The following is a 243,793-nucleotide window of genomic DNA, read 5'->3' on the forward strand; positions in this document are numbered from 1 at the left end:
TCTACTGACATTTCCTCTAGATCAGGGCTTCTCAACCTCAACACTGCTGATGTATTAGCTTGGATAATTCTTTGTTTTAAGTGGCTGTCTTGTGTATTTTAGGGTTGTTTTTGTAGCAGCCCCAGCCTCCACCCACTAAAAAATTCCAATAGCACCCATTAGTTGTTACAACAAGTCATTTCAAGATATTACCAAATGCCCCCAGAGAAAGAGAAAAACTTCTCTAGGTTGAGAACTACTCAGCTAGATCATAGAAAGTGGGATCAGAAAGAGGTCACAGGTGAGCTGGATCTCAGAGGGTAAGCGTTAACCTTTGTGGTGGCTCAATACTCTCACAGAATTTGGGAATTTTTTTACCTGGTATACACAAATGCACTTAAGTACATATAGGAAAAATTGTGCTTCAGATACTCCCTCAAGACCAAGAGTTAATTTATGTTCTAGGGCACTTATTCCTTTATGTCAACATGAAATTTTCTTAAGATTTCATTTATTTATTTTTAGAGAGAGGAGAAGAGAGGAAGAGAGGGAAAGAAACAGCCATGAGCGAGAGAAACAGAAACATCAATCAGCTGCCTCTCTCACACTTCCAACCAGTGACCTGGCCCAAACCCAGGCATGAGCCCTGATTGGGAATTGAACCAGTGACCTTTTGGTTTGCAGGATAGCGCCCAACCCTCTGAGCCACACCAGTCAGGGTAAAATTTTTCATATAGGACTTTCCCAAGAAGCAAAGCAAAATCAAGATAAAAAAACAAATACTGAAAATGTAGAAGTTCAAATACAGACAAGTTTACAAGATAGAGACATTTTAAAATCACTGAAGTCTAGTCACAAAATGGCCTGGCACAGTTTAAGGGCCCACAAGCTCTACTTTCTTGTTATTGTTCTGAATAACCTCATTCCATTGCTTCATTTTCTGGCTCCACCTGCAACCTCTTTCTCTCCCAGAAAAGCACTGAATTGGAAACACAGTAACAGCTAACTTTTATCCAGCACTTACTAACAGCCAAGCACTCACTGTTCTGAGCACTTTTACGAATACTCGCTCATGTTATTCGCACAAGAACTCGGTGGTGTGAGTACCTTTTTTCCCACTTTATAGACAGGAAACAGAGGCACTAAGAGAGTAAGTGACTTTCCCAGAATCACATAGTGCTTGAGTGTCAGAACCAAGAGTCAAACCTAGAAAGTCTGGTCCCAGTGTGCATGTTCTTGGCCCCTCTGGCCTCCAGACCATGTGAAGTCCACAGTCCTAAGTAGACAATAGATAGTTTTCTAACAGTAAGTGAAAGTTTTCACACATTTCCGAGGATGCATGATAATAGCCGTCAATACTACAGACATTGAATCAACTTTATTCCCTCCCATCCCTTTGTCCTCCACAGTTTCTCTGCCCCTGTTCCTTCTCTTCCTGTAGGAGGAAGGTAGAGCTTTGTTTTCTCATGGTATCCTGATTAGTGTCCAGTGAACTCAAACAATTCAGGCATTCTTTTACCCTTGTTTCTCAAAGCTTGGCCCAAGTACCATCTGATGATGTATCACAGGTAGCGTCGACACTTATTTAAAAGGCAGATGCATGCGTTCCACCATAGATCCACAGAATAAAATCTCTCAGGATGGCCCGGACTGTTGTTCCAAACAAGACTCCAGGCGGTTATGATGCACACAAAATTTTGAGCTTGATTTAGACTTCGTGACTGGTTAGCTCAGCTAGTCAAAGCAAAGCCAACTTTACCTGGCAGTTCCACTTCTGCCCCTTCCTTACGTATTCATTGGTCTCAAACTGTAAACAGCCAGACAACATGGGACTGGGGAGTAACATTCCGTATGGATGAAGTCTGGCTTATAATCCAAATTGGAAAACAAACTTGGAGTGTGTCATTTTTATTCACAATGGGCAATGTGTTTTCCATGGGCATCTCTTGAATGAGTAAACATGCTTAATTTATAATCAAGACATAGTATTAGTTTCCAAAAAAGGAAACCCACAGTGAGGCATACCCCAGTTCTTAGTTAACTCACGCCTGGGCCTTAGATCCAAAGATCTTAAAGACAGCAAAGCTTGTAATTTACTGCACATGGTGTCTTGCGTGGTTGCACTGTGGGTGGAGTCTTTTTACAAAATATGGTCAGTAAAAGCTCTCAATGGGCTAACCAAAGCCAATTTACAGGAGTTGTACTTCAGCCATGGACCCTGATTAGTATGATCTCTTTATCCACCCAATTCCTGAACTTCCAAACCTCTTAGCAGTTTTGATTCATTCTCAACCAAGCCAAAGCTAATCAAAGCTTTTGAATCTTACTTTTTCACTCAACAATATCGCTGAATCTGAATTAACTTTTATTTAATCTGCCAATGCCAGAAGACTTACCTGATTTTTTTCATTAAGCTATATAGAAACATTGGTAGAAAATACAAACCCCCACCCCCAAAAAGAGTCAGCTTCCTTCTCTGAGAAATACTAATTAGTAGCCTGGTAGTCAGTGCTTAGAAGTGAGCACCAACACCGCCCCCTGCTCCTGCCAGACAGGATCCAACACCGTTTTCCCAGCAGGAACTGTGTGCCTGCACTGCTCCTTAGCTATGAGCAAGTTTTATTGTTTTTCCCTAAATGAAAATAAAATGCCCTTGTGGTGGAATGGAATTAAAGAAACAAGACTTCATTTGGGAGCTTGATCAAAACTCTTGAGAGAGGATATTTACTCCATTTTCCATATTTTCTGTTTCCGACCATGGATCCAGAACAAATGACATGAATTCCTCTGCCCTTTGTCCTGTCAACCTGACATCTGCACGTCAGTAAAGAAACTCATTGCATTTGCACTCTCCTTCCCTCATTACAAAATGCTAAGAATTAACTAAGTGTAGCTCTTTACTTTTAATAGGGTTCTGTTTTCCACAGTATGTTTTGTTTTGTTTTGTTTTGTTTTGTTTTGTTTTGTGGTGAAGCATTCAGTAGTTATGCATAATTCTCTCCTGGAAAACTTCCCTCCTGCCCAACAAAAGAAAAGAGCCAAGAGAGTTAAATAAGTTTTCATTAACTCTGAGTAGATAACAGAATATATTGTGAGTAAAACTAAATCTTTCTATTTTCCATTTTAACTAGGCCAAAGATTTTTGAAGATGTAAAATACTTGTTAAACTTTTCATTGCCTCCCAAATTCCTAATATATTTAACTTTTTTCTATAACAACTATATCTTAGGCTCTTTCATATATATATAGAATGTCACTTAACTTTTTGACAAATCTGGGGACAGTATTATTATCCCTATTTTACAAACAGAAGCCTGAGGTTCTGGAAGACAAAGCAGGGTTGTCTAATGTCACACAGCAAGTAAGTAATAGAAATCAAATTCAAATCCTGGGCTCCTATCTCTAAGTTCAATATTCAGTCAATCGTCCTATGGTTATTAATTAGATATGTACAACTGCTGAGAATAAAGAAATGATCAAAATGCAGAGATTCTACCATGCTGGAGAATCTCACATACTTTATATTTATCACTCTATGTAGCAGTTTTGCATGTATTTCGCAAGGTTGGCATGCTCCCATCTTTTCATTCTTCCCAATTCATATTTGGTTTACCTGCAGAAATTATAATAGCCATATCTGCAGACATATACTTCCTTTCTAGAGTTTTTCAGAAAACTAGTATTTGGAGAGGATTATTAAACTACGCAATGGCACAGAGCGATATGACCCAAAGAATTCCTTCCCCTGCACTCAGTCTCTGAGTCACCCATGTCTAGCATTCTGCAGTTGCCAGGGGAAGGCAATGCTGCTAAGCAAACCAGAACTTGTATAGAATCTTTCCAAAGGTTCCCTGCAAATTGCGTTGTTTTTACACCTGTCAGTTAAGTGACGCCTCCACCGCATTTGAGGCAGAGTGGGGACATCCAGTGGTCACGAAGGTTGATAACAACTGAAATAGCACGTCGATGGTATATTAGGATTTGATATAAACCCTTGTGCTGCAAAGGGTCTTAAAACATTTTGATTTTGATAATTTTTTAATTATTGCAAGTGTGACCCTTTGGCAGCCAGCATACTCATATTTAGAGTTCAATTGGCAAGTATATCCCCCTTCAAAATAATGTTTTTTTAATAACTGGGTCATATTCAATTGCTCAAAATGATCTATCACATTAAACTTAAGTACACGATGACATTAACTTCTTTTAAAAAAACTGAATATAATAAACATTTTGGCTCCATCCATTTATATGAATGACCCTCTGGCCTCAGGGTGTGCATGGTACACTGATGTTGAAAGGAATCATCCTTTTAATAATACCCATAAAAATGAAAACCTTTGAGGGGTCAAGAGGTCACATTGACCAGCTAGTGCAATTTGGGAATTAAAATCTTTCAGTGAGAAAAGACTACATTCACCTTGAATATAAAGCTCATGCAGACAGTTCATCTAATGATTCTTCTAGAGCATATTTCCTTTCTGAGGTTGGCCATCTCTGCTTCGTAGTAACGCAATGTCACGTTCTAGGGCTGCTTGGGAAAGACTGAGGATCGAGAGTTCCTCAGGATCAAGAGTTCAAGGGTTCCAGGTCTGACTTTCCTACTCACGAACCGCCTGACCCGACATGAGTCAGCGCACATTTCAAACTCTGCTTTCTCATCTGTAAAATGAATAATTCAGATCACTTCTACAGGTCTGTCATTATAAAACATGCTCTCGTCCCATTTCCCTGTTTGTAATTTATCTGTTTGTCTAGTATTATGACTGCACAAAAGTCACCTGACGTCAAGGTCTTCGTAGAAGATCCTCCCCTTCTAAAAGAAGCCATAGATGCTTCATTAACAGAAAGAACTTCCGCACTGAGGAAATTATTCAGCAACGTTCAGGCTAGATAACATACGGCACGGAAATGCCTAGTAGTGCATCCTCCTCTAAACTCCCGAAGTGCTTTAACAGACCTCCTACCTTCTGCAATGTGCAGAAAAGAGGCAGCTGAAGTGAGAACCCAGGAATCTTGCATCCTCACTCTGCTCTAAACAATAATCAGCATGATTTCTGGAAAAAAGCAGAAGAAAAATGAGCAGTGCTGCTGCTCCCGCCATGGTTCCCCCCAGTCCGCCACAAAATGCATTTGAAGACCTTTCTTACTTCTCCCCTGCCAGAACAGGAATAGGAGGCAGAGCTGCAGTGAGGGACGTCACAGAAATTTGCTTTCTCCATCTAAAGAAGAGCCATTCTATTTCTTGCCCGAAGTTTAACTTGATTATGCATTCATTAAAGACGAGTGATGGCGATGATTAAACAAAAACATCTTTAAAATGCAGAGTTCATTTCAACCCATTTGGTTTTGTTACACACAAATTGGATTTGCATTGCATCCCGCACAGCAGGTACTCCACTTGAAATCAAAGACAGATGCTTTTATGGGATTAAAAAGAAAACCTAGAGGGAGGGGGGTGGGCTAGAGATTGAGATATTTTGCATTTCGGTAATAACGGCTCCAAAATGAAACACCGATCGCATAGCTGCTTTATCCATGTAAGTGTCTGGACTGTAATTAAAAGGAAACAAGAACCCCCATCATAACTGGAGTCATTGTCAAAGAAGAACATTTAATTTGCAGGAGGAAAAGTGACTTTTCCCATAGATGTCTAATAATACCTTAGCATATTTGAAATTTAATCATAAGTGGTTTAGAATTAAACCATCTGAATTATTGCTGAAACATTTTAAGTGGTGACATTAAATGCTTTGTTTGAAACTGGCCATTCATTCACAAGTCTTCTCCAGAGCTGCAGTGAGAGTTGAACTCCTTGTCTGTAAACGGAAGTCCCCGGTTCTCACACCAGGCAACTAATCTTCATTCCTCTAGAATACTCCTATTGCTGGCTATTTATTCTGATACCTTTGGTTAAATTCTTCTGCACACTACAATTTTATAATTGATATTATCTGCTGTTTCACAATTTTGATATATTTATCAGCTTGCTGGACATCCGTTGGGAGCATGAAGTAAAAGTAGATTGACAGAGCCTGCGTGTGCCTCACCTTTCCATTACTTCCAAGAAACTTTGTACAGTCAATACAGTTAATCGCTTACAATGTCTTGCAGAGGGTCTTCCTCTGTAACAGGGTTATATTAACATTTCTCATCTATTTAATGATTGCATCCTATGGTAGGCTGATTGCACTGATGGCCTCAATTATTGGCCTCCCTGTATCTGTGCTCATTGCAATGTAAATTTGCACATCTCCCCACGAAGAGGTGGAATCTATTTCCCCATCTCTTGAATTTGAGCTGGGCTGGTGATTTGCTTTTGTCAATAGAGTTTGGTAGAAAAAAAAAATGATATGCCAGTTCTAGGCCAGAGCCTAGGCTCTGGAGGCCTTGCATATTCAGCTCTTTAGAAACCCTCACCCTGCCATGAGAACTAATCCAGGCTAACCTGGGGGAAAATAAGAGATACATGGCCCAGTCGCTCAACAAGCACTGCCAAGATCAAATCTACCCCTGGGTGCAGAGCTGCCTAGCCAAAATGCAGCTGACCCAGACAGAACTGCCTGGCTGAGTTCAAGAGAAAAACCCATTGATTTGCAAGGTGCTTGATTACATAACAATGGGAGATAACAATACATGGCTGGATCACATTTTTTAAGTAACATTTAATTTGGACTTCAAATGATGAGTATGATTTTTGATGTTTACCACAAGATTTACATCATAGTATGTGTTCTATAAATACTTATTTTTTTATTTTTTATTTATTTACTTATTTTAAAGAGAGGGGACAGGAAGGAGAAAGAGTGGGAGAGAAACACCAATGTGTGGTTGCCTCTCATGTGTCCCTCACTGGGGACCTGGCCTGCAACCCAGGCATGTGCACTGACTGGGGATCGAACCAGAGACCCTTTGCTTCACAGGCCCGTGCTCAATCCACTGAACTACACCAGCCAGGACTATAAATACTTATTAATTGATAGCTGAGTGGATATTTATCTACTTTAGACTGTTGGTCACCATGTTGTAATAAAATCTTACAGCATTTAAGTATGGCCTTCATACTTTTGTAAAATTCTTGGGTTGGGGGGCATAGAAAAAAGCATAGTATCTCACTCTTTCTCACTGAGATTATTGCCCATGAAAAGTGACCCAGAAACATGGGTAAAAGTCTTGTTGGATAAAAAAGCCAGACTCTTCTGCAAGTGGTTTAGCTGGCCTGAAAATTCATGTATATCCTACCTTTATGACATTTCAACATCTTCATGAAAGATAATTTCACACTCAAGTATAGATATCACTTTCCAGTGATCTGCAAACCTTTAAAAAGAAGGATGTTTCCCCAAATGCTGAACCTACTGAAACATGGAATTGGAATAAATTTTAGAGATTGCCTTGCCCAGCCTCCCACCTCATACAGAATTTGCCCAGCCTCTCCACCTCAACTTCCCCAAAAGGTAATAATTGTAATTATAATTTACATACACTGACTAAGTTAGATCATGTTCTGAGTATCAGCTAGTTCTTCACAATAACAGTGTCCAAAGTCATGTGCCTAGTACATGGCAGAGATGGAATTCAGACTCTAGAGTCTACTCTTTTAGCTATGAAATGGTTCTACACTCTTAACAACTAGAGCCATTCACTGAAGACTGAGCTACCTTGTGGTGAAGCGAGTTCTCCCCTCCTCCAGAAATCTTTACCACCTTCTCATGCCTATCTCACTATTTCAATTCAGAGACTAGGCATCATTGAAGCCTAAGATAGCAACTGATTTTTATATTGTGGTTGGTTGGTGTATGGGTAATTGGTTAGATAATTTTAAGTAGAAAAATTGACTCTAAAAACTTACACATTGAATTAACAAAACTATAAATATTTCTAAAGCTATTCTATAAACATGTCATAAATTTTTGTTCTTTACCTAAGTGTAAAGGTCCCAGTTAGTGCTTGGAAGGGCATGTGAGCCAAGTCCATTACCAGATTCAAGAAAATGTTATTGTTAGCCTATCATAAACATAGAAAAACACAGATGATATAAATTCATTACTTTATTTTTCTTGATAAATTCCTTTCCAATTCATCCAGAGTCTGCCTCAGACAAGTGTCCAGCATCACTTCTCAACTGGCCCTCTCCCAAGTTCAGTGATACATCTGTACCTGAAGTCATGATACCTCTTCTCTGGTCTGGACAAGGCACCGACACACAGTAAAGGATGTCTTCCAGATGCTTCAAAGCATCTGAAAGACCAACAACCTTTCCTCTTGCTAATATTGCCTAACTCTCACTGAAAAACTTAATTGTGTCTCTAAACAAATATCTGCTTCTGCAATTGTGTGGAGTTTTGTTTGTTTGTGTGGGGTAACTTTCGAAGCTTTTGTCAATAAGCTGCTGGACCTTTATAAAGATCATAGCTTAGTCTGTATGGCATTTAAGTCTCTTGATGATAACAGTAAGAGCAGATTTCTTGTACTGAATTCTTGAACAACATGGGTTTGACACCTGCTCATCCAACTACATGCAGAGTTTCTCGATAAATAAACAGTTAGTTCTCCCTATGCCCAGGTTTCCCATCTGCAAATTCAACTACGTGCGGGTGGAAAAGTGCCTTGTACATCGACAGTTGTGGGGGCATGGGTGTGACAAGTCTACTGCATGCACTAGAGTTTTGATTCTGTGCAGGTCCTGGAGCCAATCCCTCAAGATACTGAGGGGCAACTATACTTAATTTGGGGGGGAGTCAAAAGTTTTATGTATGTTTTCAACAGCATGGGTTCGGTGCCCCTAACATCTGAGTTGTTCCAGGGTCAACTATATGCATTGTACTTATTTACTTGTATTTTGTTACTTTATGTAAGACATTTGTCAAATAATGTGAAATATATATATATATATAATTAGCAGCTAACTATGTATGATATATAATATCACATATATGTGTGTAATTTTTTCCTCATAGCAGTTACAGAAGGCAAGATTTGTTTAAGTACATTTTACTGANGTGGAGGTCCTGGAGCCAATCCCTCAAGATACTGAGGGGCAACTATACTTAATTTGGGGGGAGTCAAAAGTTTTATGTATGTTTTCAACAGCATGGGTTCAGTGCCCCTAACATCTGAGTTGTTCCAGGGTCAACTATATGCATTGTACTTATTTACTTGTATTTTGTTACTTTATGTAAGACATTTGTCAAATAATGTGAAATATATATATATATATAATTAGCAGCTAACTATGTATGATATATAATATCACATATATGTGTGTAATTTTTTCCTCATAGCAGTTACAGAAGGCAAGATTTGTTTAAGTACATTTTACTGATTATGCTATTACAATTGTCCCAATTTTTCCTGCTTTACTGTACTCTGCCCAGTACTCTCCTTCCCTCTAGAGATTAGCACTCCCTTGGTGAATGCCCACGGGCAATGCATATAAGTTCTTTGGCTTCTCCATTTTCTATACTGTTCTTAACATCCCTCCATCTATTTTGTACCTACCAATTATGCTTCTCATTTCCTGTAACTTTTCCCTCATTTTCCCCTTCCCCCCTCCCAGCTGATAGCCCTCCATGTGACCTCCATTTCTATGATTCTGTTTCTGTTCTAGTTGTTTGCTGAGTTTGTTTTTGTGTTTTAGATTCAGTCATGGATAGTTGTGAATTTGTTGTCATTTTAATGTTCATAGTTTTGACCTTCTTCTTTTTCTTAAATAAGACCCTTTAACATTTCATATAATAAGGGTTTGGTGTTGCTGAACTCCTTTAGCTTTACCTTGTCTGGGAAGCACTTTATCTGCCCTTCCATTCTACATGAAAGCTTTGCTGGATAGAGCAATCTTGAATATAGGTCCTTGCCTTTCCATTCTAAATGGTAACTTTGCAGCATAGAGTAATCTTGTTTGTGGGTCTTTACTTTTCATCATTTTGTATATTTCTTTCAAGTTCCTTCTTGCCTGCAAAGTTTCTTTTGACAAATCAGCTGATAGTCTCATGGGAGCTCCTTTTAAGGTAACTGTCTCCTTTCCTCTTGCTGCTTTTAAAATTCTCTCTTCATTTTTAAACTTTGGCATTTTAATTATGATGTGTCTTGGTGTAGCTCTCTTTGGGTCCAACTTCTTTAGGCCTCTCTGACCTTCCTGGATTTGCATATCTAGTTTCTTCACCAGATTGGGGACGTTTCCCTTCATTATTTTTTCAAATAAGTTTTCAATTTCTTGCTCTTCCTCTTCTCCTCATGGCATCCTTATGATTTGGATGTTGGCCCTTTTGGAGATGTTCCAGAGTCTTCTTAAACTGCCCTCATTTTTTTGAGTTCTTGTTTCTTCATTTTGTTCTGGTTGAATGTTTATTTCTTACTTATGTTCCAAATTGTTCATTTGAATCCCAGCTTCCTTCCCTTCACTATCAGTTTCCTTTGGATTTTTCTTTGTTTTCCTTAGTATAGCCTTCATTTCTTCCCTTATGTTTTTGCTGTATTCAGTGAGATCTTTGAGCATTCTGCCCACCAGTGTTTTGAACTCTGCATCTGATAGGTTGGCTTCCTCCATATCGCTTAGTTTTTGTTCTGAGGTTCTGTTCTGCTCCTTCGTTTGGACCATATTTCTTTGTCTCCTCATTTTGGCAGCTACCCTGTGTCTGTGTATTAGGTTCAGCCACTTTGATTTCCAGTCATAGAGAACCTGTTAAGCTGTATGGGGCAGAGGCTTAGTTATTCACTGGGTCAGGGCAACCTGCCTCATGGCTTTGTGGCTCTGTGGGGGGGGGGGTGGTTGAAGAGGGCCATGCCCTGGCTGGCTAATTTCTGGCAGCTTGCCTGGCACTCGCCCTTTTTTCAGTCACCTTATCCACTTCTCATATGCAACTGTCACCCCTCCAACTGCTGTCCTGGTTATGGTTCCCAGAGTGGGTGGGGTTTTGTATCTTCTGGCCTCTCCTGAGAAACTGATAGTTTCTTCCACTGCCTCAACCCCTACTGGGTTTACAGCCAGAAGTTATGAGTCTTTATTTTTTTTCCCAGTACTGGAACCCTAGGCTGTGCAGTCTGTCCTGGGGCTGAGATTGCTTGCTTACCAGGTATCCCCCTATTTTCTACCCACTGCATGTGAATGGGGGACAGCCAGTTCCACTGGCTGCTGCCACCTTACTGACCCCAGCTTGCCACAGCCACAACACATCCTCTCTTCCCCAACTTCCCGTCTCAGCCCCTCCTACCCTCCTGGATGAATATAGCTTCTTTAAATCCTTGGTTTTCAGAATTCTGTACAGTTCTGGGTGTTTTTCTGAGTAATTTTCTGACAGTTCTGGGTGGGGTTTTTTGTTTTCAAGTTAGTTGTGTTCCTTCTTAAGGTTTTGCAATGTGGCAAAGCATGTCTTAGGTAAGCCTCTATCTTGACCAGAAGCCTCAGGAGACAGGGTTTCTGAAATCAACTATACTGAAGTATAATTTTAAGCAATAATATGCATTCATGTCGAGTTTGATGAGTTTTGGTAAATGAATACATCATGTAACCACCATCTAAATCAAAATGCCAGACATTTATAAATATTCCCTTAGACCACTTTTAAGTAAACCTTATACCTGTTCCCCATCCAGGCAACCACTGATTTAATTTCTGCCACATTCATTACTTTTCCTATACTGGAATTTCACTTAAGTAAAATTATATAATGCATACTTTTTTGCCTGGTTTTTTCCCCAATAATATGTTTTGAGATTAATCAATATTACTGTATCAGTAGTTCATTCCTTCTTTTTTGCTGAGTACTATTTCATTGTGTGGCTATAACACAGTTTGTTTATTTGTCACCTGTGGAGAGATATTTGAGTTGTTTTCAGTTTAGGGCCATTACAAAAAAAGGCTGTTATGAGCATTTTTGTACATATTTTTTACAGGACATAGTTTGTATTTCTCTTGGCTATGTCTAGAAGAACTGTTGAGCATATGGTAAGTATTTATCTAACTTCATAAGAAATGGTCAAACTGTTTTCCAAAGTGTTTGTACTATTTTACATTCTCATAAGCATAATAAAAAATTTATCTTTCTTTCCTTGTTCCATGTCCTCACCAACACTAGTTATGATCAGTCTTTTATTTTAACCATTTGAGTGCATGTGAAGTAGTATTCATTTGGTTTTCTCTTTTATTTTCCATAATAACTAATGATACTCAACATCTTCTTGTGTATTTACTGACCATGGTGCATCTTCTGTTCAAATCATTTGCTCATTTTGGAAGGTAGTTTGTCTTTCAGAAAGTTGTGGAAACATTTGATCTATTCTGAATTCTACTTCTTTGTTAGACATTGCAAATACTTTTTCTCAATTTGTTGCTTTCCTTTTCATTTACTCAATGGTGTATTTTGAAAAGCAGAAGGTTTTAATTTTGATGCAACCCAATTTATCAACCTTTTTCTTGTATATTTTTATAGTCTAAAAAACTCATTTATTCCAATGTTAAAATTCTTTCTTCTATATGTTCTTCTAGGTGTTTTAGGGTTTTACTACATCTTTATATCTATGATCCAGATCCAGTTTATTTTAGTATATTTTGTAAAGTAGGGATAGAGATTCATTTTTCTGCCTTACTGTTAGCCAGTGTTTTTAAAGTTCATTAAAAAGACTATCCTTTCCCCCAATGAATTGCCCTAGCACCTTTGCAGTAAATAAATTGACAAAGTGTCCATCTGTTCTGTTCCATTAATCTATGTGCCTATCATTATGATAGGCCAGTTTTACACTGTACCGATTATGATAGTTTTATATTAAGTCTTGAAATCAGGTGGCATATGTTCTTCATCTTCTTTCTCTTTTTCAAAATTGTCTTGTCCATTTCAGATCCCCCTCCTTATAAGTTTAGAATCAAGTCATCATTTTCTATAAATATTGTACTCACACTAATATTTTTATTGACATTAGATTGACCTTATATATCAATTTGTGAAGAAGTATTCATAACTGTATTAAATCTTCCAATCAATGGATATAATATATCCTTCCCTTTGCGTAGGTCTTAATTTCTCTATTTGTTCTTTTGATTTGTACTATATAGGTCTGGCACATATTTCAACAAACATACTCTAAGTATTTCCAGAATTATTAAGTACACTTTTAAAATAAGAGAACAAGGTGATCAGAAAGATTATGTAGTTCATTCAAGGATGCAGAGCTAGCAAATGGCTGAGCCTGGATTTGAATCTGGAAGTGACTGAATCCAAAGACCATGTTCTTAATTACTAAGCAGCAACTGACAGAGCAAAAATAGACAGAGGGCCCTGGCTGGTGTAGCTCAGTTGATTGAGCGCGGGCCTGCGAACCACACGATCACAGTTTGATTCCCAGTCAGGGCACATGCCTGGATTGCAGGCCAGTTCCCAGCAGGGGACTCACGAGAGGCAACCATACATTGATATTTCTCTCCTTCTCTCCTTCCCTTCCTCTCTAAAGATAAATAAATAAAATCTTTAAAAAACAGACAGAGGGGGTTGAACCAAAGAGAATACTTTTTCAAATCGTGCGTGTCACCCTACCAGACATTCTGGTATCTCACTGGAGAGGGGACTAGTAGGCCAGGATAGCTTGAAAAACTCCCAAAGTGTTTCAATTCTCCACCTGCTGGTGGAGAACTACTGAGTAAGACTTTTTTGAAATCATTAGTCTCAACATGGTCAGTTTTAGCTGGCCACCGTTTAAAGCCCTTGCTACCTGGTTTCTAAAAAGATCAGGCCAGGAAAGAAAAAGCCTGGCATGATAACAAGAGCCAGGTACATCCTATATTACCAGATTTATAAACAACAAAGATGGATGTTGCTTCCACATTCTGTTCGCACCTAAGCTTCCATTCTATGAATAAACGTCTAGTCTAATCATTAAAGATGAGACACACAAATTAATTTTGGATGCAAGTAATGTAAAGCCCAACATTTATTTAATTTTTTGTGTATCTATTCTACCTCAACCTATTATGTTTTCCCTTCTGTCTCTCCTTTCTTTAAGAAGTTGAACATTTAGTTTTGAAATACTAAGTTTGAAGAATGGAGAAGCAAAGCAAGGAAAAAAATGGAATGAGGTATTTCAGAGTAAGCGTGCCATGTGCTATGTTTATAGAAAAGAGGATCACTGTCGTAGGCAATAAGTAAACACAGAGCCATACTCAGGGACTTCCCTGCCTGCCCTGGGACTTGCCAGGATGTGCTGGCTTTGGGGTACACCACTGAAAAGAAATAGTCTCACTAGTGAAACCTGTGTATCTGTCACAGAGGGAAGAACTAGCCAACAGTTCGCAAATAAGTTATGTGACTGAAAAGCAAGCTTTCAATAGGTATTATTATGATATTAGGAACTGCTAAAATGTATTTATCCTGTATACCTAAGTACAAAAACTTCCCCTGGAGTCACGTGGGATAAAAAGGGAGAAAAAGACTATGTTTACTTCTCTTTTTGTTTTTTCTTTTTTCTTTTTATGTGTTTACTTCTCTCAGAGTTAATAAGGAAGAAAATACACCTGTGTAAAATACAATTCAAGGCATCTTGTAGCAATTTCTGTCACCCAAGTCAATCCTGCATGGCAGCCTGCCGCCTGGGTACCCTGATGCAAAGAGGCAGGCGTCTTGAGTGAAAGCTCAGGGACTTGGGTTTACAGGGGCTGAATCAATATGGCCTAGACACTTGATAGAGCTGAATATATGCTTCTACCTAAAAAATAAAATAAAAGCACATGCTTTATAAAGTTTCAATCAGTGTTAACAGGGACAACGGAGAATGCTTGGTAAACTGTCAACATAAAGTTACTGGCACTGATGGTGGCAGCAATAACAGCAATAGCATCATGATTACCAACTGTCGTCCAGCCCACTGCCTATATGCCCACTGCAGTCCAATTGCTTCTGTTTTTACATACTTGTACAACAAACACAGTACCCTTGTATTGATAAACTCACCCAGTTCCTTATCCCCTATTCATAGAGTTCCAAATATTGCCAGAATACCGTAACCAAGATTCAGATGCCTGAGTGGCAGCTGCTGGGACCATTTATGGCCTTGAAGCAAGCTTACCTTGGTGTTAGTCTGACTTAGAACCCTGCACCTTCTGTACAACTGCTTAAGTCTGTGCCAGTCACGAGTCATGACACTTTCTATCCTCTTTAGCCTGCCCATCTACAGAGTCCTCTGTCTTCACCTCTCATTGTGATCACCGGTGTGGTCCCCCCTGTGGCCTCTGGCATCCGGCAGTGACTATCACTCACGATTTATCCATTCTGGAAAGACTGCATCGCTTTATCCCAGACGGAGCCACTTCCTTTTCAGAGTTGAACTGCAATGTAGGATGTTTGAATCTTATTTGCAATAATAACTAACATCTAAAAACAATTCTTAATTGTAATAATAATCTAGTTCACATCCATCTGGCTCATAAACTTGAAAGAGAGACATTATTTCATCCCCACAGTGAGAAAATTAAGACTGGAAAAGGTTAAGTGAATTTCCTAATATCATACTAGTAAACCCAAGTTAAAACTTAAAACCAGGTCTTCTGATTCCACCACCTATGATTTTATTGTTCTCAAACTTGTGTTTGGTCAAATAATCCCTTATTTGCCAACTTGATCAAAACATGTATTTATTTATTAATTCAACAAACATTTAGTGAGTAACTTTGTGCTACAAATACCTCTTCCCTCAAAGATATTCACATTCTAGCAAAAATACAATCCTGTTCCTGTAAACACAGGAGCAATGTCTTATTCTGCTTTTCAACTCCTGATACAGTATCTGGTGTAGAGCATTTATTTTATTTATTTGTTTGTTTATTTATTTGTTTATTTATTTTTAGAGAGAGCAAAGGGAGGGAAAAAGAAAGGGACAGAAACAGATCGGTTGCCTCTCACATGACCCACTCAGGGACCAGCCCACAACCCAGGCATGTGCCCTGACCAGGAATCAAACTGGCAACTTTTCAGTTGGTAGGAGGATGCCCAGCCCACTGAGTCACATCAGTTCAGGCTGGTACAGGGCATATTCATTAAATGAACTACTTGATGAATGGCATATGAATGAATATATTAAAAGTTAAATTAGTTTTGAAGTCAAATGCTAGCACAATGAGAAATTACTCTGAAAAAGCACAAAGTGCTTTCTAAATTTTAAGCATTATAGCTATATTCAATTGTAGGTGGAATTTTAATTTCAACTAGAATGCCAGAGTGAGTTCTTAGATCATCTTCATAAAGTCTTTTGTTCCCTATTTCACAGTATTTTCTTCATACTCAACATACCATCAGTAGGAAGACTGCTTAAAGTTCCTACTTCAGGAGTTTTTAATCCTCTGACCTGATTGCAATCACTTCGGCAAACTCACCCACACCCTAATTCTATCATTGCCAAAGTCCCCAGAAGGCAGGGAGGAGCTCTCTCGGGGGACTTGGCACAAATCCTTGCAATCCGCTCATCACATTTTATTGTAATTATCTGTTGACAGGTCATTTTCCCCTCAATTCAATTCCTGCCATCTCATACTTCACCTACCAAAGATTTCCAAGACATCAAAGCACAACTCGCAATTTTTAAGTAAAATTTTCTCCTTAAAAAATTACCCCCAAATAAAGTTCCTCTATATTTAGAAAATACTTAACAACACCTATGCTATGTAGTTCAAGTTCCTTAATACATGCCCTTCACTAACGTTTTAAATCAATATGTAAATCAATAAAATGAATATTTGGTTTTTGAAACACACATAAGCTAATGTGGGAAGACAATTTCAAAGAAGGTCCCCTGCTTCCAGCTGATGGAAATGATGACCAGGTTAATGTTAACACATTTCACTATAAAAAGTTCACCTACTCAGTTATTGCTAACTTACTAGCTAAACAAAACAGCGTTGTGCAGCTAAGATTTTCACGAGGCACTTTTCACACAGAAGTCGGGGACCTTGTACTGATTTTTTATGTAAGATAACAAATCTAAACCAGTTTCTTTTATTTTAAGAAAAATATTTGAGGATTAGGTAGTATCACTGTTTTAATAACAGAGGGTCATTGCTTCAAATCCATTTTCTTAAGTGTTAGATGTGCTCATTGTTTTATGTGGCACCTGTGTACACATGCTCAGAGACTCCACATGAGGTTAGAGTCCCATCACTATCGGGCCCCCAGAGACAGAGAAGAACTCGCAGTACCGTGGAAGCTCAGTGTCTGAGACGGTTAAAATAGCTGTGGGGCTGAGCTGTTACTGAGCCCCTTGCAAGGCCAAGATTTTTCTGCTCTACATAAATATCCCCCAGCAGATGTTTCGTTTATGCTGTGTACCAGCACAAATAGATACTTGGATTGGCTTTAAGCTTAAGAGAGGGACAAGACCAGAAACGGTATTTGATGCCCATAACTCTCAGAATTAAGCTAAACAAAAGTAGGTAGTTAACTTTCAACAAACATACTCTAAGTATTTCCAGATAAGTAATCTTATTACTTATTTCTTACTTATTTCTTACTCTAAGTAATCTTGGGACAAGATATTATGCAAGTAGGATAATATGTGGCACTGATGTACTGCCGATGTACTGTTCTTTATACAAGTCCTAAAACCCATCCTCTGAATTCATTATTCCCCAAAATTATTTTCAAAAAATAATTCCAGGCTATGGTGCTGAGAAAGTTAATTTTAACTTTCTAGAAGTCAAGTTAGTAATAGAAGTAAAAGGCTCACAAACAAGGTAAAAAATGAAATTTGGAAAAGAATATTCTGTCAGAAGAATTCCAGCCCTACTGGCAATAGCTCAGTGACAGCGGTTACTGCGGTGTTCTGCTGTCGAAGGCAGAGTTGCTGGGGGAACTGACTGACACATTTCATCAAAGCTTCCTCTCAGCTGCCTGAGCCAACTGTCGCTGGTAAATGACTTAATCTTCACTAAACTTTTATGCAGGAAAAGCAGAGTAGTTGACATGCACCCACATATAGACCTGAAACTCTAATGAGATCATCTGACATTCTGATTGATACAAAATCTACATTGTGTTTTGACTTGCCTGCCACCATTGATATGGTGTTATTTCTAGTCTGAAAGGTTCAAAAGGGATAGTTATTTTACAATACATCCCAATGCTAACTGAGAAAGAAGAAGGAGTTAATTGTCAGTTATTTGTAACAAGGTAAATTTTTAATCACATCTCCCATGTATTATTTTTATTCTTAGTGAAAATAATTGGTTAGAAGGACAGAGGGACATAAATATTTTATGTAATCTCCTAAAAATAAAGAGTTGTGTGGGTTCTTTCATGGATGTATATTTATATGCCTTAGATTGAGGGAATTTATTTGTGAACGTTAAAATGAAAGCTAATTCCAGCTGCAACATCTGCCTAAGTCAATTGTGGATCGGTCATGGTCATCCTAAGACATCCATAGCTTTACCAGGACTTTGCATTGGTCTGTATTTTATGGTAAACCCACACTTTCCAAAAGTGTTTGTGTGGCATTTTTCTGCTTCACGCCGATCTTTCCTACAAACCTTTGTAAGTAAGGGCAAGAACCAGAATGAATTCCATGCGCCTCCACTATACTGTATTGCTAAGTAAGGTAAAGCCTCTGTATAACATTGACACGTGGAGTGGGTAGACGGGCCTGGCATTTGCATTCACGCACATTCCTCCATTTCCACCACGGCTTGAAAAAGATAAATTGCTATTACCAGGAGGATTAAGAGGAAAAATGTTTGGCTTATGTCATCCAAAGCTTCTTTACCAGGGGAACTTGGCCTAAGCTTGTTAGTCACCCAACATACTAAGGCTCTGTGACCGAAGGCAACAACCTCCAAATTGCACTCTGCCAATCACTCTTTTTCCTTCCACTTCTTAAGATGTCAGTCCATCTGTTTCTGATTCTTTACAATGAATTCTGCACATTGGGTCTGTGTGTGCGTGTCTGCTCTGTCTCTTTCTCCCCCGCTCTCTCCCTCTTTCAGTCTTAAAAACGGATTTTCTTTTAACTAAGAAATGTTATCTTGCCAGCAATCAGAGCTCAAATACAGACATATGCACATTTCAGTCAAAATTCTTAATACGTAAAATTCGAATTGCTTCTAAATTTGGCAAAATGCCTTGCTTTTTCCAAATTCATAAGACAGATGAGACACAAGAGTGAGATAAATGATACCGTCCTGCTATTTCAAATGCCATATTGATATAGTCATTATTTGTGCCAATAAGGCTCACTGTCATCTAATTTTAACCTGTTCCTGTGTTGATTGCGCTAAATTTTGCCTCTTCTCTCTTTTGATATATGCTCTTCATTTAATAGAATCTAAGTTTGTGGAACACTGAAACTTTCAGACAACTAAATGCTTATTAGGTTCAAAACACTATACTTTTTGTCTGGGGCAGATGTTGGGAAGTATAAAGATATAAACTAGATATGCCAGACACATAACATGGGCTTAATAAAATGTGTAAAAAATGGATAGGAAGAAGAAATGGACAGCAACAAAGAGGAGAATAGCAAACATCTAACAATTCATTCTACGTAAGAAAATACATACTTTTTCCCACCATTCTACTCTAATTTCTTCACAGCAGATATTACTACCTTATACTGTTTTAATTATCTGTGTGTTTATCTTTCTTCTTAGTCACAAAGAATAATGAAAGCAACAAACTTACTGAACTGACTCTCAATTGTGAACAAAATATGTTTTGTCAGACCCTGTGAAACAGCAAATAAAGTGAAATCAAAGAAAAATAAAAGAACCCTCTGATCTTAGAAAGGCAAGAATACTTTTCCACTTTCTACATTAGCCCCCAATAAAAAGCCTTCCTAGAACCTTCACTCTGACCATTGTGAGGAAATCTGCTCTGAACGTACCTTGCTCATCTAGCAGTCAACATTACAATCTGACATCATATGCACTGAAGTGTACTCACCACCACAGCAGCATTATAGCCAAGATATGATCACAACCTAAGTGCCCATCAATAGATGGTGGATAAATAAGATGTAATATATATACACAGATATGTGTGTGTCTATACACAAATGCAATAGACTATTTCTCAGCCATATAAAAGATGAAATCTTGACATTTACGACAACACAGGTGGACCTTGAAGGCATTATGTTAAGTGAAATAAGTCAAAGACAAATACTACATAATTTCACTCATGTAAAACTTTAAAAATGAACAAACAAAACAAAAACAAACTCACAGATGCAACAAAAGATTGGTGGTTACCAGAGGGGGGGGATGGGAGGAGGGTGAAATGGGTGAAGAGTGTCCATTGTATAATGGAAGGAAACTAGACTTTTGTTGGTGAGCACTCAGAAGTACATACAAATGTCGAATTGTAATGTTGATCGCTATTTTTGGATATCCGCTAGCAGGTTAATTGTAGTATCCTTATACCTCCCCTTTAGTCCTACTTCTAGACCTACCCCTTCCTTCAATTTCATGTTTATTTGGGGTTTTCTTTCATTAATTCTTTTCCATTTGGCCTACAAAAGTTCCTCTACACCTTTCCGACTGAAGATTTGTTGCAAATATTTTCTTGGAGTCTTATCTCCCTTATTTCCAACTTCATTATATGATTTTTTCTTACAGATCTGATTTACCATCAACAGTAAGCTATATCCTCCTGGGAAAACTGGTTGCTTCAGAGAACACTCTGTTAAAATGATGGAACTTTCATAGTTGATTATTGCACTCAACCATAGTTCAGATACTTATAAAAACTCTTTATTCCTCTTTGCAATTATGTGGAACAATTAGAAGAGTGTATATTGCTCTCCAGTCACCCTTTAAAAGCCTTCCTATATTTGTGGGTGGTGTAATTGCCTCTTAATTTTATATTGTATAAGTAGATTAAAAAGAGGCAGCTTACCCTTAAGAGATCTAATGAGTAGGTTAAAAAAGGCTGATAAAGAAATAAAAGCCACACCTTGGTCACCCCAAATACATCTGGGGTCTCCTAAGAATGGGTAAGAAAACAGCTCCAACCAAACTGGAGCTGGTGCCCAGCGCAGTGGCACTGACTCTGAAAAGTCATCACTTACCACCTTGTCTATAGTAGCATGGTGAGCAATAACTGGTATTGTTATTTATTTTTTCACTTAAATAAGGTCCTATACCTTCCTGAAAAGTGTCATTTTATAAAAAATATTGCCATAGGCAGGTCCCTACTAAGAAATGGAAGGGGTGTGCAATTCACACATCCCTGCGAAACGCAAGTGCCTGTGAACTTTGGCAGGCTCCCATTGCTGGCAGTCAGAGTTGGCCGTCACTCACTAGTAAGATTTTAGTGGGGTGAAATGCTTCACTACTGAGATTTCATCCTGTGTGGCAGATACCTGGAATTCCTCTTTTAGACGTTTATATGTTTAGGTCAATGATTCTCCAGAGGGTGAGAGGAGGGAAAGATGGAAGCAATGAAGGAGAAGGGAATATGAGAATTTTCATGTAGTTTGGAAAACATATCTAATACTTCATTGTTTGGGTCTACAATTACTGGAACTAAATATCTTGGTTTTATCTTTCTTGGCTTAGAAAATAAAGTTTAGAAACACAGAAAGATGCCTGAGTTTTACAATGTTGAATCATAATAGTTTCGGCGGAAATTTGCTTTCTCTGGGGTCCTTATTAGTAAAGGGTGGAGGGACTGAGCAAAAAGGAAAAAGGACTCATGGACGTGGGCAACAGTGTGGTGATTGCTGGTGGGGGAGTGGAAAGGGGACTAAATGGTAACAGAAAAAAACAATAAATACAGATTAAATTTAATAAAATACTAATAAATGGAAGTACCTCAGTGGAAATGAGTTCATCCACTTTACTTTCTTCAACAGGATCAATTTAGTAGAGTTTTACGATGACTTAGAAAAGTGACATAACAAGATCAGACGTACTCAAGCTTAGAACCTTCCCCCAACCTTCCTTTGGCTGGTCGCACTGGGTCCTGGGCACACCCCAGGGCCTCGGCAAACAGCTGTGCAGCTCATGGCCTGCACACCTGCAAAGGGTGCCACTCACACAGACTGCATGCAGTATGTGATGGCCCCGAATCCTACCTTCTACTAACCCTCACTTCCTTTTTCTTCACTTCCTTTCATTTCCAGATATGATTCCACGATTCACTGTCATAATCACTTTATCATACAGTCTCTGCTTTCTTGCACCGCCCCCTCTACTTTGGGCTCACCTGGTTGTGCCAATGATTAAGTTATTGCCTTTCAGTTCCAGACCCACTCTTCTCTGCCCTGCTTTGTGACAGCACAGCTGGACGTCACAGACAACATTTCTCCTTTGTTTCAGGATAGTCTCTGCCAACAGAGGGTGCAGGAGGGAGACTGCAAAACTGGTGAAGAGGGAGATGCTTTTCTTCTTCTGGTGTTGTGTTTATCCCGCGATGCAAGCAGACTGCTACGTAGGCAGCCTGGCAGCATGTATCACGGTGGCATGGTTCACGAGCAAGCATCACTGTTCAGCACACAACTCCTGCAGTAGCCATGAGACCTGCACCTCTGTCATGCATGGCCTTCCTCCAAGTTTCTAGATCCTTCCTTGGTCATATTTCCTTTAGTTGGGGAGCTGGAAACTGCTCTCTCAGTTGTTACCTTTGTGTACCTTACAGTTCTCTTTTACCCCCTTTTGGTAGTTGGCCATTATTTGCATAGGTATTATTGATATTAAATTTTCTTTGTTCTAATTCCTGGTGTAGTTTCTGTCTTCTGACTGGACCCTGACTGAAACACCTGGCTAAACCCTAGTGCTGGTTAAACCAACTCTGTCTCCTCTGCTCCTGTTATCTCAAGGCTGAGCAAGCTGAAGGAAACATTTAATTCTTCTGACTATCTCACTCTAATTCCACAACCACAGAGATTAAGCAGTAATTCTATATTTGCTAACTGTATTCATTGTCCTCATCTTCTGTGTGACAATTCTACATCTTCTCATGTCTCCGAAACCCTCCAATAGCTCTCTCCTGGTCCTCACTTTTAGTTTATGACCCTGTTTTCTATATCATTGATAAAGTAGCAGCTATCAGAAGAATGTCCACACACTTCTACCATCATATCTATAAATTCACTTGCATCTACATATTTTCACTTACCCTACCCTACCCTACTCTGCCACAATGGATGAACTGTCTGTGTTTCTATTTAAGACCAAGATCCACATGTGAACATGAGATTTCCTCTCCTAGGGACACTCCAACAATTATATTTCCCTATCATGGATCCTGACATTTTCTTTCTCTACTGGGTCATTCCTACCAACATAAAATTTGTTTAAATGTCTCTCATTTTAAAAGACCCTCTCATGTTCCCAGTGTCCCACATGTTACTAGTCAATTTCACCACTCCTCTTTATATTCCAACTCCTCTGAAGTTTGTCCATGGTTGGTCCTTATTTCCTCTTCTCCATCCTCTCTTCAACTCACTCCAGTGCAATGAAACAGCAAGTTCATAGAATTATCAGCAACATCTGGCTTAGTTTACCATTTCCTCCTCCTTGAAATATTGTCTTTTCTTGCATTCAAGCAAACTTAATCTCTTAGCTCTCCCCCTACTTCTTTGACCATCTCTTCTTAGCCTTCACCATTTCTTCTCATCCTGTGACTATTTGAACTTTTATACAAATACGAGGCCCCCAAAGTTGCCTAAGCAAAAAGCCGACGGTAAAAGTAGCACAGTTCTCAAAGAAGCACTTCAATATTTTGCCAGAGGAAAATGAACAAGGAAATCTTCCCAGAAGGTCGAACCAGGGTCTAATCACAGAACTTCACTGCCAAACCATGGGGTTTAAGTAATTCCCATCTAGCAGGATTCATCACTACATGGACCAGTGTTATTTTTTGCTTTCACTGGAAGTTTTTAATGTGGTTATCCTGCCCCCAGTCCATGATGTATGTTTATAGGGTATCTCTGTTACAATGTGAGTATTCAGCTTGTCTTTTGGTTTTTAGATCTCAAGAGTACATCTAGATCTGATGGAGAAAATTGCTCATTCCCTTGAGATTCTGGGCTCTGATACAGATGCAAAAACTTGCAGGGACTTCGGGTTGTCTTTCTTGAGGAGACTGAGTATATATTCTCCATATGAGAAGTGTGCACAGATGTTTGGTTAACAAAGGAGCGGGCTTGGCAGAAATAATCAGCTCCTCAGTATAATGTGTTTCCCTCTTCTCCTTCAGTAATAGAATTGGAGCCTGGCACAGGACTAGTCAGCTTCACGACATCTCCCAGTCTCCCTCCACGCACGTGACAAAGTTCTTGACAGTGGAGTACAAATCACTACTGAGACAGAGCCTTTCAGAAACTGAGCTTAACACCTTCATGCTCTTTTACTCCTTCCCATGAGTCTAGTGGAACACAGGAATAAGGCTTTGACAATGCAAATGAGGACAACAGTTTAAACTTGACAAAGAAGAGTTAAAAATCTTGAGCCCCTGAATAACTGGATGGAGTAGAGTCATCTATCAATTTGGAACTAAGCTTATTCTGAGAGAAATAAAACTTTATTGCATGTGAGCCATTATATTTGATGGTCTCTTTGTCATAATAGCAAGTCATTAGTCTTATATTAGTCTGCCAAAGTTGCCATAACGTAATACAGTGGAACCTTGGTTCTTGACCTTAATTCATCCCAGAAAACTGTTCAAAACCCAAATCTCCCTTGTTTGTTGCCTGAGAGATGCATGACTGATCATGCAGGTATCAGCCTGAAAGGGCTGTTGGGTAGAGACTCAAGACCTGAAGTTTTGTTTGACAACTGAGATATTTTTTCCCATGAACACTTTGATCAAGAACCAAACTGTTCAAGAACCAAGATGTTTGAGAACCAAGATATTTAGGAACCAAGTTTTGACTATATTACATACTGAGTGGTTTAAACCCTAGAAGCTTATTTTCTCACAGTTCTGGATGCTGTAAGTCCAGGATCAAGATATCATCAGGGCTGGTGCTTTCCCATCGCTGTTATTCCTGGCTTGTTGATGGCAACCTTTTTGCCACGTCCACATCTGGCCTTTCCTCTGTGCCCATGTAGAAAAGTGGTCCCTGGTGCCACTTCCTTCTTCCTCATCCTTAGAGCCTCACTCTCAAGACCTCGTTTAACCTTAACTTCCTCTTTAAAGGCCCTATCTCCAAATCCAGTCACACTAAAGTTAGGGCTTCGATATAGGAATTTGGAGGAACACAATTCAATAATTCAATCTAGAGCAACCTTAAAACTATATTCTGTTTTCCACATAGTTTTCAGACTCTTTCTTTTAAAACAACAGTCAAACTAACTCAATATTTGACCGGAAACTCTCTGATGGCTTCTCATCTCACTCCATAAAAGACAAAACCTTACAATGCCCTCCCTCGAGCTGACCTCTCCCTACCCCTGTTTCTGCCACCCTGATCTCATCCTCCGCATTGTGCTCCCACCTCCCTCCACTCCAGCAGCAAGAGATTCCTTGCTATTCTTTGCACGTACTCTACATATTCTCACCTCTACACTTTCTGCTCTTCCATATACTTAATCTCATTTTACCCTAACAGATACATTGTTGGCTCCCTCGCTTTATTAAACTGTTTGGTCAAATATTTTCTTAAAGAAATTTTTCATGACTAGCCTACAGCGATTTCCCCACCCCTAGTTCTCCTTCTTCCCCTTACCTGTTTTACTCACGTTTCTTCAGTTATCATCTCTCTCTTACCACTAAAATATAATTTTCATAAGAGAGGGATTTTTATTTTGTTCACTGTTGTATCCTCCGTATCCTAAAACAGACCTGGCACATAGTAGATTTGAAATTTGGACACACGAAAAATTATTTGAATGAGTAAATGAATATTCAAGTGCAAACCCTATAGAAGATTGGTCAACACAAACGGGTCAACAGGAGGAGGAGGAGCGAGTTACAGCTTGGATGATTAGGTTGACGGTGATGACATGGCAAAACCAAGAGAGAGAGCACAGTAAGTGAAACAGCACTAAAGACAAGGAGTTCAGTGTTCAGTATAATAGGTGTGAATGTCTGTAGAAAACCAAGGAAAGGCATTAAGAGACTCCAACTCTTTTTATACTGGTGACAAATTAATGGCATTCCTTGCATCTGAAAATATTTCTATTTTAGATTGAACTTTGACTCTGAAACCTAGATGATGTTCTACAAAAGACAACATCCCACTAAGCTAATGCTAGGTCCTTAATTTTCATGATGGCTTTAGAGCAAAAAGGAAAAGTATACCACATGAAATTACAGAATTTTATACATGTAGTACCTTTGAGGTTAGCAGCCCATTCCCCAGAAATGAGCTATTTTCTCTTTTTTTTTTAGTATTTTTAAACTTTTTAAAATTGTTGTTCAAGAACAGTTATCTCTATTTTATTGAGGGCTGTAAAGGAAGGTGATTGTCTTCCAATTGCTTCCATCAGTAACAGGGCACTAGCTCTTTCAATGAAAAACTTAGTTTGCAATTTCTTATTCCAATTAAGTGTGTCTTTGGAGGGAGCTGGGTTTTGTGGTCTCTTCAGGAAGCATGCAGAATTGAGTGAGGGACTGTGCATTCTTTCAGGCACACAGCATCCACTGCCCCCTGTGTGGCGCCAGTGTCTTCCCCATTTCCTTTGCTTAACCTCCCTTCTCTATTCTCCTAGTATGGAATTCTGGTGTAGTTGACATCGCCCCCTAGTGCTGGAGACAAGCATGTACCTCAAAATGCACAAGAAGAAAATCCATCCTCCCAGACACAGTGATTGACTTGAAGTTGACCCTAAGACCATATCTGCACTGATTAGAGAGTCACAAGGCTTATGTCTAAACTATTCAGTGAATGGAGTTCTGGTCCATGAGGCATGAACCTTGGAAGATGTAAGGCTGGAGCTGCAAGTTTTCCACTTGCTCTCAAACAGAACTATGCATGAAGTCAATAGAAAAGGCAGAATGGAGAGACAATGGAGGATCAGTCCTGACTGCATCATTTTAGTTGCTGGATCAGGGCATATCTGCAGTTCCTTCTGGGCTGACACTTTGCACTTCCCAAGCCAAAAAAACTCTTTTTTTACTGCTTAACCAAATTTAAATTGGGTTTCCTTTCATCTATAAATCAAAGAGTCTAATACAGAGAATATGGTTACAGTTATTCTACCCATAGGAAGAAAATTCCAGATGACAATCTGCAAATGATCTGTAGAGAGACAAATTCCATGCATCGTTCCCAAAGCCTCATCTGTATGAGGGGTACCCAAGAACTCTGGCTCCGACTCTGTTTCCTTAGGATGGAGTTGATGACAGTTTATTTCACTGTTTTCGGGTGCAACTGGAACTTTTAAACTGCCCCCACCTAGTAAAGGCGAGGTTCGTACAGCTCTCACAATTCCAGGGAGTACAAGATCAGGATTTCCTTAGAGACTGCAAGACGATTTGCATCAGATTGTCTAGCTCTATTCTGCTCCCCCTTTTTTTTAGCAACTGAAATTCAGTCAGTTTAATTTGAACTAAAGAACAGGGAGATAAATAAAACCACTAGAAGACCTAGACCCCAAACTCAGAGGATCATCCTCTGCATCTTTTTTTGCTTCATTGTTGTTCTATTACAGCTGTCTCAATTTTCCCCCATTACTCTCCCCTGCCCCACCCACCCCCATAGCAATTCCCCTGCCGGGATGATTCTGCTCCTTACAATAGTGACGCCTATAAGTGGTGCCACCGCAATTCCAAGACCAGGGTTTATTTACGCAAACCTAATAAACTTGGCCCCAGGTTTCCTGCTCTCTAGCTTGGGGGTTGGATTAGTGTCATAATCAATTTATCAAAGATTTGGGGCCAAAGGGACTTTGATCTTAATATTATCCACCTTCAGACTCCTTTCATTTAAGCACATACTTAACTAACTGTATTGATTAAACAGGCTTTTAAAATAAATCTATTATCTTTTTACACAGATCAGTGAATAGCAGGTCAGCTGATTTTCACTATATTCACATGGCAAACTGCTGGAAGAGGTAACTTTTTGTTTGTTTGGTTTGCTTTTTTTTGAAGGAATAGGAGCTGGCACTTCCTGCATAAACCTTGTTCTTTTCATCCTCTGACAAGGATTCCCAAAGGAAGAGCCTGTGGGACATGATCCACCCCAGGTGGAAAACAAAGAGAAGCTCGTCCTGCTTTTGAAGTTTATCACTTTTAAAATATTGCTATTATGATGATAAGCCCTTTTGAGATTGACTTTTTATTTTCATGGTTATCCTGATAGTGTTCAAATCAGAAGCAAAACAAAGTCACCTTTGCATCTCCTTTTTCTGTGCAATGCACTTCACTGAAAATTGAACACCTCATTGACAGGGAAAGAAGAGGCCAACAAGGTAGTCTGGCATTTATCCCCAAAGTCTGATGTTCCAGGACAGCGTGCAATAGTCTCCCTGACACAAGCTGCCCCACCACAGTGTGCCCTCAGACACAGGACCCCAGCACAATCTATCATTGTGAGCTGGCTCTGCTCCTTCCTCCACTCCCGCTCTCAAGAAGAATGCACGTTACAGCTCAGCCAGCTGAGAAAATATTTTATCTTTGAACCCTCATGACCAATTTGCAATTAAGAGGCATTGTTTCTGGGGGGATTTATTGTTGCTGTTGGAATATGAGTGGGATGTTCCTAGCCTTCCCCAAGAGGCATTCAGCAGAGTCAAAGTGGACTTCTTACATATTCAACAAGAAACTGTTGGAAACCCACAACAGTACTCGTGTTCATTAGTCATCATCCTCAAGAAAGGACATCTAGAGTGGTACTATTCACTGAATATTATTCGTCACTTATAAAGCCTATTCTGGTCTTGACACGAGAGAAGTTTGCTTTGCCCTATTCCCATATAGTCCATCTACAATATTTTCATGTAATTTGTGAATGCCTGTGGCATAGTATCTTAGTAGACAATTCACAGATGCAAAAGTAAACAACAAAGAAACACAAAAACAGATAAAAACTTTCATCCTCATAACCAATAAAAATTCAACATTGAATATCAATTACATAAAACTCAATTTAGTCTTCACAGGGAAAAACCTAAATCCTTCCTAATGTCTTTGGAACTTTTCAGAATTACTTACAGTTCATTCTAAACCTTATTCCACTTTTGCTCTATGAGCTCAGTGCATTGGATGCAACATTTTGTCATTTCATAAAGCTGTCCTTTTTGCAAACAATTTGCTGCGGACATGGACCATATCCCCTTTCTTTACTCTATATAAATAACAAATTGACCAAAGGTTTATGGTGACAGAGAGGTCGTGAGTCACTATTTTTCTAAGCCCTATGTCCCTTAAAGACTGCACTGCCCCCTGTATTTCAGAATCCCTGCCCTAGACTCAACCCACTCCCTGCCTTCTTCACCCTTACCCTCCCCACCTCTCCTCTGAATCGCCTACCTACTTCAAAACTCAACTTTCCTATTTTTTTCTTGTAATTTTCACCGCCTACTTGATTCAAGGTATTGTGAGTCACGTATCTTTTCTCCTTAATAATAAATTTCCTTTCTGTGGCCCACCTTCAGCACAGAAAAACCAAACTGACAGACACTTTGATATTTTTTGCCTTCCCCTTCTGCCACTCCACAAGCTTCTCTGAAAAGAATGGAATAGTTTAGATAGTTATTTTCTCACTATTTTGAATTATTTCACCTCCCTTAAAAAGCAGAAACTACTGCAATTACTTTTGGCTTTACGTAACATTTTTTCTACTTTTTAATTGAATTAAGTAAGATTTTCACAATAATAATAATACTGAATGCCAGTGAGGGTAGAGTGAGATAGACACATTCATACTTAACTAATAGGCATGAAAATTCATAAAAATTAGCTGGAGAGAAATGTGAAAGGAATATTAAGGTCAAGACATTTTAGAGAATCCATACTTTTGAACCTAGTAATTCCGCTTCTGGAAATTTACACTAGAAATAAGAATTTATGAATTGTCTTCTATGTAAGGATGTTCCTTATATTATTGCTTACAATAAGAGATTAATAAGTCCATTGATAAGAGAATAATGAAACAAATCATGGTATTTTCCTACAAAATGTAGCCATTAAAAACCGTATTTTTTAAAGAAATTGTAACGCATAGAAAAATGTGTTATTCTTATTGCTGGACTCGGTCTATCTAAAAACATGATTAATTAAGTGACTAATTCACATTTCTACCTCCCAGAGTCACAGCACAGTGCCCAGCATGTGATCAATGTGCAAGTGTTGAAGAATGAATAAATACACGAATAAAAAAGTGAATTTTGGCGTTGTGAAATTCCTTTGCTTTTCTTCTAATGTTTTATAATTCCACATGAATTCTTTTTCACAGGATACAGTTTAGATGGGAAGATAAGATAAAGACAATAATGAACAAAAAAGACTCTACAATGAAGTCCTACTGACTTCATTCTTTAAATGGCTGTTATACACAGAATGAAATCATTCTGACTTCAGTCCTACTGACTTCATTGAAGCACTGGTTTCAGTTCTATGTGTAAGGATCTTGGAAGTCACCGCTTCACCCTAACAACGGACTGAAACAGCAGCAATGCCTCCTGGATCTCCACGAGAGGGGAGGACACGAGGCATACTAGTGTTCCCAGTACTGGAAGGACAAGCGAACGGAGGCGGCCATGGCTGCCCAGAGCAGACTCTCACATAAGAACCACGTGGGAACTGGGGCCAGGGTGGGAAAACCTGAACTGTGATTGAAGTACTGCCCGTGTGGATAACTCTGAGAGTTATAATGCCCTGAATTACACTCATGCTATGAGGAGGTATGGGGCAAGAAATCATAAATGTCCTGGTGAAAACTCATNCACCCTAACAATGGACTGAAACAGCAGCAATGCCTCCTGGATCTCCACGAGAGGGGAGGACACGAGGCATACTAGTGTTCCCAGTACTGGAAGGACGAGCGAACGGAGGCGGCCATGGCTGCCCAGAGCAGACTCTCACATAAGAACCACGTGGGAACTGGGGCCAGGGTGGGAAAACCTGAACTGTGATTGAAGTACTGCCCGTGTGGATAACTCTGAGAGTTATAATGCCCGGAATTACACTCATGCTATGAGGAGGTATGGGGCAAGAAATCATAAATGTCCTGGTGAAAACTCATAAACCCATCTCCACTGTTGGAATAAATGAACCCAAGTATACTGGCTACTAGCCTTTCAAGAGTTATACAGTATTCATTGTCAAAGGATAGCACATCTTTCCAAAATTGCAATAAATACCTTCCACTCATACTCCTACTCTCTTCAACAGTTTGAGGAGACTAACAGAGTTATACAATCCATGAGAATTCAGATTCACACCTGCAAGCCTACACAGTCTTCTTTGTTCAGCTGCTAGTCTTGATACCAAATTTCCAACAAAGCCCAACCAATCCTTATAAATTTACATGGTTAAATGTCTTCCAAAACAATACTTTAGTAAAGAAAAATTTCAAAAGGTGAAGCTGCCCATTATAAAGCAAGGTTAAAATAAAAGCCAGATACTGTGTATCTATTTACATACCATAGCCCTTTGGAGGGTAATAAACTATAATGATACCCAATAATTGTGTGCCCACCACACCCCCAGAACCAATTTTTGCTCTCTTGGGGGCAACGTCATCCCCACTGAGAATGAATGGTCTGCACGATTCTGATGGAGAAAACGTGTTAAGTGCTATGCTCTTAAAATGCAGTGCTGGGTCTGTAGGATTATCTTTGTGGGTAAGATTCACGGCATGTGAAAAAGGCAGCACTTTATTTTCTTAAGCATTTGATTCAATCAGTTTTTCCCCATAAATGGTTTCTATGTCTTTGAAGCTTAGGGATGGGAGGGAGGGTGGTGAGAAGTAAAATTTAAAAAGAAAAAATTTTGACAACAGAAAAACCAACAAATGATTAAATTAGAGATAAAATTCGCCATCTATTCTAGCACTCCTGACATTCCTTTGATAAATTGCTATTGGCCATTCTATACATAGTGGCTTGCATTCCTCTCTTTGTCCCCCTCCCCCATTCTCTCTCAATCATTCATTCTGTGTATAACACCTACAACCACATATCTATATCGCTGAGAAAGGATCAATCATTTCTTTCCCTATGCTGCTGAGACATACAATATTTATCACAGGTTATAGAAAAGAAGAAAAGAAAACCCAAGAATGTTCCCTTCAGCTGTATTTCTGCTGTGGACCCAGGAGTGTCCCAGTCCTCCTCATTTTGCTTATTTGTCAGCTCAGTCTGGGACAATCTATAGTGCAACATGGCCGATAAAGTTAGGGACCCAATGGTCAGGGGAAAGAAAAACAGACCTGATTATAGGTGATCTTCCTCACTATATTAAACACAACTCCCATTACACAAACTCCCTTCCATTTCTTTAAACCTCTCAATACCTTGTAAATCAAATATTTATCAACTGAGAACCTCTTTCCTAGCTGTCTGATGTTTCAGCTCCAACAAAGTTGGACACTAGCCAGTCGGTGAAGAAACCTGTGAAAGGAAATCAGCCACAAGAAAAAAGAAAACTCTATTTCATTTTTATTTCACAGGAACAAACTGCCAACAACACCCTCACCCCTCCACATGCCTTTTTGTGTTTTTTTTTTTTCTTTGAACTTGCCCTTGTGAAAAACGCTTACCTGGAATGAGCAGGCCTGGCTACTGACTTAGTCAACAAATAATTACTAGACATTCATCAGCTGGGGCCATATGTCTTTGGGTCCTTGTAATGCATATTAAAAAGTTGCTGAATGGCTATTAAAGTAGAAGTTGTGACTAAAAATCAACTCATTGACGTGCATGCATAAAACACAGTGATTTACAAAGGTACATCAGAATCAGTTTGACAAACTGCATTCTTAAGGAGAATAGACAAAGCTGTTTATAGGATGCTTTCTGAAGGAGACAAGCCCTGAGCCTTGACTTAAAACAGAAGAAGGAATCCATATGGTGAGTGGGCAGAGAGAGGTGACAAGTCTACATGAAAGCACAATTGGCATCTTCCCAGGAAAAGTAATTGCTCCAACAAAATTACCATGTAGATGAAACACATTTCAAATAAGCCAGAAAAAAATTTAGGACTGTTCTTCAACAATCATATAGACCGTGGCCTAAAGTAATACTATCAATAATTACCTACAAAATATTTTCAATTGAGAAACATATCATAAATAATCTTGCATTTGCTATAGTTGCTGGCTTATTGATATTAAAAGTACATACTCGACTTACTAAGAACACAAATCTAGCTACCCAAGAATAAAGTGCATTCTCTTTTCTGTTCTAAACTCTGACAATTTCTAAACTGACAATTTCTAAACTCTGGGACATATAAAGTCCCAGAACTCACCACTGGAGTTTCTGATCCAATGGATCCAGAGAGAGAAGCAGGACATCAGTGCTTTTCAAAAACTCTGCGGGCAATTCTATGTTGCTTCCGATTGTAAACTATGGCTCAGCACAGTTTGTTGTTACAACCAAGTTCCAAAGTAATTGGCTTCAACTAATCATATGAGCAAGTTTATACACTGCTTTGAAGATTGGTTCGTTCACTTACTGTACATGTTTGATTTTCAGAAACTACATTCCCTTGTGGCAGAAAAATTGTGACCACTTCACTCCGAGATACTACAGCTAATGATTTCTGTATATATATATATATTAGTCAGGCCCTTCCACATAACACCAAGATTAAGAACTCTCACGTGAACTGAGTATGCAACACTATTTACAAAAGCCTAATGGCAGTCACGTGACCAAGAATTTTAGGTTAAAATGGTGCTGGTTTATTTCAGGAGTATGTGTATATGTGTGCATGTAACCAAAGAAGAAAAGAGAGAAGACAAAGTTCTGGTCCCAGCTCCCATGTCAAGTGCCCACGCAGGATCAGGCACCTTGCTAAATTCTGGGCACTGGGTGATTCAGCAGCAGCCTTGCCTTCAGGCGTCATACAGAGGCCAGAAAAGGCAGGAAATGAGTGAGGAGGCACACAGCACACTGACTTCTCTGGTAAGCGATGGGGAGAAAATTAAATTAGGCACAGTAATAGAGGAAGGACAAAGAGCCTTCCCAGATAGAAGACTCAGAGAAGGGCCCTTTAAAGTGGTGAATTTTAACATTTAAGCTTTCAGCTAAGACTTGAAGGATAAGAAGACAACAGGCATTTAAAGAATGAGGGAAAGCATTTCAGGCATGTGACAAAACCTGGGGCTGGAGAGAAACTGACCATCCCGGGCCACCTGTGAAATGGTGAAACTGGGCTCCGTAGTTTCAAATGATACTTCCTGCTCTGAAATGCTGTAAAGAACAGACCCAAGTAATTAGAGGGTAAGTAAGAAAATGAAAAGCATGAAGCAACGCATTTTATTCTAATCTGATACACATACTAAAGTTAGAAATGGAAAAGATGTTTGTCTAATCCCAACTCTAATTGGTTAAATGACCCAGAAATAAAAGGTTACATGCCCTTCCGTATTAGTATAACCAGGAAACTCTCCTCACACATCATCTATATGACATTTCTTGAAAACATCACCTTAAAACGAAAAGCTTAATGGACAAAAATACATAAATGGATAATGTAATAAGAAGGCAGGAATCAATTATTTTCATTAGTCCAGAAGACAGAAAAGGAACTAATGGCTTTTAAGCTGTGGTAGGGAAAACTTGGGTTAATAGAGCAGAACCTTGCTGGTTCTCACTTCAATAATTTCCAAACCCTATAATTTCCAGAAAGAAAACTGGTAGTCCTAGTTATATTTCAATAAGCATTTAATAGCACAAGGCAGACAGAGAACTCTCATGAATTACTTCTCATTACTCTCCAAAATATGCTACAAGAATGTTTGCTAGGTAGAGTGCCATGTAATATTACTAATAAAGTAAGTCTTTGTCAAAAGCAACAAGCTAAATACAAATTTGATTAGGGCAGTCTTCTGTCCTTATAGAACTTTCCCTCTCAGTTGAGCGCTTATTCTGAAAGTCAATAAATCATCGGGGGGTTTCTGTATAGCCGTGTGAATTAAAAATCAGACATCAAAGCCTCCTTTCTCCACCAGCAAGGGTAAGGTTTGCTTCATAAAGTTTTTCATTATATTTATTTTATATTGATACCTACATCACATAGAAAGATGAAAACTGTCCGACAATGTCATCTTTTCTACATATTCAGAACACACAACAAAGCGTTACTTAAAATAAAAAAAAAAAATTTAAAGGAAATAACATCCGGTATGTTTTAGCATTTCAGAGGCTAACTACTAGTCCTCTTAAGAAGTTCATGGCTATGCACGAGCCGTGGGCCTGCGGTTATTCAACACTACGTCAGTGGCCCTCAGGCAGTCCCTCACCCCACACCAATGGGCTCCAAACCCTCCAGTGTCGTATCAGCAATTGGTGATCCACGTGGGAAATGCGTCTGCTGCACGGCTGAGGGTGTATACCGTTGTGCAATAGGCAATGTGTTGTCAGCTACCTTGCCATGGGGAGGGCCATAATTGCTCCGAGGAAAAAAGCAGAAAGCATAGGATAACAGCAAAGTAGGTAATGCCAGGTGAACTGCTAGCATCCACCAACACTTACTGAGCAATCACTGTGTGTCAGGAAATGCTTTATTACTTCTCTTTTGGTGGGAGGTAGTGTAAAAGCAGTTTCTATTTTCCTTCTTTTATTAAGCCACATGTTTCTGTAAATAACTCAGAAAAGTCTATTATTTTATAAGTGCCTTCATACAAATATCAAGGCTTTATTACTTCTTTTAATCTTCACAATAACCCTTAAGGGAAGTACTGTTACTAGTCCTATTTTCAAGTTCAGGAAATAGGGACTCATATAGATTAAGTAACTGTCCCAATTTCAAAGAGTAAGTGGTAGAACTGAGATTTGAACCCAGGCATCCTTACTTGAAAGCTTGATTACTTAATTTATAAACTGTAATTCAAACTATTAGCACATAAAAATATTTTTGTGATATTAAACTTTATCTACTTGGCAATCTTTCATTATTCCCAATGCAAAGACATCTTAATGTTCCCCTGTTAAGTCCATGTCTCAAGGACTCAAATCACAGGACCTGGAGGAAGTAGAGAAGGTTAGGTGCAGGGAGAGGTGGAGAAACCTCCCATTAGAGATAAAAGAGCCTAAGAGACTCTGGAAAGAGGCTGATTGATGCATTCATTACCCCTGGTCTGTGAGTGGCTACAGTAATGTAATCTCAATGGCCCAACACATCAGCCAGAGGGAAAGCCAGAATTCAGCTCCCTGATGATAGAGACGGGATTGAGAAATTGGACCACAAATTTGCTACATGCTCTCAAAGGACAGCTAGACAGTTAGTTGAGCCTCAACCAAGCATAAGAGAAGAGATGACAGGTTACAACAGTATCACACTTCGGCAGTGGATACTATCAGAACAATAGGAAAAGTTGTACTTTAGACTCAGTTCCACAAGCAACTCAAACAGCCACCCCTCAGCAGAGAACAGCAGGATGCAAAACCCGCAGTCAGAGGTAAGCAATTACCCTCTCTCGTGTACTGCAATGCTGTCTTAAAGAAAAGGTGGTTATTATGGCTTGGACTGTGTCCTCCCTGGAAGGAGATGTTGAATTCTTAACCTCTAGTACTTCAGAACGTGACCTTATTTGTAAATAAGATCATTGCAGAGATAATTAGTTTAAATGAGATCCTATTAGACCGGGGCAGGCCCCTAATCTGATATGACTGGTCTCTTATATGAAGACGGTAATATGAAGATAGAAAAACACAGGGAGAACGCCATGTGACGAGGAAGAGGTCCATTGGAGTTACGTACCTTCAAGCCAAGGAACACCAAGGATTGCTGGTACATTTCCAGAAGTTAGGAATAGGAAAGGAGGGAGTCTTCTAAGTCTCAGATTGGAGGATGGCTCTTGCCAATGTCTCGATGTTAAACCTCTGGTCTCCAGAACTTTGAGACAAAAATTTCTGTGCTTTAAGTCACCCAGTTTGTGGTACATTGTTATAGCAGCCCTGGAAAATGAATAGGATTGTCCTGGAGATGGAATTCCAAAGGACTGAGCATTTTATTTGCGTCATCTACACAGAGGCCAATGAACATGAAGAGACTAAACACTAGACTAAAATATGGCTGAGTTTTTTCCTCCCACTATGCAGTAGGTGGGTGATTGTAAGAAGACCAGATCTGCTGAAAATTTAAAATTTCACATTTCTTTTTGTATATCTGACTATGGCATGTGTGTATTTGTGATCTCATGCTGTATGGTTACTCAAATCAGTACCTCTGCATCATGGGTAAGTAAGAAAATAGGGTCAGGGCAGTAAAACGTCCTACAGTGATGAGTGGGGGCAGCAAGTGAGCAGAGTGATAACAGTGAACACTTTTTCTCAGTTTTCCCAATTTGCTTATTTAAACAACTTTTATGTTTTAATTTCTTTAGTCATGTTGCCAGAAATTACACGGGTGTGGACACACAGGTATTTGAGAGCCTCTGCTCATTATTCTTTTCTTCTGACACACTATCAACCAGACTCATTTATTAAACACACACTATAGGTTGGACACTTGAGATATGAAGTCAAAAAGGTATAATCTCCCTGCTGAAGATATAATCAAGTAATCCATACACTACAGGAAAATGTGTTAATTATGTGGTAGGATAGTATTTTTAAATAACTTCTCCAAACTGAAGTAAAATGCAGAAAAGGAGAAGAGAGACCACAGGACCCTGCATTCTAGACCTTCACAGAGCAACAGGAGTCTGAAAGTTTCCCTACCTAGCGAGACATGGTAGCAGCAGGGCCCCAAAGAGACCACGTGAAGGACAAAGTGAAAGCTTCCTAGGGATTCTGTAATAAAACAAACCCCTCAAAACAGCAGAAATGTATTGTCTCAGAGTTCTGGAGACCAGGAGTCCAAAACCAAGGGGTCAGCATGGCCATGCCCCCTCTGTTCCAAGTTCTCTCCTTGCTTCTGGTAGTTTCTAGCAGTCCTTGGCATCCTTTGGCTTGTAGACTCATCCTCCAATCTGTCTCCATCTTCATTCACATGGTCTTCTCTATGACTCCTGTGTGTCTCAAAATCTCTCTCTCCTTATAAGAACACCAGTCACAGGATTTAGGGCTCACTCTAATCCAGTATGATCTCAGCTTAACATGATTACATCTGCAAAGACTACTTCCAAATGTCACTTTCACAGGTACTAAGGGTTAGGACTTTAACACATTTTTGGAGGGACATAATTTAACTCCCAACACGGGGTGATGAACGTTTAGTAGATGCTGGCTTTGAGAGAGGACATCAAGAGTCATACATATTCCTGTCCAGACCCTCTTCCCTGTCTGAGCCTTAGCATCAGACAAGGGCCCTGAAACTCAGACTCGACTCCAGGGAAAGGATAGACCTCCAACTGAAGACATTAAGTGTCCAACACCTTGGGAGAATTTATAAATTGAAGTTTAGCATAGTTACACTTTTCGCTTTCCTAGGTTGTGTACTGGAATTCAGACATACTGCAGTACATTTGAGAAGTCGCACAAAGTAACTATGGAGCAAAAGAACAGCAAGGAAACCAGACTGAGGGGATAGGAGGCATTTATCAGAAGCAATGGCCTTGAGCTAAGCCTGACAGGAAGACTAAGAATCAAATGCACAACAACGAGGAATAAGAAAAGTGCAGAGGCCTTCCTGGCAGAAAACAATTTTAGCTTAGGTACAGAGGCAAGAAAGATGGTCAGGGCACTGGAATTCTCTCAGTATGACTGGCATAAAAGCTGTACGGGAAAGAATAAACAGAGATGGGGCTGGAGCCAGGCCATGCATGTCAGAAGGATTACTCCAGCAGGTAAGTGAAGAAAAGTATGAGAAAGGCGGTCCTGGAGACAAAGACCAGTGAGGAAATTACTGCAATAAATTTCACTAAAACAATGGACACCTGAATGAAGGCAATAGTGGGAGGCATGGAAAGGAAATATGAAATCTGTCCAGAATTATTCAGCCACATAATATGAAAAAATAGAGACATTTATTGAAGAAGGTGCAAGATACAAGAAACATTGTACATAGGACGACATCTTCAAAGTAGGCACCCTGGGACCTCACAGTTCTCCCAGTTGCCATCAGCTGCCTCGTCTTATGTTTCTGAACCTCACTGACTGTCTGAAATCTCTTCCCTTTCAAAGATGATTTTAGTTTTGGGAAAAGCCAGAAGTAACAGAGCACCAAATCTGAGCTGTAGGGGGACTAAGTCACCTGGGTGATTTGATGTTTTGTCAAAAAAACTCTGCAGGAAGAGTGATACATGTGTGGGCACATTGTGATGTTAAAGCTGCCAATCACCAGCTGCCCATAGCTGTGGCCTTCTGAATTATCAGAATAGTTTCTATGAAGGAATGTTCAAGCTTAACACAAAATTTGATGCAGTTTTGTTGCTCCACTTGTTCAGTTATTTTGAGTGTGATGGCCACAAAATACACACGCTCACTCAACAGTGTCTACCACTCCCACTGACTAGTACAGTGAAGTCATCACTGTTCACATGCGTTCATTCCAGTTCACTCTCCTTGGCTGCCAGGTTACACTGATGTCACGCCAACTATTCTTGTTATACTGATAATAGTTGGGCTTTCTGCAGACAGACCTCATATTAACAAGGAGAAAGTTAATGTGAGTCCCAGGTTTCTTTGCTAGATGACAGAGAGCAGCAGTTTTCAATCTGTAATCCACATTAAGAGGCATTTTACATTGAGAACCAGTGTACACATATATGTACAGTATACAAACACACTCATGTGTAACTAAAACTAAAGTTTTATGTAACAATGTTTCACCTCACTATATGCAATGTACACTGAGATTCTTAATTCTGTTTTTAAAAATAATAAACAAATGGGATCTCATCAAAATAAAAAGCTTCTGCATGGCTAAAAAAACAGTATTAAAATAAAAAGAGAACCAACCATATGGGAAAACAAATTTTCCAATGATACCTCATACAAGGGTTTAATCTGCAAAATATATAAAGAACTCACACAACTCCAATCTAAGAAGACAAGCAACCCAATTTAAAAATGGCCAAAGGACTTGAACAGGCACTTCTCCAAGGAGGACATACAGAGGATCCAGAGACACATGAAAAGATGCTCAATATCGCTAGCTATCAGAGAGATGTAAATTAAAACCACAATGAGATACCACTTTACACCAGTCAAAATGGCTATCATAAACAAAGAAACAAACAACAAGTGCTGGAGAGGTTGTGGAGAAAAGGGAACCCTAGTGCACTGTTGGTGGGATTGCAGACTGGTACAATCACTGTGGAAAACAGTATGAAATTTTCTCAGAAAACTAAAAATGGATCTGCCTTTTGACCCGATAATTCCACTGCTAGATTATATCCTAAGAACCCTGAAACACCAATCCAAAAGAACCTATGCACCCCAATGTTCATAGCAGCACAATTTACAATAGCCAAGTGCTGGGAGCAACCTCGGTGCCCATCAGTAAACGAATGGATCAAAACACTCTGGTACATTTACACAATGGAATTCTATGCAGTAAAAAGAAAGAAGGAGCTCCTACCCTTTGTGACAGCATGGATGGAACTGGAGAGCATTGTGCTAAGTGAAATAAGCCAGGCAGTGAAAGACAAATACCATATGATCTCACCTTTAACAGGAATCTAATCAACAAAACAAACAAACAAGCAAAATATAACCAAAGACACTGAAATTGAGAACAGGCTGACAGTGACCAGAGGAGAGAGGGAAGAAAATTTCAGGGAAAGGGGGGAAGGGTTTGAAGGACCTAGTATAAAGGACACATGGACAATAACAAGGTGGGAGGTAGAAATGGGAGGAAGGAAGGGAGGGCTGGGGGTGGGCCAGGATGGGGGTAAAGGGCAGAAAACTGTACTCGAACAACAATTTAAATAAATAAATAAATAAATGCTGGTCACAACTCACTAAATGGATTTTACAACCCCGGAAGGGGTCACAATTCAGAAAGTACTCAGGAAAACACTTACCAAAAAGATGGTGACACTGTCACAACAGAAATTAATCCTGGAGAAGGAGAAATTTCAGGGAAGATAAGAATCAGATTTTATTTTTTTAAATTTTATTTATTTATTTTTAGATAACAGGAAAGGGAGGGGGAAAAGAAGGAAAAAAACACAGATGTGAGGGAAACATCCTGACTGGGCACCAAATCCACAACCCAGGCATGTGCCGACTGGGAATCAAACCAGCGACCTTTGCTTTGCAGAACAACACCCAAACCACTGAGCCACACCAGTCAGGGCAAGAATCAGATTTCAGACATGCTGCTTTTTATGTGCTGGGACTAAAGCCCATCCAGCCTGCTTTTGTTCTGATTATACACTTGTCTGAAGATCTCACCTTCAGCTCCTAGGGCTGACCTTCCAGGAAAGTCTATCTGAGGAAGGACATGCTGGATCCACGAGAGGCAGCTCTACACTACTCACCTCCATGCCCAGGGGCTACTTTGCTCTTTGACCCTATTGCTCCACGAGAGGAAGAAATAATTGTCCCAGATCCTTTATATCAGCAGTCCCCAACCTTTTTCGCACCAGGGATCCGTTTCATGAAGAAAATCTTTCCATGGACAAGAGTTGGGGGGAATGTGGGGATGGTTTGGGGGATGATTCAAGGGCATTACACTCAACCGCACCTTGTGCTGTGTGGCCTGGTTCCTAACAGACCCAGACCAGTACCAATCTGCAGCCTGGAAGTGGGGGACATCTGCTTTATACATTTAAGTAAACTCTGGACAAAAAATGAAGTCAATAAATATTTGATGAATGAATCTAAAAACTAATAAATAAACCCAAGGAAACATACGGACCCTCACATTTTAAATTTTTAAGTTTGAAATGCACATCATTGAGAAAGATGAATGTTGGGGGTATAATTTTAAACTTCATAGTTATGAAGTTTACTAAGTAGATGCATGTGGCCAAAGAATCAAGTATATATTCAGTTATTTCTGGAGTATATTTCTGTTCACGGTATATGCATTGGTTTTATACATCATTAATTAATATAAAAAGATATTTATGAATATTCTGTGACTCAAGTTCTGCACACATATGTGCACACATATGCACACATGCACCTCTATGTTCCCCTTTGAAGCGTATTTTTCTCCACCCTCTCATTCTCCTACACTCTGGTTCTCTGACCCTCTCACACACAAGTCTAGCAATTCTGAAAGATTTTCTGTTTTGTCTGTCACCAGCCAATGCTCATTAGACCATCCATCTCAGCGTATGAGTTAGGAGGATGGCTGAAACGTTATCATGGCTTAGACCAAAAGAAGATTTCTGTTTCACTTTCAGTCCAGTACTGTATGTTCTTCTGGTAGTTTTCTTGTACTGATTTTCTTTTGCCAGCCACACCACAAGAACTTGGTGGTCCCTTCCAGTCTTATCCTGGATTCCATTCCTCACTTTATGCATCACTGCCCTTAGGGAATCTCATTTACTTTCATGTTGTAAATGACCATCTGGGCCTAGATGAGTCACTTTTCTACCTTCAGCCCATACTTTGTTTCTGAGTTCCAGGGCTATTTCTAAACTGCTCTATTAAGTAGCCCCATGCGGAGCCCTTCAATTTCAATGTGTCCAAACAGAATTCATTTTTCATTTCTCTCTCCCTTCCTAAACCTGCTGCATCTCTTACATTCTTGATCTTAGTCCTTGGAGGAGAGAAGTATTTTTAAGTAAAGGACAAATGGAAAATTGAAATAACCACTATTTCAGAATTCTGTTTGCTTTAACAGAAGCTCTTAATCCTCGTACAAGGGGAGATTTGGGACTTTTTATCCAGAGAGTTGGTCTTACCAGACGGATCAACAGCAGACCATGTGAACAAGGGTTGTTTTGCTTATTGAAACAAACTCTTTGGACTGCCAAATTCAATCTGATCCCTCCCACTCTTTCTCTTACTTTTTTCTGCTTGATCTGTGAATTCCAGCAGACCAGTATGGTCAAGTGAGAGCTTCTCTAAAATGTGAAATAAAAAAAAAAAAAAGTTTCACAGAGGCTTCAGATTCCTTTGGCCCAAAGATAAGACTCTTTTCTAAAAAGTGAGTATTTCATCAGCTCAGAAAAAAATCAGATCTGCAATCCCAGTGTGTTCACCTAAAAAGCAGGTGCTCGTTTTTGAGCAACTGTGTTCTCCACAAAAAACCTTGTAGGCAGGCACTCAAACAAAGCTTTTTTTTGAATGTCACAGTCAGATTAGATAAGGTTCGTCTAGTCTGTTAATCAGTTTCTAGGTTTTATGCATCTATCCTTTACCACTAAACTTGCTGCTCCTAAGAAGGAAACAAAAATTCTCAAAAGCTTGTGAGTGCTTCATCAGGACCTTTAGCATACTGTCAGAGCCCATGACGCTGAGCTGCTGGGCTGAAATGTGGAGTGCCAAATTGTGGGTTAAGAGTAGAAAATTATGCCTTGTCTTCTTAGCAAGTTAGGGACTAAATGTTTGTGCCCCCCCTTCCAAAATTTATGTGTTGAAATCCTAACCTCCACTGTGGTGTTATTAGGAGATAGGGACGATGGGAAGAACTTAGGTCAGGAAGGGAAGCCCTCAGGAGCAGGATTTAGTGTATTTGTAGAGAGACCCCCAGAGAGCTCTCTTGCACATCCCCCCACGTGAGGAGTCAGTGAGAAGACAGCTAGGTGTCTATGAACCAGAAAGTGGGCTCTCATCAGATACAAAATCTACTGACACCTTGATCTTGAACTTCTCAAGCTCCAGAATCATGAGAAATAAATGTGTTGTTTTAAGCCATCCAGTCTACAGTATTTTTGATATAGCAACCAAAACTGACTAAGACATCTTTCAAAGATACCACTTGGCTCAGGGAATAGAAAGTAGTTTTTTAAGTTATTACCACTTAATCTAAAAATAATAGATTAATCTCAAATATCCAATAATCACTGGAGTAGGCAAAGAAAGTACCAGGCTATACTGTTTAACTTTCTAAAATACACAATGTCTGATGCAGTTTTGGACACATAGCAGGTGCTCAATAAATAGTATAGTTCTTTCCCTCCCCTTCCTTTTCTTCTCTATTCCATCCCTTTCCTGCTGTTTCCATCTATTTCTGTTACCACCTTACTGTACAGAACGGGAATACAAGATAGAAGAATATCTTATACCCCAATTACTTTACTTTGGCTCAATAAGTGAGATGAGAAATCCTATTCGAGACACGAATATTTAGAAGTCTTAGAACTCTTTCTCAGACATGATGGAAGGCTAAGAGGAGGGACATGGTTTTCGGGCCATGTAGTCTTTTATGCATCCTGTGGGGCACAATATGTTTCTATCTCATACAGGTACCACTTCCCAAACCGAAGACTCTAAAGTCTCTGTTTTTCCTTCGGTAGATAGAGTAGAACTGGCGTTATCAGGTGAGAGGAATGACTAAATGTCAGTCAAAGCCTGAGCAAAATTTGAAGTGGGAAGAACTTATTTCACCTCTTCCCCTTTCCTCTTACAGTGCCTCTTACATATGCACCTGCCTAATCCTAGGGGTCTGCCCTGCACCCTTTGCTTTCCATGAAACAGCAACTGTTCTTTCATCATTATTCTTTAAAACAACTGGTGTCTGTCATAACACTACTGCCTTAACATCAGGATAAATCTTCGGTGTCTGACCAAGATTATAACTGATGTTTACCACTCTTAAGGTGCACAACTACGAAACAAGTGAAACAGTTGTTATGGCCATGTTTTGTTTAGAATAACTGAAGCTCAGGACTTCTCCAAGGTCATGTGCCTATGCGGTAAAATACAATGTAAGGCAGGCTCGTTATTGGCCTTAACTGAGATGACTGTGTGAGAGAAGCTCTGTGTGTGAGTGTCTCTACTGAGTTATAGGGAGTGAGACATGATTCCAATATGAAATTTCTACTTCTCTTAACAATAACTTCTTTTCTGGGCCTTTATGGTTGACTTTCATGGTTTATCTATACAGCACTAATACAGTAAAATTTTGAAAGTTAGATAATTGCTGCAAAAATTGGACTAGCCAATGATTTAAGTTGAGTACTAGACTTTGTTTCACTAAAATATTTTCTCAAGTTTTCTCTGAGGCTCACCCCCAGACTCCACTACCTGAAAAAGTTAAAGGAATAGATAAAATAAAACCAAGTGAAAATGGCATAACTAACACATACCCTAACCCTTCTTAACCTCGACAATCTGAATTTGGTAGTTGGTGTCCAGCAAATTCATAAATATTGATGCATAAATGTCTTTAACATACTAGATTTTAAATTACCCAAATAATAACTAAAGCTTACTAGAAAGTAAGATGCTCCCATTTGCAACTTGGAGCGAAGGAAACATGTGTAACCTATATATATATATAGACATTTCCCATGCATCTCCTCCGTGACGGCAGCCTGTCACTAGGTTGTCACCCACAGCATGCACATTTAGAAAGTGGAAGGAAAGCAGGGAAAGAGAAAGAGAAGGAGGCAAGAGGAAGGAAGGAAGGAAGGAAGGAAGGAAGGAAGGAAGGAAGGAAGGAAGGAAGGAAGGAAGGAAGGAAGGAAGGAAGGAAGGAAGGAAGGAAGGAGAAAGGAAGGAAGGGAGGGAGGGAGGAAGGAAGGAAGGAAGGGAGGGAGGGAGGAAGGAAGGAAGGAAGGAAGGAAGGGAGGGAGGGAGGAATCGTTAGCTTTTATTGAAATACTCAGCATTTAATAAGTCACTTGAGAACTAGACAGCAGAGTCAAATTGCCTTCTTGAGTCTCAAAATAAATTATTAGCCTGGTACAGACCCAGGCTAAGACAGATATAGCATTTAACTTCACCGGTGGCTATAATTTCTGGATTTGTGAAAGAGTGATTCCTGCTTACTATATTCCAAAAAGGACATGAAGTTTCTTAAAGGCCCTGTATAAATCAATTCACAATCATTCTGAGATAGTTTGACTGTGACTCCAAAATGTCTGCGTTTCATTTTCTCCCTGTTAGAGATGAAACCACTGACATTCATTTTTTATGGACATTTCCAGCTAAAGACTTTTTTGGTAAGTTAAAATTTGAAGAGCATGAAAGAGAAATTATTCTGATTTATGATGACTTCCAATCAGGACCAATTAAGAGAAAATGAACCAGGGAAATTGGAGTGGAGAAGAGAAATAAGATCCTGCAAAGTGAAAGTATTTAAACCTAAGTTTTCTTTCACTCGTGATCCCCTGGGTAGAATCAAGCACAGGCAGCTTGGGGATCAAGGTTCCCAGCGCCCCCAGGCATAACCCACATCCTGCCTTTTCACCTCTGATCTTGCTCTGGGACCAGGCTACACACAGCACCCTTTACTCAGGAGTCTATCCAACACAGAAAGATGCTTCTCCTTCATTAGAATATGCAAGTATAAATGTAAAGTGAATTCTTCTAATAGTACCATATGCTCTATCTAATTATTTCTGACTCAGTTCCCACCTAAACACCTCCTGGTTTCAAGCTGAAAACCTACGGCCTCAGATTCACACATCTTTAAAAGGCATTCATGTCAGCACTGCCCTTAGTTTTAAGCACAAGGAGCCTGTGTGCTGGGTCCCCCCCTTGCACTGCCCTCCTCCCCCGAACACACCCACAAACACATTGGTTAAGGAAGGCCTGGGTGTCTGTCTCTCAGGAACCTGCTCTGACACAGGACACCTTGTCTTCTGAACATCCACCCTCATGACCAACACTGTTAGGATCCCAGAAAAACAACTTTCTCTCTTGCCCTGTATCCTCCACCCAAAAGGTGACTTTATCCAATTACGGTAAAAGTTTGCAGGCTGTGCCAGTGCTGATGAATGGGAGAAGGAGATTTCTGTGGCAGGGGTACTTAAGAGACAAGACAAATTAATTAACCTGTCAAGTCTTTCTTCTGAGGTAGTGTGAACACATACATTATTGCATAACAGAGTATTGTTTCCCAGTAATGCTAAATATTTATTTGCTTTTCTTTGTGTTCCAATTCATGGTTCCAGAGGTACTCACAAATTAGGACAACGTATACAGCCATTATACATGGTAAGCTAAGGAATATTTTACAACCTTAAATAATTCATACTATGCGTGTGTGTATAATTTATGTATACACATGGTATACATAAATAAATATTGATTATATGGTGTATACATATATACCAAGATTTATCAACCCCTGAACTATTTGCATTTTGAGTAAGAATTTTGGGGGTTTTGTTGTTGAGAGTTAGGGAGAACCCTTCCCATAAACAAAATATTTAGCATCATCTCAAGCTTCTATCAACTAGATGCAAGTAGTTTCTCCCAAACCCACTTGTGATAACCAAAACTAACTCCAGGTATTGCCTAACCTCCCTAGCTGAGGACCACTAGGCAAGACATTACATACGTAAAACATGGCACATACGTAAAACATAAAACATGACTATTTCATTACATTGGCAACCTGGGGTTGCTGAACTCTAGAATTGTGGCTAGTTCTACCTTTATAAAATATTTAATAAGATTTACTTAAGTGTTTTTAAAATAAAATTTTGAATGTCAACTCTAATAAATAACACTTTAAATTTTGATATTTATCTATTATTATTTGTATTTTGCCTTTTAATTTTAAGAGGTTATTTTAAATATTTTAGGCAAATATAACATTTTGCAAGCATTTGTGAAAAAATTTTAATCTTTTTACATTCATTTAGTTTACATTTTTTATAAAAACAGCTTGAAATAGACTTCTTTGGCTTACATTTTCTCTGTGGTCTTTTAAATTATTTAAAAATTTTACAAATAGAAAGTACCAAAGCAAATTTGATAAAATAAAACATAGCAAAACCCCTAAAAACATAAATTAAAAAGTCTTTAAAAGGTCTTTAAAAGGAATTTTTAAAATCTTTAAAATTCATGACTTTTAAATATTTCTCTCTTGCCCCTTCTTGCCTGCAAAGTTTCTTTTGAAAAATCAGCAGATAGTCTAATAGGCACTCCTTTGTAGGTAACTATCTCCTGTTTCCTTACTGCTTTTAAGATTCTCTCCTTATCTCTCCTTATTCTCTCCTTATAAGGCGATCTCCTTATCTCCTTATATTCTCTCCAATATCTTTAATATTGGGCACCTTAATTATGATGTGCCTTGGTGTGTTTCTCCTTGGGTCTAATTTCTTTGGGATTCTCTGGGCTTCCTGGGCTTTCTGGAAGTCTATTTCCTTTGCCCTATTGGGAAAATTTTTCTTAATTATTTGCTCAAATATGTTTTTAATTTCTTGCTCTTTCTCTCCTCCTTCTGGCACCCCTATGAGTCAGATGTTGGAGCACTTAAAGTTGTCCCAGAGGCTTTTAAGCCTCTCCTCATTTTTTTTGAATTCTTGTTTCTTCATTCTGTTCTAGTTGGATGTTTATTTCTTCCTTTTGTTCCAAATCATTGATTTAAGTCTCAGTTTCCTTCCCTTCACTGTTGGTTCCCTGTACATTTTCCTTTATTCACTTTGTATAGCCTTCATTCCTTCCTTCATTTGCAACCCAGCTCAGTCAATTTTGTGAGCATCCTGATTAGCAGTGTTTTGAACTCTACATCAGATAGGTTGTCTACCTGCTTGTAGCTTATCTTTTTTTCTGGAGTTTTGATCTGTTCTTTCATTTGGGCTATATATTTTTGTCTCAGCACACCTGTTATGTTGTAAGGGGAGGAGCCTTAGGTATTCACCTGGGTGGGGTGACCTTCTTTGCTGCATTGTGGTGCCGTCTATGGGGGAGGGGTCAGAGGAAACACAAAGCTGCTGGCTCACTCCTCTCTAATCCCATTTTCTGTCACTTCCCTCACTTCCCACAAGTGGATTGTGCCCTTTCAGGTGCTGATTCCCAGGTTGGTAGGTTTGTGCGAACTGTCTTGTGAGATAGAGTCTCTCCCACCTTTGCAACCCCCACAGGGTTTTACAGTTAGAGGTTTTGAGTCTTTAGCTTCCTGGTCAGCCAGCCCCTGCCTCACCTGTGTGGCCCACAGCCTTGCTGCGGGTCCTCTCCACCCAGCTGCCCATCTCCACCCCTCCTACCCATCTGGATAGGTGTTTCTTTAACTCCTTGGCTGTTGGAGTTACACTCAGTTTGACTTTCTGGCAGTTCTGGGTTTTTTATTTTTTTTAATTATTATCCTTCTTTTGGTCATGCAAGGAATCGAACTTCATCTTGGCTGGAACCCCCAAACAAGAGAAATTTTAAATCAAACTAAAAAAGCCAGCCAGGGCCTCCAAACTAAGAATTTTTTTAACTATACTATACCCACACATAGAATTCAAAAACAGGACCTGCCAAATTATTTATTTAATAAGATGTAATTACTGATCACAAGACTTTACCAACAAAGCTTTTTTTTCACAAGACAATAAGTAGAACAGGCCACATGAAATCTCTGCAGCTTCATCTTCTTCCTTCTGTAAGTGAAGATTTCAGTACCGATCCAACCTTTAGAAGGAACATTGGCCTTCTGTACTCTTGTCTTGGCTTGGAAAATGTTAGGTGTAGATCTAATCTAACATGATTCAGGAGAAATTTCAAAGGACTTACAGAAACATACATATACTAGGAAATAAAAAATTAATGAGGAAATCACAATGAAAGAATGAAGAGAGAACTATCCAGAGATAAATCCCTGTTTTCTGCATTTATAACTAACAGCAAAAAAGCTTGTGTCTTTAGATTTAGATAGTGTAGGATTTGCAGAGATGGGCCAGCTCAGTGACCAAAACAAAGAGCCATTATTTTTTCAAAATTCATTAAAGACCTATCAGAAAATAAAAACAACTAGTTGCTGAAAAGAGATGCACCTTTTCCAGGAACTGCAAACCTGAGAAGAATCTATTCTAGATTCCTAGAGCTGAAAATCATGTTTTGTATGGACTACAATTAACATTTGTAATAATGTAGTTACTAACGTTAGCTAACAGGTTCTTTCCCATTATGATTTCCATCACAGGAATGTACTAGGGCCCAAGGAAGTGCATTTGCTCTTACCCATGCTTATCGTCAGCACTACTGACTTCCCAGGTGGTTTCAGGGAAGCAGGGCTGGGAGAGAGAGACTTGGGAAGGCAAGTGTGTTCGTGCACTCACTTATGGCCAGGAACGCACTTCAACTTGGCAACATTGCCTGAGGCTCCAGGTGATTTCTCTTGCAATACATGTACCCTACCAACCTTTGTTTCTCTAGTTTCCCCAGATTCTAGGCACAAGCTTCTGGGTAACAGGCATCTTATCACTGAACAATGATGTTACAGTCAGAAATTAGGAGCCATCATGTTTCCATATTTCAAATCACAGATTTTTGCTCAATAAAATTAAGTGTTTCAAATATCTCTGTATTACACATCACAAAATAGTAAACTCAATGGGGTAATTGAGAGTGTGTATATCACTGTACAAAAAGAACCACACTTTTATAAACAGCTAAAGTCCTCAAGGTTGAATATTCTAACAATTCTCACCAATGCACCTTTGAAGTAACCACTTCAGTACAATTTGACTACAATTATCAGGGTTACGAATGGCCTGTCCTAATGGACAAAGTTTTCCATCCAGTACATGCTGCCCCAGCACGGCAATTTCCAGTCTGGCCCCAGAAGACTAGAGACAGTCATTTTCCAAGTTACAACAGTATCTAACCTACACATGCCTTCTATGTGATGTGTGAGCTGCCATTGCCACACTGGGCCACCTATTCCAAGGCTTCTTACTGTAACTCTTGTTTCCTCCGGTTGTGAAAAAAATGTTAAAGATCTTTGCTCTTCAATAAATTGGGAAAAATCCTTCCCCTCTAAAACAAACCAAAAACAAACAAACAAAAAAAGCCACCGCTCTCTGGAGGTTGGATGTTATCAGAGTTTATTTTCAGAATAGAAATAATCCTCCATCTACTTTACCTACTAAGCCCAGCTTTCTTATTATTTTTGTTTTGTTTAACAACTAGTCAAATTTCATGAGTGCTTATTCCTGCTGGGCACAGTGCGAAGTGCTTTGACTCACATGCATTATGTCATTTTATGCCCAGGACAACCCCATGAAATCATCCCCATTGTACAGAATCATGTGTTCAAGGTTACTCAAACATGACAAAATTCTAGAATTCACACTCCAAGTTTGTCTAACCATGAGCCTACATCTTTAACCATATGACCTTACTAATTTTGCAATAATTAATATTGCAGGTGCATGATTCACTGCATTAATCAAATGTGTGTATGTATGTGTATATAGTATATATTAATACACACATTCAGACTGCATTTCAGGTATGTCATGGATTAAATAAACTTTTAGAACACTTCAGCCATGCTCATTTTAACTTTTAAAGTTAGGTATATTGAGTTTTTCTATTTAAAGTTAGTGTGTACTCATTAGAGAAATCTAGGGATGTACAGAAACGGTAAAAATCATCTAAATTCTAATATTCAAAGATGAATACTTTTTGATATTTTCTTACCATAAGTTACAGCCTTTTTACTAGGAAAACATTCTAGGCTAATATGTATTTAAAACTTTAACACTGATTTTAAAATATTTTTAAATAAAGCAAGCTTAAGAGTCAGAAATAGGTTCTAATTCCAGAACTACCACTTGCTAGCTGGGTGACCTTAAGAACCCATTTGACCTCATGAGCCTGAGCTTCCTGCATGCAAAAGCAGAATAATAGCTGTTCTTACATGCAAGTCCCACTGGGATGTTCTGAAAATTGAATAAGACAATACAAGTAGAGGGTTTGGAAAATACTTATTAGTTGGGAAAAGATGGTGGCAGTGGACATGGTATATCCTTCTTTTCTTCCTCTGAATTGCTACATTAAAACAGACAAAGCAATCAGATATCAAACCAAAAATCCAGGGTCAATCTTTACAGTAAAGCTATGTGATTTGATTTCTTTACAAATCTCAAAATGCAAGCATGTGAGGACAAACCACCAAAGCCATGAGAACAGCATGGTATCAGCATCTGTGCAGAAGACAGCAGAGAGAAGCAAACACAAAGCACCACAAACCTATCTGGGACTGGCCACTAACACAGTAGTGGACGAGGGCAAAGGGAGAGCTCAGTGTGGAGGAATCTAGCACTTAGGAGCCTTCTTCCAGGACAGGGCTCCCCATCAAGAAAAGACAATGCACTGAAGAGAAACTGCTGGGATACAATCAAAATCGAACAGAATAGGCCCCATAGAGACAAAGGAAAAAGAGAGAGAGAGAGAGAGAGAAAAGTGAAGGAGGAGAACAGAGTCAGGAAGCCTTAGAAAAAAACAGAAGAAACAACTCTCTGAAGTTAGAACAGTCACCCTGAACTGAGCTCCCACAATTTCAGAAAACTGATTCCACATAAAAATTAGCAAGTAAGTATCAAAGTATCAAAGTCAAATCCTCTGCAAAATTATTAAAAGACAAAGGGGAATAAAGAGCAGAATAGTATCACTATAGATAATAAAATCGTATCAGAAAGATAGGGACAGATCAAAACTGTAATCTATTTCAAAATGAGCTAAAAGACATTAAGAAAATAATACAGATGTAAAAGAACAAAATAAAACAGAATAAGAAAAACTCAGAAATGAGGTGACAAAGCATAGGAAAGAATTATAAATAAATAAAGACATTTCAGAAATGAAGACTAAATTAGAAGAAACACAAAAGCAAATAAACATAAAATATGCCTTAAAAATAGAAGGTTAAGAGGAGGACTATTTTAAAATACAAAAAAGAAAAGAGAGATAAACAATATTAAAGAGGAAGTAGCAAAGAGAAGATAGACAAAGAACATTTAAATTATGTAACATAGAAATCCCTGAGGAAGAAAACCAAGCAAGAAAGAGGACAAACACTAAAGATTAATTCAAGAAAACTTCCCTCGAATCAAAAGTTCACTGAAGCTAAATATTAAAAGAACACACCACACATCTGTGACTATGAACTCAGAATGAGCAACACCAAGGTATATTCTAATAAAGACATCAGATTTTAAAGAAAAAAATTATTTTAGCACCCAGGGGAAAAAGCAAGTAATTTATCAAAAAAAAAAATAAAGTTACCATTATACTTTATNACAACAGAAGAAACAACTCTCTGAAGTTAGAACAGTCACCCTGAACTGAGCTCCCACAATTTCAGAAAACTGATTCCACATAAAAATTAGCAAGTAAGTTTCAAAGTATCAAAGTCAAATCCTCTGCAAAATTATTAAAAGACAAAGCGGAATAAAGAGCAAAATAGTATCACTATAGATAATAAAATCGTATCAGAAAGATCGAGACAGATCAAAACTGTAATCTATTTCAAAATGAGCTAAAAGACATTAAGAAAATAATACAGATGTAAAAGAACAAAATAAAACAGAATCAGAAAAACTCAGAAATGAGGTGACAAAGCATAGGAAAGAATTATAAATAAATAAAGACATTTCAGAAATGAGGACTAAATTAGAAGAAACACAAAAGCAAATAAACATAAAATATGCCTTAAAAATAGAAGGTTAAGAGGAGGACTATTTTAAAATACAAAAAAGAAAACAGAGATAAACAATATCAAAGAGGAAGTAGCAAAGAGAAGATAGACAAAGAACATTTAAATTATGTAACATAGAAATCCCTGAGGAAGAAAACCAAGCAAGAAAGAGGACAAACACTAAAGATTAATTCAAGAAAACTTCCCTCGAATCAAAAGTTCACTGAAGCTAAATATTAAAAGAACACACCACACATCTGTGACTATGAACTCAGAATGAGCAACACCAAGGTATATTCTAATAAAGACATCAGATTTTAAAGAAAAAAATTATTTTAGCACCCAGGGGAAAAAGCAAGTAATTTATCAAAAAAAAAAATAAAGTTACCATTATACTTTATAGCAGCAACACTTTACGATAGAAAAAAATAAAGCAACCTAATTAATATATGCAAGGAAGGAATGTCTAAAAGAAATATAAAGAAAAAGATTATCTTATCCAATGAAAGTGACTTTCAGATATAGAGACACAAAAAAACTGTTAGCACATGTAAGAACCCAAGGAATATCATTCCCATGAGCCCTTCCTAATGAATATGCTAGAACTAAGCTTCAGAAAACCAAAATCACTAGAAAGACATAGACACTAGGACTGATGATAAGGACTAAATATATAAAACATATAGTTATTACAGAACTAAGATCAAATGAGCATTAAAAATGGAAAGTATAGCATTAATGGCTATATGCTTAAGCAATATACATATAGTACAGCTATAAAAATTAATGGAAGATGGGGAAAGAATATGTAAAAAATTAGTTATTTTTAGTGATCATATTGCCAGCAGTAGTATTAATATTTGTGTATATAATGATGACATTGAGTAAATAAGCAATGATTAAATATTCTGATTCCATCATCCTCTGTGTCCTTGAGAAATCAGATTTTGGTATGGAAGAAAGAAAATAGAAACATAATAAGTTAAATAAAAAAACACTATGTTCCTGAAATCTAAATTATAACTACCAGTATTCACTCATGAAGTAACTCTGTCCACTGAAGAGACCTAGAAACAATGACCATCCCAAGCAAACAGACTGTAGTTTTGAAATACCATTTTCCCTGAAAAAAACACCTACGTGTTCTTAGGGGAGCGGCTGCTGCCTTACCAGGCAGTGTTGGACCAGATGAGCCTGGGAAACCCTGCCACACCAAATAGCAAAGCAGCCAAAGAGTCATGTTGAAAGAATGCAGAAGCCAACCTGAAGAGTCCCCTAGCCAAATGCGGGACAATTTGAGCTTCAATAAAAACTGTTGAAATGGATGGAATGAGGATTGAAATTTCTCCCCACGCAGCGGGGATCAAACACAAGTCGGGTCAAGTGTCTGGACCCCGCTGCCAATCTGTAGGGAATGCAGAAGACACAAGAAAGCGCCAAAGTGAAAAGTCCAGACTATGAGAAACTGCCCATCAAATCCCTCGGATTCTTCAACAGATAATGTGTGACGAAGAAAAAGAGGTGGAGGAGGAAAATGCATATTAAAAGAGATTTCAAAGACTTACATTCTTAAAATATAGGTAAGCAAAGCTACAGTGTCTAGGAATACACACTTTTTGACAAAACTACAAAGAAATGCACAGAAGCAATTATAGAACCAGGACAGTGATGACTTTGGGAGCACTGAGATTGGGATGGGGTGCATGGAGGAGTTTCTGAGGCAGCAACAAAATTTTACTTCTAAAACTGAGTAGGAGTTACAGCAAGTGCATTGCTCATTAATCTATGAAATTCTACGTGATTTTCTGTATCTGCGTTTTATTTTACAATAGAAACTTCAAACAAATAATAAGTACTAAATAAATACTAGCTTTACTTAAAACTAAACTGACAACATCTCCTAACAAAATAATAAGCAGCTAAGTGTAAAAGAGATTCCAAATTAAGATGTTCTGAGAAAGTCTCAGCCACCTGGTGCTGGCTTAATCTTAGGAACTGGCCACAGTGAAGATATTAAATTAAAGAGCTTTGGTTGTTTTCTGGGTCAGAAGAGGAAGTTGTCTATCCCTGAAGAATGGGAACTTTTAAAAGAACAAAAGAACAAACTATAAATTATGAAAACAGCAGAAACAAAAGGGGAATAACCTCTGGAAGAACTGGGATAAGAAAATCAGAACCCGGCAAGGTACGCTTGGTGCTGAGAGGCGCATTTAACATTCAGCACGTGAGCTGTAAGTGTGTTGAAGAGCCAGCCTGTGTGATAATAAGGACTCTTGTTTAGACCCATGCCAGCCGGCCTAGCCTTCCTTGATGCTCTGGTTACCATTTTTAATTTTGGCAAGACATGGGTGTCTGCACTGAGCTGGGACCAAAGCCTAAGCCCAATTCTCCCTGGGGTATTTTAGCTCTTAAAAGAATGTCCTCTTTTCTGTCTAGAAACAGTAAGTGACATTAAAAGTCTCAAATCTGGCTCTACAGCGAGCCAACTCCAAGAGAGTGGGCTCACCCATGAGGTTTATGGGACCAACATCTGTGAGGGAATAAAGAAAGAACTGGACAGAGGAAATAAAGAACTGTGATGGAGGCAAAATACAGACCTCAGACAATGCCATAGAAACCCCAGAACTATGCAAAGTCATTCCACCCTGGAACAAGAGGCACAGGTCTTTATTGCCACCAGCACCACCCCATTAACCAGTCATTGGATGTGGGCTGTTCCTGGGGAAGCGGTGTGACCTTAGGCTAAATCGTTTTCTTCCCTTGACGGTAATTCCCTTAGAGTCACTCAGCAAAGAGCTGCCCACCACCAGCCTTCCCACCTGTTAGGACCTGAGCGCCTCAGTCCTAGGGAGGATCTGTCTGTACAGTGCACCAGAGCATCTGCTATGGAAAGCAGTTCCACCATCTCACTTCGCTTCAGTCCATCCATGCGTTGGGCACACTTTGTCTCCACAAGTTTCACCTTGCGTTTAATTTTCCAGTCGGTACCTTTGTCTAACGTTCTCAAGTGAAGTGTTGCTTCGAAGTTCCAAAGACGTCTAGGGGCTTGCCCTCTGAAGAATTTTCTTTGCATATCAAAATATAATTTAAGTGAATATTTGCAACCCATCCTGAAGATCACAACATTCTCATTCACTCATTCAACCAATATCTGTGGAATGCTTCCTAGGAGTCAAGCCCTGGGAGCTAACAGTAGGAACACAGTGGTCACTATAAAAGAGGCCCCTTTTGGCTAAAGCTTACTCTCCATGTTATTCAATTCGGCATAATGATGACCTTCTGCACAAGTTCAGAGTAATCTCTCATTTCACTTCTATTCTGAGGTTGAATGCTAGAGAAGATAATTATATTATTCCTGAAAAATCTAAAGCGCTTCAAGATTTTTCTATGACATTTTTTTCTCGGAGTCAAGACTATGACTTCTTTGACTTTGTATCTGAGATTGTAGCCAGAATATTGGGCAGGAGCTTTAGACAGCAATTCGTGGCAGTACTCTTGACACCCTTACAACGATCAAGTTTCACACTCTGGGGCAGGTGGAAGAATCACACCACCTGTGTTCATAATCATTTTACATCATTCACTTTCTTGCATAAATACATAGAACAGGTATTGAGATATAATTCTTCCTGGATCGTTCACATTTCTGCATATTTAAAGCCTAAATCTAATTCTTGGCCAATGGAACACATTTATCACTTTGTAATGTTATTGTTATTGTTACCATTAGGTTGCTTTATTTCTAATTATTTGCATATAATTCTCATTCCATCCTGCCTACCTCAATATTCTTCCCTATCAATTATTTCTTCTTCCTATTTGTCACTGCAGTCACTTGCTCCTCACAAGTGCCTTTGTCTCAGCCAATAAATGTTAAACATACTCAAATTTCCTATGCCTTAAAAGAAATCTCCTCCTCAACTTATCTTCCTCCTGAATGTATTGCTTTATCTCTTCTCTTTCTTGTGCAGTCAACTGACTTTCTTGAATGAGAAGCCTCTACCTATTGTCTCTACTTGTTCATTTTTTGTTTATTTCTAAATCCTTTGGTATCTGGTATCACCAGCACCATCAACAGGAATTCCTCATAATAAGGTAACCAGTGACTTTTCACTGCTGTGATGGTAAATGCTATGTATCAGTGTGCCTGACCAATGGAGTGCCTAGATATTTAATTAAATATTACTCTGGGTGTGTTTGTGAAGCTATTTCTGGATGAGGTTACCATTTGAATTGGAAGAATACTAAGGCAGATTGCACTCTCTGATGTGGGTGGGCCTTATCCAATTCACTGAAGACCTGAATAAAATAAAAGGTGAGTAAAGGGAGAATTCTCTTTCTCTGCCTGACTATTTTTGACATCTATCTTCTGCCTTTGAACTTAAATGAGAGATGATAGATAGATAGATAGATAGATAGATAGATAGATAGATAGACAGACAGACATAGATCCTATTAGTCCTGTGTCTCCGGAGAATGCTGACTAACATAATGACTATGTTCAAATCAATTCTACTTTGCCTGGTTCTGGTACATGATGTTGTTCACCAAACCCTTCTTCTTCAAACTCTTTCCTCCCTTAGTACTGCCACATGCCTCTTTTCTAGTTCTCATACTTTCTGACTCTACTTCATCAGATCTCTTCCTTTCAAATGTCTACTAAAAGTGATTCCTTTTTCTTTATCCCTGCTATGTTTCCTTGAAGAATTTTACCCACTCCTTCAATTTCAACTACCATGTAGTTGATTTGTAAGTATTCATCCTCCTGATCCACACAGTTTCTTCCAATGGTTTAAAAGGTATGGTTACCTGAATACTTACATGTGCTTCAGGCTCAATACACTCAAGACTAAGCACATTACTCTCATAATCATCCTCATCATCATTAACTCAGTTATATAAACAAAAATCAAGCACAGGCCTGTGAACCAGAGTAACGAGGTTCAATTCCCAGTCGGGGCACATGCCTGGGTTGCAGGCCAGTTCCCAGCAGGGGACGCACGAGAGGCAACCATACATTGATGTTTCTCTCCCTTTCTCCTTCCCTTCCCTAAAGATAAATAAAATCTTAAAAATAAAAATAAAATAAAATAAAATAAAAGCGACCCCAACTCTTCTTTTCATGAGCAGTATCCTCCATTCACGGTTCATCATATCCATATAATCGGACCCGATTGGCACCATTTTGATTCATTCTCTTTCCCACTCTCCTGCCTTATTTCTGGTTCTTTTTAAAACCACTTCCTACTAAACACTCCTACATCCTGCCCTTCCCCATCTACAATCACAACACTGCCGGCAGGAGTACTGCTCTAATCGGAACCCCAAAGTGCCCATCCTCTGCTTAAGTGACTTCTAAGGTTGCCATTGTCAAAAGAACAAAATATGCATTCTGACTCAAACTTGCTCTCTCCAACTCATCTCTCACTCACTCCACCAGGAGCTCCGCACCCAGTCTAACCAGGACCTGGTGGCTGTTATTCTTTCAGTGACCCTGCTGTTCATCTGCCTAATTATTCCCCATCTGGTGAATGTCTACTTATGCTTCAAAGTCCTCACTAAAATGTCACTTTATCTGGCAAATTCTTCCCAACACCTTCAGGCATAATCAGTGACCGCTTCCTTTAACTATCCCTAGTGCTTAATACACCCTCTAGCTTTTCTGTCATGATTGGTTTACATGTTGATGTTCTACAACCTTTTTGTCTCCAGCCCTCATGAGGTCCCTTGAACATGGTAAAGACTCAAAAAAATGTGTTAAATACTCATGTGTTAAACAAGTGTGTTAAAATTAATTAAACTTGGGGACAGAAAACTGCAATATGTGATACCTATAAAGCTTTTTATATTATTAACACAGCAAGTTCATATCTTAGAACTTATCCTAAATAATTTTAATTATACACAAACATGTAGCCAAAATAATGTTTAAACTTTTACTTTTGCTTATTCTCAAATACTTCTTGGAAACCTGGATGGTCCATATTATCTTTAGTCACTGCGCTTCCTATAACTTAAGGAATATATTTTATATTAAAAAAGATGCAACTCAATTTTCATTTTCTGAGCTCGAAAAGAAAACCAATTTTTTTCTAAAAACCTGAGCTTTTAGCCAAGGCTTCAACATTTATTTAGGTAAACTATGGCTTTTAGTTGTTATTAATACACAAAGATTTTAGGAATAGGTGGTTCTTGACAACTGTGTTAAAGATATGCACTGGCGGGTGTGGCTGAATGGATTGAGTGCTGCCTTGGAACAAAAAGGTCATCGGTTCGATCCCCAGTCAGGGCACATGCCTGGGTTGCAGGCCAGGCCCACAGCAGGGGGAACACAAGAGGCAACCACACACTAATGTTTCTCTCCCTCTGTCTCTCTCCTTCCCTTCCCTTCTCTCTAAAAATAACAAATAAAATCTTTTTTTTTAAAGATGTAATTTTTTTTTTATTTTTAGAGATAGAGGAAGAGAGGAAGGGAATGAGAGAGAAACATCAATGCGAGAGAAAAGCATCGGTTGGTTGCTTCCCATATGTGCTTCAACCAGACCGTAAGTGCTCTGAGCAGGAATCAAACCTGCACCCCTTCAGTTATGGGACTATACTCCAACAAAATGAGCTATACCAGCTTGGGCTAAAGATGTAATTTTGACCCAAGTTTTAAGTCCATATCCTTACTTGGTCTGCATACCTGTTAAAAGACAATTTATTCTCTTAGATGAGAAGCAAAACTTTAGCAGATTTCATAAAAGTTACTGAAGTACAAGAGAATACCTGCAAATGGTCTGTGGTACCACTATACTAGAGCAAGAAGACAGGGAGGCTGAGCTGCAGGTTAGGGCTCCTCAGGGAGCTTCCTAGCTCTTGGGAGGGAGAGGTGGAGGATCTGGGGGAGGAGTGGACAAGCTGGGAGTCTTGCCAGACTTCTTAGTGGACTGTGGGTACATAGGTTGCTGTTTCCACTCCTCCAGCTACCATCTAACTATAAGGAAGGTGATCAGCCAAGACTCTCCTAAGAGTTCCTAAAACCAGCCTCCTCCTTCTGGCCTTCTAGCCAGACAAGTGCTATCTACATATTCTGGAACTTGACTCAGGTTAAATTGTATATTAACTCCAATCTCCACTACCACTGCCAAGAACACTTACCTCCAGGCCCAGCCTGTGGCAAAGGCCACACTTCCCATACTATCTGCATGCCCTGGGGTGAGGCCTACTCATAGTAAGAGTGGTATTTAGCTTGGAGTCATGAGCTGCTTCCAGAAGAAAATGATGTCTTGTTTAGTAATAGCAAATTAGTCCGCATTTGAACATGGCTTTCTGTAGCAGAGAAGTAAAGCTCTTCTAAGGGATTTATTTCAGAGCATTGCTAATTAATCCCAGGAGCTACACGGGGGCGTTATTTCATGCTCTTCCTGAGAAAGAGCCTCTCTCAGGGCATTAGCATTTCTCTCCCAGCTTCAAAATCCAAAAGCTCCCTGGAGGATGCGCTGCCTGCCACACGTTGGCAGGGCCTGTAGAAGTGTCCTCTTTATTTTTCTTCAGAAATTTGGTAGATACCTTACAAATGGACAGAAATGTAAGTAGAGACAAGACAGAATGCAGATAGAGCAATTCAGGAATCCCAGAGCTTGATAAAACTGAACAGTGGTAGAGGCTCTGAGTAAGTCATTATATGTATACACAGCTTCAATTCTCTTTTCCCTTTGTCCCATGGGAGTAGGGGGTACTTACAGAAGGCACCATACTTAGAGAAGGTAAAAAATTACCAAGTCATAGTTTCCGAGATAAATGCCTAAATATCCCTTGTGTTTCAAAGTATTACAGTATGGAGGCTACCTGTAACAGTAGAAATATTAAACTGCACATTGTCCAAGGACCTCTCTCTTTAGAGGAGGAGAGAGAAGATAAGAATCAACTAACAGATGTCTGCAGAAAAAGAGAAGAGAATATGACGGAAACTCAGGAAGACAAAAGTACTGATTTATGCAACCAATATTATTTGCAAGTCAGGGTTAAATTTTGAAAGAGGAATAGGTACCAAGATGAGTAAGGGTTTTGGGGATGGAGAGAATAGCATGAGAGAAGGTGGAGAGGGGTGAGTGAGCAAGCATTGTCCAAAAACACCTGGAGGCTGGATATTGGCAAATAAGAATGTCTAACTGGGAATGAGGCCAGAGAGAGGAGCAGGGGGCCAGGCCAGCTAAAGCTTTTTTGCCGTGCTGAAGACTTTCCTTTCAACCTGATGACTCAGGCAGCACAAACTCCGCCCTTGGACACCACCATGTGGTTACAGGAGCTTGGAGGTGCAGAAACTGTGCTGCAGTGCAGCTGGAAAGAGCCACGTCCTCACAAGAGAGGACATGAAAACCCACATCTTTACTCTGGAACCCGCCTTGCGCTCAGAGGGTCCAGTCCTGGCGCTGACATTTCTTCACTCTGTAAGGAAGTCACCTCCATCCCTCTGAGACACTTTTTCATCCTTTGGAGGAGGAATATTTGTATCTCTGTCACAGGATTGAAGTGACAGTTAAACGAGTCTCTAATGTAGGTGAAAGCATATAACATAGGGTCAGGCATGTAAATTTCAGGAAATGCTGCTTCCATTTTTCTTTTCTTTCCCCCTTTCTTTTATATTTTTATATGCTACTAGAACCCTACTGGAATAAGTTTCCACCCCTCCATCTATTCAAATCTTACTTTATCTGTTTATAAATGTATTCATCAGTCTGCTCATTCCACGATGGCTAATAGCGCTTGTGATAGGAGTTAAAAATGAATATAACAGTGCCTGCTTTACAGAAAAGGAGAAATAAATACACAAAAGCCAAGTAAAAATGTAAAATCTTCCTTGACTCTTCCAATTGTAAGTGATCAATCATTTGTCTGATTCTTTATACCACTTTCCTCACTCATGGCAAAATCACCTTGTAATGTAGTTAACTTCTCAAGTGGCTGTGATTCAACTCCCCAACCAGATGTCGGTTCCATAAGAATGGGCACCATGTCTCATCCTTTTTGCAATCACTTCAGTGCCTTGATCTTAAGAACTCAATAAATATATGCTAATGGTTGGGATGAGATGGAGAGTCAGGATCTTATTCACTCACACATTTACACTGGCAAATCCTTATCATTAATACACTAACACTGTTCCCCTCTATGTTTGTCTTTTTGTGGAATCAATATCAAAGGAAACAAGACGTGCCTTATAAATTTTCGTTCATAAGATTAATTAATGTGTTCTCCCTCATTCCCTACATATGGTCTTAGTCTTACAAGCTAGCCTTTCTCAGCCCCATTCATGCACCACTTACACTCTGCAGGTAGACAATCTAGTCTTTTCTTTCACAGAAAAAATAAAGCATGTTGGATGAACACTTCTCAACCTTTCCCTCTCCTGTCCCTCACCTGCGAACTCATATATATCCCCGTCTGTTTATCTCTTCCCCCATTCCATCTTTCTTCTTGTGTCACATTACAACCCTCCTCCTTGGATTTCATTTTTCTTCCACCCTCAGTTGAATCTTGCTTCCTCATTTATTCTTCCCTGTTCTCATAACCCATCCTCAGTAGTTGAAGCCTTTCTCTACTGGTTCTTTCCCCCGAGCAGGTAAGCATGATGCACTGTCTCTAATTTATTAAAGAGTAAGAAGGAGACTAGAGGAAGAAGAGGAAGACATAGAAAAGAAAAAAGCGTTCCTTGATTGATCCCCTCACGGACTGTCTTGTCTGTCCTGCATTCATAGCCAGGCTTAGTTTGGGCATACACAGCCTTTTTAATGAATTTCCCCCAAATTATAAAATGGATATAGTCTCAATTCAGAAGTCTTGGAAAAGATATTTCATAAGCATTTTTAAGGTCTATTTCTGGAACATAATTTTAATGACAGAATATTTTTACTGTATGACTAAAACATAAATTACCTAACCAATGCCTTATCATTGAATGTTAAAGTTGTTTCTATTTTTATCATTATAAATAATGCTGTGATGAATATCTGTATATGTATATTTTTGTGCATGTCTCTGATCATTTTCTAGTAAAAAAATACAATTTCCTGGCCAGAGGCCACATTTTGGGGAGGTTTAATAGATTCGTAGCTAACCAGCCTGGAAAGAGTGCACTTAGCACCTACACTTCTTTCCCTGAAAATTCACTCTTCAAACCACTGAATTCTGGCTTCCACTCTCATGACATTACTGTGGCTCCATGGATTGTCCTCAACTTTCCAATTCCTACATTGGTCTTAGTAACTTCTTGAAAGCATTTGACACCATTGATCCCTTTCTGCTGTCCATAAAACTTTCTCCTTTCTTGGTTTCTGTCACATCACTGTCCCTTAGTTTCTTTCTTGCCCCTCTATGCCCCCTTCTCTCCGTTCAGTTTTTCCACATTGCTTGTATTGCCCATTAAAGTTGTTATAGTGTCCTTGACTTTCTTTTCCATGTATTTGAGCTTCCTGGGCTATCCTGTCAACTGACATATTAAACCATCACCTAAAAATAGATAATTCCAAAATCTCTACCTCGTTTATAAATGTCTCTCCTTAGCTTCAGGCCGGTATATCCAACCACCAACTGGACATTTCCTTCAAACTCAGCACTTCCAATATTGAAATTATCTTCCTCCAAAAATTTCTCCCTCACCTGAATTTTATACCTGTTAAAATCCTGATGGCTCTCAGCTGCCCATACTAGCCATTGTGGGACAATCTCACTTCCAGTTGCTCACCAAACACCATCTCTTTCCTGCTTAGACTTTTCCTTTCCTCTGACCTGTGCCTGTTATAACCTGTGATGCATTTGTCATGTAGCACTTTATACTATGAACTATGATCAGCCTCTTTTTACATTTTTCTACAATGGGTCACTCTGTGGCCTTTGGGTCTATTTCATGTCCCCACTGGGTTTGTGTCCCTAGTCCAGACTGCGAAAGTTCTTTGTGGGGTGGGGTCTCAGGGAGTCATCAAGGGGGGGCCAGCAGGGTTTCTAAGGCACAAACAGACTAAAGTCTGGCCATGGAAAGGGAGGGCTCTGCGCTGGCCAGACTGTGAGGGGAAACCATCCCCATCCTAGAGGCGGTCAGCTCAGCCTGGCCCGGATTCTGTCCAGGCCTCCTCGGAGTGGAGCCCCAGGAGGCGAGAGGGTGAAGCCACCTGGAACCAGCAATGTATTAGGAACATCTTTCCATGTCACTAAATATAAACATTTAAAATATATCATCTTCATGTAAGAATTATAATGGATTTCAACATTATATTCCACCCCACCCCCAGGAACTCTTAAAATCTTTTTACTCTAACTGTGCTGGGGAGATATGTATGACTTTGTTACCCAAGAAAAAATTAGTTTTTTATCAAAAAAAAGCTTTTTTGGTAAAGAAAGATATAAAGTGATAAGTAATTTGTTTACACTCAATAAATGTTTGTTGAGTTGAATAAATAAGTGAATGAACGATGGCATCACTGCTCCTCAGCAAAATGCTGAAATAGGATGTATATCATTGGTTCCTGCCTTCTTTTTCTACTATCTTTCTATTATTCTTTTCTCTGTGAAGTTACTCGGCCTTTCATATTGACCAGTCTCTTTTTCGAAAGAGAAAAAAGTGATCTGATACAAACTTTTGGTGTGAGATACGTGAGACCTCTCCCAGGAGTATTCGCATGTTTCGGGGTCAATGGGGTTGCACAATTTCACAGAAACCAATGAATGACAAGTGAGGATAATTGGAGATTCATCCCAGGAGGATGTTTGCAACCACCTCATGCTGCTTGTGAGAAGCAGAAACAGACTTCTCATAATATGTAAGTAACTACAGTGTTCACTTCAGCAGCTCATGGGTGGTCTGTCTGGGAAAGGTCCAGCCATTGTTAACATAACAAGAACAGTTTGCACCACATCATTGTAAAATGGGGAAGGTAGACACCACTGAGTGAGCATGTGCACTGTGTGGCCGTTGCATCCAGCTTAACAATAACCCACAACCTTCGGACCAACTGGCTGTTGCATTCAAAATGACTGAGCACGTAGAGTAAATCTGCTTCAAATGTTACGTTGTGCTTGAACATTCCTCTGTGAAAACTATTTGGATGATTCAGAAGGCCACAGCTATGGGTAACTGGTGACTAGCTGCTTCATCAGACAATGCTCTGCTCATGCATCACGTCTCTTGCAGAATTTTTTGGTGAAACATCAAATTAACCACGTGACTCAGTGCCCCCCTAAAGCCCATACTTGGCACCCTGCGACTTCTGGCTTTCCCCAAAACTAAAATCACCTTTGAAAGGGAAAAGATTTCAAACCATTGATGAGATTCAGGAAAATATGACAGGTCAGCTGATGGTGATTGGGAGAACTTTGTGAGATCCCAAGGTACCTACTTTGAAGGGGACTGAGGCATCATTGTCCTATGTATGATGTTTCTTATATCTCGTATTTTCTTCAACAAATGCCTCTATTTTTTCATATTATATGGATGGATACCTTCTGAAAGTATATACTACCTTCTGAAAGTATATACCTTCTGAAAGTATACTAGTAGTAACTATGAAGAAGTACTTACTTGATTTGAAAAATATATTAGGGAGATTGCAGTGCTTATTATCCACTACGTAGAAACATTGTTCTCAGCTCATCTTTCTGGTTGCTGACTCAGTGACATGGCTCTGCTGTGCACACCAGTGGGAAGGAAGCCCACCCCTAAGCAGTAAAAATGAAGATACATTCCCCTTGTCCAAAATGACCCTGGTGGTACACGATTCTTACATCAATAAGCCACACAGCTCAACCTCAGAGACTGTCAATCATCTTTTATTCAAGAGTTTAAAGGAGAATGGCAAAATTTTTTCAGACATGAAACATCTATGGACAATTCTTACATGAAGTCATTAAAATCTCTTCTCAAAGCTTTCAAGTGCTTAAGTGGATTTAAAAGAAAAGTGCAGGACAGTTTATATTTCAAGAAGCATATAATCTCAGTTGGCTTAGTCCATGCTTTGTTTTTTTCCAAACTCGAAGTGGCCCTCAGCTTTATGTGGAGAATAATGTGCTCACAGTAATGCCAGTAGGCACAGCCGTGTTCCCTTTTCTCAGGCAGCAGGAGTCCTCACTCCGCACAGCTGAGATACAGTCCTACACTGACATGCTGGGCTCTCCCGGGACATCGCCACATTCATGCAATATAGTGCAATGTCTCATCAACGAAGAAAGGAGAAATGTCAGGGTGCGATCAGAACAGCAAGAGACTGGTCTTTGAAGGGCTGTGATATTATTTCACAAACCTCACATCTCAATCCAAGAATATTTTATATTCTAGAGAGTATAAAGTTCATCCAGCTTGTCTTAGTATCTGCTAAAATGTGTTTTCTATAATTCTTGTGAAGACATTAGCATGAAAAATTGAAGTGCTTCCATTCTGCTAAATAGCTATGCTTCATTTCACGGGTATCTACGCCTGCCACTGTTGCTGTCCAAACCAGTAATACCTGATGAATGACATCACTGAAGTTGTTTCCGATATCCCCCCAAAGAAATGTGGTACGAAGAAGAAAAAGACAATTCTGCTTCTCTTCCTCCTCTGCACTCCTCCCCAGAAGCATGTCTTCCAAACGCAGTACTTCATTCACTTATGGACTGTCAATTGTGGGCAAGAAATTCATATTCTTGTTGGGTATGTGGGGTGGGTGGGTGTTGGTGGTGGTGGTGTGATTCTAAGGGGCAGTCAAGAATGATAGAGACATCTGCTTCCAGCCAAAATGAATAACAGTAACTAGACTTACCCCTTTGCCTGAAATAACTGAAAGAACAAACAAGTGAAATGCATTAAAGAAGTAGTTTTCAAGAAAATGGACGCCAGAAAATTAAGGGCAATGGTTAATAGGAGACAAGAAAGCAATGAGGTGAGCCATATTATTGCCCTGGCTTCCCAACTAAGCAGTGTTCCCAGGCTGCAGCACCAGAAAGGAGGATCCAGGCTGAGCCCACAAGTGAACTTGAGTGGAGGAGACCGGAAGTCTGGGTATGCCGTCGCAACTAGGTTTCATAGGGAAGAGTGACCAGAAAGGAGAGAGTGACCGACAGAGCTCTGGAAAGGTACGATGGGTGCCCCTACAGTACAAAAGGACTATGCCCATAATAGAATTCTGCCCCAAAATAACACCGTCGATGGGATTAGTAATAGACAAGGACATTGAAATATGTATAACTATATTTCATATGTTCACCAAGTCAGAGGAAAGATTGAACATGTAAAAACATGAAAATATATAAAAGATGTAAGTCAAACTTCTAGAAATGAAAACTACAATGCCTGACATGCAAAAATGCATCATATGAAAAATAACAGATCAGATGTTGCAGAAGAAAATGTTAATGAACTTCAGATATATAATTAGAACCTAAGAAGAAACACAGAAAGAAAAAAAGACTGGAAAAAATGAACAAACTTTCCATGAGTTGTGAAACATCTTCAAGTAGCTAAATATACACATAATTGGAATCCACAAAAGAGAAAGGGTAGATAAAATATTTAAAGGTATAATGACCAAATTTTTCCAAATTTGATTAAATATATAAGTTCACAAATCCTAGGAGCTCAACAAACCCCAAGCACAAAACATATGAAGAAAACTACACCAAGGAACATAATTTAGCTACTTAAACCAGTTGAAAAAAAATAAAGCAGACAGACATTAAAAGGAATTTTATATACAGAAGAGCAAAGAATAAGGAGGATAAGAGACTTCTCATTGGAAGTAAGACAAATGAGAATACAGTGGAGCAGCATCTTTAAAGTAATGGGAGAATAAAACTGTAAACAGAATTTTATTTTATTAAAAAAATTTTTGTTGTTGTCCAAGTGCAGTTGTCTCCATTTCCCCACCACCACTCCCTCTACCCCAGCCATCCCCACCTCCCACTCTCGATCCTACCCTACTTTGGTTTTGTCCATGTGTCCTTTACAGACATTCCTGAAAACCCTTTCCCCTTTTCCCCACACAGAATTTTATACCCAGAAAAAATATCTTTCAAAACTGAAGGCAAAATATTTTTTTTAATGCACATACTGAAATAATGCATTAGAAATTATGTAATAACATAAAACCTCTTTCTTATTAACTTTTTCTGAAATATAATTAGCATGTAAAGTGAAAATAAAAATCTATTGAACAGATCTTAAACATCTTTAGTAGTTAGGGAAATGCAAATGAAAACCACAATGAAATACCATTACACAGCTATTAAAATCTCGAAAATTAAAAATAATTATGGTACAAAGCAACTGGAAGTTCATGCACTTTGAAACAGTTTAACAGTTTCTTAAATAGGTGAACACACACCTGCCAGCCATTCCATTCTTAGGCATATTTACTCGAGATGTTGGAGCCTATCTCCACACAACAACGTGTCCACAAATGTCCACAGCAGCTCCGTCTATAATAGTCAATAACGGAAAACAGTCCAAATGGCCACCATCAAATGAATAAACAATGTGGTATATTCATACAATGGATTCTATGAAGCAACATGGAGGAACATCAAAATAACAACATTGAGAAAAAGAAATCAAACCAGAAAATACTATATTGACAGACATAGGTGAATGGTTGTTTGGGGACTGAATGGAGTGGGGAGGAGATTTAACACGTATGTATATATGCGAAATGTTATTTCTTTAAATTTAAATTATGTAGTTGAAATACATGTAGTTTATTGTTTGTCAGTTACACTTCTATAAATCTCTTTTTCAAATATTTTTAAAATGGTATTAAAAACAAGCTCTAGGAGGCAGAATTTTTTTTCTATCCTAACTATGGTATTCCATCCATAGATGAATGACTGGCACATACCACATTCTTGTTAAACATTTATTAAATTCAAAGTACTGGAAAAACTGGCATGTGGTTAGTTGTCACATATATCTGTGCCAACTTCGTTGTCTGTCCTCGGGACCCTGGGTGGCAGATGCCATTCTATTAAGATATGTCCCTACTCTGAGTTTTTCTTAGCCAAACCAGTGGCATTCTGTCACCTAAGAAAGCATGAGCCCAGCAGGAGTTTGCTAACTGTTCTTACTTGACCACCGTACTTACCCACACCACATGTGAGAAAACCCTAGTATTTGCTAATGTAGTTTGTCATTATTTTTTCAACAAGTATCTGTGTTTTATTCATAAAATTTTATAACCCCCAATGCTTCATGACCTGGAGTTCGGGGAAAAACAGGTTAAGATAGTTAGGTTAAGTGTTCAGCAAGCAAATGTGGATGAAAAAAAAAAGGGCTCTCTGGAAAAGTAACCTCACAGGGCAATCTACTCATCAATTCTTAATTGGGGAGGTCATGGTGTGTAGTCATGTCCCAAGTCAATAACTTCTTTTTTTCCCCAAATTTTTAAAACAGTTTTTAGAGAGAGGAAGAGAGGGAGAGAAATATCAATGTGAGAGCAAAACTCTGCCAGCTGCCTTCTGTAAGTACCCTTACTGGGGACCAATCCTACCACCCAGGCGCATGCCCTGACCAGACATCAAACTGGTGACCTGGTGGTTTGGGGGATGATGCCCAACCAATGGAGCCACACTTGCTGTGGTAGGCCTGTAAATTCTTTAGTGAAAGGTTTTAAACCAGCCTGGTCCATTGCTTTGGGGCATCTAGATTAACACACCTTTGAAATGGCAAAAGTAATACCCCTTCAAACAGGTATTAACCATCAAAAAGGCCCAGAATCTTCTTAACTACCCTGTAATCCAATCCTTGCCTAGCTTTCTCCATTCTTCCTTATGTCCTCTCCCTAATTTCAAATGCATTAAAGAAGCTGTAAATGTCATCATTTTGGCTCAAATAAACTCATAAAATTCTCCGTAAGTTTGGATATTTCCTGGTTTGACACAAGCAAGGAAGAATTAAAGTAAGAGTAATAATTTATCCGCTATTTTTAATTATTCAAATCAATTTTCTCATTCAACTATAGATAACATCTTGTAAAGATCAACTGGAATCAAAAGACTTCAGTTTGCATTCCCACTTAACTAGTTTCAGTCCGATTACCTTGATCGTACCCCTTGGACTTTTCTGGGTTAGTATTTCCCCTCTGTGAGACAGAGACGGTGGCAATGAGTTCCCTGCGTTGCTGGAGACGTTAAAGCTGAAAGCGCATGTGAAAGGGCGTGGCACACGGCAACCAGTGCACGCTGGGTCGCAGTAGCAGGGAGCGAGCTGGAAAGCCGTCACACAAATTCCCTGTTGCTTGAAAACATCAGAGTGAGTAAATCAAGTGAGCTTTCAGAATCCTTTCAGTGTGCTCCATCGCCCTGATGAACCAACCATCACTTCCGATGTTTCATCTAGAAAAGAGTGGGTTAGACGGTGAGAACCCCTGGGCAGAACAAGACCCCGGTGCCCATGTAAATTATCTCAGAGTAACCCGATTCCTGGACCCGGAAACAGTGGAAATGGGCACCGATGACTGGCTCAGGTGACGGGAATTTCCTGCCATGAAAATAGTAACTGAAAGCCAGTAAAATGGTTTAAGTTTGTGCTGGTTTTTCCTCTAAGCAGATGCATCCCACTCATCATTTGTTTTCATTACTCCTGATGTGTTGCCTATCATATCACAAGCTTCTTCAAAGAGAAAAGAATAAGCAGTTGTCATAACAACACAGCTCTTCATTACCCTGGGAACCTTCAACAGCTTTATTTAAAATGAAGGAGAAAAAAAGAACCCTAACCAATTAGCTTTATCAGTCTGATTCATGTTCTTCTTAAACTGATAACAGTGTTTCCTGAAGAACTTACAATTTGATGGGGAATGTGTCATGAATATTTATGGTAACATAAAACTCAGGGAAAAAGTGGCAAGCTAATTATCACTTGGAAGGTGTTTCTGGTCAAATTCTCGCCCAGTGATCCATTTGATTTTTTTAAATGACTTTTATTAAACAAATCAAAGAATTAGTGGGACTTTTGCCAACATCTATCCATCAGTTCAAAAACAGTAATGTGTCCTATTTAGGTTTAAACTTTAAAGCCAAGGCTTCACCCCCAGCTAATTTGATTCGCATTAACCTCGTGTTCAGTCAAACCGGAAATGTTCTTGCCTGCCTTCCACCCTTCCTTCTCTGTGCCAGAGACACAGCGCAAGTCCCCAGAGAGTTTTAATTCTGCCCTTCTCTGCAGATTAAAAAAAAAAAAACCAGATGTTTTCTTCTGGCTGCAGGAGATAAGACTCAGAAGCAATTACTATTCTGGTCCCAAATCCCACAGGTGTTTTCATTCCTTCCCTGTGACCACAGGAAAAATAAACAGTACATCTGAGAAGGTCTAGCTGGGGTGCTCTTCAACTCTTCAAGTTCAGACTGGAAGCCAAATATTTGAATACCTCCTGCAAGTGAAAAACTATTCAGGAATCAGAAAACTTTTCTTTCTATAAAGAACTGGATATTAACTTTTTTGGCTTTGTGGGACCTAAGATTTCTGTCATGACTGCTCAGTGTTGCCTTTTTTGAGCAACAAGGCCATAGATAATGTGTAAACCAATGGGGCTGTCCCGGTTTGGTCCAGCTGACTCAAAAGGGTTCCCAAAAGATTAGATATCTACCACGAACGGAGCACATGCATAAGTTCCTTAAATAAACAATATGACTCTTGAAAAGCATATGCATAAAGGTTTTCACATATATTATTTCATTTCATCCTGAAATGAGGATTCCACTAAGAGACAACCACATCATGTATTTATTCTACACATGAGAGAGCTAGACTCAGGTACTCAGGTGACTTCCTTGCTTTTCAAAATTAAGAAGCTGATCTCTTGATTTCAGTTTCATAATCCTTCCACCACACATCCAACTGTGTCATAAACAATATACTTCATATAGATCAAACAAAGAGAAGTATGAATGATAACAATTTCTCAACAATGTTCTATGCCAGGTAAGTGTAGTTAGTGCTCAAGAGTTTTTTAAAACTCCATCGACACACATCAGGTTCTCTTCAGTACTTCCTTGACACTAACTCAAGCATTAGAATAAGCTCTTAGTAACCAGAAAGCCAGAAAATACTGCATCCTGGGTCTCAGGGTCATTTCAGGAATTAACCATATAAGCCAGTTTGTGCTAAACTGCTCGCCTTCCCAAAGTGAAACCAAGAAGTACTTCACCAATTGTTGGGGTCACGGAAGGAAATCAACTCCCAAATCATCTGCACTGAATCAAATGCAGAAGCAGTTATTGAGCAGGATTGGAACACACTTAAAGTCCACACGTAAGAAAGATTCTTCAGTTACCAAAGATTTTTTGTGTGTGTGTGCGCGGCAGCAACTGCGACTTAATTATGACAACTATCCACGGTCAGGATACTGCATTAGGAAACACAGATGCACCATCTGTTAAAGAAACATGATTTAACTAAATTTTTCACTAGACTTTTAGTCTTGTAAATATTAACTCTACATTGTTCAGCTCAAATGAGAGTCTCCATAAAAAACATTGCTGATGGGACATCTATAAATGATATCCTCCATATCCAATTTAATTCAATTCTTTAAGCATTTACTGAGTGTCTCCTAAGTGTCAGACATAGTAAAATAATCTCTGCCTTCAGGGAGTTTATGCTGCTAAGAAAAAGAATAAAACATTTATAAGTAAGATACATAGCAGAATTTGGTATAGAAAAGGGTTTAATATTACATGGATTCAGGGGAGAAAAAGAAAACTGGAGAAAGAGAAGGGAAGAGGATCAGGGGCAGGAAGAGGATCAGGGGCAGTTTCAGAGTGAGTTGACAGGGAGAAGGAAGACGGCTGTCCTGCCCTGTGGACTAGCGTGAGCAAGGAGACTGGGCCAGCTGCGTTAGTTTGCCAAAGAGGTAAAACTAGAAGTCACTGGGTTTACATGGTACTTTTTTTTATTTGAATCAATTCAAAAATTGGAAATTTCACATGAGTTAGGTTTCTAGCTCCTCTTACAGAATTGCAAGAGACAGTAACCAAAGGCATAGTTACTGCGTGTCAATAATCAGAGCTATTCAGAGGCTGACCCTCTCCCGTTTGGTCCCTCCAGATCCACTGCACCTACTGACGTCACCTGCACGCCCGAGATAGGCATTCGAATTTACAACAACCTGTCCAGAAGAAACACATGAGATGTCTTCTAAGAACTTGAAACAATTTCAATGTGATTAGAAAGATGCTTAAAGTTATTCTATTCACTTCCAAAAGAAGTAACCAAGTATTAAGTTGTAAGCCATGAATTAATGAAACAAAAAGTAAATTGAGTCATCTACACTGTGTAGAAGAGTGGAAAAGATAATTGAGTTCCCTATAAAGTTGAAAATTATTCACTTGACTCAATAAACAATCAAAAGCTTTTGTACAGAGGAGTGATAGGATTGTGCTCATTTCGGCTTTTTCAAAAGATGTTATTTCTGACTAAAGTAAATTTAAAAATGTATATTCTTTGTTTCAGCAAGTAAATAGGTTATTTTATAAACTATGTTAGAAATAAATGTACTGTGAAGTACATTTATATTTTGATTTATAACTTGGTTGACCTCAATATGAGTCATTTGTCCTGTGACTGTTTTTCAGCACTCTACATGAATTTCAAAACACTTCCCATAAACTCAGGCATAAATATCTGTGGAACCAAATCATTAAAATCCTTTAGTTTTATAAGCTGTGTGTTTGCCTATAACTTTCCTTTTCTTTAATATATAGCACTTGCAGGCAATTATTTCCAAATGCAAAATAATTCATCCTGAATTTATTCTAAAGCCCGTTTATAAATAAAACACAATCATTTTTAGCTATATATATTCTAAAATTTTTCACATTCACTGTTGACTTTTTTTGCAGTTCACTATATAAAATGTCAAAATGTCAGTTGATTACATAAGGAATTTAAAGTTATTTCTTTCATAACATTTATATATGCATAGTCAGCCTTTCAAGTAAATAGTATCAATAACAAGAACTATTTTTCCTACATTTAAACCATTCATTTTTTTTACATATTCATATAATAAATTCAGTAATTTGCGACGTGATGTAGTTATCCTTTTAAAAATGAACCAAGGTAATTTTGAGCACCTTTCTGATGACAATGAAATTAACTCAAGCTCTCTCACCTTTTCTAAGAAACTCTGCCACTGAGCGCACCTCTCACCCTCTAGCCTTCTTTTTTCTCTGAAGGTTATCAGTCACCTCTTCCTTTAAGATATTATATTTATAAAATTTTAAACCTTGCACTTGGGCTATTGGCCAAGAACAAGTCTGGCAACAACCACTAGTTATCTGTCAGCTGAGGTTATTTCTCACTTCCACTGCCTCTAAAGCCATTTGTTTCTAGAGCTATAGTCTCTTCACTTCATTACAAATAAGCTTGAATTTTACAACTGTATGTGCGTTGCACATAATTTAGTTGCCTGAATAGGGCCTGACTGATGACAAAGTGTAAAAAAATCTCCTCTTCAAGGCAAGGGATCTTATTTAAGCCAATACATGCTTATCCCGACAACAAGAGACAACAAGACTGCAAAGGGAGACTCTAATTATTTTGATAACCATTGGGTTTCTCTGAGAGATGTCCCCACATACGCACACATTTAGGTGACTGTTGTGCCATTCATACCTCATAAATCAATCTGGCAGGTCTTTATAATCACTCGTGCTTTTCACATTCGAATCTCCTTTGTTTTTCCAAGTCTTCCTAGTGCTGCAATCCTGAGATCATGTGTATTATTCCAAAAGTGTTTTGCCAAGGAGATATAAGCAGACTTGCCTATATTTTTCTTGATCTATAATGTGATTTCTTTGCTTAGTCTACCGAAAGTCATATTGCCTTTTTTTCTTTACCTCCATTGCATTACATGCTCATATAAATTTGCTACGAGTTATCACCCCAGGCCATTTAGCGTTACTACTTTCCAAGTTTTTCCTCCTTTATGAGTGTCTGTGTTTCATACCACATTTTCCAAATACATTCGCTCCACTTATTGTAACATCACTATTTAAAATAATTCCGTGTATATCTTTGGTGAGCAAATTTCCTCTTCATATTGTATGCTCATACAAACCCGGTAGGAATTTGGTGTTGATTTTGAGAGTCCCTCTCACAAATAATTGGAGCAATTTCCAAAAATACCACTGATACTGAATTTCCTTCATTTGGACCTCTAACTTTCACCTGCCTAAGGTACTAAGTTCCTCCAGCATCACTGGAATTGGGTGATTTCCACCTCTTCATGATTCATAGAGTAAAGCTACCTCCGTGTGAAAGAATCAAAAAGTCTAAATTATTAACAGCTAGATTGAATGTGTGAAATGCTAAGTTTATAAGGCATATCATTGTTCACATATCAAAACAGCCATAGTGCATGTCTCACAATAGTGTTTCATATTGCTGTTCAACTCATATATTTAACTTTTATATCTTGTCTCCTCAAATACATTATTAAATATGTGTGTGCATGTGCGTGCATGAGCTACTTGAGACTTCCACAGCTTCTAACACTATATGGTGTACATAATAGAGGCTTAGAAATATGTGAAGAAGGAAGGGAGGGAATGGAGGGGGAAACAAGTAAAGGGAGTAAATGTCCTTGAATAACACTGGGATGGGAAAGGCGGGGGATCCAGGATTTACTGAGCATCCTGCCAACTCGCTTATCCGTAAAATGTCTTCAGGCAAGTGCAGTGGTAGATTGGAAGAGGAAACCCAATCATACAGGGCTTATACTTTTTCGGAAGAAAAAAATCATTGCTACATAAAGTATTGTTACATCGCACTAGCTGAATATTCAGAAGGTTTTCAACAGTCACACAGCACACAGCAGGGACTCGGCACGTGTTTGCAGGTCCATTAATAGTCATATCTCACCATCTGTATAAATTCAGTCATATGTCAGTCACTGAACAAAAGGCTTTATGTGAATTATCTATTTAGAAAATAGATCATTAAATTTATATGGATAGGTAATCAGTTCACTGTATATAAATCCTTAATGTATATGGCTCACCTTACTGAATTATTGCTATATCTCTTTAATGCAAGGACTACTATAATCCCTATCTGTATACTTATACAGATGAGGAAACCAAAGCTAAAAATGATGAAAAGCTGGTCCAAGCTTTTACAACTAGCTAGTAAGTGACCGGGCAGAGTTCGAACTCAGGTGCTCTATCTAATGCCACAGCCTGCATTTTGGCCCAGGGACTCAGCTGCTTAAGTAATATGCCTTACTCGGACAGAATTACACAGTCGTGTTGGCGTGTTCCTACCCATGCTAGGCACCGCATGTTAACTCCAGTAGATGACTCCTATATACAGCAATATCCAAAACAATGCTACAGCCTCGGGACTTCATTAAGAGATTTCTGGGGTATGCCTGAATCCACACACAGGAATGAGAGCTACATCTATTTGGCTATTGTTAGGCCTAATTATAGACAACAAGTTATAAAAATTGTACAGTGAAGATGACAGGCCAATTCCTATTAGAAACCCTGAGCTACTGTGAGCATGCGAATAGCGTATCTCTGCTTTGTTCTAGTCCAGATTCTTCTCTGCGTGGTGTCCTTGTTCTTCTACACTTTTGTATTCTGGGAATGTCTGTCCAGATTTTGAGGTCTCTGGGATGAACTTTTGGTCTTTTTATTTGCAAATGCGTATAGTTCTCTTTAAATAACCCCTTTATGAGGGCTTCCTTCCCCTCCAAGATGAGAGTTCTGGGTGCTTATCTTCCTCAGTGGTTTTGTTTTGGGCACAGATTAGTCTGTCTAGGGCCTCTCTGCCAATGAGTCTCTTTAGGCAGACAGGATCAAAGTGTAGATTTCAAAGTCCACTCTCCTTGGCAACAAGAACACCTTCCTGTTTGAAAACATGTTCCTCAGTGTCCCGTGCCATGCATGACACTCTATGTCAGTCTACACATCCTGTTGGAAGTGCTGGCTCTGAGATATTAGTCTTCAATCATTTCATACCTAGTACCATGTGAGCTCTATTTCTACTTCAGGATCCACCTTTCACATCCCCAAATCTTCCCCCATGCTCCTTAGGACCAGCTTTTGCTGCCAGGCACGGCAGGGTTCTTTGTTTCTTTTCCTCCCGTTGACATTTCCCAGTTCTTTGGTCCTGGGCCAGAGAACAGACTTACTTAGATAAACCTAAATTCCAGGCCATGGCACACCACACTGCCACTCGCCGCTGTGGATATTTCTGCAGTGGTCTCAGTCCTTTCATTTACACTGAGACCCTCTTTCACTAACCTTTGGGTATCACAAAAATGTGAAGCACCCCAAATGCTTTATTCTGAAAAGCAAGAATATTTGTGATCTGAACTAGAGAAGTTTGAGTCCCTGAACAAGAAAAAAAATGTAATAACTTCTGTGTACTAGAGAAATAGCAGTAAACAAGACAAGCAAGGGTTCTGCTCTCATGGAATTTACATTCTATTACTTTGTCATTAGTTAAAGTTATCAACTATATTCCATATGGAAAACATATGTGAGGTATTGGGGATGGCCAATAAACATCTCTTTCCCAACTGGGTTCAGAAACAATTCAGAGATGGAAGAGATAGACACACAGAGGTCAAATGAATAGCTTTGTCACTGTCAAAAGCTGATTGCGGAATGTGGCCTAGATCATCTTCTGTTGCTGAATTGAAAAGACCAGCTTCCTTCCTCACAGGCAGAGTTCGGCAGCTGCAGGCCATTTTCCCCTGGAAACAGTGTGCTTACCACAGAGGGCTGAGGAGAACGCACACGTCCTGCGGGCGCTTCACTCTGAAAAAGCCAAGTCCGGAAGGAGCAGAAGCCAGCGTGTTCGGTTTCTTCTTTTGAACTTAACAAATCAGAGTAGCTGAAGGGAGAGGCTAGTTAGGGGTATCATTCTAGCAGAAATCCCATCGCATGGAAACCTGAGACCAAAGCGATTGTTTACACAAATTATAAATGAGAATCCGAAAACAAGTACAGTTGAGTCAAGAAAAAGTTATTTGTCCTCGGAACACTGACAATTTGTTGAGAATTACGAAAAACTGTCTAAGAGTTATGGATCCACAGGTTAATTAAGACTGATTTTGAGAGCTTATGCCATGCGAGGGTTTCAGTAAATGGTCGTAATACGAATGGAGACTTTTATTTTGAAAGCAAAAATTGCAGGTGAATCAAAGATATAGAGATCAGGAGTTGCAAGCTTTCCATTCACATCTGAATTAAAATAGACTATAATTTAAAATACAGTCTATGTAACAGTGAAGAGCAATTATGGCAGTAATTGAAGAAAATATTTTTAACAAAGCATTACATATAGAGACAAATTGTTTGAATAAGTCTATCGTTGAAAATGTATCATCTTCTCACGGGTTTGGACTTATTAAATTCTTTCCCAATATAATCCAAAAAGAAACCGTTTTCAACATAACAACTAGGGTAAACAGCAAGAAGACCTCAAGTAACTTTGGATGACAACTCACACTCCAGAGGCCGCTGCAAACACAAAACTCATACCACAGCTGATGCTTGTCCCTAAGAGATCAGGTCACACTATTGAGTTCTCTAATTTATTGAAATGTGTTATTTTACTTTAAGTGCTGATGGTTTCTCACAACAAACAGAGACTTCTCTCAGATGCAATTATTGGTATTACAATAGGTAATCAACAGGAAAGCCTGAACACAGAGAGGGAAGAGGTGCCTTGGTTACAAACTTTTTGACGCTTTTGATATTACAGTTCTAGCCATGTTTCAAAATTTCCTAAAACACTCCATGAAAAAAGGTGTTGCATTTTTCTTTTCTTCTTTGTGGCCCAGGTAAGCAGTTTTAACGATTATGGTGGCCCAGCCTTATACAGACATTCGTACACAGTCTCTTCAATAAATAACCCTACCAAATAGGCCTTCCATTTAGAACATTTGTATATACATGTTCATACCCTTCTAGAATAGTGAGGAGGAGTCATTATGTCACACTAGAGGACTATGTTATCATATTGCTCCATCCACAATCCCACAATGCAGTCATCACTCTGCATTGCACTCTCATCTCTCCTTTTTTTTAAAGCAAACAGTAAAACAAATCACCTTATAGCCCATTACTGTCCCAGTTCCAAAACTGTATCTTCCCTCTTGACTGCAGACTGAGCAGGGCCAGTCAATAGCCAAAAGGTAGACCTATATCAAAGCTCTGCTAGTAACTTTTTGTTTTGTTGCTTCCCCATGTATTTGGAAAATTGAGATTTTGAGAGTTAAGATGATTATCCAGATGATGATCTATTACTACAACTAGCTGCGTAGAGAGCACACAGGGTCTTTAACAGAACATCTGGGTTATCAGGTTACAGTAGTGGCCAGTATGATCTTTCCCTTCGCTCATTAATTTGGGTACAGGGAATATTTTTGTTTATTTCCAAAATATCATGTGTAGCCCCAGATAATTTACATTTCACCTACCTCAGTAAAGGTATTCAGAAGTATAAATGATAGCTACCATTTATTAAGGACATCATACCTGCCAAATCCTATACTAGAACGTTTAACAAATACTCTACTCTCTAAACATCATAACAATCCTATCATGCAAAAATTATTAACACTATTTATAGTTAGGAAACTAACTATCAACAGCAGTTGTAATATGACTTGAAAGTATTTTTTTAATCCAGGAACTGTTTTTACTAAGGAGGTAGCTATTGAGGTAATTGTATGAGTCAAAATATTGGATTAAAATCTAGCTCCGCTCCTTAGGGCTGAGTGATCGGCAAGTTACTTAACCTCTCTCTGTCATGGTCATTTTATTAATAAAATGGAGGAAATAAGAGAAATAGGGTTACGGTGAGAACTAAGTGAGTTAATACACACAAAGCCCTGAAAACGTAGGCAGGCACATGGTGATTATCCAATGTTAACTCTTGAAATATTTCGAATATCATAAAATTTCCCAAAGTGATTATGTTCTAATGTTTCCATTATATTACTGTAACTATTTCTTATATCTATCATTAGTTTAATTGCTTTTATCAGCATCATTGAAGATGACAAAATATTAGTGTGGATATAAAGTATTTCTATACTATGTTTAGCAGAGCTGACAGACAATACAGATTTTAAACATAAGTGTATATTATCATTTTACTTATATACTTACTAATATTTGCAACTAGCTTAAACCCTTCTTTGTTAACATTACCTAGGGACATCAGATACCTCAGTCAAAAATGACACAATGCAAAACTGTCACAAGGATGACCTACTAGGGCTACCCCCCCCCAGTAATTTCATTTCTGTTCCCCTCCATTTCCACTAAAAATCTATTTCCCCAGGTTTTCTTCTATTCAGAACCAGTTTTCAAGTCTTTGCATTAAAAATAAGTGCACTGGTTATTAAACTACCATCTTTCGGATTGAAATGCACCCTTCTTTCCTCTCTGATGATGGGGCTAAGACTTAGCAAAACTGTTTTCCTTTGTCTGTTAGTCATGACTTAACAGCAGTAGAGCGAGGGAATAAAGGCTCGATTTCTGTATGTCGGTTGTGTTCTGACTCGCCAGCAGTAGCCTAGTGGTAGCGGTAGTCCCTCCCAGTCTCCAGCTTGCTTCATCATTCCCAGATACTTTAGAGGCACCAGCTGCGAACTAGGTCTCTGAAAGACTCTGAGTCCTAAACTCATGGGGCCAGTCTTCTGACTTTTCGAGCTACTAGAAGCTGCTAGACAGCTCCCCCTACTGAGAAGGCAGAATTCCAACTGGGCAGGAACTCTTCCCTAAGCTTCAATTTAAATTTAGATAACTCCAATCTTTTCCTCAGAGCCCCTCCTGGGGCTCTGAGTGGTGGCTACTTATGTAATTACTCTTTATGTTATTTAAATGTTCACTTTTTGTTTTTGCATTTTTCCAACATTTGTTTAAGCAATTCTTTATTTTAAATTCCCTCTATCAAAATACCTAATGTTTCCAATTTTCTGTCTGGATCCTAACTGATCCAAAAGTGTTATAATTAACTGTTTGAATGCTCTGTTCTTAGAAATCTTGGGAACATGTTGAGGAAGAAAGAATATAGAGGAATTTTAAGCATATTTCTGTAGATAAAAAAGACTTTTATAGGAGTAGAAAAAAGTTTTCCATGACCTGCCCCACCTCCAAATAATTGTATTTTACCTCAGGAGCCAGTTCTTCTCACAGGTGGGAGGAATTGTCTCTTAATTGGGTGAGAATCAGCCTTTTTGTTGTAGTCAAGCCTTCAACTGATTGAATGTGGCCCACCCAACTTAGGGAGGTCAATCTGCTTTAATCAGTCAACCAATTTAAATGTTGACATCATCCCAAAACATCCTTAATGAAATACCCAGAAGAATGTTTGACCAAATATCTGGCACCCCATGGCTCAGTCACAATGACACATAAAATTAAATATCATGCTTGCCAACAAACCAAGTGACCAGTTGAAATTTGGTCCATGGTCAACTCAAATAGCTGTAATTGAGGAAGAAAGCTTTGGGGCAATTCAATAATCCATTGGAGTGTTTCCCTTCCACCTTGCCCCTACCCTTGTGAACTCTTTCCTGGTTGGGAGTTCTGCCCCTTTCAGCCAGCTCTTCTGTCTTCCTTGGCTTCCGGAATGGTCCCTCGGTCCTTGGGCCTCTACAGACTACATCAGTAGCAAAGCACTGAGAAAACGTATCAGGAACCAAAAAAATATCATGGGAAGAGTGGACTTGATAGAAGATGCAAGGCCCGAAGATAATACTAAAATATATATACACACATACATATGTGTATATATAAACGTATATATACACACACATAATTTAAATGGACAGTGAATTTTAAATGTGTGTAATCTTTCCTAAGAGCTTACAGTTTGGGTACTTCCAGAAAAACTTAAAGCAGGAATCACCAATATGGGTTTCTTCTTCACTAAGAGTTTCCCAACCACTCTTCCCTTTGTTATCTAAATTATGTCAACAGCAGGTAAAATACAGAATCTAGTAGTATGTGAAATTTTAAATTATTCAGAGACTAATTGTATGGCTTGTTAATTACTGTATCTCTTTTCATATCTCACACTTCCCACATCTATTGGCACTTCCAGGAAGAATGTGGCTTTGAAACATGAAATTCATAAAATGGGATCTTCTCAATCTGAAAGAGACCGAAAGGCTAACTGTGCCTGCTCCTTAACTTTGTGGGTCAGCCAATTGTCATAAAAGGGTAAAGTAAATTACTAAGGCAGGTGAATGAGTTAGAGGAAGGCATTAATATTAGGCCATTTGTTATTTATAAACCTCAGGTGCCTCAACAGAAAAATATGACAATATTAACAAAAGTAAGATTGGATAATTATGTAAGGATTTCAATTTTCTGTCTTATTCCTACCTCCTTGGAAAATTGGAAATTGACTGTGAATTGCTTATGTTCCTAGAAGAGACAGCTAATGTTTCCTAATCCAGAGTCCCAGACCTAACTAATGTGCATGTGTGTGATGATGCTACTTGACTCAAGCTCTGTCACTGACTAAGGCCAATGTCACTTAGTCTGTTTCCAACCAAAGTCCCTGCAACACCTACAGTAAGCCTGCAAGCCTGTAAAGTGGACTTCCCAGGAAGATTGAAAAAACCTGGAATGTAACTTGTCAATTCACCCTGACCATGCCCCTTACATTTCAGATGTGTTTAAGGAGCAGAAAACCAGAGAAAGAACAGAGAAGGCAGGGTGTGCACGCCGAAGGCATTTGACTGCTTCTAAGCAGTGTTGGAAATAAACGCGACAACAGGTGCAGCATTTATTGAATCTGGATGGCTTCCTTTTGAGATGCAAGTGTTAAGAATCATTATTCTGATTAAAATTGCCCCATAGCTGCCCATATGCTCTAAATAAAATATCAGACAAGGTTCTTTCACGATTTTACCTCTAACAATTTATCCAGCCTCATTTCTTACTGCAATCATCCAGCACCACCCTCCTACCTCAAAACCCTGAATCTTACAACTGAGTGATACTTAAACACTTTGCATTGCCTTTTTTAAAAAAAAGTAAAGATTTTACTTATTTATTTTTAGAGAGAGGGGAAGAAAGAAGAGAGGGAGAGAAACATCAATTGGCTGCCTCTTGCACTCCCCCTACCAGGGACCTGACCCACAACCCAGGCATGTGCCCTGACTGGAAATCGAACTGGTGACCTTTCTTTTGGCTCACAGGCCAGTATTCAACCCACTGAGCCACACCAGCCAGGGCTCGCCCTTTTATCCTCCCAGGCCTTTTCACAAGCCAACGCCTTGGCCTGGTACATTCTTCAACTCTTTACTTGCTATGGAGCTGATCACACTCACCTCCAATCTTCTCTCCGGCAGCAGACTTTCCTCCCTTCAGTTTGTCCTGAGGGATCTGCAGTATCCAGAATTTACTGTGGTCCCCAATGCGCTTGCCTCCTGAGGTCTGCATTCTTTTGGTCTCCTCCCACAATGAATAAAGTTGACCAGCGTAACCTATAGGAAATGGTCAAACATGTGACTTTTGAGACTAGGTCATTATAAAAATAGTAAATCCTACCTTGTTCTTTCTCTTTTATCACTTACTCAGAGGGAAGGCCACAGCCATATCTTGAAATCATTCACTCAGCCCTACAGAGAGGTCCAAGTGCTGAAGCCTTGTGCCAACAGACAGCATCCAGTCTCCAGCCATGTGAGTGAGCCTCACAGAAGCAGGTCTCAGCCCCATTAAGCCTTCAAATGACTGCAGTCCTGGCTGACACCTTCACCGAAACCTCATGAGAGATCCCAAGCCAGTAACACTCAGCTAAGCTGCTACCAAATTCCTGACTCATAGAAGCTATGTAAGTATTTACTTTTGGTTTAAACCTCTGTGTTTTAGAGTAATCTGTTACGCAGCAATAGGTACAGGGTCTCTCTCTAATTCTCCATAGCACCCCATGTTTCCCTCCATTAAAACCTACTTTGCATTGTCTATTTGCTAGTCTGCCTCTTCCACTAGCCTCTTTCCATCTTGAAAGCAGAGACATGGCAATTCATCCTTTAATTTCATTTCGAGAGTTTCAATGGCCAGAGAAGGACTACTCCTAACGATTGTACAGGTGGTACACCTGTGTGCTGAAGCCACGGAGGTCAAGCCCTGGCTCACCCAGAAAGTTGAATGTCCTGGTGAGGGCTGCTGCCACCGGAGGAGAGTGGCACTTTCTCCTTTGTACAAAGAAAGGTTCTCTTACTAAACCTTGTCAAAGGGCCACCATTCTAATTCACCCAATATGTCAGTGAGGGTCCACTGAGGAGAAGAAACCAAACAGGGAAAGTTTAACATAAACAGTAATTATCTGCAATAGAGGTTAGGGGTAGAAGGCAGTTAGCTACTAAAGGTAAAGAGATGTCTCAACAATACAAAGAAGACTGATACAGAGATCAGCCACCACCTCTACAACTGAGGCAAAGTACCCAAGTAAGGAATAGACTGAAAAGAAAGACCCCTGTCCACCAAGGCTGAGAGACAGGCTTTGCCGGAGGAGACTGGCAGGGACATTTCCTGAGGTGCAAGAAGAGCAGAATTTGCTGGGAAGCAATGGTTTGGCAAATCAGTGGAAGACACCAAGGAGGAGGTGCCTCTCGTGCCAAAGAGAGCGCACTCTGGAACCAGGAAGAGGAACAGCATTTCCCCCTGTGTCCCTCCAGCGCCCTCTATTGACAGGCATGACTTGGTGCTGGTTGGCAGGGGAGAAACGTTCCGTACCACTAGCAGGGCAAGGAAGAGCGGATCTGTGGCTGGGAGCTCATGATAGATTGATAACTAGCACATCCAAGTAAAAAGCAGTCATTTTTCTAATTTGTCCAATGAAGGCACTCTACAACACTAGTTTTTATTTCTTTTTTTAGATATTTTATTTATTTATTTATTTATTTATTTATTTTTCAAGTACAGTTTTCTATTATTCCCATCCCACCCCTCTGTGCTCTCCCCTCCCTCCCATTTCCACCCTTCTTAGCTGTTGTCCATGTATTCTTTATATGTGTTCCTCTAAATCCCTCCCCTATTTATTTATTCTTAAAGAGACTGGAGGGAGGGAGAAAGATAGGCAGAGAAACATCAATGTGTGAGAGAAACATCGAATGGTTACCTCTTCCGTGCCCCCAACTAGTCATCAGCCTGCAACCCAGGCATGCGCCCTGACCAGGAAAGGAAAGGAACCATCAGCTTTTTGGTTCGTAGGCCGATGCTCAATCCACTAAGCCACACCAGCCAGGGCATACAGCCCTAGTTTTTAAAAGAGTCATGAAAATATGGATTAGGGTATATGGTGTCCCAGGGTTGTTCCTTGTCTGGTTTGCTCTTAGCAGCTGCTCCGCTCAGATGGCTGCTTCTCGGGCAATGTGCGCTAGGGTAATCTCTTAGCTCCTTCGACTGGCCATGCCTTCAAACTGAACTTGGCAACCTGCAGGCACTCCTTCACATCTCAGGCCCGACTGGGTTCATCTACATGGCAATCGATTCCCTACCCTGGTGGCTTCATTTCCCAAGACACACAGCCCGTCCTCTCTGAGCACCGATGTCAGCAGAACACCTGGACACCTCGGTCTCACAAGCGTGGGCCTTGCAGTCGATGTTATGTATATCGAGTAATTGTGTCAGATGAAAGATGAAGCCTTTCCCAGTGCTGGATCTAATGAGGATACAGGGCTTCTATCCTTGTAAGGCTGACTGGCTCTTAAAAGCATTTTGGTTTCAATGCCTCTCAGAGAGGGGTAATATTTTGTGGCATCAAGTCACAATAGTATCTCCACTAGGGGACATAATACTAATAGAGACTAGCATAGAGTTACACAGCATGAAACTATGGCTTGTCATCTCTATTTATATCATTTTTCTATAAAATGAAATAGCATCAGTATAGATACCCAGCAGTCTCTGTTTATCCTGCTGCTCTGAAGAAATATGCTAATTATATGCTGAAAGAAAATCGAATGGATTAAGGACAGAATCAATGCCAGTTCAGTCACCATTTCCTGAGTCTGGTGAAGTTACAAGGAAAGAAGATTACTTTCTTGCCCAAAAGTGATATACAATCTATATATTTCCTGCCACAGCTTTCTGTGGGATTCTATCTACTACACTTTGTTACAGTATTTTTCCTCTTTTTTATAATATTTCGATATTAGATGAAAGCAGAACGCTGCAGAGCTGCACTGTATGACTACCTGAATTTTGTTGAGCAGTACTGTAACAACCATCTCCTTAATCTGGAAACGCACATCCTCGTTTACTAAAGAATCCTGGGAAAGGTAAACAGTCGGAAAGTACATTTAAACCTGGTTCTATAAAAATGTCTTTCGTAAGCAATTTTTATATGCTAGAAAAGTGTCCCACAAAAGAGAACTCCACACAGCAGCTCTAAGTGGTTCACTGTAGTTCTTGGAGCCATCAAGGAAAAGTAAGATTTGCAAGCAGGAAAAGGTAGTGGGCCTAGTAACCATTACTTTTAAGAAAAGAAACACAGGCAGCTACTATAAATCAAACTCATTCAGCAATGCTGTCTTGCCACAGAATTTAGAGAATACGCTTGATGAGCACTAGTGCAAAGGATGGAGGAACGATGCTTTTGAGAAAGGAAAGGGGTCAGAGGTACGACGACGGCAATACAAATGATAATTATAATGCTAACTAACACTCCCTGAACTTTTTCAGTGAGCCAGGCACTTTCTAAGACTCTAAGTAATGTATTAATCAGGGTTCTCTACAGAAATAGAATCAATCTGTTTCTCTGGAGAACTCTGACATATACACATACACACACACACAGCATATGTATGTATGCATATATATGTATGTATGAAGAGAGAAACAGAGAAAGACAGAGATTTATTATAGGAATTGACTCAAGCGATTATGGAGGCCAAAAAGACCCATGCTCTGCTGTCTGCAAGCTGGAGACCCAGGAAAACTGGGGTATAATTTAGTCCAAGTCCAAATGCCTGAGAACTGAGAGTGCTGATGTCCAAGAACAGGAAAAGACAGACATCTCAGCTCAAGCAGAGTGAGATGTGAATTTGCCCCTCCTCCACCTTTTTTTTTCTGTTCAGGTCGTCAATGGACTGGATGATGCCAAACCACATTTGAGAGGTCTTCCTTACTCAGTCTACCCATTTCAATGCTAACCTCTTCTGGAAACACTCTATAGACACACCCAGAAATAATATTTTCCCAACTATCTGGGCATCCCTTAGCTCAGTGAAGTTTGTATAAAATTAACTATCATAGGTGCATACTGTTATTATCAACCAGCCTGACTCCCCTTTTAACCACACTGCATATTTCTCCAGCTGAATATTTCTCCAGCTGAAAATAGAGACACACACAACTTACCACATGTTAACGTATTTATGGACAAGCATGAGATTTCCATTGGTATTAAACTATAAAATATAGAACCCTTAGTTGCTATAATCTTTACTTAATAAATGGGAACAAAAGGAACACAAACACCTAAGAGACTCTGACCTGCCAAGCATCATGGTAGGTGATTTGATAAACGCATTCCCCGACCTTGTTAAAGATCTTGTTAAAACGCATTCCAGATGTTGTGGGTGGTAAGTAGTACTTGGTGTCTTTATTTTTACCCTTTGGTCAATCCCGCCTTCTGATGACAGTGTGCGGGGATGAAATAGATGTCTTAGAAGCCCATGAATAAACCTGTTGTGGTGTTTGCAACTCAGAGTGGTTTGGGTGAAGCAGAACAGAAGCCCCTCAAAGAAGAATCATAGTTTTCTTGATATTTCTTTGGTTTTATGTAACAGAAACTCATTCAAATATGTTTAAGGAAAAATAGAGGAAGCTTTAGTAGGAGGCCATAGGGGTCTCCCATGGAACTCAACTGTAAGAAGTATACCCAAGTCCCCTGCAGATAGAACAGGACAGGAAAATATTGACAGTTTACTCTTCGCTTCTCACCAATGCTCCCTCTCTTTCCCGCTGCTCTCTACAGTGACTCTTCTCTGTGTCAGACTACTGACTGGCCTCTTCTCTTTGCTCAGGTGCTGCAGGGCCACCCAACCCCAAGATACCTCCAGCAGCCTTGGGAGAAAGGAAATATTTGGTCTAATCCACCTTTTGGACGATCCACCCTTATATCCAATTATCTATGATCCAAGAGGGAAGGTCAGAGTCATAAAATACAAATGTGCAGCTGTAACACCTCCACCTAGGGCTGATGAGTGTGTATGGGCTAAAGAGGAGCTGGAGGTCTTGCAGGCAATCTAACCAGTGTCTAGTGCACACCAGTACTAGAAGGTTACTGCTACACTGCTTCCCAGGGGAACTTGAGCAAGACACTTGACCTCTGCATATCTCAGTTTCCTCACCTGTGAAATGGGGGTAGTAAGATTTTTGTAAGGATTATGTGACTTAATTCACATAACATGCTTAGAATAGAATGTATTTTATCTATTATTATTATTGTTTGTGGTTATTGTCTGGGGTCAACTCCTAACACCTATAAGCTCAATAACCTAGAGATTCAAAACCATTCAGTACACCCTTTATTCTACTGAGATAATCACTCCTTCCCCACATGAACAATTTAATATTCCATCGATTTGGAAGTAAAAATATTGAAAGATTCCAGATTAAGAGAAATGAGAGGTTTAACTCCTTTAGAAACACATCCTCTTAGGTGACTCACACTTCTGCACTATTCAGGCATAAATAAGTTTTATGGTTGATAAGCAATGGAAATTTGGGGATTCCAAGAAGGAACATACAGAAAAATGAGTCCTAGGCAGTGGCCCCTAGGGCAGTAGGCCGAACTACTATAAGGGAACTGTCCAGCCGGTGAGTTCCAGCAGCCAATTTCACCGCTGTACCGTGTAGTGGGCTGGTAGCTCTGGAACATGGGAGTTTCTGAACAGAACAAAACAACGTGACCCATTAAAACAGACTGCGGTGAAAGAAACAGGGCCCTGCTGGGGGCAGGTCTGCAATAAGCAGGCCCGCTTTGCACACCAGAGGCTTTCTCTTCAAATCCTCATTATTTGGAGTTATTTTGTGGTTTGTCGTGTAGATACAGTTTTGGCACCATTCTCTGTCCCTGAATCAATCTCCCCTCCATTTCAAGGCTTTTCTGTAACGTTGTTGACAATTATTCTAATTCTAGTCAGTGTCTTATTTCTTATTCTTTCTCTGAAATCTAAAATTACACACTTCATTTAAAGAATTTAGATAATTTCTTATGCGTGTGGGGTTTTTTTGGTGTCCTTCCCCCTCCCTCTCCCTTTATTAAGTTATCATTCACTCTTTCTGCCTTTCTGCATCTTCTGTCAAAAAAGCCCCATTTTTTCAGTTCTTTCCCTCTGTACTGTCACTTCAGATTCACAGTTGCTAAGTGTTCCAGGAGCCTACGAAAGGGACTTTCTCATGGTGTGATTTGCAAACTTTGAAATAACACCCACCAGCAGAAGCACCATATGCTATGAAGTTGCACAATAAACTGACAGGAGCATCTCATTTGTCATCTGAAATTCAGAAAATGTCAGCAATTTTCATACGCAGCAATTGCCTAAATGCCTATCTGGTTAGCAAGGAGTAACATTTACTATAAACGCACATGAAAATATGAAATTTTACATTGTGATTCTAGGGGAATAATAATAGCAATGCCAGTATTGAGGCTATACAACTTGATGAGCATATGCATGGACATATCAAATCTATATACTGATTTTATATCCTATGTGTGTATCTCTAGATGAATGATTTTATCTGTAAGGTTTATGGCATTTAGGCTAGTCACATTCTATAACATTGGTAATTTAAATGTGCCTTTTTATGATCAAATATAGTACCAAAAATGTTTTTTAATCCATTGAAGGCAAATTTAACACAAAACCCAAGCTGTTCCCTCTGTGATTAAGCTCAGTTTTCATCCAGCTGCACCAGAGCAAGAGAGAAAACCACTACTTGGCAATCCTTCCTAATTAAAGGACGTTAATTACTGCTAAATACTATACACTTTCCATGTTATAAAGGTTCATCGAAAGCCGTGTTATTACAATACTAAAGAAATTAATGATAATTTCAAATCTAGTAAATGTGGCCAAAGTGCCCATTAGCTCATACTTTTAAGTGACTCCACAATGAAATTTTTGAACCGGTGTTGCAGAGAGCCTGGAACGGCCTCACACATTCAGCACATCTTGTAGGCACTAATCACAGCACCTGGTGGTGCCTCCCCTGCAGGAGCAGAGAATGTGTGACAATGAAGAATGGAACAGAATGAGACTCTCGGTGTTTCCTTCACTCTGAATTCGCCCTGGCCAGCGTGGCCTCCCTGGAACAGAGGATGTAAGACCCAGCACTCCGCTCTTTGCGTGACCAGCAGACCCCAACCAGCAGGGACACGGAAACTGACACTTACTGAGTCGTGGAAGCTTTCTCATTCTACACAATGGTCCTTCCGGGTAAATGTAAGTACCCCTGTTTGCATATGGGGATTTGGAAACTTAGAAGTGAAAGCTGCTAAGTATACCCAATTAATAGGTGGCAGAGCTCTACTTAAAGCCCGTTCTTTCTGACCTCAGATCACGGGCTCTTTCCATTTGTTTCCTTTTACCGTACCTCAGGGAAATCTGAAAACATTTTGCCGTACGAGCAATTATTCTGCCTTCCCTTATCACTTGGCCACAAGTCCTGCTATGTCTATTTGTATTTTGGCTCAAAAGGTGACTTGTAAAGAGAACTCCAGACTTGGCTCTACCACTGATGGAAAGTATAACTTAGAAAAGTCACTTCATGCCTTAGAGCCTCAATTTCCTCACCTACAAAATGAGTAATGACCCTAATCTCTCCTAAGATTGTGATGATGATCAAATGAGGTAATGGATTGGGAAAGAAGGTATTTATAAAACTATAACGCATTATACAAGACAAGGTACTTTGGTCAAGTTCTCCACAGGAGAATGAGTAGAGAAAAAGAGCAATTTGGACTCTTTATAGCCACAGTGGGTAATTATTTTTATATAATTAAAATCCACCAGTGGTTATAGGCAGTTGCATAGCTGAGTTATTACAGTACTGAATACTTAAAAATATGACCTCTTGGATCAGACAGATAGACATGAGTTCAAATCCAGACCTCTCCAATTTCTGTTTGTTTGAGCTTAATATATTATTCAAGCTCTCCCCACATCAGTGTCTCATCTAAAAAACAAAAATTAAGGTACTACATCATAGCCAGGGCTGACTTTATAGACATGCAACCTGAGAACTTATACAGAGTCCATGCTCAGGAGGGCTCCACGTGTGGTTTAAATGCTCCGCTGTCACTAACGTGGTTTAAATGCTCTGTGTTTTGTAAGTGAAGTCCAATGTGACAATGAAACATGCACGTGAGAAGAAGAGACGTGCACAGTATGTGTGTCTTCCTGAATTCCTTACTACTCCCCTGGTGTATAATACTCAGGATACCCCATGAGCACAGAGTCGTGTTCAGGGAGATTTAAAGCAAGTGCAAAATTAGCCTGTTAGGTCTGCAAGTGAGTAAATGAAAGTACTGACAGCCTGAGACACTATTCTTGTCTTTCGACCTGGAACTTCTTTGAAATAAAGAAGCCCAGTGCATTCACACAAACAGAAACAACGAAGGAAGCCTATCATACCCTTTTCTACATTAATGATACTTCCCTATGTTAGCCAACCATTCATTCTGAAAATGATGATACTGAAGGGAACTCACAGAGTCTCCTCTTTTCAGTCCTTCCTCGTTCATCAGTAAACCAAAGGCAGAGAGTGTGGAAGTAAACGTGCGTATTTCAAGAAGTGGAATAAAAACATTCAAGTTAGTTTTGCACAAAATTCTGCTGTTCTGATAAAAACAAAATACAGAGACATGTATGAAATACAGAATACAAATTACATAATTTTTGATACTGCATATGAGATTAATGTTCTTATATTTGCATTTAAAACTGCTTACAAATATGAAGATGAAGGTAAAATTTATGTTAATAATTAACAAAATTGTTTAGTTAGAATGAGATGAGGTATCAAATAAGAAACACCATTCCCAAGCTAAGAGAGATAAGGGAAGAAAGGAAAAAGCTTTATATTTCAGTGCTTCTCTAAATAAAGGACGCTGTGTCTTCATACCCCCCCAAGTGATGTACCTACCTCCGCTCTTAGCATTTGTGATTGCGAAATCATTTGGCAAAGTGTCTCATACGTACTCAACACACGATACTTAGCCAACAGTAAAGGCTGGCTACTATTATGATTGTTCCTGGGTTTTTATGCTGTTAAAAGTGTAAAACAGGTGCAGTAGAAAGCAAAAGTTAAAAGTATACACACTGGAGCCAGACAGCCTATGTCTAGGTTAAAATCCATATTCTTTCACTTTGTAGCTGTGTGATCTTGGACAAGTCACTTAACTCTTCTGAGCCTCCGAAAATTACAGTGCAGACATCACAGGATTGTTACAGAGAATCAGTGAGTCGACGTGCTTAGAATAATGCCTGTAGAACATGTAAGTGTTCATTACATTTTAGTTATTGGAATACAGAAGAGGGAGAAACTAACTCAATTTTGGAGAAATTAAGGAAGGCTTTACAAGGGAGGTAACATTTGAGTTGTCCCTTAGGAACTTCACATTCATAAGTTCAGAGTGGAAAGGAAAAGCCAGCCACGTAGACAGCTTAAAAGGGCCTTCACCACTTACTGACTATGAGGGCCAGGCCACATTAATCAGAGGCTCTTTCAAACTTTCAAATAACTCTTGTAAAACTATTTAGGCCAGCATGCTATTCTCTTTATATGTTGATTTATGTCCTTAGGAAGACCATTCTAGGAAAAAATAAAATTCTTTGAAAACACAGAGTTGTCAGAAACAATCCAAAATTCTCGCGCTGGAAGACTGCATAAGAGAACCTCTTAGCAGAGTAAAATGGCTCCTAATGTGCGGACACACACAGGAATCAATCAGCACTTTCCCGCAGCTCTTGTCTGTTCATTTTATATAGTTGCCCAGTTTGACAAGAAATCCAGAGAAGGGCTGGGGAGTGTTGTCAGCATAAAGACGGGAGAGAAGTGATGTACTAGGCTAATAAAAAGACTCACAAAGGTCCCTGAAGTCATAAATCCTTCTCGCGGCTTTTAAAATCTGCTCCTTTGTAGGACTGTGATGATGGCGCTTTGACAGAGTGCCCTTTCTGTCCTCTCCCCTGCATGTCGGGAACCCTGAGCTAAGTGTGTAGAGAGAAGACAAAATGCAATATAAGTCCCTGCCTTGGCTAGTCTTCTGTCCCTCCGTGAGGGTCTGTTGCAGCCTTGCTGATGGAGACTAGGCCACCCGCCCCCACCCCCTAGTTTTCTCCTGCCTTCGACGTCCTGCCCTCCCCATTAATTCTTAAGCCTGTCTCTTTCCCACGTGCACTTGGAGAACTACCTCTCCTGGGCATCAGTCTAAATCCTGGCACTAATCCTTAGTGCTTTTTATTAAGTAGGTGGGTTTCTTTGGTTTCAAGTTAGGTTCTTCAGGTGCATCTGGTATGGGAAATACTGCGAACCCCGCACTGGATTTTGACTTACCACAGTGCACGGGCAGGACCCAGAAATTCCACAAATGGGTCATCTCTAAGCACGAGCGATGACCGCCATGCTGGAGGACGTGGAGACGTGACTTCCGGTTGACCGGGCAACAGAAGGCTCCTGACCGGCTCCCGGGTCCTTGAAATATACGTTCCGCCCTCCGCTTTTGTAGCCAGAGCCTCTCGAGGCCGCAACCTTGAGAGGGTAGTGTGTCGACATGGGCGAAGATTCTGGCTTCTGTGTGTGGAGACTGACTTGTCTTACAAGCACCCAAAACTTACTCTTTTGTAAGTCCCCTTACTCATTAAAACTGCCACCTACCAATCAGGTGTGGTCTGCTTCTTTTTTCTGTCTCTCCCTCCCCTCTGTGGCTAGGGTATCAGATTCCCCCAGGGGAGTTTCAAACCAACACGCAGACACACTCAGCTGCCATGTTTCTCTATTTGGCATAATCTGCTTTCCCCCACTTGTAAAATACAACTGATGTTTATATTGATTCAGGTAAAATACAATTAGTAATTAATAAATGCCAATATAAAAATGTGCTATCCAAAAGAAAATACTAACATCTTTTTGTTGGTGTATTTAACTAAAAGGTTGTTTGGTCTTTTTTTTTTTTCCACAACCGTGCTCTAGCAGTGCTCAGTTGTCTTTAACTTCAATTCAAACAATTTTATTACATTGTATTATGACAGCTGTCCTATCAGCATATATTTATAAAAAAGGTCAAAAATGGTGAATTTTTGTGTGGCCAATGAGATATCAAAGATGGAAGGAAACACACAACATTTTCAGTGTATTGTGCTTTATTATTTCAAGAAGGTAAAAATGCAAATGAAACACAAAAATAAAAGAGTTGTGCTGTGAATGCAGAAGGTGCTCTGACTAATCAAACGTGCCAAAAGTGGTTTGCAAAGTTCTGTGCTACAGATGTCTCACTGGACAAGGCACCATAGTTGGGTAGACCTGCTGAGGTTGGTAGCAATCAAATCAAGACATTGAGAACAATCAATGTTATACCGCACAGGAGATAGCTGACATACTCAAAAATATCAAAATCAACAAAGTTATTCATGAAAATGAAAAATGTGTCTTTTATGTTACAGAAAAAACTAAATGGAGTTTTTGGCCAACCCAATATTACTTTTCTTTACACAGTGTAAATATCTCAAAGTTGCTGGAAATATATAGGAACCTAAGTGTCCTTCCCCCAATAAGGACATTTAAAACAAAGCAAAAAAGAAAAATCTACCTTTTAAAATAAACCTAAATTAGTTTCTCCCTCAACCATCTATAGCAAGTAGTGTGTTTGTTCCATACTGCAGTGCCCCAGGTGGGTGTGAGTCTATGGCTCACTGTTTCATTCGCCTTTACGTGGAGACAGGTTCCAGAGTGGCAGACCCAGTGGAGCAGATTCACGGCTGCCCCGAATAGTGGGAGTGAGATGTGCACCTGCTGCATGTGAAAGCATTGTCCCCCGGTCCATGGTGAACAATTCGATGTAGCATTCAGTGCTTTAGGAGAAATCTAGTCTCACTACTTCATAGCCACTTTTTCATCCTTCATTTGCCTTGTCATTCACTGCATGTCAGTCATGGTTAAATGACTTCATGCTGTTTTAACAAATTAGTTTTGCTCTTAGAGGATGAGGAGAATCACTGCCACCAAGTCTTAGTCGATGCTCATGGGGATGATAGGTGGGTATGTCTGGTGTGTAGTCATGTCTCTAGGGATCAGATGGGATCATGGTCCCTAAGGTCAAGCCGGACCAAGAGAGTTTTCGCCTAAGCGGCCTGTAGCACCTTAGGCTAGAGGAGAATCAGGATCATGGTCAAGAAGGGAAGTGAAGATTACAGCTAAAATTGTGGAGCTAATGGTCATGTCTGAATTATATAAACCAAGTTGCAAATGGGAGATTAAGTCATGAACTCAAAGTCTAGAAGGATCAGAATAGAGGGAGGGTATGAAGAAAGAAGAGACCCAGAATAAAAAGCCTAAGACTTAAGGCAATAAATGTTTGAAGCACACCTTTTTTTTTTAATGGAGCCACAGAATCCTGAAGATATCTAAAAGTGATGTCCCTAAGACTCCGGAGGCAGTTCCAAAATAGCAATTCCAAAAATGTTTTTATGAGTGACAAAGTGACATTGAAGTGTATAAACAGCCTACTCGAAGAGGGAAAAGCACCCATTTGGGTATGTGAATTCTGGCATATTTGTTTAACATCAGACACATTACTTTAGAGTGACTCTTTAAATATGCGATATGATCAGACACAGGAAAAACCAAGCTGGAGCACTGGTGCGTTTTCTTTCTGTATTGCTAGAGGTCCTATACTTTTCTTTGTTGTCTTTCTCAAAACAGAGTCTTCTTACTTGAAAATATTTATGTGTGTCTGAGAGCATGGGAGGTTTTTGTGCATTGTTCTTTGAAACTTTTTTTCTACATTACTGCATTCTCACACATCTTTTTCTGTGGGGCAGAATTATTCTGTTTTTGTTTATAACCATCAGTTCACAAATCCACAGGGACCCTAGTTCTGAAAGATTGGACGGGAAACTATATTAACTTTATATCAGCACATGAAACCACTCGGCTTTATTTGAAACCTTTATCAGTCTGACCCCACGTGGAGAAGTACCTTGGTGTGCTAGGTTCTAGTAGGTCTGTCTGGTGACATATCTGATGCCTGCAATTCAGTGTACAGTCTGGATTTCACCAGTTCACTTTGAGATTTGAGCTAAGTCACTTCACCTTCTAGCATTTGTTTCTTCTCCTGGTGTTTCCCACTCACTTCATGGAGATCTGATAAATATTAACAACAAAAGGCATTAAGCACTCCTGAAAAAAGGGACATCTCTGAATACAACACTCCACTTCATGATTATCATATAAAAAATCAAGAAGATTTTACCAAGAGCACAGTTACTTTGTACTAAATCTAGCTAAATAATGAAAACAATTCATGAAACAGACAGAAACTAACATATGTCCTAAAGATGTAGGTACAACAATATTTTAATCAGGGTGAGAATAAAAGTAAACACATAAGCGAACTTTGCAGAAGGTATTTTACACTGTTGATGTGCTTGGTTTTAAGTTATTGTCTTTCCCATTTGATCAAGGACATAGAATTCAGTGCAGGGGACAGAAATCTAACAAAATGTTGAACATCATTGGTCACCAGAGAAAACACAAGTTTAACCACAACGAGATAACTATACACCCAGTTGAATAGATAAAAGTAAAAAGACTGGCATTACCAAAGGTTGGTGAAGATGTTAGGCAGTCAGAAAAATAAATTACTGGTGGGAATGTTAACTGGCACTTTCTTATAAAGTTGAATGTAACCCACATAATGACCCCCCAATTGCCTTTCTAGGTATTTACTCAATAAAAAGGAAAATGCATATCCACAAAAAGACTTGTACAAGAATGTCACCAGCAAATGTATTCATAATAGCCCTGAACTGGTAATAATCCAAATGTCCATCCACAGATGAATAAATAAATATATATGGTCATACAATCGAATACCTTTCAGTAATAAAAAGGAGAAAGCTGATACAGCAACAGGATGGATACAGCTCACAGTCACTGTCTTGCGTGAAGGAAACCAGTCAACAGAATGAGTCAGGTTCGCCTTACCTATTTTGCTATTACATCACAAAGTCTATTGTCCATTTCTAGTCATGATACATATCTACACACACACACACATAATTTGTGGCATGTTAGAATGTAAATCATTACATTAATATTAAATCAATTAAAGTATTTAATATTACTTTATTAAGTAATATTTGAGTGCTTTCTATATGTCAGGCACTATGGTAGGCGTTCTACCTACCTCCCTACATGCATTGCATCACTTAATGGGAAAGGTACTATTATCATCCCCATTTAGAGACAAGAAAGCAGAGGCCTAGAGAGGGTGATTGCCATCACACTGCTGGATGTAGAACCGGGAGTCAGACTCACATCCATCCAAGTCCAAAGCCCGTGGGAAGAACCAATGCCTTCACCTGGCCCTCACTGTTCAATGCTAGCCTTGTTTTTACGGAAATACAGAACTTCATCTATCAGCCCTTATTAACCTATGTGATTTATCACATTATGATAGAGAAGAAATGAATCATGGAAGGGTTATTTACTGAAAAATATCTACACTTATCAGGACCTATTAGTTGAGAAGGAAGAGAAAGCCCTATCTAATCTGGAAACGAAAAATACAGGTCACTTGCAAGGAGTTCCCTATTTGGTGGCATGAAAGAATTCACTGTGGTAGTGAAATATATGAACTAGTTTAGTTCCCAACCTGCTGCCTCGCCCAGAAGCTCATAGCTAAGTTGACGCACCTTCATTCTCACACCAGCCAGCTGAGTCCAAGGACCTTTACCCTCATGCAAGGTGCAAAGACTCAGATTTCAGCTCCTCCAGGAATTAAGGCAAAAGAAGTAATTAAGTATCAAATAACCAACACACATACACATGAATCATGCATCCATGTATATGTAGACATATATGTACATAAGTACACACATATATGTATACATAAGGGGGCTTAATATTATTCTCCTGTGTATTCTGATGCTGACCAGTGGGACATCCTGTGTCCCTTTGCTGATACTTTCTGGAGTTTGGTGGCCCAGGGGCAGCCACTGGCACCCCCCATACTGCCTTGGGTGAAGCTCTCCTTGCCCCCGTGTGCTTCAGGTCTTGGGGAATGGATTGCCGCTTCGATTTGCCTTCCCGCTTCTGCTCTTCCCACTCTCGCTCCTTTGGGGACTAAAGCCTTGACTCTTGGCCTCAAAGTGAAGACACCCCTGGTCAGCCATGTTTCCTGCCTACCTGGCCATGAAACCCCACAAGCCAGATTCTCTCCCATGAGTCTGCTCTCTTTTTGAGAGCAGCAGTGTTCTGATAATGTTTAAAAATGTATTCTCCCTGGAAAATGCCCTGATTTACACCATTTTTGTGATGTAAATACTGCCACAGTGAATGAATCCAAGCTGCCAGCATGACATCATTTATCGTGAAGCTGAGATGAGAGGCTGCAATCACACAGCATGTGTACTGTAGACTACACGGGCGCAGCAGACACAGGGCCCCAAAGGCATCGGAGAGTAAAACGTAAATAAATTGGGAAGTCTTCAGTTTTGAGTGTTTATTCTGCTTCCAAACTTTCCAAGTTGTACTTCTTGTACTACCTTGAAGGAAACTAACAATTATTGAATGTATTCTGTATACTAGTCATTTATGTACCAATTTTATTTAAGTCTCACTATAACTCAGTTGATGCAGTTTCTATTATCCCCATTCTTATATGAGAAAACTGAACCTTTTTTGAACCAACAAAGGTAACATTTAAGGTCACATCTGTCTGACTGCCAAGTTCACATTCTTTTCTTCACACAGACTTCCTGTTAACTCTCTACACAGCTTTACTTGATTTTCTGTATGTTGAGGTGTGCCTACTATTTTTATATTAGCTTATCCTTTAGGTTATAAGCTTTGAAAGTATGAAAGCTTACACTTTCCCATACCACTTAGAGTAATAGAAGTTTAATAAATTTGGTTGACAGGTTTTATAAAATCTGTTTTATTTATTGCATTAGTTATGAAAATAATACATTTAAAAAACAATCACAAAGAAAAAAATAAATCATACATGATCCCACTACCCTGGGGTATCCAATTATTGCCATTTTATTATTTCCATGTTTTTCTTTCTATGTGTAACCTTTGAAAATATAGACATTATACTGTACATAAACTCATATTATTTTTTATTTTGATTTTTATACTTCATATTATTTTCCCATAACCTTTAATATTCTTCTATAGTATTCTCTTGTGTTCATTTAATCATTTTCTATTATTATTCCTTATGATTTATCATCAATAATGTTTGATGGACATTCTTATAGATATATTTGTGCACATCCTTATTTCCTAAAGTAAATCCTCATATGTGAACTTGCAACATTTTGAGTCTTTGTGTGTTATCAGTTGACTTCTTCCAAATTTTGCCAAATTACCTTTCTACTTTAAGTAGATGGACTGCCTAATACCCACACACTTGGCAACAGTTGGCATAATTATGTCCATTGTTAATCATTGCCAGGCTGATAAATAGAAATCAATGTCTTCTATTTACTCATCCTTGACTGTCATTGAGTTTGAACAACTTCATAAATTTAGCTACCTATGTTATACAAAATACTTGTTCCCACCTTTGGCCCACTTTTCTATTACAGCATTTTATTTATTGAGAAGCATCTTATATATTAAGGCATTGAATTTTTTCCTTGTTGTGTTGCATATGTTTTCTCTAGATTCTTTTACTTCAAAAACTTCACTTTAAAATAGTTATAGATTCATAAGTTTCAAAACACAGTATAGAGTGCACCCTTCATCAAGGTTTCTGCGTTGGGACATCTTACCTTACCTGTAGCACATTATCAAAACCAGGACATCGCCATTGGTACAAACTGCCTATAGACTGCAGACCTATATGAATTTATTTATTTACTTTTTAAATCTACTAATGAAGATTTTCAACAAATTTTAAAGCATTCATTTTTTTTAATTTTCTACTTCTGGTTTCTCATTTCACATGCAAGAAGCTTAGAAGCGGTCACACCATCTTTTTTTTTTTTTAATTTTTTTATTTAATTATTTTTCTAGTACAGTTTTCTGTCTATTACTCCCATCCCATCCCACCCCCCATCCTCCCCCCTCCCTCCCATTTCCACCCTTCTCAGTTGTTGTCCATGTATCCTTTATATAGGTTCCTCTAAATCCCTCCCTATTTCCCCTGAAATTCCCTCCCCTCTCCCCTCTGGTCACTGTCAGCCTGTTCTCTATTTCAGTGTCTTTGGTTATATTTTGCTTGCTTGTTTGCTTTGTTGTTTAGCTTCCTGTTAGAGGTGAGATCATATGGTATTTGTCCTTCAACACCTGGCTTATTTCACTCAGCATAATGCTTTCCAGTTCCATCCATGTTGTTGCAAAAGGTAGGAGCTCCTTCTTTCTTTCTGCAGCATAAAATTCCATTGTGTATATGTACCATAGTTTTTTGATCCATTCATTTACTGACGGGCACCTAGGTTGCTTCCAACTCTTGGCTATTGTAAATTGTGCTGCTATGAACATTGGGGTGCATAGGTTCTTTGGGATTGGTGTTTTAGGGTTCTTAGGTCACACCATCTTAAGAAGCAAAAAAGCTGAAGAGACTGTAAAATCAACAACTCTTCTTGGATCCATAAGAGAGGGGAGGACCCGTAAGAGAGAATGCTGCCCCCAAAAGTGGAGAGATGGGCAAACAGAGTCATGGCTTACGAGAGTGAAGACTCACGAGCAGAAATCACGGTGGGAAACAGTACTGGGGCAGGAAAATCTGAACTGCAGTTCATGAATTGCTGGAGTTTCAATGCAGACAAGCCTGAGAGTTACAAAGTCCAACATTTTCTATTTACAAAACCCCTAGTCAGCCTCAAACACTACCTATTGTATGAAGCATAACTTCCTGATAGAGCCTCCCTCTGCTTACGTAACATTTTCATACGTGTAAACAAATTCAACAAGTGGTATTAAGACTATTACATTCAAGATGTAACAGGCACAAATAAGGTAATATTCTGCCTTCAGAAACTTGGGGCTACTATATCTATGACAGCATCTCTGATATGGCTCTCAGACTTTTATCCTCCATGTTTATTCTGTCAGCAAATTTGGATACACTAAGCACACGGGCACCCTTTTCTGTGAAATAGTTTACCCATGTCGTTGCACCGTCTGAAATCTACTTCATTTGACCCCCACAAATTCGTACTCAACTTTCACAATGTGCCTGAAATTTTTCCAAACTATTCTCAACATGTAACCAGACCAGTATCACCAGTAATTAACCCCTAAACGTAACAGTTCGTGTTTTATCTGTCCCATTTTCCCAGTAATGTTATACTTGGGTAGATGCCTCTGTGCATTTGTGTGTTTTGTATTTATAGCCATAATGGTAGAAACCTACAGTAACATAGCTCATTATATAAGGATGTGGAAATAACATGGGCCAAATCCCAGATCCTAAGACCCAGCAGTAAATATAATAAAAGGCTAATATAACATATTTAACCTATAAGGAGGGCACTGTTTCTGTCCCTGAACAGCTCATTACAGGGGTCCCACTGCATTGCTGTTTCCCCGTATCTATGGCAGCCTGCAGACTGTTCAAGATCATGACCATTGGTAGGGTGGTTAAATGACCATTGGGGATCTGTTTTTCACCCCCCTGGAATTCCATGAGTTTCCTTTTCTTGGAATTATGGCTCAAAGCCTGCATTTTACCAAAGTGGCTGGCTCAGAACCTGTCAGAGTTGGTAGAAGTACAGATGCTGGAGCCAAGAGTAACTAGCCTCAAATTTCAGCTATGAGTGTGACCTAAATCACTTCATGTGTCTCTGCCTCCATCAACTCATTTGTAAAATGATAAGAACCATACCTACCTTATACGTATGCTGTGGGAACTAAATAGTCATTACATATAAAGCACTTAGAACAGTGCCTACCACATACTAAGTATACAGTAAATTCTGAATTACTAGGCAGTACCAGAAAATGTGTTCAAAAAATTCTACAATTCCCAGTTACTTAAAATATACATTTAATAAGAAACACTAGAGACTAATCTTGAATCCAAAATGTATAGACTTATTGAAATCCTTCTAAATACCTTTTCATCAAATTGAAAAGACTTTTAAATTAGAAAAGCAGTTAGTCTTTTTTGAAAACTAATTTTCAGCACATATACCAGTCATATACATGTCGTGTCTACCAGTGAATCTATTATAAGTCCATGCTTGCACAATTTTATTATATTAGGGTATTTATATCCATTTTTAGAGCTCAAATCAGGCATTTACAGAACTACAATATCTCTTCTTTGCAAAAACTTGCCGTAGGTGTGTCAAATGTTCTAATCACTCCAGCAGGTCCAGACGCTGACAGCAGTTAAAAGATATAATCAAACAACCTATTAAATGGTTCCAAAATCTTGGAAAATGAAGCTAACTTTCAACCATGGAATGGCTTAAGCAGTGGGTAAATTTGGCACGTTTGCTCTTAGGTCATTTAAAAAGCATTAAAACATATTTCAAAGATTTCAAACATGTAATTATTTCTGCTGCCACTCAAAACATAAAATAAACATTGCCTTAAAAAAGATATGTGCTTTATCTAGCAAAACAAACAACTTAATGAATAAAAATTGTTTTCTCAAACCATTTTTTCATGTATTTGCAACTCATCTGGCAAGTTTAACTCTTAAATTATAGAAACTATTTGTAAAATGTTATCATTGTTCTCTCCTAGGTGAAATGCATTAAACTAAAGTGGTGGTTATTTTATGAAAAACTCCTCTGAAAACACATATCATGCATTTATTTAGGAATAATATTCACTAGCAAAGCTGTTTTTTGTCCACCTGGATGGCACTGATTCTTTGTGCTAATCTTGTGTATCAGTCTTATTTTATAATCACACCTTCCCTGTACTTATCTGGGCTAATAAGTATGTTCTAAATTAATTTAACAATTAATCAGGAGCACCTACCCTCTTTAAACCTCTTAAAATATATGGAAAAATACCTTAAAGTGGTTACAAGGCTGGGCACAAAGGCTATGTAGACAGGCAGACTGAATGCCAAACTATGTGCTTTGTCCCTGTCATTTTACAAGTTCCAGGTATAGTGTCATCAGGATAAAGGGAGAATATACAGGCCAACCAACCAGTCTTAGACCACCCCTATTTGCCACCTGCTCCCAATTTCTTATTCTGTGATCTCCTAGTTCTTTAAATCTGTTTCCCTATACCTGCCCCAGGCTGGCACGTTCGTGGAGAGATTCATTTAGAGCCTCTTTGCTGGTGTAGATTTCTTCCCACTCCTAAGCACCGGACTTGCAAAGCGCCATATGAGAAATCAGTGTGCCAGTCCCAACCCTGCCTAGTGAAGATGACTTCCCCACCCCCTCCCCAACCTTCCCCACCAAATCCGACAGTCCATAAAAGGAGAGTCAGAGAAAGATACAAGGCAATACTTTTATCATAAGAATAATTCCAAGAATTATAGAAACCAGTCTTTACTATACAGTCAGAAGACGGGGAGAAATGGCTTCTGATTATGAATCCTCTGTTCTAAGGATGGATGGGCTTCAAGGATGACCAGCAGGAGGAACTGGAGTAGGAAGCATATTTATACTCATAAAAATATGTTTTTAAAAAGATTTTATTTATTTATTTTTAGAGAAAGGAGAAGAGAAGGAGAAAGAGAGGGAGAGCAATATCAAGGTGTGGTTGCCTCTCACATGCCTCCTACTGAGGACCTGGCCCACAACCCAGGCATGTGCTCTGACTGGGAATCAAACTAGCGACCCTTTGAGCTGGACTGTGCTCAATCCACTGAGCTACACCAGACAGGGCAAAAGATTAGGTTTCTATTACCAAAATATTATATTTTTACATAGATGATTTTCTTTTTTTTTTTAAGAATGTGAAAGATTTGACCACTTTTTTAAAAAGATTTTATTTATTTATTTATTTATCTTTAGAGGGGAAGGAGAGAGGGAGAGAAACATCAATGTATGGTTGCCTTTTATGTGTCCCCTGCTGGGAGTTGGCCTGCAAGGAACCGGCCTGCAACCCAGGCATGTGCCCTGACTGGGAATCAAACCACGATCGTCTGGTTCGCAGGCCCGCGCTCAATCCACTGAGCTACGCCAGCCAGGGCACATAGATGATTTTCTACCTTTTTTTTTGTAGTGTGATCATGGTAGTAGTAGAAAGTGTAACGGGAGCTTTTTGAACAGCCTCTGTATACCAGACACTTTCTAAGTTCAGTGTTACCTCCTTATTATTCCCTCCCCAGTCCAATGCAAAAGACATTTTACCTGGGGGTTAGATATGAATCACGCCATAAGCCTCAGACACCGGAGCTTCAACACCCACTTCTCCGCACTTTGTTTTAAAGTCGCTGTTGTTTCTACTACTGATTTCAAAGTGAAGCTGAATTTACATTCATCCCAAACACAATTAACAACTCATTCCATTCAAATGTAACATTTATACAAATTCTAAATCCTTTGCATCAGAAAAAGTCAGTAGATCAAAATAGGTGTCACACCTAGGCTGGTGGACCCATAACTTCTACAGATCAATAGGGACAGGTACACAGACTGGCAGCGGGAGCCCCCTGGACCCAGTGTGGCATCAAAGAGAAGCGGAGGAGTTAGGGTTAAAGGGAAAAAGATCATACAGTGACCCCATATTTGCAGGAAGCAGCTTGTGGTTGAGGCAGAGCCAGAGAACAGAACTGTAACGTGAGTAGACCTAAAACCATTGTCCTCTGACAAGGGGTAATTAAGGCCAAAATAATTCACTTACACAGCCTGTGTTATAAGGAACTATGTGTCTGTCTGTGAACAGTAAGAATTCCTGTTGGCTCAGGGCATGGACATGGCATCTCTTCCACGCAAACTTCCTGTAGTGGCTGATCAGAAAAAAAGCATACTATCTATGCAAAGCTACTGCAACAAAGTAAGAGAAGAAATGCACAGAGATAAAATGGAAGATAAAGAATATTTACTTAGCAGAAAAAAATGTCTCCATAAAGCAGATAAAAATTAGGACCAAATGTATTTGCCACAGACTTAAAAAAAATACTAAACAAAACTTCCTTATCTATAAAGCAAGAACTTGTATCAAATATACAAGAGCTTGGGGAGCGTACAGCAACACAACAGGAAATGAAAGACGATTTGGCAGTGCCCAGGAAACATACGTTTCACTGGCAGCAACCACATTCTGCTAACAAGCTAAAAACATGAAAAGAAACAAGAATGTCTGGAATAGAAAAAGTGCGATCCTTTTACGTAGGAAAAAAAAGAATTACAAAAAAAATACTAGACAGACCAGATAAAAAAGACCTTATTCTACTGTAATAAACTGAATAAACTTCATCATCCTGAGAAGAGGTGAAAAATAATAAAATAGAGAAAAGGTTAAGGATATACTTCAATGTAACTTCCCAGAAGTATGTCGTAATTCTATAAATTGAGAGAGCATACTGGACTCCAGGAAAAAATTACACAAAATCATTCAACCCTAAATCATGTTTTAGTAAAGTTACTGGAATTGAAAGGAAAAAACAACTGTTGTGAGTCGTGGCAAAACTTTTAAGCCCAAATGTTACTTTCCACAGCAACACTCAATGTTAGAAGACATCAGAGCAACAGAACAGTCCTCAAGAAGTAAAGTGTTTGATCCAAGAATTGTACACAAATAGTCATTAAAATGTGATGAAAATGAACATTTTTTGAGCTTGTGAAAACTCGGGATATATACCCCAAACTATTCTGGAAGAAACTGCTATAGGTAAAATTTTGAAAAGCAAAGAGATAAATGGAGTACTGATACTAAGTGTTGACTTCATTTAACTGTAGGACTAAAACTAGAACAATTGTGGAGATTTCGGTCACAGGACAAAATTACACATTACAAACTCTAATGACATAGAAATAATAATAGCAATGGCTTGGAGCTGAGGAAGACTGATGGTGGGCAGTCACGTCAATATGCGGACTTTCTTATCTGATAGAGCTGAGGATAGGAGGATTATTGAAGCTGATAAATCACCTAATAGAGCTATAAGTATATATCTAAGTCTAAAGAGTATAATATGAAAAATTAGGTAATATCAAGAATAAAGTGAGTTTGGGAGGAACTGGAAAAAACCTAATTTTATCATTACTCCTGGTAGGAAGTCAATAGATAGCTGTCTAGAGATATAGAAATTACAGTATTTGGGGGAAGCTGCACTCTCATATATTGCTGGCGAGAATAAATGTAAGGGCTTCAGGGATTCCTTTAGACCCATTTATGGAACCAAGAGACAAGGGGTGACTACATATAGTATTCAGCCGTAGAGACTGACTGGAAGTGGGAATATAGCCAAAGGGCAACGAGTCCTTGCCTACCACGAAAGATGAACAATCGCTCCAGTACCACCTTGTCACAGTGGAGCTGACAACTGTCAGTATCGTGTGCCACTTTTGAATACTATGTGCCATTTCCCACCCCCAGAAGGCCCAATGTATGTTCCCAGCTTCCTTTACAGCTAGAGCACAGGCATGTGACTGAGGCTCTGACACAGCAGATAAGCCACGCAGGCATTTGTTACCCAAGACAGCAATGGAAGAATCCATCTTTGGCCATTGTGTTAAATGAGGGCTCCACTTGCAAGGGTGGCAAAGGCACCAATATGGGTATTAAGTGCCCAAAGGTGGTAGCCTTGAGTCTTCCCTGGAGCAGTTAGTTCTAAAGAGAGGTTTGGGGTGTTATTCCTAGCCAGCTGCCTCTATGCCCAACAATCTGGTCTTCCTGTTCTGTAAGGTACTCAATACGCTCTAAAAATAAATTTTCTGCTTAAACCAGATAGAGGTGAGTTCTGTTTTCTGCAACTAAGAACCATGCCTGACCACGTATAACCTGGTAGAACACACACTTTAAAAAGACAAAACATTTTAAAACATGTTTTTGTGTTAAAAAGAACAAAGACCTAATGTTTTCATTAACCCCGGTCTAGAGATCACGTACATAGTACCTTCACACAAGAAGCCAAGTGTCTGTGAAACATCCCTTTTTAGAACTTTTTATCCAGTTCAAATATGTTAAAGAATGGGCTCTGTTAAAAATAGGTCTTGGTTTTAAGTGTGATTATACTGGAATCACCAAAAGCTAAGGCACTCTTAATAGGTAAAAATCACATACAGCTGAATCCTTGCTATGTTGGCTTGCTGAAATCCCTTGGAAGATTTTGGGGATAATGAGTCTAACCTCATCTAAAATGTTTATTCCAGGCTCCAAAGCTTGCTTTTAAACCCAAAGTGGAATCGAGTTCACTGCCTACTGTGAAAGGATTAAGGATAATATCATCTCCATTGTCCTGTCTCTCGTTCTTGGCTATGAAAAGCAACAAAATGTACACACTTACCCTGGAGTTTCTTGACTAAGAGCTGCCACAGCTGGTGGGTTTTACTACTGAAAGATGAATCTCCTTTGGAATCTAGGTGTTGCGTGCAGGCTTTCTTTCTAGTTGGGGGGGTGCTTCAAGTGTGGTTCCCAGGCCACAGTGTCAATATCAACTGGAGACTTCTGGGCAATGCCAATTCTGGGGCCCCATAGCCAATTTACAGACCTGGAAACTCTAGGGGTGGGGATGGAATTATCTGCTCTATAAACTGTCCCCGTATTTCTGTTGTATACTAGTTTAGTAAAGTAGTTAGCATACTGTTTTCTTTGACAGCAAAACTAAGCGCTCCCATCAAAGAAGAATCTACTTGTGAAAGGGAATAGCAAATTTTAGAGCATTAAAGGAATCCTTCCCTAGAACTAACCTAACTTCACATGTACCATAAACTCATTTCTTCTACGAAGGAAATGCAGAACTCTTACTTATTAACACGTCATGTAGACCATTGACGTGGTCCCATTCCTGGGACCATTTGACATCAAGTACCCTTTAATCTTCTCCCGGGTTGCTTTACCTTTACTTACAATAATTTTCTGAAACTCTTCATCATCCTTGTCAAGCTCCAGAATCAAGTATAACCTCATCTTACTACTCAAATAATTAAAACACATTTCCTGTCATTGAATCATAGAAAATGCCACAAAACCTAGGCTTCTTCTATTCTACCTACATTTTACAGTACAAGATGTATCAATACTACTAAAAAATTTTTTAAAAATCAAACTTTGTCTGTTATTTCTATATATTCTGATTCCTCCCCCACACCTCTGTTCTAAGTTTTAGTTCATCGTAAGGTCACTAAGTAGTTCACATATATTGCATTCAACATTCTGATCCTCATTTGTCCTATTAAATAAGAACTGACCAGATGGCTATTCCTCTGACTCTCTCTCCCGAGCAGGTTTTAGTTAATTAAAAATGATTATTTTTACTACATATTTTATGTATCAGCCAGATGTTACCTGTGGTCATTTCTGGAAAGGACCATTTGGTGGTGGTTATAAAATACATATGTTCTTTCAGGAGGCAAGACTCTTGTGCATGATCGGGAAAACAACTGCAGAAATTGATTTCACCTCATACCTTTTTCAGAGTGCCAAAATGGACACAGCATTTCATTTCCTTAGAAAGTTTAATCAAATTCTCCTTCTTTCTATTCCTGCACTCTGGCCCTATTTATGTTGCATAGAAAATGATCGAGTTGATGGGAGAAAAATTAATACTGGTCTCCCTCTGAACTACAAGTGCAAGTTGATTTTTTCAAAGAAACTGATTTGGTTTTTCTAGATTGGGCTTAAGACAGACACGTACAACACAGCAAACTGCCTGCTCCACCCAGAGAGACACCACGTCATGTTCTTGCGAGGACGCACGTCCAGGGAGATATTTGAAACAGTTCCCATGTGGAACAGGTCTCCTCAGATGCTGTATTTCATACAAACTAATTTGTCTAAATTTCCCACTAGTGCTGAAGTAATCCACAGTGAGATGATTCCGTGTTTATGAAACTGTTCTGTGATTACACTAATCATTTTCTCTCCATTTGTAGACAAACTAAAATCCAAATAAAATAAGCCCCCTTCTTTTTTTCTTACAAAAAGTAACATTGAACTTCCTTTTTAAAAATTTCAGTTCTTGAGGTCACCAAAAACTCTGGAAGTCTAACAGATAAAATTAACCACGTTATCATTCGGACTAAATGTATTTAGGTGGTTGGTCTTTGCCAAAACACCACTTAGAAGGCCAAACTGAGCCTTCTGAAAGTCTAACGTTCACATGCTGACAAACATACCAGGTACGGCAGGGTTTATACACAATTAAGGAATTTTCAATTCCAAAGCCCTGGCTATGTCTTGTAGAATATCTCATGGCATGAATCTAGGTTATGGGCTCAGCCACAACTTTCTACGTGATCTTGCGTACATGTCTTTTCTCATGTAAACAATGATGGACAGAACTTTAAGCCCCTAAACTTTATAATTGGTTGTATTAAGATAACTTTAAGACTTAGTATGCTTTATTGTACAACTGTGACAATTTTCAGGGAGATTGCTTTTATTGACTTAGAAGCTTTAAACGTAACACAGCAGAACTCATTTTCTCATTGCACAAAGCATCTGATCCCAGGGTTCTCAAGCAGACACATCTGCTTGTAGTCAATCAGTCACCTCAAAAATGACCTCTTCCTCTTGTGCTTTCACAGCAATCAGCATTCACTGGGGTCTTCCTATTAGTCATCTAAGTTACATTTCATTTTGAGAGCCAGGTAAGGTAACATTCCTGATGAATGTAAGGCAACATTCCTGATTAGAGGCCAATAGTCCTTGGAATAAACTGTCCCCCCAAAATACAAGATTATTTACTTTTAGATCAGGCCGTGCTCATCAGCCTCTAATAGGTCTGAGGGACTCACCAGTCTTAATTTCCTATGTGAATCTGTAATTGTCTGCAGAGGTCAATTTCAGTGTGTGCCTCATATAAATGAGAATTGAAGATAATGAGGCCTGTTCGCTTGATCAACTAAAATGACCAGCTGGGTTTAACAGGAGGAAAGCAGAGCCCCTGAGAAATTGGAATAGCTTCAAAGGTGATACGATGTAATTATTTACTGTAAAGTTTCTTCTCCAAGGGTGACTGACCGTTGAGCTGGCCAGTCACCTTATGAAGGAGGATATGGCCTTTGGAGCCACTGACCATATCTAAGGGCGTAAGTCAAGTCGGTTTTCTGAAGGTGTCGGATGAAAGCAGGATTACTTTTCCATTCTTTCTTTAGTCCTTTCACTTAGACTTGGAGAGGTGCTTTGAGGGACGTGCCTGACTGACTCCTGAGAGGCAAATTTTAATTTAGATGGCTACAATTTTTCTCTTTATAGCCATAAAATATTTTCTTAAGATTTGTTATCATTACCCCTAGGGTACTATAACTCCAGGGCTGAAAGCACCTTCATATCACCTGCCTCAACCCTTTCACTTTGCAGACGAAGAAACCGAGGTCCAGAGAGGTGGACTGGACCGAGGTCACAAAGTGAGAACGGAAGAGGCTGGGCCAGAATTCGGCAGATGAAAGATGCAAACACAACTGACTCCCAGTCCAGCATTTCTCATGTCTGAGTAGCTGGAGATTCATTCAGGAAGGGAAAGATTCCATTAAAAAAAATCTCAATTTAAGAACGAAGAGGTTCTATAACGTGGTAAAGCAGAACAGGCGGAGGTATAAAGCCGAGAGACCTCAGTGGGCAAAGTAAGCCATAGAAGACAGTGCAGACCGTCGCTCCGCGTAGCTGACAGTGAGCTCAGTGTGTGTGCCTGTGTGTGGGCAGGGACAGGTACCCACGGAAGTGACGACACAGACTCGGGGGCCAGGCTATCCGCCTGGGCTTGATTCTGGACTGCCACTTTTCAGCTCTGTGATCTTTGGCAACTTCCGTAAGCTCTCTGTGCCTAAGACCCTCATCTGTTTAAAAGGATGATAATATCAGTATTCATTTTTGGAAGGATTTAAACCTTAATGCACTTACATAGCTGTTAAAGGGATTAAACAAGGATTAAATAAACTGGTGTATGTAAAGAGTTTAACACTTACTGCGCTACATTATTTTCTGCTGTGTTACCCCTATTCGCTATACCAGAAAAATCTTCAAAGTTTCAGAATATGTATCTAAGTTGTATTCACTAATAATGTACTGGGAAGGGGTACTTTATCTGAGACAAACACCCAAGGAGTCTAATGGAGAGAGAGATTCAGGACTCAAAAAATCATTAATAAAACCTCTTCATATATTTCATGGATTAATTTTTCAATATGTACTATACAATTTAAAGTTAAAAATAAACAAATATAAGGGTTTGTTTTTTTATTCTAAACCCACGACATCCATAGCTTTGTAAAAAATGACAGAAACTTCATTCACAAAACAATAAAAGAGCGTATGTATCTCTTGCCAAAATCAAAGATGGATTTTCATGGCAGGACGTGAGTGCCGAGCCAGCTGCCTCCTGCTGCCTCCTGGGGCAGTTTGAACGCAGCAGCAGGCCAGGGGCGCGCGCTCTCCTTCGCCGCAGCTGGTTTCTTGGGCAGTTCAACATTTTTTCCCTCCGAATTTAGCGTTGTCGAAGCTATCATTAACATCTGACTCGGGGTGTTTAAGAGAAAACCTTCACGAAGTTACCAGCACAGATCTGGTGATGAAGGCCATTGCATATGTGCCTGAGTGAGTGCCGTATGTGGACTAGCTGGTATTTTGCCTTCATCCTTTGAATTACATTTCACGGATATTTCAAGGGAAAAAAAGACAGTTATCTGTTCCCGCATTTTTTAATTAAGTAATTTTTAAAAGTATGTCGAAAAGTAATTTTTAAACACTGTAAAAAAAAAAAACCTTCTCTGGAATTCGTTGCTGATTTAAGACATCGGAAGATCATGATAAGCTGCATATCTTCCAGTCACGTGATGATAAATCTGTGAGGAAAGCAGTTCCGTTAATTAATAATTATCATATTATTACATGTATCAATTAATAATTATACTATTATATGACAATCATTCATTTTAATCAATGTTTCATAATGATTATACTATTATACAATAATTAATAGTTTTAATTAACATTTCATTATAAAGCCCTCCTATTAGGCACTTCAGCAAAATCTCCATCCACCCTACTCCAGGATGGAGCAGGTTGCTGAGAAGCAGCAGGGAGTTGGGTACCACGATGGAGATCAGGTGATTGTTCACCTCTAGTTCTCACAGCCCTGGAGATGACTTTTCATTTCCTTCTCAAAAACAGTCGTCGACTTGTTCCAAGGACAGTGGGTTATCACTCACCTGTCTCTCGATGTCCAAAAGCAGAGCGCTGGCACCTATTCGGAAGAGTTCTGGCTTCAGCCACTCATCTCCCAGCTCCTCCTTTATGAGGGAGAGCCAAGCCAGGGAATCCTTCGACGTGCGGATGCCACCCGCTGGCTTAAAGCCTATCTAAAAGGGAAGGTGGGAAAGGAAACAAGGTTTGTTCATACCAGGTTACTTTGGAAAACGGTACCGAATTACCACAAGCCTCGATTCTCTCGCTCTCCTTTTTTAGTCTGTTTCCATTCACCCAGCAAACGAGCTTAGATCACTGACTCATGTCCATTCACCCTACAAAATGACTTTCCCAGGATTAATGGGGAAAATGTCACTGCTTCTGAGGAGACACTAATGAAAGTGAATAATCCTCATTAACATTTCACTTATCGGAAAGCCATAAACCTCAACCATTTAGACTACAGCTGTGAACCTGAGATAAACAAAAAAATGTGTCAATAAATAGGAAAACATATCACAAAAGCCCATTCATTCTATTTTCCTACAAGTAAGCCTATGTAGACACCTTTCAGCCCCTCCTCTCGAGGTGAAAGACACATCAGTGTATTTAGAACAAGAGGAGCAAATTGGCAGGGTCACGCCAACCAAATGGGCAGCAATCCGCAAGGAGGGTTGACAGTTGTTTAATCAGCTTAACTGCATGGACTTTTTTACCCTAAGTTGTAAGTAGACAGAGTTTTCAAGATCTGTCTGGAAAAATTCTAGCCATTGTTAATACAAAGAGAAACGTTTGGGCAACATCAGTGTAAACTGGCAGCCAAGGAGAGTGGACTGGAATTCGCATGCATGAACAATGATGACTTCACTGTACCAGTCAGTGGGGGCAGTAGATGCCATTGAGTGAGCATGTAGACTGTGTGGCCATTGTATTCAAAATGACTGAACCAGTATAGCAATGGATCTGCATCAAAGTTTGTGTTAAGCTGAAACATTCCTCTGTGGAAACTATTCAGATGACTCAGAAGGCCACAGCTATGGGCAACTGGTGACTGGCAGCTTCATCATGACAACGTGCCCACTCAAGCATCAGATATCCTGCAAAGTTTTTTAGTGAAACATCAAATCACCCAGATGACTCAGCCCTGCTATAGCCCAGATTTGGTGCCCTGTGACTTCTGGTCTCTCCCCTAACTAAAATCACCTTCGAAAGGGAAGAAGTTTCAGACTGTCAATGAGATTCAGGAAAATACAACAGGGTGGCTGACAGTGACTGGGAGAACTGTGTGAGGTCCCAAGGTACACAGCTTGAAGGGAAATAAGGAGTCATTGTCCTGTGTACAATGCTTCTTGTATCTTGTATCTCCTTCAATAAATGTCTCTATTTTTCATATATGGCTGGATAACCTTCTGGACGGACCTCGTAAAAAGCAGCCAGACCAGTTGAATAAGCACAGCAGAAAAAGACAGTGTAGGGGCTTTTCCCATTTCAGTAGTTTTTAAGGGTGACCATAAAATAACACAATCGGCCAATACCTGATGTTTACAAATGACATCCCTGAATCCATTAGAAAAAATAAATGTGTTTCATATACTGCAAAACCTGCTTCTCTGGATTTACTTGTCTCAAGACCTTGACTATGCAACAGAGACTCTATAGATGGGACAATGAAGAAACCCACCCCCCATAGTCCAAACACTGAAGCTCATGCACTTGACCACGAAGAGCTAAGGGTTTTATAAGCAGCACCAGCAGAGTGACTGCTAACAGAATACTAGAGAAGGGAGACAGTAATAAATGAGTAGTCCCATTATCAACCCAGGCTAGAGCCCTCACAGTTAATTTGGACTCTACCATTTTCCTCATCACGCTCCACAAAACTAATCAGCAGTCAAGTCCTGCCTTCTTCACATCCATATGCCCCCATGCATCCTTTCCTCTCTACTCTCACCTCCACTGTTTTAGTTGAGCTGCTCATCAGTTCTCACAAGGTATACCAGCAAAGGCCTCCCAACTGGTTTCCCTGCCTCAGTCACACAACATCACATAGCTAAGCAGCAGCCGTAGAGATTCTATCTGCCTATGGCTCTGGAACCCAAACCACCATGTAAGAGTGAGGGGAGTTGGGAGGAGTGGGGAAGATAAATGGGATGAGGTCCTTTATTGAGTAGAGGCAGAATAATAATAATAACAATGTCCCAATTAGCTGATCTTAGCACCCTGTTAATCCCAGGAGCACTTCTATCACAGAGGCCCTTCTGCCTATAGATTTTTCTATATAATTCAGTTGTGTCAGCGAGTCTGTTCAGCAATGTTTCTAAAGAGAGGTTCTAGCATAAGTTTGTACTTTTTTAAGGGAACGGATATGGAAAACATAAATCTGCAGTGAAATTATGAAATATTAAACCTCTGCTTCTCAGGAGTGACACTAATCACGGCCTGGAAGGTGGCTGATAACATTTTAAAATGCCCCTTAAATCAATAATGCAGAAACTTTACAGTCTGGGGGGCTGCCCCGGCAACTTGTCAACAACCTGAAAGGATGCACCTGATTTGCGAGCTACACCTGCAGCACCTCACTGTGTGAAATCGAGTGTGATTGAAATGAATCCAGTTTTTGCCTTGTACCTGTCCAAATCCATTAAGACAGTTCATTAAAACTATCATGAACTTTGCTTATTACCTGCGGAAAAGGGTCAACACAATAAAGTGCTGAATAGAGTACAATATATCCCTCACTCGCTACACTGGTCTAGAACATGGAGCATCTAAAACTTTTACTGAAATTCTTTGCTGGTCATGTAGAGGATGTCCTGGGAAGAGACTTGTTCATTTTCATGTCCTTAGCATGCAGGACAGGTTAATATGGCACATAATTAACGACTCAGTAAATGTCTGTTGAAACCAAAACAGGATTGGGTTCCCAAAGGAGACTTTTAGTGCCAACGAAGGAGCTTATGAAATGCGGAGATGCCTGAGGTCTACCCCGGCCACGGAACTGCAGGAATGAGGGCCCAGGCCACCAGGTGGATAAACAGCTTCACATCTATTTGCGTGTTCGTGGGCTGGGGATAAGAACCACTGGTGTAGTCAGTGGGCCCACTCACTCTACTGTGAGAGAGAGGTGCCAAAGATAAAGTTCTCTCATTTTTTATAGCTTCATTTTTTTTAAATGATAGAATCTCAATTTTTTAAAAGATTTTATTTATTTATTGATCTTTAGAGGGGAAGGAGAGGGAGAGAAACATCAATGTATGGTTGCCTTTCGGGCATCCCCTGCTGGGAGTTGGCCTGCAGGGAACCAGCCTGCAACCCAGGCATGTGCCCTGACTGGGAATCGAACCACGATCCTCTGGTTCACAGGCCCGCGCTCAATCCACTGAGCTACACCAGCCAGGGCTATAGCTTCATTTTTTTTTAAAAAAGGTGGATCACTGGAGAAAAGCTACCAAGTAGAGGTTACTCAAGTTGGGTCAACTTTCATATGTAGATCACAATAGGTACTTAACCTGTATGTATTTTTTAAAGATATGAAGTTATTCTGAAGGAGAAAATTCTGGAAGGAGTTCATTTCCTCTCAAATCTAATACATTCCAAAACAGGTCTCTAAGTCCAAAATAAACTAAAGCTATGGTTACATATAAAGTCATCACATCCAGTTGACAAAAAGATTCCTGGTCTTTTGTGGGGGTTTCTATTTGGAAGAAGTCAGGAGACTGGTTTTAAAAGATGTTTTCTGAGGAAGAGAAAATCCCATCAAAAAATTACCTTTCTCTCCAGTGATGTAAGAAAAAAAATTCTTTGAGATAATTTGCAACTAAACAAGCAACTTGAAGTAAAAAAGCAAAATCCAAACTCATTTTAAAAAACACCTCATACGCATTTTTTCTTTTAACTTCCTGTTTCAGAAACTATGTATTATTTTTCGAAAAGCTGACAAAAGCTAGCATACACCCTCCTCAGCTTAACAGTCTTCCAAGGAGCACATCTAACTGCCATAAAACGCAAAAATGGATATTTAATTCAAGAGCTATATAACGTCTAGCTAGCTTTTCCCTGCTGTTTCACAGCATTTCATTATTTTGTTTAATAAGTTCATCTCCTCAAGAATTTTCTCTTCACCTCATATTATTAAAAGTAATAAGTTTTTCTGGACCGGGGGTTTCCCAACAGAAAAACCAATTTATGTGTGTCCTTCAATAATGACAGGAAAAGATTATTTCCCATTATACTGCATACTTTTCATATCACCTCCACAGCTTATCATTCAATAAATGTTACTCTGCAATTCTTTCCATTCCTCAAGGAAGTTTAATTTCTGCATTAACCTGTTTTCACTGGCCAACGCCTTACCACACAGCCTCTGTGTAGCGGCAGAATTAGCTCGTTAAAGAACCCATTTAGGAATTTCTTGTCAGTGATAAAATTGTCTTCGGTTAATAAAAAAAAAAACGTAAAGGAAGTTTACATGTTGATCACACGTACTGGCTTCCACACTCGCACTCACTTCTGTTAATCACACATTTTTCCCATGAAGGTGTCCTTTTGTAAAGGAAGGTAAATGAAACATTCATCTTCATAAGGGGAACCCATTCACATCATCTGTATACACAGACAGTTATCATGGCTCGGACTAGTATTATAAATAACAGAATCTTTACTCTGAAGAAAGATTTGCTGGCGATAAAGTACCTTGTTTCCAGTTTTCCAGAAGAAATCTCTAATGGCCCGGAGCATCACTATAGCCACTGGGAAGGTGGCATTAACTGTTTCTTTCCCAGTAGAAGTCTTAATAAAATCTGATCCTAAAACAAAAGGAAGAAACACTGTAGGTTAATTTAAAAACTTACTTTTTACACTTTTGAGTCAATGGAAGAAGAGTTATGGACTATTTTTTCCAGAGGAATACAACTTCATTTTTCATGAGTCAGTTGAAAAAATGTTTTAAAAAGATAGATGTATTATTTTAAAAGTAATTCTTCCCCTACTTTTCCTTCTCCTGATTATAAGACGAATTAGTTAAGCACCAGATGGATTCTCATGAACCCTTGGGGCTCTTGCATTTATTTCCATATCACCAATTAAAATTGAGTTGGTTTATTTAAGGCATAACTAAGATGAATAAAACAATTTTATTCCCTCTGCTTAACATCATATAACACTTAGTAAAATAATAACATATAATTCCACAAAACTGGAGTGCCAACTCATTTGCCCCTCATTTCCTCATACTTGACAGAAAGTACATGGTACAGCTGTGACAACACAGACGAACCACCATTAGCTGATTTCTACTGAGTCGCTTGTTAATAAAAGCACTGTCTTCCAACCTGATTAGGGTTTTCATGACAGACACCATGCTATTTCATAACTTGCAACTATTGTAAACAACTTCCTGTCTCTCAAATATATCTTTTTTTAAAAAAAAGATTTTATTTACTTTTAGACTGAGGGGAAGGTAGGGAGAAAGAGAGGGAGAGGAACAGCAATGTGTGGTTGCCTCTTGTGCTCCCCCTACTGGGGACCTGGCCCACAATCCAGGCACGTGCACTGACTGGGAATCAAACTGGCAACCCTTTGGTTTCCAGGCCAATGCTCAATCCACTGAGCCACACCAGCTAGGGCTCAAGTATATCTTACACCTATTGATGTTTAACAGAATAGAGGAGACAAAGAAACAATAACAGCAGTTAAAATTCACTCTGCGTGATGCACTGTGCACTAACTGCAGTTGCTCCAAAAGAATTAACTCAGTTAACCCTCATGACCACGGCAAAAGTTAAGTACAATTTTTAAAGAGGAAATTGAGGCCCAAAAAGTTAAGTAACGTGTTTGAGGTTACATAGTAAGAGAGGAGGCAGAATTTTAATCAAAGCAATATAGCTTACCCAATACGCTATAGTGTCTCCAAGAAACTTACTAGGGTCACACCGACAGCCGAATGAGAACCTCTGTCTTTCATGTGGTTACCTATCCCCGAAATAATCGAAGTGTGGACCACAGACCAGCAGCACAGGCACTGTCAGGGAGCTTGTTACAAATGCAGACTTCTCAGGCCCTACGCAAGACCAACTGAATCTGAGTATCCACAAGGTTCTTGGGTGGCTCCTGTGCAGACGTATGGCCTGGCCCACTGAATCTGTGGATGCACAGATAAGGTGAACCTGAGTCTCTCAATGTCTACCCAAGAAGTGGGTGAGGCAAGTGGAGGAAAAAGGTGGCCAAAACTTCTTCCTCTAGTTTCAGCTGGAAAAGATACTTCCACCACTACTCTGCAGATTGAAAAGTTCAAATCAATACACCTTTAGTAAGTGCACTGTGTGTAAAGCACCACAAAAAATGTAAGAACAAGTCATTAAAACCCTTGCCCTCAAAACCATATATATTCAATGGGGAGATGAAGCATAATTCTGGGTAATCACTTGATGAGCCTGAAGTCAGCAGATCTGGTTTGCAGCCCTGCCTCTGAAATACCTCACAAATTCCATCTCCTAATTGCTCTCATTTGTAAAATACATCTGAAAATTCCTACTGGTTTCATAGCATTATCCAAGGAATCAAAAGAGACAGTCTAATGTGAAAGCACTCTGAAAACTGTCAAGTGTTACATAAATATGGGGCAAAAACCTAGGCAGGCTTGCAATCTGTAGAAATACCATAGGAATTCTGACATATTGAACAGGTCATCGGGAGCCTTCCTTTCTCTGGGTCTGAAGGTAGGCCCATTCGGGAGAAATGGAGACATACCATGCATGCACTCATTCACCAAATATTTACTAAGTGCTTACTATGCTCTAGACTGTTTTAGATGCTGTGAACAGACCACTAAACAAAACAGACAAAGTTCCAGCATTGGTGAGAATTTCCAGAAGAGAAAGGCAATATATATATACAACAAAAGCCAGGTGGAGATAAGTGTTGTGAAGTAAAAGAGAGTGATGGACTTGGGGAGAGAGAGCTATATTTAAATAGAGTCTTCATAAAGGCATCTCACGAGAGAAATTCAGAGTGAATAAAGGGAATCTGTGAAAAGAACTTCACAAGCCAGGAAACAGCAAGTGCAAAATGCAAATGCTAACTTCATTAATAAATGAATGAATGAATGACCATGCAACCTAGCTTGTACAACATCAGAAGACAACCAAAATAATAGATCAAAGCCTCCAAATAGATGTAAGAAGGTGAGGGGAACATCCTAAAATAATTCATGATGAGCCCAAGACGTGTTTTCTAGTATGTGACACTGTGGATTCACAAGAAGGCTTTTAGGTACAACCCTGGACACATCAGCTGAATTCTTGTAAGCACCTTGGAAAAGAAGATTATTAATACAAAAGACAGAGACCACATTTGGGGGCCTAAATAAAAGGTAGGGTCACTTAAAAGGCACACCATCCAACGTTAACCACAGAAGGAAGGGTTTGGAGGCCAGGTAAGAGAGGAGACTCGCCCGGTACATTTGGGAGGAGCGGAGCAGAACACCTGCCCCAGGAGCAAGAGCAGCCCAGGTGCAGTGACGGTGGCCTGCACAGTATTTGTCTGCCTGTCTCCCTTTCTTGACTGTACTGTAAGCACACCTGAGGGCAGGCGTTGTATCTTTCTTACACACGCCCCTAGAGTGTGACTCACCTGAGCAGCTCAATGAATACATTTTAGACGGTGAATGGACAGAAGGGTGAATGGATGGATAGCCGGCCACAGCTACCAAGAAAAGGCAAATTATTTTCCACCTTGAACTGACTGATGGGGAAAGGGAGACAGTTTGGAATTTCATTCTAGGCTCACTAGAATTAAAGCTGAGCGGGCAGCTCAGAAAAAGATATTGTTTTATTTATTTATTTAAGTAAACTTTTAATTTACAAACAAATTAAGATCTACAGAAATGCTGTGAAAAGACAGTGCAGAGTTTCCATATATCTTATACCTAGTTTCCCCTATTATCAACAACTCAGTACAGCATCTCTGTTACAATGAACCAATACTGACATATTATTCTTAACCAAAATCCATACTTTAGATTTCCTTAGTTTTATTCAGAATCCAATCTCACTCAGGATCCCACCACACATCTGCCATTCCCCCACAGGCTTTTTCTGGATATGACAGTTTCTTAGACTTTCCTTATTCTGACGACCTTAGGAGTTTTGAGTCCTGGTTGGCTGTTTTGTCAAATTTTCCTCAACTGGGATTTGTTTGATGTTTTTCTCGTGATTACACTGAGGTTATGAGTTTCTAGGGAGGGGGACCATAGAAGTAATGAGGTGCCGTTTTTGCCACATCATAGTGTGCAGTAACGTGACTTACTACAGGATGATGTTAACCTGGGGCACTTGGAGCACGTAGCGTTTGCCAGGTTTCTCCGCTGTAAAATTGTTCCCCTTTTCCTACTTGCAATACTGAAACTTTTGGAAAGAAGTCCATATATGGAAGAGGAAATCACAATTCACCTTCTCCAGGGGGGAATAATTACAGAAATTATTTGGAATTTTTTGCATGGGAGATTTGTTTTTTCATTCATTCATTCACTCACAATCATTTATTTATTTCAGTACAGACTCGGCAGATATTTATTTTTTACTTGGCTTTATAATCCAGCATAGTTTTATTTTGTTGCTCAAATGGTCCTAGCTTTGGCCACTGGGGGCTCTTTCAGTTGCTTCTTGTATTCCTTTGTGTACCCCCATCGTGTGGACTTTTTGTTTTTCCAGCACTTTCTGTTCACAAATGCTCCGGGCCCAACCTTGTGTGTTTTCTGCCATTTGGAACAAGCCACTTCTCCACAGAGTGCTGCCTGCTTTTGATGGACAGCAAGACCCAGGTGCTGGGTGTACTCATTACTATCGAAGGGGTCTTGCTTTTAGTCCCTCTCAGCTGACTCAGCAAAAAAAAAATATATGCATGCATACTAACCCATTTATATGCACGCATCTATCAATAACTACATATGTAACTACCTATATGTACATTACACTAAACACGAGCTGTGTTGATGTACCCAACTCTTGCCCCATTACCACATGGGTCACCTCAGCTCTCTCCCCTTCTCTGAACTCCCACTCCAGCGTCGAGAAACCTGGCACCTGCCACCCATTTATTTGATGGTTCACACCCAGTAACCATGCAGAAAGCTATCAGAATTGTGAACCATACCATCCACAGACACAACTTTATCAACACCAGGAGAGTGCTAATGTGCAGTTTCTTTGTCCTGAGCTTTATAAACCACGCTCATTTATAAAGTTACATGGGTCAGCAATTTTTTCTCCCACCTCCCTCAGTGGGTTTTTTTCACACGTATGTAATACAGTCAAATTCTTTGGTCACAGTCTGTATTCTATTTTGGAATCCCCTGATCCCCTCAATGATTTTTTTTCATGTTCATGCATTAAGGTTCACTCTCTGTGAAAGTTCTAGTGGTTCTAACAAATGTATAATGTCAAGTACCCATCATTCCAGTATCACGCAGAATATTCTCACTACTCTAAAAAACCTCCTGTGTTTCTCATTTCATCTCCCCCTCCCACAAGTGACCACTGATCTTTTGATTACATCAACAGTGTTGCCTTTTTCAGAATGTCGTATAATTGGAATCACACAGCCTTTCACACTGGCTTCTCTCCCTTGGCAATATGCATTTAAGGTTCACTCATATCATTTCATGGTTTCATGGTTCATTTCTTTTTATTGCTGAATAATGTTCCAATATATAGATATACCACTGTTGGTTTATCCATTCACATATTAAAGAATATTTGGCTGCTTCCAGTGTTTGGCAATTATCACTAAAGCTGCAATCAACATTCACATGCAGATTTTTGCAGGGACAAAATCAGTGGGGTAATTGCCTAGGGGACAATTGCTAGATTGTACGGAACGACCAAGTTTTGCTTTAAAAGAAGTGCCAAACTATCTCCCAAAGTAGTTGTACCATTCTGAATTCCCACTAGTAATGAAGGAGAGTTCCTTTTTCATTATTTTTCAAATAAGTTTTTGATTTCTTGCTCTTCCTCTTCTCTTTCTGGCATCCCTATGATTTAGATGTTGGTATGGTTGGAGATGTCCCACAGTCTTCTTACGAAATCCTTTTTTTTAGAATTCTTTCTTCCTGCTATCCTGCTTGAATCTTCATTTCTTCCTTACGTTCCAAATTGTTCATGTGAATCCCGGCTTCCTCTCCTTCACTCTTGGTTCCCTGTAGTTTTCTTTATTTCACTTAGTATAATCTTCATTTCTTCCTTTATGTTGTTGCCGTATTCAGTGAGTTCTCTGAGCATCCTGATCACCAGTATTTTGAACTCTGCATCTAATAAGTTATCCCCGTTTCATTTAGTTCTTTTTCTGGGGTTTTGTTCTTTTCTTTTATTTGGGCCATATTTCTTCATCTCCTCGATTTGGCAGCCTCCCTGCGTTTGTTTTTGTGTATTAGGTAGAGCTGCTTTGACTCCCTATAAAAGGCACCTGTAGATTATGTGGGCAGGAGCCTTAGGTAATCACCAGGTAAGAGTAATCCATTTCACCGCTTTGTGGCTCTGCTGGGGGAGGGTTCAGAGAGGGGACACTGTCATTGTCTGGTTTCTAGAGGTTTGCCTGGCACTCGTCCCATTTCCAATCACTTCGCCAACTCCCCTATGTGCGACTGGTGCCCTTGGTGCTGAATCCCAAAGTGGGTGGGTTTGCACACATTCTAAAATCACGATGGCCCTTCAAGCAAAATCTCTTCAAAATCTGGCAGTTTCTTCCATTGTCCCAACCCCCACTGGTCGTTATAGCCAGAAGTTATGGGGATTTATCTTCCTGGCACAGGAGCCCTGGGCTGTGTACCCCGGTCGGGGGCTAGGATCACTCACTCCCAAATTACCTCTCCCAATGTTATGCACCTCACATGAATGCAGGACTTCCCATTCTACCACTGCTGCTACCCCTCCACATCACAGCACATCTCTCTCCACGCCTCTCTCCACATCTGCGCCCCTCCTGTCTGAATGAGCTGTCAGACTTCCATACAGTTCAATTTTCTGACAGTCCTGGGCGTTATTTGTTTTGAGGTTTAGTTATAATCCTCTCTGTGATTGTGTGAGGAGGCAAAGCATGCCTACCTACACCTCCATCTTGACCAAAAATCCCTAACCTTTCTTTTAACATTTCTTACAGGGCATATCTGCTGGCAATGAATTCCCTCAGTTTCTGTAAGTCTGAGTTCCTTCACTTTTAAAGAATAATCTCACTGGACACAGATTTCTAGGTTAGTGGTGGTGGTGGGAGGGGAGACAGTCCCCTCAACACTTTAAGTATTTCATTCTATTCACATGCTGACACAGTCTCTAATGAGAAAACTACAAATCACTTTATTTTTTTCTACAGGTATTTTCTTCCTCTATTTTTATTAAAGATTTTCTATTTGCCCGTGGTTTTCTTCTATTTGAATATGATATATGCAGGTATGATTTTTTAAATATTTATCCTACCAGGTATTCTCTGAACTTCCTGGATCTGTGGTTTGGCATCTGTGGTTAGTTTTGGAAAATTCTTGGCTGTTACTACTGCAACTATGTTGACTGCTCCATTTTCTTTTTTTCCTCTGGTATTCCAATTACATATATGTCATACCTTTTGGAATTGGCCCACAATTTTTGTATATTCTGTTCTGTTTTTCTCAGCCTTGCTTTTTTCTCTTTCTATTTCATCAGGAGGTTTCCTGTGACCTATCATTGATTCTTTCCACATCTACTGATAAGCCTGACTACTAATGGGCTCAATCCTATCTACTGATGAGCTCGTAAAGCATTCTTCATTTCTGTTCTAGTGTTTTTGATTTCCAGCATTTCCTTTTCATTATTTATTAGAGTTTCCATCGCTCTGCTTACAACACCTATCATTTTCTCATCTGTCTATTTTTTCCATTGTAGTCACTAATATATTAGTCGTAGCTATTTAAAATTTTTCTTTCTGATAATTCCAACATCTCTATTATATTTGAATCTGATTCTAATGCCTATTTTGTCTCTACAGACTGTTTTTTCTTGCCTTTAGCATCTCTCATAATTTCAGTTGAAAGCCAGACATGATGTATTGGGTAAGAGGATATAACTAATATACTAGTATAAACAGGCCATTAACATAAGATTTTATGCTATCCCAAACAAACTCAGAGGAGTATTAGCCCTCGTCTTTTACAGTTTGCTGTATCTACCGGGACCAGAGTCTTCAAATCCTATCGCGTCTTGGTTCCTTTCCTTTCCTGCTTACTTAGGGCTTCCTAAATATTCCTCATTAGATTGTCTTCCCCTTCCTCTGCCAGAGCCAAGAGGGGCAGGATCTTTCTTGGCTCTCCACCATGAGAATCTGGTGCTCCTGGAGATAAAACCGACAAAAGTCCTGGGGTTATACTCAGCCCCCAACTATTTGTCAAGTTTACCATTTAGGTGTTCCTACCAGTTTATGGCTCTAGCAGGTAAACAGATCTCATTGTAACTCCCAGGATTCTGCTTGTCTCTCCAGATTTCAAGATGACAGTTTGCCCTGTTACCTAAGTTCTTTAATGGATCTTAGAAAATCCACTGACTTTCTGTTTATTCAGCTTTTTCATGTCCTAAGGGACAGGAATGACTACTTCCTAACTCTTCACATGTTGCAGCTGAAACCAGAAGTCCTTAAATATTAAGGTCCACCTTTATGACCTAGAAATCAGGTATGGATGGAGATACAAATTATATATGGTATTTAAGGTATTTTAGACATATGCCAACAAACTAATGCAGTCAACTAGAACTGGAAATATTCAGAGTGATTCATTTTAGGTAGAATTTGGTATAAACCTTGAAGGAGAAATAAAATGTAAAAAAAGGGAAGGCAGATAAAAGAACCACCCCATTAAGAAAAAAAACACGAGAAGCACAGAAATTATAACATTCACCCACACGATGATACATGGATCCATCCAAGGAAACTCTGTGAGAGACACAAAGCATGGCGTTGGGTGATGGTGATACCGGGGGAGGCAGGTGTCATTATGTGTTTTCGGACACGTGATGTTTAAGTCCCATAATTTCTGATCACCTGAAATCAGTGTTTAAGATGCTACATTTGGTGCCTTGTTCGACAGCTGGAGGAAGGACAATGGAGTCAGAGACCCACAGAGAGTAAAACAGCAATACACAGTGGTGCGTGCAGGCACCACTAGCTATTTCTTTAGACGCAGGAATAAGACCAAGCTTTAATTACCCAAAATACTTTAGAAAGTGCATTGGTATTTCACTACTGTCAAAAGAACAATAGATTGTGCAACGGGACTAAGCGGGCACACACTTTTATTTTACTTCTTATTTTAATATTGCTTCCTTTGCCCCTCTGCTAAAGCAAAATTACCTTAGAGAAATAAATGCTAGATTTCAAATATCCAATACCACAGAACACCCTCGACTCTCCTCAGAGCTTATGTAAACCCAACATTAGCAAAGCTCACTTCTGCTCGGCTCCAGGAAAAAATCTGATGAGAAAATATCTCACAATTAGAATAGCTATCCATATAAATGTTCTTTCATCAGCACCCACAATTTCAATGAAATGACTAACTTAGGAGATAAAAGATCTGAAAATCAAAAGTAACACATTAAATAGAATAGTATTCAACTGTAATTACTTGAAATTAAAATTAAGAATAAATTTAGAGTATTATATTAAATTGTATTTTTTTTATTTTCCTAACTTGAAATCTCTAGCACAATACTTTTTTTGTGGTCTAAAGCAACTCAAAGCTTTTCTAAGGCCCATAATTACAAGTCTCCATGGTACAGTTTCATTAAAAACTTTCATTAAACAACAGCTGCCCTTGTATATGGTCTTCTAATCAATTTGGTCAAACAGAATGACTTCTAATCAGCTGTTGATAAAAATAGAAGATGAAATTTTAATTCTAATAGATTAACCGCAAACTCAAGACAGTCTTCAAAATCCATCTAGCTCTATTCTCCAGTGGATTTAATGACTATTCAGCAACTCATTACTAAATAGAACAAGATGAACATTTTCCAGTTCATTAAAGAAATGTACTATGTATTTTTGCATTGTCCTCATGATTCGTTACAGGGAGTCTTAATTACAAGATAATGGATAATGGTTATTAAATGCAGACTGCAGTAATGAAGCTCTATTCATTTGCGAACCTCAGAGACTGCAAAGAGAGGAAAATAAAATTACTAGCTTCAAAAGATTAACGGATCAAATTATTATTCAATTTTGAAAATCTCATTCAGACTTCACAGAAACAAGAAGAAATTAAAAACTAGTATTAAGACCAAAGTAGTACATTTAAAAAAATAATATCTTAGGGCTATGGCTGTATAATAAGCTTCAGCTGTGATTATTAGAAAAACATATAGCTAACAATGGGAAAACATCCATTTTTATTTCCTAAACAACTCTTATTTATGAGAGAGGAAGTTCCTAGTAGGATCTTAAAGCCAGTCTTGGTGAACATGGAAGATACACGCTACCATGCTATGGAAGAACAGCACAAGGGAAGGTATTATTAACATTTTATACTTCGCTAATGAAAAATAGGATTAAAACCAACTGCTGCTTGAGAAAGCTTGTCATTAAGTGGAATTCATGCCAACCCAGTAATAAGAGCTTCTGGACACATCACTCATTAGCACCATGTTTTCTATCATGCTCTAAAAAATTACTGATTCAAGTTAGCAAGGGAGTTTTATACGGTAACTCTGATACTAATTTATACTTGCAATCTGCAATAGGACACCTTTTTTTTAAAGGAATATAATGTACAAAAATATGAAGCCCCAATTTAAGCATATTCTTTGACATTATATTATTTCACTCCACAGAGGCCTGAAAATAATTTGGGGAGAGATATGGATGCAGTGTTGTGGTTGAAGAACTGGCCAGAGGAAAGATGAAAGCAGAAGGTCCCTGTGGAGGTGTCAATATGGTGCTAATACTCAGTCTGGAGACCAATTACACCACAAGCACGTCCTTACATGATCCAGAGATAATAACTAACCTTGTGAAAAAGAGGGGAACTGTTTTCTAAAAGGGAGAAAAAATGTAAGAAGGAAAGAAAAAAAAATAAAAACATTCCCTCTCTCACTCTCTCTAGTGAGCTCTGGAAATACTTCTCAGTCGGTCCAGTCTATCCGATCGGAAAGACAACGGTGCATCAGAATTAAGCAGTGCAGCACGTTCAAGCTCAATGGCAATCAGAAAGCAATCACAATCTTAGAGTTAGAAACTATTCCAAATACCCCAAGGGTAAGACTGGCTCAGGATAACCACATTCCTTGTAGTTGCCTTTGCCTCAAGAAAAGAAAAAAATGTGGCCATTTGAAGTAATGCAAAAACAGTATGATCCAAATGGAATACAAGGTGGGGACTATATAATACTTGGTAATTGACAGAAATGTCCCCAGCAGAATTTTTTAAACAATTATGTTAACCATACAAAGATATGTGGCAGAATTGCTTGACACAAACAAGATTCCTTGAATTATGTCTAATAGGCCAGAAGTTCCCTTCAGAGTTGTAATAAAGCTACAAATAGTTATCAATCAATGAAAATATCTATTTTAGAGAGGATTTAAATTGTTTGATATTTTTTCTTAAGATTTTATTTATTTATTTTTAGAGAGAGGAGAAGAGAGGAAAACAGAGAGGGAGAGAAACATTAACATGAGAGAAACATCAATTGGTTGCCTATCGCACGCCCCCAACCGGGCCCGCGACCCAGGCTCGTGCCCTGACCAGGAATCAAACCAGCAACCCTTTGGTTCGCAGGCCAGCACTCAATCCACTAAGTCACACCAGCCTAAATTGTTTAATCTTTCAACCAACTCTAAATATTTTTGTTTGTTTCTTTCTTTGTTTTTTACAAATTTAGAAAAAGAAAAGGATTATTTAACCCAAATGTACACAAGGCCATATTGTCAGCATTTTGGACCAAGAGTCAAAATGGGAAACAACAGACTGTCTCCTAAACCAAGCTCTATACCACCTCTAATTTTTATGCTGTATTAATGCTCCTGAGAATGTTTGCAAATACCTCCACAGAGTTAACAGTTAAGAAATAGGTTCCCAAAATGTCATGCTACACTTCTTAGTTTTCACCTCTCCCCTCCCTCCTCCTCCTTCCCAGGAAGGTTCCCAGGAAAGAGAGTTGGGTGTAAGGGGGCCCTAGAAGATAGATGTGTAATTCAAACAAAGGTTCTGAAATTAGGTCATGGGGATGGTTGCACAACATTGTGAATATACTAAAACCCCCTGCATGGCACAGTTTCAAGGGTGAGTTTTAGCTCATGGTAAGTATATCTCAATTTAAAATAAAAACAGGGAATGTGCTCATGAGGAAGAAAGGGGACAAAAACAACTAACTCTAAGTCAAATTATCAGTTAGTTGGCAAAGTATACATAATCATCTAGACCTTCACTGCTTTTCTTGAACTCACGTCTAAAGGCTAATCCTCGGTTTCTCTGCAAGTGTTTTCCCAATTAGGGCACCATAATCCAGGCCTCCTCTCTAACTGCCATTCATAATTATAGCATTTAGACATCACTGGTCTAAACAGACATGGTTTTTTATTAATAATGTGTTTCCCTGTAGATAAGGTTAACCAAATGAACAGCATTCATAATCAAGCATTAAACTGTTTAAAGCATTACTTTTGAAGAAAAATACTTCAACATATTTGTGAATATACTTCAACATATTTATTGTTATACATCCTTAAAAGTATTTGTTAAGATTATATTTATTTAATTTTTAGAGAGGGGGAGGGAGGGAAATAGAGAGGGAGAAAAACATCAGTGTGTGTTTGCCTGTCATGCACCCCCAATAACCGGGGACCTGGCCTGCAACCCAGGTGTGTGCCCTGACTGGGAATCGAACCAATGACCTTTTGGTTCACAGGCCAGCACTCAATCCACTAAGCCACACTAGCCAGGGCCTTCTTTAAACATATTTTTAAAGAGTGGTACCAACACTGAGAATTTCATAATTATCCAAAGACAAAATTTCCAAAAAAAATTTTGGTTAAAGGACCTTGTAGGACCAGCTCAGGGACGCCAGCTGGGACCCTGGCTCGGGGGCGCCATCCCTGCCTTGTGCGCAGGGGACGCCTACACTGTGTACCCCGCAGGTACTCACACGTGTGGCTGCCACGCACCTGAATAGTGGGCAGTCCAGACTGGGATGTGCTGTACGTATAAAACATGCACAGGGGTTCAAAAACATAGCACAAAAAATGGAATGTGAAATATCTCACTAATAATTTTATATGGAGGATAAACTGAAATGATATATTGTGGATTTATTGGGCCAAATAGAATTTATTATTATCATTACTTTCCCCTGTTTCTTTTCACTTCACTAATGGGGCTATTGAAATTTTTTAAATTACATATCTTTATTAGGCAGGAATGAATGGTCTAGGGCTTCAATGAGACACTGCAATCTGTACTCGCCCTGCCTAAGCTGCAATTCAATGTCCTTTTAAACCAATATCCTTTAAGTGTTGGTTTTAATTTATTTAGGAAAAAAAGGCCTAAATCTGCCCTGAGGGAGAATAAGAAGTTCCCTGGTGACAGCACTTAACTATTCTCTCTCATCTGAACAACCAAGTCCCCGTACCTGACACCCTCACTGGCCAAATGAGTCTGTCACCACCTGCACTCACCCACCTCAGACTGAGGCAGCGAATATCTGTTTGGAGATCATACAAACAGGTCCCCACTTCTTAGGCCCAATCCCAATCCCATACAGTGGAGGAATCCTAGCAAATACATTTTTCGCTTGTTTTGAACATTTTCAGTGGTTTCAATGCCTCTTAGGGATTAGCACCCTGGGAAGCTGCCCAGCTGGCTGGCCCTTTAATCCTGTCTGGAATTGGTCTTGCTTTCAGGTTTCAAGCACAGAGAAATAACTCCAAGCCACTCACAAACTACATAAGACTTGTGCTCACAGCTTTGTGCCAAGCACTCTGTGTCCCAATCCTTCAACACCCATTCGGCTAATATTCACTGAGCACCTGCTATGTGCTCGTGCCCCTGTATACACTGGGGACACAGCAGTGCACAAGACAAGACCTTCCTTAACAGGCCTGTGCACTGTTAACGGCAGCAACCACTTAGTTATAGAAGTCGTTTTCTCTCCGTCCGGCTACCTAAAGAAAAAACTCTTTATCTGTCCCGATCACATGACCCTCGGTTTTTCAGAGAGATGATGGCACTACTGAAAAGGAAAAAAAAAATGCGATTCATGACAGTAGGCTAGTATCTGTTGATCAAAAGAAAATGCCAGAAATGCCCGCAGGCATTGTTATTGTATGGATATAATGGTTGGAATAAAATAGCAACGTGTTTTAGACTCAATATAAAATGAAAATATCAATCTGTAAATCAAATCACTGATGCCAAATGCCTCCGAAGCAAAACGCTTTTCCTTTTTGGCCAGCCTGTGCAGCTGAACTTACTTGGTGGAGGGATTTATTATGTTAAGCAAATGTCCTCTATTGATGTGGTAGTTTTTTAAAGTCATCTTATCTTAAAATGACACAACCATATCTAACACATTCTTTTTTCCTTCTCATTTGCTGGGAGAAAAGACGGAGATGGAACCTCAATATGAGGTAAAATGTGATTTGGTATCACTATATTTTGGCAAAGAAGAGTAAAATGAAGAAGCATTTTAACAAAATAACAAGCTAGATATGCTTTAAACAACTGAATTTCATTCTGATTGTGCTTCCCATTGTGACAAGCAAGTTTGGAATATATAGTATATGTTAGCATTAAAAGTCAGGTATGCTCGTGTGGAATCTATTAACTTGAGAGAAAATTACTCAAATTGAAGAAATAGCTGTTTAAAATGGGTTTAGAAATATATTTTACTGAACAAAGCAAGCTAGAAAATTAGGCTACTTTATCAGGATTAGAAAGTGCTATGAATTTTAAACACAAAGCTTTTAAAAACAATGCAGAACATATCTGAGATTATCATACCTCAATGTCATTATAAATCTTTTTCTCAACAACTGATGATGTCTGCAGAGTTACTTTTTACAGTGACCTGTCTTTCGTTAAAAAAAAAAAAATTTGTGCTAATTTCTCTGTGGGCAGTTTTATCTCGGCGACTGCTTCATTGTACCTGGAGACTCACATGCTTTCCATTAGCAGATGTACAGATGGGCTCTGAATGGGGCTCTTCAGCACGTGGAGCTCTGGGTTGGGCCGTGTGGGTTATTGCAGCTACCACTTATGGACCACTTTACAAGACAACGCTGCCTCTCACACTGCTCACAAACAATTCCCAAGTTGAACTCCTCTCTCTATTTTTCAACTAGTCACACCTCCATTTCAATCCCTACTCCTTTTCACTCAGCCACCACCAGAGACCTTGATTCCTCAACAAAAGAGGGATGTGCTGGTGAAGGAGGCCTTGCAAACCTCCTCTGGGGTAAGGGTCTAACCAGAAAGGGTTGCCTCAAACTTTTGCCAAGTCCTGGGCACCATCAGGACATGAGAATCATTCACAAATTCCTGAAAACACATGAGGCAAGGAGAAAGGATGGGAAAAAGACGTTTGGGAACTGGGCAGGAAGAATGGTCCTGACCTAGACTTTGGAAAAGTTATGAGTGAATACATCATGCCTGCAAGCTGGATTCACTCTGCAGATGCACTAAAAATTATCTAGGATCTCCCCGGATGGCACACATTTTTTTTCCAAGGCACTGAATAGGTGTACGCGTGTGTGTGTGTGTGTGTGTGTGTGTACATACACACTCATATCCTGTAGTTCCCTCATAACAGATGGGCTATAGGTTCCTTTTTCAACAGTCTTAAATAGAAATTACATATAACCATGTGGGAGTGATGTATATTTCAGACAAATAGTCTACACTGCACACTTATTACAGAGGTTTTATCTGCCTCTCACAGAACTTCCTATTATGAAACTAATAGGTTTGAGTTAAGGCTATTCCTGGTTAGATTTCCCTCATCAGAAAAGAGAATATAAATAGAAGAGAGAATATAAATAGTTTCTTACTACGTATAGTTGGATATAAACTTACCTTCCTTTTACATCCACATTTAAATTTTTATGCATATTTAATGTTTTTAATACTATGTGTATAATTGCTTTGAGTGTGGCATTTATTTCCTCCCCCTACGTACATGTTATATCATAGATGTAATTTCTCCCAAGGGCTTCAGGGGAGTTACTAAATGTCAAAATCCAAAGGGAATTCACGGGTAATCTTAAAAATGTAAAACCTAAGGGAAGAAAATATTTCAGCTGTTAAGTTTATAACCAAAAATGAGAAATGGAAGTTACAGCGACACCCTGTAAGGTAAAAGGGCATTTAGAAAATGGAGTTCCAGACAGTTAACACTGTCAACTGAGGCTGGATGTCCATTTACTCGGCTTCTGACACATTTACTCTTGAGAAAGGTTTACTGGGTTGACTTGGCTCAGTTTTTATATTTAATACATGAAAACTAAAGAGCAGAAAAAAAATTTAAATGTGAAAGGCTAAGAAGTGTTGAAATACAGAATGAACAAATAAGACAGGTTTGTTCATGGCATCTCAAGATGACCAAATGCTTAGAGAATAAAATTCTAGAATCTCTCCTCTCCAGGATCTGAATTCAGTCTGATACTCCATCGGTGCCTCTGGTGCTCGCCCTGAAGTATCTCATGCTCTCACAAACTCTGATGGTGACGACAACGATAATAATAAAAGCAATGACATTAATAGTAGTGGAATACAACTCCGTTTTGAGAACTCACTAGGTGCTGGGCTCCAGATAAACACTTCATGTATCTACTCTCTTTTAATCTCCACAATAACTTAAAAAACAGTTACTCTTATTATCTCCATTTACAGATGAAGAAACTAGGGGTTATAGATACTGAGGAACTCATCTAAGACAACAATTCATAAGTATCATGAATAGAATTGAACACAGCCTTTTCTAACTCAAAGTCCAGACTTTTAATTACTACACTTCCACCTCCTAAACCAGCATACTGGTAGTTATTATTTTGCAGAAATACCCCCTACCTTATCAAATTGGCATTCTCCATCCATTCCATCCCTGACAAAATCCTACCTAACCCAGTTCGACGGTTCCCTTCAATATGAAGCAGCAGAGACACTGCTTTCTTCCTTTTGAATGTAAACATGATGACTGGAGCTGTGGCAGCCATCTTTCAACACTGAGGAAAATGAAAGGAGAGTAACAGGCACCAAACCTGACACTGATTATGAACTAAGAGCCATGACAGATTGCATCTTCACACTTTTTACAAACATATTTTTATTTATTTTTTAGAGAGGGGAAAGGAGAGAGAAAGAGGGGACAGCAACATCAATATGTGGGTTCATGCACCCCCTCATGCACCCCCTTTTGAGGACCTGGCACACAACCCAGGCACGTGCCTCAGACTGGGAATTGAACCCCAGTTTGGTTCACAGGCCAGCACTCAACTACTGAGCCACACCAGCCAGGGCCATCCAGACTTTTTTTTATGAGAAAAATAATTCCTAGCCCTGGCTGGCATAGCTCAGTGGATTGAGCGCGGGCCTGCGAACCAGATGATCAAGGTTCGATTCCCAGTCAGGGCACATGCCTGGGTTGCAGGCCAGTTCCCGGCAGGGGCCAGTTCCCAGCAGGGGATGCACAAGAAGCAACCATACACTGATGTTTCTCTTCCTCTCTCCTTTCCTTCCCCTCTAAAGATAAATAAATAAAATATTTTTTAAAAAAAGAAAAATATTCCTTATGTATTTAAGTCAGTGTTAAGTTCAGAGCCATTTGTAACCACACCCAATCCTAACTGATGAGGTCCCCAGACGGTTTGCTTTTGCTCTATTGAGCTCGAAATCCAACGGTGCACTATCTCCATTAATTTCCCTTGGGCATCACTCTCTACAACCATGGACACAAAGTATCTCCCCCACCACACTCCCTCTGCTCTGCCTGAGACCCCTGGATACCACCAACTACACTTATCCAGGCCCCTAACTCCCGATTCATCTACATTGGTAAATCAGAAGGGATCAGAGTCCACCTAACAAAATGTGGAAGAAAAAGTAGCAGGTGAAAGAGGATCCTAGTAAGCTGTAGGTATTATCAGGAAAAGCTGAAAAATGAAAAGCCTCAGAAAAGCAGAGATTTCTGCGGGAGGAGCAACCATCAGAGAGGCTTCTGAAGGAAGCATCTATGCACTGATGTCTGACCACGTTACTGAAGAGACAGAGAGAGGAACTGCTTCATCAACAGATAGAGAGTATAAGGAGGTCTAGCATTAGTGGAAAAAACGGGAGGAAGTAACTCAGGCCCAACTCCTAAAAAGCTATCCGGAGAATATACTGAGTCTGCATAAGCCGAAACACGTTTCAAAGTGTCTGCCCATCCCAGTGAACGACAATCCTTGAGGGCCATGGCTACATCACTCGACGATGTTACATTGACCTTACATGCACAGTGGTCATGGTAAACTTAACATACACGAAATCTAAGTAAGTTCAGTATTAGGTAAGCTTTAATACAGCAGAATGTCTGCACGGAACACAACTAAACTCAATGAGTCCATCGCTGTCTGCTTGTATAAATAAATGGGATTTTATTTCATTAATCTCTTTCATAAACACTGATACAGCACTTAGCTTGTACTGGGTACTGTTCTGAGAGCTTCATACATAACCTGACAAATATTTAAAAAATTAAGCAGTTATGTGACACTCCAGGCTCTGACTGGAGCTATCTTGCTGAGAAAGTCTGGGAGTAACATGGTGGGTAGACCTGTTTTCAGCCTGTCCGAGAAGGAATTGTTGCTTTAATGAAGCAACAATGAAATGAAATTTCACTGACATTTATTCAACAATTTAATGAAATGTATTGCGGTAACCTTAGTGAATAGGGTCATACAGGTTTCAGGAACACATTACTAGGACACATGATCTGTATACTGCACTGTGCCCACAACCCATAGTCACAGCACCTTCTGTCACCACACATTCGGTCCCCTTTACCCTCTCCCGTCCCCCACACTCTCCACTCCAGTGACCACCATCCTGTTGTCCGTCTGTGTCTCTGAGTTTTGGCTTTCCATGCCACCTATGAGTGAAGTCGTATGGTTCCTAGCTTTCTTCAGTGACTTACTTCACTTGGCATACTACTCTCAAGGTCTATCCGTGTTGCCACGAATGGCAGAGTCTCACCTCTCCCCGTGGCTGAGCAGTACCCACTGCACACACGTGCCACGTCATCGCCATCCCACCCTCTACTGAAGGGCTCCTTGGTGCCTCCATGTGTCGGCCGCCGTGAATAATGCTGCAATAAACATAGGGGTGTGTATATCTTTGTGAATAAAGGTCTTGGAGTTGTTTGGGGTAGACACCCAGAAGAGGGGTGGTTGGGTCACACGGTAACTCTATTTTCAGTTTTTTGAAGAATCGCCAGACTGTTTTCCATAGCCCTTGATGGCTGCACAGGCTTATGATTCCCGGCCCAGGGAATCTTTCCTCAACCTCGCCTGTCCTGCCCCAAGGATCTGCGAGTGACTACTGTGTCCTATGCTGTGTGCTTGGCAACGATTAACAAACTTTCCTGACTAGAAACCACTCCAATCTAAGAGAGCACCGGGAATATTTGCTAAATGGCAAATACAAGTGCTGGAAGGAGGGGGACAGTCAGGAGATGCGATGGTGGGGTACAAGGACAGATCTGCAGCCCACAAGGGGGCAGACGTGAGGCAGAGAAGGGTTGGGGTTTCCTTCTTCAGCAGGGAGGAATCAGAGGAGAGGTGCATGGAAGAAGAGTAAATTATACAACTCTCACTAACAGACAAAGTATGGGTTTTGTTTTTATTTTTTTTAAGATTTTATTTATTTATCTTTAGAGGGGAAGGGAAGGAGAGAAGGAGAGAAATATCAATGTATGGTTGACTCTCGTGAGTCCCCTGCTGGGAACTGGCCTGCAACCCAGGCATGTGCCCTGACTGGGAATTGAACCGTGATCGTGTGGTTCACAGGCCCGCGCTCAATCCACTGAGCTACACCAGCCAGGGCTTGGGTTTTGTTTTTCTGACCTCAGTCCTAGTTTTAGTCAGTTGAACTGAGCAAATTTATATTAAATTTCTTCTGCTCTCCTATTCTAAGCTATGTATTTAGTCAGAGCATTAATAACAAAATGTCTTGATTGGCAAACACTGTTTTCAGCCTAAAGACAAACCTTCTCTTCTCTTGAAACGTTTCTGATTTTGGTTGAACGAATGTCCTGACTTCTTTCACGGTGCGGGGAAGGGGTATGGGGAGTACAGGGTGAGGAAGGCATTGTAACCTTATGGCTTCAACCCAACGGTATGTTCTCACCCAGTATTTGCACAAAGTCCATATCTAACGCGATCATCTACCAGTGAGTTTTGCCCAAGTACTGTCACGCAGTTCCAGAACCTGTTGCTTGTTTAAATGTATTTAAATTCTAACAGGCTTAAACCAAAGACTGAGGTTCCTAACGGTGGAATTTCAGGCATTAGCCACAGGAACAACAGGAAGGGGGTGGTGTCCAGAGAGCCCGCAAGGGCGGTTTTCTAAAACTGGACCACTCACACCAGCGTGCTTATGCTCCCACAGTTATGTGTTCATTGTACTCGTCTGCTTAAAAATCTACACTCCCACAGTGCATAATCTTCCGTGTCTACAGGACCTGACAGAACCTAATAATATCCACGTCCTCTGTTCTTTGGTTCAACATTAATAACGATACATGAGAAAACTCTGCCATGTGTACACTAAGGTTTCCTTTCTGTAAACTCGCGAAGTCTTTTCTAAGTGCCTTCGCGCTGTGAATGGCTGACAGGGTATATGGCGCACAGCACACACATGAACATTTCTACTACAGTTGTGGGACCACGTGACAGAGAAGTGTCCACTGAAATACTGTACACAGTCTGGATATCGTTGTTTTAGCTAAAAATTGCCCCCAAACATATAACCTTCCTTTATTCATTTGGTTTCAGGGAAGCTGGTCTTTACCTTTTCAGTTGAGACACTATTTTACTAATATTCCAAACCACCCACAGGCAAGTGCTCTCAAACTTATTATATTGCCTGGCTAATGAAAATGTGTTTTGAAGTAGACTGCAATAAAAGAAAGAACACAACCTTTTAAACTTTTAAAGCTTTTTAGGATTTTTTTAGCAAAATTTAATTTGAACTCTATAGGGTGTGAAACCAAATCCTCAGTTGCTGTTTCTTCTTTCTCGTTATTCACAGGTTCTAATTTTTTAAATGGGTTCAAAAATCCTATTAAATTATCAAAAGATTTCTAAGTCCTTGCACTAAGAAACAATCACATACAGATGATCTTTGTAATTTACAAATCAAGGTCTCCTAACCTTGATTTTGAAAACTCCCAGGGTGTTTCTATCTTAATCTGTAAGATTTTCTTTAAGTCTCAAAAAATTAATAAACATAATCCACATGAATTTTTGAAAAAAGAATATTCCAAGGAACCAAGGCCTCATTCGGTCACTGTTGCCGTTGTGCAAAGGACTTATTCACGAACTCTGTCTTGTCTTTCAGAAGAGAGCATACGATTTAATACACTAAAGAGATTACTAAGAAAAATGTAAGAACATGGCTGGTTTTTTTCCTATGTCAGAAAATACTACCCCTCTTTCCACATTAGCTGCATTTTTCTTTTTGGCGCATTAATAAAAAATTGAGAATTGTTGCATTTAAAATGAATTGAAAGCAACAATAGTTTTATTAAAACTATGAAGTGGCTGGATTCATAAAGCAAAGGAAAAACCGAATTTGATAAGGGAACAAGGTTGTTAGACAGATGTTGGTCTTTGTTGGTTTAGTTTTACTGTTTTCTGCGGTGGCTCCTTTACTGTATGTAAGGTCTTCCGGGGAATTACATGTGCTTTTAATTTTCTCTCTCTATCTATTTGTAGTTTGAATACTTAGATTCATATTTAATGATTTGCCTATATCAAACTGCTAATTGACTACACAGACAAACCCGTTACATTTTCTACCTTTCTACATTTAATACTCAATTATCCAACCTGGAAATGGAATGCATTCCCAAAGTTTGTAAATTCATAGCTGGCTGGAAATTAAAATGTTCCTCTAGAGATAAACAATATTTTGCCTGATACTAAGTCCCAAGTCAGCCCAGGTACGCATGTTTTACCTTCCCTAAACCTAAGACCTACCTCCCCTCTATCGCCCCTATCATCTGCCAGGTTGGGGATGGGGGTCACTCTGAGCTTTAATTTACCTGTGGAACTTGCATTTTGGACAAGGAACTTCAAGATGACAAGGCGAGGAGGGCTGGGTATCCGGTCCTTGGAGGGAGTGGATGGTGAGGAGTTAAGGGAGCTGAAAGCTTCTTAGGCACAAATCACTAGAAACATCCCTCACCCATGAGTCACGTCCCAGTCACTCTGGCCTCCTGGCACGCCGCCACCAACCACAGACTCACTCGCTTTCTTCCATCAGCCCTAGAATCTCCATCCTCTCCACGGCCTCTTACTGGTGATTTGGCTTATGTGCAGCTCACCATAGTACAAAAGTGCAATCTCGCTGCTTCTTTTCTACCGAAAACAAGCACTCAGCCTTTACATACATCAGCAAAATGAGCAAAAAAGGTCCTCCCTAAACTCTGGCTTTGCTTTCATTATTTAGAACTCGTTTCTTATGAGGTGAGTTGTGTCCTTCCCAAACTGCATTATGTTGAAGTCCTAACCGCCAGCATGTTGGAATATGACTTAAATTGGCAATAGGGTCACTGCAGAGGTAATTAGTGACTGCAGTAGGGTGGGCCCCTAATCCAATAGGATTAGTGTCTTTATAAAAACAATGCCAAGTGAAGACACACACAGACACAGGAAGAATTCGGACTAATGCTTCCTCCACCAGCCAGCACACCCCCAGAAGCTAGAGGAACAGGTTCTCCCTCTCTGCGCTCAGGCCTCTGGTCCCCGGAACTGTGAGACAATACATTTCTATTGTTTAAATCACTCAGTTTTGGGGACCATTACGGCAGTCCTAGGAAATAATGTATGAATCCATTTCAAAAAATAAGAAAGACATCACATACCTAAGTTTTAAGAGGTGAGTCTTAAGCAGTTCAAGGTTTAGTCACTTACATTTCAGGACCACATTTCAGAACAAATTCAAACTCAACTCTCCAGGGTACTGCTGCACAGCACCAGGGCGGGGGCTGGGTAGGGGACTGCCCAGGGTAGGGGACTGCCGGGGAGAGGAGCTGAGGGAGGAGGGCGCTGCCAAGAAACCGGCCCTGGGCCTGGCCAAGCAAGGGCTGCAGAAGACAAGACACGAATGGGACTGGTTCCCTGCCCAAGACAAGGTGGCAGTTCAGGAGAGGATAAGAAAACAGTAACAGGCGGCGACTAGCGAAGGAAAAAGAGAAGAGAAAGAGGAAGCTCCCACAGGGCAGCTCTGAGGAGCAGGGGCATCCCCAGTAAGTTCTCTGCCGATGCTCTGGCTGGTTCCTCGTCATGTGTTCGCGCCCCATTAAAGCCAAGGTGATACGCACCGGATCCTACATCTGTAACTTCCCTAGCAAATATTCAGAGTTTTTAACACAGTATCTGGCAACCACAATCTTACTTTTATTTGAGTGACCCTATTTGGGGCACTGAGAAAAGGCACTATTTGACCGAAAACCCACACTGGGGTTTCCTTTGCAAGCTCCCAAAGCATCTGAGCTGTAAGAACGTTTCTGGCCAAATGCCTGCTTCCCCAATGTGCCAGCAGCCGTTTCTGACTCTGCATTCAATGTGTACCCATCTCTGACTGGGGAGGAGCGCACAGGAGAGCTCAGTCTGCACATTCCCCCAACTCATGGCCTCAGCGTCCTCAGAAAATTCCTCCTCTAACACCATTTACTCTAAAAACTGTTACCACCATGTAACAGACATAAATTGAGGCAGATCCTCTGGAAATCGGTGGAGTTAGTAACACCATGTATGTCTGATACAGGGTGCAGCCAAGAGGGAGGCCCCAAAAAGGGATTTGGAATGGGGTCCAAAACTCAAGGTGTCTAGGAAATATTGGAGAGACATATAAGGTGTCCTCACCCCTTTCCCACAGGTGTGAGTTGGGGAAAAGGGACACATGGAGCAGAAACATGCAGGGCTGTTTTGTACAGCCACAGCCCTGCAGCTAATCCATGGCCTGGGCATTTAACATACCTATAGCCTTTGGTGGGTCACTCGGATATGTTAAATAGCCGTGGCCATGCTTGGAGCCAGGGGGGTGAAAGTCACCCCCCCCACAAGATGTAACTGGGGGCAGGTCTCCCGAGTTGCAGCGCCTGCGTGGGAGCTTGGAGAAGACTGGCTCTAGGACATGGGGCCACACCTGCCCAGACTCATGATGGCAGCCCAGTAAACTTGGAAGAATACAGGAATGCTGGCAGGTGTAACTGATTAGGAGGAGGAGGAGTTGGAAATGGGGCTGCAGAGGAAGACTGGCACGGGGATTTAAACCCAGACACGGCAGCCATTGGGAAGAGAAAGCCACGTGCTTCTGGCAGAGTGGGGACCCCTGCAGCCATGTGAAGGAGAGAACCACGAGGTTTGGCCAGAGTGGGGATCCCCACAGCTTTAGTAGGGGGAACCACCACACGGCTTCCGGGTGCTCCCTTTGGCCGCATGGCCTGAGAAGCAGGAGAAACTTTGCCTGGAAAATGGGTACACAGAACCTTTGCCAGTGGACCGTGAGAAGGTGCCACATGACTTTGGATTAATTAGAGATCCTGCCTGGACGGCGACACAGCTGATGGTGCCAGGAACATGGGTCTCCGACGTTTGCTTCTTTTCCTGAGTTCAGTACCTCAAATTAGGGTGGGGGATAAGGGAGCGCTGTGTGCCTATGTGCGTATCCTAAAGGACTTTGATATTTTAAATAAAGACGTTAGGTCACTACTTTAAGTCCTTATAGCATTAACTAAACCTTTCCTTTCCTTTCCACAAATCTCTGGCATTGGAGACATCTTGCCTGTGGGGCAGTGGACATAACGAATCTTGGCCCCTGTTGTTCCGTAATAGTTTTTGGCGCCCCTGGGTGGGCCAAATACTGTGCCCCCCTTGGACCTCTGTTCCGTAACATGTCCAGAAATACTCAAACGCTGCACACCTGGAAGAACATCAAATACAACATCCCGTGAGATCGTGAGACTGTGGCTTCGAGAGCGTCTGTCTCTCTGCTTCTGAGCATGAATCTCCTTCCCGGCTTCCGTGCGAGTCACGGTTCCTCTGAGTCAACCGTCTTGAATGAAAAACCCTGAACTTTTCCAGCCTGCTGAAGGAGCAACCGAAGAAGACAGCTAGTGGAAAGGGGTGGGTTCAACTAAAAAGTATGTTCAGTGACACAGGAATGCCAGGTCAGCTCCCAGGAGCACGGGTGTTAAAAAGCAGAGCAGGACAGACAGTATCAGCTACACCTGGGTGTGTGCTGACCGACGGGAGATGAAGATGAGAAATGTACTTCAAAAATAATTTCAGCAGAAAAGTCTATTTCATAAGCACTCAACTTAGAAAACACCATCTCGGATGAAAACGCCTCCGAGTAGTTTCAAAGATTTTCATTTTATATTTTTGAAAGGCATTACACTAATGAACACTGTAAGGTGAGAACGCTGGGCGGGGAGAAGCAAATGTGCTTTTTACTCCTCTGAGTTATCCAAGTTGCAATCCCAGCTAGAAGCCTCAACCTCTGTGAATGCAAATGTAGATAACATCATAAACTCTGAGGTAATTTATATGCTTTTTCTTTTTATTAAAAAATAAACAGGAATATTTTAATTATTCACTAGAATGTTAATATCGAACCAGTGTGATAGCAGCTAACACTCTACAAACAGCCTTTTGCTGGTTTTGTGTGACACAGATGATCTAAATTCTCTCCAATTTCATCGACTATTCAGTGCCTCCCCCGTTGTCCCTGCCCAATTTAGCAGCTTTGTAGCATAGAAAACAGACTTTCCAAGGCCCCAGTTGATGATAACTTTTTTACAAAATGCATACTTGTAACACTCATTCTTGGGTCACTAGCAACACAAAGCATCACCCCAATAACTCAAGTCAAAGCATGAATTTCCTTTTCACCCTGAATCACTGAAACAACTGTATTAGTTCTCCATTTTGCTTCATGTGCCTTGTCTTGCTAATGCTTTCTAAACAAAAAGATAGCCTATCTTTCTTTCACCTTCACAGCCTGAATCGGATTTCCTTAACAATGTTACACGGTTTCTTCCTTATTACAAGAAGAAAAAGAGAGAGCAGAAGTGGTGAGACCGGCAATAAAGGAACAGGTGGAGGAGGTCTTGGAAAGGGAAGCATCGGATTCCTGGCCTGGGAAAAGGCCTCGCTTCTCTTGAGTTCCCTCCCTGACAAACGGCACCATTGCGAGTTGTTTTGTCCTCTCCCTCCGGGCTTGGTGTACACTCATTCACCAAACGCTACTCATTCTGCCCCTTCATTTCCCACAGCTGCACACTCCTCTCTGTTCTCACTGCACTCACCTCCACCACTGGGACCCTCACCGTGGTCGGCGATACTGTTACAACAGCTTCCTAACCGGTGCCCTGTCTCCAGCCCACAATCTCTGCCCAGGGGATGTTTCTCAAATGAGAAACTGACCATTGCTCCTCCACCACAGATGTCTGGAGGAAGGCTGTCTCGTGGAAGACCTTTATCCCCAGTGTCTGGCACACAGCAACTTCACTAAATCCTAGTGAAGGAATGGAGGGAGGAATTACAGTTAAGTCTTCACTTAATGTCATCAGTGGGTTCTTGAAACCGTGACTTTTAGTAAAATGACACATAATGAAGCCAATTTTACCACAGACTAATTGATGTAAATAAGAGTTGGGTTACATGCAGCCTATTTCTGGTTGCCGAAACATCACCAAAGTTCTAAATAAGGACACAAAGCACTTCTAATATTAAACACTGAAATGAATGTGAGCTACACATACACTTAAGAAAGATTAATAAAAACCAACAGTGCCATTCTTTTCCAATTCGTGCATTTCAGACAATCCGTGTTTCAGATCAGAGGTCCCCTCATTCCTGCCTACAGGGGAGAGGCAACCACGGAAGTTTTGAACAGGACTAATTCCCTTGGCTCCATTCGAGACCAAGTGAAACTGGAATCTCTGGTGGCAGGATCTTTTCAGCTGTTCATTTAAGAAGCTTTTCAGGAAATTCTAACACGTAGCCCAGATTGAGAATCCCATTCTAGATGGTGGTTTGACTTTAGGTATTTGTCCCTGGGCAAATTCCTTGTGAATTTGACCTTTACGGATCCTGGTTTTCCCACCTAAAAATGAAAGTTTTGTGGTGGACGCAACTTCTTTATATTTTATAATCCTTTTTGGTTTTCAAAGCATTTACAACCTCTGTTTTGCTTCAACCAATTTTTTCCTCAGTTAACACATATTTCCAAGTTAAAAAAATATTATTTCATTTATTTGGCTTATAAAATAAACCCAGAAGCCTGCAAATGTTTTTTAAAGCAAACAAAGAAATACTCGCCCGTGCAGAACAAAAGAGGGCACAGGAGAACAGCTTGTTCCATTTTCTAACTTTCGAATGTTTAGTTGCTCCATTTCTCTTGGCTTATCTGACAATGTACAAATCAAGGAAAAACAGACGTGAATGTGTAAAAACCTTTTACTGACTTAGACAAAAGGGGAGGCAGGCAAAATTCCAATATGAAAAGTATGTTTCCCACCTACTAACTACTTCCTGGGAGGACAAAAATACCACACACAATCACCAAATTTTACGGATTTTGTTGAGAGCCATTGTGTTAATTTTGTTCAAAAGGAAAAGAAGCAAGTTCCACACTCTTTCACCTCCTCAAATGGATGGTTTCAGCATTCTAACAAAGACTTTTTTTTTGCATATGCTTCCATTAAAATCATGACTGCGGTATACGCTGATGATTTCAATAACACCCCCTCACTTCTTAAGTCGTTTTATTGCACGGCTTGCTGAGCAATTTAACACGCACAGTCCCTAATTTCCTTGTGCTAGGGATAGTAATACAAGCTTTGTCTTGCTTCAACCAATTTTTCCTTCAGTTAACACATCTTTCCAAGTTAAAAAAATTTTTTCTCATTTCTCTGGCTTATAAAATAAACCCAGAAACCTGCAAATATTTTTTAAAAGGAAATAAAGAAATATTCACCCATGCAGAAGAAAAGAGAACAGCGGAGAATCGCTCGCTCTGTTTTATAATATTATGGAACATTGTATAGTCTTCTGTCAGTATTTATTATCAGTCATTTAGTTTATGATAGAGAATAACTTTTGATTACTGATGCTTGCAGTATTACTCACTCTGTCTTGGACTGTTTGAAGATCTGTATTTTTATTACAAAGTCTAATAAAAATAAAGTGAAAAACCCATAGGTCCCAAAACTGATTCCTGGCTTGTGTTGTACGTCACTCCTCCGCAATCTAAAAAGTATTTCTTTCTGCCGTTACTCCCTGTCTCTTGCTCATAAGCAAATTTATTTCCTAATGCCTCATTCTTTATTTTAGCCATTAATCTCCCATTGAGAACCTTACCAAAGGCTTTTTTGCCAATAAAAATATTTCATATCTACTAGGTTTCCCCTACCCACAAAACCATCCAACACTGCTTGGAGGGGAAAAAAAAATCAATCTTTTGTACCTGGATTTAAGTTTGCTGATTTGACTCAAAGTATTTTTCTCTAACTTCTTTGGGTCTTTACAGAAAATAATAGAACCACAGTGCAAAGAACCCTATTTCTCTTTGTTATAGGTTGAACTGTGCCTCCCCTAAAAGAGATGTCTAAGTTCCAAGCCCTAGTACCTCAGAAAGTGACCTATTTGGAAACAGGGACATTGCAGAGGTAATTAGTTAAGTAAAAGATAAGGTCGAGGTAAGTAGGGTGGGGCACAAAATGATCAGTGTCCTTGTAAGAAAATGAGTGGCACAGAAGTACACAGGGAGAGGACAGCCACATAAAGACAGAGCCTGATCCATGTATAAGCCAAAGAATGCCGAGTATTGGCAGCAAACACCCGGAGCTGGAAAAGGCAAGGAAGGAATTCTCCCCTACAGACCTCAGCAGGAACACGCCCCTGCCGACACCTTGGTTTCAGGCCGGAACCATGAGAGTACATTTCTGCTTTTTTGAGCCACCCAGTGTGAGGCACTTTACTATATAGCAGCCCCAGGAAACCAATACACTCCTCTCTTCTCACTGTCCCCACATTTTTGGGGCCCTGTCTAGTTCACACACACATGTGCACACACAAACAGAGAAAGCATCTCTAGTGGTTGCTGAGCATCACTTAATCTAACAGTAGTTCCATCAGGTTGACATCCAGCTGGTGATTTGCACATCTATCTCCTGAGGCGGCCCATCTAATTTCTTATACCAGCCAAATCCATATTTCCACAACTTCTAAAAATTGGTCCCTCCTACCTCCAGGTAACAAAGAACAATCATCCTTTTCCATGATGTGTGTGTACAAGAGTTAGAGCACAACATCACAAGCCAACCACTGGTCTCTTTCTAAATGATACACCCACTTTCTTTTGACTCACTCTTCTTGGGAAGGTTTTCATCCCCCCATTCCCTGCTGGGCAATTCCTCCGCATACACTCCAGTACCATTTCTTCTCTCCCATCCCCTTTTATCTCTCACTGCTTCCGCTTCTTCATCTTCTGACTGTCCTCAGCTTTGACATCGCTCTCTGCCCTTCATCAGATGGACAAGAGAAGGAAAGGCCCACTTTTGTAGTCACTCCCTAGCTGTTTTCTGAGTGCCTCAGGTAGGGGAGTGTGAAAATAAACAAGAACTTTAGCCCAGAAATCAAGGGCAGTTGGTAAGTCATGACCCAGTGGACGTCCCCAGTGCATCATCCCTGCACCGTCAGCAGAGCAGGTAAACTGCCCCGCCCCCAAACAGTGGAAGTGCCCGAAGTGAGGGTGCTCTTGCCATCCTTCCTCTTCATGTCAACAAGGGTTTACTGTGGGCTGTCATGCACTTGTTCTACTTTTCCCTTTGAGTATTTCATGTCTGTCACCCCCTACAGTTTTTCTCCGAACACTGGGTCTCCCTATTGTCTTACTTTCCTTGTCCTCCAAAAAAGTACAGTTCAACATACAAATCTCATTCAGTGACTCCAGAAAAACAGCTGTGCCTCCAAAGGCTAAACACAGTCTATGTATAATATGTTACATACGCAGCAACTGCAGGCCAGGGAGCAGGATTGAGCAATAACTAAAGTATGGGATTGGGAGTCAAAGTCCTTCCGATTTCTGCCACATCCTCAATGTAAAATGGCCTCGATCTAGCCACTTAACTTCTGAGCTTCAAGGCTCTACTAAAAGTTCTTCCTTATTTCCCTCATAAAGGAACAGCAAAAAGAATTTGTAAACTACTAACTTCACATAATTTATTAACCTTTATTTATTTAATTTTTCTTTTCACCGAACATGTATATCAAGTCTGCCCATTCAAAAATTCTAATTTCCCAGCATTTAAGAGTTTGCTAGTAACCACCGGGCACAGACACTAAAGAATAATAACAGCCACAGTTAATATGTTAAGAATTAAATACAAAGGAATTATACAATATCAGAGACAAGAACAAATGTCTACAGATCTAACATCTATGCCATGTATCACAATTTCACTGAGAGAAAAAAATACTTAAGGTTTATTTTAATGGGAAAATACAGATTTATTAAAAAATTAAATTTTATACATGTGGTTTATCAATGTATCTATTGATGCCCCTGTACCTGAAAACTAAACCTATCAATAAGCATTTCCTAGGAACTTAGTATGTATTAGCCCGTGTGCCCACGGATTTCTCTAGGCAAGCCAGGTCTGGAGAAGGCAGCTATGGGATTCTGAAATAATATGGCATTTTATTATTTTTTAAAATAATATTATTTTAAAATGCATTATATTTTTTTAAATTTCACACAGTGAAATTTTCACACCTGGCTGGTGTGGCTCAGTGTACTGAGCACCAGTTCAATTCCCAGTCTAGGGCACATGCCAAGATTGTGGGCCAGGTTCCCACTAGGGGGCGTGTGAAAGACAACCACACATTGAGGTTTCTCTCCCTCTTATTCTCCCTCCCTTCACCTCTCTCTAAAAATAAATAAATAAATAGTCTTTAAAAATTTTTCACACAGTAAAATTTTACACAGGCTAGTATATACCACATAAAAAAAGTAAGCTTTTCCTTTCCTTTTTTTTTTTTTTTTGAATCCCAGAAGCCAAGCCAAGAGGAGGCAAAGAAAGTGTTTTATGTCTAAGAGTATAAACTTACCTGTTGGGAACTGCTCTGCCTGGTTTCAGGAATTATAACTACCCCCCATGGCTAAGGGTGAGTGAGCGACCTCCGGAATGTGAGCCACAGGAGACAGAGCTTGTCTCGGGTAGCAAACGCTGCCTCTGCTTCCTCTGCCCCCAGAGCATGGTCGATATCCATGATGGGTAAGACTCCTCACACAGCGAGGGGCAACCTAAGCCAGACACGATCACTTGGGAGGCCATCATGGAAGGACTCGGGGGCTGCAACAAAGAGAGAGCAATGGACCCTTGCCCCCCGGCTATTCTGACATAGCCCAAGTCCCCATGTTCTCTGGGAGAAGCGCTTCCTGGCTCTAATCCACTTAAGCCTGAAAACTTGTGATGGGGAAGGAGGTGCAGCTCCTTGCCTTGCTAGAGCAGGATCCGGAGTGATGGGGCATAAGAAAGAATTCCTAAAAGTCCTGTGAAACCTGCTTTGCTAAGAGTGGTTTCATTCATATGTTAAGGGTCTGAGCAGGAAATGAGTATGTCTCCCAAAGTTTCTGCAACCCCCTTTCCTGACAGACACTGACTCAGACTAAGCCCTCAGATTTCTTTGAAATGTTATCTACTGTTTGATCCTTGCTGCCCTGTATTCCTATATATTATAGCGCAATAAAAGCCCCTGGAGGAAGGGGCTCCTGGCCTTTTTCCTCCAAGAAACTGGCCACTTCTCCTCCCCAAGCAGATCATGTCTTGGTAGTGTTACTTTCATCTGTGGTATACAGGGGGACTTGGGGGAAAAGTCGCCCCCACACTTACCCTTTTCTTTAAAATGATACGCAGTTACCAAATTCACCATCAGTCGTTCCCACACTGCTAGGAGGCCAGCAAATACAACCTCTCTTCCACAGAGCTCTTCATTTTGCACTCAACAAAGGAGCGGGAGAGTATGAGTAAATGGGGGCACTTTCTGAAATTTTTGCTTGGGGGTCTCAATTCAAACTTACTTCCTGAATGAGATGTCAAGATAATTAGTCTTCACCCTGTAAGTGCTGGAATTCTCAGGGCTAGTTTAAGAAACTGCAAACAAATTTCCACTTTAAACCCTATAACTCTTAACCTAACACACGTTTATAGTCTTAGGCTTTCCTCACTGATAAACTTTCCACTGCAGCAAACCTTTCATAAATTGAAATGCTTTTCTATGAAAAGCAAATCTTATTAAAAAAATTAAAAAGATGGAACACCACAGGGGGCTGGATGTGCCATCTGGACCAATACTCCTTCAGTAGACAAAGATTTGCAGCCTGAGACGAAGGACTCGGTGTGACTTGCAACAATCTGTAGAAATACACAGCCACACTGCCATTTATTCCACTATTTGATTCCTATTTAAAGTTTCTCATTTTTTTAATCTTAGATGTTAATTTGGTATTAATCATAGCATCCTTTTACAGTTTTGATTTCCTTCAGTCATAGCAATTTTCCCACTTTTTCCCCTTTATTTATTTTTTAATGGCTTCTCTTACATTTTCTTGTATTTCTCTGCTTCATCTCCTTGTTTCTGTATCACGTTGGGTTAAATTTTGAATATTCCCCTAGTTTGTAGTTTGTTTTATTTTTTTATTTCCTGCACACTACAAAATCCCAGCGAAGTTTCAAACTCATTTTGCATCCCTTCAAGGTCTGTGTTTCTCAAGCCCCATCTTTCTGTGTTAGTACTCCTCCTTCCCACAGATCTTCATCAGCAATTCAAACCTGATGACGTTATGATTGCATCTTCGGTGTTTTTCTCCTCCAACCTTATTTATCACGCCTGCATTATTTCCAAAGATAAGGTCTAAAATAACTTCAGAGCAGAGTTTGTTAACTACTGCATGTGTGCAAACAGCCCACCGTTACTGAGAGATAAGGCCACACTTCTCTACATTCTGGCATTTGCTGAGCTGAGATCGCTTAGCGGGAGATTGACCTGCTTTCAGACGTCTCTTTTCTATAAGCTTGTTTCCTTTTCTATCTCTCTTCCTATCACCCTGTTCTTGCATAGTTTGATGAAACAAATATGGCTCTCCTTTCTCCTCCCTCACTATACTTCCTTCACGTGTTTACTGCCACTTCACCTCCTTCCTTTCTTTCTCTCTCACCACAGCGCCACTAGCGTAAATGGAAGATCCGTTTTCTTTGACAAAAAGCCACAGAAAAAAGTTTTCATCAGTACTTTTTTGCCTCTAATAACTGCATCAAAATCTTCACAAACCTTTATTATGTCCTACAACTATTTGGATTGCGTAACCAATGGCATCAATATGTAATCTATCTCTTGTTATTGGTTTGCCCTCAAAAGAACATGTCCAAACTCTGCAAAGTTGTGGCATATCTGGAAAGATGAATTTGGATCTCAAGATTTCACTTTGCCTGTCTTCACTTTTCCTTATACGGCTCACTTGCCTTCTCATTAATTAATCAATTCACTCATTCCTACATTCCAAAATATTTTCTTAAGCTCTCCCAGATGCCAGGCACATAATAATCACAGGGAATACAGGTAAGATTTAGTCTTCGGTCTCAGGGAGGTTCACAGTTTTGCCAAAAATCTGAAGGCAGAACAATTGATGGTAATACCATGTGACAAATGCTACTGGTATTTACAACTGTCCTAGGAGCATAGCAGTGTACACAATTAATTAATTCCACCTTAGAGGATCATGGAGTGGTTTGACAGAGTATGGGAGTCTTATTTAAATCTTTAAAAACAGCTAAGCAGAGGGGAGAAGGCTATAACAGAAGGAGAAAATGATACATAACAAAGACAGAAGTACCTGGAATATTTCCAAAAATCAATAATGACCATATGGAATAGAAGCAAAATATCCTTTGAACTGATATTCTTATTTTGCCATAGGAGACTACCTGCCTCACAGAGCTGTTATGAAGAGTAAATATAAATATACATAAGTCCCTTTGGTCCCTGGCATATGGTAAATGCTCAAAAAGTGGTAGCTGTTATTATTTTATTATAGATTACATATGTGCATTTCATCTCTCTTTTCTTTGTTTTTCCCCTCCAGTTCATGCCTTGGTTTCAGATCATTGTGGCTGCTGAGTAAGTGACGTCCAGTGAAGTGACACTCCATTTGGTACACATCTAAGGCGCTGAGGTGTCTGTGATAGCTTCCAGAGTAAAACAATTAGGAGAGAAGGCAAATAAACATAGCTGAGAAGTGGACCATAAAAAAGCTAGCTAGACCACATCTAATTTTTATTCTCAAATACTGAGACTCTTTTTACACCTTTCTTTTTTAAGAGGGAGTCAAGGCTTGACAAAACAAGTTCACAGCTAAGATTCACTGAACACTCCTACCAACAGAGCAAGCCTTGGGGTAAGTGCAGAATGAAATCCAGCTCAGTACCTTCTACTTCCTACAGCTACACAAATGCTTTTGAAAACTGAGGTTCTGAACAATGCTTTGTAATAGTCTGTGGAAAAAAGAGATTCAAGTATGCTCCTTTCTTATTGGAATGGGATAGGGTAGGAAGATGTACCAATATTTTTTAGTAACTTGCAAAGTATTTAATTTAGAGTTATAATGCACTCATATACATTACTTTGTTTGAATTGATAATCAGATTAATTTATTTGCTCAAGGTCACAAAACGTGCATGAGAGAACAAGACCATGCAGTCTTCAGACTCCACGGCCCAAGCGTCTTTCCCAAAGACAATTTAAAGGCTACTAATCACTTGGTTAACCAACATGCAAACACCTTGGTTAACTAAGGTTTTATACTTACAAGGATATATAATCCCAGACTAATATAATTATATATTTCTACCTCACTCTCTCTCCAGATAATTATTTTTGCAATAATCTAAATGGCTATCAAAGTTACAAGATAAATTATGAATATGTAAACTCCTTTTCTTCTAAAATTTTGATGCTAAACTAATGAGAAAACAAAAGCAATGAAGAATTCCAAACATGATAGAGTAATTGTTACCAACACTTGCGTTCTTGCTATAAATAACTTTACAAGTGAACGAAGTGTATAAGGCAACTATTTTAGGCACTGGAAAATTGGCAGCTTAAGATACACTCTAAAATAACCCAGACATACTTTAGCAGGTAAGAACTTACAATCAGCTGTTACAAATATGTTTGAAGACTTAAAGAAAAACATAACCTCAATGAGTGAAAAATGGGAAACTTCAGCAGATAAGTAAAAATTATAATAAATAATCAAATGGAAATTCTAAAACCAAAAAATGTACAATAGCATTCACTTCACAGGATGGGCTTAAAATCTGAGATAGAAAATAAAGGACACTGAATTTAAAGAAAGATCCATGTAACCTGGCCAATGGGAAGAACAGAAGGACAAAAAAAGATAAAAAATAAACAGAACTTTAGCACCCTATAAGACAATATCTAACATTAATGTAGCTGAGGTCCTAGAAGAGAGATAGGATGAGATCAAAAACATATTTGAAAAAATAATTTTTAAAAGTCCTGAACTGGGTGAAAAACAGTGATCTACAGATCTAAGAAGCTCCGCCAACTAGAAGTAGAAAAACTACAAAGAAAACCAAACTTAGGGACTTTGTGGTCAAATTAATGAAAAACAAAGATAAATAGAAAATACTGATTGGTCACACTCAGAATAAAATGAGATATCAGTTACAAAAAAAGGAGGGAGAAGAAAAAGAAGAAGAAATGGTATTCCAAGAAATGGAATAAAAGTGGTGAAATGAAGATAAAATAGTCATTAGGCTATGGAGGAATTGAAAAAAAAGAAAAAAAGGAAAAAGGACTCATGGACGTAGACAACAGTGTGGAGATTGCTGGGGGTGGGTAAAAGGGGACTAAATGATAATGGAATAAATATAATAAAGATTAAATTTTAAAAAGAAATTTAAAAAATAATAAAAGGTACAAACAGAAAACAAAAAAATTAATATACTGTCCTATTTCCTTCTTGCAGTTTTTTGTGTAAATATTGTATATGATTTTTAGCCCAAATTGAGGTTATATTACATATCTTAGAATCTGTTTTGTGTTCCCTAACCGTATATCATATGCAATTTCTAATGGTATTCTAAAACATGTTTCAATTGTTACAAAATATTTAATAATATAATTATATAATGATGTTAATAAAAAAAAGTCAACCCAAGGCTCTACATATAGTAAACTATCCTTAAAACATGGGGGTGAAATAGAGACATTTTCAAATGAATATATCCAGAGAGAATTAATCCCCAACACACTTGCAGGAAAGAACAAAGATAGAAATAAAGATGGAAGGAATAAAGATGGAAAAATATAAAGACTAACTTCACTTAGTTATTTTCTTTTAATTTCCTTAAAACACAAATGATTGTTTAAACAAAAATCCCATCATTGTGCTGAGAAGTTCATAATACAGGTGGAAGAAAAATATGACAATAATCCAAAGGACTAATGGGTGTAAGTGAAACAATATTAATTCCAGGTAGCCAGTGGTAAGTTAAGGATGTATACGGTAATAGCTAGAGCAATTTCTAAAAATATACAAAGAGGTTATATAAAAAGCCAACAGAAAAGGAATAAAATAAAATAAGTTACTTGACGAACTCAAAGGTAGCAGGAAATATGAAACAAAAAAAAAAACAGATCAAAAACAGAAATAAATTGCAATAGGGCAGAATAAATTCTACCTTATAATAGACATCATAACAGAATTTAAAATTGTAAGTCAACAACATGATGTCTAGAAAGGCATAAAATACTTGAAAAGTAAACATTTCATTCTAAATAAAATTCTAACATTCTAAATAATAAGAGAAATGCAAGGGAAATTAGAAAATATTTTAACTAAATATTTTTTTAAATTGGCTCTTTGAACAGATTAATAAAACTGACAGACCCCTAGCAAGACTCTACCAAAAAAAAAAAAGACCAATATAAGGAATAAAAAAGGAGATATAACTACAGACCCTACAGACATCAAACCAATAAAAGAATATTAGGAACAACTTTATACCAGTAAATTTGCCGAGTCAGTCTATTTGTACAATGGAATACTTCTAAGCAGATTCACGCACAGAGTGACAGGGACAGATCTCACAGCTATTATCTTTGGTTGGGGGAGACAAGCACAAAATCCCACTCGATGCTCTAGACCAGCAAAGCTAATCTATGGTGGGTGATAAAACCAGATCAGTGGTTATGTGGGGCAGAGGGTCAAACGAGGAGAATTCACTGGCAAGGGGCACATATGATATTTCTGGGATAATGTAATATACACAATGTCAAGACTTATCACATTGTACCCTTAACACCTGAACCTTACTGAATAAAAATTTACATCAAAAAATTAATGTTTAAGAAAAAATTAAAAATTACCACCCAAATAGGAAGTAATGTGAACTTAGTTCAATTTTTTTTTAATTTAAAGCATTCTTCAAAAGTGTAAAAATACTTCATTTCTATTACACACCTTCTTCACAGAACAGGAAGCATGCACTGTGGGCCTGGAGGTGCGCTAACCACTTTCACCTGCGACACCTCACGCAGAGCGTGCCTGCAATTCCCGGTAAGATCTAACACCAGGCCTCGGGAGCCAGAAAAAGCAACGAAGCTGGAGCCAGCAGACCTGGGGTCAAATCATGACCACATGTCATCTCTGGGTTTTGTGACCTTAGGCAAGTCACTTAATTTTACATTTCATCAGCTACAGGACTGATGTGAAGATTAAGAAGGTATTCTAAAGTAGACACTGATTAAATGAACGAAATAAACCACAATGTGCACAGAGCTATAGGAGACAGAAGATAACGGGGGAGAGTGCGGTTCCAGTCACATGTTTGTCTGTGGATGGGTGAAGGCGAGGGTGCAACATCCACTCTCGATGACTCAACACCAGGTTCCTATCATGAGCAATGGGTGCAGTGACGGCACAGGGTCAGCTGTGGCCCAGACTGAATACACTTTCATTGTGACCTGAATGGCTGCATTCTGGGCAAACAATCCCTTGTCCTGACAAGGTGCATGAAATGGCAGGCTCCTTGGCCACTTCAGTCTCTAAGGGGCTTTACCCAGTTTCCTAAAAGCTGCAAGGAGTCTTCTATTACTATAAATCTTCGAAGTGCCAACATGACTGATGACCATCCACTCCTCCTAATCCTGAGGTTTTGGGAGATTCTGCTCTAAACGAGACAACCAGAATGGAGGTCTTCTGCATACAGCAGCATCATTAAGGCCTAGTTGGCTGATCCTCGGTCAAGTTCTAGGGAACAACGTTAGGCCTGACAGAGTATTCTAAAAGTACCTGAGTATAAAAATCTAGAGGATGACTACAATAGAGGCCTGGATTTAAGACCTGAGAAGTCTCGTATCCTCACCCAAATACTAGTAGGGCACCTAGAAAGTCAACGCTCAGTCACAGAACAGTGTGATAAGGTTTTATCTGACAAAGGTTTTAACAGGATGCCATAGGGGCTCAATGAGGAGATAATGAACCGCGTGGTGGGGAGGCAGCAGTAGTGGGAAACATTCTTTGAGAAAAGTGACCCCTGTACTGAGTCCAAAGACAGGAAGGAAATATCTGGGCAGAAAGTATTTCAAGGCAGGCGTCGCAGCATAAATACTCAAATGGGTTGGACAGTGCCACTCAAAGAAAACTGCAAGAAATTCCACAGAGCTGAAGCAAACGACGTGCAGAGAGAATGAGGAGACGGCACAGGCAGGGTCTGGGGAAGGACCGGTTTAAAAATCAGGCCGAAGGAATTTACAGTTTACACTGAGATGAAGAAAAGCCACCGAAGGATTTCAAGGGAAGAATATCACAATGAAATTTGCATTTTTAAGAGATCATTCTGGCAACCGTGAGGAGAACAGAATGGAAGGGGACAAAAGTACAGACAGGGAAACTAGTTAGGAGACTGTTGAACAGACCCCCGCGGGGAAAGACAGTGGCCTAACACAGCAGCACTCAGACTGGAGGGACGTACTAGATGCAGAAAAGAGGCCCAGCACCCTAGGCTTGTTCCCTGATTTACATGAAGGGAGAGAAAGGAGTCAAGCACAATTCCTGGGCTTCAAGCTGGGCCGGGTACTAGAATAAGTCAACCCACATTTGAAAGCGTCAAAAACAATGACACTGCACTAAAGTTTTAAAAAATGAATCGACACAGAGGCACAGGTTTCCTTAAATACTATGGATGGATACACTAAGAAAAGACCTAAGAAAAATCAAACCCTTCAATTCAGAGAGGAATAAGCCAGAGCTAAAGAAATTCCTGTCTAACATGTTGATGAGTGAATAATCAAGTAACAAGGAAGGCAATTCACTAACAAGAGAGCCATCTACTGCCTTACAAGGATAGTGCAGCAATGGCATGCCACCGAAAAATGCGGAAGAAAGAAAGCCAAGTGTTTTAACACTTCACACTGGACGCGTTGTCACAAAATGTTTGACCCCTCCCGCCAAAAAATCCAATTGGTTAGCACTTGTGGCTAATAACCAAATGTTTTCACTTACTTATTTCACCTGAAAACATCAATTCAATATACATCACCACTTGAATATAATATGCTTACCTGCCATCATTGCTATCATACTGGCTTTGTAGACATTAGTAAGAGACCCAAGTTCTCCGGTCGCTAAGATGGTTTTGAGATGAGCTGTCCCACAGGCCTTGCGAAACTGGCGAATCTCGTCATACAGGGCTGGAGAAGGAGATAATTGAGGCCGTTACAAAACAGGCAAGTGATAACATGACTTGGCAGCCCTTTAGAGCTGGTAGAGCCCATCTCGGATTTAGGAAACATAAAACATTTGTCGCTTTCTAAAAACCGCCCCAATTTAACATAGCCTAGAGCACTCTGTTGCAGTTCCCATCCTGCTACAAGGACTGCTTAGTTCGCTACCAGGAAACCGTTCCTGAGCACTGGCCCCAGGTGGAGAGCCACAAAGCTTTTAAAATATCATTATAATGACATGCAAATTTCCAATAATGTCTACCTCTTCCAGATGACAGGTACTTATAAGAAAAAAAAATTTACCTACTATGCATATAGGGGCTTGCCACTTTGCAAACTAAAGAAAAAAATCTTGGGTCCTTATTGATTCTTCCATTCACACATAATAAGTTGTCTTGTTGGAATATAAAGCAGGCCTTTCCTGAGAGCTCGGCTAATGACAATAAAGACATAACAGCTTGTCCCACTGTCTGCCGGGGCATGTGCCTCCAAATCTGACTAAAATGGGCTGAGGCAGCCCTAGATGTGTGGGTGCGGAACCTGCGTAGAGGGACGCACAGATGCAGCCTTGATCTCTGAACCCCGAACCCTGGACCCACGTCTGGCTTCCTCGGGCTCCATACAGCATCCTGAAAGCAGTTTGATTATTACATATAAAACTACACACAACAAAATAAAATCGAAACAAAAATAAAAGCAAACCACTTCAGATTCAAAGTAACAGAAGTTTAGTAAACAAAATGAGTATAATAAGAATAAAAGTTTAAAAAAAAACTATTTTACAGCCTTTGGTCCTGACACCAGTGAATTTGGGCTTTCTCTCCCCCTCCATCAGGTTGGCCTTATTCATTTCTTCAACTTAAACTATTGCAAATTAGGTCTAAGATCGGGGCTTTTCCTTTCTTCTCCGTGTATGTTTCATGAGAAGCAGTTTTATAAGCACACAGACTAAACTGAGCAGAAAGAAAACATTCACAGAAGGGTTAGGATTGGAGTAAGCATTTTTTAATACAAAAAGGAAAGTTCTGTAACTCACAAGTTTTCTAAAGTACATATAAAAGACTTATAAGACAGCAAAATCAGTCAAATCCACAAAAGTTACAACAAGGACAAAACTTGTCTTCCCAATTCTAGATAACCCGAACTTAAGCTGAAGCCTGAAAGTGGAAACAATACAGATAAAACCAAATATTCCATTACAAGACGCTTAGGTAAACTTCAGTGATTGCTGCCCCAAGAGATGGTACTTGCAGATTTTTAAGAAAAGATGGCGTGTTTTCCCAAATCCCTAATAATCTGTAGTTCTGAGTATTAGAGATGACCCGAGATGCCACACCATGGGCCATACCCTGCCCCTCCTCCCTAAACTGTGAGAAAATCATCTTACCCACGCACCCAATATGACAACGTGTGTGAGAATGCTATGAGGTATGCACAGTAAAAGGACTATGTGATGATCATAATTTATATTCTTTTTACTTACTACCACCTGACTTACTGAATCTAAAATGAGGGAGTTTCCTCTAAGAAGTAGTGACAAAGAAATTGCTTGATCTAAAAATTCAAAAATGCTAATCCAGAGTTAACTCATGGTTTAATTTAATGACTTTTCTACAGCACAGTGTTGCCATCAAAAGCCAGCTGGAGAGTCGACAAACACGGATTTAAAACCCGACTCCACCACTCCCTGTGTGACCTTGGGCGAGTTACTTCTCTTAGTCTCAGTACCATCCTAAAAGCATCAATAGTAACATTTATTTCATAGGGTTGTTATGAGAATTAAAAAGATACGTGTGTGTATGTGTGTGTGTGTGTGTGTGTGTGTGTGTGTGTGTGTGTAGAGTACTTAACACATTGCCTGGCTTATTATAAGCACTCAAAACATGTAATACTAAGCTCAGAATGCTAGTAAAATGAGTTCCGTTAAGTGTGGTGTGATGAAAGTCAAACCTTGTTTCGTGGCCTGATCCCTGTGCTGCACTGAAATTTTTTATTGGGATTAGTGCTAATAATCAGTGAGCCATCAGATAAGGCTTGAAAGTATTTTATTACAGCACTTGTTAAAGTGAACTTTGGCCTACAGAACAAAATTCTTAAAACACTGATCTCGACCATATTTTGGACAAAAGCACCATCCTTTTTCTAAAGAGTACTTACCTTTTTATATCTGGTGAATTTCTCCATCTAAAATTAAAATCAACCAGAAAACCTGGACATGTTTTATGACTCAATTATCAGCCACCTGGAAGTTATGCTCTTTAATCCATGGTCCAAACAGAATGAGCCAAAAATGATCACTTAGAGCTGAACTGGATTCAACAAATACACAACCAGTGCTGTTTTAGCCTTTACCTGCCAACTCCTCACACCATTTTACTGACCTATTTCCCCACAGTAAGAGGGTCAGGTTTTTCTGAGCAAATATCTTAATCTGTGAAGTTCAACAGGGGGAAAGTTGCCATTTCCTTCTGTTACTATTCTTCCCAGAGTAGACCAGAACAGGTGGAAAAAAAAGCATAGCTAATGTGGCCTTTTTAGTTTCTAGTTTCAGGGTGCATGGCGTGAGACAAGCTCAGGCACACTGTTCTTAACCCTTTTGACCCAGCAATTCCACTGCTGGGATTATATCCTAAGAACCCTGAAACACCAATCAAAAAGAACCTATGCACCCTAATGTTCACAGCAGCACAATTTACAATAGCCAAGAGTTGGAAGCAACCTAGGTGCCCATCAGTAAATGAATGGATCAAAAAACTATGTTACACTTACACAATGGAATTCTATGCAGCAGAAAGAAGGAAGGCGCTCCTACCCTTTGCAACAGCATGGATGGAACTGGAGAGCATTATGCCAAGTGAAATAAGCCAGGCAGTGAAAGACAAATATCATATGATCTCACCTTTAACTGATACCTAATCAACAAAACAAACAAGCAAGTAAAATATAACCAAAGACACTGAAATTGGGAACAAGCTGATAGTGACCAGAAGGAAGTAGGGGGAAAATGGGGAAAAGGGTGAAGCGTTTATAGGGACAACGGTAAAGGACACATGGACAATAACAAGGGGGGGGTGGAAACGGGAGGGAGGTGGGGAAGGTTGGGGTATGGGGGTGGGGGGAAAGGCAGACAACTGTACTTGAACAACAATAAAAATCAAAAATATTAAAAATAATAATAATAACATGTCCTTTGTAAAATGTAGCCTGAGCTCCATCAAGTGAATGCTTCAACGTGGGCCTCTGAATCTCAGAGAGTGACCCAAAGACGGAAGAACGGTTAGAGGCTTTCATTAGTACTGCGGCATCAGCAACGGCAGCAGATGCAAGAGCCCAGCGGCCACAGCCAGCAGTGTGGTGACACACCGGCCAGTGGCAGCAGCACCAGCAGGGGCCCTGGGACCAAGCTCCTCCCCCCTGAAGTCTGGCTGCATCCTCCGCTCTCTACTGGACATACTCATTTCCCAAGCCTGGCTTTCAGGCCTCCTACTACTACAGTAAGTTACCATATATCCTCCTAATACATCCCTTACAGCTTAACTTGACCAGACCAGGTTTTGTTTTCAACTCATAAGTCTAGCATAACAAATATTTACTGAGGAAGGATGGAATAGCAGACAAGAGTATCAGTGTCCAGAATGTCTGGGTTCATATCCTGGCCGTAAAACTTACTTGTTGTTTGATTTGGGCAATTTACTTAATCTTTGCCCCAGTTTCCTCATCTGTAAAATGGGGATAATAGAGGTGGCAACACTGCATGGAGTTATCTCAAGGATCAAATAGATTAACACAAATAAAAGTGCTAAGGACAGTATTTGTCACATAGTTAATGCACCAGGAATGGCAGCTACTTGTTTTCCTATTGCTGATAGCGGTGGTAGTGCTGTTACTTTGTTGCTGAGTGCTTACTAGGTTCAGAGTACACAGGGTACTACAGAGGCCACCATGGTCTATGCATAAAATTCCTCTCCCACGCACTGGCAGAGCAATCTGGAGGAGACAAAGTTTACTACATCACAAACAATGTTCTAAGGCCTCACTCTGGATAACACAGACTTCTGGGGTAATAAGACTACTTACTACATTTGTAAACTTGTAGGAATGACTCAATTTTCTAAGCCTGATTACTTAGGGGGCCACAGTTTGCTCGTACATGTTTCTGACGATTAAACAAAGCAATGCATGTGGCTAGAACAGCATCAGGCATACCGTAAGCATTTAATCACTCAATACTTGTTTTCCATATTTTTCCTTACATACTTCCATGAATGCAAAAATAACTCCGTAATACAAAACAAAGCAAGCCCTACTGTAATACTGATGAAAGTATATTTAGCATTTACAAATCTTGCATATAAGAAAAAGAGGCCACTCGCACACAAGCCACAGAAGCCACAGGAAAACCTACTGGAAGTGTCTAGATCGTTCTGAGCACCTTGGCAGGACCACGACCGGCACCTTAGCACGAGACAGACGGTAAATGCAACTCAAAGAACTCAATGGCTGAAACGTAACTCAGACCATCTTGAATCACTTTGTCCTTTAACATGCTCAACTGTCACTTTCCTCTAATATAAACAAGCAGAACGACGAAAGAAACTGATGGGTGGATTTCCCCCTATATTAGCAGCAAAGGGCAGCAGCAGGATGTGGATTTATATAATTGTGACTTAACTATCTGTGTGGAGAAAATTACAAGTGAAGTAATAAATGCAAGAGACCCTCTTTCCAAAGAATTCATCATTACTCAAAAGAATGAAAGATACCCTATGTCTTCAAAACATGGTCCTTTAAAAATTTTCAAACTGTTTTCACTGCATCCAGGGACACTCTTACCAGAGGATCTGATCATTAACTAGCCTGAGTACGTGGTCCTGGGCCAGGGAGACGGCCCACAGGAATAAGAGATGATTATATACAAGAAAACTGGTCAAATAAGTAAATATACCGGGAATGATGGGAACAAGATTTCTCACTGACAAGAAAGAGGGACATAAATATAGAAAGGAAGAGGTGAAAATAAACCATGTGATGTTGGGTTGTAATAAAAGTTGTCAGTACAGACTCGTGGGTTCTAGCAAAGAATAACCCTGGTGGGTTCTAACCCGCCAGGTAGTAGAATAACATACAAGAAATAAAACACATTTTCGTCAATAGCATCAGAAGTTTTGAAGAGTCAGAGGATAAAATCAGAAACAAAAAAGCATACAGCTACCGGAAGTACCTCCAGAATCTTTCTACCACAAACAACCATCCAAACTGAGAAAGCACAGATTATGGATAATTTTATTCTTCCCCGCAAAGTGTCTGTGGATGTGCAGGCTGCATTTCTCATCTGACATTACGGTTAACCGCTCAACACAATGAAGGAAAAGACTTTTCTTTCAAGGGATGTTCTTTCTACCATTCTCCTTGTAGAAAAATAAAGTGTTGCCCAGATTCAAGATTTGCAGGATCCATTCACATAAGACACAATGACAGACACTGTAGCTTTGGCCCAAATATTTCATTCTCATACCCCATGGTTATTCTTGATAACCATGAGGCATGTACTCCACAAACCAAGTTTAGAAGAGCAACTCACAACTGCAGAACTGAAGGGTTGAAAGGCACATGAAGCTCTGGATGATATATAGATAGGCACACAGACAGATACGTACACGTGTGTAGATGGGTGCACTGTGCATGTGTGAACATTCATGTATTTCCTGTCCACTCAGAAGGCCTGGAAACACTCCCATCCCCACACAATCTTCCACAGCACAGTCACACACTCATTCAATCGCTTTTCTATTATTGGATGTTTAAGGTTTCTGCTTTTTGGTCTTATAGCAACACTTCAGTAAACATCCTTCTTGTTAAATCCATGTATACATCATGACCTTATTCCCTGGAGTACTGATTAACTATGCTCATATACTCACACACAATACACACTCATTATAAAACTTTCAAACATTACAGACACTGAAAATTCCCCATTTAAAAAAAAGACAAAACAATTCTTATGTAATCAGAAAAACAATAGTTTGAAAGGCTATTACAAAAGATGACTGACAAATGAAAACGGAATTGAAACACCATGACTGCAAGTTGGTCAGAATAATGCAGAAACCCAAACGCCAGAGAAGTGGATGGCAAAGAGATGTCACATTAAAAACCCGATAACACATGTTTTGATGTATAACGAGGTTTTCAGGACCAGCCGAAGTGAGTGTCCCAGAAACCCAGGAAATATTACATTGTAATCAATATAGTGTCTCAACCAGCAGAGGGGGTTGTCTCCTGTCTGTCCCCTGTCATCCCTCCTACTACTGCCACACTGACGAGGAAAAATGGAGGTCATCCCCTGACCTTCTGTTCATCATTCCCAGCGGGAAAACTACTGAGGGCAGCGTGTTCACTGACAGGAGTGAACAGGAGCCCCTCTGGGAAAGGTCTGCGTGCATGGCGGTGCAGACCCAGGCAGCGGAGGGGAACACTCTGCCCCCCTTTGAAACAGCATCCAAAATGGGGAACGGGCTCCACTTCTGCCTCCCGTGTCGGCAGGGACTTGCAGCTACAGCAGTTTACTTTCCTCTATTTAAAGAGATCGTGTTTCTCTCCAGCATCCACTCACAGGAAAAGACATTCTTAATCTCTAGGCTGCTGACAGTCTGTTCAGTTTTCCGGAACAGCACTGCTACAGACAGAAAACCATGTGAGTAAAGCTTTCATGTATAGAAATTATGACTTAAGTAAGAATCCTAGTGTTTAAAGGCTGTATTTCCTATCTAAAAGTCATAAAGTAGATTTCCTTTTATAGTTCATGCTATTCCAAGGCACTTAAAAAATAATTGTTAACGAACATATCTAAGCAATTATTTTTTGAGCACCAGAGAGATGTTCCAACACTGCGCAAAAGTGGCCTGAAAATAACTCTTAAGATAATTACATGTACAATAAAACACTTAATATAAAATTATACAGCAACTGTTTAAACTAAAAAAGTCACAAAATGTTCGAGAACAGTTTTCTTCCACCAAGGCATCTAATTAATCTTGTGCGAGTAAAACAGAGACGAGCTAACCCGCCAGGTAGTAGAATAACATACAAGAAATAAAACACATTTTCGTCAATAGCATCGGAAGTTTTGAAGAGTCAGAGGATAAAATCAGAAACAAAAAAGCATACAGCTACCGGAAGTACCTCCAGAATCTTTCTACCACAAACAACCATCCAAACTGAGAAAGCACAGATTATGGATAATTTTATTCTTCCCCGCAAAGTGTCTGTGGATGTGCAGGCTGCATTTCTCATCTGACATTACGGTTAACCGCTCAACACAATGAAGGAAAAGACTTTTCTTTCAAGGGATGTTCTTTCTACCATTCTCCTTGTAGAAAAATAAAGTGTTGCCCAGATTCAAGATTTGCAGGATCCATTCACATAAGACACAATGACAGACACTGTAGCTTTGGCCCAAATATTTCATTCTCATACCCCATGGTTATTCTTGATAACCATGAGGCATGTACTCCACAAACCAAGTTTAGAAGAGCAACTCACAACTGCAGAACTGAAGGGTTGAAAGGCACATGAAGCTCTGGATATGGGAGCCAAACAGCATTTCCCATTGCTACACTGAACATACTGTTCTGGCAAAATGGCACAGACGAAGCCACCTTTGGAGTCAGGTCTGCAGGTGCTCCAGGGAGCTCCAGGGTGAAAAGGGTCCCCAAACACTAGGAAAGGCAGGTTAGCTCTTCAGCTCAAAGAACTAAAAGACTTGAATGAGGCAGAATCTGATAGCACTACTATGTCACTGGTAAAAGATTAGGTAAACATATGCAGCAGAGAGGGGTCATAAAGAGGTGGAAAAATGAACACCTCTGTATATTTACAGAGCATGGAATGCATTTAACTTTCAAAAGCTGCTCAGTAAGATTTATGCGCTGACGAACCCCTTCTGCTGAATGCTTTCTTCAAAGAACTGTTTAAGGATGCAACTGAGATGTCAACTTCAATACCATCATTAAAAAATACAGTGTTACAAGCACTCATCATGGGAATAATACCCACAGACGAGGCAACGCCAAATATAAAATCACAGGCCATTGTAGTTCGGAAGAGCTATAGAAAGCCTGAAGTCTTATCCCTCTATTGGTAGCTTATTTAAATGCAGGCAGAGGGAAGTGACGTGTTTGCCCGAAGACTAGATGTAATTAGCAAAATTACAAAGACTAAAACCCAAGCCCTCAGAGTTCCACCTTCCTGATTGAATGCATGTGCTATAGGAAGGTTCCTTCCCTTGACAACACACCACCATCAGCAGGAGGAAGAGGGGGAAAGAGAAGACAGTGCAGTTGGCCTGCAGGGAGTCATCCGGGCTAAGCAACGGGATGATCAATTTACACACAGTATCTCATTTAATCCCTATGGCAACCCTGTGAAGTAGATGCCATGATTGCTACTTTGCAGACGGAACAGAAGACACAGAGCAGTAACTTGCCCAAGAGATAAGAGTTTCTGTGATCTTTCCTAGGATCCCAGAGCCCATGCAGTTTCTGTCTAAACTCACCGGAGCAACTTTCCTCTTTAGGCCACCTGTGTTACAGCTAACTGCAGAGCCAGGCTAACTAAATAGAAATACATGGAAAATGCAGTATGTACTAATTAATCAATGTGCACATTCAACAATGCATCAATTATCCTGCACCTAAAGTATGTGGAACCAAGAACTAGAAGTGAAAAAAAATGTTCCAAGTCAGTGCTTCTCCACAAACTACGGGGCGGTCAAGGTCAGGACGGGGGTGGAATCAAAACCACCTGGAGCAATGTCACAGTATAGGAGCCATTCTCCCTCACCTCCAACCCCCAGTTCTGATGTTACACATGCCTGGGCGGGTGGGTACAAGAATCTGTGAGAGGAGGAGCTGGGGCAAGTGACTTGAGAATGTCTGTCAGCCACAGACCCAGAGAACAGACTGCGGGTGGCCAGGAGTGAGTGAAGGTGGGGGTCTGGGTGAAAAACGTGAAGGGATTAAGAAGTACAAATTGGTAGTTACAAATAGTCACGGGGATGTAAAGTACATCATAGGGAATAGAGACAATAATACTGTAATAACTATGGTGCCAGGTGGGTACTGGCAATATGGGGTGGAACACTTTGTAAAGTATAAATTGTCTAAGCACTATGCTGTCCACCAGGAACTAATACAAAATAATACTGAATGTCAACTGTGATTGAAAAATAAAATGGAAAGTTCTTTAAAATAACGTGCCTGTCAGGTAATTTGGAGACCCAGCAACACATCCTACACCCCATCCAGTGAAAACCACCATCCCGAGCTGTAAGGGGAGTGGGGGGAGCATTTCTGTGCCCGGAGGGAAAGGACTGAGGGAAGTACTGCCAGGGGAGGACAGTGGGCCAGAATGAGAGAAACAGGATGTGGTAGTAAGAAGCCTCGGGGTAAAGGACCAGGCAAAAGCAACAACACCAAAAATGTTTACATGAAAAGACACAGAAATCAGAAAGCACAGCAGTCTGGGCCATTAGCTATGGGGCAAGTCATCTCGGAGATTTCAGCCCCTGAGAGAATTGCAGCATTCCAGTACAACACGATCATGGATACAACAGTGCTGAAATCAAATTGCGCTTACTAGAATGTGTTTAAGTCAGACAAACGTACATACTTTAAACATTTTTCTTCTAAAATGGTTATCAGATTCTCTGACTGGGTAAAGAGTCACTGATTCTGAATGTCTACTTACGTGAAAGTGGTGGGTGAAAAGCAACATAGTTTAGCAGGGAAATGGAAGATGAGTTGTGGAGTCAGAGAGACGTGAGTTCTGACAGTTCAGAGGGTTGGTAGTCTTCAGCAAAAGGAATGTAGACAGAATCAGTGAAGAAGTGAGCTTTCCAGGGGTGAGGGGTGCAGCATTGGAGGGGAAGTTCCAGAGCTTGCCAGGACAGGATCCGAGGACCACCGACACTCAGGGATGCCAGGGGAGCTGGGGAAGCTTGTAAAGGTAACCAGAATCCCTGGGCGGGGCGGGGGTGGGGGGGGCGCCTCAAGGACCTACAGTCACCAAACCCATGACAGCAGAGTGTTTCCAAAAGGGGGAAATGCCCATTCTGTCCCATGCTGCAGAACAGTGAAGACAAATACACAAAGAGCATCCCCTAGGCATAGTGAAATGAGAGGTCATTGGTATTTTGGTTAGAACAGATACAAAAGAAATAAGTAAACTAAAGAATTTTGGGAAAACAGAAAGGGAAATTTAGCTGGGGATGAGGGGGAATGTTGGTATGTGGGGATTTTTTAATGAATAAGAACAACTTACATACGTTTAGATGCTGATGGGAATGAGCAAGTAGAGAGAGGCTAAAGGTACGGGGAGGGGAAAATGGCCAATAAATGGAGTAAGGCCTCTCAGATTTTTTGGAAGGAAATGGGAGCCATAGCACAGCAGAGGAACTGGACTCGGGAGGAAGGAAACCAAGAAGCAGATCCGACTCGAGGGCCTTGAGGAAGTTCCTGTCTAACGTCTTCTATCTTCTCCAAGAAGCAGCGGGTAGGTCATCTGCTAAAAATGAAGGAGCCTCAAGGTGGGCAGAAGACTTAAAAGTTTGAGAAAAGCAGAGATTTCAAATCACCACCACAAAGAATTTAAGAGGAATATGAGCCTCCTCCAGTCTCTTCCTTGAGTTCACACCCTAAACTATGGACCTTTGTGACCACAAGAAACAGTTGAGATGCACCCTAAATGTCAGATTTGAAAACTGGGATTCTTTCTGTCTTCAACCAGCATCCTACACACCTCGGCGCACAGAGGAGAAGGACCTACCTACATTTGAATGTGTAATAGCCCGACAGACAGTTCCATCAGCAAATTTCAAAAAATCAATTTTAGACTCATATTTTAATAAACAGCTTATATTAAAACATGAAACTAAAAAATACAATATGTAATCAAATTGAAAATTGAAAGTAAGACACAATACTGCAGTGGAAAAACTCCTAAGTCATGCTTATTTTTATTTAGAATTTAATTTCTAGTATTAAACATTCCTTTTCAATTTGTTGTGGGTCGAGAGGTTATTAACAACATAAAAAAGGGTTAATAGAAAAGTACGGTGTAGGACAAAGATGTGTTATTATATTTTGCATGAATGCCCATTATTAGGAAATTACCAGTTCTTAAAAACAACCATTCCTAGTTCATTACTGGATTGCCAATTACATCAAAATCCATTTCCTACTGTATTTTATTTTCCTACTTATTAGTACTCTGGAGACAAAAAGCACAAGTTACAATATAAACTATACTTCTATACCTACAATGCTTTTAAGCATTAAAAAACTTATATTAGCAGACACTGCATCCATAAAGCAGAATGTAATCAAAATAAAAGAAACAAGAAAAATCTCATGTGAATTACAAATATACAAGTAGAAATAATTTTTAAATCAATAAAATACTTTAAAGTTGAGAAAATCTTCCAGCAAGCAGTGCAAAAACATAATGATAAAAAATAAAAATGTAAAATATTCACACCAAAGCACACCATTGTGAAATGTCTGAATACAAAGATAGAGAAAACCCCAAAAACTTCTAAAGAGAAAAACACAAGGAATCACAATGGCAGTGGATTTCTTAAAAGTAACACTGGAAGCTAAAAGACCTGGAGAAATGGCTTCAAGATTCCAAAGAAAACATTAACTTTCTACACAGAATTTAACACCTGGACAGACGTTCATCTCCGTGTCACACTAGAACAGTGCCAGGCATGGGAAGTGCAGCAGACAGAGACTCACCAATATCTGCTCCCCCTTTCCTTCTTGGCACCCAGATGACTATCCTTCCAGATTTCTCCAAGTTAGGCAAGGCCATGTGTTAACACCAAGTGCCTGTGAGCAGAAGTGACAGGGGCCACTTCCTGACCTAAGCCCAAAGAGACAGGTATGAACTCCATGCTTTCTGCAGAAGCCTCGCATTGACATGGTACAGCCACAAGACTCAGTTTGGGTCACTGAGTGACCACAGGACAGACAGCTGCCCTGGAGACTTATCTGACCTCTGGTAGACTTGTCTGAGTCACGAGAGACTTGAGAAATTAAACCATGAGGCTTATTTTATGAGGCTTATTTGTAGCACAGTGCAGCCTAACCAATATATAACCTACCAAAAACATTTCTCACTCCACCAGTTCTCAAAGTTAACAGCTACCCTGTGACCCAGAAATTTCATTCCTAGGTAAAATACCCAAAAGAAATGAGTATACGTGTCTAAGAAAAGACAGGTACGAGACTATTTGTAGTAGCTGCAGTTATAATATCCAAATACTTTACATTTATACCACATACCACAGTAAAAAACAAAGAGATTATTTATAAAAGATATAAATTAGGGCATATAGTTTTTTATCCAACTGAATCACAACTAGTTTATTTCCAGATCTGCCTTAAATATTATGCTTACTCATGTTTTCCCTTACTCTAGCCTTAAATCTTAACTGAAATCTGTGACTAAAAGCAGACAAGAAAAATTAATATATAGAAACAAAGGGACATCTGCTTCAAACAGACCTTTTATGGTTTATTGCAACTGGCCAAAACACACATGCACTACAAGAAAGGGAACAAAGATCAAAATCACAAAAAGATATTTGTGAACTCTCAAGAATTTAAATCTGGCAAGGGCTAAAAATATTGATGAGTATAGAGGGGAGTGTACAGCAATGAGAATGGCCTAATATATTTTTCTAGAATATTCAGAACTCTTGTATCCCTGATTGCTTCATCCTAGACACAGCTGACAGTATCGGGGTCCAGACTGAAATCTCTGGTCCAGACTGTTGTGCCTTTTGATTTCATATATCGTTTTATTAAAACATTCTTGCTTTGTTTCAGCTGCTCCTTTGCTATTAAACAGTTTACTGTCACATCGACTTTCACTCATTCTGGCCCACTGTCCTCCCATCTGTACTTCCCTCACTCCCTTCCATCTGGGCACAGACACACACTCCCCTCACTTATCATGAATGTACAGGAATGTATTGAATATTCCAAGCTAAAAGACTGTATCTTCCAGCTCACTTGCAGCCACGTGTGGCCATGCAGTTGAGTTAGGGTCAAAGAGAGGTAAGCCAAAGTGTGTGAGATTTGGGGTAGGACAAGCCCTTCTTTCCCATTGTCTAGCAGATTAGTGTAAAGGCTGGAGCTTCATTCAGAAGCTGGCGTAGACAATGAAGACCCCTGAGCACGAGTAGAAGCCGCAGGCTTTGGAAGTGGAAGATAAAAGTAGCAGTTCTCCGAGAATTTTGTGAGGCTGCACAACACCCCTGAAATAACCTCCAGAATTAACATAAGAGACTAAATTCTCAGTGTTTAAACCACCGATTTACAATCACAAGCAATTCTCAACAGATAAACAACTGCATTAGGAGTGACAGGTAGTCAGAGAGATGGGATGATAGAGTCACAGAAAGATACTCATGAGATATTAGCAAGTCCAATGGGTAGACTAAGGAAAAATACACTAAATACAATCTTTCTTTTTATTTAAACTTGTAAAAAGGGTGGAAGTTGCATGTTGGTATAAATGAAGAAAAAAGTCTAGATAGTTGTAAACTGCAGGGTTGTTTCTAGGGGAGGAGATTATGGGGAACAAACACCTTCCCTCATTACTGGTTGGCATTTTTATGTTTAACACTGATCAGGCATAACCTCCAAAATTAGAATAAAATATGTCTTTCATTTGGTATTCACACATCTACAAATAGCATTAAAAATTTTTAGTTAAACTACTTTTTTTATAATGACTTTTTAAAAAAATAGGAATTTGTACTTATTTTAGCTATTAGTGATCTCTAGTGTACAAAATGTACTTAAGACAGAGGTAAAGTCTATTTCTTTACTATCTAATTACAAAAAACAACAGCGTGTTACCGGAACAGCAATGTCTTACTGTAATCAGCCGGATAATAAGTCATGAATCTCAAAGATGAATATGAAATAGTATTCACAGAAGCCGTTTGCAAAAATAGGAGTACAAACAGGCTTAGCAGAGTTATTAATAATTCCACATTCTAAAAACCACAAAGATTAACATAAAAAAAAGAAATTTCCTCCATCATATTATAATAAACTTTGCATAAAAGACTTGCCTGGAGTGATTATTGCATTTAGTAACAAAGCAATACAGAATAAAATAAAAGTTAATAATCTATTGCATGGAAATAACTATTCACCTACGCACTCAAAAGGAAATCTAAAAAGCTCATGCAGATAGGCAACTTCTAAGATTTATACAAGGATGAGTGATCTTAGCCATGATTTCTCATAGATGCACCCTCTGATCCAAACATTTGTGATCTGGATCAGTAATTTCTAAAATATGCTCTCTCCTTCCAGATCCCCACCACGTCATCTGCCAAGAAAGAACTGTGTCTCCCTCGTAGGACATGTACCTACCTTCCCACTGGCCTGTCAGCACCAGGGTCCTGTTAATTACCACGTCGATTTCGGCAGCTCCATCTTCCACAGCCAATCTGATCTCTTCTAATCGTGTTTTTAAATGAGTCTGTCCAGATGGAAAGCCAGTGGCCACTAGTAGAGAAAAAGAAGAACAAAAAAAAAAGGAAGAAATTTTATTTGGTCAGTATCTCAAAGAACAATTTCAGACCAAAAAAGCCCCCAGCATTTAATGACTAACGCATTAATGACACTTAAGGATTTCATGCATACCCTGAAAAGTTCAGTGTGAAGAAGCAGAAGGCGATCTCACATTGTACTGGCATTAGGACAAACATTAGTATTCTAGCCTCTAGTAGACTTGAAATTAAATTGCTTCAGACATGTTCATGAGGCTGCTCCGAGTAAATAGAAATTTTAAAATATTATCCTCACACTGATGCTTACAAAACAGTAGCTACATCCATACCTTGATGGGCACTAATTCTGAATCCTACTCTTGATCAGTGGGCCAGCAATGTATTCTTGATTTACCACTTTTAGCTGTTGTAACCAAAGTGTAATATACGTTTCTCTCATAGCCTACCTTAAAACAACCAGCCAAAGAGATAGAAATGAAGGAAAAAGAATAATGAAAAAACACCTGATTGGTCCAGAAAACTGGGACAGGGACAGAGCTGGGAAGAACAGGGCCAAGTATAAAAACAAGAAAAGTGAACATACAACTACACCTTTGAAAAAGTATTACCAATTTTTACAAGGGCATCATTAACTCCATTCTGGGGTCTAAAGATAACCTGTCCTGTTGCCTTGATGTTAATAAGTGCCTTGGGTCTGCTACCTTAGAGGAATCTCTGTTGTACAGAGGAAAAGCTGAATTGACCGAGGCTGATGAAAAATTAACGTCGATAAAGGTATAGCTGCCAAATACTTTGGGAATCTTCACAAAAGTTATATATAAATACTGTATATTATGTTTCTTTGATGTGTTTCTGATAAAATAAATTAATCATCATTATAGACTCCTTTTTTAAAGCTCCAAGATATTCCTCCAGCATCTTTTTTTTTAAAGATTTTATTCACCTATTTTTAGAGAGGAGGGAGGGAGAAAGAATGGGAGAGAAACATCAATGTGTGAGAGATACATTGATCAGTTGCCTTTCACGTGCCTCCAACTGGGGTCCTGGCCCACAATCCAGGCATGTGCCCTGATTAGGAATAGAACTGGCAACCCTTCGGTTCACAGGCTGGCTCTCAATCCACTGAACCACACCATCCAGGGCCTCCAACATCTTTTAAAAGTAGAATCTACTGTTACCTCTATCGTCCATCCATCTGATACGAGGCAGACACACACATGCACACACATTGAAGCTTTTAAAAAGAATTTTCTTTCCTTTATGCCAAATCCTACAGGGCCTACCTTAAGCCAATAACTCTAACATACCCTCTTTTCTTTATTTTCCAGGCTTTAAGGTGGCTCTCATCATCTCCCACACACAGTGATAGGTCTCCCTAACTCTAATTCACCCTCTCAAATTTGTCCACTACCATGCCCCAACTCAGTACATCATCAAGTTGATCACAGCCTGCCTCTGCTTAAAACCTTTCAGTACCTTCCCCAGTGCCACACCATGGCATGGTCTCCCCATAGATCTCCAGCTTCAACTCCCATCGTGTTGGGAATTGCCCTGCCTGGTCTCAGAAGCTGTAAACCCCGTGGCTAAGGCTGAGTAAAAAGGCCTTGGGACCATAAGCCATTAAGCAGACAAAGCTTAGCTTCCTTGTAGGGGTGTCAACTCTGCTCCCCTTTACTTCATCCTGCTTGGCCCAGAGCGGATGACCAATCAGTCAGCCAATGACGGGTAAGACTCCTCAAAGGAGGGACAACCTAAGACAAGTATAGCTGTGAAGGGGCCCTCAGGGAAGGACTTGGGGGGCTATAGAAAAAGGGGATGATGGACCCCCACCCCTTGGCTTTGACATAGCCTGAGTCCTCATTCTGTCTGCTAGAAGTCTCCTGATCTCTTGGCTGTCTTACTTCCCCTACCAGACTTAAGCCTGAAATAATGCCTTAAGCCTGAAACAATGCTAGAAGTGGGTGCAGCCCTGTGCTGGAAAGGACGGATTCCCCAGGGCAATCAGGCCTAAGAAAGAATGCATAAAATCCCGTGAAACCTGCTTTGCTAACACCCTCAATTTAAATGATAAGGGTCCAAGCATGAAATGAGTTTGTTGTTCTCCAGTTTTGTGGCCCTTTAGCTATCTGACCCTAACTCAAAATAAGCCCTCATAGTTCTTTGAATATTTTCTATTGTTTGGTCATTACTGCCTGACAATGACTAATGAGCTTTACCTATATTCCCTGTGTTCCTATGCAAATTAAACACAATATAAGCCCATTGAGGAACAGGCTCCTGGCCCCTCTCCTTTGAGAGATCAGCCACCTTCCCTCCCCAAGCAGATCATGTCTTGGTAGACTTATTCTCATCCATGGTGGCTGGGGGGGCCCTGCGGGCAGAGCCTCCCCACACACCACAGTTCCTGCTCTATCCCACCTTAAGATCCAACAATTGCAAACCACCTGCAGTTCCACCAAACTTGCTTCTGCGCCTGCGCCTGCACCCACACTGGTTCCTCCATATAAAATGCCATTCCTTATCTTATCAACACTGTGAACTCCTCCTCACCCTTTAAGACTCAGGGCAGTTTTACCTGACAAATACTCCCTTACTCTCAGTGCCACCAACCTCTGCAGAATAAATCAGTCCCCACTCAGAGTTACAACTGTACTTTTCACATGTCCTTATTATCATATTTTTACATATATATAAAATATTACATATCTGGCATTATGATTTTTTTAACTTAACTATTCTTCCAAAACAACTAAGTTTTCTTAAGAACAGGGAAACAGTTCTATAGTCTTGGGAATTAATATAATTCCCTTTAAGGGAATTAGTAATTACTTAATCAATAAATTTCATTGCTACTTAGAAGGCAATTAATAAACACTAAAAGAATAAATAAATACAACCAATCAAATACATAAAACTAATTAAAATAATGGTAGAGAACTATAATGCCCCAAGGCGTCTGAGCAGAAGAGCTGGAAACATGTTGAAAGACAACAACAAAGGCCACACCAGCCTCACCTGATGCCACAGGGATGTCACAGCCTGCAGCTTTCAGCGCTTTCACCGCGTCGCACACTCGGGCTGGGTAGACACAGACAGCCGCTGTGGTGATGCCTGTGAAGAAAGCAAGCAGAGCAGCCTTCTGTGTGAGAAGTTCAAGTGGCACAATGTGCTTTTAATTATTATTTATAACATAACACTGGCAGAAATCAAAGTAGGGGAAACAGTAATTCCCCTACAATGGCACAAAAAATAAATAAATAAAAGGGATTTTATTTTCCACATTCCCTTCCAGTTCCTGACAACACGGATCCCTTTCTCACCATTATGGTCATAACAGAACAATTGTGGTGCATTCTTTGAAGTTAATATAACACCACTTTTTAAAAATTCTTTTTTTAATATTTTTAAGCATTTTTTAATTTTTTTAAAGATTTTATTTATTTATCTTTAGAGGGGAAGGGAAGGAAAGAAGGACAGAAACATCAATGTATGGTTGCCTCTCGTGAGTCCCCTGCTGGGAACTGGCCTGCAACCCAGGCATGTGCCCTGACTAGGAATCGAACCGCAATCGTGTGGTTCGCAGGCCAGCGCTCAATCCACTGAGCTACACCAGCCAGGGCTAAAAATTCTTAAATAATAAACTTGGTGGTCTTGCCTTGATCAAAATATCTTATTTCATGCAATTAACAAAATCCAGATTTGTCCAGCAGTCAGACAGTGAATTAAAAAAATGGAAGTGAGCCTTACAGGGTAGTACAGCAAAATAACATTTAACTAATCCTAGGTACCCTCTTTTGTAAGAAATAATACAATATAAATCTGGAACCCCCAATCTGAGGTATAAGCTTTTAAAAAAATTAAAAGACCAAATAGCCACTTAAAAAAAATTGCATAATAACATAAAGCTCCTATGGAGTTACTACATTTTTTAGCCCTCTCCCCCAAAGTCACTACTGTTCAGTGCTATTAATAGGTGCTGTTTTTATTGTCAACTCAAAAGAAACATCATAAATATTTTTCAAAAGCTATAGAGTTTTTTGGTCTACAGTTTATCTACGAATTACTAGCCAAATGCAACATCTCCAGTTGCACTCACTCCAGAAAGGTCCCTTCATGGGAAGCCCTGGCTCCTAAAACCAGCCCAGCAAGTCACAGGGGACGTCTCCTTGGAAATAGCATCTCGCCTTCCAGGTCTTGGCTTCCTCATTTGGAAATAAGGTGATCAACTCTCAGAGGTCTCCTCTCTTTCTAAAATGTTAAGGTTCCGTACTTATAGCAACTCTAGAAAGTTGCTATAAGTACATTCATGTATACTAAAAGAGTGAATGTAACTTTTTCAAAAGATCGAACTTCATGTACAAGCATGCAATATTTCTCATTTGCATTTATCCTCAAAAGTATTCCATTTACTCACAGAAAATACTTTATGTATGAGATGTGATTATTAAGTAATGAGACGGGCTTTTCCACATGTGGCTAGGGAATCAGAATCAGTATTTTAGACTCACTAGATGGAAAATTTCTAAAACTGAAGAAGCAGAAAGAAAAACTGAGAAACTCTCTGCCAGAAACATTAATCCATGACGGTAAGAAGTGGATTAAACATAAGACTCAGATTCTTTCCCTGCCGTTTTCGGAGACAGATCTCAACTAGCCGTCTATGTCCATAATTCTATTGTGGCTGGTATTGCTGGTATCATCATGTTAGCAGCTAAATCTTAAGTCCCGTTAGGTTGAGTCATCAGCATCGTAAAAAGGTAAACACCGTAGATTCACCATAACGTACCTTTGTCGTGCATGTTTAAAGCTTTTAGGAGATCTTCCCGGATTGGGTACTTGGCTTTATAACAGAGCCTTTTAATGTTGGAATAGGTGTCATCGCCTGAAAGTGTAGTAAGATCTATAAAGGTAACAGCTTTCAGAAGCCAAGCAGCCTGGTTTGAAGACAAATAAAATAAGGTTAAAAAAATCAACCTGCAACCCAGTTAGCAGAGACTCACTACACAGACATGCGTGCTAAAATCTGACATCTCTGCCACTGCAAGGCCGATCACTCTGTCACGATACCAACTGCTCGACAGTGACCAACATCCCAAACATTACATAGAATTAAATAACAGGGTGGAAGAGTAGCCCTAATTTTTTTCTCCCAAAGACAGTCCCAATATAAGTCCTTAATAAATCACGCTTCTCCACACCTGACTTCTCTCATTCAAAGGAGCCCTCCGTGGCTACCCCAAGATGGGACAAGGTGGGAATGAGAGCATTTCTATCTTACACTCTACCTCCAGCCCTGGGGTCTCGGGTGAGGCATTATAAAAAGGCTCCTGAACTTGAACTTGGTTTGTTTCCATTTAATCCGATTCCATTTTTAAAATAATACTCATATTTCCCAACGCCTTCTGATGGATTTTTTTTTTAACTTTTCAATGAGAATATTTCCAAGGATGAACACAATGTGAGATGTCACCCGAAAGGATCCAACCACAACACTGTGGCTCCCCGGTAAAGTGGACTCTCAGCTCCCTTCAGTCCTGCGATGCACAGCACGTCTTGGGTTGGTATCCACGGGAGAACGTGCTTACCGCAAGCACGCCACAAAACATCGTTTTCTGAATTTTGACAAATGATTCATGAAAATTAATAGTCAGGAAAACACGATGGTCAAAGGAGGTCACCTAAGGGCCTCAACAGTGGGCACATCAGGTGTGGATGTTACGGCTGGAAAATTAAAATAGAAGGCATCCGAAGGAGGTATGTCTAAGAACCTGAATCAATGTGTTGAGAAAATATGCCATTTGATGCACTCATGAATAAAGATGCCTCGACATCATTTGCGGCTTTGCCACTCAAGAGTGAGAACATTTTTTAACTTGTTGGGATAAATGTGTTATCTTTCTCCCACCCATCACCATCTTACATGAATTATTAAAATAAGTCCTGGACAGCTGCAATCTTTTAAGGTGAGATGCATCTTGAGTGAAATTCAATACTGTGGCCTTGGGGGAAGAGCCCAGGCACTGTAAACTGCAGGCACAGAGTGTTCGAGAAGAACCCTTACTTGCCACTCCTTTTTCAGGGTTCTGCGCGCCTGGATTTGCTCTGCCCGCCTCAGAACTGCCGGCTGATTCACTTGTATTTTGGAGATCCAGCTGAGGTCTAAAGGGGAATGAAGAATACCTTATAAAGCTTAAACATTTTATTAAATATATTCACCTATCTCTTACATGGTCCTTGAAAGGCCGTATTTATCATTTGGCATGAAAGTTCTTGTAACGCCTATGTGTTGTTTTTTTTTTCACACAACTGCAAATAAAGAGCCTTACTGAAAGAAGCCCAGGCATGAAAAGGCATACTTCATGTAAAGTTCAGCACATTCAGAGTGGGACACACCTAACAATGGGGGGGAAATGTTGTGTTACCCAGGCCACGTGCCTCGCTTCTGACAGCAAAGACTTATGTGTGAGTGCCCAGCCCAGGAGAGCAAGTGATTAATGCACACTTAAGTGAATTAATGTGGGGGCTCACAGGTATCCCTGACTACTACCCCCTTACTGACAAGATTAATATCGACTCTACGCTGATGGGCGACAGCCCATTCCTTCCTAAAAGGAGAATTTTTCAGAATGTTATTAGAAATCACAACATTGATATAACAGAAGTCAGAAAAATGCAAACGAGCGGCTCGAAATTCCAGGAGATATCTATCACTGGTGCTTTGGTTTTGAAGTGCTCTCTCCTACCACCAGCCCACCCTCCTTTCTCTCTGGTCAGCTGTAATTTCGACGGTAAGGCCCAACCTAAGTGGGTTGCTTTGTGAAAACACCGCCAGCCCCCCAGAGCCCACAGTTGCATATCCCCCTACTGTGGAACTTGCACTTAGTTCATCAAGGAGTTGTGGTAAAATTGTCTCTCGTACTTCGTATATTTTGAGTCACCACCTTATTCATCTTTGAGTGTCGAAACCAAATACAGTGTCTGCTGCACATGTATTTCCACGACACCCACCCACACTGTGTACACAGGCGCCTCACAGTAAATGGGGCATGGACCCATTTACCTTCTAGCAACCTCATGGTTTTAAAGAATCTTCTTAGAGGAGCCTTAAAAGACTATGGTGGAAAAAGTTACTCACTAAGAAATGTGTCACAATTCAACAATTATTTATTTTGTAATGGGGAAAACTGCTGATTGCATACTGTTCTATGTAACAACACAAATAATAAACTATTCACATCCACCACAAAGATAAAACCACAAAGAAAACCCGTTTCTACAAAAGACATTCTTTCTCTCTCATTTCTATTTGACTCTTATCAATTTTAATGGTATAAAAACTCCAAGGTAGCATTTGAGTGATTAGTAATGATATTCTAGTTTAAATATCACCGAAGGAGGAACATAGTCTGGGTGCATTTTTTCCTAATTATTTTGTTAACTGAAATCATTTAACAAACAGATTTTTAACATTTCAATCCATCTGCTCCTCAAAGATACTGTATGTTTTCCTGCTTGTCTGCTGAGCCTGCCTCGCAGAGAATTGGGAATCTAAGGTCAGGCGAACGAAATCTGCCTCTTTTTTCCCCACCCAAAAATTGATTGGGTTCTTGGTAAAGCCCAAGAGAATGAGACCAAACAGACATACTGGACTCAACCCAATTTATGAGACCTACAAGAACCTGTCTCTGACCAAAGGCAGGGGACTCTTTTTAATTACTAGTAATGGTGGTCAGGTTCATGGTCAAGACTGTTTCAGGAAGATAGTGAAAATGAATGAAGCAGGCCCTTGGGCGGCACACAATGCTCTCACCACCAGCTGACAGCGGTCGAAAGATGGGAGCATGTGACAGTGGGCAGGCTTTGAGGGGCCGTCCTTTATTTCACATAGTCTTCCTGCAAGCTCTTCCCCAGCTCTTCCCTACTCCCCGCCCACCACCACCACCACGGCTGCCAGAGAGAGGGGTCAGGCAACCCCAATCTTCATGATCTGGCTGCTCCTCCCTCGCCTGCCCCACCTTCTCCCTCTCTACCGACGGAGCACGTGGCACCGCCTTTGCACAGTGATGGGAGCTCACCGACGCATGCTGTCTGCTCCTTCCCTGGACCTATGCACGCCACTGGCTCCTTCTGCCTAGAATGCCTTTGCTTGTCCTGCCTCCATAATGAACTCTCACTCAAACCGTTAAGACCCAGGTCAAGATGTGAGCGAACATTCTCCCAGAGAAGACAGAGAGGGATCAGCAGGTACATGAAAAGATGCTAAACATCACTACTCGTTGGGGAAATGCAAATCAAAACCACGATGAAGCATCACCTCACACCTGTGACAATGGTTATCACCAAAAAGATGAGAAGTGTTGGCTAGGATGTGGGGGAAAAAAAGAACTTTTGCGAATTGTTGGTGGTTGGTGAGAATGGAAATTGATATGGCCACTATGGAAAACAATATGAAGATTACTCAAAAAAAAAAAGAAAGAGAGAGAGAGAGAAAGAAAAGAAAGAAAGAAAGAAAGAAAGAAAGAAAGAAAGAAAGAAAGAAAGAAAGACCAAATGACCCACAGAGAAAGAAAGGAAGGAAGGAAGGAAGGAAGGAAGGAAGGAAGGAAGGAAGGAAGGAAGGAAAGAAAGAAAGAAAGAAAGAAAGAAAGAAAGAAAGAAAGAAAGAAAGAAAGAAAGAAAGAAAGACCAAATGACCCACAATGCCACTGGGATTTTTATCCAAAGGAAACAGAAATCACTAAATTCAGAAGCCCCTGTGTTCACTGCAGCATTATTTACAGGAGCCAAGACATGGAAACAACCTAACTGTGCACTGAAGAACAGATAAAGAAAATGTGCCATATGTGTGTGTGTGTGTGTGTTTCATATATATATGAAATGGGGTGTTATTCAACCATGAAAAAGGAAATCTTGACATTTGTAACAATATGGATGGACCTTAAAGTCATTATGCTACGTGAAATAATTCATTCAAAGAAAAATAGCCCTCACTGGTGTAGCTCAGTGGATTGTATGCCAGCCTATGAACCAAAGGGTTGCTGGTTCTATTCCCAGTCAGGGCACATGCCTGGGTTGCAGGCTGGGTGCCCAGTGGGGGTGGGGGGGTGCGGGAGAGGCAACCACACATTGATGTTTCTCTCCCTCTCTTTATCCTTCCCTCCCCCTCTCTAAAATAAATAAATAAAGTCTTTAAGAAAAAAGAAAGACAAATAGTGTATGATCTCACTTATATGCAGAAGCTAAAAATATAAAAACTTAAAAACCCTGAATGCATAAATACATAGAATGGGTTGCTGGTTGCCAGAGGCGGAGGTTGGGGGGAAAGGGGGAAAGGGAGGGATGAAAGGTACAAACTTCTAGTTACAAAATAAATACGTCAGGGGGATGTGATATACAGCATGGTGACTATAGTTAATAATGCTGTATTATATATTTAAAAGTCATTTAAAGGTTCTCATCACAAGAAAAAAATTGTAACTGCATGGTGATGAATGTTCCCTAAATTTATTGTGGTAGTTATCTCACAACAACACATTTATCAACTCATTATGTTGTACAATGCTGTATACATAACACTAACACAGTGTGATATGTCCATTATATCTCAACAAAAAAAGACTCAGTTCAAGTGTCACCTTTGCTGTGAACCTTCTCTGACCCACAGAGGCTGGGCTGTTCTTGCCCCCCACGCTCACTGACAATCCACCTTTAGTACAGCCCCCTTCGTTCTGGATGGCACTGATTTCTCCAAATGTTTACTCTCCCAGCAGATACGTAAAAACCCAACCAAGTGCTCAATACATGGATGGCATTCAATAAATGAGCTAAATGTCAGGAAATGAGCTAATTCTGGAAGTCTTTCCCAGTTGCTTCTTCAAAAAAAATGTAGTGTTTATTCTTCCCACCCCCAGCTTCATTAAGGTATAACTTACAAATAAAAATTGTATATATTTACAGTGTGCAACTTGATGTTTTGATATACACTGGACAGACACTGTAAATCAATCACCACAATCAAGGTCATTAACATATCTATCACCTCCCACATCTGCCTTGTTTGTGTGTGTACTCAGAACATGTAAGACCTACCTTATAGCACACTTCCCTCTACTCACACTACTGTATGACAGATCTCCCCAACTTACTCATCTTGCGTAAGGAAACTCTGTCCCCCAATTGCTTCCAGTCAGAAAGGACTTGCGGATCTCCACAAGAGGAGTTGGGACTGCAGAGGTTCCTGAAGACACTCACCTTAAAAACTGATGTTTACTACAATTCCCCACCAAAGGTTAGAACCCACCAGGCCTACTCTCACGCTTCTCAGGTCCCGCTTTGCCAGAGGTCCCTGCAAACCATCTACTGGAGAACATAATACGATTACGTCTCTCCTAACATCAGCCTCGATTGCTAAAAATATCATTAGTGGTCATAAAATTATCCAGCTCCATATTTAATCTAGCCACAGAATTTGCCTCTGTGACCTCCCATGGTAATGAATTATAAGTGACTATCTCATTTTATTAGCACTTAATTTGCTACTCTTTAATTTCATCAAATAACCCTTGTTCTCATATTATGGGGTCTGGGGAAAAGAAAGGACTGATTGGCCTTTGTTATGTCCTTCATAATTTTAATATTTTATTCGAGTACCCTTTAGCGTCTCCTTTCCAGGAGCAGTGATTCTAACACACACGATCTCATCAGCACCATTGAATCTGCTCTCACGGGGCCAGGAGGGGCTTTCAGTATACGTGTCTTCGGGGAGAGCAGATATGAAACCACAACTGGAAGGCAATGCCACTCTTTTCTCAGTACTCTCCACTGAAGAAAACCCCACTGTTTCTCTTAGTATATCATTTAGTGGCTCTCAGGCTGTCTGTCAGTTAGACATTTGTTCTCAAATACTCTCTTCACAATTATTTATGATTATTACTTTTCCTGTTCAAGTCTCAGTGGAGACAGAGATCATTTCTTCCAAAAAATCTATTTTCTAGCCTTTCCACCACTCCCATGTGCATTTCTGTGGATACTCTTGTACTTCTCCACAATATAAAACATGTAACACCAAATAACGAGGAGAGAAGGTTTACTTTGTATTTGGATTTTACCTTTGTGCCTAATGGAGAAAAAAACTGTGATGCTTTATTAGAGACTGTATCCCCCCAATTTTGGAAGAGCAAGAAAGGTGAAATTCCCCATATTTTCTCTGTTCATTCTTCCTGGGTTTTTACATGTAATTTTACCACCCAAATCTGTTCCCTAGTGTTAGCTCCAGTCATTTTCTGATATCTACTTTGTACAGGTTTAATCCCAGACTCTATTGCTAACAACCTCTCCCTAATTGTCTATTACGTCTGTATTGTTTGTTCTTAATTCTAACTTGCAGCTTCCCAGGAATCACGCACACACCCCCAAATGCACAAGTGCCCAGCACAAAAAACAGCTGCTCAGGAAGTCTGCTGCGTCTCAGTACATTTATTTTTGACTTCAGACACTGAAACAAGTGAAATATCAACTTGATCTCATCTAGTCTTTCAACCTCGGCCACAGAAAAGGTTGGCTTGGCTAGAAAAACAAAAACAAAAATAAAAACTCTGGATATGAGTATATGCCTGATCCAGCCAGGCTCAGAAGATATTTGATTTATATAAACGAGCAGACTCAGCCTCCTCTAGCTGTTAAGCCAATAAGGTACAAGACAGAGACTGAGATGGAAGCCTCATCCTTACCAGAAGGTAATCTCTTTCCCAAGGCCTGGTGTCCAATAAATCCTGGGTGAGGCCACTACCGGGCATCTAGGCCCCCATTGGACACAAGCCAACCCTTCTAACATTCTACTGTATAAGCCTAGTCCTTAAAGTCCAGAGAGACGCTCTTGAACCAGGACACCAGCAGCCTGGCGACACACACTGCCACAGCACACAGAGCCAGCCGTGCTGCTGTGTCGTCTCCCCAGAGGCACTTCCCTACCCCAACCTCTGATTCCCATCCCACAAACACCACCAACCAGATCCTTCTGCAGGGTATCAGTCCCAGTCCAGGAGAGTAATGAGATTACTACACCTCCTGAAATACGCCCACTTAAATTGCTGGCACCAAATTAAAGCCAACTTGACTGGCTAACTTGATCCCTTGGCATTAGTCTTGTCTGTTCTCTGCCTCCACTTTTTCCGTCTGGCTGTCATTTCCAGTATGTCTCGTATCCGCAGCTACCTGGTTTGTAACGCTCTGGGAATGTTCGAAGGGCTGGCGAATGTCCAATGGATGGGCATGGATGCCCTAAAGGGCTCACCCAGGTTTGACTATGACTTCCATTTATTCATTCACTCAACTAATACAAAAGGAGTACCCACAATGGTGCCAGACACTGCTGTAGGCTCTGCGGGTCCAGCAGTGAATGAAAAACCAAATCCCTACTCTCACAGAGCTTTTTCTAATGAGAAGAAATAGGCAACATATAAATCTGTATTGGATATATTATATAATATATATGGGCTACATGGAAAAGTTATATAGGGTAAGAAATGGATGCCCTGGCCAGGTGTTTCACCGCTTGGAGCATCATCCCGTCCACGTACCTGGTGGGTTTGATCCTTGGTCAGGGCACATACCTAGGTCACAGGTTCGATCCCTGGTCAGGGTGATTATGGGCTTATGGGAGGCAACCGTCATCTCCATGTCTCTGTCTCTCTGTATCTCTCTCCATCTTCCTCTATCCGTATCAGTGAACATATCCTCAGGTGAGGATTTCAAAAAAAAGAAAGAAATGGAGAATGCAGGGATGGGTAATGTTGGGGAAAGCCTTCGATAAGAAAACACTTGAGCAGAACCCAGTTGAAACAGAAAGTGAGCTATGAGGCCACTGGCTAGGGAAACTGTGTTCCAGGCAAAGAGAAGAGCAAATGCAAAGGGCCTAAGGCAAGAGTGGACACGTCACATCTGAGGCAAAGCAGAGACACAGGTGTAACTGGAGGACAGTAAGCAAGTCGGGCAGGAAGTGGCAGAGAAAAAGGGAGGAAGACAAGGGCCAGACCATGTAGTAAAATGTGTTCCAAATTGAGAATCATGACCCAGAGGTATGTCATGAAATCAAATCTGTCAGCTGCAACCAGCATTTAAGAAAGAAAAAAAAGAGGGAGGAAGGAAAGAAAAAAGATCAGGGAACACAGTATGTAATACAGGTAGAGGCCATTTACGGAAGTCCTTTTTTAACTGCACGTAGTAGGTACGTACTGTGTGGCAGTACCAAATACAAAGCCTCGTGTGAGGTGTGGCCAGGAAGGCTGGAAAGCCCCTTAAGCAGGAATCTTTCCAGGAAACGGACTTCAGGTGTGCGGTGGGAGGTGTTTAGAGAATTCTAGGCTGGGGGGGGCTAAAGGATTTGATTTACATTTTTTAATGATTTCATTTCCTTTTTTGGCACGCTGCTTTATATTTTTTCTTTTTTTCACATTTAATTTTTTTTAAATATTAATGTTCGAATGCAGTTGTCTCCATTTTCCCACCACCACTTTCCCCACCCTAACCACGCCCACCTCCCACCCTCAATCCTAACTCCCTTTGGCTTGTTTTACATTTTAAAAGGATGCCTCTGGCAGCTGGGGGAAACCCATTAAAAGGCCCACTCAGGAGCGGGTGGTAGCTTGAACCCCACACTCCAGTGGCCTCCAGAGAATGGTCAAAATCCCATCAGTCCACAGCTGACTGGAGCATCTCCACTCTGCCTTTAAAATGTGCCTTCAGATGCATGAGAGCCGCTCCTTCTTTGGCGTTATTACTCTTTTCCAGGGAGCAAAGAGTCCAAGAAAAGCTGGTATTACAGAAGCAGCTCCACGGCTCACAAAGCACAAAACTCAAAAAATTTCCTCTGCTCTCTACCCACAAACATCCACAGAAAAGCGGAAGAGTTCACAGATCAGAACGAACTGTCAGGGCTGGTCTCTCCGAACCCTCCCACATTTTGACTGTTGGAGGGAAAGCTAGTGACTCTTCCCCATACAGTCCATCTGCTGAGCTTTTAGTCCTCACTAGGGGGACCATAGCATCCTGGGCAACCAGGACATGCCTGGTTGACATCCCCTGTGCCATCTCGTTTGGCATTTGTGTTGAATATTCATTTTAAACAAACAGACCAGTTTGCATTTGGCAGCCTCCAACTCCTACCATGGTCTCTAGTAACAGGGTGTTTAAATACGAGTGCAGCGCGCAGAGGTCTCATCTGAACGTGTGGTTCCCCCTCTAAGAAACCAAAATTTGACTGTTCCCCACCCTCCCAAACATAAGAGAACTAACACTTCCAGTATGCAGGGCATTTGCCGTTCACTGAGGGTATCTGGGGTACTTGAGACTAGCAGCAGCTAAGTCCTCCTGGTCCTGGGTGATGGCAGAAGTACACAACGCCATTGTTTCTCTGCAGCCATTTGAAACAGCAGCCAGCTGCACCCCGGCCTGAGCCCAAAACTGCAAGGAAGACTCACACACCTGCCACCAGTCAGTAGGGTCATGAGAAGGGTATGAACCTGTAAGCTAGACGAACACGGAATATGTATGGGGAATCTCTTAGGTTGCTTGACGTGAGCAGATTGAAAGCAATGCTTTGGTCATTTTTACATTCAATAAATCTAAAACTATTTATTTGAGGTTAGGCTTTTTCTACTTTGAAAAAACCCATCAGCAGCAGTGAACTCAAAAAAAGGTATGTTTAATGAAAAATTAAATTCTGAACTTCCATTTCTCAGGAAAGTTGATGATCTGTAATTTGCACAAAATGCTTTTCAACATTTATCACATGCCAGCATAGCTCTACAGAGATATCACTGGCTCCGAGAAGACCCAAATTTGCTGAAAAGCATCGTAGGTACTTCAAAAATTAGCCTGTGCCTGAAGATGACTAAAGATGACAATTCAACACAGCCTCAGAAGATACTTAACATAAAACTCTGAAGCCTGGCTTTCCCTTGAGATGAAATGAGTGCTCTAAATAGTGCTCATTTTGCATCCAAATTTCCTGGTGTGTATAAGAAATAAAACAGTAGCTATTCATTTTTTGGCTCCAAAAGCAGAATTTCACAAACAACTAGAAAATAACAGTTTTATATCAGAATCAAACCAAGATTCATCACACAGCTACTATTTGACAAGAAAACTTAAGAGGGAAGCGTTATCTGAGGACAAGGAAGGAGGATTCAAAAATGTCAGACTGGGGAGGAAGTGTTGGCCTCAAAGGGCAGGGAGGAAGCAGCGGCTGATTTAAAAACACAGATAATCAAACTGGAGCAACTACATTACACTGACCTCCCCCCCCACCCCAACTGAAATAATTGATACTGGCAAGCGTTGTCAGTGGATGGAAAAAACTTTGAGTGATAAGCTCCTGGGGAAACTGGAGATTCACTCGGTATTAGAAGTACTGCCTCACACATTACTTGCAGGTCAAAATGGGGTAAACTGGAACTATATAACCAGCGGATGAGCTATAATCTCCTTAAACACGTGATCAAAGTCAACATCAGTAACAGCGGAACAGACACTCACTAGGTGCCTCACGACAGGACGGAATATAAATACACCACATCAAGAATGACGTACTCCTACCAGGGTTCAATCTGAATCTCATCAGGTTTTAGAGCTGGGATGGTTACTTTTCTGTGTCAACTAGATTGCCCAGGTATTCATTTAAACGTTATCTCTGGCCGTGTCTTGTGGAGGTGCTTCCAGACCAAATCCACGCGTGAATCTGTTGACTGATTAAAGCAGACTGCCCTCTGCAGTGTGGGTGGCCTCATCCCACCCCTTGAGGCCCCAATGGAACAAAAGGCTGAGTAAGAAAGAATTCTTTCTCTCTCTCTGTCCATCTGCCTGACCCAGTGAGGACGCAAGTCTTGTCCCGATTCAGACTGTCTCTTCTGTTTTCCCAGACTGGAACTTACTCAGACTTTGGCTGGAATTTACACCATCATCTCTCCTGGATCTGCAGTTTGCCTCGTAATCACGTGAGCCACTTCCTTATGCTAAATCTCTTTATATCTTTACCTGCATCCGTATCTATCTAGCTGCTACTGATTATGTTTCTCTAGAGAAACCAGACTAATACAACATACAATATCCAAATTAAAGGAAACACAGAAGACAGAGAAGTAAGTTGAATGACATCATGGGGAAATAATCTGATAAATCCACCAACTGGGACAATAGTTTATTACTACAGGTCAGATTAACCAGTATCACCACACTCAGTAAAAAAAAAGGATTCTGTTTCAGATTAAGGGAAACAAATGCAACAACTGAAGGTGATGCCTGCTCCTCAGTTTGAGCCTGGCTTCTAGGTGACGATGGTATATTATAAGAAAATATTTTTACTTCTTAAAAATGCAAACAAATATTTAGGAGTGAAATGTCATGCTGACTGTGATTTTAAAATATTTCAGGAGAACCTTGCCAAAGCAAAGAGTAAATGATTAACAACTGTGAAGTCTAGGTGACTGGCATATACGGGTGATCGTTACATTAGTCCTTCTACTTTCCCGGATGTTTGAAATTTTTAGTAATAAAAAGAAACTATAAAACAAAAGCAAGCTTAAATAAATAACATCATGAATGAGGGAAACCATAACAGTCAGCCTCCAAAAAGGCCCACAGGGACTCTCATCCAGGATTCACGCTCCTTCCACAAGCACTTGACCTCTGTGACCAGGAAGATACTGTGGAAATACCAGTGTGTGACTTCCAACATGGGCCAATAAAAGACACTGTGGCTTTTGCCTTCCTCTCTTGGTTCACTCTCTCAGGGAGAAGCCAGGGGCCATGTCATCAGGACACTCAAGCAGCCCTGGGGATGTCCACGAGGTGAGGAGCTGAGGGCTCCCACCAGTTACGGGCACTCCACCGCCCATCACGTGAACGAGTCAGTCTGGAAGGCAAACCACAAGATGGCTGGAGCCTGGGCTGATAACTTGACTGCAACCTCATGAGCGATACCCAGCCAGACCACCCAGCCAAGCCATTTCCAGATTTCTGACCCACAGGAACTGTGTGAAATAATAAATGTTTACTATTGTTTCAGATCACTAAGTTTTGAAGCAGTTTATTTCATAGCAATAAATAGCACAAAAAACAACGTGAAAAAAGCTTTTAATAGCAAACTGATTCACAAGTAAAACATAGCAAATTAGAAGCTATTTTATTTTCTTCTCAAACTTTAAAACGTACATACTTAACACTCAACTAACACAAATGCATAAATCAAATTACCTTAAAAACTAAATTATACATTTAAAATTAGTATACTTTATTTATTGTGCATGTCTATATATTATGCATACATAATAATACAGATATATTATGCCTTGCTATGGTCTGTATGCTTATGCCCCACAACCTCCTCCAAAATCCGTATGGGGAAACCTAATCCCCAAGAAGATAGTATTTGGGGGAGGAGCTGTGAGGAGGTGATTAGGTCATAAGAGTGGAACCCTTATGAATGGGATTAGCACTCATAAAGGCCCAGAGGGATCCCTCACTCATTTGCCATGTGAGGTTCCAGCAAAAAGCCCTAAATGGGGAAGTGGGGCCTCACGAGACAGTAAATGCACCTACACCTTGATCTTGGACTTCACTGCCTCCAGAACTATGAGAAATAAATTTCTGTCATTTATAAGCTACACAGTCTATGGTATTTCTGCTACAGCAGGCCGAACAGACTGAAACACACCTCAATTAAAAAATTATAGTGAAATTCTATATTGAAAGAACATAGCAATAGACGCCTATGTTTAAAAACACAGCTTAAACACAGAAACATAAGAAAAATTCAGCTCATTTTATTTAGAAAGCTAACATATTTTTGGCTTTTCAAAGTATCTTTAATTTGATGTCCATCAATTGCTTGTCTACGCTCTCCTCCACAGAATCCTGTTAGCACTGAAAATGCCATTTGCCGTAATAAACTTACTGTCAACCAATGACTGACCCCTCTGGGGAAGGAACAGCAGCTGTCCACTTGCGCTCTTTTATGCTATTGTTTAAATATGTTTAACCGTATGAAAAAAAAAGCAATACTTTTTACTCTGTTGGCATTTTCCCTCAACTCTTAAGGGGAAATGTCATAAAAAGGATTTTCAGAAACGAAGTATTTATATCAGGTTCCCAGTATGAAGCATTTCATTAACTATTTCAAAGAACTCTTAACCTGCCAAGTTAGGACTATGTAGTCTTCCTCAGCAATCCACGTATCAAAGCTGACTGAGAAATGTACTCTAGGCTTGAATCAAGAAGTTAAAGAAAGAGGCAGTTAAAATATCCAGGAGTTTCCCACTCATTCTGTTTTTAATTTACTACACTCCCAAGTGAACTTACTGTAGAACTTGAACAGCACAGCACTAACACATGCAAACCAGGAGGCGGCCCATTGCAGCCTCCTGCAGGGCTGACAAGGGCAGTCACAGGGGCCCCATGGGGTAGTGGCTTCTTGACTCTCAGGGTCCCCACGGCCAAGGTTTACGAACAGAGATATCAGAGTAAAAACAACTGGACGGGAGTGGGGGTGGAGGGCACCAAAGGGCAACAAAACATTGTAGGAAGCAAAGAAAACTTGAGAATAACTGTAAGTAATGTCCTGATCCATAAACCAAGAGCAGAAATCTACTATAGACAGAAAAAAAGGGGCTCCTATGGCAAGTAACATCACCAGGTGATCTGATTGTAAATTACCAACTGGGCAGGTCATGGTGAACAGCCATGCCCCAGGCCTGTAACTTCTTTGGTAAAAGGTATTTCTGTTCCCCTCTTTCTCCTTATAAAAACCTCTGCCTCCACTGAGATGTGGAGATAGGCCTTGGGAACACGAGTCCCCCACCTTCCAGGGGCCAGCACCTGAAAATAAACCACTTGCCTTTACTTCGGCACCTGCCCCTCACGTATTGGCTTTCCAAGTGGCGGGCAGCTGGACCTGCATTCAGTTATAGTTCTCTGTGCAGCCAGAACAGCTTTTGTAGCAGCGCAGCCGGGACAGTGTGGACCCTGGGAAGGCTCAGAGTGCTTGGGCTGGAACCCTAGCCGACCTGCGTTCATGAGAAGTCCAACAGAAGCCTTGGAAGATGAAGTTGAAGGAAATCTCCCTAGTTCCCATTCTACACTCGCCTCCAAAAAAATAAGACAGGAAACAGAAGCGGGGGGAGGTAAAATCAAAACATCAGTCTAAAAAACGGTCCAACATCCAATGAATAGGAATGCCAGGAGAAAGTTAAGAATATTAAAGGGAAAAATTAATCAGAGAAATAATTCAAGAAAATGTCCCAGAACTAAAGGAAGCTACGGTTCCTAATCAAAAGAACCCATCAAGTGGACAGGGCAATTTAAAAAGTGGCCCCACACCAAAGCACACACTGTGAAATTTCACAACTCCAAAGGTAATGAGAGCATTTTTAAAGTTCCAGAAAGAAAAATAAAGGAAGTTGCACTAAAGAACAAGAAGAGCATCAAGTCTGTCGAGACGAACACTGGACAGACCCAAACACGATGGGAGGACGGATGCCTTGAAGTCCCTAAGGAAACAGAATTTCAAATACAGGACTCTGTACTCAGCCAAACCTTCGACTACAGATGACTGAAGAATAAAAGCATCTTTTGACATCCAAAGCCTTGATTTTCAGGCAGTTGCTGATGGCTGTACTCCATCAGATCAGGAAGACAACATGAACGAGGAAAACATGGATTCCAGGAAGCAGGGATCCAGGGAGCAGAGTGAAAAAGACACCCTGGATGGAGGTCGAGGGAGAGCCCAGAGCACGGCGGCGCAGCAGGCCTGCAGGGAGGCGGGATTCGAACTGGGCTGGTGAGGACACCAGGGGTGATGCCTCCAAGAAAAACACAAAACTAATACATTACACGATCTCTTTCTACCAAAAAAAGCAGCTTCATCTCCGACAGCTGGTGTGAAGGGGTGAGTTAAAAATAATTACACTGAAAACTAAACAATCCCAGAGAAAACAAAAATTTATTCAAAAAATAAAATGCAATCATAGTATTACCATATGGCTTATAAATTAATAGTTACACAGTCATAATAGAAACACGGAAAATTTATCTAACTAAAATTATATATAATGGGAAGAAGGAGAGAAAGAGGGGAGATAAAGTGTGAGAAGCTAAACCATTATGTTCCACAGCAGAATGTCAATGAATTAAAATGTAAAACTGAGAAATTAAAAATAACAGTAGACGCATGTTATTTTGCAGTATGGAGTCCAACGCTAGAAGCAAAGCTGCCTCTGGGGAGTAGGAGCCGTGGGTACAGAAGAGTGGGACGGCAGTTTGCTGTGTTAACTGTTCTAGACCCGCCTTCTTACAGAGTATACGTTGTACATCCAAGAAAAACTACAATTGTATTTTAAACGAGAGGAGGGAAGCATTTGACACTTAATTAGGATGAATACCAGCAAGTCTTATGGTGTACAATAAAAGAAGTTGGGGAGACCTCTACATTTTTTTCCTTTTTCCTATTTTTCTTTAATTTTTAGAGAGAGGGAGAGGGAGGGAGAAAGAGAGGGATCGAAACAGGGATGTGCTAGAGATCCCTCAATCAGCTGCCTCTCGCGTGCCCCCAACAGGCCCGCAACCCACGCATGTGCCCTGAGAATCAAATGGGCGCGACCTTTCAGTTCTCGGGCTGGCACTCAATTCACTGAGCCATACCTACCAGGGCTATTTTGGTTTTCTCAAGTTCTCCCAAGATTAGTTAGGAGTGAGAGTCTGAACCCAAGACTGACACTAACAGCCAGTTTCACCTCAGTATTTATAAACTACCTAATATTTGTGATTACTTGGTTGCTCTCATAATTCTCCCAAGAAATTCACTTCCAAGCACATGTCCAACATTAAGAGTCACTGACTATTTCCCAATAATTTTCTAAGTTCCATCCAGCTATTTCACTTCCTCTCTATATTGAAATTTCATTAGGAAGTACACCACTATACTCCTAAAAGATGCAGCTTCTCCTCCCTTACAGGCCATTCTGGACTTCACATATGGACTTACAGAATGACTGAAATCTCAGTGTTTCCCTGAAGTTTTGATTTTTACAGAAAGAAAATATCTCAGGGGCAAGGAAACAAAAAGTCCTTCACAGTTACACTCTACCTGGCCACTCCCTCACCCTTATGAAATGGACTCAACTCTATCAGCCTAAATCAAATGTTGGGTTCTTCAGCCTCTACCTATACCTCTTACTTCACCAGGCAAAGTCAGTCAGGAATCCACACGAGGCTCATAAATACTTGTCAAATTTGGAGAATGAACAAATACATGTATACACACACTTACATATCAAATAATATTGTGAATTACTCCTTAAATTAACAATACTGTTTGGAAACTGTCATCTAAAAATGAGTTCTTTCATCCTTTTCAGTCAAATTAACATCTTAAATAAATTTGCTAATAGACAACACTTCCCACATCACGAGACATCTCATTGCCTAGATCTTGACTTTACTACTACCCATTCGCATGAAAATACACCGTAAGACTTACTAAGTCAAACTTGGATTTCCAAATACACAGTCTTTCGCTCTAACATATTCTGAGAAAGTATCTGATCAGAGTGTCTTCAAGCCCCTACATGTGCCTAGCGTTCAGAAAGAATCACTAAGCCTTAGAGAAATTCATCAAGAAGGTAGAAAACTTTGGCACCCTGCTCAGCAAAGACCCAACTCTCAGTCCTTTGGGAAGATCTGATCAATTATTCTAGGAGCTAAAAGCTTCGGAGAAAACCTACGTAAGTCCTTCCTCGTCAGAGAATTAGTGAAAGATGTTCCTAAATTAAAATCTGAAAATGCTCAAAAATGCCCTGCTATTTGACTTCACATAAGTTAATAGAAAATATTATTCATAAAACTGCTACCCAAGCTGGGTGTTGCGCTGCTCACACAACTTAGAGTCTGCAAGGATACGTACGTGCGGAAACAGACCTGCACACAGTTAAACCTGTCAAAATACCATAAACACAATTTAAATGCTACAGAATAGAACTAAAAGTCATAACCTGTTTAAATTTGTTTGTCTGTTTGTTTGTATCCTCATCCAAGGACTTTTTTTCATTACATTTAGAGAAGAGGAGGGGAGAGAGAGACACATCACAAGAGAAAAGCATCGACTGGTCACCTCCAGTGCACACCCGGACCAGGGACTGAGGGTCAAACCCACAACGGAGGTATGTGTCCTGACTGGGACTCAAACCAGCAACCTTTTGATCATGGAAGGATACTCTAGTAGAGCCAGACAAGCCAGGGCATATTTGTTTAAATTTAAATATGTTAAACTCCAGAAAAAAGGAAAAAAATAAAAGATGTTAATGGAACTTAATGGTTATATAAAATCTGTATTTATTTTTCCTGAAACCTAGTTCCCATTACCACTGCCTGTACTCAAGGTCCTGCTCTCACCACACACTACCCCACTTAAATCTCACTGCGGGAAAAATCCATCATCAATCATTCGTACTGTACCCAAGAATTTAAAATATACAACTTCTCCCAGGAACATTTACCTTTATGCTTTACCACTAAGGTAAGATGCAGTAAATTATGAATGACATGTTTTATGAGGGGTGTTAATAACTAATTTCCTAAAGTTTGGGAGTTCACATTTATTCCTGACACTTTACCTTTTGGGCAAATATTTTGTAAATGACCCACTGAGACTCACCACCATTTTGCAATTAAAATTTGTATATTTATTTACTTTTTAAATATTTATTTATTTTTAGAGAGAGGGGAAGGGAAGGAGAAAGAGTGGAGAAAAACATCAGTGTGTGGTTGCCTCTCATGTGTCCCCTACTGGGGACCTGGCCTGCAACCCAGGCATGTGCCCTGACTGGGAATCGAACCAGCGACCCTTTGCTTCACAGGCCTGTGCTCAATCCACTGAGCTACCCCAGCCAGGGCAAAATTTGTATATTTAAATTTTGAAACTGATGCCTACTATCCCCAAAACACATTCCTAGTTCTCAAATAATAGTGTACAAGCATGTGTCTGTGATTACTTCCCTAAAACAGTCACGGGTTGGCACCAGTAAGACTCACTGAATGAACACTGACTCTACAGAAGTCCAGCATCCAAGGAATAGGAATTTCAGGAGAAAGTTAAGAAAATGAAAGGGAATTATCGACTGATTAATTACCAATTTTCAAAGATGCTAATCACAAAAATAAGTTAGAAAAAAATGAAAGAACCTGGGATGGATAAATTTCCATCTGGGGAGGAAAACCGCAATGATAAATACCATTAATATATCCTCACAGGCAGGAGAGGAAATCACTAGGAAGGTATTGAGTACACATCTAGTTTCAAAGCCCGCTGCACCCGAACACGGCAGCTCCAACCGCCCCAGGCTCTTTGGACTTCTCATGAGTCCATGCTACTTTCCACTCAGCAAATACCCTTGTTCACAATCAGTTAATCTTTAGTTTTAAGGTCAGAACTTTCCAACATCCCTATTATGTCTTGTGAAAGAGAGGGCAAGTAATTGTCATTACAAGTCCCTACCTTTCAGCACCAGGCCAGTTGCTCTCTACTTGTAATATCTCATTTAATCTTTACAATTACTCTATGACTTAGCTTTTATTCCTTCCATTTTTAGGTGTGAAAACTCAAAAATTCATAATTAGAAGAATCAGGATTTAAACCCCATGGAGTCTGAATTCAGAGTCCAATTTCCTCTCAAAAAAGAAGCTCTACTTAATTACAGTGGATTGAGCGCGGGCCTGTGAACCAGACAATCGCGGTTCGATTCCCAGTCAGGGCACATTCCTGGGTTGCAGGCCAGTTCCCGGCAGGGGCCAGTTCCCAGCAGGGGAGCACAAGAAGCAACCACACATTGATGTTTCTCCTCCTCTCTCCTTCCCTTCCTCTCTAAAGATAAATAAATAAAATATTTTAAAAAAGAAGCTCTACTTAATTAAATGGGTAACCATCCCAACACACATATCTTTTGCAGAAAATTTAAATCTGTTGTCTAGAATTACATAACCAAATTCTCAATCTTGAAAAACAGATCCTCCTTTGAAACTGAAGTAAACTAACTTTTGAAAGAAAAGTACAAATAAGCATTTCATGTGTAGCTACTCTCAGTCCTATGCTTTTTTTCCAATCCTCACATGAGAATATGTTGATTGATTTTAGACAGAGGAAGGAAGAGAAAGAGGGAGAAACATCGATCCACTGCCTCCCATACGTGCCCCAACTAGGGATCAAACCTGCGACCTAGGTATGCGCCCAGACTGGGAATCAAACTCCCAACCCTTTAGTGCAAAGGACAACACTCCAACCAACGGAGCAACCTAAGGCGGTACTAGACGTGTTTTATGTGACCTTCTCACTACCCTTGGATGTGTAAATACCAAGTGCTTCCCGGATCCCTACTCACCAGAGCCTCATGCTATTCCACTCCTGCCTTTATCTTCAGTTAAGTATATTTTTAAACACATGCAGAAGGGACCTGGAACGTAGGTGTACCCCTCCAGCAGCAGGTGTCTAACACGTGCTAAAACCCTGACCGCAAGCAGGCACGACTTGAGTAGATGTTGTCTCCCAAAACGAACCAACCAACCCCCGCCTGCCACGATGGAGCACAATGACCAGCAACCCCGTCCAGGAATAACCTGTTCAAAACGAATGTGAGTGGAAATCATCACCTGCTGGGGGCTGACTCAAAGCACTTGCTCCCACAGCACCTGCCCCTCCGCAATTGCTCCTTGGAAGAAGTTCTTTTGTGGCATGGGTTTTGACAAGGTGACTGGCTTTCCCTGTGCTTTCAGATGCTCTGTGACAAACCATCCAAAATGTCAAAATGCCACCTCCCTACTTTAGGAAAGAAATCACAAGGTGCGCCAACGCCAAAGGTGGTCTGAGTCGGGTGTACAGTAACACCTCCAGCCACGGGGCGCTGGAAGCAGACCCCCTTGTGGGGCTGAACGGGATCTCAGCTTCTCCACCCCCCCCCACCCCCCCCACCCCCACCCCACCCCCCGCTCCACAGAGCCAAGTGACCCTGAAGCAGTCGAGAAAGCGATACAATCAAGTCAGCTCGCTAAAGGAGCTGGCTCTTGTCCAGTTTTCAAAGAAGGCTACTGTCTGCACGGAGGGATTTCACAGCTACAGATTTAAGGTCCACTGTACAAGACACAGAGTGAAGAGAAGTCAAAATGGCAAGATTTCAGGCGCAACAAGATCCCTGCCACCCAACATTCCCTGTGGTTAAATATTTCATATTGAACAATTAAAGTGTCATTCCTTGGCACTTATGAAAGTCACCTTCTCCGGGAAAAAGTAGCTCTTTATCGGGGTGCCCTACGGCCCTCAGGCCACCAGCAGCCCAGGATAACTGTGAATGCAGCCCAACACAAAATTGTAAATTTACTTAAAACATTATGGAAGTTTTTGTCCTTATGGTGATTATGAGTCACAATGTATTTAAAGCGTGGTCCAAGACAACTCTTCTTCTTCCAGTGTGGCCCAGAGACACCAAAAAAGGCTGTACACCCCTGCTACACCATCAATCTCGCACACACTGGTGGGAAGTGAATTTTCCGTTCTCCTCCCAGACAGCTTTTAGACAAGGGGGAAGGCACCCTCACAGCAGACAATTTGCCTTGCCCAATGTGACTCGATGGGCTGGGTGACTTCCCACAAAGCAAAAGGTCGCCGCAGGCTGGATTCTGGTCAGCATACATGCCTGCATTGTGCATTCTGCCCTGGCTGGGGCACAAGCAAGAAACAACCAATTGATGTTTCTCTCTCATATCTCCTTCTCTTTCTCCCCACCTTCCCCTCTCTCTAAAAATAAATAAATAAAAATCTTAAATAAAAAACAAACAGTAGACACCTCATAGGTAGGGAAATCATGTAGCAGGAGGTACTACATCCAGAGGCAAATTTCTCCTTGCCTTCTAAGGGACATCCTGGACATCAGATGACCCTCAAATTACTCAGGGGCTAACGATACGAACAGGTTGATCTGGGCTGTTGGCCTTTCTCTGTTCTTTTTATTGCTTGCCCATAGCACTTCTACCATATAATCCAAAATGCAAATATATGAAGAGTTGAATATCAATAATTTTTTGTTCCAAAATTTTTATAAGAGGGAATGAGGAGCAAGAAATTTAAAAATTATTAATTAGAGCCCTGGCTGGTGTAGGTCAGTGGATTGAGTGTAGGCTGCGAACCAAAGGGTCGCCAGTTCAATTCCCAGTCAGGGCACATGCCTGGGTTGTAGGCCAGGTCCCCAGTCAGGGCTGCATGAGAGGAAACCACACACTGATGTTTCTCTAACTCTTTTTCCTTCCCTTTCCGTCTCTCTAAAAATAAATAAATAGAATCTTTAAAAAAATTTTAATTATTAATTAGCCCTGGTGGTGTAGCTCAGTGGATTTAGCATGGGCCTGCAAACCAAAGAGTCGCTTGTTCGATTCCCAGTCAGGGTACATGCCTGGGCTGCGGGCCAGGTCTCCTCAGGCCCATTAGGGGGCGCAAGAGGCAACTACACATTGATATTTCTCTCCCTCTCTTTCTCCCTCCCTTCCCCTCTCTCTAAAAATAAATAAAATCTTTAAAATAAATAAATAAAAACTATTAATTAAAATAACATTTGGAGATTATTTCTAGATTTCCTATGTACCTTTACTTTGGGTTTCCAATTAAGACAGTTAAATGAGCAGCTGGTCATATATGGAATATGAGGTTAAATGAATAACTAAACCATGAGTACATAAAGAGGCAATGTAAACTTCAGGTTAAGAGCAGTCCCTAGAGTCTCACAGACCAAGGCTGCGTCCCAACTCACGGCTCACTTGCTAGCAGGATGACCATGGGAAGGATGCCTTACCTCCCACAATTCAGCTCCCTCACTTGTAAAGTCAAGACAAAAACAGCATTGGAACTACATAAAGTTGTTGGGAGATGTAAAGAACAGGCTAAGGCATGTACTTAGCCCAATGCCTTGCATTTCAAAAGTACTCAATAAATGTTAACTTCTATTATAATATTCATATTACTATCTTCATTAAGGCAAGAGGATCTTCCTTTTAAAATCTCTTAAGTAAATCAATTTTAATTCATTAGCATGATACTAATCAAGTAGTTATGTAACAATATAATGTTTGTCTAGAGATTTATTTCCAAGTAGTATGGAGAGAATCACATGGCATCATTCTGCATTTACTTTAAATACCACAGCACAGGCCTGGCTGGTGTAGCTCAGTGGATTGAGCTCGGTCAGGCCTGTGAACCAGAGTATCACGGTTCAATTCCCAGTCATGGCACATGCCTGGGTTGCGGGCCAGTTCCCAGCAGGGGACGCACAAGAGGCAACCATACATTGATATTTCTCTCCCTCTCTCCTTTCCTTCCCCTCTAAAGATAAATAAATAAAATCTTTTAAATAAGTAAATAAATACCACAGCACAGAAGGAGGGCTGGGAAAGTCTGGGCAGCAAAATCGGTGTCTGCCGAATCTGGGGGGCAGGATGTGAGCTCACCACACCAATCTCCGCACTTCTAAAATAGTCCTGACCAGTGTGGCTCAGCTGGCTGGGTGTCATCCTCTGGGGAAAAGGCATAGGTCACTGGTTCAATTCCCAGTCAGGGCACATACCTGGGTTGTGGGTTTAGTCCCCAGGCAGGATGCAAACAAGAGGCAACTGAGAGTTAGTTCTCTCTTTCTTTCTCCCTCCCTTCCTCTCTCCCTAGAAATAAAATCTTTTAAAACTAAAATAAATAAAATACAATAAAAGGTTAAAAATAATCAGCTGGTCCGTCAATATGCATTTACAGAGAACAATCTATAAGAGCCTAATACTGGTGCCATGAGATAAGAATTAACCATTGTTTTTTTAAAAAAAATCAGACAGGCATTGTCTTTACCTTTCTGGCATGCTGCCAAGAACCAAAGACTAAGTAAAGAAAAGGTCTCTGCTCTATAAAGAGAGATTTCAGAGTCGACAAAGGCGTTGACGCACCTGACTCATCAGAAAACCCCCCTCAGCCTTTCTCAACCAGGGTTCCTCAATGAACCAGGGAATTAAAAAAATGATATGAATGACTATTTTTTCACTCCTCTCAATGCAAAACCAGGACCCTCCTAGATACACCAGAGAGAAACTGACTCACTCTTTAGAACAGATGCCCTTGGCCAGGAAGGCTTAAATCTCCTGCAGACGCTAATGGCGGAAGGCTGCTAGAACCTCCACTTCCAACCCACTTGTTCTCAGCTTACTCACCACTCCAGTAACCTCTGCTCTCTTGTTTCTAGCCTGGTGCCTATTGGAAACAGCAAATCGGAAGGCGGGGATCCGTGCAAGAGAAGCGTCACAGCCTCACTGCCGAAAAGGGCCCCAAATATGGATTAAAAAGACACTCAGTGAACCAAAAAGCAGAGCCGCCCAGCCACGTGATTAGAGCAAAGAGGCTCTAAAAGCCTCAGGGGTCCAATTTGCACCTTTTATACTAACAGTTAATGATTAATAATAAATACTTAGAATACTGAGCACTTGCAAGGAATTACATGCTTGTAACAATGACCCTCCAAGTCACTGAAAACAATGAGATTCCACGCAGCGCACTCTACCTCAGGCAGGGACTGAACCTTCAGAGTTCCATTTCTCCATGCGAAAATACTGAACGATTTTAATTCCCTTCTCATTTTGTGCTTTCTCAACAATTTCTACAATGACTATTCTTTTTTTTTTTTTAAAGATTTTATTTATTTATTTATTTATTTACCTTTAGAGGGGAAGGAGAGAGGGAGAGAAACATCAATGTACGGTTGCCTTTTGTGCATCCCCTGCTGGGAGTTGGCCTGCAGGGAACTGGACTACAACCCAGGCATGTGCCCTGACTGGGAATCGAACCGCGATCCTCTGGTTCGCAGGCCCGCGCCCAATCCACTGAGCTACACCAGCCAGGGCTTACAATGACTATTCTTAAAGATATTTAATTTTAGGAAGATTTCATCCCAGATGCATACATTTGAGTCTTTTTGTCATATTTAAAAGAGTAAAACCTTCACATTAATTTGTTCTCCAAAGTTCAGAGATAAGTATGCCTCTTAGGTACTACTTATTATCGTTGGTGTTAAGAAACATGTCATCGAAATGTCGAGAAGAAAATTTACAGAGAAAAAATTCAAAACAACATGGCCAAGGCTGGGGCCAAAATGCCGGGGTCCCACCCCAAGCGCTGTGTATCCCTTCCAGGTACACCACAACGTGCGGAGTGCAGCGTACAGGGCCAAGGACAGATTCTCCAACCTTCATTCCGTAGGCTGCCGAATTTCAACTTGTTCTGTAAAAGTGACTATTGTAAAGCACCTAAACAATCTAACATTCTTTAAGGCAGCAGAGAAAACTCTGCTATTCTCTGAGGCATCTTTGGTATTATTAGCGCCACTGCCGACTGTATGAACTCTCTTGCTCATCATCACTCTCGTTACATCGGACACAGTGACGACGTAATTACTAGGGTAACATTACAACCAGTCACAGTATTCATCTACCGACCGAAATTGTGATGTTTTCCTTCCTGGAGCCAGATCTACGGAGGTGTTTTTACTCATAAAGACACATCTTAGATCTTTGCCTAGCTCAAGGATTTCCCATAGTGTTTGTAAATGATTATTCCAAGGTTAGTACTAAATACAAGGTTGGCTGGTTCATCACTTGCAACAGAGCAACTGCCTACTGTTGTTGCAAAGTCTGCTTTCCTCGCCCAGAGTGCAGCAGTGGGCCTCCCCGCGGAGACGCCAGTTCGATGGAGGGGCGTTTCTCAGTGGGACGGCCTCCCGACTTCTGCCCGTCTCTTCCACGAAGACGTGGACGCGCTGAGTACACAGCAGGCACTCTACACACTCGTGCTGAATGGAAGAGTTTAAGGTTACCGTAATCACTGCCTCCTGAAGAGTCAAAGGTTTTAAAAAGGAAAAGAAACTCTGCTTATAAAGGTATAAGACTAGACTACAGGGTGGAGCAAAGTTGGGAGGGTATGAAACTATGTTTTTTGTATTATGTATTAATTATTCTTATTATTTTACATATGAACAACTATAAGTCTAATTGTGCCCAACCCTGAATGTTTGTTTCTTCTCTGGAAAATTACCAGAAGCAGTTAAGTTTTCCTTACCTACTGAAAAAGTAATAATAGTTTCCCTCAAAACAAAATATACGGAGTTGAACTCCTAAACAAGTACAAATATAATGAGGATTTTACAACCTACCTTCCTCCACAACACAAACTCACTCATTTCCAAGGAATCAGGACTGTGTCTTTTTTCCATCAAAACCTTAACTACATTACTCTTTCTCGTAGACAATTTCACATCTTCAGGCAATGGGAGACCTTTAGGGTCTGTTCCCTCTATAACAGAGAATGAAATGCGTATCATCTTTACATGGTATTGTACTAACCAGAAGTAAATGTACTAACTAATAAACTAACAAGTCTGTTTATTTAACTAAGAAATACAGGAAAAAAATTTTTTTTTTGCTAACAAGCGCTGTTTTAGCTCTTTTCTAGTACACTGGAAGGACCCAAAGTTCCCGTTCCTGCCCAGAGAAGAGCTGACCAGGGGCAGGAATGGGGCTGACTTGGCAGGACTCAGCACGCCGACACCCAGACTCTGGTGGGGACCAGACGATCCCTGCCTGCACGTCTCCACTTCCCTTCCCTGTCCTTATAAAAGCCACCCGACTTGACCAGAGAGGTTAAGATGGTTTTAAGGACAGGAGTCCACCACATTCTCAGGTCACCAGCCCCTGAATAAGCCTCTTTCCTTTTCATCAGCATCAGTCTCAGGAGTACAGGCTTCTGTCTCAGCACCCTTCGGAACCTGTGTTTGGCAACACCTCCAGTCCCTAAGACCAAGGAGAAGATATGCTCATGTGAACTTCCAAGATCACCAGGACGGACACTGGTTGTATTTTTCCATTAGCCACTGGCATTATTTGAACAAAATATGCACCTTGGTTGAAATCCAGTGCACCATTCTGATAGATGCACCTGCTTAGCTGCCTTACCCTCCTGAGTTTTCCAATTTCTCACTCATTTTAACAATTACTTACTTTTTATTATTTTTATTGTTGTTCAAGTACAGTTTTCTGTCTTTTACATTACTTTCTTAATCAGAAAATACAAGGCTAATTTCTCCCCAAATTAGTTCATTGCAACTTTGCTAATAAAATATGTAAAACTATAATAAACATCTATAGAAAGGTAAAAGTGACTGAGATGGTTTATCAAAAAGTGGTATATAGTAATTTAAGATTCTCTGAATCTCTAATTAATCTGGGAAACTCTACAGCTTAGAGCAGGGTCCTTCTGAATGTGCAGTGTTCATGAAAACCACCTGGGGAGCTTGTGAGAATGCAGGTGCCCGGGCCCCTCACATTACCGTGGACAGTGAAAACTGTAGTGGAGCTCAGGAATGTGCATTTTTAAACAAGCACTTCAGGTGGTTGTAATTCAGGGCCACAGCCCAACGGAGCTCCTACAAAGCTAATGGCAAGAGAAGTTATGCAAAGTATCAGAACAAACCAGCACAGAGAGAACCTGAGTTTCAATTCCAGCACTGCCTCTAACCAGCCATGTGGACCATCCGTTTAATTTCCCTGCATCTTAATTTACTCATAACAGAGGGTGCTGAACTGATAGCTTAAATGCCTTCCTGCTATGAAATATTGATATGTTTTTTTTAAAAAAAGAGGTAACTATAAATGTGGACACTATTATTTTTCCAGAAAATAGAGTTTGAAATATTCATAAGCAATGTTTACTCAAGGATTTCTACATTAGAGATAAAGAGTCTGTATATCTGAAGCATTCCAGATACCCAGCTGAATGGCATATTATTTTAGGTATTTTAATGAAATCACACACACACTCCTATCCTGCAGCCATGGGGCAAGAAGCGTGACCATTTTGTGTTCAGTAGAAAAGCTTATCTGAATCTGGGTTACAAGAGCAGTTAATTTGGCTCTTTTAACCAGCCTTGAAAGCACCACAATCCTGACATCATTAACCACATCCCAAATGAACCAAAGCACCTGTTAAGTGACACCTTTTTAGGAGGTCATTACCAGAGGCTACTCTCCTCTGAGACTTTGCTGCAGGGAGAAAGGCCTGACTGTAAAAAGACAGCCAGAAGTTGCAGCCAGAGTGTTCTCGATGTTTTAAAAAATCAGAACAGTTTGCTGGAGCTGAGATGAAACATTTATCCCTCTCCTGCAGCCACTTTGGTTTCCAGGGAACCGACTGCTCGGGCTGAGGCGGGCTGAGGAGAGGTGCCTCCGCAGACGCGCGCACGACACACACGAAAGCCAGCTGAAATTTTTCAAAGTGCCTTTTTATGCCGTTAACTCAAAGATGAACACATTTCAAGGTGACCCAATCCTCAAGTGACAGACAGTGTTTTAAAAGGGCCAGAGCTCTCCACTTAAACAATTTCTAGTGACACGCTCACACTGCATCCTCAAGGGCTCCACCGGCTGTCTCATTTGCTAGTCTGTCTTTCCTGGCAGAGGCGTCCCACTTTAAGTGAGTGCTTGAAGTTTGTCTTCCTTCCTAACAATTAAACTCCACAGGGCTTAGATGCTTTACAAAAATTTTTTTAACTTAGCAGGTACCATGGAGGACTTTAATTATTCAATTATACAACAATCCCAAATTATTACTTTGTAGTTTTTTCTATTTATCCCAACAGTACCAGAATAATAAAACACAGCCTCATCAGTCATGCTTATAAGCAAACAGTAACAGACTTCTAAGGTAAAATCAAAGTTGGTGTTCCGAAAAGGATGCCCGATTTAAAATCTAACAATACACATAACCACTGTGCTGATTCTGTGTGTGTGTTTCACACACAGGATATGACTTTCCTTTCTTCCTCACTAAAATACTGCTCTTCGTCACCACAGCCAAATGAGAAAATTACGACAGCAATCTGAAAACGAGGCTCCTATAGTTGGTGAAACATGCGGGCCGGTTTTGCTCAGTTCCTCTGCAGAGATGACTCCCTGTCAAAAACACCTTTTCCCAGAAAAGCACCCCTGGACTCTGTGCATTCCTCCCTCCTCTGACCACTCCTCTATGGTCATTTCCATCTCACTACAGTGATTTCTAGGACTGTCCCCCTTAGGGGACTGTGAGCTCCAGGACAGCAGGGCCCGGGGGATGCTCAATTACGTACACCAGCCACCAGCATGAACAACAAGTAACAGATGCCAGGGACAGTGGGCACAGCACTTTGGGGGTTTTTCTTAATTTGTATAAATGTATAATATTAAAAACAGATTCAAAATTTTATTCTGGTCCTCTCCTACTTCCTAAACAACTGTCCTAAATGGGCATGGGAGGAAGGGGGATGTGAGCCTTGTAGACATTTGAGCCAGGCTGGGGGGGCTGCTTACTATGGCCCACAGTGGGGTGGGGGAGCCTAAACAAGTGAGGGACGCACTCATTCACGGGGGTAGCCCAGAGTCTCATCACAGCACAGTGGGCATCTGCCCAGAAGGGAAGCCAAACATGGAAACTCAAGACAAGCAGAATAAGGAAGCCATCCTCGTGGACGGGGAGCCTGACACAGACTGATGCACAACTACCGGGGGTGCCGACGGGGGCTGCAGCCTGACGCAGGAAGAGGACAGCACCCAGCACCTGACTCACCCAGGCGTCAGAGCCTGAGAAAGCCGAGTGTCCACTGTGGGTGGGTGTGCACTGCCCCTTATGTGAAGTTCCACATAAGGAAGAGAGAAAAATGGAATAAAGCCGGTGGTGTCACACTAGAATTGGAGGTATCACTGTGAACTCACCGTTTTCACCTTACGGAGATACACTGGGTTGGCCCAAAAGTCCGCATGGTTTTTCCCGTAAAATAAAGGACGCATTGTTCATTTTTGCCAATAACGTTATTGATTTAGATATTTTGAGTATGTAGGCTCTCTCTAGCCACATTGTATAACATTGATTTTTCTCAGTTAATGTCTCCATTTGATCACTATCAACTTCAACTGGTCTGCCCAACCATGGAGCGTTGTCCAGCGAGGAATCTCCCCCACGAAACTTCACCAACTACTTCTGACACATTTGATCAGTCAGAGCACCTTCTTCATACTCTGCACAACTTTTTGTGTGTGTTTCAGTTGCATTTTTACCTTTCTTGAACTAATAAAGGATAATATGCCAAAAACATTGCGTATTTTCTTCCATCTTCTATATAAAAATGGCTACACAAAAATGTACCAATTTTGATTTTTTTAAATGCATGCTGATATGACAGCTATCACAATACAACCTAACAAAATTATTTTGAATGAAGTTAAAGACAACTAAGCACTACTAAAGCCATTTTATGGAAAAAATAGAAACTTTTTGGCCAAACTACCTAGATGAATACAGAAGAGTGTGTATGTGTGTGTGTGTGTGTGTGTGTGCGCGCGTGTGTGTGGTACATACATTCTCCAGCTATACCAAGTAACAGGCTTGGGAACAGAGACACTCCAGTCACCATGAGCATACCTATTGCCAAGATCTTGACATCTAAGTACTATTATTCAAGGAAAGAAATGTTCCTTGGAAAAATAGCTGACTCTAGTGCTAAGACAGGGGGGAAAGTATTAAATAAGCCTGGAATACCTGCACAGCCAGAAAAAAAGGAAGTACTTTAAAAATAATGCAGTATGTCAAAAAAGAGAGAGATAGAGAAAGGCCAGGGTAAAAGGGCTCCCCTTAGCAAACTCTAAAACAATTTGGATATTAAATAATATCAGTAACAACTCAGGAAATCTCAACTATATACTAATATAAACAAGTAAAATGAAAGTTTGCAGAATAACAGGGTACCTAAACAGTTTCAAAGTACTACCTTCAAACAGAGCTATCTAATTTCTTAAATAGACAAAATGGAAAATAACTATTGATACATACCATATTTGCAATTATTTTCATTGTACCTCTGTCCTGATGCCCAGCTCCCAAACCAGACCAACTCCTTAAAAGCAGGGACTATCCTTGTCCACCTTACATCCCCAGGGTAGTAACACAGTACACAACTGGTACCCGGTAACTATTTGTTGAATGAATAAATGTGCTTCAGAAAATGCCAAATCCCATCACAGTTCTCAGCATGGCAACGAAGCAAAATGGATAAGTTGCCCTTTCTGTTCTGACTTGGATTACACAAAGTGCCTTTACAACGCAAAACAGTCTTTACGTTCCACATTAATCATGACCTCTGATGATTTCAATCTGTGGATATGTGTCTACAACAATCTCTTGTTAACATAATGCAGGATATCCATAGAATTGTCCCCATGCCCTCCCAATTAAAAGTCAGTCTTCAACTACCTTTTTCCTGTTGTTTTTCAGATACCCTTGGAATCTCCCTTTTGCCAATTATATCTCAATAAAAAAGAAAGCAAAGATGGTTTAACTGTATTTCTTGAAAGAAAAAAATAAACGTGTAAGTTTAGGGGGAAAAACAGGGCATCGTCCTCTGTGGGTACAAAGTCACATCCCTGAAGATCACATCCCTGAAGATCCAAAGTAAGACCTACACCCCACCCCTGGGCCCCACCCACCGTCTTTCAGGGTCTTCCAATCTAGGGAATATTCCTTTGTAACTAAAGTCCACATTCCAGAGACAGAACCAGAGCTTCATACACAATTTCCTTAAAGGCAGTGACTAAAGCGGAATCAACTTGGTAAGGAAATCAACTGTCTCTATAAAAACACATCCTTACCATTCACCAGAAGGTCTGGACCACCTCTAGACTGTTTAATTAAAACAGATACTTTTACAGAAGTAGTTAATTTTCTCAAAATTAGCCTCTAAAAACAACTCTCTACATAATACTATTATTTATCAACACTTACTCGGTATCCACAATGTACCACATACTTCAAATCCTCTTATTTAATCTTCAAACCACTTTATGAGCAAATACTATTATAAACATTTTACAGATTAAGAAACATAAGCACTGAGTGATTAAGTAATGTGCCGAAGTCCCACAGCTACAATGAAGATCCATGATACAGATACCCAAGCTATAGAGCTTTAACTGAGATTCTTAACCTTTTGGCCGCATCGTGGTTTTGCTATGCTTTAACTACAAATTTTTCACATTTTTTGAAATAAAAAATGATTTCAGAATGAATCAGAACTAAGTTCCCTTGCCAGCAACATTAAATAATATTAACGAAATAAAAATCGTGAAATCATTCACTAGGCACTTTTACAAATCTTCATACCCCTAAAATCATAGGCAATTTTTGTAAATTACACAGTACAGGGGCCTGACAACTTTTCCACCAGCAAGGTCCCTTTGGGGATACAGCTGTGTTGAAATTATCTGCGAAAACGTGGATCACTCAGGAATTCTATTAAGAGTGGGCAAGGAAGTTATCAACTATTTTTTGTTTGTGGTTCGGGGGTTTGTATTTGTTCTTTTGCAATCCAGGAGCTAGAAGGTGGGTAGATGAAAGTCGAATCCCTTCCTATCCTTTCCGCTTAGAAAAAGAAGGCTTGGGGGCCAAAGACTGCGGGAACGTGCCCTCGAGGTTGGTCTTCCCCGTTCGGCCTTGGGGCGGGAGGGCCCCCGAGGGCCCCGTGCGTCACTGCCCCGGCCCGGCGGCCTCCTGAGCCCGGCCAGAGGCGCCCGGCTGGCCAGGGGCCCGGGCGGCGGCAATCCCCGCGCTGGCCGGGAGGAGGCGGACGCGCAGGAGGCAAAGAAGAGGGGTCCTTACCGAGCTCCGTGCCCGGGTTGCGCGCCGACATGGTGCGAGCCGCTGCAGCAGCTGCTGATTCCCCCGCCCGGTTCGCCTCGGCCTGCCCTTCCTCCTTCCTCCTTCCCCCTTCCCGGCCACCCCTCGGGAACCGCGTGATCGCCCCGCCCCGTCCCCTCTCGGGGCGGAGCCGCGCACCTTGGCCGCGCGGTCTGGATCCCAAGTTTGCCCTTTGCGAGGAAGCCTTGCCACCGCCTTCTCTGGTTCTCTCCACGAGGTGCGGGACCATCTCCCCACCAGCTGGCAAAAGGAGTGCTCCCAAAACCAGTTTTAAAATATTTAAAATGCCCACCGCACAGGCTAACAACGTGAGAAACTTTTGACTGGGAGATGGCACACCGAGAGGGGTAGTGGCTCTGTAGTCTGGACAATAACGGGGTCCACGGGGAGAAGACCTGGTTTTTCAACCCTGTGACACCGTCCACGTCAAGTGCCTTACCGAGTTGCATTTTCCTCATCTGTAAGAAATGACCTCGACAGGGTCTTGAAGCCTGAAACTATGAATCTGGGACCCTAAGATTTTTTTTTTCAGTCTGGTTTCTGTGGCCAGAAGATTAAAATTGTCTAGAGTCGTTCAACATGGGCTACTTGGTCAATTAATTCATCTGTACTCACAGAGGGCCCTCCTGAAAGAAAACGCGCTTTCAAAAAAAATTTTTTAATACTTTATTTATTTATAGACGGGAAGGGGGGAGATAGGAAGAGAAACATCAATGCGTGGTTGCCTCTCATGTGCCCCCTACTGGGGACCTGGCCTACAACCGGGGCATCAAACCAGGAATCAAACCAGTGACCCCCTTGGTTCCCTGGCCGGCACTCAATCCACACCAGGCAGGGCAGAAAACGTCCTTTTAGATGTACGCTGGCATTTGAGTCTTAGATCAGTCCTGCCAAGTAGGTATTACATCTCCATTGCTATACATGCAGACAACGGAGTTCTTATTAGAAAGTCCTCCTGCTGTATTGGAAACTGAGTAGGCTCAGAATACATAGAACCCCTGAATATACCAGCAGTTCCATTTAATAACTACATGGTTCTAGCGATGTTATAGTCTACTACTTTGAAAAATGGGGATAATCAAAATACATTTGCCTGTCAAGTTGTCGCCTATGTGTAAAGCACCTAGACACAGAGAGGCATATAGTAGGTTAGGTGTTCAGCAAATGGAAGTTGTTAATATTATTGCCAGGTTCACAGGGCAACTATGGGACTAACTAGGAAAAGCTATCCCAGTCTTATTTCCCTCCTCTGAGCTGCCTCTCAGCTTCTCAATACTTTATTGTGAATATTTGGGATATGTCTATAAGGGGTGTCCAACCTGTGGCCTACAGGCTGCTTTTGGCCCAGGACGGCTATGAAGGCAGCCCAACACAAAATTGCAAATCTACTTAAAACATTATGAGGGTTTTCTTGTGTGTGTGATTATGTGTTACAATGTATTTAATAGGTGGCTCACAACAGCTCTCCTTCTTCCAGTGTGCCCCAGAGACGCCAAAAGGAGGGACACCCCTGGTTCTAGCCACACATATAACAACATTTTCCCTTTATTTTTATTGTAACCCTGAGGAAGACAAAAGCAGGCGCCAAAAGCCTACTTTTAGCCTGGCACAATTACATCACTGTGCTCTGCAGTTAAACATAAACAATTTCACAGAAGGCCACCATCAGCTAAGGCCCTTATGACCATGATAAATCAACAAAAACCAAGGCCATTCAGAATCATGTCTGAACACAGGAATAAAAAAAAATGAACATTGCCCAAATCACAAAAATGATCTAAGGGCCTCTTCCTATCCTGGGTAATGTAAGTGACGTCACTTATACCCATCATATACACATCTCTACCCATCAAGTTTTAGCCTTATCCTATTCTCCTTGTGTTTTAGGTAAGAATTAAGATAACTCGTCATAGAATTAGCACCACTTTCTGCCTGCGCTCCAATCCAGAGCAATGGCACAGTTCCTTGAAACTTCCCCAAATCACCAAGTACAAGCCCAAACCCCATGTCATTTCTAACACGATCTTACCGAGACACCTCACAGATTCCCATGGTGAGCATTCTCCCTCGTTGCAGTAAGTCAGTGAACACAAACTGATCCAACTACAGGTGTGTTCCTGGTGATCTTCAAATGGAGAACATTGACATTCTTAAAAGATACGGACAACAAACAGAATTCTATTTTTAGGGGCAGATAAACTCTAAGCCAAATTCCAAGCCATTCATTATACATTCATATATAATATGAATTTATTAAAACAGAAGAAAAAGCTGTGAGACTTCCAATTTAGCTGAAAAATCAGAAAGGGCAGCCTCCTACACAAACATTTTAGCAATGCATCTGACAAGAGTTTCTCAAGGACTTTTTCCTAAAATTGACCTATTGTACGGTACTAATCTGGAATTAATCTCTACAGTTTGAAAGTATGTTAAATTGGTAGCAGGGAGATAGTGGTGATAGAATGCAAAATACAAGTTTCTTTAGTGGAGAAATATTGCCAAGCTTTGCTTGGTGAGCTGCCCCTTTAAATGTATTGCCTTCTGAAATTTTGGGAGAGCCCCTAAGGCAAGGCCTGTCAGTGAAGGATCTACAGACCACTACTGCTACATTGGAATCCCCCAAGATTTTTCCAAAACCCAGTTCTAGGCTTCACACAGCCCTACTCCAGGGCCCTGGACTCTGCATTTTAACGAGTTTCAGCAAATTATATTTATGTAAGCTAAGTGTAAAAAAAAAATCATCCACCTAGGTACGAGGAGTGCAAACGATGCAAGCCAGTCTAGAAATATAGACCTAACTGGCACTTACGAGAGTACAACTATCTTTATTTTATTCTATTAATCCACGAAGATTTTGCATGTCATTTCTTTTTGTGGATTTTAATAAAAATTTTAAATCACCATATAAATTTCTGCTTCCCACCCGCACTCCTTCTTCAATTAAAATTAAATCTCCAGGAATGTGTAATATTTATCTTGAAGCTTCAAGAACCTATGTGGCCTGGCAGATAGGAGTCAAATTCCAAAGATCACTATTTGCTTGGTTTGTCCTATGTGTAGTGTCTATTACAGTACTTGGCACATAGTAGACCATGAATTTTTGTTAGGTAAGTGATTGCACATTACTGTCTGTGCTATTTCCCTACAGTGCCCATGTTTTATCGAGTCCAATTTCATTTGACTGTAGTCTCTTATTCTGATTTCTCAGAGCAGTCATTCCACTAAATTAATCCACTTAGACTACAGATTGTCAACCAGCATTTCTAAGAGAGATGGGGAAAGTATAGAAGCAGGGAGGACTAGTGAGGGTTATGAATATTAGAACTGAATTATTTCACAACTGAAGGAAGACCCACAGACCATGTAATTCCTACTTCACAGTGAAATAAGAAAAATAAGAATTATTTTGAGTCTTTTCTGAAGCTAAAGTTACCCAATTTCAAGAACAATTTTTTATTCTGAGACTGTGCATCACAACTTGGATTTTAAAATGTCCTTTTTTAAAATGAAGATTGTGGTGGTATTTTTTTTCTTTTCTAATAGCTTTACTTGGCATGTTTGGAAGTAGACCATTCCATCTTGCCCACTTCCCTATTCTTCTAACACATTAGTCCATCAAATCCCAAAGTTAGGGAATTACTGACAGATTAAATATATATTAGTTAATATCCTTATTAGTTAAGCCCTTTAGATCAATTATTTGGTATCTCCCCCAAATATCTAAGTGTAAGAACTATCATTTCCCCTTACAGATAAAGAAATTTGAGTCTCAGGGAGATTACTTTGTAAGTTCTACAGAACGATTCAAACCCAGGCAATTTAACCCTATAGACCACACTCACTGTGCCTGCTCTCTCTCAAGCCAAACTCATTAAACACACCATTTAACCCCTCTGAAATCAGGTTTCCCATGTACAGTTACGCACCACTTCACAGTGGGGACACATTCTGCGAAACACAGTTAAGTCATCTGGTCGTTGTGGGAAGATCAGAGCGCACCTACACAGACCTACATGGCACAGCGTATTATACACCAAGGCTACGTGGTATGTAGCCCGTTGCCCCTGGGCTACAAACCTATAGAGCCTGTTTCTGTACTGAATACTATAGGCAACTGTAACACAGTGGTTTCTGCGCAACTAAACAGAAAAAAGGTACAATAAAAACATGGTATAAAAGTTAAAATGGTGTCCCCTGGCAGGAATACAGACTGCAGTACTGGAAACTGCTTTGGGTGAGCGGTGAGTGAAGGTGAACGCCTAGTGAAGGTGAACGCCTAGGACACTACTGGACACGGCTGCGGATGTCATCAACCCTGTGCGCTCAGGCCGCGCTACGCTTATAAAACACAAGATTAAATCCAGCACGAGAGAAAATGCTGCAATCCAGAGATGCCGTAAACATGAAATGAGGCTGCCGTCAGGGTTACCTGGCATACTGTTGAACAACAAACTTCTATTTTAAAAAGTAGAAATAAATACACTCTAAAATAGTAAGGAAAAGTGTAGCTTGGTACATACATAAACAGTAACGTAGTTTATTGTTACCAAGTATTATGCACTGTACGTAAGTGTATGGGCTAGAATTCCGTGACTCAAAGTGCAGGTTTCCTCACACCAGCACTCACCACAGTGAGTGGTCAGTGAGTGCCGACCACAGGTAAAATGGCAACAACATTACCAGGTGTAAGAATTTTTCAGCTCCGTTATAATCTTACGGGACTACTGTCATATGCGCAGTCTATAAACTAAAATCAGTTATTTTCCATTTTCCAAGTTCCATTCTCTCATATAACTATGTAAAGTGATTCAACCGATACAATATTACTCATCAGCTCTGTTAGCTACAATACTCCAACCTTGTTTCCACAGGCCAATTTGTTAGATGCCTCATTTGTTTCTTCAGGAAGTCCATTGACTTTATTTTTTAAGATTTTATTTATTTTTAGTGAGGGGTAGGGAGCGTGAAAGGAGGAGAGAAACATCAATGTATGAGGTACATCAGTTGCCTCTTGCATGCACCCCACTGGGGACCCTGCCTGCAATCCAGGCATGTGCCCCAACTGGGAATCAGGCCAGTGACAGTTTGCGGGCCAGCACTCAATCCACTGAGCCACAGCAGTGGTCCTTTAAAGCACCACTGATCTAGGTGACACTGTCACACTGAAAACTGTGCGTTCCTATACACAAGGAAGCCAAGCCTCCCTAGAACGTTCCTGCTCTGGTAAATCTTCCTTAGGAATCCCCTTGGGGTAAGAGAACATGTAATGCAACATATATGGTATCCATAGTAAACATCCCTTTTTGTTTTAAACTATCCAGGTGTAATACACAAGATACTTACCAAACACATATTGTCCCTTGGTCTCCATTTTCTTTTCTTTAATAATTATTTTATTGTTGTTCAATTCGTTGTCTGCATTTTCCCTCCACCGCTTCCCCTGCCAACACCAGCCAAACCCACCCCCCCCTTTGTTTTGTCCATGTGTCCTTTATAGTTGTTCCTGAAAACCCTCCCATTATCCCCTCCCACCTCCCCTCTGGTTACTGCCAAATTGTTCTTGATTTCTAATGTCTCTGGTTATATTTCACTTGCTTGTTTCTTTTGTTGATTATGTTCCAGTTAAAGGTGAAATCATATGGTATTTGCCCCTCACCTCTTGGCTTATTTCACTCAGCATAATGCTCTCCAGTTCCATCCATGCTGTCAAAGAGTAGCTCTTTCTCTCTGCTGCGTCGTAGTCCATTGTGTAAACGTACCACAGTTTTTTGATCCCCTCATTCACTGATGGACGCTTAGGTTGCTTACAGCACTTTTGTGCTGCTATGAACATTGGGATGCACAGGTTCTTTTGAACGGTGTTTCCTTGGTCTCCATTTTCAACTCCCCATTTTGTTGCTGCTTTCTGAAAAATCACATCCCTTTCCCCACCACCCCCACCTCAGCCTCAAAGAAAAGGCAGGCTAAATTAATAATTCCATTTAACTTAAACTACCAAAAATGTAACCTGTAAATTAATATGTTACAGTATGTCTTCACTATACTGTTTTGTAGCCATTAACAAGAATGTTGAACTTTATTTACTAATGGAAAAACACTTACGAGAACTGATGGACCACATTCAATCCTAGTTTCTTGGAAGAAACCTCTGCATGACACCAAAACTGAAAAGTAAGGATTCACAAGGTGAAACACTACACATTAGGCAGGAATTTGGTTACCCTGACCCACTGCACATTAGAGCCTAAAAAGGAAGCCCCAGAGCAAAACTGCAGGGGGAACCAGTGGGTGGAGATGAGGGGACTATACCAGACCAGCAGGACTCCTCCCAGGTAATTAGTTGGGTCCCAGGCTGGCTGAGGCCGTTCAAGGGTTCACAGAAGCAAGGAGTTTGAGTAGGATCCTGCCAGGTGGAGAGGATGGTGTGCACGGGAGATAACTGGAAAATAATCTTCCTGGCCTGATAAGATTTGGTGCTAATGCAGAGCCTTGTTTCAACAGCGTTTGACTACTTCCAACATACCAGCCACCTTTCAATACCACCCTCAGTAGTATCACTGAAGACAAAAAAATATACAAAGTTACTTCAGACAGTGACAAGAACTATGAATAAATTGGGAACAAAATGAGTGACCAAAGAAGGGATACAGGGCTGAAGACCCAGATCACAAAACGATGAACCATGCAAATCTTCAGGCAAGAGAGCCAAGTCGCAGAATTAACAAAGGACGTGAAAAGGCCCGGAGAAAGAAAGCAAGCAACTCTGGCTAGAGCAGTGCAAGCCAGGGGAAAAATATACAGGTCACAGAAAGCTGGAGTCAGACCATCATAAACACACGGTGCAATACACTGGGAAGCCACTATGGATTAAAACAAGGCAGTCTACTGATTCTTCAAATCCTAACGCAATTCCTTAGTTCCGCTGTGTGGAGTATGAAGAGGACACAGGCCTGTCCAGGAGCAGAGAGAGAGGTTAGGGAGGCAAGAGTCTAAGTGAGAAAGGAAGGCAGGCTGGCCTCGGCGGCTACACAGGAAGTGAGGCAGGTACAGACTCAGAAAAGCCCGCTGGACTCCCATGTACACTAGATCCTGGGATTACAGAGGACATCTTTGCCTTTTAGTCTGAACACACGAGTATTAGGTAGTGCCAGCTACTGGAGTAACAATTTGGAAAGCAAACAGGATTGGTTGAAAAATTATAATGTTTTAGATAGGTAAGTATGAGATGCCTATGCAAGGTTAAGGTGAGACACTCAAACAGACCATTCAACTCTGGGGCTCAGGCAGGCAAGCCTCATATACAAACCTGGAAGCTACAGAAGATACTAAATGCCACAACCATAGATGATTTTTATTTTCCTTTGGAGACAGCAGAAGGTATAGCCCCGAGGTCAAAAGGAAATAGCAAACAGAGCAATCACAAAGGCATAAGGAAGACCAGAAGTATGGTTTCATAGAAGTGCAGTAAAATATTTCAAAAACAAGGACACAGACCACTACTGAATGCTGCTGAAGATTTTAGTAAAGATGAAGACAGAGAAGTAACCACTGGCTTAGAAACACGCTGGACACTGGAGACTTTCACAAATGCAATGATAGTACATACATACTTCAACTTTTTGCTAAAGTAAATTCTACCATAGGATTTAGTGCTAAGTGTGGTGCATAGACTAATGGTCCCCAAAATACATCCATGTCCTAGTCCATGAAACCTGTGAATGTTACCTTGTATAGCAAGAGGAACTCTGCAGACTTGATTAAATCAAGGACCTTGACCTGAGGATATTATCCAGATGGGTCCAATGTTAATTACAAATACCATTAAGTGAAAGGGTAGCAGGAGAGTCAGAGATTTGAAGATGCTATGCTGTTGGCTTTGAAGGCGGAGGAAATGGGCCTCCTTAACTCTAAGATGAATTCATGTGTTTTAAAGTTTTCTTTCTTTCTTTTATTGGTTCTAGAGAGAGGGGAAAGGAGGAAGAGAATCATCAATGACAGAAACATCAATCTGTTGCCTTCTGCATGAGCCCTGACCAGGGACCGAACCCACAACCCAGGCACAGTGCCCTGACCAGGAGTTGAACCTGTAACCTTTTGGTTTCCGGGACGATGCTCCAACTGAGCAAAACTGGCCAGGGCTGAACTTGCGTGTTGTTTTAAGCCACAAATCTGTACTGATCTGTAACAGCTGCAACAGAAAACCAATACTCAAAGGATACCCAACACTAGCTCTTCCCGCATCCTGCTTGGTATCTATATACTCAGTATACACAAGGCTATAAAGAAAAACAAGGTTACCCTATAGAGTAAAACTAGTAAAATCCTGAAAAACATACCATCTGTTGTTAAAACAAAAGTAGCAAATAACTGTAAGACATTCTAGTAATCTAGCAAAAGCTGAAACCTAGAATGCCTTAACTGGGGAAACCAGTACCTCACACTGTGCTGAAAGCACAGGAACTTCACAGCGTGCCCAGCACACAAACCAGAGACCTGACCAACGGGACCATCCCAGTCACGTAAGCACATGGCACATTATGCCAGATCTCCACGGCCTGACACCCTTCAACTTAGACACTTAAAACAACTTTCACAGATTCTAAGCCATATGCCACCCAGTGACAGTGCCGACATGTATCTGTGTAGTTTTATGAAATCTAAGTAGTCCCTTGGGTCATAAATTTCATATATGCCAAGCAATCTCATGACTAACCTGCTGCATATAAATCTCAACTTTATTTAGGATGAGTAAGACTCTACGACTGGAGTCTGGCAACCTGTGGCACATGGGTAACCACGCTTCCACAGAGCAGAGGGCCAGGCTCCCCCTACGCCAAACAGCTCTTCCCCCTCTAAGGGGGCCGCAGCCTGCGGTGCTCTCTGCTGGTTACCACAAACCCTCAGAAACTTACACGCTTGTTGGTTATTTCTTCTAAAGGAAAGTGATCAGGGGTCATTCACAACATGAGTAGGAGAGAAAAAACAATTTTGCAGAGATGTTATTCATTGTGTCAAAGTATGTCCAAAGCACCAATATCAATATCTGCTCCATATTGTAATAAATAAATACAAGTCTAAACTCAGTTGATCCATTTTATTGGAAGGCTGGTAAAAAGGCTTTTTGAAGGCAACCTGAACTTCAAGGATACCATAAAATAAACACTGTAGGCCTGTTATCCAACTTTTATAAAATTTTCTATCCATGCCTCTATACACATGGGAGGCACTAATGTGTAGTCATGTTCACTGGATTTTAATAGATTTGGGGGATGGCGGGATTGTGAGTAATTTTTCTGCCATATTTCTGCTAATTCTGATTTTCTTCTTCTTATAGCTGGGCATGTATCATTTAAGTAAGTCATTACTCTGAAAGTTTGTTTAAGGCAAAGCAAGCATTTCTCTCCCGTATAAGGAGGTAGTAAACGCAGCCCAAGCAAAGTCCAATAATTCAGTACAACAGAATTTCAAAATTAGGGAACAACGTTTACTACCGATTCTTTAATCAGACTGTTTTGATACAGTTACAATGTAGATGATTTCCATTTAAAAAACTCAAATTTATTAATTTCCCCAAGAAACACTGTTTTGTTTTAGCGGCATTTTATTTAGACAACAAAAACAATTAGATATTCAGAAGCAGTGTACAATGAACAAGAGATCAAAGTAGTTACTTTATCATGTATTCCCTCTTCTTTATGATGAGCAAAAAAAAAAAAGACTTCCTGTTTTAAGGGAAAAGTCAGAAAAATAGGCCAATATACTTTTTCACCATAATAACATAAACAGCTACAAGAATCTAATTGTAATAAGAGAAACTGAATGTTGGCTTGCACATGTCCATTAAGAAGACAACGGGCCATCACACTACCAGAGCGTGACTCCACCTGCCTTCATCGGACACTCGCATTTTCACTTACAGGTGCCACCAAGTGACTTCCGGCACTGGAGCTCACGCACATGCCCCAGGATTCCGTGCTCCAGGTTTGTCTTAAGCAGAGACCAACTCTGGAAGGCCGATGCTTTTCTCTGCTCGTTTTAGTCCGTAAATTGTATACTACTTGTGGCATATACATGATTCTCAGGCCTTCACTTCAGGAGTTGAGCTATAGATCGAATCTGAATTCTCTGAAGCAATTTCTTCTACAATTACAAAACAAAACAAAAAATTCACATTAGTCAACTATAAAGGAAAGAAGGAAATCTACATTTCTGTGTAATAAAGGAATTAAAAAAGGCTTGGGGGTTTCTTTATTTAGTGTTCTGGTGTGAGAAAGCGAAAGCGACTAAGTGCACGTGCCAGTAATGACTAGACTCACACCACTGAAAAGCAGTGAAGAATCCGTGTGTTCGACCCACCACTCTCTTACCCCGTAACTCAACCTCCCAGGGGCCGCCCTTCTTGGCTAAGTCTCCAATGACTCCGTCACATCTTTGAAAGATCCAACTCCTCCTTTATTAGAACCTCAACAATATGATATAATCATGGCACATCCAATTTGTAATGGGAAAGAACCCTTAGTACAGAATAAGTGCTTAACCATTGTTAAATAACCCCCACAACTGTAACAACTGGTTTATTTATTTCATTATCTGACTCATAAGTTGGACTCTAAGTTCAATAAGAATGACCACACTTCGGTCCACACTGCACCCCTGTGCCTACTACTACGCAGTAGATACTTAAATACTTGTCATGTAAATGTGTATATACAGATACGCATTTAAAATTTCCATTAGTTAGGTATATTCATATTAATAAGTTTCCTCTGTCAATAAGTAAAACTCACACAACACTTCAATCCGAAGTCCCCTAGGGATCTACAGAAGTTAACTCGTCAGTATTTACCTAGCTCCTCTTCCGTCGTCTCTGGGAAACTGATCTTTGGCTTTGCCAGCTCACCACTATCTTCTTCTATGAAAAGACAAGCAATGATACATGCATTACTATATTACCAGTAACAGAAGTATTTTATAGGCAAGAAGAGTAAGCCAAGATTACTCCAAGCAATGAGACACAAAATATAATAGGAACATCTCCTTTTTTGTAATTATAGTAATATGCCTTTCCTTAAAAATTACTTTTAGGTTTGTACAACTACACTGGGACCAATAACTAACTACTTTTATTAAAAACATGTCTACCTTGTTAGTAAGGACCAGGAAGTAATGCTATCAGAGATTAAATACATTTACTTATAAATTCCTCACGTTGCACTCTTAACAAATTTTGAATTAGGTCCACTCCATTCGACAAATCACCCAATGTAAAAATATCGAACTAGAATAGATTATACACAAAATTTAAACAAAAGAACACAGTAGCCAATTTATAATCACAGGATTCTCTCTGTGTGAACCATGTTACATAATTTAAAATCTCTGAGACAGAAACACTGAAATGATAAAAAATGACACAAAGTTATATAAAGTTGAATTTGGTAACTCTGAACAAAAATGCTTACCAGGAAGCACACATTTCCAAAGGCCGTATGTTTTCCCTACCACAGTCTGCCACAGTCTCAAAGTCCCATCCTCAGAGCCACTGGCATACAGCTCTCCATCGGGGCTAAACCTCACACAGTGAATTGGACCAAAGTGTCCTTTGTAGGATTCTAAAAGAGGAGAAGGGCTGTTAGACAATTTAACAAACAACAGGTTAGGTATCGACACACTAAAGAAAACACTGTCTATATTACTGAATTATACCTAATTAAAAATAAAGTGATTCTCATTACCATCCTGTCTACCATTTATCAGTAAGATTATGCCATTCTAGCTCACATTCCAGTGTCAGATAGTCTTTCTAAAAACAAAACACAAACAAAAAAGCCCTGACACTTCACGTGTCAATAAGGATGAAGGGAGTATATGAAAACCTCCCTAAATTCCACAGAAAGTAAATCTAAAGTCTATAGCTCAAACCCAGTTTCCATATCCTAAACTCACTGCCTATTTACCAGGGAACCATTATGACGATAGAAAGCCACTAGATGGAGCTCTTCTACCCACTTTGTCTCTTAATTTTCCTACCAGACCTTAAGTCCACTAGTCATTCTGTCACAGAACATTGAGATATAAGGTCAATAATAATCCTTATGTATTTTCATCTATGACATTTAATGAGAAAATGTACAGATTAGTAGTGGTCATGGCCTATTTAAGTTGCATCCTTATTTACAAACTTTTCCACTTTACTTTCTAATGCCTCATCACATTAGTTTTCAAAGCTTTTCAGTGGACCAGTGTGCATGTTCCTGAGTCTATTCCTCAAAGGCTCTCAAGCACCACCCTCCCCCAACCCTGTCCTACCAGAGAATATTGAGTATTCGTCCTAAGCAAAAATCATACATGTAGAAAGAATAAGAGGTTTTGAAATGAGACTGCTAGGCCCAAGGTCCTGGTATTCACTAACTGTGACCTCAGATATCAGGCAAATAATTTACTTCTCTTCTTCAAAGAGAATGATGATACTCTGAAAACTGACATTAAATAAAATCTTTTTTAAAAACCTCTTACTTAAAGGTCATTTATATTTGAGTAATAAAGGGAGAACCATAAGGAATGAAAATAGATTCTATATGGTCTACCTGCCAAGGTTCCATTAATCCAACCCCAATCCATCAGCCTGCTCAAAGAAACAAAGCATTAAACTGTCTCACTTCTGGTCAAGACAGCAAGGCAGGCAGACATGACTCGCCTCTTTGCACAACCACAACAAAATTACAACTGAAATGTAGAACAAGCATCACTCAGAACTGTTGGAAATCAAACAATGTCAGTCTGACAGCTACAGAATTGAAGAAACCACATCCATCCAAACTGGTAGGAGGGGAGCAGATGCAGAACGGGATGGTCCCTCGCCCACGTGAAGTGGATAAAAATTCAGAAGGGCTGTATCAGGAGCAAGGAGTCATAGCCTCACACCAGACCTCCCAGCCCAGGGTTCCAGTGCCATGAAGGTAAGTCCCCACAACTTCTGGCTGCAAAAAACAGTGGGGATTGAGTCTGTGGAAGAAACTGCTGGGGCTCCAAGCTGTCCCTCTTAAAGAACCGACACACGGACTCACCTACTTGCACTCACTCCGAGTTCCAGCATCGGGGAGCAGCTTGAAAGGCACCAGTAGCACAGAGGGAGAAACTGAAGTGTCTGGTATCAGGGTAAGCTGAGGCCATTGTCCCCTTTCTAAACCATCACCCCACACAGCCAGCAGGCTGGTGCCATATCTGAGACTCCATCAACCTGGCTAACACTGTTTGACCAGCCTTGGAGAACCCTAGAAACTCCACTTCACCCAGTCTACAGGCCCACCCAAGCTGCTTTTCTGTATGAATGGCTGGTCTTGGCTCCTGTTACACAACTTCCTAAATCCTCTCAAACATTCAGCAGCTGGCCTCAGTGAGCCCCAGACTCTGCACTAGCAGCAGCCAGCCTAGATTCACAGGTTGGCTTCACCTGGGAATCTCCCAGCCCAGCACAAGTAGCAGCCATCTCAGACTGCTTATAGCTCAGGTAGGGTACCCTGGGCAAAACACAAGTGGAAGGTGACCTTGGTCTGCACCACCCTGAGAATCCCAGGGCCAACTCACCCAGTGGACAGCTATAGATCATGTGAGAACACCACCACCCTGCTTCTGCACTGTGACCTCCACAGTGAGCAGAGATTGGTGGTCACTGGTCATAGCCAATCCTTGTGGCTGACTGGCCTGTGTATATCCTTCTCATTCATTTGCCAAGAGCAACCGAGGCTTACCTACAAGAGGAGGGTATACTCAGCCCACACAAAAGGCACACCTCAAATATCCAGGTAGGTTGATGGGGAAGACTATGCTACTGAACCCCACAGGACACCTACTACATTAGGCCACACTATCAAGACATGGAGTCAAAGCAGCTCTACCTAATACATAGAAGCAAGCACTGGGAGGCTGCCAAAGCCAGGAGACAAAGAAACAGGGCCCAAATGAAAGAACAAACCAAAACTCCAGAAAAAGAGCTACACGAAATGGAGATAAGCAATCTATCAGATGCAGAGTTGAAAACACTGGTTATAAGGATGATCAAGGAACTTAGTGGGGACCTCAGCAGCACAAAAAAGATCCAGTCAGAAACAATGGATACACTAATTGAAATAAACGACAATTTATAGGGAAACAACAGTAGAGTGCATTAGGCTGAAAATTAAACCAGTGATTTGGAACATAAGGAAGCAAAAATCAACCAATCAGAACAACAAGAAAAAAGAATCCCCCAAAATGAAAATGGTATAAGGGGCCGCTGAAACAACTTCAAGAGGTCCAACATTTGCATCATAAGGGTGCCAAAAGGAGAAAGAGCAAGAAACTGGAAGTCTATTTGAAAAAATAATGAAAGAAAACCTTTCTAATTTGGTGAAGGAAATAGACATGCAAGTCCAGGAACCACAGAGAGTACCAAACAAGATGGATGCAAAGAGGCCCACTCTAAGACACATCATAATTAAAATGCCAAAGGTTAAAGGTACAAAGAGAATCTCAAAAGCAGCAAGAGAAAAGTAGTGAGTTACCTACAGGGGAGTTCTCATAAGATTGTCAGCTGATTTCTCTAAAGAAACTTTGCACGAAAAAAGGGATTGGCAAGACATATTCAAAGTCATGAAAAGCAGAGACCTACAGCCAAAAGTGTTCTACCCAGCAAAGCCATCATTTAGAATCAAAGGGCAGATAAAAAGCCTCCCAGATAAGACAAAAACTAAAAGAGTTCATCATCACCAAGCCCTTAGTACATAAAATGTTAGAGGGACTTATTTTAAAAAAGATTATCAAAACTATGAACAATAAATGACAAATACAAATCTGTCAACAACTGAATCTAAAAAAAAACTAAGCAAATAAGGACAAAGACAGAATTATGGATATGGAGAGCGTTCTGCTGGTTGCCAAGCAGGAGGAGGGTGTGGGGGAACATCGGAGAGGTGAGGGGATTAAGTAGTTATAGAACAGTCATGGGGATGTAAAGTATAGGAAATGGAGTAGCCAGGGATCTTACATGCATGACCCATGGACATGAACAATAGTGGAGGGATTAGCTGAGGTTGTGGTGGTGGTGGTGGTGGTGGTGGTGGGTACTGTGTGGAAAGGTGGCATGGGGAAAAATGAGGACAACTGCAATAGCATAATCAATAAAATATGAAAATAAGTAAAATAGTTTTAAAAAGTGTCTTTTGTTCTGTATCATTCTAAGAAGCTTAGTTCACTGGGTAGCCAAACAGGATACCTGGAAACAAAGCAGCAGCTTACAGACAAAAAACTAAAACAAATACCACAACATAAAAGCTAAACACATTAGTTCAAAAAGCAAAAGCTATTTGGGAACTAAAGTAAATATTGAGAGCCATACTATGAAACACCTAGTCCATCAAATAAATGTAAAGTTACCATGATCATTAATCTTACATGCCTTCTCTTTCCTTTATTGAGGACTATTATCATGAAAATGGAAGCAAAAGTCAAGACTCTTAAAAAGAACAAAAATAAAATAAAAACAAACCAAAAACTCAACCTCCCTCCAATTTACATCCCCAAGGTATCCCTGTAATAGTCTACAGCTATTCCATACCCCAATTCACTAGAGAACCTTAGGGATGCCTATGCTGGCAGAGACGGGGAGTCAGGTAGATGGGCTACACACCTGCACTATACTTCGGAGCAGATCTCTTCGTACCTATTTAATATGACTTGGGCATAACCCTGCTCCCCCAATAAATACACTGTACTACTGTACAGAATGTCAGAACACAAATCGACTTTAGTTCAAAGGAAAAGGTAAATTAAGTTCAGCACACTTGAAGTTCTGTATATGGTTCCACCCAAATGGATAAATATCCTTTACTTTTTCATCACTTGGAAGCTGTGAGTTCGAGGTTCACTGAAAAATTTGCTGGAGTGTTAATTACTGAAACCTAACATCTGATAAAAGTAACCGTATCATTTTAAGGGAGGATAAAGAGGACACTCACCTAATTCTTCTCCACTGTTATAATCATACTTATAAAGTTTAAAGTCTTCACCACCTGCAACAAGAAACTCCTTCTCAGGATGAAGAGATGCAGAATTGATGGTTGCAGGAGCTTCAAAGGATTTAATCGGGTCCAAACTGGAAAAAATTCATATAAATACTCATACATTTTTAGTCTTGCATAAGTAATACGAGGAAATAATCAGTTACATTTAACTGGTCCTAAATTCTGAAACCAAAGGAACAAGTAAATATTCATCTAGTCAAATACAGCAATGTTAAGAAACAAAAGCAAACAAAAAAACCCCTCAATAATATTAACAAAAAAAGTTCAAAAGGATTCTACGCCCAGGTGGAATTCATTCCAGAATACAAAGGCATTTCAGCAGAGGGAGTCCACATTTTTTTAAAATTTAGTATCTCTAATTCTAGGTAGTTTTTTAAAAAGTACTCTTTATTTATTTATCTTTAGAGGGGAAGGGGAGAGGGAGAGAAACATCAATGTATGGTTGCCTTTCGTGTGTCCCCTGCTGGGAACCGGCCTGCAACCCAGGCATGTGCCCTGACTGGGAGTCGAACTGCGATCGTGTGGTTCGCAGGCCCACGCTCAATCCACTGAGCTACACGAGCCAGGGGGGAATCCACATTTTGTGCAATGGGATGCCTTCCTGCAAATGTCTGTACTGGCTCATTAAAGCAGTATTAATATATTGGGATTTTTTTGTTTTGAAAAAATTTTAATGCTGCATTGTTACCTTTCCATGACAAACATACATTATCTTTGTAAACAAAAAATGTTTTTACAGAGCAATGATATTAAAGGATTATTTACACAGTATTCTCAATTGCTGAAAATTTATAAAGCTTCTGCTTCAAGATAAACCTTCAATCCCATAAAATATAAATTGCTAAAACTGGCTCACTTTTTACCATCAGGCAATAGAAGAAAAACTAAATTTGAGACTAGAGCTGTCTAATAAAAAAATTAATCCATAACAGCTTCACCTGACTATCAGTGAGTTTTGGACACCGGCTCCTGTCCCACCCTAAAAATCATGAAGTCCTCCAGTACAAAACATCAGTGCATTCCAGCTCCCGAATGCCACCACCATCCTATTCCCATCATCACACACTACAAAGCAGGAAAAGTAAAATTAGCCACGACTGACGTGGGATCACTGAATACAACTTTTCCAGCTCAAATGTTAGAATATTCAATAGACCAGCAAACCCCTGCCACCAAAACAGGACTTAAGGCAACAGTCCACAGTAGGACTGCAGGTGGCCAGGAGTGAGCAGTTAACAGAACTGTGCAATTTAATGTTCCTATCCTCGGAACTCTACTGGAATTCCTTTACAAGGAAACACAGGTGCACCCTAACCCTCATGACACTGTTGTGTAAGAGGGAAATTGACACATAATCTAGCGCAACCTACAATGCTGTACCTAGTAAAAATGTCTTCCTAGAATTCTGAATGGCTAAGAATATTTTAAAATAAAAAGTATACTCGTTAAGGTTCCAGGAACCAGAGTGGGGATGGAGACCCGCAAATAAACATACATGTGTAGCAAAGAAAATAAAGCTATTAATATTCTGGAATCTATGGTTGTAGCACTGCGGGTAAACTTTTTAAAATTGTATTTTCCAAATTTTCAACAAGAACATTTACTATATTTAGAGTCACAAAACTTGTGTCTGTTAAAAAAAAATCATTAGGTCTACACATACTTGGAATAGGAAAAAAAATTATTTCTCTAAAATTTTAAAGTGAAAACAGGAGAATCAAGATCACAGCGGTTTTATATAGTAATAAACATAAATTATGGCACCAGTCCAGTGATTCTTTAAAGAAAAATAAGATTTAAAAGTTAAATTTTATCAATAAATGTCCTGAATATCTGAAAATTAATTTGGTTCATTTCTCTGACTACAGTACACCAACTTCTTCATAACCACATCATTAACGGTACAGAAACATTTCTCTCCGTATTACACGGCAGCAATTTTCAACTGGTGTGCCAGAAGAGTTTTAAAAATGTGTAAGACCGGTCATTATCTCAGGGGAACTGACCTTTTTCCCCTTAGATTATCAAATAAAAAATAACAGCCAACACGACAACAGACCTTCAATGTGAATAAATCAAAATTACACCTATTTTTCTCGGATCAGCAAAAAATGTATTTTCGGTGTGCTGGAGAGTCCCAGTGACTAGTTTGTGTGCCCTAGTTACACAGTTCAGGCCAAAATTCTCCTTTTAAAGACTTTAATGCCTTTTCATGTATGTCTTCTAGTTTTTAAATATTCTAGGTTGTCTTTTCTTACCAGAAGAGAAAATGAAGATATTTCTTGAACATACCTTACTGCACTATGAAAAGCTATAGATCGTCCATAGGTTATGACCAAAATCTCTCCCTCAGGGATATATTCCATACTGCTAACAGACATATTAAAATTTAGAGATTTCACTTCTGTCATTGTAGCGTGATCCCAAAGGCTGCAAAAAAGAAGAAAATAAGGTGGCATTTACTCATTTAAAAAGCTTGACTCTTAGTTACATCTGAAGATTAACCATCACAACTGTAAAACAATCTCCATTCCAACTTATAAATTACAGATGATACACAGTTCTGGGTTCCTATACAAGGTCAAATCATCATTAGCTTATTGGTAAAGTCAACCATAGTATTTAAATATACTTCCCAAAGAACTCAGCAAAACTATGTAAAAACTAAGACATTTATGCCCAAATCTAATTAACTTCAGTGGTGCTCTAAATAATGGTTCTTACAGTTTTTATGAAAGACTTTATGTATTTATTTTTAGAGAAGGGAAGGGACGGAGAAAGAGACGGAGAAAAACCACAAGGTATGCTTTTGCCTCTCATACACCCGCTACCACTGACCAGGCATGTGCCCTAGACTGGGAATTGAACCAGTGACCCTTTGCTTCGCAGGTTGGCACTCAATCCACTAAGCCACACCAGCAAGGGCTGGTTCCTATCTTTTTGTGACTCTGATGTTGGCTATGTATCTATGTATCTTTCCACAAAAAATACATAATTTTTTCTATATAAAATTATGTACAGAATTTCAGGGGTTTCATGGACTCCCTATAGTCAGCCTGTCCCTGACCTAGGTAAAGAGCACCTGCCTATAAGGTGTTCATAGTTTTAATTAAGTGTCTTGTAAATTCTACTCTGTTTGTAACAGTAAATGGATACCTCCAGAAGAATGTGACCTATGTGCTGAAGTTTTAATGTTCAGAGACAATGCTTCCTATATAACAGCCACAAAAAATAATTAAAATATAAGCTCTAAGGTCAAATACTTTTCAAACTTGAAATAGTAAAGAAAAATTCCTCACCGGACAGTTTTATCATCAGCTGAAAGAATCTGTTTATCCTCACTGCACCACAGAGCCTTTTTAATACCAGAAGTATGGCCGCTGATTTCCTTAGGTTCTTAAAATATTAAAATATATTTGTTAATATTTGATCTCCAAAACTGAGCAATACTGGAAGAACTTAATATGTAAAAAGAAAAAATACTTTTTAAATTAGACCACAACTTTATAAAGCCTAGCACAGTTCAAACTTGTTGTTTATGTAGAATATAGTCAATTTTTCTACACTGGAATAAAAAATTTTCTGCATGACAAAGAACCCAAGAACTATGATCCTATATGTAGCAAAAATAAACACACCACTCCCTCCAGGCTACTTTTCTACTTTCAAAAGTATTATTGTATCACAATAAAATAAAAGAATAACTAATGTGGCATAATTTAATAAGAATATAGACTAAGGAACAAGACAGCCTGAGTTAATGCAAGTACTATCACCAGTACTGGGACCCTCATCCAAGCCACCGTGAGCAGTAACACACAGAAAGGGCCGGGGGCGGGGTGGTGGGGGGTGGTGGTGGTGGTGGTGGTGGTGGTGGTGGTGAGGTGTAGAGGCTACAAGGAGAAAAGGGTAATGAAAAGCAGTGAAGTATTCTCAAGAGTACAGGGTGGGGCAAAAGTAGGTTTACAGTTGGAAGTACATGAAAATTTATTCTTGTAGTATTATTTATTAACTATTATTATTATTTTCTATACTTTTGCCCCATCCTGAATTTCTACATGGAGAGCAAAAAATAAAAAAATTAAAAAAAAAAACAAAGAAGAAAAAAGGAACCCTTTTCTGTTGGAAGCTTTCCCTTCAAAAGATTAAATAAACAACATTCATTGTTATCTCTGAGAAAAACAGATGCTGGAGGCAATGCCATTCAACACCGTTGACTTCAGGCAAGTTACTCAACTTTCTGAAGACTGCAATTCTTCAACAATAAAATGGGTAACAGTAATTCCTATACCTCACAGTTTCAGTTTAAACATCAAATGAGAATATACATCTAAACTTTCTAACCTGGTCTCTGACATACAGTAAAACCTCAGTTAATTTACTATTTCTACTGCCAGTAGAATGGAAGAAACCCTCTCAAAAGCAGCTTTGAGAAAAGTAATAGATGTAAAAATGGGCCTCCCCCCAATAAACCCTGAATTACCTTGCTGAGTCAGATAGGAACACTCTGCTATCTTTTTTGGCATTAAGTTATCAAAGAGAATAAAGATAAAAACTTTTCATCATCTAGAATCATCTAGTTTGTTTTCTCACCTCAGAAATGCTTTTAGAAAAGGTATCTTGATAATAATTGCTTAATTACCAAAGTAGCTTTGATTTTCTTACCAACTTGCAAAGTTGATTTATGAACAAACAATAAATGCTTATGATACAAAATTTAAGATACCAACTAATACATAACAAATACAACAAAATTCTGTTTATCGTACATTGGTAGCTTTTAAATATGTATCATGTGGCCAGGGAGGCATTAAAATACTACAAAACAAAGGCGACTCTGGGGTAAGGAAGAAGAGGGGCCTTACGACTCCTGTAGGAGGGACAGAATTCAGAAAGGAAATGAAAAGATTTCACCACCAAAATTTTTTAGTGTATATCATAAACCTTATTAACAAAATTCAAAAGCAAATGACAAATTAGAATACAATAAAACTTTAAAATCAGTAAGAAAAAGTTGAACATCACAACAATAAATGGACAAAGGGCGTGAACAGGTAATAAGTTCACAAATCAAGAAATACTGTTGCTCAATGGAAGTGACCAACGGAATTCAACAGTATTTTAATCTCATAAATTATTCTGAGAAGTTCACAGTTCAAAAGAATCATTTTTCTCCTATTAAACTGGAAAAAATAAAATTAGTTATCAGTGTTTGCTAGAACAGGTTAGCTACTAATGTATTTTATCCTTTGCTAGAGGGAACTTTAGTAATATCTAGAAATGGCTTTCAAGTGTAGCTCCCTTTGTCCCAGCAATTCTATTTCTGTGTAGTTACCCTGCAAAAACAATCGTGGAAATAAATACAACTATAAGGATAATACTGCTTTCACTTAAAATCTGTAAGTAGCCCAAATAGGCTATAATAAGAGATTGGTTAATTCACTCATTCATAGGGAGACATAAAAAAATTATTCACTGCAGACATAAAAAATTCTTCTGAATACTTAATACACCCACATGGTTCAAACATCTAAATATATGTACAGAGAATCCTCACCCTTCTCACCTACTACAGATAACAATTCTTACCAGAAGGTAGTAACACTGTCATTTACCCTTAAAAACTTAATAAACTTAGTAACATAGAAAAATGTACCAGTATACATTTTTTTTTTCTTCTAAGATTTTATTTACTTATTTATCTTTAGAGGGGAAGGAGAGAGGGAGAGAAACATCAATGTATGGTTGCCTTTCGTGCATCCCCTGCTGGGAGTTGGCCTGCAAGGAACCAGCTTGCAACCCAAGCATGTGCCCTGACTGGGAATCGAACCGCGATCCTCTGGTTCACAGGCCTGAGCTCAATCCACTGAGCTACACCAGCCAGGGCCCAGTATACATTTTTAAACTATAAGGTTATATAAGCATATTATAATAAGTCAATATTCAGAAATATATCTGCAGAGAAAAATGGAAAATATATGAACCAAAAGCTAAAGATGTAAACATGATCAATACTTAATAATAGATTACATTTTAATTTCTTCCCCACAAGAACATGAATTAATTAGAAGAAATCATTTAAATTTTAAGGAAGTAAAACCATAAACATGTATAAATTAATTATGCTTACCTGCTTCTGGTTTGTTCAAGTCATATATGCGTAACAGTTTATCCTGTCCCCCAGTTAACAAGAAATTACTATCCTGAAAACACAAGTAAAATGTTACTAGAGTAAACACTGTAATGCTTGTATCTCCTTCAAACTTCTTGAACATCAAATAGAATCCAAACAAGGCTCACGTCACAAAAAGATACAACACATGCCAATTACTTCTGAGAAGATGCTACAGAACATTTCTGTCTTAATGCCAAAGCCCTTTAAACTTCCTAGTCCAAATATTTTCTACCACCTACCAATAAACTGGCTCAACCTGCTCTGATCCCGCTGCCCTCCCTCCTGAGTAGTAGTTCTTCCATCATCTCCAATTCCCCCTCTCCCGTCTGAAAGTAGCTGGGAAACATTAACTGGGCATTTTAAATGTTTGTTGCTATTCATGGGGGACTGATACAAGAATTCCAGGGTATTTTAAAAGCCTCATATATCATTAACCAAGCAAAAGTATGCATAGCTTAACCTACAGTCAAATTAAATATAAGCCAATATACACCTAAAATTCGCCTCCCAAAACAAATACACAAACATCAATTTAACTCCTTTAAAAAATTCCATTTTCTGATACCTGCGTGAAATCTACAGACTTGACAATGTGTTTATGAGCCAGGGTCATCAATTCATCTCCTGAGACAGCATCCCACACTTTGCTAAAAATGGAAAATAAAATTAAGATAAATATAATGGTAGTTTTGATGATTATTTACCAAATAACTTAAATATGTGAAATGTTCCATAAATACACTATAAATCTCCGTATTTCTAATACCCTTCCACTGTTAAGAGTTCATTTGATAAAATATTTAAATAAGTCTAAAGGAGAAGAAATTTCTCTGTAAGAGCCATGCAGCCAATCTCATTTTGATGGTAGAAAAGATCTATAAATGTAAGTAAATGCAATCCATGAACTAATACATCCTTACTTGCCATATTTTAGCCTACAGCCATATTTTAGCCAGAATGCAAAGTGTTTTAACCAATTTTTAGTTTCACCTTTCCAACTGTTTTCTCTCTCATGTATATGCAAAAGAAAAAGAAAAACAAGAAATCCTTAAAAGAACTGACAGTAAAATAAAAGGCCCTGATACAAGTTGTGCAAAATTTTAAATCAACACAATAGAAAATATTCTCCTCACCTCTTCTTCAAAGTCGACTCTCAAATTCTCAAATGTTAGTCCAATTAACTTCCTCCCAATATATTAGCCTTTGATTATATGCTAATACTGAAGATTTTTAATCTCAGCTGCATGTTTCCCTGACCCGTCCCAACCAAATATGTGTGTGGTTGTGTCTATAAACACACATTTTGTCTGTATGTCAGGGAATAATGGTTAAATAATACTTTACAAAATACCGTAGGGTTTCCCTCCAAATACAAATGTTTAAAGTTTGCATATGAGTACGAGAACTACTATGAGCAACCAGCTATGCTCCATAAAGGATTCCATTTTATAACTGACATTTCCAGGAATAAGTGAAAAATAAAAAAAAGAAAAGCAAGGGGTATGTTCTTCATTTACTCAACAAACATGTGATAAACACATCAAGTACATACTGTGTGTCGTTCTAGACTTAGCGCCGGGACACAAACGGGAGAAAAGGATCCAAAGGAAGTTCCTGCCTTAGCAGAGCTCCAGCCGAGGAGCATTAAATTTTATCCATTAAATACCACATTAAATAAACACAATTAAAATACAAACCTACGTAGTTCTAAACACTGAAAAAAATACGCTGCTAATTATACCAGAAAGTCTGGAAAATCTAAACCATGAAAGCCAATAGCCTTATAGAGCAAGCAGACATACACCAGGAACAACAATAAAACCGGATATTGTAGACAAGCATTAATAGCATGTATAACAGTAAAAACACACAGATGACCACCTTAGAGTAATAAATACTAATGATATAAACCTTCCTATCACATATTTAGGTCATGAGTGGCTAAATATACCTATTCTGAGAAAAATAACATCAACTCTGAGTAGTACTGATACTAAATTCTCAAGAATTCATTTCTCTCTGCAAAGGACACCTGCTCCAATCTCTCCCATTTCCAATTCAATTCTGGCCCAGACCAACTTTCCCGACCTCATTTTGTATTACCTCCCTGAACCTGGCCAAGCCAGATTATAAACCATTCCTCAAACAAGCCGTGGGTTTTCTTCCTATGTCTTTGCAGAAATTGTTCTCAGGTATCCAAAGTTCTACTCCTTCTCAGGGCTCATTTCCAATGCAGGATTATAACAAAACCTTTCCTTTACCTGACCTCCAGGAACCACCCCCATCTTTTCTTCCACGGAGCTCAGCTAGATCAGTAGATTGTGTTTAATTTTGCTTTTCTTTTATTTTTAGCATATGTTTACTCTTAATCACAAGGAAATCAGTGGTAAAATTTCACAAAGATTAGGACTCCAGACTTGGAATGAAAGCAGGTGTCAAAAGAGGAAAACAGCAAATACACCTGAAACTTCTAGTTATTTGCATGATGCCAAGTCTCAAAGACACTCTTGGGCAATATCCTTTGATATACTTTTAAGTATATTCAATGATCTCCAAAATCTCCTTACAAATCTTATGATTCTGCTTAAACCACGTCGATCCACTCATGAAGGGGAAGGTACTGGCGTGAGCGAAGCAGTGTTACCCAGGAAGGCAGAGTAACTGGTCTTCCCCCTGTAGAAACACCACAACTGAGGACGACACTGACAAAGCATGTTCCTTCTGACCACTTGTACAAACTTTGGCCTATTTACATTACTTAGAGAAAGAGTCCTCAAAAGAAACTGGGAGAACCTGTTTCCTAATGCCTTTTCAATCTCCAGGCAATAAACTTGTGTTAACTAGCTGGCTGCAGAATGCAAATCCAGACCATGAAGCATCTTCACTAACACCCGAGTCTCAAAAGAGGAGCTACTTAACTTCTTTAAAGCCTGAACAAAACAAGCTATTTTAGCGGGAACAAAGGGCCTATCTTAACATGTTGACCAAGTCATCAAAAAGGAGGTAATACCACCTCTGATTTACTGAGAACCTTAGTCAAAGAAAAAGTAGATCTTTCTACTGATGTTTACAAGGAAAAAATAAAGGGGATCATACACTGTGGTCACCTACAGTATAACACTCTCCAGAACAGAGCACAGGAATCTTCTCTAGGTTTTGATAGAAGTGTCCTTCTCTGCCCTAGTGACTCTGATGGGAGGAAAGTGGAGGTGCTAAGAGGGTCACGGCAAGTAACGTTAGCACTAGCTTTATAAATTTAAACACATATATAAAGAGGACGGTGTTTCAGGGGCAGTGCACCGATGCCCTGATGTGACTGCCCTATCCCTCAAGATAACATTCTAAACTGACCCACAATTCAGCTCTGCTGATTATTTTCTCCGCAAGAAGCAGGCATAAAATTCACCTCTGAATCGACATGACATGAATGAGTTTTCTGAGAAACAAAGAATGAGGTGCAAAAAAAAAGTTCCTAAGAATGACTTATTCCAGCTAAGATTAATCAGGGAAGCTGAGGGAGCGACTCTCGAGCCGGACCGAGTTTCCTAACAGCAAGGCCCAGGCTGAAAGAGAGGAGGACAAGCAATGAGCGCACACGCTCCCACACCGCACAGGCAGACACAGAACAAATGAGGGGAAAGGCTCAGCTACCGTTCACAGCATTCCTCCTACAACCATTTTCCGGACACAAAAACCAAAGTTTACGGAGCATCCGGTGATCGAATGCAAAGTGTCGCCAGCACATGAACTCAGCCATGCCTAATGCGAAGGCTTACACCTTTCCCACTGGATCGTGGCACCTAAAGGCCTTAACAGAGGGGGAAAAATTCCTTCTTGATATTTGTATCTACTCAAGCTTCTTTGCATGAAACCAAAAGGTTTCATGCTTTCAGCCATATAAGTTACAAAATAACATATATTTTGGTCTAGCACAGGGCGGTAGTTATTATTGTTACACATGAAGTACTTAAACTGTTATTAGATTCCAGGCACTATTCTAAATAGTAGGGACATAAATTTATTTAATACTCATGATCAACATATAAGGTAAGCACTACTACTATTCTCATTTTTACAGACAAAACTGAGAAAAAAGAGAGGTTAAATTAAGTTCCCAGGGTCATGGAGCTCTTAAATGATGGAGCCAGAACTTAAGTACAGAGTTCGAGTCTAAACCAGCATCCATGTTTTTAATACTATTTGTTAATATAGACACAGACTTGAAATGTTAAGAAAGCACAGAAACACCAAGTACCTATCCACAGACTTCTCTTCAAATGTATGATTTTGGTCATTAATGCTCTGTAACTGACCTAACCAAAGATAACTGTTCTCGCAGCAAGATAAAATCCTCAATACTCTTTTCAAGATTCTGTTAAGTATTTAAAGTGCCATTTTCAATCCTTTCTCTCTGCATTTCATGGGAATAGTAACTTCTATGTAATGCCTTTTATTTCTTTTCCTTGGGGCTGGCATTACAATTTGGCCAAATGAACAAACCGAGCATCCACAGGTTTCAGAGATGGGCACCCTTCCTAACAAGCTTTTGCCCAGGTCCCTTAAAGAGGAGGGAGCAAGTCCTGGCCAGCAGGTGAGCTGGCATGTCATCCCCACATGCCAGTGTTGCAGGGTGGATCCCAGGTCAGGGCACATGTAAGAATCAAACAATGAACGCATTAAGCAAGTGGAACAACAAATGGATGTTTCTCTCCCTTCCTCCCTCTCTCTAAAAAAATCAATTAAAAAAATTTTTTAAATATAAAAAAACAGAGCAAAACCATCAAGCAGGAAGTGATGAAGCATTCTGCTCATGTAATTAACACTGTTAGGGCAAGATAACACAGATTCAGAGTTAGCCAAAATGGATCTTTTTAGAACTGCAATTCAAAAAACTTGTCTCTTTTAGTGCTACTGTCGAGTGTCTAAATCTTGTCATATTTGTATCAATAACTTAACTCTATTTCATTTAAAATTCCATTTCACTAAATATTGATACCACCAGACCAAGACCTAGTAACAGTAACATTTTTAAAATCCACTTATCAAGTATTCAAAACCTGAAGTTATTAACCTTAATTTTCTGCCTGTTATAAAATCCATGACACTTATTCCCAATGACAGTGTTCCAGAAGCAAAACCAAAGGGATCTATAATTCATCCATCCTTTATTCTTCTACTTTAGAAAATTTCCTCAAGTTATTGATTCAACAAACACAAAGTACTAAACAAGACAGGGATACAAAAAATATAAGACATGGCCCTTGACCTCAAGAAGCAGCGACACACAGACCAGTTAAGTGCTGCCGTGAAAGCGCCAGAAGTTCCACCACAGGAAGTGGTGTGAGCACAAAAGAGGAAACAGACACTTTCATCTTCCAGCACTCCCTGAGTTTTCCTTGTCTGAGCATCCCTTTTATTTTCTACTTTGACCTCTATAATTAACAATCAAAGGACTCTGTCCCATGATAAGCACCCATGCTGACATCTAAAGCAGCATCTGACCTGAAGCTGTTGACATTAAAAGGACTTACATATATAAACAAGCAGTTCCTTACTTTATCAGTATTACATACAATCGCAACAGGGCACAGCATGAAACTTTACTGTGGTTATGAATAAAGACCATATTCACTTAAGACACAGAAAAAATGGTAAGTTCAGGCTAAAAATAATAACTTTTCTCGCTAATCTCTCAGCATCTCAAATTTAACCCCTTGTAAGCAGTGTTATCTCCCTCTCCTTTAAAAAATTTAATTTATTTTTTAATTTTATTGGGTTGGCCAAAAAGTCTGTTTAGTTTTCTTCCATAAAAGACATGTTTTTCATTCTCACCAATAACTTTATTAATTTGGACATTTTGAGTATGGTGACTATCTCCCGCATGGTATAACACTGATTAGCCTCAATTAAAGCCTTTTTTTTTTTAAATTTAACCTTTTCAATTAATACCCTGATTTGAACGCTGTCAACTTCAACTGGTCCACCCGACCCTGGAGCATCCGTGGAGCACCGCCCAGGGAGAAGTCTCCAGCACAGCCCTTCGCAAACCACTTCTGGCACTCTCGATCAGTGCAGCACTTTCTCCATACACTGCAGAAATCCTTTTGTGTGTGTGTTTCACTTGTGTTCTCACCTTTCTTTATATTATAAAGCAAATAAGCCAAAAATGTTGCGTATTTTCTTCTGTTTTCCACGTTAAAATGGCTACACAAAAATTCACTAATTTTGGTAAGTTTCTTTAGATACATGCTGAAATGACAGCTGTCACAACACAAAACCGTCTCAAATGAAGTTAAAGACAACTAAGAGCTTATTAGAACCATGTTACAGAAAAAAACCAAACTTTCTGGCCTACCTAATACATACAGTAAAATTCACTGTGGTACAAAAGTCTCTGCGTTTTAACAAATGCAGTCACACATTCACTACCACAAACAATGTGCCTTTATTTTTCATAATAAGCTTAGTATGTTAATTTGCTTAAAACAAAGGAGTAACACATTTACACTTGCTCTTCAGTGTGCAATTGTCTTAGGAAAAAAAAAACAAACAGTACTTTTATTCTCCAGACTCTGAAGTCTAATAAAGTCTATTAATATGTTCAACAGCTCTTGACACTGCCTTCATTAGTTTAAACATTTAAGTGTCTGCTGGGTCACAGTTAGGAACTAGAGATAACAGAACTGTATAAAATATGAAACATACCCTAAAGGGGAAAGTGAATTATTTCAAGTCACTCTAATAATCCACATAGGTAACATGTATTCTGGCAACAGATAATGTAATTAGACTGTAAGGCATATGGTGTGCAATGCCAGATGACACTGATGAACTAGCATGAGGCCAAATTTTAAAGTGCCAGCAACTGAAGTTTAACCCTTAGGCCAGTGCTTCTGAGGCAGCACATCAGAATCACCTAGAACAACGTTCAGGAGAAAAAAAAATGCTGATGTTTGCACTCCATCCCAGACCAAATCAGAATTTCTTGGACACATGCATCTGAGTAGTTTCAACGTTCCTTGGGTTATTCAACTGTAAATGCAAGGTCACCAACCCTTGAAACGGCAGAGGAAAGACAGGAAGATTATTAGACAGAGAAGTGACATGATGAAATTTGCTCTTAGGAAGACAACCGGCAGCACTGTGGAAGATGACTAGACGGAAGGAGGCTAGCTAGCGGCAAGGATCTAAACTAAGGTAGCAGCAGAGGCATAAGAAACACTGTAGTGGGGAGGCATTCTGCTGGTAGCATAGGTAAGATGAAGAAATTCGGATGGTAAGAAAAAATAAAGAACTTTAAAAACTTAGAAAATGAAGAGTAACTCGGTTTGGGAGTGTTTAATATGTCTAAAGCAAGTTCATAAAAACCGAGAGTGGGATTCAGCTGATATATCTGGGGGCATCAGCACTCTAGAAAGTCACAGAAGTGCATTCATTTATCACTCAGGAAGCACCCGTGGAGCAGCATTTCCAAACAAGACCACCAACACTCACTACTGGGAGTGCTTGTTAATAATGCGGATTCCGGGGCCCCAATCCGGACATGCAGATAAGTCACTTCAGTCTGGAAATTTTAAGAACCACTGAAGAGAAAGAAGCAGCCAGGACTTTTGGTGAGATAAACATCATGTGGTCTATGTGGCACTGAATGAGAATTTAATGAATAACTGAGATTGAAGTTTGGTTATTTCAGAATACAAACAAAGACCTCCAAACCTAGCCATTTGACTATACTTACGCTGTGAAATCTGCAGCGGCTGTAGCTGCTTTGGTGGCATCCTTATTCAACGTTGCACCCCAAACAGCACCCTTATGACCCAAAAAAGTTCCAATCCAGTCTCCTGTATCCCCCTGGCGTAGCATAGGTTTACCATCTAAAAAACATTCAAAAAGACATGTGATTTACAAGTTCAGATTATTTGAAATCTTAGATTCAAACACAAAATGGTCAGGTTCAGTAACAAGAGGAAAACTGCATCTGCTAACTTACTATTCTCATGCATTGAGGTCACTAAGGAACAGCCTGAAATAAATTAAATCAACTACGGGGTGGGGGCAAAAGTAGTTTACAAGATGTTTGCATGGAAAATAATACAATAATTAATAAACAATAATACAAGAATAAACTAATTCACACACTTTTTAAACGAAAGTAAACCTACTTTTGCCACATCCTGTACATGTAAGTGAACTAAATAAACTAACTTAATTAACTGAAGAACTGAGCTCTCTGGGCAGCATCTATGTAACTCGGTGGGAAGAATTCTGATCTGCATCAAAATCTAGAACTGTCTCATTTTGGACAAACTTGTTAACCTAAATCTCAGTGCCTGTTTGAAATACGGGGCTAATACCACAAAGGAATGCCCAATGAGATAATGGAGGTGGCAAGCCTTTGTAAAATAAGGTAAGGAGTAATTCCTTAGTCTGGCCTAGTTTTTCCAATTCCCAGACCTTTGAAAGACACTGACAGTTTGCTGGGCCGGGCGTCTTGACAAGTGAGCAGTCCCGCTTCTCCAGAAATAGCAATAAAAGTAAAATGAGAAGCCTTAGCAGAAGACAACCCTTAGCCTTGTTAGAGGCATCACAAAAGCTTCTCTTGACTCCAGCGGCGGAACCCCAAACGCTGCTCCTCTGGCCCCCATCTCCAAGATTGGGGTCCTCCCAACCTCTTCGGCACCGAGGAGTGCTGGCTCCACGCCCTCTCCGCCCAGTCCTAGCCCATTGGCCACCCTGATCAGCGGCCCTGCTTACCTTTGCACGCGCTGATTAGGAAATAGCCATAAGGCGTGATGCCACTGAAGGCCAAATCAACCACAGGCCGCGTGTGGCCGGAGCAGGTGAGCGGAGTCTGCCTCATGGCCATGGCGGCGACGAACCGAGGGAGCGAGATGGGGAGCCGGGGTCGTCTCGTTCTTTTCCTTCTCAAGTGCAGTGCCTCCGGCTCCTCAAGGCCCCCGCCCTGACACCGGCGATGGTCCGGGAAACGGGAAAAGGAGGCCAATCCCAAAATACCGAGGTCAGGAAGGGTTAGGGATAGGTCCGGGAGTCTGCGACCCGCGACCGACAGCCGCGGAAGAAGGGAGAGGGAGGGAGGAGGGAGGAAAGTAGGGGAAGGGGAGAAGCAGAGGACCGGCGGCCAGGACCCCACCGTCCACACCGCCACCGGCAGGAAGTTGCGATACCAATGACGTTGAGTCCGCCGGAAATGAGGATTCTGTTGGAAGGCGGGCTCGCTCCGTTTAAAAAAAAAAAAAAAAAAAAAGAGCGTGTAGGACAGTAGCGCGCAGCCGCGAGTTCGGCACCCGTAGGACACGTGACGCTGGCCCGGCGCCTGCCTGATTGACACGTGGGGGCGCTCTAGGCCCTTTAGTGAAGTCCCTCTGTGCTGAGCTCTGATCGGCCCGAAACAGCGTTCGGCCAAGTTTGTCACGCTCTAAACTGCCCTACTGTGCTCAGACCCTGTACCTGGAGGGGCCTGTGGATTATGCTCGGAGTATCTGAACATGTAGACTGTAAAAATCAGGGTTCCCAACGGCGGCCCAAACCAGCAAACAACGTCTAAGAACTTTTTAAATTCTAACAACTATATAGGTACCTCCTCTGGCATTATTTAAAAGTAAGGCCCTCAAGAAAATTTCCCCAGCCACCCCTTCTATTATGTAACATTCCTGTACTGCTAATATTTTAGACATGAGTGTTATGTGGCTTTAAATACAGTTAAGTTCAAATTATTTTTCTTTGGAGGAGTTCAGAGAACTCTAGAGTAGTGGTCCAGTTTGATTAATAGTCGTATTAATAAAACCCGATATATATATATACAGATATATATATACAGATATATATATACAGATAATAACTTGTAATTATAAATATACAGATAATAACTTGTAATTTACATACATAAACATGATAACACATAGGCAAAATACTACTGCTAGAAGACTCTAAAAACTAAATTATAAGAAGAAAATGTAGTATGGTCTTCCCGCAAGCAACCCACTTCACGTAATCCTTGGTCTGATACTTCTGAAAGGAGAGTGGGAAATAAAGAGGATGGCATAGAAACAGACCCACACTGCAATGCGAATCTCAAAAAGTCTTGTCCAAGCAAGTACCTTGCCTAACTCACATTTCATTGGTGAGATCTGGGACACGTGACCAATATGTAGACACAGGGAGTCTGGAAAATACAGTCTAGCTGGGCATCAATGTGCTCAGGAAGACAAAGAGAATAAATTTGAATGCAGCAGAAAGAGGGTCAGACAGTTACCTATTTTCATTTGCTTTCTTCCCTTTGCGTTGTATCTTTTCTACTTCACTCTGTGCTTCCTCCACATTTTTTTTACTTTCCTTTGAGTCAATTCTCTTTCTTACTGCTTCGCATGTAGTTTTTTTTATATCCTTTGTTAACCTAAAAATAAAAGGTTAAAGTTAGAGGCAGCAAGCATTTATTTGAGATAAAAAAAGAATTGCAATTCTTGGAAGCACTTATTCAGGCAGAAACCCAAATAGCGTTCCACTTAGGGGGTGAGGACAATGGTATTTATGACAAAGGGAAGAGAAATAATTACATGAATAGAAGGAAGGAATTTCCATTATGTTAGTTAGCCAAGGAGGGAATTTCTATAGGTGCAAATAAACTAATTCTTCAGGTGCACGTGGATGTCTTTATTTTCAGGCTGGTAGTCAGGATGTACTCTTTCCTGTTAGCTGTGCAAACTGTTGTTTGAAGCACACCGTTGCTCTGGCCAGTTCAGAGGTTGTTTTCCCCCTTTCAGACATTCCACAGGTTTGAGGAGTAGGAGGGAGATACAGGGCAGTTTCTCTGGGATGGCAGCTCCAATTTTATTTCGAAGTGGTTCCATTTAGCTTATATTTCATATATTCATGTTTTGTTTTTGACTTTAGTTTTTTCAACTCTGCCTTTGCATCTTTACTTGTTTTCACATTATTTCTTATTTTTTCTCTTGTTATAGAGAGTTCATATTTTTACTTTTTAAAAAAAGATTTTATTTATTCATTTTTAGAGAGAGGGGAAGAGAAGGAGAGAAACATCAATGTGCAGTTGCCTCAGTTGCCTCCTCCTGCACCCCATACTGGGGACCTGGTCTGCAACCCAGGCATGTGCCCTGACATGGAACCGAACTGGCGACCCTCTGGTTCACAGCCTTGCCCAATCCACTGAGGTACACCATCCAGGGCCATATTTTTACTTTTTAAGAGGGTGTAGGGAAGTTTTCACTAAACATTTCATTATTTTAGTACTTTTTGTATATATATATATTTTTTATTTAATAACAATACTTTTTTCAGTGCAGAGATCCCATATCACTAATATTTAAATGGTGACATTTCTATTAATTTAGTCGGTTATTTGTATAAGAACAATGTGTGTTCTTTTTAAAATGTCTTAAAAATATGTTTATTGATTTTAGAGAGAGAAGAAGGGAAAGAAAGATAGAGAAAGAGTGATTTGAGAAAGAAACATTGATTGGCTGCCTCCCATAAATGCCCCAATTGAGACTCAAAACCCACAACCTAGGTATATGCCCCGACTGGGAACTGAACCGTCAACCTTTTGGTGTATGGGACAATGCTCCAACCGACTGAGCCACACCAACCAGGGCTATCCTTTTTGATTCTCCTCCCTCTTTTATTGGAAAGTGTTTTGGTTATATTCTTAGAACTTGAGCTAGAAGAATCCATATTAGTTTATGATTTTGGAATGAAATCAGCTGTTTGTAGGGTGAGAAATCTCAAATTATACATTAATGAAGAAAAGGAAGACTTAATTTGAATACTTTTGGTACTGCTTCTACTAAGTGTTTTGAACAAAAAGATCAGCTGTCATGGCTTTGCGACTAGAGGTAGAGACACAGATACAGATTGTTTGATTGGATAAAATGAGATTTCCTTCCCCTCACCATCACCTACACTTTTCTGTGAGGAAATATTACATTGTCAAAGAATCCATTTGGAACTAGCACTGTTTTCCCTAAATGATTCATAAAGAGCAATTCCAAACTAAAGTGATAGTTCTAGTGATATGGAAATGTTCAGGAAAAAAACAGAAGATGCATATCCAGGAATTCAAGGGTTATTTTTTCCCCAAAAGAACAGAGTAAAAGTCACATCAATATGGAGATTATATCTTCTTCACATAATGCTAGATCATGTTGTCTTGGGAAGAAAATTAACACTCATGGAAGCGAGTTGCCCTCACTTCCATGGAGTGCTCACTGGTGAATACATCATATGGAATTCAGATCACTTGGCATCTCTATCTCATTATACAGAGCCCACAATCCCCCTAGAAAATTCATGTGCTCCTCTGGCCAACCCCAGGCCAAGGAAAGCTCCATCACATCTGGACAAAGCCTGTGTGGTTTAACCACATGCAATAATGTGGCTCCTTTCTCATGTGGGAAGACGTTAAAATTCCCCCCCGCAAAATAGGTAGGGACTCTAGAAGATGAAGGTTCGATCAGAGTCTGCAAGAAGGTTAGGGTTTGAGGAAATTAAGATCACAAACAAGTCGTGGCCATCTGAAGGCCTAAATGCTGAGGGCTTTCCCTCCTTTCTCTCTCTCTTGTGTGGTACAAGGGATGAATGGAAGTCACAGCTCCTAGTTTCTTCTACTTTGTGGTGGTTGGGAGTGCTCACTTACCTCTTCTGTAAAAGTAGCTGTTTAAATTATTGAACTCTTCTATAAAAATAGCTGTCGACATGGCCATCGTAGATCAAACCAATAGGAAGGCACCAAGAAGCAAGCAGTAAGGCAAATTCCTCTCCCTCTTCAGTGTTGCAGTTTTCTTTAGGCGCCCCCTGCTGGAAGAGCCTAAAGTGGATCATGCTGAGGAAGCAAAAAATGTGGCTCACAGAGTCCGGGTGCCGCCACCCAGGAGAGAATGAAAGGGGAGGTAGGGTAGAGCTGAGTTAAAACGCGTGGCCCAAAGATTTTCACTAGGGCAAAGAGAGCTCCGTGGTCCAAGCTCACAGACACCACCTAGGGGTCGTTAGGGTCCCTCTCTGCACCTTACCCCTGGGTGTTCTTGCCCATTGATGCAGCATTGGCAGTGGCCACCAGGAAGGGGGCAGGAGGGCTGCTGGTTTGGGGGACATCAGCATGCACACACCCTGAGATGCATCTGTT

General features: G+C 40.1%; 2 protein-coding genes across 2 annotated transcripts; both read right to left on the reverse strand.

The window, feature by feature from the left end:
• Window positions 1–111,938: 111,938 nt before the first annotated feature.
• DERA (deoxyribose-phosphate aldolase) lies at window positions 111,939–208,469 on the reverse strand. Its single transcript, XM_037033808.1, has 9 exons — window positions 208,363–208,469; window positions 177,637–177,734; window positions 176,362–176,509; window positions 174,591–174,686; window positions 171,436–171,570; window positions 156,818–156,946; window positions 117,582–117,694; window positions 112,913–113,062; window positions 111,939–112,546 (listed from the first exon to the last, which is right to left on the reverse strand). Exons 1-9 carry the CDS (start codon window positions 208,391–208,393, stop codon window positions 112,490–112,492), a joined length of 957 nt encoding a protein of 318 aa, XP_036889703.1. The 5' UTR covers window positions 208,394–208,469; the 3' UTR covers window positions 111,939–112,489.
• Window positions 208,470–217,723: 9,254 nt separating this feature from the next.
• STRAP (serine/threonine kinase receptor associated protein) lies at window positions 217,724–239,839 on the reverse strand. Its single transcript, XM_037033836.1, has 10 exons — window positions 239,392–239,839; window positions 238,376–238,511; window positions 231,203–231,284; window positions 230,593–230,665; window positions 227,762–227,858; window positions 226,755–226,892; window positions 224,397–224,533; window positions 219,864–220,013; window positions 219,248–219,313; window positions 217,724–218,541 (listed from the first exon to the last, which is right to left on the reverse strand). Exons 1-10 carry the CDS (start codon window positions 239,501–239,503, stop codon window positions 218,480–218,482), a joined length of 1,053 nt encoding a protein of 350 aa, XP_036889731.1. The 5' UTR covers window positions 239,504–239,839; the 3' UTR covers window positions 217,724–218,479.
• Window positions 239,840–243,793: the final 3,954 nt, after the last annotated feature.

The sequence above is a fragment of the Sturnira hondurensis genome, unplaced genomic scaffold (genome assembly GCF_014824575.4).
Source record: "Sturnira hondurensis isolate 20B ecotype Veracruz unplaced genomic scaffold, ASM1482457v3 Scaffold0021795, whole genome shotgun sequence".
In the NCBI taxonomy this organism is placed as follows: domain Eukaryota; kingdom Metazoa; phylum Chordata; class Mammalia; order Chiroptera; family Phyllostomidae; genus Sturnira; species Sturnira hondurensis.

Coding starts and splice junctions, on each gene's coding strand:
- DERA (XM_037033808.1), bottom strand. CDS start 208,393: ATGTCGGCGCGCAACCCGGGCACGGAGCTCG. Junction 117,695..156,817: donor TATGATAGCAATGATGGCAG/GTAAGCATATTA, acceptor CTTTTGTTTTAG/GATCAGATTTTATTAAGACT. Junction 113,063..117,581: donor TCTGGAAAACTGGAAACAAG/GTACTTTATCGC, acceptor CTTCCCTTTTAG/ATAGGCTTTAAGCCAGCGGG.
- STRAP (XM_037033836.1), bottom strand. CDS start 239,503: ATGGCCATGAGGCAGACTCCGCTCACCTGCTCCGGCCACACGCGGCCT. Junction 226,893..227,761: donor GCTGATGATAAAACTGTCCG/GTGAGGAATTTT, acceptor TCTTTTTTGCAG/CCTTTGGGATCACGCTACAA. Junction 220,014..224,396: donor TAACAGTGGAGAAGAATTAG/GTGAGTGTCCTC, acceptor CTCCTCTTTTAG/AATCCTACAAAGGACACTTT.